The sequence below is a fragment of the Setaria viridis genome, chromosome 5 (assembly GCF_005286985.2).
Source record: "Setaria viridis chromosome 5, Setaria_viridis_v4.0, whole genome shotgun sequence".
Taxonomy (NCBI): Eukaryota; Viridiplantae; Streptophyta; class Magnoliopsida; order Poales; family Poaceae; genus Setaria; species Setaria viridis.
This window is the reverse complement of record NC_048267.2, coordinates 40083259-40355286: the sequence shown is the minus strand read 5'-3', so window position 1 is coordinate 40355286 and position 272028 is coordinate 40083259. Positions and strand designations below refer to the sequence as shown.

Genomic DNA, 272028 nt, shown 5'->3' with positions numbered 1-272028 from the left:
CTGACTGCACCCACCATACATGTTTATTTGCTTGGCTTGAAAGTTTTATTATGCTCTAACCAACCAAGAGTCAACAATTTCCACACTACCAACGCTCCAACGCGTGCAAAATTACCGTCTGTGATAGTGGCGGTAAGTTTCTTTGCACCGTCTGTGGGAGGTAAAACTTTTCCTTCTAGGCTTTAGAAAATTGCCTAAAACTGCTGGATTAGACAGCTATTAGATGGCTACACTGCGATGTTCTTTCTACCATGCCTCCATAATGCGATCAATTATGAGCTAAAAATAATACTCTCCTAACTCCACCGTCAGTGATGAGCTCAGCCAGACAGCCACATTGCCTTTTCTCACCTGAGGTTGAAGTGTGCAAAGTCCAACAAACATTTGCCCTAAAAAGTGCTTGCAGACTATTTCTAGGCATATGACAATTGAGATGACTTCTAGCGATTTAGCCCGGTTCGCACGGTAAACCATCCAATCATGCCGTGGCACAGGGGAGCTAATAATTCACTCAGCTTGAGATGACATGTAAGAAAGTTGTGCATACGATTCCGATCTCCATCGAAGAAGACCGCTCCATACATTAACAAAGGAACAAAAAACAGTGGAGAAGAAAAGGCATGCCACATTATTGACTAGAAAAATAGTGGCAGTAATTGACCAAGCCTCAGGAAAATTCCAAGTGGTCTTTTCATGATATGATACGTTGCCAATGTGCCTCTCTCCTTTTTTTTTTTAGAAAATTTCCTCTATGACACTGGGAGATAGCTTAATTATTTCACTGGAAAATTTTTTACTCCCTTATATGACACCATGTATATCTTTTATGCCTCCTTTGACACTTCCGTTAGTTTTAGCTGGTAACGGTGTTAACGTACATCTAAAAAGACTTTTTTACCCCTCGTGGCTCTTTGCATCAGTATTTGAGTATGATATTGTGCATTTTGATTAATCCACATACTTTAATGCCGATTTGAATTTATGGGCGTTTGAGATCAAGGAACCGCGTTGACTCATTTTTATGTATTAGCATGTATGAAAAAAATATTAATCCTTTAGTCATATGCTGGCCCATAACAGTGCCAATTTTTGGTGCATCTGATTCCTCTCGAACCCAGTATACCCGAGGATGCGATTGTCCGGAGCCGGAGCCGAACCTGGGCAACCTCGCTCCTCACGTGGACGTAGTCACGCCCATGGGCGGCAACATGTAGAGCGGCGCGTTCAAGAGGTGGAGCTCGAGCAACGGGGCTGCGGCGGCTGCCTGCTGCCGCCGCCAGCGCATGCAGCCCGAGCGCCAGCGGCCCGCCGGTGTGGCTACCCCCGCGGCCGAAGCGCCTGCGGCCCGCCGGTGCGGCTACCCGTGCGGCCGGAGTGCCCGCCTGCCGCCTGCCCGCGTACGCCCGCCGCCCGTCCTCCCGCGCGCGCCTGCATGCCTGCGCTGCGCGCCCTCGCCGCCCATCCTCCCGCGCACGACCGCACATGCACCGCTCTCGCGCGCGCTCCTGCCACCCGTCCTCCCCGCGACGGCTGTGTTATGGCTGGAGTCGGATGGGGACGGAGAAGCGCGTGAGAGGGAGAAGAGATTGCGAGGATGCGGAAGGATAAGTTCCAATAAGCAAGGGTATTTTGGTCCACATGGTGACAATCTGACCGGCATACAGGAGTGAAAAACGATTCAGGCTGACAGAATCGACGGCAGTGTCACAGGAGGCACGAAAAAAGGAATTCGATGTCAAATAATGAAATTTTGAGTGCCAAATAGGGAATTGAGCTACCTTTCGATGTCAAATAGGAAATTTCCTTCTTTTTTCTCTGCACACACCTAACCTCTTTCTCTCTCTTTGAAAACTGACTCTTTATTTTTCTGGAAAATTGGAATGGAATCCATCGCCATCCAAGTGCCATGTTTGAATCAATGGGGCCATGTACATACTCCCAGCTAATCCACCATCAATTGAGATAAACAAACAGTGCTTTGAATCTTAGGAGAGCGGTAATGTAATCCAAAGTACCATACTTTATTTGTGCTGTTTGGCTAGGTCAAGGCCCACCATGTACTGCACGCCATTCTTGATGGACCACCAACCATCATGATAAGAGAGGAGCAGAGGCGATAGGTTGGTTTAGTTTTTTCTCCATTTGATAAGGAAACCAACTGCCAACTCTGCAGGCTGTAGAGGCGAGAGAGGATGGCCCCTGCCCGTAGCAAAGTCAAATATGGACGCTTCTTTGTCACACTAATTTTTTTTTCAAACTTTGGCATGCGTGTAAGACCAAAAGAGATTCTCAACAACCGAGCATTTCTTTCTTTGTTCCTTATACCGTCTCTTTACGCTTATAAGATGGTTTGTTATTTTTTACAGTTAGTTGCGTGATAGGATGAAACATAACGTTGAAGAAGTAGTTTAGGAGCGGGGACTAAATCCGTTGAAGAAGTAGTTTAGGAGCGGGGACTAAATCCATCATCCGTGAGCTTCGCACATGATCCTGTTTGGATACGCTTCTCCTAGCTACGTTTGGATTATAATCTAAACAAAGATTTTCTAGCTTCTTGCTTTTCACTTCACTTCTTATAGTTCAAATTTCTGAAGCGGCTTACCACGTAAGTGAGAATCGGTGGAAATAAGCAAAACGTTTGACGGGATTCTCACTTATTTTCATCGATAAATCGTTTATAAGCGGAAACAAACGGGCCATATGTTACATAAACCTTGGGCAGTCCGGTACGTGGTCACATGATCGAACCTGTGAGCTTATCATTGACTAACTAGTAAGCGGTCTTGAAGTATCAATCTATAATTGAGAAAAAAAAAAGAGAGGAAAGGATAGATCGTAGCTACGCTCCTGATAGGATGTTCCAGGTATGAGAACGTTACGTAGTGGTGGACACCAGTGATTTGGACTGCTAACAATCTAACATTTGGGGGGCGACGAATACGGTGGGCGGCTACGGATTTACCAACGATGAACTGCTCGGGATGTGGATATTTTGAGCATGGATGCGCATCCTTAAAGTTTTCGAGGCCAGTCGTCGGAAATTCTCCTCGCGATTTTTTGGGTCGCGGTGAACAAGGCTACAGACGGGAGATAAGTACGCAGCTCGGCCGGCCGCGGCAAGCTAGAAAGTGATGGGCCGCGGCCGGAATCACACGCTTTGCTTTGCTCAAACAAAGCGACCCGAGGAGGGGGGAGGGAGACAAGTATCCCGTACCTGACCCACGAAATAGAAGCCGCGGAAAAGGAGCAGCGGCGATGCGAGGAGGGCCAGGCGCTCGCACCGTGTCGCTCCACGAAAAGAGGGCACCCCACAAGGCCACAACGACGACGCCGAGGGTCTCGCGTTCTGGGCTTGCTTTGCGTTTGCGACGCCGTCCTCTAGCCTCGACCAGATCCACTTGCTCCAGTTAAAATAAAACAAAAAGACCGTAGGGAAAATGGAGGGCCAAAAGCAGCTGGATAATGCAGTTGAAATTTGGCAGTGCAGTTCGTCACATGCCATGAGGCACGAGTCTCGTTCTCCCTCACAACCGTGGAGTTCTTGCATCTTTTGAAAGTTCAATGGCCTCTCCTGCTGCTGCATTCGGCCGGAACAATCGGTAAATAGTAGTGAGTGAAAGTTTGATCCCAGCACCATGGTTGATGCTTTGGCCATTGACTCCGCGAAGAGCTTGTTGAGCTAGGAGGATAACTAGTATACTATCTCGCTTGTTGCCAAGAAAAAAAAAGGAATTGATAGGTTGCTGATGATATCAAGTCATCGCAAGTCATTGGCGGTGTTATGACTTATTAGCACTTTTGGATTAATATATTATATTAACTGCAAAGTAGGAGTACTAGTGAATATAATCATGTTGGCTGATTATTTTACATCATCAGGTTCGATGTCTGATTGCCCTTTTTTTCCTTAAAAAAATTGCCCAAACGGGCTGACGGCACGGCACGGCGTTGGTCGATTGGAACTGGTGGCATCTGGCGGTCTGGCCTGCGTGTGCCCTAACGACGTGGCCGTCAAAACGGACGGCGCCAGCGCTGCCGGTCCTATCCGGTGGAGGGCTCTTCCGCGACCCAAAGGCCAGAGAGGCCATTAAAATCGGCCGCCCCCCGCAACCATCCCTTCCCCTTTCCCAACCTCCCATCCCCCCCATACCCCCCCTCCCACCCCCCCGCGCATGTCGTCGCCTTCCTCCCCTCGCTCTTGCCCCCGCATCTCCTCGCTCCCCGCCGCGCCCTCACATTAATGGAGGAGGCCGATCTCTGATGGAGGTAACAGTCGGCTAACCCACCACCGCGTTACTTGGCTTGGAGTAGATTAGTTCTGTTTCGGTTTCTTCGATCCCACCCGGTGCGGCATTCTGTGGGTCGTGGATTTGGCGGGGGGAGGAAGCTGGGTCTCGGTGAAGATTTGTGGTGGAATCTGCCGGGGAATTGATGGTGGGGCTCATGGAATGGGTGCATGACTGGTTGCTGTGGGACGCCTTCTTGGAGTGCGGAGGGATCATGAGGCCGCCGATTAGATAGCGGCGGGAGAAGAAGAGAGGGAGGACAGCAGGCGGAGGCCGCCATTCGCACCAACCACCCCGAGGCTCGAGTCACCAGCCATGGGGGAAGACCTCGTCACCACCCTGTCCATGGAGAACGGCGTGGGCGGCGGCCACCACGGCCCCTGCACGCTCCTCTCCATGGACCCGTCCGGACACCTCGCCGCGCCGGACGACCGCGCCGTCGGCGTCATGGTGCAGGCCCTCATCGGAGGGGCCGGCGGCGTCGGCGCGCGCGCCCACGCCGTGTCGCCCTCCGGCGCGCCTCCGCCGGACATCAACCAGCCGTGGCAGACGGACCTCTGCGACATGCTCGGCGTCGGCCTCGGCCATCAGGTGTACAGCGCCGAGGCTGTGCTGAGCTGCGTCGCTCCCAAAGCCGGGAGCCGGAAGGCCGCCAAGCGCGGGGATAGCATCTGGGGCGCCTGGTTCTTCTTCACCTTCTATTTCAAGCCCCTGCTGTCGGACAAGTGCAAGGACAAGGTCGTCCGGGACACCAGCGGCGTCTCGGGGTTCGACAAATCTGACCTCCGGCTCGACATGTTTCTGGTGCAGCACGACATGGAGAACATGTACATGTGGGTGTTCAAGGAGCGGCCGGAGAATGCCCTCGGGAAGATGCAACTGAGAAGCTACATGAACGGGCACTCCCGGCCTGGTGAGCCACAGTTCCCCTTCAGTGTCGACAGGGGATTTGTCCGGTCGCACCGGATGCAGCGCAAGCACTACCGGGGGCTGTCAAACCCACAATGTATTCATGGGATTGAGGTGGTGAGGTCACCAAATCTTGCAGGGCTCACTGAGGCAGACCTGAGAAGGTGGGCAGAGCTTACAGGGAGGGAGGTCAATTTCATGATCCCACAGGAGGCCAGTGATTTTGGGACATGGAGGACCATACCGAACTCAGAGCTTGAGCTTGAGAGGCCACACCCTGTCATGAAGAGCAATGGTACCCAAAACCCAAAGAAATCAGGCTTGAATTTGTCATCGCCGTCCAATCATTCAGGCGAAGATGGTATGGATCTGTCCCCTGTTAGCAGCAAGCGCAGGAAGGAATTATCCCCACAAGCTATGGATGAGGAGGTATTCTTGCTGGTGAATTCTTGCAATCAGAAGACACAACAAGACGTGGAGATGCATTCAGCGGTGCAACCTTCATGGCTCCATGGGTTTGCTGGGGTAATGAGAAATGCTCGTGGGCCAGTGACTGCCGCCAAGTCCATCTATGAGGATGAGCAGGGCTACTTAATAATGGTCAGCTTGCCATTTGTTGATCAGCAGAGGGTGAAGGTTTCGTGGAGGAACACTCTGACTCAAGGCATTGTGAAGATCGTTTGTGTTAGTACTGCAAGGATGCAACAGATAAGAAGACATGGTAGGATTTTCAAGCTTTCGGATCCTTCTCCCGAGCATTGCCCTCCTGGGGATTTCATTCGTGAAATACCTCTAGCTACTCGCATTCCTGAAGATGCTAAGTTGGAGGCATACTTTGATGAGGCTGCTTCAGTGCTTGAGATCATGGTACCAAAACGAGGAAATGAACCTGAAGAGCATGAAGTTAGGGTCTCTCTGCGACCTCCTCACTTCGGAGCTAATGATCTACTTTTGACATAAGCTAAGTAAGGCCTACGCACCATGTGGCATCTTGTTTGTAACCCCAGATTAATGCTGAATAGCTCAGAATCAAGGTTTCAGTATGCCTGTTCTCTGCCTTTTCCTTTTGTGCATGTGCTGTGCAAGTCTCTTCAGTAACAGACTTGGCTGAAGACTAGTTTGTTCTAGTTGTGTTATGGGTGTATTTTTAACCCTCTTGTTTACAGTTGTGGTGGGATTTCTGATTTAGATTTTGTACTAAGTTCAGTTTAAAATAATAAAAATCTGAGTTGTTACATATCTGCTTGTATCTTGGATTGTGATATCCTGTTTGTAACCATCTCAACCAAATTTTACAGGGTACTAATACCTGTATGGATTCACTTAAATTATTAGAAAAAACAGAGGGATTCTTGATTTGATCAAGCATCTTAAACAGGACACTCACTTTGAAAAGCAGAGAATACATTGTCATTCAATCAGGCGCATGAGGAGGATAAGGCTCTTGTTTCCCCACCCCCCCTCTAATGGAGGATAACGCTCTGCTGATAGTGATACTATGCAAATGAGATAACATACTTCAATTCATATTTACGTTGCACAAAATTTATGAAGCTAACGCCCTTGGCAAATAGACCCAAAGTTTGGTGAAATACTCATCTACTGTGATGAAGTAAACGAAATCGTAGCAAGAAATCAAGCTGTAAGCCGTCAAACGTGAGCATATGCGCCAGTAGTTCGCTGGTCGCTGCTAAATAGAGTCATGGAAACACGAGAAATATTCAGGATGCTTGAAGTCCGTATTAGCACTTGCGATACTAGCGATTGATACCGTCACGCCTGCTGAGATTGCGTGAACTTATGCGGTCAGGCGCAGTACATGAGCACAGCATTCTATTTCAAGAAAGGACGATTGAAGGGCATTGTCAGCACAAGATAAAAACGAAGAAATGCTACGAAAGATTATTTGCAAAATGATTTAACCAAGGTTTAAAACCACATCACTTGCAAAGGTGTCTCATCTCAGGACTCAAAACAAAGCTAAAAAGACACGACACCACGGATTCAGGGCTCAAAAGACTCCCTGAACACGAAACAACCTGCACCATCAGAGTTCAGACTTCCACCCGTCCCGCGGCAAACCCATACATTGACGACACTTAATCGACCTCCTCAATCTTAGGACCAGCACCGCTCCCACCAGCCGGGGCATCCTCATCCATGCCTGCGGCGCCGCCCATGTCCGCGCCAGCGCCCTGGTACATCTTCGCGATGATGGGGTTGCAGATGCCCTCCAGCTCCTTCATCTTGTCCTCGAACTCGTCCACCTCAGCAAGCTGGTTGCTGTCCAGCCAGCTGATGGCACCATCGACGGCGTCCTCGATCTTCTTCTTGTCCTCCGGTGAGAGCTTGGAGGCGATCTTGTCGTCCTTGATGGTGTTCCTCATGTTGTAGGCGTAGTTCTCGAGCGAGTTCTTGGCGTCCACCTTCTTCTTCACCTCCTCGTCCTCGGCCTTGTACTTCTCTGCCTCTTGCACCATCTTCTCGATCTCCTCCTTGCTCAGCCGGCCCTTGTCGTTGGTGATCGTGATCTTGTTCTTCTGCCCTGTGGTCTTGTCCTCGGCAGAGACGTTGAGGATGCCGTTGGCGTCGATGTCGAAGGTGACGGTGATCTGGGGCACACCACGGGGAGCAGGAGGGATGCCAGAGAGCTCGAACTTGCCGAGGAGGTTGTTGTCCTTGGTCCTGGCACGCTCACCCTCGTACACCTGGATCAGGACACCCGGCTGGTTGTCGGAGTAGGTGGAGAAGACTTGCTCCTTCTTGGTCGGGATGGTGGTGTTCCTTGGGATGAGCACGGTCATGACGCCACCGGCAGTCTCCAGGCCGAGGGACAGCGGCGTGACGTCGAGCAGTAGCAGATCCTGCACCTTCTCGTTGCCCTCGCCGCTGAGGATGGCGGCCTGGACAGCAGCACCGTACGCCACGGCCTCGTCGGGGTTGATGCTCTTGCACAGCTCCTTGCCGTTGAAGAAGTCCTGCAGCAGCTGCTGCACCTTGGGGATGCGGGTGGATCCACCAACGAGCACGACGTCGTGCACGGTGCTCTTGTCCATCTTGGCGTCGCGCAGGCACTTCTCCACGGGCTCCATGCACTTGCGGAACAAGTCCATGTTCAGCTCCTCGAAGCGAGCCCTGGTGATCGTGGAGTAGAAGTCGATGCCCTCGAACAGGGAGTCGATCTCAATGGTGGTTTGTGCGGTGGATGACAGTGTGCGCTTAGCGCGCTCACACGCCGTTCGCAGCCGGCGCAGGGCACGGGGGTTGCCGCTGATGTCCTTCTTGTGCTTGCGCTTGAACTCTTGGACGAAGTGGTTCACCATGCGGTTGTCGAAGTCCTCACCTCCAAGGTGAGTATCACCAGCAGTTGCCTTCACTTCAAAGATGCCCTCCTCAATGGTGAGGAGCGACACATCAAATGTGCCACCACCAAGGTCGAAGATGAGCACATTCTTCTCGCCAGCGCTGGTTGCCTTCTTGTCAAGACCATAGGCAATGGCAGCAGCAGTGGGCTCGTTGATGATACGCATGACATTGAGGCCAGCAATGACACCAGCGTCCTTGGTAGCCTGCCTCTGCGAGTCGTTGAAGTAGGCCGGCACCGTCACCACAGCATTCTTGATTGTGGAGCCGAGGTAGGCTTCAGCAATCTCCCTCATCTTGATGAGCACCATGGAGGAGATCTCCTCGGCAGCAAACTGCTTCTCCTCGCCCTTGTAGTTGACAACAATCATGGGCTTGTCACCAGGGCCAGGGATGACCTTGAACGGCCACAGCTTCATGTCACTCTGCACGGACGGGTCAGAGAACCTCCTGCCAATCAACCGCTTTGCATCTGCAATATAAAGAACGAACAAGATTGTGAGTTCACAGTATTCATTATCAGGAAGAAGGAGATCTCTTCCAATCAATTCAACTTATTCGGAATTACACAGAACAGAGTGCCACTCAATTCAACTTCAGAATTACAGCAAACAGAGATCTAAAGGCTTGCAACATGTCACAACAAGCATATGTAACCTGTCAGACTATCAGTTAACCCTGTTTCATTGACAGCAGACAAAGCACAGCAACAAAAAATTACAACAAGTTGCTCTGCTTAATAGACGTTGTCCCAATAAATGAGCAGAGCAATCCATCACTTAATTATTTATTTCTTCAGGCAACAAACAAATTCACAACAAAAAACGAGCAGAGCAATGCGTTGAAATGCTCTCAGTTATTTATTTCTTCAAGCAATAACAGGAGACCATTACAGCAAGGAGTTGTTTATTTATCTAATTTCGTCACAAAATAAGCTCGACGGACCAAACGACTATACAATTAACCTGGACTATGAATCCCTGCTGCTAAATTTAACAGAACTCTAAATCTAAAATTAGCAGATGTTAAACATACCACTAAGCACCCAAAATGTATTTTACAGAAAATTTCTGAATCTAAATTTAAGCACTAAATTGTATGTCTCTCTCTGTTATTTTAGAAACAAATTGTATGTTCTATCACAAACATAATTCTGGGAAGGTTCTATCATTGATTCCTACTGTTATTACGTTAGCATCTATCTAGAGAACACGGTATAATCAGCACGGAGATTTACAAATCGAATTTCAGAGGTTAATCTAAATCTAACTAAACCAGTCACGTATCCTAGAGGCCGTAAGCATTCACAGAAACGCAGCACCAACAAAAGCTGGAGGAGTCGGAGCAGCGAGCACGTACCGAAGACGGTGTTGGTGGGGTTCATGGCGACCTGGTTCTTGGCGGCGTCGCCGATGAGCCGCTCGGTGTCGGTGAAGGCGACATAGGACGGCGTGGTGCGGTTCCCCTGGTCGTTGGCGATGATCTCCACCCGATCGTGCTGCCACACGCCGACGCACGAGTAGGTGGTGCCGAGATCGATCCCGATCGCCGGGCCCTCGCTCTTCGCCATTGCCACCGGAATTCGCTTGCTCGAACGGGAGAAAAGAAGGAATCGAAACTAGTAGTAGACGAACTCGAGATCTAAGAAAATCTCTGGGAATTTGGATCGCTTGCTCTGCTATCGCAACTAGCTCTGAGGGAAAGGGGGGACGCGGGGGAGTGGGGTTTTATCGGGGGTGACGTGGTTTCGAGAACGTTCGGGTGCGGCGGAGATCGGCCGTTGGATTCAGATCGTAGGGGTGTTCGAGAAGGGTCTGGATGCAACGGGTTCGGGAGATGAGCCAATAGGGACCTGACAAGTGGCACTTCGCCGACCCGGGTGGCAAGTGGGGAGACTCCTGTCTCTGGTCGCGTGATGAAATTGCCTGGTAGTCTGGTGCCTTCTACAGTTCGCCACTGCGTTCTAGTAGTCGATGTGGCTCGATGGCGGTTCGGCAGTCCCGGGCTCCCGGCAGGTTTCCGAGTAGCGTTCCCGGGTATTGACGGGTGTCGTATCACCGAATAATCTGTGTTATCTTCAAAGGCAAGCTTATTGAATGGAATGGAGTAGTTTCTTTTCTTAGAATACGGTAGTGTTTGCTTGTTTCCTTCTCTTTTCCTTTCTCTGTTCAGCCTCCTGCCTGAACATCTTGTATCTGACCCATCTACTTTGTAAATTGTTTCCGATAAGATTTAATAAAATTCAGGCAGCCTAAGAGTTGCCGTTGTTTCCCTCAAAAAAACTCTTCAAAGGCAAGACAGACAGACAACATGTGATGTACTACGAATAGGAAATCACTGTTGACGTCCAAAGCTACTGATATTTTCCCTCCAGTCTCCAGATGCAAATCGAAGGTCCGAGGCTCCGAGCTGACTGAGCTGAGCGCAAATAATTGGGCTGGGCATTTTGAGATTTGGACCAAGGCCTCGAAAGCCGAAGCCCAAGAACTTGGATAATAGAAGAAATGGGCTAAACCATGCGACGATGCTGGTAATTAGGCTTAAGGCCCACGACCTGATGCGTCGTCGCGGGCGCACGGCATCCTCTCTCCTCTCCGAAATCTTTACCGAAACAACTGAACAATTGATCAGATTGCTTTCCTTCACCCCTGCCGGAGATGGCGGCCGAGGTCAGCGACCGCCTCAGCGACCTCCCGGACGACATCCTTGTCTCAATCGTCTCGTTCCTCCCGATCGGCCAGGCCGCGAGGTGCTCCGTCCTCGCCTCCCGCTGGCCCCGGATTTTTCCGCGGACCCTCATCAAATTCGGAGCATCCTTGTCGACCCACCGCCACGGCGCCATCGACATAGTCAACTCCATCCTCGCCGCCCACCCCACCGCGCCCGTCCGCTACTTCTCCATCGCCTCCATCTGTTTCCGCGGCGACGAGGACCCCAACGCCGGCGGCTGGCTTCAGGAACTCGCGCTCCGCGGCGTCCAGGAGATCAACCTCTCCTTCCGCGAGATCCGGCGTATGATACCTGCCTCCCTCTTCGCAATTCGCATGCACCTCCCTGACGCGCCTCAATGCCAGTAACTGCACCTTTCCGGACGCCCGAGCGGCCGCCGCAGCCGCCGGCGGCGTCCCGCTCTTGCCGCATCTGGCTCAGATTGACCTGTACGACGTCGTGCTCCCCTCGGACTCGCTCCACGCCCTGCTCTCGCACTGCACGGCGCTGGAGCACCTGAAGATGTGCAAAATGCACGAGTGCGGCCGCGTCCATGTCCGGTCACCGAGCCTCAGATTCCTTTGCAGCGACGGCTTCTTTGACGAGCTCTTCATCGACGACGCTCCAAAGCTCGAGTGGGGGTGCTCGGTTACGACATGTACTTCTATTCCTTTAGAACAGCGCGCCTCACGATTGTCCACGCGCCTAAGCTGGGGTTCCTAGGCTACCTCGGCGTGGGCTCTCCCGCGATTCAGATTGGAGCAACTATTTTCACGGTGAGATAATGTTTTAATTACCCGTCCATGGGCAACCAGAAATTGACATTGCATTGCATCAATGGAATCGTACGCAGGAAGATCAAATTATTGTGAACACCTTGATGCCAAACCTGAAGACGCTTGCCGTAAAACTAAAGAACATGAGCCGCGCGGGAGAAGTCAAACGTTTCATGCAGCTGCTCGAGCTTTTCCCTAACCTAGAGACCCTCTACATCCAGGTAATTAATTTTATCTACAGCGTTCATGATTTTTTTATTTTATTTTTTTGCAAAAGGCATTAATGAATGATTTTATCTGTTGTTTACTGTTTCTTTTTAGGGATACCGTTGTTTAGTACAGCCCGAAGATTGGTCCGTGAACCAAGACGCCGCAGCGTCATGGGACGACCTGAGGCTCGCACCTTGCGTCCACAACCACCTCGAGAGAGTGGTGTTCCAGGATTACTCGGGGCACGGGTGGCAGCGGCAGATGGCCAAGTTCCTTCACGGGAACAGCAGGTTCCTCAAGACGCTGGAATTCCACTGCATGGATCATGTCGAGACGCGCCCATTTGGCATTAGACCTCCCAGCCCAGGAGCAACGGGAGGTCCTCTGCCTCGACAGCCGCGCATCAAGGGATGCTTGTTTCCTCTTCTTCAAGCACATGCTGGCGACTCACCATCACGTTTCTTGCCACCAAGAGTCCTACAAGAGAAAGTACTATGATAACCTGTACGAAATTTGAGCTTATTAACGAATCAGGGGAGAGTTAACACATGACATTGCATATTTTTGTGTTCCCCTATAGTTATGTCTAGTCGCCAGTACTGACATCTTGCTTGTTGATTTTGTTACTCCGTGTTATTAGCTGCCATGATTACGTTTTTACATCGACGGGTGAGCTACGCTACGCAACGCATACGCATTATCTGACCAGATCGGACATGGACTGATAGACACATGGTAAGCGTGCTGATTAGTAGGGGAATCCTCGACGTGGACGATCAAAGGCTCAAAGCCAAAGTGACCTCCACAGACAACATTCACTAGATAGGTAGCGTTCCGAGAGACGCAGCTCCTGCACAGTGGCTGGAGACGGATACTTCCCAAGGGGAAGGGAGGGACTAGTTCGCATTGCCCACGCCGCCGGCTGGCCCGACGATGCAGAGGAGCACGAGGACGCCGCTGGCAGGAACCGGCCGGCGATGGCGACCCAGCTAGCAGCGCACGGGCAGCACCGCCCACGACGAAGTCGCTTGCAGAGACGCAAATACGAGGAAAGAATACCGGACGCAAGGGTATCTGCGAGCCGTGCGCGGAGGAGAGGAGGACGCCACGCCGGCGCGGGCGCCGTCGCCGTGCCGCGGCCGCGTGCGCGGGCGTCCCCCCCGATCCAGGGGGCGGACGGTATCTCCTTTACCGTCCAGGAAGGACGGCATTTCATTTACCGTCCGAGCCGGAGTGCTTTTCAGCCGTACGATGGAATCTGCGCGGTTAGGATCGGACATTCGGACCTGTCGGGCTGGAGCAGGAGCGTTGGTTTGGGCCGCGCCAGGAGAAGGCCTAGTTCCCTGAGCCCATTACCTCGCTGACGCCCGTAGCCGCCTCCCGGCGTGCCGCGTTGCCTCAGCGGCCGCCCCTGGTCTGGTTGCTCCGGCGCTCGCCGCCGGCGCCCGGCGGCAGGGATGACTAGTCACGGCGGCAAGGTCGGGACTTGCTGATGGTAACACGAGGACACGGATATCGTCGTCCCTGTTTAGTCGGCAGCCACAGCTGGCCACGCCACAAGCTGTGGCGCCGATTCAGACCGCCACAGCCGCCACAGGTTGTGGCGTGGCTGGCTGTGGCCAGCAACCGGCGGCTCAGCGCGGAGCGGCGAGAACTGAAAAAAAGGAAGCGAACAAAGCCGCATTCGCGATGCAGCAGGCTTCACGTCATGATAACATCCGTGTACGATGCGCAAGAGCGGGGCCCTCGGCGGTGGCAGGATTCGCTTCCCCGCTGCACGAAACGGCAGCGCTGGGGCCAGGCTTTCAGCGATCCAACGATGCTAAAAGCTAAAAGCCGCCGCTGCTGGCCTGCTGGGTCGCACCACAGGAACCGTGCCCCGTGCGCGCCTCTCCCAGCCCTCCGATGCCTGCCCTGCCCGACTGCGCCTCTGTGGAGCTCGTGCTATGTCTGGCGGCATGTGCTTATCCACGGAGCACAGGCCAGGGTTTGCTGCTTTCCACGATCAGGAGAAAGGCAGGACGCAGGAGAAGAGGATGAGAACCCTGAATGGCATTGCCATTTGACCACATTGACAAAGCACATCGTGTGCGCTGGCACATGCAGCCAGCCGCTACCGTCGGTATTCGAGAGCCATCCTGGCTGGCTTCCTTACTTCTGAAGGATTACCGTTTCAGCTACAAACATAGCTAAGGTAGCAGGTGTCATTCAGGGGAAATTACAGTATCGGTCAAGTTATTGATAAATCCAAAAGCAGAACTATAAAATGGTGTGAGGCGATACCCTTTTGCTTGTTTTCTAAAGCTGCTTTGGGAAAGTGAGTTCAAGGCAGTGGTAGCTTTTGAGAACTGACATGACGTTGGCCCCGAGGTAACAAGACCGCGAAGATAAGCTCATTGTCATCGGGACAATTGCCAAGCATGATTGTCGTCGAGGCTATCAGAACGGATAAGCGTAGTTTGAAACATTATTATCTCAATCTTTGAAACATAACTTTGATAATCAATCACTACTGTACTACTGCTAGTATATAGTACGAACATTGTATTAGTGTCTTGAGCAGGTGAACACTCTAGTTTTTTGTAACAAATTTGAACTCGTCGTAGAAGCCAATAAGCCTTGGCGCCAAACTTGAAATGGTTCTGACTGAATCAATTCTGGGAAGACATTTTTCCCAGTGGACAAAGTGTTCAGCTACATGATGATGCTTGATGCGACTCCAGCCAGAATCATGACCAGATTCCGGTGAGAATCCTTTAGGTCTGTACTGTATTGCTCACATGATACAAATATTCAAAAACGCATTCTTGCGGTGAAAAACAAGTGAACCGTTCGTTCATCTTTGTTGGAGGAATGGAGGGTGTCGACTGAAAATGCAAAGCAGACGATGCATCGAGACACAGACACACCCGCACCAGTTCACCATGGCCCGACCCGAAACCCACGACGCCCACTCGAGCGAGACTCAAGACCACTCCACGTCCCTATAAAACCACCTAAAACACCCAGAGTCCTCACTTGCCACGGCCAGTCGGCCACTAGTCACAACCTGCTCGTGCTCAGCAACCCAACCAACAAACCATGGCTTCTCCCAAGCTCCTGCTCCTGCTCGCCACCTCCCTCCTGGGCTGCGGCCTCCTGGCCGCCGCCGACTACGCCCCGATGACCCTGACCGTGGTGAACAACTGCCCCTTCCCGGTGTGGCCGGGCATCCAGGCCAACTCCGGCCACGACGTGCTGGAGGGCGGCGGCTTCTTCCTCCCAGCGCTCTCCCACAAGTCGTTCCCGGCGCCGTCCCACCCCTGGTCGGGCCGCATCTGGGCTCGCACGGGGTGCACTGGCGCCGGCGCGCAGCTCCACTGCGCCACGGGCGACTGCGGCGGTCGGCTCCAGTGCGCCGGGCTCGGCGGCGCGGCTCCCACGACCCTTGCGCAGGTGAACCTCCACCACGGCGGCGACGACCAGGCCTCGTACGGGGTGAGCGTGGTGGACGGCTTCAACGTGGGCCTGTCCGTGACCCCGCACGAGGGCCGCGGCAACTGCCCCGTCCTCGCCTGCCGCACGGACCTCACCCAGACCTGCCCCGGCGAGCTCCAGCTGCGGTCGCCGGCGGGGGCCGTGCTCGCGTGCAAGAGCGGGTGCGAGGCCTTCCGCACCGACGAGCTGTGCTGCCGCAACATGTACAACAGCCCGCGCACCTGCCGCGCCTCCAAGTACTCGGAGTTCTTCAAGCGCGAGTGCCCGCAGGCCTTCACCTACGCGCACGACAGCCCGTCGCTCACCCACCAATGCGCCGCGCCGCGCGAGCTCAAGGTCATTTTCTGCCACTAGATGACCAGAGCTCCGGAGCACCGGAGCTCTGAGGGGTGGGCGCGCGCGCGCGCGCCGTCGCAAGTGTCGCTAGTAGGATTTGCGGTGTGCGTGGTGGTCTAGTGCGTGCTTCTGTGCCTGGTTAGCAGTGGTTTCACTGGTTTGGTCGTGCTCTGTAGGTACCGTGCCCGTTGGATGTGTGTGCGTTCTGGCCCTGAGACTGATGTAATGACATTACTGCTCAGTTTGCAGTCTGAAATAAACTTGGTTTAGATCAGCAATGATCGTTCGCGCATGTTCAGATGTTGAATCACCTGTCGAAGTGCATTGGGTTCTTTCCAAATAAAGTGGATTTGGTTGAAAACCACGTACACTGCTAATGCAAGGCAAACTCAAACCTAAACTGGTAGAACGAAGAACTCCGGATCTCCGATCGAGTGCATTGCGGCTAGTGGTGTTTAGTCCCTCTAACATCGAATCTACATATAAATTAATTATAAAACTAATTGGGAGGCTAAATTAAATTCACAAGATGAATTTATTAAACCTAATTAGTCCATAATTTGATAATGTGATACTTCCGTAAATATGTGCTAATCATGAATTAATTAGGTTTCATAGATTCGTCTCGCGAATTAACCTCCATTTGTGCAATTAATCTATATTTAATACTCCTAATTAGTATCTAAACATTCGATGTGACATATACTACTGTGAAACCATACCCCACAGAAGTTCCGCCCACGGCTAGTGGGCGTTTGGATACCAGGGGTTAAACTTTAACCCTGTCACATCGGATGTTCGATGCTAATTAGGAGGATTAAACATAAGCTAATTACAAAACTAATAGCAGAATCCCTAGGCTAAATCGCGAGACGAATCTATTAAGCTTGAATTAATTAAGCTTAATAGATTCGTCTCGCGATTTAGTCTAAATGTTGTGCAATTAATTTTATAATTACCTTTAATACTCTAGTTAGGGCCTGTTTTCTTCCACTTGCTAAACTTTAGCACCCGTCACATCGAATGTTTAGATACTAATTAGGAGTATTAAACGTAGACTATTTACAAAACCCATTACATAAGACGAATCTAAACGGCGAGACGAATCTATTAAGCCTAATTAGTTCATGATTTGACAATGTGTTGCTACAGTAAATATTTGCTAATGATAGATTAATTAGGCTTAATTAGGCTTAATAGATTCGTCTCGCCGTTTAGATTCCACTTATGTAATTGGTTTTGTAAATAGTCTACGTTTACTACTCCTAATTAGTATCTAAACATTCGATGTGACACGTGCTAAAAATAAGACACGGGAAGAAAACGCCCCCTTAATACTTCTGGTTAGTGTCGAACAGGCGATGCCACAGGACTCAAGTTTTAGCCCTGCCTCGCAAACACCCCACTCGAGTGCTGAACTGTTGGGCCTTCCGCTGTTTCGGCCGTCCTGTCTCTGCTTCTGGTAACTGGAGTCGTCTTGTCGCTTTCCCGTTCCATTTTTTCCCGCAGCTTTATCTCTGCCTTTTGGATCATGGGAATTGTTTGTTTCTCTGCGTCTTGGCACAGTGGCACCAGCCCGGTGCCCGCCGCGTCGCTGGTCCGAGTCTATCACAGGCTTTGAGTTCCACTGGATCAACAGACGGCGGAGACTGGCAACTTTGTCATCTGTCCGAGTCTATAACACTTGAACGTTGGACTATCATCAGCGGCAGGTCCTGCATTTCAGGTTTAGCAGCCCTAAACGTTGTTTTGTTTGAGGGCAAAGTGTCTCCGATGGACACCGGAAAAAACGTTCGCTATAGCACGCATTCTGCATGCATTTTTCTCTCATTTTATTTTTTTAAACGTCTTCTGGATCAACACGCGAGACTCACCAAGCCGGTGCATGATGAGCTTGGTCCATCCTCCCCGTGGCTGACGGTAGAGCAAAAAAGCTTACGAGGCAGAGCATCGGAAGCAGTGAAAGGCCGGAGCGGCGGTGACTGCACGCAGAATTTGCTATAGGTAGTAGCACCGCTATCGGCGAAACAGCGAACGTGGGTGGTCCCTAGGAAGAGGATAAGAACAGATAGCACGATCCTAAGCAAAACGAAACAGTGTCAGCTGTGTGGGAAGAGCGCCTTAGAATTTGAAGTTGTTGGGGTTACGAGATTTAGGGGTGGATATCTGTGGTTAAATTTTATCACCTATCACATTAGATATTTGTATATTAATTAGGAGTATTAAACATAGTCTAATTACAAACTAATTGCATCGATGGAGTCTAATTCACGAGACGAATTTATTAACCCTAATTAATTTATATTTTGATAATGTGGTGCTACAGTAACCATTTGCTAATGATGGATTAATTAGCCTTAATAGATTCATCTCGCAAATTAGACTCCATCTGTGCAATTAGTTTTTTAATTAGCTCATATTTAGCCATCCTAATTAACATCCGAACATCCGATGGAACTCGACTAAAGTTTAGCACCTCGTATCTAAACACCCTTTAGCTAAAAACAAGGGTAGGAATGGACTGCTCTCCCTCTACATCCTTCCCGTTTCCCTCCCTGCGCTTTCAACTTGCGTTTTCAATTCCAAAGCATGTGAGCATTTCAGTTGATGATTGGAGAGTTTTTTTGAAGGATCAATGGGTGGAGAGATGTCCCTATCTGACAAATTGCATTGAGGATGATGAGAGTTCTCTTATATCTATGGACTTCCTTAGCATCTTAAACTGTGGAAACTTTCAAATCGAGTCTGTAAGTTCAAAAAAATTGAGCAAAAATTGTATACATTTGGAGCATGTACTTAAGTTATTTTGAATGTGTAGTGTTTGCTACTGTTTTCCTTTCGAGATCGAACAAGGAAACAGACTCCAACCACTGAACCTAACAGGCCCGGATTCCAACCACTGAACCTAAGAGGCCCATTGTTGTTGTGCTGTGGCCCGTGGCTCAAAAGGATCCATTTTAGGTGGGCTCAACAAATTGATGAGAGGCCCGCGTATGTGTACGAAGCCATCTCCTCCTTTTCGGAGCCTCTCGCCTCCTCTGGGCCTTTTTCTTTCTTTTTTTTTTCCGAACAACTCATTTTCCTTTTCCATTGGAACTATTATAGTATCCGTGCAGTATTCTCTTTTTTTTTAACGAAGCATAGTGTAAGTTTCTATTGATATACCAGAAAAAATACAAGAGTGCGGCAGGAAAAAGGCCATAGGCAAGAAAAAGAAAAGGAAACGAAAAAAACAGCTTAACTCGTCCAGCTGGATTGGAACGTCAATCCGGATAAGCATGCGACTCAAAACCACTACACCCAACCAGTTGGATTGGGATATAACCGCGTTCGCATCACTCTACTCAAACAGCGGCAATAGAGCACACCACGCCACACGACTCGCAACGACGCACACGCGAAGCCCGCCTCGCAGCACCCCTGGTAGTCTCACACTCATGTAGTCGCCGAACCTTCAGGCATGACTCCTCCTCAACGGGGAAACCAAGAAAACAGACCGCACCGCATTGACAAGGCCACCGCCATGTAGGATCCTTCGCCGTAGTGCTGCTGCAACATCACACTCCACTCGATAAAGTGATACCACCAGATTCGGACCTCTCGCAAGCTGCCTCGTAGTCACCACCACGAAAACACAATGCACGGAGGTCTCGCCACATCCACCGTTGGACTCCATCTCGCTCTCGTCGCCTTGAAGAAACTCTCTGTCACGGATCCATTTCTTTTGTCGTCGTCAAAATGGTGAGCTATATTGCCTCGCTTCCAGGGTCATCAAATAGCCATGTCGGTGTTTTATACCCAGCAACCTAACGAGGGGTATCCCGAGGTAGTAGATTGGTTGGTTGGGGGTCACCGGACCTGGAACTCGAAGGTAAAAGTGAGGACACAAGACACATATTTATACAGGTTCGGACCGCATGAGTAGCGTAATACCCTACGTCCTTTTTGGGGTGTTGTATATTGCGTCATGCACTTGGATGTTGTTTGGTGTTGAGGATTTAGTCCTCTGTTATGGTTCTGCCGATCTAGGAACCCCTGCCCTCCTTTATATACCATAGTGGGTGGGATTACTAGTCGGTTATGAGGTAGGACTCCTAGTAGAATTACATGGTATGAGTCATAGTACAATTACAGAGGAATCCTAAGTAGGAGTCCGTCTTCTTCCATCCTTGCGGGTACTGGGGTTCTATCCCCGACAAGCCCCCGAGCACTTCATAGTCGAGTGTAGCAGCCTTCAAGTACTTTTCAGATCCTTGCCGAGTAGTTTTGGTGCTCTTCGAGTACTTTGTCTAGCGGAATCTTCAAAGTTCTTCAAATCTGTCATGAGTTATGATGTGCTGAAGCCCTTGATCATCTTAATTTTGTAATCTTCATTTTTGGAATGTGATATCGAGGGTGGTAAAAGTCGCACTCCATATGGAGTAGCCATTGAGCATGAGATTGAATTGAAGAATCAATCTGACGGTCAATAAAATCTTGAATCTTTTTTTTCATCTTGAAAAAATCAATTGTTGGGTGTAGCTTATCAGCCCTCGAGCCTTGAAATGATTAAATATTCAATTCAAGGGTCTAGCGAGCTTTAGTCTTCACACCAATCGTCATCTGAGTAATTTTGCGACGTCTAGCCCCCGAGCTTATGCACCAGGTGAGCCATAAGAGCCACGTCGAGTAGTTATTTGGCTCTTAGCCCCTGAGTTTGGAAGCTAGATTAGCCATTTGAAATATTTCGAGTAGTAATTGGTGCTTAGTCCCTGAGCGTGGGAGCTAGCAGAGCCACTGGAGGTACGCTGAGCGTCTTGGAAAGTCGACGCTCAAGCTTGTCCTACAAAAAGATATGCATATATTATGTAGCATGTTTGTAGAATTTTGAAGATAGTACCAAAATTTATTCAGTAATGAAAGTAAATGTTATGTGTTAGGCTCTTGTTTCGGCTATATTTCTCCTAAGTAGTTAGTTTATTACATTAAGGCTCTCAATCCCTGTAGCTATTACCATTGCATGTAAGATCTTTGTCTCGTGTACGCGTATTGGCACTGCTGCAACGCATCTAAGATCTTTGTCTCGTGTACGTATCCTAGTATTTACGCATGACAGAAGATCCGAGTCTTTCACGAATTAAAGCGTGTTCTGCACGAGTAGATTAACAACTGCTAAGAGAAGACATTTAAAATAATTAGTCAGCATTGCGATAAAAAGAATGTGCGATTGCACGTAAAGTAGTCATTGAGACTTTTCTATCTTTTTGGCAAGGAGAGCACGTGTTGCTGCGTATAGGATTTGTGCCTCCTTAGGCTATAGCCGCTGTGAGCCTCCAGCACTCAGTGCATCAAACTTCGTGGCAGAGCCTCCTAATTCGGTGTACCAAGCCTGTGGCGGAGCTTTCGGAACTTAGTGCACCAAACCCGTAGCAATAGCCTCCATAATTCGGTGTATTAAGTCCGTGGCTGTCGGTTAGCATGCCACAGGAATAATTGGCAAAGTGTAGCTCAGAAGGGTAATTTCCGTTGAGAGTCATGCACCAATAAGCAGTCGGCGCGTTGCCCTGCATGTGGAAAACAAGCCAAAAAATTATGTAAAATAATTAAAAAAAGTAACTAGTTTGATTCGTGGACGATTGTCAATGAAGCCGTGGTGGTCGTCGTAAAGCTGCGACGGTTGTTGATGAAGCCGACTAGTCGAAGTCGATTCGGACTAATTGTCGATGGTACGAAGTCTACCCCAACTAATTTTTTAGTCGAGACGAGTAATCGTCGGTGAGTCGTCATTGCCAATTTTTGGTGTTGCCTTGAAGCACTTGAAGTCTTCTAGTGGTGTCCCATTTGTGTGTGTAGCATAATTCCACAGATTTCCTTCCTTCGCACGGGAGCCAACGGAAACGTGAAGAGGTTATTCCACCTTATCCTTGTGTGTGTTGACCGATACTAACTCAGAGATGCTATAGTACTCCGTGAGATTTATTCCTTTTCGGACCCGGCACGTTAATCAGCTCGACCTCGATTTGTTGACTGGTTATGACGATTTGTACGCAAAGCTTTGATTGGATCAGACTCCATCTCGAACTTAACGATGCCCACGATGCAATATCCACCGGTTTGAGGCAGATCAACTCGCCGATCTTATGTGCTAGTCAGCATAGGATAACGAACGTGACGATTCGACTAGATTGATCTTGATGATGAGGTCCTTAAAACTCGCCCGATGATCTCACCGATCACCCCTACTTGGCACGCCAGATGTTGGTGTTTTATACCCAACAATCTACCAAGGTGTATTCCGAGGTAGTAGATTGGTTCGTGGGGGATCTTCGGACCTGAAACTCGATGGTAAAAGCGAGGACACAAGACACATATTTATAATGGTTGGGACCGCCAGAGTAGCGTAATACCCTACATCCTATTTGGGGTGTTGTATATTGCACCCTACGCTTGGGTGTTGTTTGGTGTTGAGCATTTGATCCTCTGTTGTGGTTCTGCCGATCTAGGTACCCCTGCCCTCCTTTATATACTCCAGGGGGTGAGATTACTAGTCTGTTATAAGTAGGAGTTCTAATAGGATTACATGGTATGAGTACCGGTAGGATTACAGAGAAATCATAGTAGGAGTCCGTCTTCTTCCTTGTGGGTACTGGGGATCTTTCCCCGATAAACCAAGCTGCCGCCGCAGGTCGACTTCACCTCGTTCCACAATCCACGCACATAGCCTTCGCTGCCGTGCCAGCAAGCTAAATAAGTCACTTGCGTCGTCTTCTGACGATATACGGTACCGGAGTAGCCTAGCAAAGCTGAGCAACCCGCTGCAGGCTGCTGCAAGCCTAGTCGTCCCACGATATCGTTGCTGCAAGCGCCGTCCTCCGACGCAGTCACACGCCGCACCGACAGCTGCTAAGCAGCACCAGCCGTCGCGATCCGCTGCAAGCAGCCAACCCGACAAACATGCGGCAACCCCCACAACTACGATCGCCTCCACGTGAGCTCGGCAACTCCCGCCAAGCTTGCCATCCTGCACCGTGCCGCCTTGCCGCGCTGCAAGCCCGCCACGGCGGGATCGCCACCCCCAGCGTCAGCTTCCCATGACCATTGGCGTCACCAGTATTGCCAGAAGCCTAGCTGGGTCTCTAGAAACGACGCTTTCAAGGAGGGCACGACACTTATGGCGCGGCGGTCGCTCGTCCACAAAGGTTTTCACCCAGAGAACCCCGTATAGCAGGGGTAGAGCTCCAATGACATCCCCAACAGGTAAAACGACGTCCAAGGGCGTCGTCGTCATCATCACCAATAAGATGTCGGTAAAAGCTTTCGCCTGGAGCATCCCGCTGTAGGCACACGGCTCGCCACTACCAGGTGTGAACATTTCTCAAGCACCCACCTGGGTTATTCTTACCTCCAGGTAGAGGCAGTTCGTCGAGGGATTCGCAAACGCTGCCCCAAGCCACGAAGAAAAGCATATAGTATAGAATTAAATCAGAGCTATGCAGATGCCCAATCACTGGATTAGTTTCAGATAACCGTGATTACGTTTGGTCCGTGGACTCCTCCGTTGTCGCGAAGCGAGCACACCAGCATCGGTCGGTCCTACAATGGCAGTCCACTGTTCAACCAAGATGACGTTGCCAAGTTAAGGGGGTGTTTGGATCTTTTCGTCCGGACTAAAATTCATGTCACATCGAATATTCGAAGGCTAATTAGGAGGATAAACATGAGATAATTATAAAACTAATTACACAGATGGAGGCTAATTCCTGAGATGAATCTATTAAGCCTAATTAATCCATCATTAGCACATGTTTGTAGCACTACATTGTCAAATCATGGACTAATTAGGCTTAAAAAATTTATCTCGCAAATTAACCTCCATCTGTGCAATTGGTTTTGTAATTAGTCTATGTTTAATGCTCCTAATTAGTATCTAAATATTCGATGTGACAGGAATTTTAGGAGCTCCTAAAGAACCAAATGCTTAAGGGGGTGTTTGATACTTAGATGCTAAACTTTAGCAGTGTCACATCAAATGTTCGGATGCTAATTAGAAGGATTAAATATGAACTAATTATAAAACTAATTGCATAACCCCTGTGCTAATTCGCGAGACAAACTTAATTAATCCATCATTAGCAAATGGTTACTGTAGCATCACATTATCAAATCATGGGCTAATTAGGCTTAGTAGATTCGTCTCGTGAATTAGACTCCATCTGTGCAATTAATTTTATAATTAATCTATGTTTAATACTTCTAATTAGCATCCGAACATCCGATATGACAAGTGGTAAATTTTAGCGAGGGATACATCCGATATGACAGGTGCTAAATTTTACCGAGCATACCCAAACGGTACCTAATAAATTTCTCTCACCAAATCCTAATCCTGTCCAGCTGAGCTCGTACCTTTACCGGCACTGACAAGTGACAACCGATGCGGTCAGGTCAGAGGCTGCTGATTAAAGAGCACTAAAAGATACGACTGCTTTTCCCCTTGACGCCCAGCTAGATTCGGTGTGCGTGAACGACCCTCGCTGGGGCAGGGAGGATCTCTGCCTCTGCGCTGCGGCATCCGATGGTCCACCGGCGTCGTCGTCGACCGCACTATTGGTGGCCGGAAGCGTGCGACTTTGCCCGCTCGTACGATACGACCAGGCGGGAGCGGAACCCGCGCATGTTCCGATCGTTATCCGTCGCCCTCTCCGGTGGGAACCGACGGCTGCCATCGTTCGCTGCCGAAATTGTAGTTTCTGGTAACGTGCAGCGGCTCACGTTTTGAGGCTGCGAAAGTGTTGTCCTTTTTGTGCTCCTAGAAGATATCATTCGCTCTGCGCGTAGGATAGATCCGCCTGAAACGTGTAAAGTGCCAAAGTGGATGGATAGTCAAGTAGGCTTTGGCCGGCCGGTGACTGCTGTTGGAGGGGAGCTGGTCATGAGCTTCTGTGACCGGCATGCACTCCTGTCGACATACTTGCATCGAAAGACTCTGGCTGAATCACCGCAAGAACTTGTGGATAGAGGAACAAAGTCAGTTATGATAGATTAGATGGATGCCGAACCTCTAGCACCCGATTTACGTCGTTTCAGAAAGAACCACGCGGAAATTGGGCGTAGGCGTTCGCCCTGGCTGCAATGATGATGATGTGCGCAAACTTAACGGAGAAGGAACATCCTCATCACCAGCTCGCCGAGGCACGCAACGGCGCAACGCAACGAGAGAGCGAGCACGACGTGGGTGGGGGGCTCCTCTTGGTTGGGCGAGCAAGTTGCCGATTCTCGACCCCGAAGCTTCCGTTCCCCGTACGCGTCTGCCGCGCGGAGGGGAGGGGGAACGCGCGGCACGGCACGGCACGGCGGCCGGCGGACCATCATTTCGCGCTGGCCGGCGTGGGCAAAGCAACGGACGGGCGGGGTGGGGAGCCCTGCCCCGCGCGCGCGGAGCCACGCACCCACGCCACCTTTGTCGGCCCATTTGCTTGAAACGCTCGTCCGGCTCGCGTGCGTTGCCGTCGGTGGCGTCCGGCGCCCACGACCACGAGGAGGACACCGCCCGGCGCTCGGCCGTGCAGCCTTCCTGGCTGGACGACTGGCCGAGCGATGATGTGCTGCGGTGTGTAGTGAAGGCTGGCCAGGAACAAGGCAGCGTCCAACTGTCCAAGTGAGGCTCCTGCGATCTGTATTAAAAAACAAGCCGTCGATCGCGGGGGATGGCCAAGCATGCAGGTTCGATGGCCGGATCGTTTCGTTAGTCGACGGCGTGCTTTCTTTATTCCGCGTTGTGATTTTTCTGCCTGTTTTGATGCAGAAAACAGCATGTCGGCCATTCCGCGGAGGCGGCTCCAGGGCGGTGATTCCAATCGGGTCAGCCTTCTCCCAGGAAGCGTTACGATTTACAATTCCTCCTCTGTTAGACTGAAGCTGACTGTTCCCACCAGTCAAACATAGGGTAGTTGCCATAGAATGCTTGTGATTTTTCTATTCAGATGATCGGATGCAGACCATTCGATGCAAATTTTGAGTAGTCCAATCTCAGTATACAGTTTATTGTACAGTTATCAAGACTGAGAACTAGATAATTGTTGCGAAATGTCACAGAAATGGAACTCCTCTCACCTCTGATGAAACTCTCCTCATAAATGACTTTACCAAGTTAGCAAAATGACTAGTATATGACATAAAATTTAGTGCCCATGAAACTCTTCGTGAAACTGACACTGACATTAGTGGTACTATTTGCTATTTGTGCTCACGTGAGCAAACATGTTTATGTTGTCCTAGGCCTTTTTAGACAGAGACACCGATTCTTTCCCGATGACCGCACTAATTTCGTCCAATAACGAGCACCGTGGAACAGGTTCGATTCGGTAGAGTTCTTGTGAGCCAAATCCAAATGGTAGTCTTCATTTTATACTACGTAAAATGACAAATAGGATGAACCACCTGGATGGCTAGGACGAAATGTTCGAATGCGAGGGCTCGTGTAGTCAATTTATCTAAGAAATGGTTTCCATCAGTACTAGTATATTCGTATGAAATGCATTTTTTTAAAAAAAATCCTCGTATGAAAGACTTGAAATTACTCAAAAATCCAAATTGACGTCACAATCTTGCTCCAAATTGACCCCTTGTCATAATAAATACGATACCCCATGGCCACGGGGTAGCAGAGCAGACAGCAGAGAGACAGGCAGAGGCAGAGCGGCCGCCCTACCAGTCAACCACCGCTTCGTTCTCCTTCCCCACACCGCTCGCCCCACTTCCCGATTCCCATCTTCTCCGAGCTCCCCGCCTCACGTCTATAAATAAGGCGCCAGCGGCGCCCATCAATTCGCGTCACCGCGTACCGAGAGCGCGAATCATTCCGCGCGCCGCAAAAACCTAGCCCAGCCACCGCCCGCCGATCCCCTCCCATGGCGGCCACCACCAGCCAGGCAAGCCTCCTCCTCCAGAAGCAGCTCAGAGGTGCGGCACCGCTTGAGTTATCCCTGCATCTGTTTCCGCTCGATTTTTCTTTCTAGCCATGCGGATTGATTGGCTGACTGATTTGTGGTTTTGCGGTATGGTGTTGTTTGGCGCAGATCTAGCGAAGCACCCGGTGGATGGGTTCTCGGCTGGGCTGGTCGACGACAGCAACGTGTTCGAGTGGCAGGTCACCATCATCGGCCCGCCCGACACCCTATAGTGAGTTGGATTTTCTCTCCGTTTCGCTTATCGCTATGGATTTCCTTGTTCGCTGTGTTGGTGCCATGAGAATTATGGTGTTTAGTGTGCATCTGTGGCTCGGAAGCAGCGACGGAGAACCTTTCCCCAGGATTCGTTTCTAGCGGAGCCTGGTGTGCGGCTGAATTTGCTTGGCATGTTGATTGTTGCAGCGGGTGGCATACCCCTAGGAGGCTAGTAGTGCAACAACTTGGCTACATGGCTGGTGCCAAGTTCCATCGAATTTGTTTGGTTCGTATTGTGTGGGTTGCTCTGTTTATCGTCTAATTTGTGGTTTCTGAATATGTGGTCGTACAATACCTAGAATTGGGTCTGCATATGCCTACCAGGGGGACAGCAGTTCCGGGATAAATTGTGTGTACTGCTGGGTTGGGTTTCATATTTGAAAATGGGGGGAATTAGGCTCCATTGGCATGCTGCAGGGGACGGTCTCGTGGTAGTTTCGGATGGGTTCTTCAGCTACATCATCCTGTGAAATGGAACTGCATGTTTGTTTTGGAGTTTGTAAAAGATAGATGGGAGAAATTCTTCAGGAACACTTTGTTTCCCGCGATTCAATATTGAGTGACTTTGTGGCACTTGCATGAGTAGTGCCACCTGAATTTCAATTTTGTCAAGCTATATGGTGCAGTGGTGCCTGAGCAGAATTTTTATAGCAGAATGTGTCTTCCTGTTCAGATTTGAAATATGAGTTGGAAGTAGAGGGAAAACACACAGATTCGAAGTAAATACACTGACTACTAATTACTCAAATACAGTATGGACTAGAATGGTCGCCACATGTTGTAAGTATGCCTGCCATTTTGTGGAGTTCTGCACACATAAAACAACACTTGAGTAACTGATAGTCTGATAGTTATAAATTTGAAAGAACACTAGTGTTGGTAGATGAGTTTGGTGTATATGTAGTTATGCACAGTTGCAAACATCTGTTATGTTTGATAATTGTTATCTCATACGTAAGGATGTGGTTTGTATGGAAGAGCATGCAGCACACTTGAGAGTTTCTTGAATAGCCTGCCATTAGCTCAGCATGGAAAGTAGCAAAGCAACTTGTCATTTATGGCCATACATATCACTACATAATCTGAACTAGTGTGGCTGTGTTTTTTTTTTGTCTATCAGTTTCTTTTTCAGCTGCATATTTGAAATTGGTTACATGGAATTGGACATTTGAGATGTTAGTTTAAAATTTCTTAAAATACATGCTAGCTTACTTTGGGTACATTTTATGAAGATCAAATTCAGTTCATATTGATAACAAAATCATAGACTTAAAACCTAGTGCAATCATGCTAGGCATTAAAAGATGGCCTGTGATCAAATAAACATGAATATTAGACTGGAATAATTATCATGAAGTATGTTCTCTTTGATAAATCCTGACCAAGTGGTCGGATGGTTGTCCAGCATCATTGATAGAGTAGTGATACGTGTCAGTTTTGTTGCTGGCTGGCTACTCACCATAACGTATATTGCAGCACGGTTCTATACTGGCCTAATGGACTAGCAAGCAGTGGAGCTATTAGGTTAGGTGTTTGTTTCTTGTACCAAATGTTTATGTTCACTTTGTTGCAAAGAAATAGTGCACTGCAAGGAAAATTTAACTGGAACCTAAAAATACCTTCAGGAGTTTGGATAGTTGTGATCAATATATTTCCAGCTTTAATGCATTACTTGATAATCACATCAATCTCAAACAAAACATGTGATCTGAGTCTTGAATGAATAAACTCAGCTAAAGCTTTTTGAACTACTGACAAACCTTAAAGATAAAACTGTTGATTTGCTGGCCTTGTATTTGTCTTTGAAGTTTCTTGATGCAATCATGTAAAAGTATTTTATTTATCTTCTGAGTAACACACTAATATTAACCTTCATTTTGCAGTGATGGAGGGTACTTCAATGCTATAATGAGCTTCCCTCAAAATTACCCGAACAGCCCACCATCAGTCAGATTTACATCTGAAATGTGGCATCCGAATGGTCAGCTCTTTATTGCTGTGAACTCACATTTATTTATACTTGATCTGTAATTCTGATTTCTGACATCATGCATAATATTTGGGCAATTGGCAGTTTATCCTGATGGGCGGGTGTGTATCTCTATTCTTCATCCACCTGGTGAAGATCCCAACGGCTATGAGCTTGCCAGTGAGCGTTGGACACCTGTGCATACAGTAAGGCTTCGTACACAATGTCTCCGGTGCTAACATATTCCTTCTCCATTTTCATTTTGTGTTCTGTATTAGTACCATCCCATACCCATTAACTTATTCCGTATGGAAGCCTTTATTAGTTAAATTTACTGCCATACACCACGAAAACAATATTCAGAAGTTCACTGACTGATTTGTATACTCTTTGAATTTCATTATGATTTGATGCTTTATGAGTGCTTATTGCTAGGGAATTCCTTATTTTTTGGGATTCATCATCTGGTCTTTGAGAGATTGTTGCATTTGCTGATTGCCTTGCGGGCAGATGCTTTACTAATAATATATTGACATGTATTCTTCTGTGTGGTGAACAATTCTAGAATTGTTGCTAGCTTCCACTGGATAGATAGAGAATACTCTCATTGGGTCTCTAGGTAGAGTGATAAAGTGCAGGCTCCTTTCAGCAGTGAATATTTTTATGTATGCTTTCGCTAATTGTTGAGTTGATTATTGTTTTTTGTTTGTAGGTTGAAAGTATAGTTCTAAGCATTATTTCTATGCTCTCTAGTCCAAATGACGAGTCTCCAGCAAATATTGAGGCAGCTGTAAGTTCAACTGACAATTTACTTTATACTGATTCGTTTACTGGACCTTTACTTGTGGGCCTCTATGATGTCAAAATACTTCATGTTTGTCTCCTACTGTCCTTGTTGCCATCAATCAGTAATCATGCCAGTATTTTAAAATGATAAGGATTTATTTGTACTACGGCAAGATATCGTGTCAGTATTAAAAGGAAATCAACAACACTGAGAGGTCAAAGTTGTCTTGGTGTCCAGCATTCTCAAAATCATGCTGTGTGCTTTGCTGTTCTCGAACAAATTTTGTTCTAATGTCCACTATTGAAAAATTCAGTGCTGAGTGTCATAAAAAAACTTTTGTAGTACTTTCTGAAACATTATGAAATTATTATTCGCATAATTCCATTGGACATCTCATGCCCCTACACACCATCCACTACTTCATCTAGATATCAACCAGTTGTTGGGGTCAGGAACGAGTCACAAGTGCCAGCTCCAGAGTATTTGTGTTTGTTGCATAGGGACTACCATGTGTTACTGCAATGATGCAAAGTGCATTTCTTTGTTTCTGAATGTATGCCTGTTGTATTTATTGCACAGAAAGAGTGGAGGGAGAAGAGGGAGGACTTCAAGAAAAAGGTTAGGCGCATCGTGCGGAAATCACAGGAAATGCTCTGAAGAAAATGGGTATACTGTGGAATCTAACCCCGTGTCAGTGTCAGGCCGCAAGATTTTGCTGTCGATCTCCAAATGTTCATCTGATGCCAGCGTCTTGTATATTCTCCACTTAGCGTCTGTCCATTGGTTGATAGTGGTTTTGTCTCCAGAAATGCACTGGGACGGGTCGCGTATTCTAAAGATTCGATTGTATCGTGTGTCTTGGGCAACCAATGTTGATAAACTTGAAATGCTAAATTTTATCATAACTTTGGTAGTGAACCTGGTATAAACTGACGCCACTTATGTTAGCTAACTGTTGAGCGCTATTCGAACAAGCTGGATTTTCAATAGGTAGAACATATCTATGAAATCGTGCAATAGTTTTGTGTACTGAATCAGTTTTTGGTCCAGATAATTAGTTATGTGAGTTTAGTCACTTTTCCTGGTGCTCTGGTGCGAGTTTAACTGTGTAAGCATGGCTTAACATAGTTATTAAGTTTTACCCGTTACTTTACACAGCAGCTGTACAGCTTAACTGTATTAACCTTTGTTGTCGTATAGCTGCCTTGTCAAACACTTAAACGATGCAAAATCAGTAAGTCCGAACAGGAATCAAGTTGTAGCAAAATCAGTCTGAAGTCCGAACAGCAATCGGCAGAGATTGGTAAAGAAACTGACATCACATTATGAATCATACCTGGCCTGTGTAAATATCATGTATAAATTGCATTGAACTGTGCTGAATTTGATTTTACAATGAGATGAGCAATGCACAGTTGCAATGCTGTACCAAGTACCAACAGATGAGGAACGAACAGCAACACCCAGCCACAAGTTTCAGATAACGTTGGGGCCATCAGGAAGACGTGAACCAGTTACCAATTATGGAAAGCTCCCATCTTCCATAGTTCACAAAAAGTAAAACCATAAGGCACCAGTTACAAGCAGGCAGCAGGTTACATAAATCAAGTGAATAAGCTATGGAATAATATCATGCAATTATGTATTTACATATACAAGTGGATGCAGATGACACGGTGCATATGAGGTGACAATTCTCACAAAAGACAGCAGGCTTATGGGACCAGTTCACAAGAGAGCATGTACACTTTCTGGTGGTGGCCGCCAAAATGTCCCTGTCTGAAGAAAAAAGAAATATAGATACAAGAAACATGAAAAAAAGCCTGAAGACAATGATCATAGTGGGATTCGAACCCACGACTTTTAGATTCGGAATCTAACGCGATATCCACTTCGCTATATGACCACTGTTGTCTTCCAACACATCCTAATTCTGATATGGGTATCAGCATTCAGACAGTAGCCAGCACACAAGGCTACGGATTAGTGACATTCGAAAGGTAAAATAAAATGTATACTACAAAAGTACAAATATGGTTGTGATGAAGGGCATATATACATGAACATTAGAACTAACCTCACCAGAAAATAAAGCACATGCATGAATTACCAGCAACAGTTCAAAATTGTGGTATGTGGACCAGAGTAGATGAGCAATACATGACAGCAGAGCTCTGCAACACAAAAAACTTACAAATTTTTCCTGCAATACATACAGAGTATGTGGAGATGAATTGTTCCAAATTGACAGTTCCTCTAACATGACACCCATTCCTGCATTCAAGGGATACATTATAAACGAATGGACGCCAATGAGTGGCCCTGCAGACAAAAGACCTATCTAGTTGTGTAAAGAATATAGAATTACAGGCAAGATAATACCCGGAAACATCTAATAGCACGCAACATATATGCTACATTTAGTCAATGCTTGCAGCAACCATATCAAACTGATGTAAAACTTTGCTACTTTATCCAGTGAGAACTACCCAGCCAGCAGCCACCAAAGGCAAGCACCAACAGACAACTCATCATCCCAAATCACCAAGCAGTAGTAAGATCTATGGTGTGAAGTGCAAATGGGATGTGCCACCGTTCCCGTCGAAACAAAAAGTGGGGCGCACCCGGTGCGACTAAACATGGCGTTTCATTCAAAAGGCTGGCTCCCAAGATTTGATCCCTCTATATTTCCAAGTCCCAAATCCGAATCAGGTTAAATGAAAGGCCCCAAATTCCAACCGGGAGGAGACAGCCATGCGAGTAACTAACGCCACTAGATTAGTGCTGAAGATGAAGCCTATTCTGACATTACCGTGACTGCGATCTGCATCTAAGTCGGATCTGCGGAAGGGGATCCCGTGATAGATCGATCAATTTAACAAAGCTTATAGTAGATCAGATCGCAGCAAAAGCTAATAGATCATCGTAGAGGGAGATCCGTCGTTGGACTCGGACGTGAGTAGACCGGAGGGCAGTTGGACAAGGTGATGGGAGAGGGAGGGATGGAAAGTTCGAAAGAATCGTACCCGAGAGAAGGGAGGGAGAAGAACCGGCTAGCAGGCAGGCTGCTGGTGGGCGCCGCCATCCACCGGGTGAGCCGTGAGCGACTGGGCGTCGGAGCGATCTATGATCATCGATCCTGGACGCCCATCGCCGTTTGGGGTGCCGGAACCACCATCCGTGCGGGGGAGCGAGGCAAGCGGCGTCGGCTCTTTTGCGGCACTCGGTCGGCACTATGGTTTGACTCAGTGCTCTAAGAAAAGGAAAGTTTCATGGAGCGAATCATTTTTTTTAAAAAGGACATGGAGTGAATCATAGCGGTTGTTTTTTAAGCAAAGACGTCATTGGGCGTCTATTTATGTTACGAAAAACATGATCGGGTTAAAAAATCGTGCCAAACAATACGATCAAATTTGATAAAAGTATTACATCACTACTATGCATTGCTCCCCTCATCGTTAAGAGTGGACAAAAAGAGAAAAGTAATACACGGATGAATCACAATCGCATAGTGATTTTTAACACCATAATAGTCATGCGTATTGAGGAGTACACATGCATATAAATGTTTGAGAAATATTGATGATACCGCACCTCTGGCCTGATAAAGGTCGTCCATTCTTCTCCCATGTTACCATCAGTTGACACGATCATAATCCTCATAAATCCCTCGTAAGTGCTAGATATAACATCGATAACCAGAAGAAAGAGTCGAATTATTAGAATGTTGCCATCAAGTTAACACATACAATGACACCATGAAACATAACCCATAGCCAAAAGCACCCCAGTGGGATACATCACTAAAGCAACTATCGGATTTACTAGATTGATAGATGCTCAGCATGCCAATCTTACCCGTATGTGTGGGTGCTACAACCGATGGATATATATGTGGATGTAGTTTACAGGTAGGTGAGGGCGAGGGTTTGCAGCAGCACCCCTGGTGCTCGAAATATAAGAAGATCTATATGTTCACTTTATAGGTAGCTTTATCTATTCACTTTGTAGGTTTTTCAAGAATTCATTTGTTCAAAGTGTTCTTGTGGCGTGTCGGTCAAAGTAGAAAGATCTTAGGCTCCAATATGTAATGCAGGTTATCACCCGATGAAGCCTTTAAGAAATAGCTTCGCATCATTAATAATAAAACAAGATCAATTTCTTTACACCTCGAATGGGCGCCTATTATTGACACCAAATGGATAAAATCAATCTCGCTAAAAAAAGTGAAAACGACTTCTATCTCTAAAAGACCTGGTCTTCAAAATGGTTGAAACTATAATACTACCTATTATTTGATTTTACTAGAACCCATCACTAGCCAGTGTTGCCGAAGGCCTTCTAGTAACGTGGCTTAGCAAAAAGAGACAACAAGAATCATTGACCATGCTGTCAAGTGGCTCATCCTGCAAAGGGTTGGCCAAAAAAACCTTGAATTGTGGTAGAAGCTTCAAGATTTGTGCATTTCGATCTGTTTACATTAAGATAAATAGTTAATTCAGGATGTTGCCAAGTGGACACAGTTCGATAGGGTTTGGCTTGTCAGTTGGTTTGTCAGCTCGGTAGTGAGATTGCCTCTAAAATTGATATAAGATGATACTTAATAAAAATGGGCTAAATTAAAAAAAACTTATTTAAAAGCTAGCTTGCAGCGAAACAAATGCATGGACGTGGCTTCCGCATAATGGAGCTTTCTCCCCGCCTCCCCGGTGGCAAGGTTTCAATCCAAGACTTTAAGGACTTGATCCTAGTGGTAGAGCACCAATCTGAGCCGTGATGATCTTAATCCCCGATATGATTTCACTGTATGGGTTACAAACAAATCTCTATTACAACAGTTACAACATCAACATCAACAGGTACTTCTTAAAAAAATTATATCTTTCTCAAGATAATCGCCGCCCCATTTCCACAATTAAGAGCGTGGCAATATCAAGTTGCGAGTACAGTTTTTTTTTTTTGAGGGGGAAGTTGCGAGTGCAGTTAATCTTTGAATTTTAAAGCTAGGCCAGTAAATCTTCGGCACTCTGGCAGTGAAGCCCGCCTGTGGCCGACAGAGGCCCAGCCTACTCTTGCCGCCCCAAAACCTGGCCGCTGGCCCGCGCGCAAAAATCTCCACATAAAAAAGAAAACAACCCGCGCCCCAAAAGGCCAAAACTTACGATTTCACACATGGCTGACGGTTTCCCGCTCGTATTTTCCCGAATCCGCGGCGATACGCGTCCCCACGCCAAACCCCTCCCCCGCGCCTCAAAATCCCAGCCGTCCAACGATCCGACGCTCCACAGACCGCCATATCATCGATCCGCGCCGCCACCCCCTCCACCAATCATAGCCCGCCCCACCTGCCTATATAAACCCACCCCGCCCCCCCGGAAACCCACCACCAAAAGCCAAGAGCAACCGCCGCCCCCACCACCAAATTCCCAATCCGCCGCTTCCCGAGCTCCGCCGTCGGCTCCACCCGCTCGATTCCGTGATGGCGCCCAAGGCCGAGAAGAAGCCCGCTGAGAAGAAGCCGGCGGAGGAGAAGGCCGACAAGAAGCCCAAGGCCGAGAAGCGCGTGCCTGGCTCCGGCAAGGAGGGCGGCGAGAAGAAGGGGAAGAAGAAGGCCAAGAAGAGCGTCGAGACCTACAAGATCTACATCTTCAAGGTGCTCAAGCAGGTGCACCCGGACATTGGTATCTCCTCCAAGGCCATGTCCATCATGAACTCGTTCATCAACGACATCTTCGAGAAGCTCGCCCAGGAGGCCGCCCGCCTCGCGCGCTACAACAAGAAGCCCACCATCACCTCCCGGGAGATCCAGACCTCGGTGCGCCTCGTCCTCCCCGGCGAGCTCGCCAAGCACGCCGTCTCTGAGGGCACCAAGGCTGTCACCAAGTTCACCTCCTCTTAGATTGCCGCACGTTGTTGCGGTCTTTGTTTCTTTTCCTCCGATGTTTTACTTGTTTAGCGCAGTGTTAGGTTGCTAGTGGAACAATGTAGAATTGTTTACCTGTGCTGAAGGAATCAATGACCCTTGTGGATGTTCCGAATACAACGCTATTATCCAAATATAATTTTCTTAAATTCTTGATGTTGTCATTTTCTAGTTTTGATGGAGAGTTGTTTGAATTTGGAGTTCAGATTTTCACATCAAATTTTCACATCAAAACTGAGTTTCCCCAGGGCATGTTTGCTTGTAGAATGTTGTGACGATGACCAAGGCGTGTATGGCATTATATTTTGGGTAGTGTATTAAACTGTCGACAGTCACGTTTTTTGCGTCAACTTTTGATTTTGCAGTTGCTTATCCGAAACATTTAGGACTGGTTTGGTACCTCTTGCCTATTTTTAGCACCCGATACTAATTATTGGTACCTCTTGCTTATTTTTAGCACCTGTAGAGAAGCTTCTTTTGGATGATACATATGATGCATCTCTAGAAGCTTATGTGGTTGACAATTGAATTACAATTTGTCAAGGGACTCATTTAATCCATCAACATTACAGTTGAAAGGTTCAACATTATTTATTTAAGAATGCCAATTGATTAAATGAGTTCTTTTAAATGAAAACAGGGTTAACCCTGAACAAGGAACATACCAGCCAGCATTGCTATGTAAAATTTCTATACTGATTTGTGGTGCCATGTCCGTACCGCCATCCTCTGATGTGAACATGGTCCAGCTGCTCATCTTGTCTAAAAACTTAGCAGGTTTCCTTTGACATGCTGATTTATGGTACCATCCTCTAACCTGAGCATGATCCAGCTGCTCATCTAGTCATCTTCAGTCCAAGAACACTGCAGTATTCCTTTGCTGTTGCGATACAAGGGACATTTCTTGCAGCTACCGCAAGGCATCGGATCATCTGATACATGAAAGGCTGAAACCTGATTACTCGCTCTCCATGGTGCAGCGCTGCAGTCTCCTGTGGTCCTCAAAACGATAGAAGACAGTGACAAGCAAACATCTTTTCCAATAGTCTCACTCTTTTGGATGATTTGTCATCATCACACAGTTGAGAGTTCATGTTCATCATCTTTCCCGGTATACAGACACGCTTCAAGCACCGAGTAAATTTCATCACTCTGTTGATGCCTACAGTCTCCATTGAAGAAGACATGGACTTTGTCCTGGACCTCAATCCAACTACAGCCGGTAATCCTCTTCAGCCCCTTCTCCTTAATCTCCCTCCTGATATTGGACACACTTTGCCAGCTTCCTGCTGCAGAATAAACATTTGACAGGAGAATGTAGGAAGATGTGTCCTTTGGATCCAATTCATGAATGCGCTTAGCAACGCTCTCAGCTAGCTCCCTGTTCCAGTGAATCTGACAACCTCCTATCAGTGCCTTCCAGAAACCAATGCCAGGTTCAAAGGGCAGCTCCTCAAGAAACCTCTTGGCATCGTCGAACCGCTTGGCCCGAGATAGTAGATCAACTACACAGGCATAATGCTCAGGTTTCAGTATACCAGGTTGCTCCATTTCAGCAGTCTTAAACAATGCATAGCCTTCGTCAACCAGACCAGCATGGTTGCAACCAAACAGCAAACCGAGAAGAGTGACATTATCCGGCTTCAGCCCCGTCGCTCTCATCGCCTTGTAAGCATCCAAAGCCTCCTCTCCCCTCCCATTCTGCGCATACCCACAGATCAGCGCATTCCATGATACCACATTCTTTTGCCTGATCTTTTTGAACGCTAGGACACTGTTCTCCAGGCTACCGCACCTGGCATAGAAGCTCACAAGAGAATTGCCCACATAGACGTCAAGATTGCCCAAGAACTTGATGGCCGATGCGTGGACGCTTCTACCAACGCCGAGTGCCCCTGCATTGGCAACAGAAGTGAGCAGGCAGGGGAAGGTGCTTTGGTTCGGCGTTACGCCTTCTCGACACATCTCCAGGAACAGATTAACAGCCTCCTCGCTAAGCCCGGCTTGGCTACACCCGCCGATCATCGCGTTCCAAGAGATCACGTTCCTCTCTGGCATGCGCCGGAACAAGCGGTCTGCTTCATCGAACATCCCGTTCTTCAGCAAACCGGCAATGAGGGCGGTGTAGGAGACCACGTTCGGCTCACTGGTATCCTCCAGCGCGCCCTGGGCCTCCTTCATGGCGCCCATCTTGGCGTAGTGGTCGAGGAGGGCGCTTCCGACGAAGACGTTGGAGCAGAGGCCGAGCTTGGCGGCGCAGGCGTGGAGCTGCGCGCCGACGCGCGGGGCGCGCAGCGCGGTGGCCGACCGGAGGACGGTGCCGAAGGTGAACTCGTTGGGCGCGACGCCGCCGGCGAGCACCCGGGAGAACATGGCGAGGGCGTCGCGGTGCCGGCCGCGGCGGGTGAGCGCGCCGATGGCCGCGGTGGCCGAGACGACGTCCCGGTGCGGCATTCCGTCGAGCACGTTGCGCGCTAGTGCCAGTGCGGCGCGCCGTGGGCACTGCGCGCGAACCGCTGGATGAACTGAGACAGGGGCGGCGGGGTCACCCCCGACTTGAGGAGAAGTTGGGAGTCTGGTTTGGCCTTTTCGTTGGAGCGCGGAGTAAGACTCGGTAGGAGCCTACGTGCCGACGCGAGAACAGGTGAGGGTGTTCGCGATTTGGGCGGGGTTAACTGAGGAGGATTCGGCACATCAGCGCTTAAGCTAAATGATGTACTGTAGATTTGGGCGTGGTCAGCCTTGCAAACGGGTCTGGTAATGCTTCAACTGCATGGATCCAATCTGATACCCAACAGATCAGCTTAATAATCGGTGAAAAGTACAGCGTGCCGACAGAAAAAACCAGTAACACAGGAAGGCAAATCGCACTTCTTTGGACTTTGGACCACAGATGCATCGGCGATAAGGGGTAAAGCAACAAAAAAAAGAAAGAAAGAAAAGGAAGAAACATCTGTCAGGCAAAATTCTAGCGTGTACTGCCTTGCAATTTTCTGTTGATGAATTAGAAGCATTCACCTCATGAGCTAGTACGGTATAGCAATACAAATTTGAATTATTCTATTGCCAGGTATCTCTAAACCAAAAAAAAGAATCCCATCTGCATATCAAGCAAATAAATGAAGCCTCATTCAGAACATGGATACGCCTGCTATTGTCCTCATAAGCCGTCTGATCCGGAGCTCTTGGTGAGCTTTGGTCCTGCCCATTGTTGGCTAGCACGAGACTTGGCCCACGGATCCATAGGGGCTCGTTGGGGCGGCTGTGGGGTTGCAGGTTTGGCCTCTCGAAGCTCATTCTCCCTGTCCACGAACCTGCATATGTAACCGATAAGTACCGCATCTCTACAAGGCTTCCGAAAACTGGTATATGACATGTTGCTGCTATGCTAGTAAATTCAAATTGAACTGTTCATCACAGTATATAGCTTAACTCAGAAAAGATTTGACAGTGACCTACAGAAAGAGCAGGAAATAGCGCCAAAATTGTCCATTCAGTGTTCGATGTACGATGTAAAGAAAAGCCGCATGCTTGGGTGGAACCATATTGGTTTCTAAAGTAATTCGAGGGATCCAAAACTTTTCTGTACTGTTAGAACGTGGCAGATTTCTAAAACATATCAAGGGATTTGTAAATAGTAACAGACAGTAACAATGGAAGTATAAATCTCTAAGACCTAATTGGTTAACCAGCAGGAACGATTACTAAAGGTAGTGCAGAAAATAAAAATTTTACTTTTGATATGTGCAAGATAGCAGCACCATGTGGAAAAGATATCCTAGAAATTATTTTTTTTCTCATAGAAATAACAACAGCAGCAGCAAAGATTTTTAGTCCCAAGCAAGTTGGTGTAGGCCAAACACATTTTGCTGCTAAAAATATAGAGAAAGTATATTACTCGATGTAAGCCATTTCTGCAGCATCACCAACACGTATCCTGGTGCGTAAAAGTCTTGTGTATCCACCAGCTCGATTCCTGGGATATAAAAGGAGCATACAATTAGTTCCAATCCACTCTGCTTCCAAATATACAGCAATCTATTTCTACTTTTCTCATTTGTCTTATCATACAAAGCATCATACTCCTTCACTGAATGAAGTTTACTAAGGATCTGGAGAAAAAAACATCAAATACTGATATGATACTCATGCTATTTTATGCCTAGTTGTCTACTTTAGACATCAACATGAGACCTATTTTGAAAAAGAGGAAGTAACAAATCAAATGTAGGTACGCCAGACTATACTAAATTAAGCAGATCCATGGGTAGGTAAAATAGATTACTTGTAGCGGTAGGCCAGCTCTGTGAATAGCTTATGAACAGCATCATCACCCCGAACAAAGGCAGAAGCACGTCTTGCCGCATCCAAAGTACCCTACATATTTGTGTCGATATACGGCATAAGTTTCTGCATTTTTAGCTTCGAGACAGTGTTACCAAAATCAATGTGAAACCCAGGTCAGACAAAAGTTTGGGCTGCATATAAACTTCAAGATAAAGGCATTGCAAAAAAAATTTGTCCCTTTTACGAAATAATAACATATCAGGGAGTAAATAAAAATTCAAAAAAAAAGATAGGGAGTAACTTCTATGCCAGAAATCAACATATTGGTCTGATAGCATCATTGTCATCGATCAGTTCTTCGACAAGAGCTGAGAGACTTCAACATTTGAATTTACTTATAAAGAAGCTACTTCTAAGCATCTCACTGAGATTTCATTAAAGATTAATGTCAAACAGTAGACAGGCAATACTATTTCTAAAGTGCTAATCAGCAACTAATGGTGTCCACCACTCCACCTCCAAGTTAAGCAACAATGCCTACCCGTCTCATGAAGACACATCCCTGAATCTGAATTCTACACTGCTAATTGAGAGTCCAGGAGTAGTAACGCTAAGTGATTCCATGCTTACAATTGTTTCCAATCTATGTGCGAACTTAACGAAATGACTGTTAGGTTGTTTTACACCCACTGCTCCACATAGATTCATCGATACCACGGAATGGCACGATATTTCAGGATGGAATTCAGTTAGCAACAGAGGAGTGGTGTTCCGTTTACCTCCTTCCCGAGCTGTACCATCTGATCCGCCTTCCGCCGCACCTCCTTCGCCTGAAACCAACCACGCAAATGAAGGGCAGGGCACTCAAGTCAACAATCACAGCTCCTAGAACACAAATCCCACCGGCCTATCGACGAAGCAACAAGATGCGAAAGAGAGTACCTTGGCGACGGTGGTCTCGATGCGCTCGTGCTTCACCAGCTGCGACACCATCGTCCTGCCGAGGAGACAAATCCAGAGGTCAGCGGCAAGGCGGTGCGGAGCCATAGATAGGGGCGTCGAGGTGGGAGAAAGGAACACCTGAGCATGGAGACGCGGTGGGAGGCGGGGCGGCCGAGCTTGCGGAAGTTGCCCATGGCGACGGCGGGGGTGGAGCGGCCGGCGGCGGCGAGGGTTGTGAGGGGTTTGCGAGCGGGCTTAGTGCGGCGGACCTGATGCGCTAGCTAGGTTTGGGCTCGCCTGCCATTCGATTCATGAGTCGAACAGGCCTGGCGACAGGTGTGGACGGGCCTTCATGGGCCTGCACGCTTCTTTCTTCTTCACTAGTATTCTATTTGTTTAATGCACTTCCGGCCTTTTGTTTGGGCCTCTGTGAGCTAATCTAGGCGGCGCTTTGGGCCCACGTACCAGGGAGAGAGCAGGTGACAAGCTAACAGCAGTTCTGGACTCTGACTCTGAGATCCTCTGAAAGAAAAAGAAAAAAAAAACCGTCCTCCTACCGCGCATGTTCTCTGCAACCGCCTGTACCCGATCGCATCGAAGGTAACCGATCAGATCCCGTCCTTTGTCCTCTCCCGTCAAGGCGTGCGCTGGACCAACGCGGTGCGTGAAAAAAGGGCGGCCGTAGCAAACAGCTAACGGAACAGTGGCAAGAGTTACGTCCTCCGTGATTCTGGCCTCGTCGGCTTCTTCTCCTCGCAAGACCGGACGATACGCGTCGCATGACTCTGTCCTCAACCCGTGCATTGCTCAAGTGGCGTCTTGCTGGTTGCTGTGCTGCGCGGCGACGCCTACGCCTACCCACAAGCTTCCAGCTCTAAACTAAAACCTCGGTGATTTGCTGCGCTTGGAAACCTGTGCGACGCAACGGATGTGGACTTTGCTCCGAGCTATAGATCACATGCCAGCAGCTACATGCATTTTTTTCCTTTTGTATCCCGCCAAATCCGCTCATCTGTAGGGTACAAAAGAAAAGTGTCGAGCCCAGTACGATGAGCTTCTGAGGTGCCTCTGGCATCGATACCGGCAGCGTGAACGCGATCGATCGATTGCCCGCCTCGACCACCGGCCACCACAGCGGTTAATCAGTGCGCTGCGCTACGCTTACCGGGCGCGGTAAAGACGAGCTGTGAAAAGGCGAAAACAACTCCACACGAGGCGGCGGATCTCGAACGCCGGAACGGCCCAGCGGTGGCGCGTCCCGTCCATCTCCGCCGTGAGTCAAACGCAGTCTCGATCCCCCGCGCGCCCCGCGAGCTCCCTCCCCGCCCCCGGTGTCGCCGCCCGCCCGTCGTGCGCTCTCGCTTTCCGCACCTGCGGTTGCCCGCCTCATTCCGTAGCCGGTGGAGCCTCCCGCTTGTCCTGACCGCCTGTCCCCTCCGCTCTCGATCCAGTAAATAATCGCCTGGTGGAGTGGTGGTTAATCACAGCTGCCTGACCAGTGGGGACCGACCCTAAGCGGGCTCGGATTATCTCGGGATATACCAGGGTGCGTGTGGCGCGGCTCCGACACCGTACTATTCAATCACTGTTCATCTACTGTTCGTGCACGGTTCATTAGAATTAAATTTCTCTCTCCTCCTCTCCCTCTCATAGCCGGCGGAGGAGCCGAAGGAGGTATAAAGAGTCAGTTTGGTGGAGCTCCTTCTGAATGCGGCTCCTTCTAACCATCTATTGTTCATTTACTATAGCGTGGAGTTTCTTTTCTCTCTCTTTCTCCTCCCCTCACAAAACTCTTCGGCTTCATGAGGCTACCGACATGCTACAGTAGCCGGTGGCAGGTGAAGTTCGAGCACAAAAAAAACCCAACCAAACTGGACCAAATTGTGGCTCCTCCTCAGCACCGCCCCTAGTCCTGTTAGCGTGGTCCTGCCTGATCCTTGTCACGTGGCTCGGATTAGCATACTTGTCCCCGCCTGCTCCCATGCAGGAATGCAGCAGCAGAGCAGCGGGTTGGAACTCGGAGGCCCCAAGTGGGCAGGACAGGGATTGCAGCCTTCGCCTGCACGCAAATGCTTCCAAATGTTATTACCAACATCGGCGCGGCGTACCCGTGCTCGGGCGGCTCACATGATGCACGGATTATTATGTAATGGTGCGCGGCCACGCCACGGGGCATGCATCGGACATGGAACCTCAGAGCCACTAAACAAATCGTTGGAAACTTGGAACGGTCTGGACTCGAAGTACACACTATGCAGAGGTGTTTGATTCGCGGACTATTCAGAGGTGTTTGATTCGCGAACTAAGGAACTATCGAATATTTAGATCCTAATTAACATAAATTATTTAAAAAAACTCATTACACAGATGAAGATTAAATAGCGAGACGAATCTATTAAGTCTAATTAGTACATGATTTGACAATGTGCTTCTACAGTAATCATTTGCTAATGATGGATTAATTAGGGCTTAATAGATTCGTCTTGCCGTTTAGCCTCTATCTATATAATTAGTTTTATAATTAACTTATATTTAATCCTCACGGATTAAATTTTAACCTCAGGATCCGAACCCCTCTAAGCCTCTTTTTTACAGTGCGACTGTGATAGGCCTTGGACTTGGACCAGGGACTGTGGCACTTGGACTCGCCGGCTCGTCTGGTCAGCGCCGATTCGCCGTGCCCCAGACTCGTGTTTGCGTGGGCCTCGCGAGTCGAAGGGGCAAGCATAAAACAACTGCCTTGGCAGCGCCAAACCAGCTGCCATTTTCACCGTCCTCTAGACTAGGCAGTCTTTGACAGCCGGCAAGCCTTATTAAGTCATTACCTAGTCAACACCGACAGCAATTAGGCTCCTCTTAACTATACCAGATAGAAGCAGTACAGTACTTAACCAGCAGGACAGTCTTCTGCCAAACAAAACGCACTGCTGCTTCCGGCGTCCAGTTGACCTCAAGGACGCCAAGGAAAGAGGAACCAAGGAGAAAGCAACAAGATCGCAAAGAGTTCTTTCCTACCAAGCTTTCTCAGCTCCTTTTTCCTCCAGCCACAGGCTCCACAGTTTAATTTCACTGCGGTCATTAGTGTGCACCAAGCCACGCAAAAGCGCTGCGGTTTGCAGGAGCCGCCACGCTGGTCCTGGCACACGATTTGAATGCCTCTTGCAGTGCACTGCGCGCTGCGCCCCTGAGCCCTCCCTTTCGCACCTCCCCTTGTGTCGCACTCGCGCCATTTAAACGCTACGAGCTCTAGCGAGCGAGCGAGGAGAGACGCCAGCTGCCGCGCATCAATTTACTCAGTGGCAGAGAGAGCGCATGGCGGTGGTGGTGGCGGGCAGCAGGGCGAGAGCGGAGCAGGCAAGGATGCAGAGGCGGGAGCAGGAGCCGAGGAGCCCCGACTTGGCGGCGGCGCCGCCGAGGCCACCGCGGCCGAGGCCGGCGGTCGTGTACTACCTGTCGAGGAACGGGCACCTCGAGCACCCGCACTTCATGGAAGTCGCGCTCTCCAGCCCCGACGGCCTCTACCTCCGAGGTACCAATGCTCTGCTCACACATGCTTCGTTCTCATGGCATTTCGCCTTCCGTTTCAATGGCGTTCGTTGAGCGTTCTGTAACGTGTTGCCATTGCTTCGTTCTGTGCGCGTAGATGTGATCGACCGGCTCGACGCGCTGCGAGGCAAGGGCATGGCGCGCATGTACTCGTGGGCATCCAAGAGGTAGGTGTCTGCGCGAGTGCTTCTCGTTTTCGTCACGAGTTTGGTGCACCACGCCGTGACATGTGTTCATTGCTGCAACTGCAATGCAGGAGCTACCGGAACGGGTTCGTGTGGCACGACCTGGCGGACGACGACTACATCCACCCGGTGGTCGGCCGGGAGTACGTGCTCAAGGGCACCGAGCGCCTGCACCCGGCGGTGCCGCCGGCCCCGCTGCTCGACGCGGCCGCCGCGTCCTCGTCGTCCTCCGGCTCGCAGGAGACGCCCACCTCCTCGTCCTCCGCCAGGTGGGAGGCGCACGCGCACCGGAAGAAGAGCGCCGGCGCGCGCGGCGCGGCCGATGGGCTCGGTGAGTACGTCGTGTACAAGGGTGAGGAGTGCGCCGCGGACGCCGCGACGCAGACCGAGGACGGCGGCCGCGGACACCCTAGGCGCGCCCATGCCCAGGCTGCCGCGCCGCAGGACGAGCTGAGCCGGGCGGAGACGTCACCGCCGACGGCGTCGACGAGCCCCGAGACGCTGGAGGCGCTGATCAAGGCGGACGGGCGCGTCGTGGCGGCCATCAGCGGCAGCGGCCGGGCCCGGGCACCCTCCGTGCTCATGCAGCTCATCTCGTGCGGGTCCGTGTCCGTGCGCGACGCGCGTGCTTCCCCGGTGATGCCGCGCGCGCGACACCACCACAACCTCCACCACCACCGCCACCGCGCGCGCCCGCCCCGCCCGCCGGCGTCGGCGGCCGCGGAGGTGCCGACCTACCGCGCGAAGATCGTGGAGGACAAGGAGTACTTCAGCGGGAGCATCATCGAGACCGCGAAGCGCTCGTCGGGCGACGACGACACGTCCCAGGACCTCGCCGTTCTCCGGCGGTCGTCGTCGTACAACGCAGACAGGTGAAGAAAAAAAGAAATCCATCCCTCTCGTAATCATAATTGACGCGACGACGCAAGCCGCAGCAAGCGCCCGGATCACCGATCCGTCGCTTACGCGAGACGCCTCTCATGGATGGCAGTAGTAGTAAGGATGAGCTGCCACTGTTGCATTGAACCGCCCTGTCGTAATCGGCAGTAATGGCTCTGGCTCTGCTCATCGTCATCGCCGCAGCTGAACCCACCACGCCATTGCCGTACGCGCGAGATACGCTCCATCCAGCCTCCATTAGTGGTCACCTCCATAAATAGAAGTAGGTCTCGTGGAGCTGTCGCGCACCAGGCATCACGGCCGCACTGATCGCGGGGACGAGGGGTAGCGAAGAATTTCATCAGGAACGGGTGGGCTTCAATTCTCGGCCGGGGGACCTGGCGACCTGCTCCCGTTCCGTGCGAGCCGGGCAGGATCGGGGCTCCGGTAATCGGGAGCACCAAATCATTTGGTTCATCCTGCTTTTGGCGCGCGTACGCTCTACGTTTCAGAAGGATTAGCCTGAAGCTACTCATAAACCTGCAGTACTACTGCGCAGTTCTTGAAAGAGTAACCTGATGTCATGATGTGAGCCTGTAACAGCAGCCTTTGTCAGGAATTTCAAACCCCGCTTTTAATCCGTGGTCCAGTCGTACAGAGCCCTAATTAGGCGTGGGCACAATCTACATTCACTAGCGCATGGAAATAAGAGATCGTAGTATAGAGTACTATACTCTACTGCCATGTGAGTGACGGCGTACGAGAATAGTGATGATGAGATAGTGATACGGTGATGATTATGATGATCCGAGTCGTGCTGAACTCTACTACTACTACCATGCGTCTGTCTGGCAGGGTGATAAAGCTGGAGCTGGCCAAGGAGGCCGGGGACCTGCATGACCGCTGCATCCCGCGGAAGCCCAAGGCCAAGAGAGACGGCGGCTACCTGGTCATCTCCTGCACCGCGCAGGGGAATAATAACAAGGGATGACGACTGCGTCCTCGTCGCCGGTGGCATGCGGCCGTCATCCCGGCGAGCTGGCGATCGAGTGGTGGCGGCGCCTGCGTGGCTTCTTGCGTGGGGAACAGTAGATAACTGTCCTGTAGTCCAGTTTGTTTCCATCTGCTTGCTAGATCCTGCCTGTGATTCTCCGAGTGAAGTGAGCCCTGTCAATATGTGTGCTGTGCCTGTGCTGCGTCGTTGTCTGAACTTGATACTGTCCTGTAACCTGATTTATGCTGTGCTAATGGGGTTGTCACTTGTCAGTTCCAAGTGTTAACGTAACGTTAGGCGTGATTATGAATGCGAGCCGTGGTAGCTGGCCGCGTGATCCACGGTACATGGTAGCACGGTGCCAAATCGTAATGCTATCATTACTTCTCGTCCTCCGATTCCTCCCAGTTCTGAGATGTGTGGAATCTCGGGAAAGCAGTACCCTACTCGACTGTACTGCATTCCTTTTCCTTCGTCTTACCCCAGCTAGGAGATGGCTCCTACGGGAAGAGGCTCTGAGTGAAGCTGTAAATTTGGGGGTGTGCTTGGCAAAAATAGGAGCCTGATGATTGGACCATTTTGCCCCTACTGGTACTTCATCTTTCCATCTTGTCTGCCTCCACATCAGCACCGGTCCCCATGGTCAGCTCTGAGCTCTCCCTACTTTTGATCCATTTCCTCTCACACCAGTCCCTTTCCTGACTACGAGATCGGAGCGGTAGCAGACTAGCAGTCTTGCAACGGTGGCAAGCTTGGGGAAGCTTTGGCATTGGGCTCGAGGAAGCAACGGTGGTTGGTGGTGGCGGCGAGCCGGCGATGAGCTGCTGTGGCGCCGTCAGTGGCCTGTGTGTGAGGATGTGAGCCTGTGACACGCTCAAGAAGTTCCCAGAAGCCCCGGCAGGACTCGAGCTGCCTAAAATGTTTGGCCCAGCTATCGCGAAAGCAAGAGTTGGACCACAGATTCTCTCGAAGTTCCTAAATAAAGAACTTTTTTTTATTTTTTTTATATTTTTTTTCGATTTTGCAGAAATATATAGTCGGATGAAAAAAAGCCTACTGGGCCGGCGACAATAGCTTAGTTTTGCAATTTTTTCATCCGACTATATATTTCTGCAAAATCGAAAAAAATATATATATAAATGCAAAAAAATCCCAAATAAAAAGTGAACGGCCTACTTTTTTTTAAAAAAAGGTGAACGGTAACTGTAATTGGACTTTTCAGTTCAGCCTAGACTTTTATCAACTCTTAACCGGGTTCTTATTCATCTTCGAAAAAAGAGAGCCTAAGTTATCTTAGATACATGTGTCCACCGTTGGATGTCAGATCCGTTTCGTTTTCTTCCATTGGTTTTTATATTAGTGATGCTGCCTTAGGAGCATTGCACCATTAAGATGTTGATGGGTTCGAGTTTTAGGGTGGGGGGTGGGTTTATTTGCTATCCTCTGACTTAGAAAGGAGCTTGGATGGTCGGTTTACTGAGACAAGATGGTGGGAGCCGCTGGCCAGAGCAATAGAATACAGCTGGAAGTTGGTGCCCGGGATGACAAGCTGCCATGATTAGCAGTGCGCGGGGTTAGGACGACGATGATGGCGTGTAGATGAAGGGGAAGGAAGGGCGCGCGTGGGCACGACGCCAATAGAGACGGGGTTAGGATGGTGATGATGGCGTGTAGAGGAAGAGGAAGGAGGGGCACGGCGTGCAAGGCAAAACACCAATAGAGGTGGGGTTAGGACGACAATGATGGCGTGTAGAGGAAGGGAAAGGAAGGGCGCGGCATGCAGGGCACGAGGCCAACAGATGCAGAGTTAGGATGGCGATGATGGCGTGTAGAGGAAGGGGAAGGAAGGCCGCGGCGCCAAAAGAGGCGGGATTAGGACGGCGATGATGGCGTGTAGAGGAAGGGGAAGAAGGCCGCGGCATGCAGGGCACGGCATCAAAAGAGGCGGGGGTTAGGATGGCGATGATGTCGTGTAGAGGAAGGGGAAGGAAGGGCGCGGCGTGCAAGGCACGACGCCAACAGAGGCGGGGTTAGGATGGCAATGATGGCATGTAGAGGAAGGGAAAGGAAGGGCGCCGCATGCAGGGCACGACGCCAACGGAGGCGGAGTTAGGACGTCGATGATGGCGTGTAGTGGAAGGGGGAAGGGCGCGGCATGCGGGGCACGCCGCCAGCAGAGGTGGGGGTTAGGACGGTAATGATGGCGTGTAAAGGAAGGGGAAGGAAGGGAGCGGCGTGCAGGGCACGACGCCAATGAAGACAGGGTTAGGACGGTAGTAATGGCGTGCAGAGAAAAGGGAAGGAAGGGCGCGGAACAGAGGTGCTTGCACCTGCACATGAGGCGGCATGACGGGTAGGTGTGGTGGTGAAGGGCCACGCCAACCGCCGGTAGAGAAGAAGACGAGATGATAGGTCCAATCACAAATTCCACAAACACAACATCAGCTCTTTGCTGTGATTTTCTAGGAATGTTTTTGTCTCGCATCGGAAACACTTCCACCTCTTTTTAGGAAAACTGAATGATAGACTCGTACAATTAACAATCTCCACCGAACCACTAATTGAGGCAGCAAGCTGTCAGATAATATATGGACAATTTTACTTACAACAAACGAATTACAGTCGACAAACAGCTTTACAAAAGGAAAACCTACCGAATTAAGAAGGACTTAACCTATGAAACGAAGCTACAGTTAATGTATAATTTCATGTCATTTCAGGTTCCGAAAATTTAATCACCACTCATGTACTGTACACCATAGAATCACCATGCACATATGTAATATGCTGTGCACGCTAGGCTAGCTATACAAGCAGGTTGAGCAGCTGAGGCTCCGAGCTCCGATCAGCCGATTGTTGTTGATCTTGGCCGCCGTCGCCGTCCTCCAACGGCGGCAAGTTGAGGTCCGGCATGGCCTGCCCCGACTGCGCGGCGCCGTCGTGCGAGGCTGGCGGCGCCTCCCCCCTGTGGCGGCGCATGTGCCCGCCGAGCGCCTGGCCCATGGAGAACTCGAGCCCGCAGACGGCGCACTCGTGCACCCGCGCCCTGTCCCTCTCGGCGGCCGCCGCCGCGCCCGCCGGGTCGCTGAGCATCCGCGCCTGCAGCCGCGTGTGGCTGGTCCGGTGCCCGCCGAGCGCCTGGAACGAGGCGAAGCGCCTGCTGCACGTCTTGCACTCGAACACGCCCTCCGCCGCCATGGCCTTCCTGCTCGCGGCCGACGACGACGACGGCCTGTCGCCGCCGGCCGCCGCCGAAGAAGAAGACTCAGGCGACGACGACAGCGAGAGCCGCGCGACGGCGTCCGCCCGGAGCCCCTCCATCTCCCTTCTGTCCTCCGCTTCGTGCCTCGTAAGCGTCATGGCGATCGATCGATCGATCGATCGAGAGACGAGCTAAAAAAAATTCCACCCCTACGCGCACGTACGTGCTGGTATATAAGCCGAGGCGGGGCCGTGCGTGCGCGCTGACGAGATGGGTTTGTGTGCGTGACTGGACACGGCCATGTGTGAAGGAAGAGGCGTTCACGTCAGGGCTTTTCGGTGGATTGCCCGCGTGCGAACTGGCCGATGAGAGCGAGCCAGCCAGCCACTCCGATGTGATGAGAGAGGCCTTGGACACGAAGAAACGTGCCGCGGTCGCACTCGTACGTATCACACTTGGTCACACCCCCGTGGCGCCTCGGATCGGAACGCACTGTTAGGCACGTAGCGAAAAAGGTTGCGTGCTTTCTTTTGCCGCGCGTCCAGAATCTTTTTCGGCCGGTGGCTTTTTCGGTTAGTTAGAGTACTCGTTCATCGTCGACCCGGCCGGCCAGTTGCTTGTGTCACTGTGTCTTTGTAGTACCTGGCTTGTACATGTACATGCCTCTTGACTATTTGTTCCGTGACTGTACGTGCATATCTTGACGAATCGAAAGTGCGGTGACCTTTTCTTCACGGCAGAAAGACGGTGCTCAGCGCCGGTAGCTTGGACGGCCAAATCCACCGGCGCTTACCGCATAGTAGTTTAGTGCGCGGCGGGCGCGCGGACCACGTCGGCCGCGGCCGCGCGAGGGCGAGGGCGAGTCCACACGGCGGCGGCGGACGTAAGGTGTGATGTACGGATGCGCGAAGCAAAGGCAAGGCCAAGGCCCAAGCAACGGGGGGCGGCCGACGAGCCGTCACTTGGCCTGTGCGGCACAGATTTTTAAAAACGCGACGCGGAATTCCTCTCGGTTCCGTGACGTTTTCCCTGGGTCATCGATCGTGCGCTTTTCTTGGGCCGGAAGCGGAGTGCAACAAGCCAACAGGTCCCCGAAGCGATTTCTTGGAGTGTTCTCTCTCCTCTGGCTCGTCCAAGAGGTTGTTGGTCATGGACTCATGGTCAGGGTTCAGAAAGCAAGCGCCGGGTCTGGAAGAGCAGGAGCAGCGTATAGTCTGTTCCCTGAAGGTAAAGGAAGCCACGCGCCCACGCCACAGGTAGCTGGTCCAGCAAAAAACGCTCCAGCGTTTTTCTTGTCATGTGCTAATCGTGGTCCCACTTTGAATTTAGCACCTGTATATCACATCGGATGTTTGAATGCTAATTAGGAGTGTTAAATATAGGTTAATTACAAAACTAATTGCACAAATGGAGTCTAATTCGCGAGACAAATTTATTAAGCCTAATTAGTCCATGATTTGACAATGTGGTGCTACAGTAACCATTTGCTAATGACGGATTAATTAGGCTTAATAGATTTATCTCGCGAATTAGCATAGGTTTCTGCAATTAGTTTTGTAATTAGCTCATGTTTAGTCCTTCTAATTAGCATATGAACATCCGATGTGACACCGCTAAAGTTTAGCACCAAGTATCTAAACACCCACATGTATATCAACAACTATGCAAGTACAATCCTTTCCTCATAACATGTTGTCCTTTCTACCAGGGCGGGGAAGTATCAAACACCCCTACATGTTATATCAACAACTATGCAAGCACAGTCCTTTTCCTTGACAAACATGCTGTCCTTTCTACCGGAGCACCCGCCGCTCAACTGGGCTCCAGGTGCTACCGGAGCACCCATGAAATTTTTTGCTCCAGCGTATGGCATTGCTTCCCTACCTTTCTCTCTCCTGCTAGTACTGCTCGAAGAGAGCGCCAAGCCACTGTTACAAGTCAACTTCAACTTGGGGCCTTCATCCATCCAGTAGCCTTTTGATTTGGATGTGCACGTCATCGTGCTGAGGCGAAGGCGACTGGTGGTCCGTAGTACTGGTAGCGACATGGTACATACTCGGCAAGTGTCGCTGGAGTGGTTGGCTGCCCTCTCTGCATATATAGCTGTGTCGTGGCGATAGGAGGGGCGATTACTAACTGGATCAAGTATACCGTCACATCGAGAAGAAGCAGGTAGAGCGGGGAATAATCAAGAAGGAAAAGCAAGAGCCTAACGCTTTGACATGTGAGCATATTTGACTTTGTAACTTTTTCAAAGGATTCTTTTTACATCTTCTACTATATTACGTGCTCCAAAAGGTAGAGGGGGAAGGTACAGGATGATACAGTGGAAAAGTAAGCGCACCAGGAGTACGTAGAAATTTCACCGGGTTTCTGCACATGCCGGCTACGGGTTTAACGGTTATCATGTGCTGATTTTGACAGCGAAAGGCCCCAACGTGTGATCGTCGATGGGTTCCACGTTCTGCACGGAAGAAATGAAAAGGAATGGTTACTTGGTTACTGGTGGTAGCAGGCATTCATGCTAATTGGATTGGGTTTAATGGTTTCAATGGATTAGGTTTCTTTTGGAAGTTGTTTAGATTGGTTATTAATAGGCTGATTTATCAAATGGGTTGGTTTGGTTTGGATTCCTCCTAAGAGGAAATAGTTTAGGAGTGGTTTAGAGTGGGTTGCATTAGTTTGATTCACGAAACAATTTTAGGATCCGATTCTTGATATGAGCCCATGTATAAGTCCAACTATACATTTTCGCACGAAGTAGTTAATTATTAAACTAAATCATCTCCAACAAATTTCAATCAATTTCGTTAAAACTTTAAAGTGTGAAAAGGAGGTTTTAGTTTGAGGGTCCGACTCTTAATGTGGGGCCCAGCTATACTATTTTGCACAAAGTAGCGGACACTTGAATTGAGTCATCTTCGACAAATTTTGATCAATTTCGCTAAAATTTTAAAGTGTGAATGCGAGATTTTAATTCTAGGATCCGACTCTTGACGCGACACCCACATGTATGTTTAACCATACTATTTTACACAAAGCAGTGGGCAGTCAAATTGAGTCATCTCCAACAAATTTTGATGAATTTCGCTAAAATTTTTAGGTGTGAACGTGAGATTTTAATTCTAGGATCCGACCCTTAATGCGGGTCTAAATGTATGTTTAGCCATACTATTTAGCATAAAGTAGCGGACAGTCAAACTCTGTCATCTTCAATAAATTTCGATCAATTTCGTTAAAATTTTAAGGCGTGAACGTGATGCTTTAGTTTTAGAGTCCGGCTCTTGACATAGGACCCACATGTCGGACTCACATTTATTTCGAATATATAGGAGTTTTTTATATGAGCTCATAGGTTTGTATAGCAAGTCATGATTTTTTATAGTAAATCTATGGGTTCTATCATCAACTAGTAGGTGGATTGGTTTGGATTTAGACAATATAAATATGGGGTGAGCTTGATCTGGATTGGTGTCGGTTGGATTACAATCCCATTAGCAGGCGTGGTAGCAGGAAGACTGTGGATCTCGTCATTTTCTGTTGTCCCTGTCTCCATGCTTCCTTTGAACGCCGCCTTTTTTTTTCTCTCGAGGGGGTTACACATGCTGACCATCTAGTTTCGGATCACTCAGATTTTTTTTTTCTTTCCATTGAAGATTAAAGGGTGGATCTAGTAGAGATTTGTGATTGGGAAGAAGAGCAGGCTCAGCCATGAACAGGTAGATGGGGAAAAGTTCTGGATCAATCGGTCTTTCGATCATTCTCTGCCTATATCTATTTACTCTTAGTATTTTACACTTTAGTTCTTTTATTATATCTATTTTTCAAATACACACCCCCAACACTTCCTGAGAGTGAGAGGTATTAACGACGGGGGCGTTCATCTGGAGGCCCACGAGCCAGTTCGTGTGTCGGGCCCGGACATGGATGGATCCGGTGGCGGAATTTGCTTTGGCGACGTTGCCACTTGCCAGGATCTCTTATCAATCCAAGTCTACTGGAGAACAAATGGCTGAAGAAGAGTAGCCATGCATAAAAAAGGTGACCATGTTTTCCATTGCCATCTGGTGGTGGAGAGGGAGCAGGAATGTGCAGGACCCGGGACGAAAGACGGTCGCATCCACCCACTTACAGTCAAGCCGGTGAACGGGAAGAAGAAGATCAGAATTCAGAACCGCTGGAAATTCATCGTTTTTGACCGGAAAACGTGAGCCTCCCTGAGCCGTCCGTCCGGTCCATTCCACACGTGGGTGGTCCAGCACTCCTCCAGCATAACACGTTTCTGCCGCTAGATTCCTGCTTGCTGATATGGCGTTGAACACGATTGGGATGGTTCATGGTTGCCATGTCTACCATCTGCATCGTTGAGGCAGGCGATATCTGATATCTTACGGTGGAGACTCAGCTCGGGTGCCAGACTGCCAGTTCCACGGAGTCTTTGTTCCCAGTTCGCACTAGCGGTTACTGGTCGCAACATAACCCGACGTCCTCTTAAGTCCTTGAGCAGTTTGAACTCTCTGTGCGTATACAGTGTCCGATGCTGGATTTTGTATGTCGTGGTTCTGAATGGCAGAAGAAGGGTGGACATGCGAGTACACTGCTTCAGGCACATCTCGAATTGGTAAGGCATACTCTTCGTCAAGCAAGTAGTCACAATATCGCAGTTCCAGCAAACATTCAGAGCAGACCAACACGGACTGAACGAGCTTCAGAAACAAAACGAGAACTTGCACAGGAAAAATGAGCAATAGAATTGAAGCCCCAGGTTACATACAGCAAATTCTCTGCATGTTGCTATGCTATCTCAAGTTAGACATAAAGCAGTGCCGGCAAGGAAATGATCAGGGATTACATTTTATCCCCCGCACATGTTGAAGTTTATAATTTCAGGGCTCTTCAGCGTCAGAAGCACCACATTTCATAACAGATACATGATACAAAGCAGAACCAGATGATTTAAAACTGCACATCCCCCAACTTCTCCCAAGAACATGTGAAAGCTTGATCTCAGCTATCAGAAAAGATTTTTGATTCAGCAATGGAATTGGCACTTTGGCAAAAACAAACAGACGCAAGAGGACACAAAGCTCCCACAATAGCTCGCACAATGGTTCATCAAGACTTTTCTTTAATCCGACGCTATAATTTTAAATGGAAATACAGCAGCACCAAATTGCATACACGTGCATCAGCCCCGACCATAATAACATACCACACTGCCATATTGGTACTGACGCACCTCTTATTCCACTCGTCTCGCCCCACGGACAGCTCAGTTTTCAGGGACAAGCAAGGCAATTACATGACACTATAAAGTAGTTGAGGCATAATCTCTGCAGGCATTTCTGTGAATTACACGCACAGCACAATCAGAAGCACATGCTAGTGGTTGGCGCAGGTGCACCCCTAGCAGCTGAGCCAGCCATCTTTGTCGCGAGGGGATCCCATGCCTTGCCCTCAGTGTCGCTGCAATTCCCATTCTTGTTTGGATACATGGCAGCAGTTGTTGTAGCATTAACAGCACCCTTTGCAGCCAGATTCCTCAGACGGATGCGCTCGGCCCTTGACCCAATAGTCTGACCAATAATGGAGGCTGCTATGGTGAATGCCATCGCAGTCCTGGGCATCACAACAGACTTCCGCAGCATTGCAATTAAGGGAACAGCAGCATGGACAGCTGCGAACCACTGAGGAGAGAACTTCTTGGTGTGCTCCCTCCAGACACCAAGAGGGATATTTGCTGCCATTCCCAGTAGTGCAATGGCTACCATCTTTGCAGGCAGTGGCTGCGGTCGGAGGGATTTCACAAGCGCAGTTCGTGCAAGGGCGGCTCGGATAGCAACCACAGCAGGTGGGCACTTCAGCTTCATACCAGCTGGTGGCTGTAAAGCCTTGGCGACAAGGGGCAAAACACCACTCATTGCCCGATAAGACCGCGCAAGTGGGCACTGGCCATTTTCCAACCATTCTTCGCTGAATGCCTCGTGCGATGGTGGGTTGACTCCCTTTTGCTGAAAAGAACAAAGGAAAGATAATGAGAATACAGATAATAAGATAAACTAAAGGCAGGAAGAATGAGATAGCTATGGTTTTCTGAGCAACTACATTAGCCCTTGGATATAGCCATCTAATGAATAGCTAGTAAATGTTCTGACTTTGGATGAAATGTAAAATAAGTGACAGTACATACTGAGCCCTGGGTTGATATTACAACAGAAAGAATAAAAAAAATTATAGCATATCATCAGATGGAAATGAGATGCATAATGAAAAAAGAAGCGTCAGAACAAACTTTCATGGAAGACTGATCTGGTGTCTTGGGTTTCTGGTGGGACTGATCTAGATTGTTGGGCTTCTTGTTCTGCCTTTTGCCCTTGCCGTTGAAAAAGCCAAAACCAAATGGTCCAAATGCTGATAGACTTATTGTGGCTGCTCTAGCAGCCAATGGATTAAACGGCAGAGCAGGTTCGGTCTTCACATTAATGTTCTCATTGTGGCTCTCATCAGGCACATACGATCTTTCTGAAAGGGGAACTATTCCATCCCTGCCATGGAAAAGCTTGAATGCTGACTCAAAGCCTGGTCCATCCTCAAAAATTGGACCCTTGCCTCCTCGGGCCTGCACAATACCACATATTGTCAAGGAACTGATGATCCAATGACAGTGATCGCTGCCAACACAAAAGGTCATAGGAAACAGATCTTACAGCTACTGGCAACGCAGAAGTAAATGAAAAGGTTGTAGCTCCATTGATGTTTCTCAGGAATGGGCATCTCTCAACATCTGGGTGGCCAAAAAGGTTCTGTGATGATGCTGATTCACTGAGAAAGCTGCCGAAAAACATTTCCATCCTGACAAGTGCAAAACCAGACAAGCATTAGCGACATAGCAGGATGTATTTGATATAGAATGATGAACACTAAAACTAGTATATACATCAGTGATACTAAAAGTAGTTGTGTCATTGACAGAATCATAACTGAGGGCCAGGAAAATAAGATGCAAACAGCATACAATAGTTTTACTCTGTAGACAACAGAAAAGGAAATACAGAGGCCCTTGTTTTATCATTAACTGTGATTTTGTAGTATCTTATAGGAAGTACACGAGAACATGAGAAACATCAAAATAGGTACTGGTCAGTGGCCATATACTGATATACAGTGAGCAATGTCATAGGAACACTTATTCAGAGGCATGCTAGATGAATGCATGTAGGTGTACTAAATATGGCATTAATAACTTCTTGCTTCATATATAACTTCATATATAGCTAGAGATGGACAGAGACAGACAGCCCATAAGCCTTTCTGCGCATATAAGGCAAACTGTTAAGATAGACAGACATCCTGTTGCAGTGTAATTTAAACATTGCAATACTATTCTGTAGACATGTTATTGTGGTATGATTTAAACACTGCGATGCAATTCTGTAAACGTGTATACTAATATTATCTACTGACAAATGCAGAAGGAAGTAGCACCATCAAGAGCCCTGGTATTGTTACTGTGCACTGAATACAGGCTGCCAATAGTAGAACCAATAAGACTAAGATTTGATGTACTTCAGGCATGATCAGTGCCAAAGAGTAACTACAGAATGATTGGCCATTTCAATTTCATGCATAAGGTGGTCGCTCCTACATGGTTACTCCTTTATCTGAGACCACGCAAAAGACATGCGCTCCTTCATAGGAGTTCAGTACAGATTACACGCTGGTATGTTTGCTGTATCACTGTGATGCTTCTACCTGGGTAATGCCCTCTTCACCTCTCCTAACTAATTTTCATCTAACACCTCTAATTTAATCTGTTGACCCTCATCAATTTTGCAGGAGAAGTCCTGTATGACCAATGCCCCCACGGACGGTCAGCATGGTTATCCTGACAAATCACGAGCTAGAGCCCCCAGGATAAACATGACACTCTCGGACAACAGGTTACCTTAGCCTCGTGTAAGGGGAACAAGGCATGCCCTTGCCCAACATCGATCGGGCAACTACGCAATCGCATAGCTAACCTCATCCCGCATGCTCCCAAGTCCAAACCCGGAGCGAACCGGATCCCTGAGTTGCCTAACATCTTGCGAACCAGCAATTTCCCAACAAATTCGGCAGAAACAACCAACCAGATCTGCACATGCGAAACCGAGACAATCGCACCCCGCTCACCAATTACGCCACAATCGCTACAACCCAAATCCCAATTGACCCCAGATCATATTAATTCAAGCCTACTGGATCCCCACGGATCCATCAATCAGGGAAGCCACCCGCCACGAAGACCTTCCTCGTGGAAAATCGCGGGGGAAGAGCTCGAATTCACAGCGACGAGAGGAAGCTAGGAGGTGAGGAGAGATAGGGGAAAGGGGCGTGTGGAGAGCAGTTACCTCGCCGAGTTCTTGGAGAGCGAGAAGTCCGACCTGCTGAGGGAGACACGAATGCGGACGGGAGGAGAGGGGAATTGAGGAGTGGTTTGCGATGCGTCGTGTGGTCAGCACGGCACGAAGGGTGCGGGCGTCGCGCGGCAGGCACACTACTCCGCACCACGCGACGTGACGGCGACGCGTCCACGCCGCCGCCCCACCTACCGCGCGACGACTCCGGGAGAGCCGAGAGCGTTGCTCGCTGACGGGCCGGGCTTGTCAGCGTCGGTGGGCCAACTGGGCCTGGCCTACCCGGCGGATCTGGGCTTTCTTTGCGCCGCACGGCGCGGAAAAGAAGCCCGAGGGAATAATGATGACGACGACGGACGCGGATGGCGTGGGTGGGGTCAGGCCGTCAGGGACTCGAGGTTTGCTATGCGTCGGCCGTTGGGGATTACGGTGCTGAATTTACAGTCGAGCGGAACCTTCCAATCGAGCGGTCGAATCCGGTGGACACGCACCGATCCACCCTACGTGTGGGCCCACCACTCTCCTCCCATTCCCCTTCTCAGGTCTCACCCGTCTCAGTTCGATTTTTTTTCTCCAAAATTTTGTGTCAAAGTTTTGTTCAGAAACTTTGTTTCAAAATTTTTTACCTTATTTTGTTCCAAAATTTGTTTTATAAATTTTTATATTATTTTTCCATTTAAATTTTCTTTTCTCTACAAAATTTTTCTACGAATCTTCTGTCGTGAATATTTGGTATAAAAATTATGCCATAATTTTTTGCGTGGAAAATATTTCTATATAACTTTTTGGTAAAAAAGGGAAGGAACCACCCGCACGGGGGTGTCCTTCCGACACTCACTCGGTCGACCGGACGTCCGGACGGAGCGTTCCGTCCGGCGACCGTAAACTTTATAGCCCCCGTGAGGTGCTTGGCTGCTCACTTTCATGGGACGGAGACTCTAGTTCAGTAGTCAACGGTCAAAGCGGAGATGTAGCCATTGACACCAATGTATAGCAAACAAACAACAATATTCTCTTTTATAGACAAAACTAAATTCTAGCCAAACTAAAGATTGGAAGTTTGCCTAATTTCCACACACTGGATTCTGATAATTTCGTGCATGAAGTTATATTTGTTAGATTGAGAAGTGGACCACTTAATGTATGGTATTACTCTTTTAATTAAAGAAACACAACTGCATTGTAAGAATTGTCCATTATTTAACCATCATGCACCACACGAGGACACTAATTCTACAAATATCCGCCTCTTTGCATGTCTTCAAGCACGTAATTCATAATTCTTCATATTTTACTGCTGCCACCATCATATCTTATTTCACATAGAACTTCACTGTAGATATAAATGTTGCTACGTTTGGTACATCACACGCAATAAAAATATTTTATTAAAAAAATATTTATGTTCATATAAAAATTGGTACAATCACAACAAGATTAATGCACTGGAAAACATATCGATATCAACACCCCAAGAACACTGGCGAAGCCGCGGAGGCAAGGGAGCAGGTAGGGGCACATGCACCCTAGCATGCTTCAAACTCCACTAACAAAAACATCAATCAAATTCTAAAAATTTTAGCACTATACCCCCTCCCAAAATAACAGCACGGAAAAAAGTGTCAAGTTTCTAGGTCCATTCCCTTCCAAGAATACCAAACTATTCCGTACTTTATTGTGCAAGGGAGTAACTCACCGACCAGCCTGGCAATATAATACCACACTCACAATAACGCTTTAACTATTCCGAACCTACAGAGTTCTAAAATAAGATCTAGATAAAAAAAGATAAACAAAAGGTCAACCTAAAGAATTTAGGATTCCCGGAGGTTGAAAGGGATCGTATGATGGAAATTGGTTGTTTTTCCGAGTTACAAAGAACACGAGAACTCAAAAACTTGTTCTCCTTTCTACAAAACTAAATAATGGTATATTTGGATATAATAGCCACTCCCTTTAACCTAGCCTCCCATCAAAGGGTGACAAGCACGCAGAAAAGTGAATCTGAAGGAGAGACGGGGGCTGTTGACATGGCACATGACAATGGCCACGCCTAACGTCCTAACCTGCCTTGTTGGTTGTGGCATGCCACTGGGCACTGGGCAATAGGAGCAGCACTGCATAACAACAGGCGACCGTGGAACTACTTGTGCCACAGCTCTCTGTTAGAGCAACTTTAAAAGCTCCTTAAAATTACCACAAGATCTTATTTAGGGAAAAAAAACTTACTTCCAACAGCTTCACCATCCTTTCCGTAAAAATACGCGAAAGCTAAAAACACCTTTGTCGCCCCCGCGTATACGCGGGAGACCGGTTCTTTCCCGATCGCCCCGAACAACTCCTTCCCGTGTGCTATACGCGGGAGACCTACGCGGAAGAAGAAGAAAGAATAAATGGGGAGAGAGTACGGAGGCGCCGGGCAGGACTCAATTACGATGACATGGCCTGCTTTGAAATATTGGGGGCTAGTTATTAGCGATCTGTTGTAGGTTGATATGTTTTTGAGAATTTTTCTTTTGAAGAGCCTCCAATACATAGTTTTGGGGAAATGTTTTTTAGAAAACTCTTAGGGCGTGTTTGGCTACGAGGTGATGTTCGGATGCTAATTAGAAGGGCTAAATATGAGCTAATTATAAAACTAATTGTAGAACCCCTAGGCTGATTCGCGAGATGAATCTATTAAGCCTAATTAATCCACCATTAGGAAATGATTACTGTAGCACCACATTGTCAAATTATGGACTAATTAGGCTTAATAGATTCATCTCATGAATTAGACTCCATCTGTGTAATTAATTTTATAATTAGATTATATTTAATACTCCTAATTAATATCAAACATCCTATACGACGGGTGCTAAAGTTTAGCACATGTGAGCCAAACATCCCCTTAGTCACCAGCCTGCTGCTTTGTCACTAAACAGCAGGGTCTTTTCAAGGCCAAGTCATTTTGGGGTGTCGCAGCCTGCTTGGTAGCCGCCTCCTCTCTTGATCTCTCCGGCGTTGCGCTCGTCATGGCACCGCTGAGGGGGGCCAAGCGGAGGAAGCGCAAGCCCGAGAGGGCCTTGCCGGCACAGGCGCAGGCGCCGCCGGTGCCGCAGCCCCTCGCCGGCGATTGGTGGGACGCCTTCTCCCGCAGGCTTGCAGCAGGTATACATACACCCTCCTCTCCCTCCCATCTCCCACAGCGTGCTCTCTGTCCCTAACCATGTCGGCTCCTCGTTTCCTGTGCCGCTGTAACCTCGCAGCCGCGGCCCCAGGTAATGCGTGCTAATCTCTCGCCTTTTGGATTGTTCCTGGACCGATTTCGCGGTGCTAGATTAGGAGAGCCGTCGCTGAATTTGCAGTGCTCGTATGGCGTGTGCGTTCGGCGCGTTGTTTAATCTGCTCTCGCCGTGCTTCTTAATCCGGACGCTAGGCGTAATGAATCTGCTGTTTGCTCGCGGTTACTGAAGCCGGTGGGCATCGGGCTTGCGAGGTGTACAGACTGCAGAGGCAAGAACCACTGGGATGGGCGTTCCAGACCGAGGCATACGGGTATGGGCGATGCTTGTTGCTTTGAGGTCACAATTAGTTTTACCATTTGTGGGTTTGTTGCCTCGTCGTGTCCATTCCAGATCTGTTAAACCGGGTGCAGTGGTGTTACAGGTGTTGTTGATTCTGCCCATTGTGCCAACCTAATCCAAAATCTTTTGCTTGACCGTTGATGGCAACGTGTCTGGAGGACTATATTCTCCTGTCTTGAGTTCATCCCAGCAAGGGACGAAGTGAAATTTGCCTGAAGAAACAGCAGTTCTTCTTCAGTCTGGCGAAGGATGGTGAAACTTGTTTGGTTAATAATAGTTAGCTGTTAATTGGTTGTTGTTGAACATTGACATTTCTGTTCTCAGATAGTTTTCCCCAATTATACAGTCGAACTTTATTTGGGTGTAGTATATTCAAGCCTACCTGGTTATATGATTAACTCCGCCAGCAATTTGGGTTGCTGCTATATTTTAAGTAATGATAGTTACCCGCTAGTTCTGAAGATAATTCCTGTTTCAGTATTGCCTCTTAAAACATCATTACACAAGTTCATTAATGTAGAACTAGTTCAATGAGCTTACAGAGTTTATTGGAGGAACTTAAATTTTGTTTAGTGTCAATTGTACAATTGACCTTAAATTTGATGGACCATCTTAGCAGTATTTAGATTCATCAATCAATATGTGTACGAGTATAAACTGCAGATGTCAGTGTCTGCAGGCTTGTAGCCTCCCAAAAGATGTTTTTGCCTAAACGCTTGCTGTGGACGACTATACTAATCCAGCAAGCTACAATTTGGTTAGGAATTTACTCTAAGAGTCAGGAACACATAGTGATCTTGCTTGGTCTCAGTTGTACAGCTAACTGTAGATTTGATATGAAGGATCATCCTTGCAATATTTTGATTCATCTGACTATTTCCATACTGAGAGTACAAATTGCAGATGGTTATGGGTTGGGCCTTCCAAGAGAGAACAAATACTGTAGAAGGCTACAAGAGTTTAGCAAATTTTATTTTGGTCAGACCTAAAGTAGTTTAGAGAGACTTTCTCTAGTGCTATGAGTGTTCTCTCTGCAATCAGCTCTTATCGTTAAAAGTTAGTTGAATCACCAGGTAGCATATGTGCAGACAGTAAGCTGAATAGTAACATTATCCGAATTTCAAGTAACTGCTAAAAAGATACAGTTGAGTTACCTGTTCAAAGTTCAAACTCTGATGCAGACCAAGGCATCAAGTAAGATTTAGTCAGATGGTCACATGAAGGGTTAAATCATGATGGTTTAACTATCTATTTATAACTGCACTCAACTGAAAGTTTTGTCCTGAACCGCGACTCAAGTATCTTGTGCAATCATATGTACAACTTGTTTTTGTTGTCCCTCAAAAACAGCCTAACCTCTTCAGATAATGATAGAAAATCATTCATTCAACTTTTCTATCAGCTGCTGTTTTTTGGGCACTTTTGCCAATGTACTGCTTTATCTTGATTTCCTTCCATCTTTCTAAACATTAATATTTTAGATTTTAACCTTTCATGTCTTTTGCTCATGTTCCTCTTTTGCCTAAAACCATGCAGAGCATAAGCTTAAATCCTTCAGATGTTAACCTTTCATGTCTTTCTCATGGTGGCTTGTACAATGACTTTCCATTGTTATTCAGATAATGATATCTCTATACATGATTCAATCTGATTCCTTTACAGGACAACCTTCCAAACAATGCCAAAACTTCGAGACTGCCTTTAAGATGTTAAGGAGGACCTTCGACTACCTTTGCTCTCTAATTAAAGGGGACTTCACGAAAAAGACACGGAGTTTCAGAAATTTTAAGTTTGGGGACAAGGTGATTCTCGGTGTGGAGGATCAAGTCGGCGTTGCTCTGCTAAGACTGACCACTGGCGAGTCACTTATGAGCATAGGAACACGCTTTGGGATGAACCACTCAAGCATCTCGCACATCACTTGGAAGTTCATCGAGTGCTTGGAGGAGCGCGCTACTGGTCATCTGAAATGGCCTGATCCTGAGGAGATGGCAACCATCAAAGCAAAGTTTGAAGAGATCCAGGGTCTCCCCAACTGCTGTGGCGCTATGGACACAACACACATCCTCATGTGCTCTTCGGCGCAGCCTAACAGCAATGTCTGGCTGGACGGCGAGAACAAGAACAGCATGGTCCTGCAGACAGTTGTTGACCCTGACATGCGGTTCAGAGATGTTGTCTGTGGCTGGCCCGGGAGCTTGGATGACTCGTGCATCCTGCGCACCTCAGGTTTCTACAGGCTCTGCCAGAAAGGCTCAAGGCTGGCGGGGCAAATGGAGCTTCCTGGAGAATCAGAAGGGCCAACGGTCAGAGAATACATTGTTGGGGATCCCAGCTACCCTCTTCTTCCATGGCTGATGACTCCATATCAAGAGCTTGGTCTATCTTCAGAGAAAGTGGAGTTCAACAAGCGTCACGCCGCGACGAGAACGGTGGTGCAAGGTGCCCTGGCCAATCTGAAGGAACGGTGGCAGGTCCTTAAGGGAGAGGTGTGGAGGCCGGACAAGCACCGGCTGCCAAGGATCATCTACGCTTGCTGCTTGCTAAACAACATCATGATCGACCTTAAAGATGACATGAGGGATGGGATGCCGGCATCGCACAACCACGACGACGGCTACAGGCAGCAGGTCAGCAGTGTGGTGGACGACGACGCGGTCACGCAGAGAGACCTGCTGAGCCGGTACGTCAGCAGACTCGGCAGCAGATTGCCGAAGTGATTCCGTCCCTTGATCTCTTAAGTTCCTTGCTAACACGAAACGAAGTATACCATCAGGTTTACAGAAGTAGTGCGAATTTTCTTAATTTTGGTCATTGGTAGACTGGAATAGTGAAACTCGTGGTACACATCCTAATTTCTTTTGATGGAAAGACGTCCTAATTTGACAAGTACAAGAATGAAACAAGTTCTGTTCTATATCTTTATTTGCAATAAAAAATGTTTAAGGCAAAGAGGAATGGACGTGAAATTCGTGATCTCCGTGTACTAGGATAGTGGTACACTGGGTCGCACAGTCTGCGACCTCCGTGTACTTGTGAGCTTAAATTGCAGGGAAAACTGAGTTTCTCAACCATGACAAAACATTTGGCGCTTCGACCTAAGCTAACTTGAAAATTTGTGTTGAGAAATACCATCAGCTTGTAAAAGCCATGCAATCAACTGATGGAGCGTTAACGAGCATATGTCACGTACACCCAATCCAATCGGGACTCTTTCTATGCTCGGTTCTGCTCGTCTCCACGATCACGGGATCGAGACGGAAACAGAAAACAACAACAAGCAATCTCGCATGTCATCGGCGGTTATATTCATCGTCTCGTCTGCGGTAGGATCATCTGATACGCGGCAATTCCGGATGTCGATCGCCGCCGTCGTGTCAAAAACGCCCCCTGTCGGCAACGATGATCCAAGACAGGAGCAGCAAGCACCGGCTCCTTGGATCGGAGCCGTGGGCGTCGCTGCCCCAGGATCTGCTGGAGCTGATCGCGTGGCGGGTGCTGGCCGGCGACCTGCTGGATTACGTCCGCTTCCGCGCCGTCTGCTCCCACTGGAACTCGAGCACCGTTCCCCCGCGCGGCCGCGGTCTCGTCGACCCGCGCTTCCACCCGCGCCGCTGGATGCTGTTCCCCGAGGGCTACGGCCTCTACCCCGGCCACCCCAATCTCGGGTGAGTTCGTCACCTCCCGCTCTTCGACGACCACATCGTCATCGGCTCCGCCGACGGCCTCCTCCTGCTGTTCCGTCACCCCGACACCGCCATCCGCCTCCTCCACCCCTTCACCGGCGACATCGCCGCTCCCACCGGTGTTGCCCCTCTGGCCACAGATTATGGACATTGAACCACACATCTGCCGCTACATGACCGAGAGTATGAAGCTTCGCGAGCTCGGTGTCTTCCTCAGGGGAGTTTGCGCGGCAGTTACTGTGAACGCCGCCGGTGCTATCACAGTCATGCTGTGCCTTGACACCAAACGTCGTGTAGCCTATGCCGCTACCGGCGACCGGCGATGGTCCCTCTCGGCCTGGAAGCTCCCTCGTTTGCGAGCAGTAACTATGTCTTTCCAAGGCAAATTTTATGCCATGGCGGTGAATTCTGCTGACAAGAACAATGTATACATCTGCCGGATTGATCCGCCACAACCGAGCGCCGAGGGTAACCACTCGCTGTCACTGCCGCCACCGAGGATGCTCGTCAAGTCTCCGCTGGACGGAGGTGTACGTCGGTACAGCCCGCCTGGTAGAATGCGGCTCGGAGCTCATGGTTCTTGGCTTCACTGACGTTTCACTTGCACACTTGGTGGTTTACAGAGTCTCAGACCTTACCAAGGGAAGAGTTGCTCCTCTAGCGAGTATCGGAGAGCATGCTATCTTCTCTGAGGTGCATGCCTTGTGTATCTCCGCTAAGAGGTTCCCCTCTATTTTGGGTAACTCTATCATCTGCAAAAATAGATCATCTCGAATGGTTGAGACACATGATTTTAATCCATTGTTGGGAAGACGGGCTGTGCGACCAGCCCACCCACTTGTTGAGCAATACGACCTAGGTAGTGACACCTGGTCTCCAGCCATTGATGAAGACATTGTACACAGTGATAGAACACCAGCGAGCCCTTACACACTCGCTCATCATATTTTCACCTGTTGCTGCCGGTATTATTGGTAAGTCGAGCGTGCCCTTTTTTTTCATGAACTTTTCTTATATTCTTTTGGAGAATTAGTATGACTATCATATTATGCTAGAGTTACTGGGATGTTGTTTCGTATTAATTATATTTAGAAAGCTCATGTTTCCTTCCTCCCTGTATCCTTTCAGGAATAAAGGACTCATTATGTGTGCAGCAATAATACCTAATTGGTCGGTGAAGCCAAATTTGCGAATAATAGGGTAATCCCAGTCCTTTTCATCTATTGCTTTTGTATTCCACAAGTAGTGCAATAGTTTTCATGTAATGTTCCAAAGATATGACATTATTTCTAGCAAAACCAAACAAGCCATCGTGCTGCCATAGCCTTCATTTTCTTAGGGAAAGGTTCAATTTACAACCGTCAATTTTCCCTGACGAGTCTAAATTTCAACCTCCAATTTCTAAACCAGATAACATAGAACCCTCATCTGTTTAAATCCTCAACATAATAGAACATGTCCATAAAAAGTTTGTTCTTTTATTTTATTCTTAAACATTTTAGTATACTCAGTGTATTGGCTTTAAATTGCCTCTGTCCGTTTCTTCCATGGACATCCTTTACTTTGTAATTTTTATTATCTTCAGGGGTGATGGGTGGATGTGACCGGTTGGACCCACATGGTACCTGAGATGTTTGCAAAAGGATGAGTACTAATTAACTTATTGACATAAGTTGTAGTTCATATCTGCATCACTGCAGCAAGCTATATATGCTCACTTTATAGTCGTTATGTCATGAGTTATAATTGAAAAAAAATCAATGTGGCCATATGTCATGAATAAAGAATTATTGAGCCATGTTGCCATTATCACTTCATGTGAGAAACAACGCCTGATGATAGCCAAGTAAATGAAGTAGACATGCAGTGCTTTCAATATTTTGTTGACATATGCACTGATTACATGAAGTTATTCAAATTAAACTGCTAAGCATGCTGGCAGTAGCTGTGCAGATAGAAAATAGCATCGGTCCAATTTGATGGTCCATGTACAGAGAGATCACCTATTGAATTATCAGTTCATAGATAAGATTACAGTCCTTGTTAAGCTCAATGGTGTAGGCTGGTCTCACTGTTACCTGCTCTTAATGAGCCATGTTCCTCAGCTGTCGACGAACAGGAAATTTGTCGTTGTAGACTTGTAGTCATTGTGGTGTTTGATTTTGTGTTTATGTACCTTATTATGTGGAATGTAGATGCAACTTTGTTTGAATTTTGATGTAAGTAAATTTTCCTCTTAACTGCTCTTATATGCAATGTAAATGAACACTTTAATTTTACCTTACTCATGGTTTTATTTACAATTTCAGCTACAAGCTTTCGATGGTTTTCTGTACGTATCTTATGCAAGATCTTGTCTTCAATTGTGTATGATGTTGCCGATTTTTTTTTTAAAAAAATCTCAATAGTAAGTTGTATGCTTGTTTTCTTGTTCCATTCCTCCTCAGTAAGGTCCAGCAACATGTTGACAAGTGCTGCAAAGCTAATTATTCAACAGCTCAAGAAAGTAAGCCACCTGAACTCACCAGCAAGTCCTTCTCGTGTGTTGACTTGCTTTTCAGTATGGTATTAATCCCCTCAAAGGTCGCACAGGGTCTTTGTGAAGTTGTGATTTAGATGTATTGATGAGGGGTTCTTTTAATTGTATAAAAAGACACTGTTTCGAGCAGGTTCCTTCTAGGCTTGCACGCATCCTAATCTGAAACGTGCAAGCGTCTAATTTGATTTGTTGTGTACTCCTGTACCATTTAGTTGAAAACACGTGCGTACAGTACTACACCAGAATTGTATCTCCATGCTACATTGTCTATTTGTTTGGTGAAATTACTCGAAAGTCGCCTGATCAGATGGGGAAAAAATGTCCGGATATTTTGATTAGTTGACTCCACGAGTACTAGCAAAGGAAAACAAAGCAGAATGAGCTTGCAAATCTTCTTCCTGCATTGCCGCAACTACATGCTCTTGACTGTGTAGCGGTTGCTGCCACTGAAATGACAGCTGCTAGTACTAAAGGCGAAGAAAATTGAAAGTGTTTCTCCGATCCAAAGTTGCTCGAACTCATTTCCCATCTCGATTGCAAAGTCAAGATCTTCGTGTGACTGCGGTGTGCTTGATTTTCATTTGCGTTTTTGACTTGCATGCCCTGAGCTGATCGAGCTGTACGTAGCTAGTGTTGTACGGGATCACGCCATCTGCAGAAGGTTCCCTTCTGAACTGCTGGCACTATTGCTAAACTCAGATGTTCAAAGTGGAAAACGCCTGCAATTTTCCAACCATTACTAGAACTCTAGAAGTAAGATCGTGAGTTACCCACGAAGTCGTACCTTTCTAGAGCACATACTGCGTAATGGTTGGACGAGATGGTTTTCTTCCAAAATGTGGGCTGCGGAATTCCATCAACTGGCAGTACAAGCAATGCGATCAAGTTGACACCTGGGAGACGAATCCAGACTGATCGTGCTGGCCTGCTACTAGCACTAGCAGCGATTAGAACTTGCGCAATTGCAAGCATGACGTAGAGAGATTCCTATTTCGAGTCGAACGCACCCCTTCAGCCCTCGCCGCCGGCCGGCGGCACCCACATGCCCACACGTCGCCACTCGCGTCGTACAGGTAACTCCAAAGGCCTCCGCAATCGCCGTGGATTGGCAGCGCGGCCAGCCGCATGCATGTGCGTCGTTTCGCAAAAACAAAGCCGGCTGGAATACCAGCGCGATGAAGTTGGACAGAGTCCGGATACCCGCGCGGCGCTGGATGACGCTGCCCAAGGGGCAGATGGAATTTTTTTCATCCATGTGTAGTGATCGTCTGATATGTGTTGGCAAAGCCAACTACCGTCTACTATAGCTCTATTTTAAATAAAATCCACTGATGTAGGAGGTGTGGAGTCAGTTAAACTCTTTTCTTTCCCCATTGAACTTTTTGGCTCGTATAGCGTGTTGAGCACCAACTAGATTTTTTTAGAAAGGTAGCATGATACTATTGAAAATCGCAAGACGCCCGAGCTGCTCCTCCTCGGGGCGACTCGGGCGGACCCGAGGCCCTAGCACCGCCAGCCCCAGCCTCCGTCCCTCTCCTCACCGCCGCCCAAGCAGGCAGGCGGAAGTCCATCCGGTTGCAAGGAAGGTGGCGGCGAGGTCTCTTCTCCCTCGTGCCGGTGAGGCCCTCTCGTTTGCATCGACAGTGGTTATGGCCGGTCAACCGATTTCGACCATCCGGGCATAGATCTGCCACCCTCTTGGCCTAATCTACTCCCTCCGGGGCCGGATCTAGGCTCGAAGCTGGGGGAGCGGCGTCAGGATGCGGTGGCCGACGGGCAGCGCCAAGCGGCGGCGGCCCTGCGGCTGCCGGTCCGGACCAGCGGAGGGCGGTGCGGCTGTGGTAAAGGATAGGCGAGTGGTAGCGGTGGCGGCGGCACGGAGCAGGAGGCGGTGCGACGACGGTTGTGTGCGGGAGTGGAAGTAGGCGGAATGCGTGGGGGTTGGCGGCGGCCGCACGAGCGCATGGCGGCGGCCCTGTGGCAGCTGTGCGAGGCCGGCGGCGGCTGCACGCGAGGAACAGTCTGAAGGTGCAGTACGAGGAAGCCTGTGGAGGTCTCGAGAGTGGATCTGCGCTTTCTAGCACATGGCTCAAGTACAGCTGTTGGGGCCGGTGGCTCTGCGGCGACGTGGGCGAGGGTCGGTGCGAGGCGGCTGCACAGGGTTGCGAGGCTAGCGGCGAGGAGGGTGTAGGCAGTGCTGGCGGCGGCGGGCACGAGTGGAGCCGCACGGTGTGCCGGTGGCTGGCCGGTGCTGGAGTGACGGATCTGGTTCCACCTGGACAATTCCCGGCGTCCCTGCGACCGGTTCTGGCTGGTCATGGCTGGTCATGGGCGGCAGCACGAATGTCGCGGAGCCGCGCAAGCATGCGTGTGGGTGGTGGTCGCGTGCAAAGGTATGCTGCAAGAGGTTGCCTGGCGACACTGATGAGGATCTGCGCCGGTGATAGGGTGGTGTTGCTGTCGACGTTGGTGATGAGCTGGGCTGTACGGAAACACCGACGAAAGCCTAAGCTAGTTATACTGGCTACGATGACAGCGATGCCCTCGGGTACCGTTTCCCTCCTTGGAGGCGTTGTCTTTGTGGTTTTCCAGAAACCATTCTTTGGCCAACGTCTGATAGGTTTCGCCAAGGTGGTGGGCCATTATCTCTTGAAGCTTTGGGTCCACCTATGTGGGCAACTGAGATTCTGGCGGCAAGGTGGAGGTGAAGTTATTGGAGCAGCTCGGTGGCACCATATCACCCCCGGTGGCAAAGCAAGTCCGGATCTTTGGCGTGGAGTCCAGCGGTGGAAGTGGTGAGGCCTCCACGCGTTCGAGTTGCCTTGGAGAGCCAGAATCCGGTGTGGTGTTTTGGTTGTTTGGTGTGTACGGTGCTGCAGCGGTGCTTCAGCGTTGGGTCCTGCATAGCGGTGGCCTTTTGGTGTGGTGCAGTGTGCTCCTCTTTTGACTTCTTCCGACGCAAGGCCGTTTTAGGAGATCGAGGATCGTGTGTGCGTGACCTGAGGACGATGACGGCACGGTGGAGGTGTCATGGTAGCGACACGGCTTGCAACGGACTGCGACAGCCAGTCCTGCATGGCAGCGGCTAGTTCGGTGTGGGATATCGTCAGGGACGACGGCGCTTGCAATGAGGGCTACTTGTCAGCTTTTTTCCCGGGTTGTGGTGGTGCGATGTGGTGGTTCAGTGCTTAGGTGTTAGCATGCGGCTTGTATTGATGTCTCAATCCGACCGGCCATAGAATTTGTTTTGGTTTGAGTTGAGTTGAGTTCAGCGTGATCTGTGGAAGGTTACCTTTGTGCGTTGTTGTTGTACCCAGTTTGGGTTTATTCTTCTTTTTAATATAATAAGCGGTTCTTCGTTCGTTAAAAAAATAGATACTATTAAGAACAAAGATCTTTTCTTTAATTTCACCAATGATTTGTGTTTCTCCTTCTCTGTTTTGTCTCTGTTCGGTCTCTTGGTCTTCCCTCTTTTCTTAGACTTAATTGATTGAAAGGCAGTTAAAAAATAAGGACTTAAAAAAAACAAGTCGGGATTTATATTTTCCTTATTTTTAGTGTCAATCCATGAATATATATCATTCCCCTTGGTGAGATGTTTGCACTCTTACTTCGTTTTTGTATATTTAACACTACAATCTTAGTTATGCTCAGGCTGTTTGTTCTTTAGTTATCATGCATGCAGTATATGAGATTGTGAATGATGATAGATAATGGAAAATGGAAAATGAAAAAAATATGGCCATATGTCATGAATCCTAAACATTAAGCCATTTTTCTATTTTTGCTTCGAGTGGTCATCATACAATGGTTCTTTAATATGGTTACATCTTACTTTCTATAGCTTCTTAGTGACTTAAATAATCTGCCTCTATATTAATTAAAACTTGTGTCTAATGCTACTGTTTACTAAATTTATCATTTCTGAAGAATGAAACCTTAGTGGTGGATCATATTATCCCTAGTTGTTCACTGGAACTAAGTTATTCCGAACAACTCAGTAAAACGGGGAGCAAACGGTAACTATTGGAGCATGTACCCCTCTTTTATTTGAGCCATGGTAGAAATATATTAAATTTTGAACTTACGACGTTTTATTAAATTTGTGTCTAATGGAATCTCTTGTGTTGACGTGTGCGTGACATAGCCTAGCTGATAGTTCTCTGGTAAGTCGCTAGTGGTTCTTTCCTCACTAGGTTTGTAGCAGCAAGTTGAGGAACTAACTGAAACAGATCTTTCAAAAAAAAAAAACTAACTGAAAGAGGGCGTTTTCGGCCCGTCTTTCCTGCGTGTTGACTCCTTCCCAGTGGACAGATTAGTGTTTGGTAACTCATCATCTCATAGGCAGCAACGAGATCTTTGTGATTTTGATGCGCTGGTGGGTTTGCTGACCAGACACCGACCTCTTGGCTTGCAGTGCACATCCTAGTCTGAAACAGATATTGTTCTACTGAATAGTACAGCCGTGGAACTGGATTGGAAAGATATATCCGTAGTATGTGTGACCATTGGTGTGGGGAAAAGTAAACATGAATTGTATTGGTATCTCGTCTGGATTTGCTGGCTGTACCTCGTATACTTGTCGGCTGTACCTGGAAAAGTTGGCTAGCTGACTCAGGGATGGTTGAAGCTTACTCCTGCTAGGTTAGAAACGAGCGATCTTAGAAAATGTGCTCTCTGAAGCATCTGAGAAGGTTCGCCTGTCACCTGTAAACTGAACATGTCAAGGAAATATTGCAGACTCAACACATAACAAAAGAAAAACGCTGCTGCTGCAACGGGTTACGCCATGAATCATGCAGACATCTGATGAAGAAGATCAGAGGATGGCTTTTGCACTGTTGGTTTAACATGGCTTTCGTTCAGAGAGTATGCCTTTTCTTCTCCACTAGCTTAGCAGCAACGCAACGTGAAGGAAGGTGCAGTGTATGAGGGGAAGCAGCATGTTCATCCTCTGACGAGCGAACGACCTGAATATGAAAAGGAGCGAAGCTAAACTCTGACGACCTGGGATTGCTACGCCAGCTCTGACGCCATCCACGCAGGTAAAGTTCTTCTTCCGATAAGCGCTAACTGCAGGGTTAACTGTGACATGCTCGCATTCCTTCATTTGATATGACTCAGCGAGTGCTGGAAACTCGGAGGTCTTCGCCACACCTTTCCGCAATTAGGAGTCATCAACTCATCATCCATGGCATACACATGCTGTTGACTGTCTAGTAACTCGCTGTCACTACAGATCAAGATATAGCTAGTGTAAAAAGGCAAAATATTCCCGTAACGACCAAGAGCTGAGCCATCGACCGATTGATTGACCCGTGTGAAACCGTTTCTGTGACGATGATCCAAGTTGCACGGGTTCCACGTCGCCTCCATGTACCCAAGTCCATGCGATCGATCGAGATGTGCTTTCCAACTGCGTTCTTGACTTCCATGCATGCCCTGAGAAGCTGACGTGTTCTCCTGAAATCACCCTGCATGAACAGGTCGCCGTCTCCAACATGTACGTGCTTGTCTTAACCAGCACTGACACTGCTCCGATCCGTCTTGAATCGGAATGTGAGAAATAAAATACACGATTTTCAACGGCTATTCGGGTACATCGTGCATCACGGCGATTGCGAATTGGCAGGAGAAAGTCCTAATATTTCTAGAGAATGAAAAAATACGTAGTGTACTCCACCTGGACGACCTAATTTCCCTTGAAAATCCTGTGGCGCTGGCATAATCGTCCCATCAGCTGGCAGTACACAAACAAAAGTGTCCAAGCGATGCAAGAAACCGGCCGCCGGCCGGACATCTGTACCACTAACAATTCCACAAGTACTCTCTGAGTGCACAAGTCGCAGGATTAAATATGCGGAGCTGATCGACTTCTTGCAGCTCTCACCGATCGTGCTTACAGCGACGTGTAAGAAAAAAACTGATGCAACCATGACCTGGCCAATGCAAATTACTAGCTACTACTCGTCATAGACTAATCCAAAGCAAAGCAAAAGGGAGTTGGGTGGATCGTGCCGGCCGCGCTTATCGTCGTTGGCCTTGCGTTGGTGGGTCTCGGTTTTGAGAGTCCGAGTCCAAGATCCGGTTCAATCTTTATTAGATCGTGGGCTCGCTCGTGGCTGTCGTGATTTCCTGGTGTTTAGTTTGGGTGGAAAATTAAGCGGGAATAGTGGTGGTTGGTGCAGCTCGATCGGACTCGTGCGCACACGCATGAGTCTTGCAGGCGACGGGTCTCGTTCTGTACGTGTTAGTACAAAGCTTAGCTTTTGGGGGCACATTTCAAGACATGGTAGCTTGCGCTGACTGCTGACCGACACAGTGCCTGAATCATGCTTAGTATGACCTCGAAACCGAGCTTTTCTTCTTTGGTTTCGGCCTTCCGGGAGCCTTTCAAAACCAAACAGCTATGAAAACGTGCACGTGTTTTGATCACATGCTAGAAGTTTTTGGCCAAGTGTGGTTGGAGAAATTATGAGAGTGAAAATGCACAGGCGGCCGGTCCATCATTTTCAGTTTATTCTCGTCTCCAAAAAAAACTATTGGTCAAATAATCGCCCGTACTACGTTTTGCCGCCAAGACGGCAAGACCGGGGCTGCACTCTACCTAACGATGGGTACGTGATGCAGGCGTCAGTACTTGATCACTAGTTCAGTATGCTGCCGCATGCAGGACCGGATCGACCAAACTCGCAGCTCTCAGGTTCAATTTTCCGCGTGCGTGTTGTCTACGTGGACAGGTTAGTCGTTGGCCGGGATACAGTTGGCGTCTGGAGTAGTTAGGTGAGTCACCTACTACTACTACTGATCGATCTTCGAATAAAGTCCCAAGGAGATTTGATCTTACGACTGTTTTAGGCACCTGGTGGCTGGTAAAGTTAAGGATGAGTGCATGACGGCTAACGCGTTGACATTTGACTCCATCGGCTAAACTTTTTTTTATCTGATGCACAAGAAAAGATTGCGCATTCGCGGAAGCACCCAACTGGCTGCTGCTGCTGCAAGGCTGCATTATTTTTTTTCACGGGGAAACGGACGTGAGAATAGTTTGTACGTTCAATCAATATGACTACTACGTTCATTATTCAAACAACTCCAGCAATGAACTGATTATAATTAGCTAAAGTCCGAATGCGTGATTGACGATTATGGATTGGATCGATACTCCGATCCCTGTCAAAGAAGTTTAGTTGGCAGTTGGACAATGGATTGCACAACGAGTAGTATAACCTGTTCAGTCGTCGACTCCGGTTCCTGTCAGATGCCTCCGATTAACCGGCATCCCCAAACCATCTGGAAAGGAATTCAGCAGCAGCAAACTGTACCTCACGCGGCAGTAAACTTCTGGCTCGGATAATCTTCTCCGCTGGTCCTGACAGAAATCTCAAATCAGTACGCCGAATTACGGAGATGCTATAGTCAGACACTGACGCCACTGGTACGTTCTAGACGATTGCGATCGAGTCGACCCAATAAATGTTAAATGGAATTGAACCGACTGTACCCGTAATCGATGAGTCACCGAGACACCATTACCAACCGGCCGTTCCATGGAGGAGGATCGGAGGTGTGAAAGCCGTGGCCGCTCGGGAGTAGGAGAAGTAAAACATGGCGAACGGAACGGGACGACGCTCGGGAGCACGCACGTCGCCCGCGCCGGCGCAGCCTCTCTAGAAGGGTAGCGCCAGTACGAGCCGGGGTAGCCACACAGCTTGATCGATGGACACACCCATGTTGACTGAGACATCGCGACTTCACGAGGGGTGTCCGGAGGTAGCAGTAGTACAGCACACACGCAGCTGTGGTCAGAGGCACTCTCCAGCGCTCGGAATAGTACACACATCCACGTCTAGAAGCAGACCAAACGGGAGATCGGGTCGTTTCAGTCGAGTCATCACCAGGTATAGGCGTAGTAGCTAGCATTCTAGCAACTGGGCGAGTCGTGCGTCGTGCCCCATTTCTTTTGCGGAGTCGTACGTGCAGTGCAGGCGGTCTGAAACGGACCCGACCGGCCTGGCACCCAATTCCAACGCCGCCATGCGCTGCCGCCTGCGCGTGCCGCTGCTATATATACGACCGCCTGTTGCCCCCATGCCCCGCACATTCCCCGACATTTGCGCGTATTTTTTTTTCGGTAGATCAATAGCTAGCCATGAGCAAGAGGGACAGGGCGGCGTGGGAGGTGGAGGCCGGCGCCGCGGACACGGCCCGCCTGCTCGTGCTCCTCGCGCAGGCGCAGCAGCAGCAGCAGCAGCGCCACCTCCTGCAGCACGGGCACGGGGCGCCGTTCCCATCGGCGCGGGGGCCGCACGGGCGCGTGTTCGAGTGCAAGACGTGCAGCCGGCAGTTCCCGACGTTCCAGGCGCTCGGTGGCCACCGCGCCAGCCACAAGCGGCCCAGGCTGCTCCAGCCGCTGCAGCAGCAGCAGCAGCAGAGCCCAGCGGCCGACCACGCGGAGCTCTGCCTCGGGCGCCAGCCGCTGCTGCTGGCGCCGCAGCAGCCGGCCAAGCCGAGGGTGCACGAGTGCCCCGTCTGCGGGCTCGAGTTCGCCATCGGCCAGGCGCTCGGCGGGCACATGCGGCGGCACCGCGCCGAGGCCGAGGCCGACGCCGAGGCGCATAACAACAAGGTGCAGCGACCGGCGCCCGAGAAGGCCTGCGACGTCGCCGGAGGGATCTGCCTGGACCTCAACCTCACGCCGTCGGAGAACTGCGCCAAGTGCCGGAGCGTGGCGGTGCTAGGCGGAGCCGGGCAGGGTGTACATAAGACGCTCGCCATGTTAGACTGTTCGCTCTAGTTGGGCCTTTGATTTCCGTTAGACTGCACATAATTTTTTTTTTCTTTCATGGTTGTTGTTGTGTTCGTCACGGTATACTGTTCCATTGTTACTTTCTGGGGGCACCCCCAAATTCTTTCCAAAATACATGTTAGATTTGTTTTAGACTTCTGTAATTCTCGGTTTCTACCATGGAGTTGTTAGGTATATTTATAGGCTAGGGTAGTTTGAATGAAATAGAGATGAACCCTTCCCATTTCCTTGGTGTAAATAGTAATAACATGCTATGCGTTTCCATTTGACTAAGCGGAGAGAATTTACCGAAGTAACAGTTCTGTACCGCTTTGTAATAATGGCGTTCAAACAGTTGTTATTGGCCAAGTTCAATATTTTCTTGCTTGCCCGTGGACATCGCTTTTCATTTCAATTTTAATATCCCTTCTTTTTATTTTGAATAAATGCTAATACTTTGATAACCACAGTAGTGCGAAACATGCAGGCTGAATTGCAAGGCTGTCAGGATTACCCTGTACCTTCAGCTGGTCAGAGTACACCAAAAGAAACGCAAGAAGATGAATAAAACAAAGCAGAATGAGTTCGACAGTTTCTGATGGATTCTTCCCTGTTTTTAAGTGCATTCAACAATCAACGTGCACTCAGAACAGTTCAAACTTTCATTCACCCACGTACATGGAAGAATAACCGAGATTTGCCTTTTTCAACCAATTTTACAATATGAAACGAGATGTGCAAACTTACCATATAATTAACCCCTTACGGTTTCAACTTAAAACTGAAATGAAACAATAACATCCTTTTCACTTTCCTCTTGATTTTGAATGTCAGGATTCTCAATTTCTATAACTATTTACAGAACTATTTTAACTTAAAATTTTATATAGAGATAGAATAAATTGAGGAGTACATGTGTATACTCCTTTCAGAATTTTTTATGTGATTTGGTGCCAACATCAAAGCTGTCTTGTACTTCTCACAGCGTATTACCCGTATAAAATCCACATCATTCAATTATTATTTCTTCTTAATGATGCAAAGGAAACAAAAACAAGAAAACCATCATACTGTGTATTGAGGAAAGATAATTCTTTTAAAAAAACTTGTACTAGTTGTTCAATCAGGTGTCGTGATCTGACTATAAGCATTGCATAATACACAACTACCAATTGTGGTATCACTTTCAACAATCATGAAGTCAAAAGTTTTAGCTTGTGAAAGGTCCAAATAATTGGCATACACACTCTATTTAAAATAACTGGTCTTAGAACATGTGCAGTCAAATTATTTTAAATATGACTTCTGATATTATTTTGTAAATATTCAGATCAACCATACGAAAAAGATGGATCTGCGCATATAATATCATAGAAGTTTTTTTAATGCATAACTGTGACTATTAATGTTCAATGCAACACTTGTGACTTGATGTACTATTATATTATACCTAGATAGGTAAACTAGAAATGGAATTATTTAAATTTGATTACACAGCACTGCAAAAAGTAGGTGTCTCGATTGATTGCAACAAAACATGCAGTAACACCCCATCACAGCACCACCATCACCCCACAAGAAAAGAAGAAGAAAAAAATAAATTGCAATAGTAAACTGAAAAGGCAAGAGTGGTTGTTGCACAGAATGGAAACAAGTAAAGAACAAGCACATCATGATTATCTTCTTGACATTTTTCCTACAATATCAAGGAAAAAAGTAAGAAAACAAAGCTAACATAGTTTAGGATAATGAAGACCAAATTCCTCATGAGCCACAGCAAGCAGATTTCTGAGATGACGAGGCCTCGGCACCTTGATCTTGTCTAATATTGACTACCTTATCCTAAAAACAATAAGATAGTTTTCAAACTCTGAACAGAGTAAATAAATTTCACGTGCTCATAAACACAAGCCTCCATGTAACCATACCTCAGGCTTGGAATCGGTTTCAGAAAGTCTCTGCTTAATGTCTCGGGCAATAGAGAAGAAAACTTGCTCCACATTGAGGTTAGTCTTGGCACTCTGAAAGATACAGCACGAAGCAAAATCAGAATAAGTTCGTCAGTGACACAACCAAACAACACAGCGCAGGTATTTACAGTCTCGAAAAACTTGATGCCATATTCATCAGCTAGTGCTTGCCCTTTTGCAGTAGGAACAGCCTGCAATAACAACCAAAAAGAGAAGTGAAGCAGTAATTCAAAACTAGTAGCAGATATCAGAGCCCATACAAAACTAGTAGCATATAATAGGGTTAGGGGAGCTTGGATCAATACCCTTTTACTCTCATCCATGTCAGCCTTGTTGCCTACCAAAATTTTATTCACATTATCAGAGGCATGCTGCTCGATGTTGCGAATCCAATTCCGTATATCTGTATGTCAAATGAACAAGACTATCAAAGACAAAAGAAAGTAGGCAAAATTATCCACGTTGAAGATTTAAGAGATATATAAGGGCAATACTGTTGAAAGATGACTCATCAGTGACATCATAGACAAGCAAGATACCCATGGCTCCTCGGTAGTATGCTGAGATAAAAAGGAACTCAATTGAAAATAGGACTGTCAGTATCATATAGTTTCATAGGACTGGTCACTAGCACACAATGAAACAAGTATAGCACCTGTAGTGATAGTCCTAAATCGCTCTTGACCAGCTGTATCCCAAATTTGCAATTTAACACGCTTGCCATCCAGTTCAATCGTTCTTATCTTAAAGTCAATGCTGCAGGAAAACAGGATTTAAGGTCAACAGGCAAAGAAGGAAAACTTGAAGCAACAGAATAAGAATGCATAATTACTTATCAGGGGAAGTTGGGAAGAGATAAATAATGTTTCAACATAGAACATACCCAATTGTAGTAATAAAACTAGTAGTGAAGGATCCATCGGAGAACCGCAGTAAGAGGCAACTTTTGCCGACACCTATGTACAGAAAAAAAACAAAGGAAGGGTTCAGGGGATTGACTCATTTGTGAACTGAAGAAATAACAAAGTGAGAAAGTGAAAATGCAGAACAAAATTCCCTCGTAGGTAGCGTATTTATTGTACTTTACAACAATGTAATGACCAAAGAAAACTCATGTAGAGTCAGATGCTAATCATGTCCTAAAAAATTTAAGTATGCCAAATATGTCTTTTGTTATGCATTTTGGTTTATTATGACTTATGCTCAAAAACTCCGTCTCCGGTTCATTTTCCTTAGCCAATCTCTCTAGCCTATACATGGTCTTATTATAGCTTATAAATGATGTCTTTGTCACTGATTATTGGATACCCGGATGGTCACGAACACCACACGTGCACATGTACCTGAAAAAACGAGCAACCCCCTGTAAACCTTTGAATTCGCACCATTTTTTACTAGTACAGCTGAAAACATTTTATGGACATACTTACTTCAGGAGTGCAGCTGACTGGATGAGATATTGTCCTTGTCTACATGCTTGGGAAATGCAACATAAGCTAGCCTTGTAGATCATAGTAAATCTCCACTCAAAAAGAAAAAAGATCATAGTAGATCTTCCAAACAAACAAACATTTATTCAAACACAGAATCAAGCAATTCGACTTGCATATGGCAGACCTTCCACAAGTCCACGATTCCTTCAGCAAAACACAATGTTCTTCTGCAGTAATAGACAACAATGTCCCCATAATCCCTGGTAGCATGTAGTCCAAATTTCACATAATATAACTAATAACTTCTCTTATCAATATCCCATTGTTATCTTCTGTATCACTCCCTTATTCAACAAGCTGTCACTTATTACAAAGGCAGCAGGTAATCAAGCGCAGCTATGATCATGTACCCGCAACTCAACGCCAGCAAGTAAAAGCCACATGCTTCTGCTAATCCGCTCTAAATCCAACAAATGAAACAAACAATCCACTAACAGCTAGCGTAGCATTTCGTCACTGACCACTTTCCAGCAGGCTTGCGCTCGCACGCAACCAACACAGATAACAAAAATAAAAATGGCAGGCGGTGAATCAAAGCAGGGACATGTAGAACGAAGCACTCTCACTCACCGCTGTCGCCGATGAGCAGCAGCTTGATGAGGTAGTCGTAGTCGGCGCGAGCCCTCGCCGGCGGCGCGGCCATCGCCCTCCCGCCCGACCACCCCGACCTTCAACCGCGACGCGCTGGCGAGTACAGGCTGGGAGAGAGAAGCGCGAGGTCACTGATCACACGAAGCAATCGAAGCAGCAGCAGCGGGCGCGAAGCGGCGGATTTTTACCAGCCGATGCGGGGAATCGAATCGCTTTGGATTCGGTTCTCAGCGGGGGTGGATCTGAGGTAATCGTAGGAACGGGTGGGTTGTCCCTTTGGGGGTATTTTGGTCAATTTTGGGCTGTTATGACCTCGTCATGATTGGGGGTGGTTTGCGCCGCTGCGGTTTTGGACTTTTGGTGGGTCGCTTGCAAAGGCTGCATGCAGTTTTTCTTTTACTGGCTGGGCCGTGTATGCCTGGGGATCATGGGCCGCGCAGCACTTCATTCAGATTCACGTGACGTGCTCGACGTGCGATTTGCAAATTACAGTGTTTTTTGCGGGCAACAAATTACAGTGTTGCTCGAGCTAAAATCTTTTTTTTTTCCGAAAGATGCTCGAGCATATCTCGTGTAGGTCGAAAGATTTGCAAAGAGCTAGGTAACAAAAAGAAACACCAACTTGAGATTACCTAGCCGGAGGTGCAGATCGACTTCACTCCAACTCACATCGTCAACACACCATGACACGGCAGCAATTTAACGTTATATTTTTCACTAAATTAACCTTTTCAAATAGATATTCATATGGTTAATAGTTTTTTATTTATGATGTCTGTACTCATGGGGAAAGGAAAACGACCAAGCAGGCAAGATCATCAAGTGCTAGAAGAACAGATCACTCTGAATGACCTGGTATATACTGCTAGACGAACAAACAAAGCACCAGGCAAGACTCTTCTACGTGACGTCGTGACCACAGCTAACCCTAACCAGCTTTCCAGCCCATGCTTCGTCAAGCCACTCCAACTCTACGTCCAGAGAAAGGCACGCAAAGGCATGGAATATCCTTTGAATACTCGAAAGCGAAGCAAAGCATGGAACAGGAAAAGGGGAGAAGTTTCCATGTGCTCAAGAATATGCTAAGGAAGATACCGCATTCCGGTTCGCGAAAAAGGCCGTCACCCACCTAGGCTTCCACTCGCCGGGACAAGCCTCAAGCTCCCTATATATGCATCCTCATCCAACACCTTCCATGGAGGACCCTTTACCGGGGTGTGCCTCTCTAATCTCTACCCCAACATTGTCCTGATGCCGCTGCCATGTAGTTCAAGCAGGCTGCTCCCTCGGCTTCGCCGGCAGCGAGTGCGGCGGCGACAGCTTCGACGGTGACGGGCTGACGGCGGAGGCAGCTGGTGTTCGGCCATGTAGGGCAACTATACATCTTTGGCAGATCTTCCTCCTCCGTGAGAAGATGGTAATTGAGCGCGTGTATTACCGCCCCTAGCTCATGAGTCACTGTAGAAATGCAACTTCATGTATCCGTTGTTATCTATATTAAGTCAGCAATAATACATCAGTATTTAGTGAAGTACCATATGGTGCAGGCCACTGTATACGTTTGTAGAGCTTGTTGTGACGTTTTGTTGCTTTTCAGAGATGTTCTCTTTGTGAAGTTTCTTTGTGAAGTTTCATCCTAATTGGTACATCTGATGTATATGCTCTACGAAACTACATACTAGCCAGCTAGCATAAATTAGTTTGGGAATAACGGCGTATACAGGTGTGAGTGTGTGACCCATATGTAATGTACTCCCTCATTCCAAATTTCCAAATTGTAGGTTGTTTTGATTTTTCTAGGTTCATCTAGACATACACTTATATCTACCTACAATTCAAAACGGAGAGAGTAGCAAATAGAGATTTTCTAAAATTTTAAATCATATACTTCAGGTACTACATTTCAGCAGCATCCAGACTAATGACATATTATCCAGGTCATTGACATCTGAAACAAACCAGTTCTGAGTTTCAGACTTCACTTGCACTTGGGAACATACAAGAATTAACACAAGTCAAAAGAGCGTATTTGGAGATAGTCAACACAACGAGAAAGTACCATAGCTTAATTCGATTAAAATCCAGATGCCAACTATATAAGTTGAGCACAGTTTGGTGTCTAACAAGCGAACATTCAACTACACCTCAAATATCATAAAAGCCAAAACATTAACAAAACAACAAACATGCTTCATAAGCTCATCTCTCCAGCTATTCAGACAAAAAAACTGATGCTCCTTGCAAAAATTTCCATTTTAGTAGAAGAAACCGAGAACTTTGCCACCAACATTCTTTCGCCTGGCTTCCTCATGGTCCATGATGCCAGCAGATGTAGTCAGAACAATGTAACCAAACTGCAAGTCCCAAGGGGCAAGTTAATCAATTTACCACTGAAAGATCAGCAGTGCCCAAAACACAGACAATTCGTCACAATTTAGGTATTTGGAGTTGGTAACATCGCCAAGCAACAAACCTGACGAGACGGGAGTAGCCTGGCTGTCCATCCCTCAATTTCCTTCACTCCAACATCAAAGCGAGGACTGATGACACCACACTTGTTCAGCCTGCCATTCAGTTCAACCACAATTTTTCCTGCCCTGTGATCATCCACATACTCAAACTCACCAATGTAGCCTGCACAGCACAATAAAAGTATCAGGGACCCCATCCTCCATGAAAGCAAAAATTGTTAGGATAAAAATTGATAACTAACCATGCTTCTGCATGACCATAAGAAACTTGATAATGACCTTGGATGACGGCCTAATCATGACTTGCCGCTTCCCACGCTTCTCAGCATTATACATGCTCTTCAGAGCATCATTGAGAACACTGACTCTAACCATAATGACCTTACCTGCAGAACACCATCAAAAAAGTTGTGAAAGGCAGCTTAAGAGTGCAACCATTCTAAATAAGTACAATTAACCAAAGTGTAAAAAACAGTCCACGATTCAAGGTCAGATATAAATTATTTTGTAAATTGATAACCATATTGAGCTACAACTGATATCGAAGTTGACATGAGACAGTCAAGACCCATTTATGTTGGCCAAAAACTAAGTAACAGAGAAGCTGCAGACTGCAATACAACACTAGCAGATTGGCAGTCAAGAAGAACCAACATGGAAGAATAAGCCTCGTCTACCTTAAATAATACTGAAGTGCCAAAACCACAAAAAAGTTGATGAATTGAACCCAAGTGTCACAGAAACCAACTACTCCCTCCGTTCCAAATTGTAAGTCATTCCAAGAATCTTGGAGAGTAAAAGTATCTCAAGTTTGACCAAATTTATATGATAATATAATAACATTTATGATGTTAACGAAGTATCATTAGATTCTTTATCAATTATATTTTCATAATATATCTATTTGATGTCATAAATATTTATATTTTTCTCTATAATTTTGGTCAAACTTGAGATGCTTTGACTCTCCAATATTCTTGGAATGAGTTACAATTTGGAACGGAGGGAGTACTACTATGTACGGCATTCAGAACAGCCTAGGCAAGTGTGAATGATCTTCCACAAGCTAAAAAAACGCACATTAAATGTAAAAAGTACTGAAACTCGTTCTTATCAGTTATCACAGTACAGACAAACGCAAAACTGGCTACGGACAGAAGCATAGCATCAATATGATCCTCCATGGATGAATACACACTAGCTAGAGGTGACGAGCCAAATACATTCCGTGCAGCAGAAGAGTTGAAACTTCATTTCATTTCTGGATTATGGAGGACTTCTATAAGCAGGCAGAAACCAACGAACAGTAAAAAGGACTTGGCAAATCGTAATTGCTACATACCAACTTTCTAATGTTATTGCACGGCCAAAAGCGGAATGCTATTACATCACAAAGCAAATACATAAAGCAGATAAACCGTGCATTCCAGTTGGGGCGGACCCAGCATAGGACATGGGTGTACGCATGTACACTCGATAATTTTGCAAGCAAAATCGAAGCTCTTATGTAATAGTATTGTAACTGGGTGGGATCCGAATACAGATAGCTTATATTAGGGTTTGTGGTGCTCTGTTCCACACAGCAGGAAGGGTGGAGAAGGGGAGGGCATACCTGCTGGGTGCTCGTCGCCGGCAAAGGGCCCTGCGAAGACCGAATAGCGCCGCCGAGATGAGGGGGAGGGGTGAAACGAGGGAGCAGCGCGCGGCGGCTGCTGGAAAACCGGGGAGGGGAAAATGAAGGGCTAGGGTTGGGGCAACCTTTTGTATGGGGGAGGTGTGGGAGTGGTGCGGGCCCTTAACAGGCCGTTCCCGGGCCGACATGCGGTGCCACGCTAAGTGGCCCAAGCACGGCTGCTGTTTTGGGCTGTGCCCAGGCCCCCATTAGGCGGTTAGGCCCGGCCGCAACGCGCAGAATGACTCTCTTTTATTATTTGTTTTCTTCCTTTACCGGTTATTAATAATAACAAGTTAACAACTATATAACAAAATTTGTTCACATCTTAAATTTAAGCATATATACCCATTATTAACTTTTTAGCATTTTAATGAACTTTTTTCTAGGAAAATACAGTACAATACAGTACCTTTTCTTATTCAGGACGTTGGGAATGCTGAGGTGTATCTTGTTTTATTCTCACACATTATGGCGATGCACACGAGCGCGGAGGGGACACCAATAATTTGTACAAGGGTGGGCTTATCATGGCCCGGTCGATGGAGCCATGTGAGCAGCCCATGTGAGGCTGGACACGAGGGCCAGGATTTTGGAATCTACTAACATGCACGGGTGCCATCTTTAACAGTTAAACACCACTGGCCTTATCGATTCTTTTCTGGTTGCATAAGCATCCAGCTCGATCAGGGCGTAGTACAGAAAACAATATGAAAAAAGAGAGAGATTCCGTTGTGATAAGAGAGTAAACTGAGTGAGGGATATATGCAATCAAATCAGTTGCAGATTTGCTAGCACTGAAAACCTGAAATAGTCGATATATCGAGCTAATAATGTTATCAGAAACTTGCAATGAGAAACCGTTAGGCAGGATTTCGATCCGTACCGGCACACTTCTTTATGAACTGGTGATTACTCCTCCTTCCTCTGTGATTGGTTTCGTTGGCGGATTCCTTCTCCCGGTTTGCACGTGGGGTCTCAGTTAACAACGCCAGAATGGATCATGAGTGCAGCACTTACCCAATAAAATTGGCGGGCTCGGTCCTAAGATTCCGGTACAAACGCTTCACGAACACCATTTGTTTTACCTAGCAGGAAGCTTCCTGGAGACATCGTATACGAGCAGAAAATTCATATGCCCTGCACTCGCCAGGCAAGTCAGCAGACAGTACGTGCCAAGTTGATCGCAGCTTGCAGGCCCAAGTTGAGCTCAGCAGCCATGGCTGCAGAGATCGCACGCTGATGCGGTGATGTAGATCCTGATGAGGCGCCAGATGAGCGCCCATTCAGCAAGACGCCATTTCCTCTCGCGATCAGGGATTCAGGGGAGAGCCTGACGAAATGCTGGAGGGCCATGCAGACGCACGTCTGCACATGCATCTGCCACAAGTCAGCGCCCTCGGGAAGCAGAAACTGTCAGGATGTCAGATCCGTGTACGCATAGGCCGGCGGTGTGAACGTACAAATTACTGTACAATTCTGTACTGGTGAGATGCTGAACTGCTCATGGTCATGACTCATGAAGTGTCATGGGAAAACATTTTCCTTCCCCGACCTCGAGCATGCGCCGGGCAGGCTATATATAGCAGCCACCTCGTCCTTAGCTCCCAAGCAGGTAGCTCGAGCACTCTTTCCTCTGCCTAGTGGAAACAGCCGCACGAGGCCAAGCCCTGTCGTTGTAGGTGTTGTTGAGCGCCGCAAAGATGTCGCAGAGAGCGGGCAGGCACCAGAGGCGGGCGTCGCAGAGCGTGTTCGTGCTCCCGGAGAACTTCGCGCTGGAGGACGTGCCGGCGGCGGTGGCGGAGGGCGGCGCCGAGCAGCGGAAGCCCGCGGCGGCGGACGCCTCGGAGCTGCAGGCGGCCAGGCAGGCGGGGCGCCACCGGCGGGCCATGTCCATGGCCGTGGCCTCCAGGGACCTCGAGATGATCTCGGAGGACATCGGGAGCTACAAGTACGGCGCGTAGAGACAGACCGCATCCGGTGGCGTGTGGTTTGTAGCAGCTGGTACGTTCCTCCGGTTGTTCTCTCCTTCTTGGGGTCGTTTAGGTGCAGAAGGAAGTGGCGGTGTTCTGTCCTGTGCTGTGCTGTCGTTGAGTCTCGCGATGTATCGATGCGTCTTCTCTATATCAATGCAATCTGTACTTGCCTTCTTTGTTCTTGATCTAGAAGTAAATAAAAAAAAATCTTCAGCTTCAGCGTCTCAGGTTACAATGGAGTAATCCAGGCCACAGCCTTCAAACATGGTCCTCTTTGTGTATACAATCGACCAGCCTGCAAGCGGCTCTTCAAATGTGCAGTCAGCATTCTGCTGAAGGCTGAAGCTACCCGTAACTTCAAATGTGCATCCTGCTGAAGCTAATAAGCTAGGCTATCCGAAGCCATGGCGTGTCTGCACTCTGCAGGTGGTGGGCTCTGACACTGAGTCCGAGACTCTGAGGCGCTGGAAGTCTGGAACAGCTCGTACGCTGCAGCCTGACACTGTCCACGCAGGCGGTCGCAGTACCCTAGGGCGGCAGAGTACGCGCGCGTCCACGTCCACCACTGCATGCGATGCGCCGGCACGGTGGCGCACCCTCTCCCTCCGCGAGGGCAGTGCCGGCCATGGATGACGAACCCGCGTTGCGCCTCCGCGAGCAGGGCCGCAGCCCGCATGGGGCCTCGGTCGCTTGTGCTGGTGGAGGCGTCTGTCCAGACGCCAGGCGGTGGCGGGCATGGACCCCATGCGGATGCAGCAGAACCGGCGGCGCGCGCGTATTGTGCGATGCGATTCACCGAGTGTGATGTGAACAACTGGCCAAGTCCTTTTTCGTGGATGCTGCGACCTGCGAGCACGCCGCGTCGCGGCAACGTCTCGGCCGGGCGCCCTCGGGGCTCGGGGCGTCTGAACTATGGTCGGCACTCGGCAGGAAGAAGCACGCGTACTTGTGAAAATTCTTGGCTGTCCATTGTCCCAGCGTGGCAGAATTGGCCTTGGCAGGTCACGAACTACCGACGAACCCGCTTGTACATCGCAGATTGGTGAGCGTGATGATCGGATGGCCGCTTCTCTCTGAGATTAGATGCCTCATCACTGTTACTATTTGTCTTTTGGCGAGAGTGAAACCACCAGTCACCACGGATCGCAATTCGCAAGAAACGCGATCAAGGCTCACCGGAAAGAAGGCCCAGAACGGTGATGGACTCTGACGGCTTCGTGCAATTCTTTCACGCTGCCTTTCGATGCGGCGCAACAGGCATGAGGCGTCACTGTCAGCTTGTCATGGTGGCAAAGTTCGGCGCGTGCCATTTTTTAGCTTGTAGCAGCGCAACAAGCTCAAACCCTCAGGAAAAACATGTGTTTATTGGTAGAAAAGCGAAGTTTCTCAGCCTCAGGCTGGCCTAACTAGGGTGACCTTTCGGGAAAGGAGAGGACACTGGTTCCGGCACGCATCGATGCCCAATTCTGCGTGTCTCCGGCAAAATTTGCTGTTTGCCACTTGCCAACTGCAGCATGGTGCTACCCGTGCCATGCTGCGTTTTGCTTCGGCAGTCCGATGGCATTGGCGCGGCATGGCACCTCTGCCCGGCACCGGCATGAATTTGGCAGCTCTGATGCCCGGCTTTTTTTTTATTTTGGCCCTTTTCGCGAAAAAATTCATAAATAGACCCATGGCGAAACCAATTTCAAAAATGGACCCTTAGCTTGGCGTCAGGAAGCTATAACGTCTTGGCGCCCGCGCCTCCGACGTGGCGCCGAGGCTTGGCGCCATAGATCTTGACGTCAAGCCTCCCTACATATACCGCCACCCTTCTTCCTGCTCGAGAGTTCCTCCTCATTCTTCTCGACTCTCTCGGGTTTTTACTCTCCCTACTTCGCCCTAGACTACGAATCGACATTGTAGCTTAGGAAACTTTCATTTGATCCGTGGATCCTGAAGAGCAAGGTATCCTCTCTCCCTCGTACCTTTTTTTCGCATCGATTCGCTATATATTTGTTGCATTTTTGAACTTAGGGTTTCATGCAAATGTAGGATGCCGAGGCATGGAAAAGTTAAGAAACTAAGGTAATCTCAGCGCACGTAGTTATGTTATATGCTCATTGTTGTGGATCAAATGAAAAAACCTTAATTGTAGGTTTATTGTTAAGTGCGTTTGATTCATAGAACGAAATAAACTAAATTGTAGTTATGGCGCCAAGAAGACCGGAAATACCTTCGATCAATTGCCTCTGCCTAGTGGTGTTCCAGTGCCGATGTACTTTTGCGGCGATCCTTGCAAGGTAGCCAAGTCCGATGAACATGCCACGTATAGGCAGAGGTATTAGATGTGTTCCAACTTTGCATTTGAACCTACACTTCGTCAGCGCCGGATTAACATGTTGGTAAGGAATTTTTGTTGTCTTATAATTATTGTCCATAATTTTTTTGTTTTATAACAATTGCATTTGTTGTAGACCCCTCCACCGCTATGTGATTTTGAGCAGTGGGTCGACACTGAGATCAATCCTGAAGACAAGGAGTTTTTGGAGTATATGATGCGCTAGGATGCAGAGAGGAAGGAGGTGTACGAGAAAAGACTCATAGAGGAGGCTGCGGAAAAGGAGCACAAGGAAGAGGAGGAAAGGAGGCGGGTTGCTGCGAACAGGGAGGAGAGAGAGAAGAAGCTTGAGCGGGCACGCCGAGCGAAAGCAGCGGTTGAGGATAATCCCGATGCCTTAAGGAAGGGAAAGTGGCCTCGTTGCACTCAGTAGCCATATTTAGGTTCTAGTTCTATGGTTTATTTATGAACAATATTTTCTACTGTGAGACTTTTATTATGTTGTCATGTAATAATGCACTTTAAGTATGGACACACAATTTGTAGATGACCTATGTTTACTTTGCGATGTAATGCACTTCGAAGTTGTAGTCTAGTGAAATTCCCGCAGAAAATAAAAAGGGTACTTGTTAGCGAAATTTCGGAAGAATTTTCCCTACTTTTTGATGCAATCCATACAAAATTACGAGATGAATAGTGAATATAAATACAAACATACAAGCATATAAACATATGACACATTCATAATAGAATCCACAATAGTTCAGAATGAAAGTCCATATATACAAATAGTTCATATAATACAAAGTTCGCAATAAAAACCGTCACTGCCTCCTAGTCTTACCCTTACCCTTGTGACCAAGGGCGTCGGTTCCTGGAGTGTAAGGAGAACATGGGCGACGTAGTATTGTCGTTGTCAAGATCAGCGGATCAAGACTTAGAATAGTAAATTTCTTTTATGCGCGTAAGCCTCAGGTGGTTGCGCGGGAGACACGGATCTAGACTGGTTCGGGCAAAGGAAGCCCTACATCCAGTATCGGGGATGTTCGTGTTGCCCACGCGGGGTTCTGTAGTAGGGGGTTACAAATCGACGAGAGAGAGACTGGTCCCAAGTCTCTTTGGTGCTTGCGCTCTCAGGGAGAGTTGTGGTGTACTATGGCGTGAGGGAGAAAAAGCCGATCCCCTCTCCGGCCCCGGGTTCCGCCTTTTATACCGCAAGGGGGGTGGCCGGAGTTACATTTGGGATCGGATCAGAGGACTGTAAAGGGTAAAGCGTAGAATGGTAAAAGTAGCTGCAGGAAGGAGGAGCAAGATCCTAGGCGTCCGATGCCTCTGCCGGCCCCTGACGAGTGCCGGCGTGCATGCCGGAGGGGGTGGTCGCCGTGTGCCAAGTGTTGTTGCTCCCTGCATATAGCTACTTCGATGCTCGTAGGTATCAGATCATGATGAGGGCGTTCCGTCGTTACCCCAGTGTCCGTTTGGGGAGGACGGTGGATGCTGCTGTTCAGGCGACGGGTGCTGAGAGGGAGAGTGTCGCATCCGTGCTGCTGGGCGTGCGGGACCCGAGGGTACACGGGGCCCGAGGACAGGCCGCTCTCTCCTTTGCTCCGGTCGGCGCAGGCCATGAGTACCCTGCGGCGAATGGGAGCCGGCCGCCTGCACTGTAGCCTGTACAGAGCAGTCGTGCACGGGTACTTGCGCCGGGCTGCGTGAGGGGCGTAGTCGCCCTGCCCTCCGTCAGTCCTACGGCGCATTTATGGCGAGGCCGACGGGGGGACCCACAGGATTTTGTCTGTCTTGTCCGTCTGGACCGTATCCGAGGGGGATGCCTCCCCCGGGGGCCCCAGTGCGCCCGACCCCTTCGCTTGGGGTCGGACGAGGCGGAACTCCGTGGCGAGGGGTCGGGCGCCCCCGACCCCGGGGTCGCAGTCGGGCGAGGCGGAAACTTTGCGGAGGGGGGTCGGGCGCTCCCGATCCTGGCGCCTTGGTCGGGCGAGGCGGAGCTCTGATTACGCTTAGGTGGGCCCGGGCCTCCGCGTCCGCTTCTTTAAGTGCTGTCTTTTGGGAGCGCTGATATTTCCCCCCAACAGTAGCCCCCAAGCCTGTGGTGGAGCAGGAGTGCTCCTCCGGAGGCTTCTTTTACTGTTTCGCGCGGGCTCTGTGTCTATGGCGTGCTTGCTTTATCTCAGCCGGGCTGAGGGAACCTGCAATTTGTGACCACACGCGTGGTAGTTGGTTGCGAGGCTAGCCCCCGAGCTCCTGCTCGTTGCAGGAAACCGATCGGGAGGCTAGGTCGACTTTTTGATCGCTGCCCCTCAAGCGTCCGTTCGCTAGGACGGAGGGGTTGAGCCGGGCCACGTTATCCGCGTTGGACGAACCGTGGTGCTCGTTTGAGCTGCAAACGGGTAAGTTCGAGTGGAGTCCCGGTCCCCATTCGGGGCGGTCCGGCTCGGGCCAAGCTGGTGGCGTACTCCAATTTCCCGCCGGCCAGTTCATATAGTTCCCGGATCCGTTCGACTGGATCTGGGGGCTCGTTGCCTTTCCCCGTGGAAAAACCATGAACTTTATACCAGGCGGGACTCGAACGTGAGGTTGGGGCGCCCTTGGCTTTCGCTTGCCTGGGTATTGGCCGCTAGCGGACCCGCCCCTTCTCACCCCTTGCTCGGGGGATGTCCTGAGGCAGCTGTCGAACCCGTGTCGGGCCAGCTTTCGAACCTCTGGACCGTAATGGGCCGTAGAGGCGTTTTCAGCCCCGTATCCCTTTCTTACCTCCTGTGGGCCTTTGGGCCGGAGTGGAGCGGTTGTTGCGCCTGGGCCGAACGTGGGGGGCGTCGTGGGCGCGTTACCCGGGAAGTGGAGTTATGGAAGCGCCGTCCCGCGAATCGAGGAAGATAGGATGTTTTCGCAGCCGATCGTGCGCGCGGTTTTCGAAAAGGAAACGGGCGTGGCAGGGGCGTACCTGGCGCCGCATTTATGGCGGCCGGGGCGTCGATTTGGCTTCCCATGTACTTTTCCTATAAAAGCAGGAGCTCGTCGCGTCGGTTCCTCTCTCCTTTCGCACTCGAGCCTTCTTGCCTTCCGCCTAGTTCATCCGCGCTCGCCTCGTTCCCTTCGCCCCAAGCCGCGCGCTCTTCTTCCATCTCCATCGATCTCCTCCTTCCTCCGGTGATGGCTTCCTGGGGAGTTTCTCACTTTACCTCCTCCCGTGCCGAGGGCCTGGTGCGGAAGGGGCTCCTTTGCGAGAGGACGGAGGCGGGTGAGTGGGAGCTGCCGGGGCCGGAGCAGGTTCCGTCGCCTCCCGCCGGCTACGTCGTCTCCTTCGCCCACTTCCACGAGCGGGGATTCGTTTCTCCCCCAAGCCGCTTCTTCCGCGGGCTCCTCCACCACTACGGGCTCGAGCTCCAGCACCTCAACCCCAACGGGATCCAGCATATCGCGGTGTTCGTCGTGCTGTGCGAGGGATTCCTGGGCATTGAGCCCCACTTCGCGCTGTGGAATTACTTCTTTACAGTGAGTCTGTACCAGAAGGCGGGGAAGGCCAGGAGCCAGCAGCGGTCGCCTCCGGTGCCGATCGGGTGCGCCGGGATCCATCTCCGTCACACTCGCTCCAAGGAGTACATGACGGTGAAGACCTTGGTGTCCCACAAGGGGTGGCATAATCAGTGGTTCTACGTGAAGAACTACCCGGATTCCCCCCTTCCGGTCTTCACCGGCCGCACCATCGACGCGGCGCCCGAGGTATGGGCGTACGGGCCGGTGGATAAGGAGAACAAGCGGCTCTCCGTCCTGCTGCAGGCCATCGAGCAGCTGAAGCGGAGCGGGCTCACCGGCACCGGGGTCATCAGCGCGTACCACGCCAGGCGGGTGGCGCCGCCGATGCTCCGGGTCCGGCCGCTTGGCGCCATGACCCCCGATGCGCCGCCCGAGGGCACCGCCCTGGCGACGGGTGCGCTTGCCGCCTCCGAGATCCGGCAACGGCTCCGGGAGGCGCTGGAGGACAGGGACGTCGACTACCCGATCCCCGGGCATCCGCCGATGCGCCCGGAGCCGGGCTTCGTAGACCTGGTAGGGAGTTGGGACATCGTTTTTCTTTTCTTTTTTGCTATTTGCTGTTTCTGATGCGGAGCCGTTTGGCGCTTGCAGGGCTCGCTAACCCGGGTCGCGGACTCCCTCCCGCCGGTGCCGGAAGATGCCGAGCGGAGGGCTCGCAACCGTCTCCATGCCGAGGCGCAGAAGCGCCGCAAGGACAAGGAGACGGCGCGGAAGCGGAAGAAGGCCGCCAAGGAGCTCCAGCGGCGGCGGAGGGGGGCGGTCGTGTCAGACGACGACGACGACGACGACGAAGAAGATGAAGAGGATGAAGATGAGGAAGAGGAAGAGGTGGAAGAGTTGGTTCTCCCCCGCTCGGGGGCTTTGGTGATTCGTGATGCGTCCCCGCAGACGGCCGCGGGGGGTGAAGCGGCGGAAGCGTCCGCCCGGGCTCTGGCTCCCCCGGGCCCTGGGGTTGTGCCTCAGGGGCCAACACAGCGCGCGCCCCAGGAGCTGGCGCGGACCGCCCCTCAGGGGTCGGCGCAGGGCGTCCCCCGGGAGTAGGTGCGGACGCCACCCAGGGGTCGGCGCAGGGCGTCCCCCAGGAACGGGCGCGGGGCGCCCCCTCGGGGTCGGCTCAGGGCGTCTCCCAGGAGCGGGCGCGGGCCGCTCCCCCGGGGTCGGCACCGGGCGTCCCCCAGCAGCGGGTGCGGGCTGCTCCCCCGGGGTCGGCAAGGGATGCTCCCCCGGTGTCGACACGGAGCGCCCCTCGGGGGTCTTCAGAGCCTGCTCCTGCCGCCACCTTGGGTCCGGCGCGGGGCGCTCCCCAGGAGTCCGCTCGGGGCGCTCCTCGGGGGTCCGTGGAGCCTGCCTCCTCCGCCGTGCCCGCCGGTGGAGAGCAGCGAGGCGGCGACAAGCGGCCGCTGCCAGATGCCCCGGGGTTGGCGTCCGGCTCTGAGTCGAAGCGCGCGCGCCGCCCCTGCGCTTTGAGGGCGTAAGTTGGCTTTTCCTATGTGTCATTCTTCTCCTCTTTTTTCGTTCATTTCCACTGACGCTTGGCCGTCGATGTGCAGCACTTCTCCCCGTGGCCTCACCCTGCAGCTGGCGCCCAAGAAGGCGCTGCGGACGTCGACCTCCTCCGGGGGGCGGGCCGGGGCCCCGCCAGCGGCGAGCGGCGGGGTTCCTGGTGTGGCCGCAGGTCCCCCCGCGGAGGTGGCCCCGGCGGAGGCGGCTGGCGGAGCGGCGGCGGCGTCAGCCGCGGGAGGGGGAGCGGACTCCACTCCGCCTTCGGCCCCACCGACCGCCCCTCCGGCTCGGGGCGTGGTCCCCTCGGGCCCTCAGGCCGGGGAGGTGATCGACCTCGACGCCGACGAGGCAGAGGAGGCGGTGGCGACGGGAGGTAGGGCGGATACCCCCGCCGCCGTGGGGGGGGGGGTCAGAGGCGGAGGGGGCGCCTGCTCCCGGAGACGCGGCGGCGGCAGAGGCAGCCATGACGGAGGCAGGGGCCTCCGCCCCGGTCACCCCCGCGGGAGTGACGCTGGCGGCTGAGGTGGAGGTGCCCACAGGGGTACCGTTGGCGGCCTCGGCGGCGATGAGTATGCAGGCGCCGGGGCCGTCGGCGGATCCAGTGGCCTCTAGCGTCGTGGTGCCGTCCTCGACGGCGACGTCGGGGTCAGCCCCTGTCCCAACCTCGGCTTCCTCCGTCCCGAGGGTGTGGAGAGGGTCCATCCTCCGCTGGTCATCCCGCGATGACCCGCCGAGGCACCTCTTCGCGCTGGATGACGCCGCCGAGTGGCATAGGTGGCAGTCGATGCATGGTGGCGTCGCCCAGGTTCAGGCGGCGCTGACTTCGGTGCTGGGAGTTCTGGCCAACACCGTGGTCCCTGGCAGCCAGGTATGTTATTCCTATTGCTTGGTGATGCTTACCTCCTCTTTGCCTTTTTTGCCTTAAACGGCGTATTGCTCTGCAGGCTCTCCAGGAGGGCAGCCGGGGGAAATCTGATTTCCTCCGGTGGCAGCAGGGTCTCTAGGAGCGCTTCAACACCGAAAGGGAGCGCACCAGGGACATGTCTCTGCAGCTTGGCGCTGCCCAGGGGGCCGTCCACGACCTGGAGGGGCGTGAGCAGGCGGCGTTAGAGGAGGCGCGGCGTGCGGAGGCCAGGCTCCAGGCCGTCGCCGAGAAGGCCCGCCTCGACCTCGAGGAGTTCTAGGCCGTCGTGGAAAGGGCCCGCCGCGATGCCGAGGGGCTCAAAGCCGCTGCTGCTGAGAGGGCCCGCCGCGACGCCGAGGAGCTGGCGTGGCTGAGGGGGGAGGGTGGAGCCCTCCGCACGGAGAACGATCAACTCCGTTTGCAAGTGCAGGGGCTTAAGTCCGCCTTGTCCCGCAGCGCCGACCGGGAGCGCGAGCTGAAGGCCCAGGCCGACGGTGAGGTTCTTTCCGTTCCTGCGTTCTTGTGTCATTTGAGTTCTGCTCTTTTGACTCGGTGGGATTTTTTGGGTGGCTTCTGCAGGCGAGATCGCCAATTTGCGGGCTCTGCTTGACGAGGAGCGTGGCGAGCACGGCGCGCTGTGAGATGCGGTCCGCGTCGTCTGCGAGGACTTCGGTGTGGTTCCGGAGGAGGGATCGAGCTCTCTGCCAGCTCGTGTCCTCGAGGTGCGCCGTCGCCGTCGCGAGATCGCCGTGGACGCGCTTCGTCTTGGCATGCGGCGAGCCTTCAGGGTCTTCGGCTCTCACTATTCCGGCATTAACTTTGCTGGGATGAGTGAAGGGTACTGCGCCGGCTACACCGAAGCCGAGCTGGACGAGATCGACGCCGGGGTGACCGTGCCGACGGAGGCCCTCGCGAAGCTCCTGGAGGATGAAGCCGTCCCTCCTGCCGACCCTGAGGCTGGCCCTTCTGCCAACCCCGAAGCCGCTGCTCCTGCCGACCCTGAAGCCGCCGCTCCTGCCGACCCTGAAGCCACCGCTCCTGCCGACCCTTCTGCGAATTAGCTGTACCGGGCTCGCGCCCAAAAAGTTTGTACTTATGTCAGTCCTTTTGAACTCGTTTGCGTTGGCCATACGGGCCTGTTCTTATAACTCTTTGTTTGCACAAAAGAACCCGATTCCCTTTGTTATTCCTTTGGGCTTGAAAGCTTTAGGATGCGTTGCCGGGTGCGTCAGTAAGTTTTTGATGAGCGAAGGTGCCATAGCCACTGGGGCGTAGGTTTTTCCGCGGTCTGATCGCAACTTGCCTGAGTACCGTTCACGCATCCTTATCTTTTTTGCATCCAAAGGTTTTCGAAAGGGAGTGTTCGGTTTTGAAAAAAGAAAAGGCATTTTCTTTTTAGATGGCGCCCTGCGGCTGGGGTCGGGACCCCTGATAGCCCCCGAGGGGTATGCGGACCTGGAGCAAGGCCAGGGTCGGATACCCCTGAGCTTAAAGGAAAAGGCCTTCTTTTTTCGCAGAAGAACAAAACTGGTAGCCCCCGAGGGGTATGCGACCCTGGGACGAGGCCAAGGTCGGATGCCCCTGAGCTTAAACGAAAGGACCTGAGCCAAGGTGGCTCAGAGTTTCTTTTTTCACAGAAGAACAAAACTGGTAGCCCCCGAGGGGTATGCGACCCTGGGACGAGGCCAGGGTCGGATGCCCCTGAGCTTAAACGAAAGGACCTGAGCCAAGGTGGCTCAGGGTTTCTTTTTTCGCAGAAGAACAAAACTGGTAGCCCCCGAGGGGTATGCGACCCTGGAACGAGGCCAGGGTCGGAGGCCCCTGAGCTTTAAAGGAAAGAACAGAAAAGACAGCAAGACTATGCATAACTTGGAAGTAAAAGCTATGGGTAAAAGCGCCTTAGCTGTTCTATGTTCCAGGCGTTGCTGAAGATTTGCCCGTCGGGAGTTGCCAGCTTGTAGGTGCCTGGCCGTAGCACTTGTGCAACGATGAACGGGCCTTCCCATGGGGGAGTCAACTTGTGCCGACCCCTGTTATCTTGTACGAGGCGGAGCACCAAATCACCGACGTTGAAGGCGCGGCCTTGTATCCTGCGGCTGTGGTAACGCCGTAGGGCCTGCTGGTACTTAGCTGAGTGTAGTAGGGCTACATCTCGCGCCTCGTCGAGTTGATCTTGTGCGTCCTCGAGTGACGCCTGGTTTCCCTGTTCGTCGTATGCTTTGACCGTTGGCGACCCGTACTCTAGGTCGGTGGGCAAGATGGCCTCTGACCCGTAGACCATGAAGAACGGGGTGAATCCTGTCGCCCGGCTGGGGGTCGTCCTCAAGCTCCAGAGGACTGCTGGGAGCTCCGCAACCCACCGTCCGCCGAACTTTTTAAGGCGGTCGAAGATCCGTGGCTTGAGACCCTGGAGTATCATGCCGTTGGCCCGCTCGACTTGCCCGTTCGTGCGGGGGTGCGCCACTGCCGCCCAATCCACTTGAATGTGGTGGTCGTCGCAGAACTGAAGAAATCTCTTCCCAGTGAATTGCGTGCCGTTGTCGGTGATGATGGAGTTTGGGATCCCGAAGCGGTGGATGATGTCGGTGAAGAACTGTACCGCTTGCTCAGACATGATTTGCGCCACTGGCCTTGCTTCGATCCATTTGGAGAACTTGTCGACAGCGACGAGCAGATGGGTGAAGCCCCCGGGCGCCCTTTTGAAGGGTCCGATGAGATCCAGCCCCAAGACCGCGAACGGCCACGTGATGGGGATGGTTTGCAACGCCTGCGCGGGCAGGTGAGTTTGGCGGGCAAAGAACTGGCATCCTTCACAGGTGCGGACTACCTGGGTAGCATCCGCGACCGCGGTTGGCCAGTAAAAACCTTGTCGGAAGGCGTTGCCAACAAGCGTCCTTGGCGCAGCGTGGTGACCACAAGCCCCGGCGTGGATATCCTGGATCAGCATCTTTCCCTGCTCGATCGGGATGCAGCGCTGGAGGATCCCAGTGTGGCTTCTCTTGTAGAGCTCCTGGTCGATGATGGTGAAGGATTTCGCACGGCGCGCAATCCTGCGGGCTTCTGTTTTGTCGGCCGGGAGCGTGTCGCGGACAAGGTAGTCGAGGTACGGGGCTCTCCAGTCGGCCGGGGGGTCGGCCCCCGCCGCGGGGCCCACCGCGATTTCCATAACCACGGGGTCGGATGGCTTGGCTTCCAGGGCCGGGTCGGGCAAGGCAGCGTTGATTTCCTCGGGACCGGTGCTCGGGTCCGGGACAGGTGGCGCGCTGCCGACCTCCCCCGGCTCGGGTCCCGACCCCAGGGCTGGGCATGCCTCGCCGACCCCTGCTGGCTCCAGATAACGGATTGAAGGCTTCAGCTGGTCGCTAACGAAAACGCCGTCGGGGACGGGCATCCGGCCGGACGCCGCCTTCGCCAGCTCGTCAGCGGCCTCGTTGAAGCGCCTTGCGACGTGGTTGAGCTCCAACCCGTCGAACTTGTCCTCGAGCTTACGGACCTCGTTGCAGTAAGCTGCCATTTTAGGGTCGTGGCAGCTCCACTCCTTCATGACTTGCTCGACGACCAACTGGGAATCGCCCCGGACGTCTAGCCGGTGGATGCCCAACTCGATGGCGATGCGGAGCCCGTTGAGTAAGGCTTCATACTCAGCGACATTGTTGGATGCAGGAAAATGGAGGCGGATCATGTACCTGATGCGCACGCCCAACGGAGAGACGAAGACAAGGCCTGCTCCGGCGCGGGCCCTCATCAGTGACCCGTCGAAGTACATCGTCCAGTACTCCTGCTCCTTTGTTGCCGACGGTGCTTGTGCCTCCGTTCACTCGGCCACGAAGTCAGCAAATACCTGGGATTTGATGGCGGTGCGGGGGACGTAGGTGATACCCTGGTCCATAAGCTCAAGCGCCCACTTCGCGATCCTTCCTGTTGCATTTGGGTTCCGGATTACTTCTCCAAGCGGGAATGAAGAGACGACTGTTACTGGGTGGGAGGTGAAGTAGTGACGCAGCTTCCTCTTCGTGATGAGGACGGCGTAGACGAGCTTCTGGATCTACGGATATCGTGCCTTGGACTCGGACAAGACTTCGCTGATGAAGTACACCGGGCGTTGTACCTTAAGAGCGTGCCCCTCCTCCTCCCGCTCCACTACTAGGGCCGCGCTGACCACCTGGGTGGTCGCCGCGACGTAGAGCAGAAGGGTCTCGCCGTCGGCGGGCGGAACTAGAATTGGGGCCTTCGTCAGGAGGTCCTTGAGTCGGTCAAGTGCCTCCTGTGCCTCGCTGGTCCACTCGAAGCGGTCGGATTTCTTCAGGAGCCGATAGAGAGGAAGTCCTCGCTCGCCGAGGCGCGAGATGAAGCGGCTTAGGGATGCTAAGCACCCCATGACGCGCTGTACTCCCTTTATGTTCCGGATCGGCCCTATGTCGCTGATGGCCGCTATCTTCTCCGAGTTCGCCTCGATGCCGCGCACAGAGACGATGAAGCCTAACAGCATGCCCCTTGGGACACCGAACACACATTTCTCGGGATTGAGCTTGATTCGCTTATCCCTCAGTCTTTCGAAGGCTAGCTCCAGGTCGGGAATGAGCTGGTCGCCCTTCCTGGATTTAACAACGATGTCGTCGACGTAGACCTCAACGGTCCGCCCGATGAGATCTCCGAAGCACTTCAGCATGCATCGCTGGAAGGTAGCCCCCGCGTTTTTGAGGCCGAATGGCATCTTAACGTAGCAGTAGGGACCAAAGGGGGTGATGAAGGAGGTAGCGAGCTGGTCGACCTCTTTCATCGCGATCTGGTGATAGCCGGAATATGCGTCGAGGAAGCTGAGGGTTTCGCACCCGGCGGTTGAGTCGACTATTTGATCTATGCGTGGCAAAGGAAACGGATCCTTTGGACACGCTTTGTTGAGACCGGTATAATCGACACACATCCTCCATTTCCCGTTCTTTTTCGGTACAAGGACAGGATTGGCTAGCCACTCGGGATGGCGTACTTCCTTGATGAACCCGGCCGCCAGGAGCTTCTGGAGTTCTTCACCAATGGCCCTGTGCCTTTCTTTGTCGAAACGGCGCAAGCCTTGCTTCACTGGTTTGGAGCCGGCCCTGATGTTCAAGGAATGCTCGGCGACTTCTCTCGGGATGCCTGGCATGTCCGAGGGCTTCCACGCGAAGACGTCGCTGTTCGCGCGAAGGAAGTCGACGAGCGCGCTTTCCTATTTGGGGGATAGGGCCGCGCTGATCCGCACAACCCCACCATTGGAACAGCCGGGATCGAGAGGGACTTCTTTGATACCTTCGGTGGGCTCAAAGGAGGTGCCCGACTGCTTGGCGTCGGGCTGGTCTTCGATCGCCTCCGCAAGCTGGACCGCCATGTCGCCCGAGACGGTGATGGCTGCGGCGTACTTGCAGCACTCGACGTCGCACTCGAATGCCTTCTGGAAGGTTGTGCTGACGGTGATGACCCCGTTGGGCCCTGGCAGCTTGAGCTTGAGGTAGGTGTAGTTGGGGATTGCCATGAACTTCGCGTAGCATGGCCGTCCCAAGATGGCATGGTAGGTTCCGCGAAACCCTACCACCTCGAAGGTGAGGACCTCCTTCCTGTAGTTGGAAGGGGTCCCAAACGTGACGGGCAGGTCGATCTGCCCAAGAGGCGTCGCCTGCTTCCCTGGCACGACGCCATGGAAGGGTGCTGCGCTGGGACTGAGGCGGGAGCGGTCGATCCCCATAGCGTCGAGAGTCTCGGCGTAGAGGAGGTTGAGGCCGCTGCCTCCATCCATGAGCACCTTGGTGAGGCGCGTCGTACCGACGATAGGGTCGACGACGAGTGGGTAGCGCCCTGGATGCCGGACGCGTCCCGGGTGGTCGGACCTATCGAAGGTGATGGCCGGTCCGGACCAATCGAGGAAAGCCGGAGTCGCAGGCTCGGCCGCGTAAACCTCCCGGCGCTCCAGCTTTTGCTGGCGCTTGGTGTCGTACACAGCGGAGCCCCCGAAGATCATGAAGCAGCCGTCAACTTTAGGGAAGCCGTCTTCCTTCTCTTCGTCGCCCTTCTTTTCCTCGTCGGGCTTCCGCTTCCGGTCACCTTTCACCGGATTGCCCACAAAGTACCTCTTCATGAGGTTACCGTCTTTGTAGGTGTGCTTGACGGGGAACTCGTGGTTCGGGCACGGTCCCTCGAGCAGTTTGTCGAACAAGCCGGGAGCGCCCTCGGGGGGCGGCTGCCCCCGCTTTCGCTCGACCGCGGCCACGAGGGGGGCCTCGCGCCGCTGCTTGCCCTTCTTCTTCTGCTGGCGGTTGGAGGTGCCTTCGTCGGCGTCCTCCTCCCGTTTCGCCTTGCCTTTGGAACGATCGAAGATCGCTCCGACAGCCTCCTCGCCAGAGGCGTAGCTAGTGGCGATGTTAAGGAGCTCTTCCGTGGTTCGCGGGCCTCGGCGCCCTAGCTCGTGGACGAGGGGCCGACAAGAGGTCCCTGCTAGGAAGGATCCTATGACGTCGGCGTCGGCGACATTGGAGAGCTCGATGCGCTTTCTGGAGAAGCGCCGGATGTAATCTCGGAGGGACTCGTCAGCCCCCTGGCGGCAGCTCCGGAGATCCCAGGAGTTGCCGGGGCGCGCGTACGTCCCTTGGAAGTTTCCTACGAAAACTTCTTTCAGGTCGTTCCAGTTGCGGATGCGTCCTGAAGGGATATGTTCTAGCCAGGCTCGCATGGAGTCTGCCAGAAAAAGGGGTAGATTGCGGATGATAAATAGGTCATCGTCCGCCCCGCCAGCTTGACATGCAAGCCGGTAATCGCTGAGCCATACTCCAGGATTTGTCTCCCCCGAGTATTTGGCTACACTCGTGGGTTGCCTGAAGCATGGCGGAAAGGGCGCATTTAGGATGCGCGCGGAGAAGGCCCGAGGCCCTGCCGCTCCGGGGCTCGGGCTGCGGTCTTCCCCGCTGTCGTAGCGCCCGCCACGGTGAACGTGGTAGCCTCGATCGGCCCCGTCTTCCCTGCCCGCGCAGGAGCGTCTCCGCGCGTTCAGGTTGTCGCGGGCGTCGCGGACGAGACCAACGCGCTGGTGGACGGATCGAGCCTCGCCTACCACGGGTGGCGGGGTTTGTCGGGCGGACGCGGCCTGGTTAGCCCCCGGAGGGGGTTAATGGACAGATTCCCCCCGCCGTTCCGGGGGGCGCCCTGCGTCGCCCGGCTGGCGTTCTGCCCGCGTCGCCGAGACGCTGAACTTTCCGCCTGCTGGACGGCAGCGCACTCGAGCAGGTTGCGCATCTCCTGGCGTGCCCGTCGCTCCTCGGGCGTCGCTGGCTCGGGGAGCTGTCAGAGCAACACTGCCGCGGCGGCGACGTTTTGGCTAGCGCGGGCAAAGAGCGGCGGACGCTCTCCGTCCGCACAGATGCGTTCCTGGACATCGCGCACCCGTTGTCGCGCTCCCCCCTCGTGGTGGGGTGCTCTACCTCTTGGCGAGCGCCCGCGTGCGCCTCTGGTTGCTGAGAGCACCCTGGGGCCCTGGGCAAGGCTCCAGTTGTAGCTGCGGCGCGCGAGGGGGGAGCCCGTTGTCTCCCCTCGGCACCATCACCGTTGGACCCTTCGGAGTGCGCGTCGACTACAAGGCACTCGCGCGAGGGGCGGGGACTCCCGCTGCTGGAGCCAGCGTCGGAGATTGTCCTCGCCGTGCCTACGAGCTCGTTCCTCGCGTGCAGCGTGGTCAAGGACCGCGCTAGGAGGCGACCGTAAGCCCCCGCGGCGTTGCGTAGCCCGAAGGGCTGTCCCTCTGGTGAGGTCCTTCTGGCAGGTGATCGGCCGCCCACCGCTGTCCTGGCAGCGGGGCCGAGGGTACCAGGATGAGCGGGCAGGACGAGGACAGGGATCAGCTCGATCCCTTCCCCGGTGGCGAGGAAGTCCAGGCTCCCGAAACGGACCAGGGAGCCCGGAGCAAAGCTGCTATCGCGATTGGCCATCTGAGGCTGGAGATGAACGCGCAAAGGTCCCCTACCTGGCGCGCCAACTGTCGTTGTCAAGATCAGCGGATCAAGACTTAGACTAGTAAATTTCTTTTATACGCGTAAGCCTCAGGTGGTTGCGCGGGAGACACGGATTTAGACTGGTTCGGGCAAAGGAAGCCCTACGTCCAGTATCGGGGATGTTCGTGTTGCCCACGCGAGGTTCTGTAGTAGGGGGTTACAGATCGACGAGAGAGGGACTGGTCCCAAGTCTCTTTGGTGCTTGCGCTCTCAGGGAGAGTTGTGGTGTACTATGGCGTGAGGGAGAAAAAGCCGATCCCCTCTCCGGCCCCGGGTTCCGCCTTTTATACCGCAAGGGGGGTGGCCGGAGTTACATTTGGGATCGGATCAGAGGACTGTAAAGGGTAAAGCGTAGAATGGTAAAAGTAGCTGCAGGAAGGAGGAGCAAGATCCTAGGCGTCCGATGCCTCTGCCGGCCCCTGACGAGTGCCGGCGCGCATGCCGGAGGGGGTGGTCGCCGTGTGCCAAGTGTTGTTGCTCCCTGCATATAGCTACTTCGATGCTCGTAGGTATCAGATCATGATGAGGGCGTTCCGTCGTTACCCCAGTGTCCGTTTGGGGAGGACGGTGGATGCTGCTGTTCAGGCGACGGGTGCTGAGAGGGAGAGTGTCGCATCCGTGCTGCTGGGCACGCGGGACCCGAGGTTATGCGGGGCCGAGGACAGGCCGCTCTCTCCTTTGCTCCGGTCGGCGCAGGCCATGAGTACCCTGCGGCGAATGGGAGCCGGCCGCCTGCACTGTAGCCTGTACATAGCGGTCGTGCACGGGTACTTGCGCCGGGCTGCGTGAGGGGCGTAGTCGCCCTGCCCTCCGTCAGTCCTACGGCGCATTTATGGCGAGGCCGACGGGGGGACCCACAGGATTTTGTCTGTCTTGTCCATCTGGACCGTATCCGAGGGGGATGCCTCCCCCGGGGGCCCCAGTGCGCCCGACCCCTTCGCTTGGGGTCGGACGAGGCGGAACTCCGTGGCGAGGGGTCGGGCGCCCCCGACCCCGGGGTCGCAGTCGGGCGAGGCGGAAACTTTGCGGAGGGGGGTCGGGCGCTCCCGATCCTGGCGCCTTGGTCGGGCGAGGCGGAGCTCTGATTACGCTTAGGTGGGCCCGGGCCTCCGCGTCCGCTTCTTTAAGTGCTGTCTTTGGGGAGCGTTGATATTTCCCCCCAACAAATATAGTGCCTACAACCTGTGTAGGCTGAGTTAAGGGAGCCTCCTGAAGCTGAGACGGGCCAAGCTCCTCGGCCCTCTGCTCATCGTCGTCGTCGTCGTCGTTCTCATCCTTGGATGCAATTGCTTTCGAACCTGAGGGGCCTTGGCTAGACGTACTGACGCCTCCTTCGCGTAGGGATGGAACGTGCACGTCTCGCGTCGTGGCAATCCTGCAACCACAACGAGCAGCCGCACGGCGAAGCCGATTTAACAGTCGTTGCCGTAGTAAAAACTAGTTACACGAAAGAAGAATGTAACGTATTAATAAAGTATTAGAAAGAATAATTTGAGAATTGCCTCTAGAAAGCTCCGCGTCTCGGGGTCCGTAACTCTAGGACGGAAATGCTCTATATCTCTAACCGAGCTTTGGAGGGTACGGCCCTGCAACAAATGACTAAGTCACTAAAGCAATAAATGATTTAGTCATTAACTTACTTACACACTAAGTCACTAAATGACTAAATGATTAAGTCAGATGGTCACTAAGTCCTTATCTAACTAACTAAATCTCTAAGTATTTTAACATAGAACATAGAAAAGTCAAGCAATTGTCTTACCATCCTATCCAGGATTGGTCCTGCCTCCACCTGCCTTCCAGCACGAGTACTTTGATCGTACACCGTGTCTTCATCATCGGATGATTGGATGTCGGTGTAGTCATCTTCCGTCCACGCTGCCCTCAGCCTGTGACGCGTCGCACCTTGGTACCAAGTTTGGTATTGCCTGTACTCACTGTTTGTGTGCGGCTCGTCGTTCTCGTCCATGTTTTCGTCGAAGTTCTCCCATTCGTCAATGTACGCCTGGTGGAACGCGGCCTACTCAGAGACCTTCCGTTTCTTCTTACGATCCACGCTGCACGTCACATTACATGTTACTGCTAGGCAAAATTTAGTTAATGGTATTGAAATAATTCAAATACGAAAAAACTTACCTGTGTAGCTCCACACTAGTCGAGGTCACCGGTGGTGGCCAAATCTGCCTCATCCCAAACTGTCGTGCTACTTGATCTGGCAGGTGGTACTCGACAGCATAGAAGCATATGAGAGGGCACTTCATCCTGTAAAGATCGTCGTCAACCCACACATGAAGCTAAGGGTAAAAGGAAGTGCGTCCTCTCCTTCGTAAGGCTTCCAATTTACCTGCAACATGTCAAAACAAGATGTTAGTTGTTATACTAAAAGATTACAAAGCATGTTAATAAAAATTTGACTTACACTATGAGCCGTGAGCGCGTCTATCTCATTGATGTAATCCAGGTACGCGCGGTCCAACCTCGTATGGCTAACCTTAACCTAATCCCAAATATATACCCATGTCGGCTGCCATCTCGGCATCTCACCTGGGAACCACGGTCGACGTGGCATAATCTCGGGACGACCAACAGGAAGACGGGCCCACATCCATAACTGCAATAGGTAGACACACCCACCAACTAACGCGGAGCCCGAAGTCCGACGGTATGCCTCGCACAGCTGCCGGTGTAGAAAACACAGCACAGCTGATCCCCAACTGTAAAGACGTGCCTGGTGCCAGTCAGTGAGGCAGTGAATCCACATCCAAGACGCAGTGTCACCTGTAGCGTCTGGGAAAAGAACGCAGGCAAACAAGTGCAGGATCCACACCCTGCAATAGTGCCCAACTGTCCCCGCATACGCGTCCTGGGGGCACTGGCCGAAGTGTTCCCGCAGCCAGGAGATTAGCACTCCAGATGTGCAACTCCCCTGCTCCTCAACCTCTTGCCCAAGGAAGGCTGCCATTCGTGCTCTCCAACCCTCTGAGACGCACGGTCCAGTCACTGCGTGGCCGCGAATCGACAGAGCCAGCATCTTCTGACAGTCCTGTAAGGTCACTGTCATCTCTCCGAACGGCAGGTGAAAGCTGTGAGTCTCGGGCCACCACCTACATTTTGCAGCATTATTACTTGTTAACATGTAAGGACATAATAAATTGAATATGAACGGAGGTAATAGAAATAAAGTATTACCTGTCAACCAACGCCGTTATAGCCGCTGAGTTGAACTTGGGCATCACACGGCGAACCTAATACGAGATGACATCTAGGCCCGCCATCTCTAACAAAGGAGTGTAGCGGTCGTCGTACTGCAGCGCCAAAAACCCATCATGGGCTCTAGAACGAAGGAGCGGAAGGACCTGCATGCAAACAAACCGAGTCAGACATTTCTTAGGAAAGAAGACGTGGACGCTTGCAATGCTTGAATCATGAATTGTAGATTATTACCTGCCCTTCCGCTATGAGACGACCTCGGTGGGTCTGGTGCTTATTGGATATGACGCCAACCTCCCTACCAGGACCAACCATATGTATCCGGCCTAGTCTTAAGAACCATCCCCAACTGTCATTGTTCTCCCTCTCAACCAATGCAAATGCCAAAGGAATCAACTATTGTTCGCGTCACAAGATATGGCTATAAGAAGTGTGCCCCTGTATTTGCCAATCAAAAATATACCATCAATAGAGAAAACAGGACGACAGTGCCTAAAGGCTTCCACAGACTGAGGGAAGCACCAGAACGCACGCCCGAATATCTGCCTCCTATCCTTCCAAGCATTTGGCTTTGGGATGTACTCAAAATGCATGCCTAGATTCACCGCTTTTATTGCATTAAAAAGCACTGGCAATTGCTCGTACCCAGACTCTCAATCCCCATATATCATCTTCCACGCTCGCTGCTTAGCCCTCCAAGCTTTACCATATGTTATCACATAACCTCCATAAATCTCCTCAACAGTTCTGATAATTGTTCTCACTTTCATGTTGGGTTGTTCCTTCAATATTCCCATCAACCGCTTCGCAATGAGGGTAGATGTTAGCTGCGGATGTCTCACTATAAGCTCATGGTCAGCACAATTGTGTGGATCGACAACTTTTGTGATCTTCCACTTCCCGGTGATATTTTGCTTCTTTGCACAAACCCTCCATGGGCACCGTTCCTTGTCACACACAACTGTGTAACGGCGCTCCGCATATGAATGCAACACTTTGTACGGTCTCTTCCGTATTACTGCAAAAGCTTGCAACCATCTCTTCAATACGGGAAGGTCCTTAAATACCCTTCCCTCCTCAATAACCATACTAAGACTAGCTTCAGGAGCTTCTAGGAGCTCATCATCACGTCCTTCTGCAAACGCCTGATCGGAAAGAGTCAGATCGCTAAACTCGTGAACTATCGGTCACGATGTCCAGGGAAGATACGCCTGAACATCTCAATATCACTCTCTGTCATCTCTCCAACAGGACGATCATCATCAGAATCAAGATCCACTCCCATCTCGTATGCATCTTCATCATTCAAAATTTCAGCACTATTAGAGCCACGCAATCCATCTCCACATTGCACTTGCGCATCAACTAGAGGCACATCCACATTTTCTGGAATATCTTCTGCGCCATCAAGTACAAATATGAGTAAAGAATAAATTGATGGAACGAATGGATTATCTCTCAACAATAGAAACCGGTAAGACACTTACTCGGATCATTCTGAGTGAAAAGGAACTCATTAGGAGAGTCCGCCACATCATTAACAATCCGACAACCATGTCCAACTACTTCATTAGGGGTAGATTCAGCATCGGGAATAGTAGGTGCAACATCCACGTCCATAATAGGTTCTGGGACGGGAGGATCGAAGTGTGCCCGTTGACCCATTGGTCGGGAAAACCGATGAGGATTTGGATCAACTCCCACCCGATGAACAACCATTTCAACACTTGAGGAATGACCATTCATAACCGTCCTCACATATTTTTCCCACTAGCCTGCACACCCAATTGGGACCATCTTCCTTTGAATGTTGAGAGGGGAACCTAGGTGAAGTATGCCCTCGACTGTGATTTCATCATCTTCATGACAATGTAACTCCTCCCGAATCCTTGCAAGCAACTCACTAAACGAGAGTTTCTCATCAAATATGACAACCTCGCACTGCATGGCAACAAACTTAACACATCCATATTCATCCCTTTCCACGGTGCCTCCGTGATATATGCTCACTACGTTCTCCATCTAGTATATCAATATAACGACGCACAATTCATTTAGTCCATAATAAATCAACATTCTAAGTCTAGTATGAAATCAGATAGTATCAATTGACTACTAACTACTAAATACAACTAACTAACTATGTCACATATACTAACTAACTATGTCACCTAATATTAACTATGTCACCTAATATGTACATATGTAGTTAACTATACAACTACTTAACTAAATATCGTAATAACTAGTTTACTATGTAAAACCTACCAAATTATATTAGTTTTCATATCTAACAATTCTATCTATCAATCAATTTATCTATCTACCTATCTATCTAAATTTTACCTAACTATTCTAATTTATCAATATAACTATTTTATCTAAACCTATCTATCTAAATTATACTACAACTAATTACCTTCGACCATGGTGGGAGCAGGCACAGGACGGGAGGCGGCCTGCCCAGCCGGGAGCGGGCACAGGGCGGGGGGCGGCCGGCCTCAGGCCACGGCGGGTGCTGGGGCTCGTCCGGGGGGCACCGGCGGGGCGGGGCGGTGCGGCTCGAGCCGGGCGGGCCGGGGCGGCGTGCGGCGGGCGACGAGGGCGCCTGCGGCGGCGGCGGCGGCGGACTACGAGGGAGCCGGCGCGGGTTGTTGAGAAAGGAAGAGATGCGAAATCAAACTGCGCAAAAGGAAGGAGCGGCCGTTAAGGTAAAAGGCTTGGCGCCAGCCTCGGCACCAAGATCTATGGCGCCAAGCCTTGGAACCACGTCAGTGGGGCGGCGCTACGTCGGAGGCGCGGTGGGGGGACCTTGGCGCCAGCCATCCTGGCGCCAAGCTAAGGGTCCATTTTCGGAATTGGTTTCACCAGGAACCTATTTGTGAAATTTTTTCGTGAAAAGGACCAAAATAAAAAAGATCCCTCTGATGCTCTTCCGGTCCTTGGCCTGTTCGCTTCAGCTTATTCAGCCGGCTTATCAGCCACCAATCAGTATTTTTCTCTCATAACAAATCAGCCGTTTCAGCTTTTTAGCCGGCTTATAAGCTGAAGCGAACAGACTACCTGTGACTCAAACGTTTACAAGACGATACCTCCGTGGCCAAACTTCACACGGATGCAAGAAAAATACGCTTTGCCAGTGCTATCTGCTTGTACCAAGCTTGCTTCACAGGGATGTGGCAGCAGGGGATGATGCATCATGCATCTATCCGTGCGTAGTTTGCTCTCTGTCGCCAATGACTCGACTGTTTTGGTTGGAACGCATACGCATCAAGTAGCGCTTCATTGGAGGAGTTAGGTGAAGATCATGGCCTGGTCTACTCTCTCTCAACGACCAGCACCAAACGATGGACCAAGGGTGCCGCGTAGGCGTAGGCCAAGACGCCGCTAAAAACCTCTACGCCAACACCGCGTCCCCTGTCACCTGCAAACCTGCAGCAACGAAGGTGCCTTCTGCCTTCAAAGTTCAAACGCCAAGCAATGGCACAAATCCTTGCTCTGATATCTGCATCCGAAAGGCCAGAACCCGCTACAAAAACACATCCAAATATAAACGCAAGTTCTAAATGCAGTAAGCTTTCAAGGCAAAACCCCCTCAAAAAGAACCTGATGAAGGCGTGCTTAAAAAACCCATTAGCCCATGAGGCAATTATGATATCCATGAGTTCTCCAGCGCATGCCCCCATGATACCCATCTGCGAGGAACGCTGAAATTGGAAGAAGGTGAGAGAGCAGAAGAGGAGAACGGAAGCATGCTGCATGCCCAACGAAGCAGCTGCAGAGGTACGGCTGGAAGTTCAAACCGTTTCCCACCAACCGCGGAGGCGGAGAGGGCAGGCCGGGTCCGAAATTTGACGGGAATTCGCAACCGCTACTTTGCAGAAAGGCCCCGCAAAACAGGCACAAGATTCGCACCCGCCCAGCCCGCACGGAAAACGCGTCGCATCAGCTAGTAAAGTCGAATACAACATAAACTCAGGGGCTGATATGTAACGGGGCTAAAAATGAACTAACCATAGTTAGCGTCGCCTCTCCCGCGGGTCTCAGACCAAACCAGGGTTCCTCGGACGCAACGCGAGCACAACCAGACCACCACCACCACCATCTCGAGCTTCACCCCCCCCCCCCCCCTCCTCCCTCGGTCCCTCCTTCAACCGCTTCGTTTCCTCTTACGCCTCCCCCCAAATTGAGCTCCGATTCGGCGGCTCCTCCCGCACCGCGCACCAGTTCCACCCCCGGAATTCGTCGCCGGACTGGCCCCGCGGATGGAGTAACCAGTTAGGGTTCCGAAGCCGGCAATGGAGGCGCAGTGGCTCGCTGAGTACCCGCACCAGGGCGCCGACAAGCGGCCGCGCAAGCGGCCCCGGCTCGCCTGGGATGTCGCGCCCACGCTGTTCCAGCCCCCCAAGGTATCGTACTTGCGCTGTTTGCCGTCTCGATCGGTTACTAGGCGTGGGGTTGTGGTGGTAGTTTTGGCTAGATCTAGGCGCGGTTTCCGTTAGATTTGGAGCCCGTGGGTTCGACGGAGGCGCGGGGCTCGGATAATTGTGGATTTGTGGTGCGGTTGTTGCGGATCATCGTGGATATTCGGCCAATTAGTAGAGTATATGGTTGGAAATCTCCGTTATGTAAGAGCTACTACTTTCGAGATAGAGGGGGAAATTTGTGACCTATGCGTTACCTTGTTTTGGCCTCTGAGCTATCTAACAGAACTTTCGAGCTGATAACTGTCTTTCTTTCGGCTAGAATGTTTAAGGGTTACAGGATGAGTTTCTCAGTTGATGTCTATGGATTATGGAAACAAAACCATTAGTAAATCTGGAGAGTTTAATAAATATTCATCAATCACTAACAGTCACTTTTGTGGGAACATATATGTACGATACTTCAGTTAGTGACTACTGAATAAAATCGATTGCAACCTCAAATATATCAAGTCATGCAACTGTTTTCTAAAAATTACAGTACAAAACGTAAGAGACCAGCCTTCAGTTTTTTGTGTATCCATGTTGTCAGTAAAAAGTTTACATTGCTTTCTATTTTTGCAGGCAATTCCAATGCTATACTGCGGGCAGGAACTAATTAATGGTAATTTTGCGACGGCTTTTCTGCCGCCGCCGCCAATTTATTACACCGGACCTCCGCGGAATCTTTCACCTCCTTGGAGACCGGATGACAAGGATGGGCACTATGTTTTCGCGGTTGGAGAGAATCTGACACCAAGATGTATATTTCCATTATTTCCACAGCTCAATGATGTTTAATTTACTTGCACTAGGTTGCTTGTTTCTGGCTTGCATCTGAGCCTCTCTGACCTATAGCTTGTTGAGATGGATTTTCTTTCAGATGTTATCTGTTACTGTAAGTTGCCATGTTGGTGGTGCAGTTTTCATTTCTGTATTCTGGCTCTACATAGCTTCACAATTAAACACTTAAATTCCTGTTTCATCTACTAATCGTTGGTCCATTTCAATTTCAAACACCACATTCATCATTCATCAAATGGTGTCAACTAAAAACTAAGAAAATGCTTTACTTATTGGCTCTAAACAAGCCCCAATATTCTTTATTGGTCTTAGCCTGTAGGCTTTGTTGACGATTTGTTGAAACTGCTTGATCCTTACATCAGTTCCAACCGTTGTTTATGTTTTTGGTTCTGTTTGCTATGCTATTTTATTATAATATAATGACTAACACTGCTTTCCTGGTCTTGCAGATAGGATACTTAGCAAGATGGGTGAAGGTTAGTGTGTTCCGTCTGATCTACTACAATTCATATTCTGCATATTCTGTTCTGTAGTGATCTGGTTCTTAGTTGGAATGTTTAGTTTCCATTTGAATGTACAGGATGAACAGGCTCTTTTTTGCTCTTGTTCCCTGTGCTTTCATTGTTTTCATGCTATATTTATCGTTTCATTTTGTGTCACAGGGACATTTGGACAAGTTTTGGAATGCTGGGACTTGGAAAACCAAGAAGCAGTGGCTATCAAGATTGTGCGCTCCCTCCAGAAATATCGAGAGGCTGCTATGATAGAAATTGACGTGCTTCAGAGACTTGGGAAGCATGATTTTACTGGCAGCCGGTAAGAAATCCACCTCCTTTATTTCACTTATTGACCCGTTTTGTGAGTTGATGGATTTGCATCGATGGTTCTATGCCTGCAGCTGTGTGCAAATACGGAATTGGTTTGACTATCGTAATCATATATGTATAGTAAGTACATATGCATCAAGAAGGCTATCCTTTTCTTGTTTTTGATGATCAAGTTATGATATTGGATTAATGATCTGTTCAGGTATTTGAGAAGCTTGGGCCAAGCTTATATGACTTTCTGCGAAAGAATAGCTACCGTTCATTTCCGATCGACCTTGTTCGTGAATTTGCTAGACAAATATTAGAGTCTGTTGCATGTGAGTACTCAGTCTACTTTTGCTGTATTTGATGCAATCATCAAGTCTTTTGAATTTCCATCAATATCACTAAATTACTAACCTGCTAAAGTTTGCTTGGCATGATCTTGTTAAGCTGGATTTGCTAGTTCTGATGTGCTTATGCTTCCCTTTCTAAAACATCTGATGTTTCTCTTATCTCTGCAGTTATGCATGACTTGCGACTTATTCACACGGATCTGAAGCCAGAGAACATTCTTCTTGTTTCATCCGAATCTATCAGGGTGCCTGATTATAAGGTTATTACTGAACTCCTAAATTGTCACCTCTGCTTCTGTATGGCATTTGCTATTAAGGTTCTTTTTTTGGACATTTATTGCTTAAGGTTCTTTTTCAGGGAAAATATTCTTTGCCATACAAAATTTTTGCAATTCGTTATTTGCCATTGTGTGCCAGTGACATGTGGGATCCACCATGTTGCTAATAATGAAAACTAATGAATTGTGCAAAATTGCAATGGCAGGAATCCATCCAATTCTTATGTGGGATAGGAATTGCTGACTAGTTAATTTCATTTGTGCATGAATACATTTATTTTTCTAAACTCTATTTTTATTTGCAATGAAGGTTTCTATACGACCACCCAAGGATGGTTCTTTCTTCAAGAACCTTCCAAAATCTAGTGCTATCAAGCTGATTGATTTTGGCAGCACGACATTTGAACACCAAGATCACAATTATGTGGTGTCGACAAGACATTACCGCGCACCCGAAGTTATCCTTGGTATAGTTAACACCTCCCCACCAACCCATGCAAACTGGATATTCATCTTTATTTTCTACTGACACCAATTGCTTTGTTTTTGTGTTTTGATCTTTGCTATTTTCCTTTTAGGTCTTGGGTGGAACTATCCATGTGACTTGTGGAGTGTGGGTTGTATTTTAGTTGAGCTCTGTTCGGTTAGTTCACTAAACCTCTTTGAATCTGAGTACTTGGTTAATCTTGTCCATAGCTGTTGCTGCTATTGCAACTTTGTGGTTCTTGTCTTGATAAGTTCCTCTTGCATTTTTGGTTTTGCATGATAATACTAGGGGGAAGCTCTCTTTCAAACTCACGAAAATTTGGAGCATTTGGCTATGATGGAGAGGGTCTTAGGCCCCCTCCCAAAGCATATGATTGTCAGAGCTGAGTATGTCTACAAGTCCTTTGCTATCCTCTTAGTGTATTTTTTTTTTATAATCTTGGTTGATGTACATCTAGTTGAGGCAGATGATGACTTCTGTCTTAATTTTATTCAGATTAACTACTCACATTAATTAATTAATGCTATTTTACAGTCGACGTGCTGAAAAGTACTTCAAGCGCGGAGTAAGGTTGGACTGGCCAGAGGGGGCGGCCTCACGAGAGAGCATGAAGGCAGTCTGGAAATTGCCTCGTCTTCAGGTAGTCTTCTAGCCTCTGATGTAACCTGTTACCTGTCACAGTTTTTTCTTTTCTCAACTGACATACGATGGTATGCCTTTTGAAAATTTCTAATCATTCAACTCATGCAGAATCTTGTTATGCAACATGTTGATCATTCTGCTGGAGATCTAATAGATCTTCTTCAAGGACTTCTTCGGTATGATCCTAATGAGCGCCTTAAAGCACGTGAAGCTCTACGACACCCTTTCTTTACCAGATGCATCAGAAGATTTGGTTTCTGAGGCTATACTGAGATTGAAAATCTCAATGCTGTATTTCTTCGTTTTGATGTGTAAGAACTACAAAAAAAGTGGAGATGTTCTACGAAAAATGAAATATGCTAACTTGCATTCTGTTCAATGATGTGAAAGGTAATTGTTGTATATAAGCAGAGTTCTCGGACAGTCGATCCATTTTAACTGGATTTTATTTTCTTCGAATTCTCACAAATTTCTGTCTTCATTCAAACTAATTTTGCCAGACTCTTCAGTACTAGCAGGTAGTATGCAGAAATCTCTAACTAAGTGGAGTCAATTGAGGATAAATGGGATCTCAGTGGCTTGCATGGAAGACTGGTACACTGTATTTAATGGTGGTATACGGTGAGCATTCTTGTCAACAGGTAATCATTTTGCATGCATTTTAAATCTGAGTATTTCTTGTGCAAGTTGGCAAGCCTTGGATCTTTTGGTTTGTTCGTGTTTCTTTTTCGTCTTAAAATGTGCGAGTTGGTCCAGAAACAAAACAAACGCACTCCGTTTGTTTCTACTGGTGATGAGTTCTGCTTGAGATGGGCTTTTTATTTTACAATAAGTCTGTGTATCATGGTCATGCTTGGTTTTCACTGAGCTTTGAGTGTGACACATGAAAAAAGCTTGCAAATTGTCGGCATAAGAATATAAGACAATCTCAATGCTGGAGCTCCACCTAGATAACTTCTAGGCTCTAACCTTGTTCAAAAGCACTTACTACCAGCTGAGACTTTAAACTTTCCCACAGTGTTTTGGGAATGTGGGGGCATTTTTTTTACACCATAACCCGTGTGATTTTGTCCAGCTGTTTACATGTTATTGAGATTTGAGAGTACACTATGAGCATGGAATCAGTGATTTACATGTGATTATAGTCATATGCCGTATATATGCTTTTAAAAAGCTCATTTTTTTACTAAAGATTATCTGTTGAACTGCTTCCAACAAACAGTCCAGTTCCTTAGTTTTATGGATAGCATCTTACACCTTCCAAGGTTTTGTATGAGCTCTGGTGGTATGAAATGTATAGAAATGAAATTGTGATATTCTCTTGGTATTTGTTTAGATTTTATTTTTTTTTCTGTACTGGAGTAAAGATAGAGCGATTCCATTGTTCTCACCAGGAAAACCTTCCATATACATGTTAGGTAAGAGTATGTTTTGCGTTGAATAGGACGACACAAACACAGGCTATATCTAGCCACTGGCACACGTATTCAGAAATCGTGCTATTTAGTATTTTAGTGGCAGTTTCTCGTCTTTTTTAACCCAGCGGCGTGTGACTGTACGCTGATAAAACTTTTACTCATAAAAGAGTCGAGCGTCTCTTCTTCTGTATTCCATGATGCAATGGTGACTCAGGCTGACCTAGGGGGATCGAAGTAGACCGTTAGGCCACGTGGTTCAGGGAATCGTTTGCCGGGCTGTCTGACGTCACCCCGAGCTCGATTCGAAAGCACAAATACAACACTGGCAGGTTTGCAACAGGACAGCCGGGTATTGATGACTTTGATGCGTCATATGCTGCCATGAAATTCTGTTGCCTCATCACAGAAGGTTTGACATAAGAAGCTCCAGGCCTCGTGGAGAAAGAAAAAGGGGCGTGTCCGCGTAGGACAGGTGCTTGCGCAACTCTACTGTGTATGCTATTCTGGTGTGACGTGTGGTTGGTGTAACTACCGTATCTGCTCTGGTCACTTGTGATTGCACAAGGATAACGTCGGCAATTCGCTCGGTCAAAAAAAATTATATTTTGGTCTCAGAACTAAGATGGACTGATCTGTAAGTTGCTACCACGACGCTACGGCAGCTATCAGCTCACCTTTGGTATGTGGCACCATGGGCGCTGCTGGAGACGTCACAGGGGGTTGCGTCCCGGAATACTGAATCTCAGGGCAGCAGTCAAAATCAGGTTAACTTTACGAAATTTTGATTGAGGGCGTGTTTGGCAACAAGTGTTAAAGTTTAACACCCGTCACATCGGATGTTTGGATGCTAATTAGGAGTATTAAATATAGGCTAATTACAAAACTAATTGCATAGATAGAGTGTAATTCGCGAGATGAATCTATTAAGCCTAATTAGTTCATGATTTGACAATGTGGTGCTACAGTAACTATTTGCTAATGATGGATTAATTAGGCTTAATAGATTCTCACGAATTAGCACAGGATTCTGTAATTAGTTTTATAATTAGCTCATGTTTAGTTCTCGTAATTACCATCCGAGCATCCGAACATCCTATGTGACACTGTTAAAGTTTAACACCTCGTATCAAACACCCCTGAGTTACACGCCCGCCCTGTCCCACGTTCCTCAGGTCATTTTGACCCCAAGCCTGTCCCTCCTCACCAACCCAGGATTCTCCTCCATGATCACCGATCAGCGCCCAAACTCGTTTGTCCTTTCCCTCGTCCTTAACAAACCCCCTCTTCTGGCATGCTACGAATTTTTCTTCCCCCTTTCCACAATCTTGGGGAATATCCACGCAAACGCAATTCACGTTATTCGCATCGCCAAGTGGTCAGGCACCCACCCGCCCCGATGATCCTTCCAAAATCCCATCACCGTCGCTGTACGCGTGCGCCTGCCCAGGATAACTCCGGTGGCAGCGTCGGAGCAGGAGCACCCATCTTATCCACGCCCAACGGCCGCTGCTTTACCGCGCGGCCCCGCCGCCGGTTGAAGACGAGCAAACCGTCACTGACCAGCGGGTCCAGCTGAGTCACTGACAGGGTATTTGGGCTGCCATTCACTCCCTATCGCCGTGGCGCTCGTGCCAGCGCTTTCGGACGCCCTGTTCCGGTGGCTTCGACGCCGCGGAGGGCCAGCGCCACACGGTTCCCTTCCGAGTCGGACGTGTGGAGGAACACTGGACAGGCGAGCTCGGCGGATGAGCACGGGGACGGCTTCGGCTTTCGCCCCGCGAAAGCTACGGCGACCTCGACGCGGCGGGCCATTGTGGCCACACCGTACGTCTTCCATCAGGAAATTGGCACGACCAGAACATCTAATCCCGTGAGCACGCTCATGACTTCTCGTCAGGAGTATCTTTTACCGGCTTAGACAAGCAGTCGCCTGGAACGAAATCACACTGTACGGTTAGTGTCTGGGTTTGTAAATCGATGCTGAAAGATTTGGGTCTCGAAATCTCGTTAAAGTGGTTAGCGCTGGGCAATCTATGCCGTACTTGGCTCATTCACGGATACCGAATTTGCTTGATTTCCTAAATTTTATTTTTGCAACGTTTATCACGAGACGACACGCTTTCAGTTTCCTAAATCTTAGACCTTGTTTAGTTGCCAAAGTTTGGAGGTGCCAAATTACTGTTACAGCACTGTAGCATACTGTAGCGTTTCGTTTGTATTTGTGAATTATTGTCCAAACATTGACTAATTAGGCTCAAAAGATTCGTCTCGCAAAGTACAACAAAACTGTGCAATTATTTTTTAATTTCGTCTACATTTAGTACTCCATGCATGTACCGCAAGTTTGATATGATGGGGAATCTTCTTTTTGTATAGTGCCAAAGTTGGGAGTTGGTGTTAATGGTGAAGCACGCCTTTCAAAGGAAGTACCTTTTCCAGTTTTCCTGAAGAGTTTCGCTGTTTCGTGTCCTCCGGCGCGCACGCAACCGCGAGATCCGAGTCCTCTCAAATCATGCCCCCTCCACCTGCGTACCGCTGGAACTCTCGCCCACCCAGCCCTAGCACGCCCTGCACCAAGCACACGAGACCCGCGACAGGTCAGAGACCGGTCTCCGACGGCGGCCGCCTCTCCGGGCTCATAGGCTCGGCGCACCCACCCACCCAGCGAGCCGTGAGCGAGGCGAGGGAGGCCCCCACTTCGTCCCCCGCCTCGCCTCCCTCTTTAATCAAGACGGCGCACGCCGGCACGCGGGGGGCGGGCCGAGCGCTTTTGGCCTGGCCGTCTTGCTTGGCAACTACAGTACCAACCGACTGGCCAGGCGGAGGCAGCCCAGTCTCCCGCTGCGGTTCCCCCTCGTGCGCCGTCGTGCCAAGGGGAGTGTGGCACGTACGGTTTGAAGCGCGGCGCGCCAAGCTCGCCGGGCTCCTAGGGTTGGGGAATGGCTGGGGCGGCGGCGGCGGCAGATGGCGTAGAGGGGGAGGAGCTGCTCCTGCTCTCGGCCGTGGAGGCTGGCAACGGTGGCGGCGGCGCGCACGCCGCGGCGGAGGAGTCGTGGCGGCTCAACTTCGAGGGGTTCCGCCCGCCGGAGGCGCACCAGCAGGAGAGGCCACCGACCGGCGCGCTCCACCACTGCCTCGGCGTCCTAGGTCCGCCTCTCTCGGCTGTATTGCCTGCTTCCATTTTCTTTCTGTATTGCCTCTCTCGGCCTGTTTCGTTTGATAAAATAGTTTCTTTCTGCGACCTGTGAATACCCGAAGTTGCCAATTTTATTTTATTTTTTGGTTTCCAGTAAGAGCTAAGTTGACGCTAGGGCGGACTAGCTAGAATCTTTTTAGTCCAGAGATGGGGATCGAATTAGGATATTAAGGTAGTGTTGGGCTAGATGCAGCCTAGCTGTTACCGATTTGCTATGGCGCCACTTTGGGAACCCAACACAAATGTGTATCTTTCCGTCAGCATAATTTAGCTTGGGGTTCTGCAAATTCTGCTGCTGCCTATTGGGTTTACACTTTTCAGGGCTCATATGTGGAAGGACAGTCTGCATCACGTGAGGTGCTCATTTCTGCACGTGCAAAAGTCATGGAAAAATAGAATTTTTTTGGTTAGTTGGTGCATGTAATTAAGTGACAACTGACAAGTCGGGTTACAAGAGTAAAGGACATTTGGATGGCACGTGAGATGCCGGGTTGTATGATGTACTCCCAATATATAGAGGAAAGGACAATTACAAGTTGAATTATGAAGTGTCAGTTTAACAACAAAGGAGCCATTTCATGGTCCAATAATATCTGACTTATATTGATGAATCACATATCTTCCTCTTTGGTTTTGAACAAAAGTGAGTTTTTTTTAATAAAAACGTTTTTGGTTCTGTCGACAGCTCAAGGTCCTGAGGATGTTGTTGCCGAGTACTACCAACAACAAGTGGAGATGCTTGAGGGTTTTAATGAGATGGATACGCTTACAGATCGTGGTTTCCTTCCTGGAATGTCCAAGGTCTGTTCTATAAACTTTTGGTTGTAACTTTAACATTGGGGACGTATGACAGCTTACCTGCAAGTTAATTAAATGATACAGATTAGTTTGACTGCATTTGCATCTACTTTTTTTTAGTGAGACCTCATTCGTGTCACTGATCACCAATTCATTTGCCCACAGGAAGAACGCGAAAAGGTTGCTAGGAGTGAGACATTAGCAATACGGCTGTCTAACTTTGCAAACATGGTTCTTTTTGCTGCAAAAGTGTATGCTTCAGTACGGAGTGGCTCACTTGCTATTATTGCTTCCACTTTGGATTCTCTTCTAGACTTACTGTCAGGGTTCATCTTGTGGTTTACCGCCTTTTCAATGCAAACTCCAAACCCCTACAGATACCCTATCGGTAAAAAGCGTATGCAGCCACTGGTGAGTTTTGTCAGTACCTGTACTTCCAGAATTTCTTTAGCTCATTTGTTCTTTACTATAATTCTGTATTTGGTTCCATTGTACATTCAAGAACACTGTTCCATTCGGCCATCTCAATGTTCAGTATGCATTACATGTATGAGTTACTTAACATGGTGTTATTGTTATGTCAACATGAAAGCACACGCAGAAATTTGTTCAGAAAGGAAATATTGAATGCTTAAACAATGCTCTTCCAGAAAGTACATATAATGGGAAGATGCAAAAAATGACAGCTTGTGATTTATGAAATTGAATAGTCCGAAATGATGTTCCTCGCTTCTAATGCATCTCTGGGCATTAGTCCAATGATAAATTTAAAACTTTGTTTGGAGTCCTCTAATCTATTTAATTTAATTTCAAGCTGTTTTTCCTTGAATTTTGCAGTTATTTTTCACTCTACTATTTATTGTAATATTTTTTTCAGGGAATACTTGTTTTTGCTTCTGTTATGGCAACTCTTGGCCTTCAGATCATTCTAGAATCAGTACGGTCATTGGCGTCTGATGTAAGTCTCTCTCTCGGTCCACGCTTAAATTCCTTTGCTTTTGGTTTCCTTGTGGATCGGATGATGGAGAAACCAGCAAGCAGTCCCAAACAAAATGTATTTTCAGTTTCCTTTTGACTAGAAACTTCTTAGAATTTTCATTTTTTCCTGAGTCGCAATTCAATATTAGTAGTCTGAACTTTTTTTCTATCAGTAACAACTAACAAAGACATCAGTGTATGCAATTGAGATGCCCTGTTTTTATCCTTCACGGCACACCCAAATTATTTGCAGCAAACAAATGCTTCTGTTTTTTTGCTATTTAATAGTAAATTTTTTTCTTGCACTTAATGGTACGCTACTTCCGTAGATCATATTCTTGTTTTGCCCTCGGTAACTATCTCAGATCTCATTCTCCAGGGAGATGAATTCAGCTTAACAAGCCAGCAGGAAAAGTGGGTTGTGGACATCATGCTCTCGGTGACATTGGTGAAACTTGCCCTGGTTATATATTGCCGCTCGTTCACAAATGAAATCGTCAAGGCATATGCACAGGATCACTTTTTCGATGTCATTACCAATGTAATTGGTCTAGTTGCTGCACTACTTGCCAATTATATTGATGGCTGGATCGACCCAGTTGGTGCAATCATTGTAAGTACAAGAGAAGTTTTTATCTTTATTCTCACTGATCAATATGCAGTATAAGTAGCATCGGAGTATATCCCTAGTCCAATAATTATTAGTTTGGTCTAAAAAGGTTCTATGATGTGCACTTAGTGATTCACCCAAGTTTTTATGACATCTAATAAACATTGTTTGGGTGAACCTGAGCCACTGACTGGCTTCAGTTCCTGATTGGTAGGCTCCAGGATCTAGCTTAGCACCTAAAATCATTTTGACTGGTCTAGTGGCCATTGTCTTTAAAAATAGAATACCTAGCTTTTGAAAGAAAAAATTAATAGAAGATTAACTCATTGATTGTAGCATGATCAAAGGATAAGCAATGACTTACTGTGACTCCTCAATTGGAATTCTGGATAGGCAGCTATTGCACTTACAAGCATTCCATACCCATACGTGAGCATTACTCACAGTAGCCCATTTCTCCAGAATGCAAATTTCAGATGCTGACAGCCTACCTCTTTCATTGCAGCTTGCAATCTACACAATCAGAACATGGTCTATGACAGTGCTGGAGAACGTGCACTCCCTGGTGGGGCAGTCGGCCTCGCCGGAGTACCTCCAGAAGCTGACGTACCTGTGCTGGAACCACCACAAGGCCGTGCGGCACATCGACACGGTGCGCGCCTACACGTTCGGCTCCCACTACTTCGTGGAAGTGGACATCGTGCTGCCGTCGGACATGCCGCTCCGGGAGGCGCACGACATTGGCGAGGCCCTGCAGGAGAAGCTGGAGCGGCTGCCAGAGATCGAGCGCGCCTTCGTGCACCTCGATTATGAGTTCACCCACCGGCCCGAGCACGCTCTGTCCCACGAGAACTAGCTTGCAAGTTTAGAGCAGGGGGAAATACACGGGTTCGTAGCCGCAGGAAGACCTGGTGCTCGTCTCATCAGCCGTCGTAGGAAACCATTGGGGTACATGCGATGGGAACATGAGTGCATTCTCGAGTGCCGCAGCGGCGATGCTCTGGACCCTGGTAGATTGCAGTGTGATTTCTAGTACAAGAATCTCATGCCAGTGATCAGTGATGAGGGCCTCTTTTATACCGGTCTTCAGCTCTTTTCTTGTGTTATATCTGGTTTCCTGAAGACCGACAACTGAGCTGTGTATTTCTTCTGGAGTAATGTATACAGCCTTGATTTAGTCAATGCCTTGGGTCATCCAATCAGTGTCTGACGAGTTGCACGTTTCGTAGTAGTGATGATGATACCGCGAGTGTGGACTGTGGACTCGCTCTGCGCTAATGTACGCAATGCCGCAAGCTTTGTCAAGATACCTTGCATACAGCTTTGCGACTAGCCCACCTGTTCATAGCAATCCGAAATCTTCCACATGTTTCTCATGTCCTGATCCCAAATTCACCCTTTTTTGACAGGAAACGAGGATTTTCTTCACCCAAATTTAGAGGGTAATTTGTGCCCGTTGCCATCCCTAGTCCCCGGCGGTGGCGATGCTGTATGGCGGGCCTGTTTGCAGCGGCGCAGACGGCGGTTCAGTGACTGCGCAACGGAGAAAGGAAGAGCTGTTGGGGCTCGGGACCAATTACGCTGCAGGCCGGGCCTCTTCTGCTTAGCTTAAATTGTGCACCGGGATGTTGGCCTGTTGGGTACTCTTGAGCGGTTGGTAGCCTGCCGCTACCGTTCCTCAACAACGTGTGACCAACAAGACTGCAAGACAAGACGAGACGGAAATCCGGCCAACCCCATTGATCCATTCCACGGAGTTTGGCGGCCCTGCTTACGCTTGATAAACTTTCCTCGTTCCACACGAGCAAAACTGTGTGTACGCATAACTAGCTAGGATATTGTGTTTCACCACAGAAGCGCTCGATAGATTCTCTCTTTTCTGTTCGAGGGAAACAACACATGGCACCACATCGATGCAGACCGGCATCTGTGTGATAGCAGCGCACACGAGAAGAAGCGTGAGAAAACCGTGCGTGAAGCTAGGTAGCGCCGGTGCCTGAAAGAAAGTTCCATCTGGCAGGCCGACAAGGACGTATGCGTACAGCCGTATGCACTGGGGTAGGAACGATCGGCGAAGGGAGACCACAGCCACAGCGCGGCCGGTGGCCAGCAGCAGCCAACGAAGCGGGCACGTCAGCGCCAGCTCCCGTATCCGTCGGTTCCACCAGCTGTGCTCCTGAGTCCTGACGGCCTCTACGTATGAAAGCTCCATACGTTGTATAATTCACGTTGCCTAAATACACCTACGCACTCGTCGACACGGTCGCCGTGGCCGTCGCCGTCGCCCGGGCGGATCGGAGCCATCGATCGGCCGCCGGCTGGAGCCGACGACGGTGACTTGATTCCAGTTAACTCCCGAAGCCAGATCGAGCCACCTCGTGTGTGGCCGACGACGCATGGCGTCGCGGGTGCATCCCATCTGGCGATCCGCCAGCACCGGTCACACAGGAGACGCGTAATCCTTGGACCCACGCTCTGCAGGCGATCGAAGCCGCCGCGCTACCGACCAAACAAGGCGGCACGCGCACGCGCACCCCTGGGAGCTGGCCATCCGTCTCCACGGCGCTCGCGGCCGCCGTAGACGTCGCGCTCCCGCCCCGGCGCCGAAAAGGAAGCGGGGGGGAAATCTCGGGAGCTTTAGTTTTGGCCTGGTGTGATCGGCGGAGCCCGGCCGCACGGCGAGCGCGGAGGGCACCGCGCTGGGGACACCGGGCAAGAGCGACGCGTCTTTTTTCAGACAGGAACCTGTCCTCCTTCACACAGACGGGTCGGGGTCCTCGCACCTCGCTGGTTGAACATTCTCCCGCCGCGTGTGCAGGGCCCCACGTGCATGCAAAAGATCTGTACAGCCACCACGGTACCGCCTGCATGCCGGCCGTGCTGTGTAATAGTCATCTGCCCGATAATAATGTTATTTATGCGAGACCATGCAGGCTAGCTCCTACGACGTACGCGCACACTATACGCAATGCAAATTACTAGTACTACGTACACTGGTGAATGGTGATGCTGGCAGTGATATACACTGTACCTATATGCTAGCTAGCCACCACTCCATGCATATACTAGCCTCTAGATATATGTACCTGCTGTGCACCATCGTTACGACCGAGTCCTAGTCGTCGTCGTCGTCTGAGCTCTTGGGAGCGGAAGGCTGCTCCTCGTCGTCGTCGTCGTCGTCTGAGGCTCTGAGCTCTTGGGAGCGGAAGGCTTCTCGTCGGATGGATTCTTCTGCGTCGACTCTTCTCCCGGCCGATCCTTCTTGTACGTCTCGAAGAACTCCCTGTTCTCCTTCCTGTACGTCTCGAAGAACTCCCTGTTCTCCTTCTCCAGCTCCTTCCAAACTATCAACGCAAAGAAGAAATCAACAATATAATAGGACTACTGGACTAGCAAGTTTCGGGAAATGCCCTCGTCTAATCGCTTGCAGGGATGCAATGGAAGATGAAGAAGAAGAACATGCAGCTAGGACAATACCGGTGGATGTGATGACGGGCTGGATGTTGGCGTGCTTCTCCAACGTCACCATGCACTCCTCCTTGTTCATGCTGTAGCAGATGCACTTCTCGATCAGATGCTGCACCTGCATATTATAATTAAGGTTTCGCTTACATATATCATCACCATGCTTAAATATCACCATGCATGCCGTGTATCTCAAATTCTCAATGCACGGCAGCAGATCGCGCGAAAGCACTTGCGTACCAGTCTGATGTACGACGCCGGAGACGAGGAGCCGTCGTCGTCCATGGCCTCCGCCGCCGCCGGAGACAAGGAGCCGTCGTCGTGCATGGCCTCCGCCGCCGCCGGAGACGAGGAGACGTCGTCGTCCATGGCCTCCGCGGCCGCCGCAGATTCGCCGACGACGGGCCGCCGCCCCTCCCTGTCCATAGACGGGTGGCGATCGAAGCCGCTAGCTACCTTCCGATCTCAACTGAAGCCGCGGCGGCCGGGGACGTGTGTGCTTCGCGACCTGCCAGCGGGAGTGTCCGGCAGCGAGTGTCCGGCAGCGATAGCGAGGATGGACGAGCGGACGACCGGTGGAGAGCGCGACGAGTAGAGCCGGCGGGGAGGTAGAAATAGGGGCGCGGGAGGAGAGGGACACGGCGCTCTGGCGGATCGGCGCATGTCAGGATGTGGGGGCGGGCAGCTCATCACGTGGGTGCCGCCTCCCCATTCGCTGGGAGGTGATGGAGGGGATTCTTCCGGGCCCACGCCGCCCCGCCTTACCCTTTTCATTTGTGGTGAAAACCTTGTTGCCATCCTCCGCCGTTCCTTTCAGGCGATCAAGGATGGCGCCCACTTCGCGGCCGTCGGATCTATCGGCGGACGGGGAGGTTGGTCGTACTAGGCGACGAGTAAATTTTGAGCGTTTGCTGTAAAGAAAAAGGAGACAGTTCGGGTTGGATTTGGAACGGAGCACTATTCCAAACTGTTCCATATACGAACCTAAAAAAGTTAAAACGATCTATAATTTTATAATTTTAAACTTAGGATAATCAAACTATTTCCTGTAGCATCAGTAAATTAATCAATGTGAATTTCAACATGCTTTCTCTTCATTTCATTTTACACAAATATAGTCCGAGAGTGCGGAAGCTCTGGACTATGGAAAGCTAACTTTTATCGTGCATGAATCGGTCTGGAGGATATCTGAATATCTCACCCCTTTCCAATATTCTCTGGCTCGTTCGTTCCCCACTTGTGCAGTGAGAAAGATCAAAAGATTCGTAGGTGGCCCAACAGTATTGTTCACGAGAAACTGTCCATGTAAAAGCATACCAAAGTGGACTCTTTAGGTAAGCAAATACAATCTGCAGTTCCTCCCAAGGCAAAGTGATGGTCAAGGCTACTAGCCTACTACTAGCACAGTACTATGGTACTACCAACATTATCGATCCTTGTTTAACAGACAACAAATTATACACCAAAACAATTTGTAGCGTAGACGTGCAGCACGCTACAAACTAGTACAAAGCATGGACATCATCAGAACGACAGGACATGAGCAAGGACGCTGCGTGGTGAGTGGTCGCTAGTCGCTGCCAGTACGTAGCATGCTCCGGCAATCCGGGCGGAGCTCCAAAGGCAGCTTTGGCCGCTCCTGGAAAATGGGAGCGCGCGGCCGGGTCACGTGGCTTTCGCCGCTCTCAAATCTCTCATCACATCGACCACCCCACACTCCCCCACGAGATCTCCGGCCACGTGGCGCCCCCGGGTTGGCCGGCGAAATTGCGCCCGTACAAATGATTGGGGGGGCGCCAAGGCCGGCACAGTGTACCCGCACTGTACGACCGAATAGGCACCCGCCCCGCCGATTCCTTTCACACCCCTCGCCGCTGCGTCGCCGCTGCCACCGTCTCACGTCTCTCACCACGCACGAGCTGACGAGCACGACCGGAAAGCCAAAACCAAGGGCATTTGCAATCATGCGACCCGCGACACAAAAGGCTGGAAATGGCCAAGGGGCGCCGCCGTACCCGATGCTCCTACGCGCGCCACACAATATGGGGGGAATTGGGGACAGAGGGCCTGGAGAAAACAGAGGGGAAAGAGCAAAGGGACTTGTCACCTACTGTTGAGATATTTCGAGCGCCCTATCCGATCCGCCCCTGCACTGCACACCCCAAACCCAATCTCCATCACACACGGGCTCTCGACGTGTACGTCGATCGGCTTGGGGCGCACGCTGCGACGTCGTCGAGAGACAAGCCGTCGATCGCGAGACTTTATTTGGCCGGTCGAGAGCGATCCCGGAGCTGCAAGGTGCAATGCACCTGGTTCGTACGAGCTGTTTGAAATCTCGGCGCGCGCGCCGCCACCGGTGTCGAACGAAACGACCAACTTGACCTGCTGGGGACGACGGAATCGAGGCTAGAAAAGCAAGTGCGCGCGCGCGGTGGCCGGTGCGTGGGAGTGGGAGAGCCATGGAGAGGTGACGTTATCTGGCAGCCAGAAGCGTGTGCGGCTGTGACGCGGGCCGGCCCAGGCGGGGCTGTCGCGTTGCAGGGGAATTGGTGTCAGCGCGTGCGTCATTTCCCGGACCTCACTCACGTTGTTGTCGCCGCGATCACCCTAGCTTAACTGGTCGACGACGCACCGCACTGCCGGAAGCCCGGAACGACTACGTGAGGCGAGCGGCGATGCCGTGCGATGCCGCGTCCCGACTCGAGTGGTGTAGGTCTCCGGTGACTAGGGCCTCTCGGTGACGATGCGGTAGCGCTACCGTTGAGCACGCAACGACGACGGGTGATGCCGTGAGCCGTAATGCGGCCATTGTACATCTGCTGTATTTCACAGGAGTGCTCTGTAGCAGCACGGGTGAAGATGACAAAGCGTTGCTCCTCGGGGATCGATTCCGGGCGGGAAGAGGAGTCGAATAAGGTCGAGGGCAACAACACATCGCTGTCTGAGAGATGATGATACGGACGTTTCCATGCCATCATGAGACGGGAGGAAAACGCCCCGGCCGGGTAGAAAATAGCGACACCGGCATGTACGAGAGGACGCCTGCTGATCGCGGCTTCCTCTGTCACAACATCGACAGGAGAGGAGGCCTCAGGCTCCAGAGATCCTTCGCGTTGCCGCAGGAAATCGGGAAAACGATGGGCAAATGGTAACGTGCAAAAATATCAGTTGTTTGAAAAATAGGCGGAAGAATGATTCAGCGTGTGGAAGAATGTTCTTGGAACAAAATGCATGTTTCTCAACTCTCAAGACACTCGACAATTGTACTATTTGCATGCCGGTAGGTTTACCTTCAAACCTAATGCATTGAAAGATTTTTGTTAATTTTTATATGTACTTAAAATAAAGAAATACATTAAAATTGGCTTCTAGAAATCAAGTATATGGTCAAAATTCAAAAGGCATTCTTTCATGACCAATGATGGTAGATTGTACTCGTGAGCACATGGAATCTTGGAACTGATTAGCAAGGGTGTACACGACAATTCCTGCACCGATCTAATCTGAGAACAGTATGTGAACAAGCAATATGCCGGAATAGTCTTCGCTGGAGACTAACCGGAGTCCAAAGCAGCGAGTACAAAAATCACTACCCCTCAAATGTACTCTCGAAGATTCTGCACCTGTTAACCAGACCGATGCAGTGTACATGATTAGAGTCGACAGCTACGTTTTCTTGGTGACTTCTACAACAGGAGAAATCTAGGTGATGTATCTTTCTTGTTGCTCCTGGAGCAGACGTGCTGACGATTTGGCATCCAAATAGAGTCCGCTAACTTCCTCAAGATCAGCCTGATAAAGATCACAGGATCAGAAATATAAGCTTGCAAGAACAAGAAGCTAAGGAAAATACAACATTCTAGTGAAAATTCAGTATATATACCTTGCAGATCTTCTCTCTTCCATTAGTCTTTGCAATCACACTGGCAGGTGATAGCAGCTGGATTGCATGTCTGCAAAGGGAATGAAGATATTATTACCATCGTTTATTACCCTACGAGAGGTGGAGGGCTTGCAACAATGAACTACAGTGACATCAATTCTTATTTTGTGATTGGAAGCATACACCAAAATTCTGGAGACTAAAAACCGCATTGAACTTATGTTTGAGATCAGTAAACCCTCTATGCTAATCCCTATGGACAAATACAAAGTCATACCTCAAAGAAGTCTGTTGTCCAATCTCTCCTAAATAAGCAAGACTTTCTTCATCAATATCAATCTCTTCCACTTGTGCCCGGATAGCTAATATCTGCAAAGGGCAATAATCTAAACATTAAAAGCAAATCCTAAACATGTAATCTGATAGAAATTAGACTCAAAATAAGCAAGAACCTGGATCATCTCAGTAGGGCCGTATGTTTCTGTTCGAATAATCACCAACCTATCTAGAAGGTCGACTGGTATACCATGTGGACTTGTCATATCAGTACCTCTGGGTAAAAAGATTACAAGATTCGTTAAACGTGTAAGGTGCAACCGTGCAAGTTAATAGACAAGTGCGGGTCCATGCTGGTACTGCAGTTAGGTGCAGGGTACCTTAAGTCTCAAAGAAAATTGCTTACCTTACGTTACATATTCCCCTGTTCGTAGCAAGTATCACAATCGGTGACAATGGGCTCTCCAGTGCACGATTAAGATAAGAAAAGCATTCGATGTCCAACATGTGGACCTGGAAAAAAAATTTATTATTATTATTGATTAGTTTTGAGTAATCAGAAGACACGATGAAGTTCAACAAATGTAGCAGGGCTCCACGAGAATTAAATATATTTCTTAATTTTTTTTCTAGCATGTGAAAGCAGTGGATTTTCAATCACGAGGACAGAATGATACCTCATCAATGAACAGAACACCAGGTACAAGCTCTGCAATTCCTTCATCGATATATCTGTTTACAACCTGCCACCATCATTCGTACATGATTACCGTTCACACTGAAAATTATGATACAGTCCAAAGTTGTCAGTAAAAAAAAATCTAAACCTTATTAATTTCTTGGCGTAGCTTGTCAGTGATTTCAGTCTTTCGCGGCTTCATCATTTGACCCATAAGTGATAAAATGTCTTGGCCTCCTTGTGGCTGGGCATTTGCCGCATCAAGGTCATGAAGTGTGACATCCTGCATAAATGATGAGAAGATTATTTCCTCTTCAGAACAAGAGCATTCAAATACAGGAAACCTTCATGACAGGATGAAAATAGGAACATTAATTCTTGTCGGATATTGCATAAAAAAATATCATCCTTCCTGAGATGATAGGTAATCTTCCAGCTGAATTGAACAGTAAGTTTGCTAAGTAGTAGTAGTTGCAATGATAGAATAAAGTTAATGGACTCAAGAAGATTCTTGTTGAAAGGACTCAAGTGGATGCCTGATAGAGTGATAGTCATGAGCTTGTATAGCCATAATCCTTTTTTATACCTATGTTTATGCATATATTTATTCTACCAAGGAAGAAACAGTATTTATTATTGGATTATATGAATCTTCCATATTTGTTGCTGCCACAATCTGGTGCGCGCATCTTATATGATTGTCCAAAAAAATGTACCTCCCAACTAGCTGATTAAGCGACTACGAATGCAGTTTCCATTTAATTAAAAGAAAAAGATGAATAAGGTGGACATAAAATTTGGAGGGAAACATAGAGAAACTTTTGTAGCTAAAGTTGATAGTACCATAGCCAGCCACAGCATAACAATTTTTAATAAGATGTTTAAATTGCTTTTGTCCAGCATAGTGACAGACATCAATAGAAATTAGTGGACAAAGCTTGCATCTTAGAAAGTGGAGATCAAAACAATGTCTGAAATATATTGTTTTAATTACAAGAACATTCATTATGAGGGTACGATGTGAAAAGCACACTGCAGAAAGTAAACGAAAACTTATGGTAAAAAATTGCATCAGACTGGTACCTGTACTATTTCCTTTTTCTTATGGACTTCACCTTTGGGGATTGGAACATACTCCTCAGCTTCAAGGTCATATTCTGTAGCAAAAGAATCGCATCTACCAACTCTTTTCACTGCACCACTATTTGCTTCAATGTATATAACATCACCCACTGCCACCTGCATTCCACATGCAGCCAATGAGTAACCAAAAACAACATGCTGATAGCACACAGCAGCCAGAAAGCAAATATTGCCTGATTTTTCAATGTCAACGGATCTACTTAGCTCCAGAAGTGCTAGTTTACAACAGGACATCTGATAGAGACTTAACATAAAATTTTCCAGCCGAGTAAATTATCAATAAGATGCCACTTAAGGTTAAAAATGTGCATCAAGACATATTTGAGCAAAAAAACAATTATATCCACCCAATCATCAGGAATTTTATATGACAAGAGGGTACCATTGAAGCTAAAAGGCAAGGTTTATAGGATGGCGATTAGACCTGCAATGATGTATGGTGCAGAATGTTGGCCTACGAAAAGACGACATGTCCAGCAGATAAGTGTTGCGGAAATGCGTACGTTGCGTTGGATTTGTGGTCATACGAGAAGGGATCGAGTCCGGAATGAGGATATACGTGATAGGTTAGGGGTAGCACCAATTGAAGAAAAACTTATCCAACACCGGCTGAGATGGTTTGGACATGTCCAACGAAGGCCTCCGGAGGCACCGGTGCATAGTGGAACCCTAAGGCGTGACAGTAATGTGAAGAGAGGCAAGAGGAAGACCAAAATTGACATGGAAAGAGGCAATAAAAGGAGATTCTAAGGGATGGAATATACCCAAAGATTTAGCCCTGGATAGGAGTGCTTGGAAAACAGCTATTCATGTGCCCGAACCCTGATTGGTGGCTCTTGTTGGGTTTCAACTCTAGCCTACCCCAACTTGCTTGAGCCTGGAAGGCTATGTTGTTGTTGTTGTTGCTGATCCACCCAATGTTATGAAGAGTAAAAATGCAATCCAAAGGTGTAGCACCAGGGGGAAGTGGTATGAAAGCAGGCAGTTACCTTTTCCTTGATTAAAGCGTCATAAATTGAAGGATCTAACTTCAGTTGCTTAGTCCCCTTAACAGTCTTTAGACCTATGATTACATGGCTAATGCTTTTCGCATATCCACCTGTTGTACTCTCGGACTCTTCCGGGGAAAGTTCAGTAACCTAGGAAACAGAGCAACAATGATCAATCCATAAAAGCAAGAAGTGGACATCCATCATTGAAGTTATTATAAAAAATGTTGATAAATCAAGAGAAACACTAATTTAAGTATAACCTTGTATTTCAAATTTATTACTTACCTCTCCTTCATAAACCTCTTTGTTTTCCTTTATACGCAAGCCTATAGCTCTACGAAAATGTTCCATCAGCACCTCAGTTTTCTTGACCTCTGAGGAGTACACTTCCGATCCCACCATAGGACAGAAAGGGACCTGCATTGTAGAATAGCAAAACAAGGGAGGAAATTATTGGATGAGAACAACACAAATGCTACTAGCATACAGCATGAAACTCGATATAAACTAAGTAGGCAGGCTTTTTGTGAAACCTGATAAGCCCTTCCACATTCAGAGGTAGTTCACCAATCAGGCTAATTCACAAGCAGAATTACAGATAACTTACTAAAGACGGCCTAGAATTAATCAGAGTCTGTCCTCATCCACAGCCACCCTCAATAAAACTTAAAATGATTAATTCAATTTGTGTAGCTAAAAACTGGTAATCCACGAATCAATACAGCAAACTAGTATGTAAATTCCCAAAAAGCATAATTCCTGCCAATGCTAGACCAGTGTTTTGGTATGAGATTGAACATTATCACCCACAAAAAAGGACAAAAGGAGAGGAAGAAAACCCTAGCTCTACCACCATAACGATTAGCTGATTTGTGAGAGGAGAAGAGCAATTGGAGGCACGCACCTTGCTTCCGAGCTCCTGGGAGATGCCGAGCGCGAGCGCCGTCTTTCCCGTGGCGGGAGGACCCGCAAAGAGAACCGCGCGGCCGGCCATCCTCTTCTGGCGAATCATGTCGACTATCAGCCCGGACCCCTCCCGCGCCCCCGCCTGCCCCACGAATCCACTCCCCAACGGAAGCGCCGCTCCATTGGCCTGCTCCCACAAAAAAAACACAAACAAGGCAGTGAGGATCTACGCAGACACAGAGACGCTAAAACCCTAGAAAAACCCTCCCCTTCGGGAAGAGGGGAACGGAGAAGCGAGAGGGATGGGGGCAGCTACGTCGAGGCCGAGGCCCTTGATGTGGGTGTGGATGGCGATGCGCTGCTTCTTCGACGTCGACTGCACCTCCTCGATCCTCATCGCCGCTACCGCCCGCCGCCGCCGGTTTCTACGCGCTGTGTCTCTCTCGAGCCTCTCTCCCGCCGCAACAAATTTGGGAGGGGAGGAAGGGAGAAATGGTTGGCCAGGGAGGGGAGGACGCGACTTAGAAGAGGGCATGATGGGCCACTGCCCGCTGGGCCGAAATAAAAGTGCGCGGCCGCCCAGGGGCTTCCGGAGCCTTCGACTCTTACCAAAATATACGTAAACCTTCCTTGAAATCGTATAGCCTTGTTTAGTTCCCAATTTGAGAGTGATAAAATTGGCATTTTATCATAAATGCGCAATTGTAGCATTTCGTTTGTATTTGTGAATTATTATTCAAATATTGACTAATTAGACTCAAAAAATTCGTCTCGCAAAGTACAACAAAACTGTGCAATTAGTTTTTGATTTCGTCTACATTTAGTACTCCATGCATGTACTGCAAATTTGATGTGACGAGAAATCTTTTTTGTATAGTGTCAAAGTTAGGAGTTTGGAGGGAACTAAACCTGACTATGTCGGCTAGCTGCAGCCTAAAGAAGAAAGCGAATTTCGGCGCATTACGTACACTGAACTTTCGATGCGCACACGTGCGCGCACGGTCCAGGCAGCAGATTCTGAGAGTTGTTTCTGCTACTCCAACAGACCTAATGGAGTGGTTTGGCTCATAAACCAACTCCCTTTGATCTTACTTATCCAACCATTTGCACTCCAGATCACCTAACCGAAATCTTTGCAGGCACCACGCCCCATCATCAAACACCAAACATTTGAGATGCACGCGCCATCATGCACCCGTTTCCTCAAGCAAGCCTGCATTGCTCTCGCGTTCCTGCTGGCCGTGACAAGCACGGCGGCTGCCGGCCGGCCGGCACGTCACAGTCCCCCGGCCCTCTCCCCCGGCTCCGGCCAGACGATCACACTATACACCGCTGGCCACGCAACACCCAAAGCCACGGCTGCTTCCTCGCATCACGCTGTCTTTACCAGTGAGGGCCCGATCGGGCACCACGGCAGCTGGCTGCGCGCCTTGACGCGGCCAGGCGCGCTCCGGCCCGGCACGGTGACCGTCGTCGATGAGGAGCTCCGCGGCAGGAAGGAGTTCGGGCTGCCTCTGGAAGGGAGGCTGCAGGGCGTCCTCGTCACCAGCTCGGCAGACAACAGCAGCCACATGGTGGCCGTGAGGGCCTCGTTCGCCGGCGATGGCGCCGACGACAGCCTCAGGTTCTTCGGGGTCCGCCGCGACGACCAGGAGGAGTCTCACGTCGCGGTGGTCGGAGGGACGGGGCGGTACAGCGGCGCCGCTGGTTTCGCCGTCGTCAGAGCAGCAGATGTGCCTCAAATGGGTGGTGATGTCAGCTCGAGCAGTGGGCTCAGTTTCAGTGTGCATCTCAAGTAGAAGGTTACAGAATCTGAAGAAACACTTGTTCACTTAACATGCTGCAAGTTGGCTTCCACTTACTGGAGAATCAACTTTTCACGAGAAGATTGTATCCGAAAACCGTTCGGAAACATATATTGTATAGTTTGTTGAGTTGTTCGTTCAGTAATAAAAGGGGATTTTCACTCTCAAAAAACTAAAAGGGGAATTTGTGGATTGACAGTTGGATTATGCAATAGCAACAAGACTGAGCTGGCAAAACACGTTCAATTACATTTTTCACATAATCAAGCATCCATAATGTCGTGTTACAAAGGCTCATGAAATACAGTATTATATCCTACCTCTCACCGACCACATCTGGAATTCTTCCACACATGCACAAAATTAATTGACTACTTCTGTTCTGTCTCGCCAAGGTACAAATAAAATTAATATGAATTTCACATGAACTTTGCAGCTATTTCACAGGAAAAGGCACTATTCCCGTAGACAGAATCCCCATATTTCAAGTGGGGACTACGAGATTCTACAGAATCTATCATGTATACAGTACATTGTACTGCGTGGCTTCAGTTGATGAAGTGCTTCTCACCATATTTGCAGCATCATTCAGAATCAAATGGGTCACCAATACCACAACATTGCTTCGGTTACTCATCCGAGATCCTTTGACGGAAATCTGTCACCATTAAGGGAAGGCCTTCCTTGAGAGAGACCTTTGGCTCCCAATGAAGCAGTTGCTTGGCCTTGGTGATATCTGGCTTTCTCATATGGGGATCATCAGCCGTATTGGGTTTGAACTCAATGGTTGCCATTGGATCAATTGTTTCCTTCACAACCTGGAAAATGCATGATGATCAGCTTCGCACCATTTCGAGATGAAAAAACATTATTTGAAACTAACTGTTACATACCTGTGCTAACTCCAACATGGTAAACTCTCCGGGGTTTCCCAAGTTAAATGGACCAATATGATCACTCTCCATAAGAGCCATCAGTCCAGCAACCTAAAAAGATATTGAGAAAGAATATGAAAAACTTAATAATAGGCATGCAAATGTATGTGCATCCATGGGTCAGACTTCATCTATTAATTATAAATTTGCAATGCACAAGATAAGATCGAAGTCATAGAAAATTCTGTCTCCGAATTGGAAAAATGTGGCAACAATATGAACATCAATATGTGCTGGTAACAATTGCCATGAGATTGGACAGTGCAAAAGCTGATGTGACAAGCATAACACTTAATTTTGTGTTGATTCTTAGGATATACAACAGCATAAGAGAGTGTTGCCCAGATCACTTGCGATAGGGAGCACAGAAGAATTATAACTGATATCACAGTCCACAGACATAGCACAATAAGAATGTTTATGCTTACCAGATCAGAAACATATTGGAAACTTCGAGTTTGTTTTCCATTACCATAAACTGTCATTGGTTGTCTACGTAGTGCCTGCAAGTCAAACCAGAGGGATGTTTAGATGCGCAACAACTTATAGCTATGGAAAATAGAACCCACAATATGTGACAAACAGACCTGTGCAACAAAATTGCTGACCACACGACCATCATCGAGGCACATACGAGGACCATATGTATTGAAAATGCGAGCAATACGCACCTGTGTATATATCAGTTAGTGAAAGATATCCAACAAGTAATAGCAATTAAGACATTGTGGTCACATAAACTGCATTGATAACAAATACAGAGCTGTACCCTTTTATTTTACATTCTCTTAAGATTGATCAAAGAAAAATTGCAGAAACAGGATATTAATGCAAATAATAAATATATATTAAACCTAGTATAATTTGAGTAACTGCTAATGAAATAAATCCACATGCCAATTGGGAAATATAAGAACATTTACAATCATTTAGGTTTTCCTGAGCTGAAATAGTTGTCCATAATAGAACTGTATCTTTCCAGATCGTATCAGTAATCAAGAACTAAAGCAGAATCGAAAATTTATGATATGAAGAAGTTTAGATTGTGTGTTCACTGAGTTTCCTTATTTTGCCAGTTAAGTAAATGCAAAACAAAATTTTGAAAGGCTTCAAAGCCTATACAACAAATTTCTCATCAGATCACAAGATATCATATTTGACTACACAGACTGGAGTATTACCTCAACACCACCACCACGGTGATAGTCCATGGTTAAAGTCTCTGCTGTTCTCTTTCCCTCATCATAACAGCTCCTAACACCTGAGAAAAACAAAGGGATTGATTTTGTGGGAGGTGATATGTGATGCTTTGAACAGAATAAAGAGGCTTAAAAGGCAATAACTAGACAAGCGCGTCACTGGGTACCTATAGGATTAACATGCCCCCAGTAAGTCTCCTTCTGTGGATGCTCAAGTGGATCACCATAAACTTCACTTGTGCTAGTCAACAAGAACCTTGCACCAATTCGCTTTGCCAGACCCAACATATTCAAGGTTCCCATGACATTTGTCTTGTACTAATTGTTAAGAAGCTCAATTTCAAAATTATTGAAATAACAGAACTCTTGTACTAATAATGAACATAAATACATGGTGATGACCACCTCTTGGATACAAAAATGACACACAAAGTCACACCACCAAGAAAATAATATCAAGGATCTACTCATACAGCAGGACTCCCTTTAGATTTGGTTTCAAATTACTAAACTAAAATGGCCCAATCCCTAGCTTAATACTACAACAAATTGATCCCTAAGAATATTCAGTTAAACAAGAGCAAGGAGATGATGTTATCTAAATTGGTCCTTAAGTATGCCCAGTCAATCTTTTTGCGCGCCTTAAGCATGTCCAGATTGATAACATTGTGATAGTGCATTTTACGGTGATCACAATTCTATGTCAAACGATAGTCTTAGTGGCAGATGACAAATCTATTGGACAGCAAAACTAACACAGAAAGCCGAATTCTACCAGACTGTTCTACGCTTGACAGCAGTTAACAATGTTTTGTCTGTCTTCCCATTCCCCACACCCCAGATCCCCAATTATATCCGAATTGTTTCGGGCATATTTACCATCCACCCACCCACCCACCGACAAAAGACAAAAACAAAATGAGAAGATGTGATCAGATCAAGTTGCTTTCAATGTAAGCAAAATCAAAAGAAGATGCAGATCCGGCAATGAAGGATATGATCGTCTTGATCGGGTTGTACTTGTAGTGCACAGGCGACGCGGGGCACGCGAGGTGGTAGATCCGGTCGACCTCGAGGAGAATTGGCTCGACGACATCGTGGCGGAGCAGCTCGAACCTCGGGTTCCGGAGGTGGTGCGCGACGTTCTCCTTCCTGCCCGTGAAGAAATTGTCGACAACGATCACGCTGTCGCCCTGCTCCAGGAGCCGGTCCACGAGGTGGCTGCCGACGAACCCGGCCCCGCCGGTGACGACGACCCGGCGCGGCGGCGGGCGGTACCCGGCGGGGACGCCGGAGCGGGCGGCGAAGGAGAAGAGCGGGCGGGCGTCGGGGAGGTGGGAGGATGGGGAGAGAGAGAGGTAGGGACGGAGGAGGAAGAAGGTGGAGGCGATGAGCGCGCCGAGGACGACGAAGAGGAGGCGCTGCTCGCGGAGGAGGTACCCGATCCAGGAGCGCGGGCCAGGGCGCGCCTGCTTGGCCGCCTTCGGCGCCGGAGCGTGCGCCGGCGACGGCGCGTGGGTGGGGGATGACTTGTGGAGCTGCTTCATGGCGGGAGAGCGGCCAAGCGGAGGCGGTGGCGGGTGCGAGGTTGGTGACTCGATGGTGGGTTAGGAGGAGGTAGGCATGCGGGGGAGAAGAAGAAGAAACGAGCCAAACAGTGCGATCCTTTCAAACAGGCCCTCCAATAATTTGCTTTTTTGCTGGCTAATTATCCAAATCTTGTTAACAAATACTCTCAATTTGCCTAGCGAATTGTAGCAGCCCACTACGTATATGAAATGTATCCCAGCATTTCTAGCGATGTCCCCTGTATATAGCGTCAAGATTTTACACGTGCCCCAACTATTAATTAGTTAGTGTTGGCTGGACAAGTACGGTATTCCTTATCCAAATTAAACTTTCACACATATTACATCTAACACACTCAAGTGATATTCCCTCCTTCCCAAATTACTATTCATTTTAGCTTTTATAATTACATGACTTTTACTATGTATCTAGACATAGTATATATTTAGGTGCATAGCAAAAATTATGAATTAAAAAACTAAAACGAATATTAATTTGGGAGAGAGAGTACGTGCTAGGACATAGGCGTGGTGAATTGGATAAAACTTGCACAAAGTTGCCCGCCAACTGAGTGGCATGGCACAATTCGTGGCTAGTACCAATAGTTTGAATCTGTCTTATATTGAATTTCATTATTTCTCGATTATCGAATGTTAGTTTTGTATATTTCCACAATAGGTAAGTTTCTTTTTGAATTGAGTCCGAAATTTCATTAACTCATAAGATAAACTAAATTGCTGGTCACCAGGTCCAGGTTGCCACGTGGGTCGTCCCCTCAGCATCCGTTGACACTTAACATCCAAAATACACAAGTCTTTGAAGTGCTCTTTACAATATGCAAACTTTGCATATCTTGTACTACTTTCATACTTAAATACATGATGTTTTGAATAAAATAGTTAGTAAGCATTTGAATTTCCATTTTTAATTCATGGTATCTCTCGGTTACTGAATTTTGGGAGACGAGGACACCTATGTTATGCAAAGTTAGTCTGCATGATCTTATCGTGGTTGATTTGGAATCTAGTAAAGTTATGTTATCAAATGGCTCCATGAATGTTTATTGTTCACGGTTTTGGATGTAGCCAAACTTTGCACGAACTACCTTGTTTTTGTAAAACCAAAAAACCATGGAGTCTGCAAGTGTCAGCAATGGAGACTCGGCCGTGCCCATTTGTGTTCTAGGCTTGAAGGCTTCTAGCGTCACTATCGAGAGAATCAAGTCATCTTTTCTGCTTAAACGAGACGACGCAAGGTGTGAAATGCAAAACCTCTCGCTGCGGTAGGAAGTGGGTCGTTGGACGCTTGACTTGGAAGGGTTCAGAGATTTGAGATTTCAGATCTGACCCATGCAATGCACGGCCGGGCTGTTGCTGCATTATTCTACTCACACAGTTCGCCCTACGTACTCCTCCCTCGGACGTATGCGCCGTTCGAGATTTGGATCTGAAAACCTGCCGGATTTACAAGCTAAACCGGGGCTGGCACAGTGTCAGGCGAAGAAGAAGGCGACATGTCGCTGTCCCGGCCTCGCGAACATCTTTCCGTCAGGCTGAAGCAAATCATTTGCAAACCGCCGCTCCTTTTCATCCCTTTTCTCTTGACCCAACAACAACTCTGGAGATCGATGGCTACCTCACGCACATCTCAAATCTCATGCAGTCATATGCTCTGCGCTCCTGCTCGATCAGCACTAACAAATATACACCCTGCCGTGTCATCGTGTGCCAGTCAGTCGTCGTCGTCGTGCGGCTTCATCTCCAGGAACCTGACTCTGACGCCAGTCGTGTCGTGTGGCTCCGTTTTGGGTTCGTGAGAGTGATGGGTTGTCCAGGTGCTCCTCGATCAACTGATCTAATGAATGCAACCAACAAGTAATCTAGTCATCTTGATACAAAATTAACAAGTTCTCAACCGCTAAGTTAAGTGGTGGTGCACTCAGGATTTGAGGGACTCGAGCGAGCCCAACGCAGCCAGCGAGAATGTCTGCTCCGCCGCCGCCTCCCTTCTTTCCCCTTGGCCAGCCGGTTGAGCAGCCGCTACCCTTGTGCGTACCCGCGCCGACCCCGGCGATGCCGCTCGTCTCCGTGAAGGAGGCGGGCTTCTTCGTCGCGGGGCTGGCCGCAGCCTGGTTCCTCGTCTGGATGTTTGGCTCCAGCTTGCGCTACGTCCGCCGCGTCATCAGCGAGGCAGTGGGTGAGGTGGTGGGGCGTGGAGATGGTGGACCGGGCTGCGCGCGAGTGCGCCTGCTGCATGGCCGGCCTGGGTGGCGGCTGCTGCGTCTGAGCAGCAGAGCAGGTGCGGTGTGCAGCTTAATCAAAGTCTTTTCTTTTTTTAGGAAAAAAAAGAAGCATGTGCTCGCTGAGGTAGTAGTGCTCTGGGAGATCAGGAGATGTTCGCTGAGGTAGTTCGTTGTTGCTTTCCTTTAGGCCTTTGCTTTTTTCCCTGTGTAGATTCTTGCTAGGTACTGTAAGTGTTTTCTGGAGGTCAAGCCACAGTTGAATTTCTTTGACTGATGAACTTCTTTGCATATTGATAAATCGTGGTGCATGTAAACCCCTTTTCTTTTTACTTAACTTTGAATCTTATCGAATCTAGGAGCACACGGTTTTTCTAACTTGCAGCAGTGTCGTCTCTACTAATTCCACGTAACAGTAAATTAGAGGTTGCTGGCATCTATTGTATTCATTAACTAAACTTCACCTTTCTTCATGTTGCAGGCCCTGACACAAGACTCCAAGTTGGCACAGGACAGGACCTCAAGTTGACATAAAAGATACTACTATTAGTGAGCTTCTGAAGAGGACACAGTAAATAGACTCATATAGACTGCCTATGGATTAGATGCCTGTTCTTCGCTGTAGAAAGAAAAGGGACCACCTCTGGATTAGAATATATATATATACGGTTTATGCTGATCATGTTCTAATTAAGCTCTCTCTATTTGACCAGTGTTTCCCGTGAAAATTTGAAATCTGAGAAATCGTAGCCCGATGTCGGCATGATGTCTTGTGGAATTTAATGCTTGTTCATAGGGTTTGATAAAATATGTTGATAAATGATACTACTAACAGAAGTTATGTTCAATGTCCAACCAGAAACCTGATTAGTTCACCTGATTGCACTGCCGCCTTCCTATATATCCTGATTAGTTCCTATTGGGCTCTGCCGCTTTGGTATCGCTCTTGCACAGGCAGTGGGTGGACCAAGCAAAGCTCTTGTCCATCACGAAACAGATCAAAATATCGAATGACGTCTTGCGTTTGCGGTGAAGGTTACTATAAATATTCATTTGACGATTCAAGGTAGTTTGGCTTGACTCTAGCCATTAGATTAAGCAATGTTGGCTATTTTTCAAGAAAATGTATATATATAAGGGACTCTGGTTTGAACTGGGCTGATGGTTGTGCTGTAGCTGATCTTGTCATGTAGCGTGGTTTGTTTGGAATGCTGTCAGCATCTCTTTTGGCTTTCAACCACAGTCTTGTATGGCTGATTTGTTTGTCTCTGGATTAAGAGTTTTCCTTTTAAACTAAGAAATCAAAATTTAATTGGTGCTTCTGCCTATGTTGGGCCTTGTGGTTGAGTAGAAATGATGTGGTCTTCCAAAGATCGAAACCTAACTCGTTCTTGCAGGTCATCTTCAGGAGACATATTGGATCGGTGTTGGTCAATACTATCTAAAGAGGAAGAGAGATGTAGCTTAAAGGAAAATTGTCAAAAATTGGAGGTCACAGTCATGGAAGTCTTCAGCAAGGTAGGGTGGAAGCTCATGAAGCGAATCACATGCTAAACTGTGTGGCAAACTCTAGTTTTCATTTGTTTCAAACTCTAGTTTTGTCTGAGTTGTAAGCAGTCTCAGTACTGCAGTTTCTGTTCACTTCGATTGTAAGCTCTCAAAACGCTGATTGTTCAGACCGAATTTCTTTCCTTAATCTAAAAAAATGAGACCGTGAAGACGTGAACTCATGATTTCCTTGGTGAAGCAGCATTTGCTCCATGCCTAACAATGAATGAAATGACAAGCTGTAAAAAATAGATCAGAACAACACATTTGCATGCAGTGGGCGATCAAGTGTATCTCAGGTCCATCTGTATATTGAAATATGCTATCCATGCATGACACAAGTCAATATTTCTAATATACACGGCTTACAAATAGTATAAAGTGCAAGATTGTACGTAAGGATTAAGCATCATCCGTGCTAAACTTCTCAATTTAGAGTCACATACTATGCCCACAAGAAAAAAGTCAACAATTACTTCTTTCTATTTAATTTGCTAATTGTCCAACAAATTCTTCAGATTCTTTTGTTCATTTAAAAATTCTTTCCTACAATGCTAAAAGATATTTGTTATAAGTGGAAGCTTAAAATACTAGTAAAAGATGTCTTCAATATCTAAGTTGTTTTGCTTGCTTATACATAGCATTATTCTTTTTCGACAACCCATTGTATTGGATCATGGATGTGCATTTAGCTCTACATTCAACCCTCCCTCTCAAACTATAATAGCTCCGCATTTGTAGATTGCGCTGTTGAGAGGATTAAATCCCAACAATCTGCTAGCTTAACTTAAATGTGTGACCTAATGCCAATACTACCAAGTAGTACCCAAATGAGGTGTGTTTCTTAGGCCAAATCAATGCTAGGACATGTACAATAACATATGTACAATAACATCTAGGATGATCGATGGACAATTCATGCATAGGCACCATGGATCTTGATTTTTTTTTACCAAAACTCTCTTTTTCTTGTATTCTTGGCCAAACCCATGAGGTGAAGTCTTCATTTTCTATGAGATCTCTTTGTCAAAAACTCACCATATTTACGAGAAGTAATGGTTAAAATTTCACAAATTTTGAGGGTCTTTTGATCAAGTTTTGCCTTTTTTCCAAAGATCTAGATGTCTTTTTTTCCCTATGTTGAAACTCGAAACACCGGAGTTGAGTATAAAAAAAATACCAGAGTAGTTGATTTCCCTCGAAAAAATAGAGGATCCGATTTTCAAAACTAGAACGGAGGTCTTAGTTTGAAATGAAAGGTTGTAGGTTTTGTAGCGATCTTTTGTACTGAATTTTGCCTCGATCGATTCGTATTTGCTTCTACTTTGCTCTAAGATTTCCCAACATCACTCGATTCAGTAGATTCGATGTGACTACGTGGATTTGGCGAATGTGAGAAGAGGTGCATTGGGTTGAACCGAGATATAGGGTAGGTTCTTCTTCATGAAGAAATTATTATCGCTTCTTATTCATCCCCTCAGACTGCAGGTGGTTAAAGTCCTATATAGGAACCTAGTTTCAGGTTATATAAACCACTACTTTTAATTTTTTTTGCATAAGAACAGATGCCATGAAACAAAGGATTACATTCTCTTATTGTTATTCAAAGAGATGTAGTCTAATACATTCTTGTTTCTCATTCCAAAGGCCCACCATAGGTGAATTTGCCATCAACACCGACTGGGGAGACAAAATATATGTTCTTATCGGTCATAAAGGTAGGCAAATCTTATCGAACCATGTATGCTTTGCCATTCTGATCAATAAGTTGAATATTGTTGAATGCTGCTGCTTTTACATTGTTTGGAAGGAATCCACTTCCCATTGGGGCTAAGTGGGTTGTTGGAGTTACCACGGTACCAGCAAGTTGAATTTCATTTGCTTGGTTACCCAGGCTAGTGAATAAGGATTTAGGGAATCGCCCAATCAAATATGGTTCAGAGTCAAATCCAAGGTGCACCAACCAATCTTTGGTACGATTTTGGATTTTTTTTTAAAAAAATTGGAGATTACGATTATAAAGAAGGCATACAATAAGTTTCTAAGCATAGCCAAACTTGCATAACCATTGGAAAGTAGGATGAACATTTCTATACTAATGTTACAAATATTAGGAAGGGACACATTCCTTCTACCTTGAAAATTTTGAAGATGATGGTACGTTTGACTCCATTGGGATCAGATACCGCATGAATAACAACTCCAGGAACTATAGGTACATAAGCTTCAGGAACAAAACCAGGGCACTTCAAATTATAGCAACCCGTTCTTTGATAACCATCACGCTATAATATCATTATAAAAGTAACTTTAGTAAGAGAAAATGAGTAATTTCTAAAGAAATAGGAAAGATGGCTCACCGTCTAGTAAACATAGAAGTGAGTCTTGGAATCACCGTATAAACCTGGATAAACCTATCAAAAAGAGTTACCATAATTACTAGAAGGAGGAAGGTATTAAAACAACAAACACACAAGATAATTGCATCTTTTGTGTATGTTAGGTTGCTTTCTTATCATTCAATCTTAAAAAGCAAACACATAAACTAACATCTTAGGAAGGAGAAGACATTACATGCCTGTGGCGGATCCACTTCGGATTAGCTTGGTTTAACATGGTTAAGTCGCCTAACATGCGACACCGATGCCTTAGCCAAGTTAACACGAAATGCCGTCGGATTTCATCCGATTTAACCACTTGAACAGGATCCCTTTAGCAAACTCACACGAAGGTGAGTGGTTTCAGAGAATACAACAAGTCCACCGAGTTAACAAATTAACCACTTGATTAAATTTCGAAAAGAACATCAGAGTTTTACAAGGTCCAGAAAACAGCGGAAGGTAAACACTAGCGGAAGCAATCGTCGGGGTCGGATGTCCTGGTGAGGCCAGCCGGGACATCACTGGTCCCTCTCCTCGCCGTCCGAGGAGGGATCCCACTCGACCGTCCAGCCCAGCGGGAGCTGGGGCGGCCAAGCGCCAGCAAGAGAGGGGTCGGGAGCAGCAGCTTCACCTGAAAAACAGGAGCCACAACAAGGCTGAGCTACTAAGCTCAACAAGACTTAACCGATAGGAGTAAAACCACTCCACACTTCTAGACATGCAGGGCTTATTGGCTGAGGGGTTTGCTTTGCCAAAAGCACTAAGTGAAATCCTATTTTCAAGTTTTAGCTCCGGTTCCAAGTTCATTAGCCGGTCTAGGTTTTGCAACCTATTCTAAGCAATCATAGAGCCAAACAAGATGTGTAGATATATCAACAAACACCATGTCATCATCAGATTCCTCATTTACTCAGGGTGACATAGCGATCAAGCAATCTCAAACTGTGAGAGGCAGACGAATCGATTCGAGTTCTTTAACCATGCATAGGGATCCTAGCCTCACGACATCCGCGCACCCGGAGGTCGCTTCCTGTGTCGGCCTTCCCCATCAATCCCCTAACCCGTGTCGGGCCCATTTCCTTTGGTGCAAGGTTCCACAGACCCGGCCTCTGCCGTCCTGTGACCACGCTTACCACCACGTGCGACAACCAGCAGGGGAAACTCCGTTCCAAGAACAATGGGGCGACCGCTCACGTCTAGGTTCAATCCGGTACTAGGCTTCCTCATCCCATACTAAGTATGAGGCTAGTACTTTCAAACACTTGATCACGAACACCACCACTGTCGGGCCTTAGCAAGTTTTCGTAGACAGACGGGGCAACCATCCGTCCACCAAAGAGTTACCAAAACCCTGCCCCGTCCATCGTCCTTATAGTTGTAACAAAAGGTAGACATCCAACTCCTATAACTCGCGAGTGACAGGGAATCACTCGGCTTTTACCGTCTCCTAGTTAAGCAAGCGGCTACTCGGTCCAACAGCTAGTGCTCAGATCATGGGGATAACTAGGTCATGCAATCTAGGGTTCCAAACAACTCCTATACGTAAATGCACAAGCATGTTACAGAAGGCATGCGCAAGTTTGGAAAACAACGTAGGGTTTTCATGCAACCGGGGCTTGCCTTCGAGCAAAGAGGAATGAAACTGCTCGACTTCTGGGGCGACTTCGGCTTCAGCGGGTAGGAGCTCAGCTACAGCTTCGTCTTCTGGTGCTGGGTGTAGCTCGTAGAAGCCGTCGGCGAGGTGCAGCTCTACACGAATGCAATGCAAGAGTTAATCATAGACGGTTGTTTCAACGGCAACACGTGCTCGCCTGAGCCCAGAAACTCGCGACTAAGAGCAGGAGGGTGGGGAGGTTCAAGAGAGCTGGTGAAGATCAAAAGGCAAGGGTCGGAAAGGAAACTTATGATCTGATCCTTGAACTAGAGGATGTGGTATACTAGGGGTCCTCATACGCAAGCGCTGGAGGGTCCCTAAGTTTTACACATATACCCTCGGGTTGAAGAAAAGATCACAGCCGAGCCCTCGGGCGAGGCGGATAAGGGTCGGCGGAACAGATAGGGTCGGGCGAGATGGAACTGGGGTCGGGCGGATAGGAGGGGTCGGGCGAAGCGAACTGGGGTCGGTAGCTTACCTTCTTCCTGAAAGGAAAGCTTGGGGTCGGGAAGAGGCAGACTTGGGAGGAGGGACTAAAGCTTTGAACAACGGCTAAGACCGGCAATGCTCCGGCGGCGGCGATGCTTCTTGCAGATCACAAGTAAGCTTTTACGCAGCACGGAGGAGCAAGCGGCTGGGTGACTTGGAGAAAACTGAGGGAGAAGCTGAGAGAAGAGTTCCTCAAGAACTTGGCGTGTGGCGCTAGGAGCTTGAGCAGGGAGCGAGAGAATGGCTGAAGGCAACAATGGCGGAGGGAACTCCGGCAGCTGGTGCATTCCTTTTATAGCTGCTGGAACGGAGAAAGGAAGCGGCGCTGGAGAGAGAGAAGGGGAGCGGCGCGAAGGCCGGGGAGAAGCAATGGAGTGCTCTGCCGGGGCGGCGATTGAGCGAAGAGGGCGGTGGTGCAGGACTCGGGGATGACGCCAGCGGTCATTGGGTTCTGCCGTCACGGCGGCGCAGGAGCGGGGATGCCGGTGGTTGAGATTTGGCGGTGGCGGGCGTCGTCGTGCGGAAGATTTGATAGAAGCGACCGGTTTAACGGTGCTAGAATCGAGGGCGCACAGGTGAGAAGACAGGCAGCCGCGGGTGCGCGGGCGAGCGCGGAGCAACAGATTGTCGGGCGGCTTCTGACAGGGCGGGGAAAGGAGCTGTCGCTGCCGTGGTCGGGGTTGGCGGTGGAGGAATGGTCGTGTAGCGGAGACCAGGCGGCGCGACTGAGATCGAAGTGACGGAAAAGACGGGCGACATCGGGCTCTAGGGCCGGGATCTGGCGGTGTGATGATGGGCGCGGGAGGCGAGGCACTGCAGAAAGGTTGTAGAGGGGCTTCCGCTGCCATTGGGGAAGGGGGCACGAGAATCCATTCGGTCGCGAGCCAGAGACAAAACTGAGCGGCGGGCGTCGGAGAAGACGAGCCACGCGGCAGGGAGACTCTGAAGCGGGCATGCAACTCGAGTGCGCCTGTCGCGGAAGATCTGGGGGAAAAGATCTCGCAGGTCCACCGGGCGGATAGAACGGGCGGTTGCGGAAAACTTAGAAGGATCCGACGGTGGGCTGAGCTCGCCGGGGTCGGGATCGGAGCGAAGCGGGGAGGGGTCGGGTCTCAGGGGTCGGAACCGGGCGGAAGGCTGAGCACTCAGGCGCGGTAAAACAAGACAGATGACTATGATCAAGGGCTCCGATTAAGATTAACTCGGGAGATTAGGGGTCGGTCGTCACAATGCCATCCAACACTAAGTCCATTAAACTCGATTTTGTTCCATCGCCGCGGTTAAATAATTTGAACAAATATTCCACTCTGTTCATCTTGATCTATAGAAAAACCATACACATCACTTGTTACTTCAATCCCGTGGATATTTTGCATGCTCATTATATGTTCTGCAACCTGAACAAAGAAAAATGAAGTTATAATAAATTGGTACCCACAACTCTACCTGCTATCAACACTCGTAATATAGCATATATTTATTTATAAGATATTAACTCAGTATTTTGATGCTATCTCAATATTTGTATCTGTTGCATGTCATTTAGAACTTACATAACCGGACATTGCACCAGCATTAGGTCGTGGTGCACCTTTGCCATTGGATTGTTGAATGCAGTATGATCCATTATTCATGATCATATTGAACAATATATTCTCATGAGGCGGAGCCAATTCATTTGCCTTATCTCCTATAGAAGCATTACCAAATTTCTCCTACAATCGAATAAAATGAGAAACAGGGAAGTTATTTCTTCATTAAGTATTAAGACAAGTTGAACCCCTGAGTTTACTTCCAAAAAAGAAACAAGTTGTACCTAGAGTTTAGATATGCTTAAATCTCTACGGTTAATAATTTGTTATTACTTATAACTATACCTCAAAATAAATGTGTACAGTATATAAATACTTAGTATTTAAAAAATGAGTGAGAATAACAAGTACCCACCAGATTCACAGCACAAACATGATATTCAAAGATGTTGTGAATAATAACTAGAAAGCTTGAAAACACAATCAAGAGGCTAACTTTTCCCATCTTGTTGGCTGTGAAGCAACAAAGAATACAATGGACACATCAGGTTATGGAAAGGTCCAATTAGTCATAAGAAATTGAAAACAATTCCTAATATATGCATTAATTCCCAACAATATGTTGTTTACATATCATTCACAAATAATGACAATTGGTTTCTAATAAGTTATATATAGTTATATATACTAATATTACTTATCATACAAAGATTTGAATATAAGATACATCTACTACATTAATTGTCATCAATTCTCGCAAAAAGAATGTCATAAAAATAGAAGAGTATAAAATACTAGTAGTAATTTTTTATATTTGCGTTGATTCCCATCAAAATGTTCAATGTATTATACTTATAATAAAGTGACTTAATCCCACAACAAGGACACATGCAATTTTTACAACGATGCTCGATATATACATATTGTTTACCAATAAAAATATTTGATGGCAATTAATGTTATGGAGTAGTCTCTTATGCTAGCAAATTACTTCCTCTGTTCTAAATTGTAGGTCATTTTGAATTTTCTAGGTTCATAGATATTATTATGCACGTAGACATAGTGTATATCTAGATGCATAATAACATCTATGAACTAAAAAAAGCTAAAACGACCTACAATTTGGAACGGAGGGAGTATTTCTCATCTTGACTCCATGCATATAAGAAAAGGAAAAGGCAATTTTGATATACATGACACCCATTATGGCGGATTTGGGTCTTGCAAGAGATTAAGGCAAGCAACGGAACTTGGTTGCACTAAAATTTGTTACACACACAAACAAAATAAATATATTACTCAAAGTAGGTTTAAAGTGCAAATATTAAAATCTTAGCATATGACTAACACAACCCTAAAGGGTTAACAAATCCCTAATAAAACTGGCATCCTTTCTATAGACTAGCTAGTAGGAAGGATCATCCTCTACACCCAATATACTTCGCTAGCATCATTTTCTCTCTTCTCCATGCGCTGAAGTAGATTAAGCAATCGATGACTACAACATTACTCTCCTTGATAAGGGAGCCTTTTAATTTCTTACTCTCCCATAAAGTCACGACATACCGAGTGCTGATCATGTTGGAGTATAAGTGAATTGCCCACCTCTCACCATCAACTTAAGCTTCTGGGTTGATCTGATTGGTGCATGCAACTCAATAGACTAGATTAAGATAGGATTGTTATAAGAGAAATTTTATAATGCCGAGGAAGAAAATGTATCCGTGCGGCGCGCACCTTGCTAAGGCCAGTTGGCTTGGAAAGAGAGAGATTCGCAAAGCGGCCGAACGGGCGGCGATCGGGTGAGATCTTACGGCTTACCGAACGTGGAAGAACGGAGACTCGGATAGGTAAAGTCAAGTGATTCCTCTCAAGTCTCAAGCTCGCGGCTCGTCGTCCAGCGGTCCAGGTCAGAGAGAGAGAAGAGAGGAGGAGCAAAACATAGGAGGGGAGGTAGGGTTTGCCCTGTGTAGTTGTAGGCGGAGGGAGAGGGCGTGACCAGGTGGCGCTTAGGACGTCCGGTTTGTGCCAGCGCAGGAGCGGCGCAGCGCGCATGTGGAGGGAGGGGGGCGTGCAGCGGCTGCATGATTGCATCATATGGCTTGCTGGTAGAAGGGCGTCGACGCGTGGCACTCCGTGCGTCGTTGGTGCGGCTCTGGGCGACGCCAGCTTCGCCTCAAAACAAGCAGGCTGCGGCTGCGGCCTGCGGGCACACAACCCACTTGCCTGTATGTATATCTGTGTGCCGTTGAGCAAACAAGGCCCTAGACATGCCTGCGACTGCGATCATATCTGCAACTGCAACTAGCCATAGGCTATAGCCAACATGTCTGCAAGTCTGCAACTAGCCAACTTGACGTGATCCACAGATTTGGTGTAAACAAAATGCATTGCGCTATTTGCTTTACTGATCGATCATCATATTTATCAGAGCATCTTTACCATCTAAACGCCGCCGCGTACTATTAAAGAGTTGAAAAAGGCTAATACAGAGGAACAGCCGGATGTTGCAACCCCATGATGTGAAATGCGTTGCACAGGCAATTCTCGAAACAGCTACCGAGTATTTGAGCGGAAGGAGAGAATATCTAGTGTTCAAAAAATGCTTGAAATTAAAGGCTTAATACACGCATCACGTACTTGTTCACAACCTGTCTTCTATGGTCCTGTTTGGAGTCGCTTATTTCCCGCTTATTGGTGAAAATAAGCGATAAGCCCACCCAAACGCCTTGCTTATTCCCCGCTTGTCACGTAAGCCGCTTAGTGGAAAATCTGGAATACAACTAGCACCCAGCTTATCTCGTACGCGGGTCTGGAGACGCTTCTCCCACAAGCGGAGCATTTTTCCCCCGGTACCCTCGGGCAAGCACACCTCCAGGCGACCGCCGCCGCTCCTCCCGCAGCGTCCGCCGCTCCAGATCCCGCCGCTCCAGATCCCGCCGCCGCCGCTCGCCCAGATCCCGGCGCCGCCCCCCTGCAGATCCCGACGTTGCCCCTGCCAGGCCCCCGCCGCGGGCCGCCCCGCCGCCGGATGCCCCCGCCTGGGCGCCGCCCCCGCCGCTCGACGCCCCTGCCCCCTGGATCCGGGCCCGCCGGTGCCGCCCCTGGGGTCGGCCGGCCCGCCTCCCTACCTCCACCGGCCGCCCCTGCCAGGCCCCCGCCGCGGGCTGCCCCGCCGCCGAACGCCCCCGCCTGGGCGCCGCCTCCGCCGTTCCCGCCTGGACGCCACCCCGCCGCCGGAGGCCCCTGCTGGAGCTACACCTGCACATATTTGATACATCTGCAGGTAGCTGGGCATCCTCTACTGCGCTAGCTTACACATGCACACTAGCAAGCGCAGAACCTTTAATGATACTGATCAATGCATATAGATACTCATAGGTTGTATCAGAGAAATGTTATATTTTTACTCAATAAAGTTTCAAACTCTCACAATTGGAGGAAATGCAACGCACATCTCTGTCACTATATATACATCACATGTCGTTGAGACTCAGAATGAATGAATCACTCTTTTGGAAAATGCATGTACAGACAGTATTATTGCATTTCCACTATCTATCTACCTGCAGCCTAGCTCGTCTAGGTCCTGCACAATTTAGAGAGGTAAAAAATATATATATACCATGCCTCTGTAAATTCTCTGATGGTGCACAATATAATGGCTATCGGTACCCGGCTACATATCACATATACAGTATGCTAGACCCCAATGAGTTCAGTTCAGAACTTCGGACTTTAGGGCCATTGTTTCCTTTGCTCACTACAAAACATGCATTGGGAGTTTTAAGAAAATGCTGCTGGGATCAAGGCAAATTTTGCACATCGAAATAAATAAACAAGGGTCGAATTAATTCTTTTTTCATTTTGCATTGGAGTCTCTTTGGAGCAAGCTCATAACAATTTTATGCATGCGTGCAGTTGCTGCGAAGGATCTGGACAGCTGTAGCTGTTACGACTGCAAGGCTGCCAACAAATAGCAAGGTAAAATTTTTGTCACTTCTTGATGGATTGCTAAAATGACAGATTGTGGGTTGTATGATCAGTGAACAAGCTCGTAGATTTGTATTTAATTCTACAATACTGTAATCAAATTCTAGATGGAAAAATCGTCAAAAATTGTGGCAAAATGGGATTCATTTGCCACGAAAGCTTTCAATGACATTTGTGTGGAAGAAGTACTTGCTTTCAATCGGCCGCAGCAATGTTTGAATGCGGTGGGATATGCAAACCTTATTAGAAAGTTTTATGAGCGTACCAAGAGGCCATACGGTGAGAGTCAAATGAAGAATAGGTGGGATATATTGAAAAAAATGTATACCCAATGGAAGACTTTGAACTTGAGATCAACCGGATTGGGAAGATATCCTGTTACTGGTTGTATTGTGGCTGACGATGAATGGTGGGAAGAACAAAATAAAATGAGCCCACTAACAATCTGTGGCGTAACCACCTCGGATTAGCTTGATTAATCAGAGTTTAGCCGCCTAACATGCGACACTCTGGTTAACTCAAGCCAACACGAAGTGCCGTCGGACTTCATCCGATTTAACCACTTAAACAGGATCGAGTTCAGCAACCCACACAAGGCGAGCGGTTACAGAGAATACAACGAGTCCACGGTTTTTAAACAAGTTTTACTCATTTTGGTTCCATCATAAAATCCAACATTAGGGTTTACAAACAAAGATCAACAGAGAAAAGCTAGCGGAAGACTTCGTCGGGGTCGGACGTCCGGGCGAGGCCAACCAGAACATCACTGAGTCCTCTCCTCGCCGTCCGAGGAGGGGTCCCACTCAACCGTCCAGCCTGGCGGAAGCTGGGGCGGCCAAGCGCCAACAAGGGAGGGGTCGGGAGCTGCAACTTCACCTGAAAAACAGGAGCCACAACAAGGCTGAGCTACTAAGCTCAACAAGACTTAACCGGGGAGGAGCCAACTGCTCTTCCAACTAGACATGCAAGGCTTCTTGGCTGAGGGGTTTGTTTTGCCAAAAGCACTAGGTAACTTATTTTCAAGTTTTAGCTCCGGTTCTAGATTTGATTACCAGTCTAGGTTGTGCAACTATTTCTAAGCAGACATCGAGCCAATCAAGTGTGTAGATAAAAACAACAACATTTCCATCATCAGATTCCTCATTTACTCAGGGTGACATAGCGATCAAGTAATCTCAAACTGTGAGAGGCAGACGAATCGATTCGAGTTCTTTAACCATGCATGGTGAACCTAGCCCCACGACATCCGCGCACCTGGAGGTCGCTTCCTGTGTCGGCCTTCCCCATCAATCCCCTAACCCGTGTCGGGCCCATTTCCTTTGGTGCAAGGTTTCACAGACCCGGTCTCTGCCGTTCTGTGACCACGCTTTGCCACCACGTGCGACAACCAGCAGGGGAAACTCCGTTCCAAGAACAATGGGGCGACCGCTCACGTCTAGGTTCAATCAGGTACTAGGCTTCCTCATCCCATACTAAGTATGAGGCTAGTACTTTCAAACACTTGATCACGAACACCACCACTGTCGGGCCTTAGCAAGTTTTCATAGACAGACGGGGCAACCATCCGACCACCAAAGTGTTACCCAAACCCTGCCCCGTCCACCGTCCTTATAGTTGTAGCAGAGAGTAAACATGCAACTCCTACAACTCGCGAGTGACAGGAGATCACTCGGCTTTTACCGTCTCCTATTTAAGCAATGCAGCTACTCGGTCCAACAGCTAGTGCTCATATCAAGGGTTACTAAGTCATGCATCTAGGGTTTCATACAACTCCTAGACGTAAATGCACAAACATGCTATTCGGAAAGCATGCACAAGTTTGGCAAGAACACGTAGGATTTTCATGCAACCGGGGCTTGCCTGCAAACCAAGAGGGCTGGAACTGCTCGACTTCGGGGGCGACTTCGACTTCCGCGGGCAGGATCTCGGCTACAGCTTCTTCTTCGGGCGCCGGGTGCAGCTCGTAGAAGCCGTCAGCGAGATGCAGTTCTACACGAATGCAATGCAAGGGTTAGCTTAGACAGTTAGTTCAACAGCAACACTGGCTCGCCTGAGCCCAGAAACTCGCGACAAAGAGCAGGAGGTTGAGGCGGTTTGAGAGAGCTGATGATGATCAACAGGTAAGGGTAGGAAGGGAACTAGTGGTCTGATCCTTGAACTAGAGGATGTGATAACTGGGATCCTCAGGCGTAGGCGCTGAAGGGTTCCCACGTTTTACACATACACCCTCGAGTTGAAGAAAAAGATCACAGCCAAGCCCTCGGGCGAGGCGGACAAGGGTCGGTGAACAGACAGGGTCGGACGGGACGGAACTGGGGTCGGGCGGATAGGAGGGGTCGGGCGAGACAGACTTAGGGTCGGCACTCACCTTCTTCCTGAAAGGAAAGCTTGGGGTCAGGAAGAGGCGGACTTGGGCGGGGAACTAAAGCTTCGAGCAGGGACTAAGATTGGTGATGTTTCGGCAACGGCGTTTCTTGCGGATCACAAGAGAGCTCTACACAGCACAAGGGAGCACGCTGCTGGTGACTTGGATGAACTGAGAAGGAACTGGGAGATGAACTTTTCAAGAACTGGGTGGGTGGCGCTAGAAGCTTGAGCAGGTAGCGAGAAAGCTGAGGGCAGCAAGAGCGGAGGGAACTCCGGCGACGAGGGCATTCTTTTTATAGCTGCTGGAGCAGAGGAATGGAAACGTCGTGGAGAGATAGAAGGGGAGCGGCGCGAAGGCCGGGGAGAAGCAATGGAGTGCTCTGCCGTGGCGGCGATTGAGCAAACCGGGCGGTGCTGCAGAACTCCGGGGGTGACGCCAGCGATCATTGCGCTACTCCGTCAGGGCGGCGTAGGCGCGGGTAGACCGGTGGTTGGGATTTGGCGGAGAGCGGGCGTCGTCGTGCGGAAGAGGTGATAGAAGCGACCGGTTAAATGGCGCTAGGATCGAGGGCGCACAGGTGGGAGAACAAGCGGACGCGGCGCGGGGGAGAGCGCGGAACAACAGATTGTCGGGCGGCTTCTGACAGAGCGGGGAAAGGAACTGTCGCGGCCGCGGTCGGGGTTGGCGGTTGGGGAATCGTCGCGTAGCGACGACCGGGCGGCGCAACTGTTGCTGGAAGGGACAGAAAAGATGGGCGACATCGGTCTCCGGGGCCGGGATCTGGTATCGCGATGATGGGCGCGGGAGACGAGGGTCTGCAGAAAGGGGTGCAGAGGGCTTCCGCTGCCATTGGGGAAAAAGGGCGCGGGAACCCACTTGGTCGCTTGCCAGAGACAAAACTGAGCGGGGGCGTCGGAGAAGACGAGCCACGCGGCAGGAAAGCTCCGAGGTGGCCATGCAACTCGAGTGCGGCTGACGCGGGGGATCTGGAAAAAGGATCTCACGGTCCACCGGGGAAAAGATCGGACGGGTGAGGAAGATCAGCAGGATCCGACGGAGGGCGGAACTCGCCAGGGTCGGGAAAAAGGAACGAAGCGGTAGGGGTCGGATCTGGCGGAAGACTGAGCACTTAGGTGCGGTCAACAGAGCGACTGACCGAGGTTAAGGGCTGAGATCAAACCTAACCAGGAAAAGGTTAGGGGTCGGTCGTTACACAATCATACTAGAGATATAGTTTATATACATGTTGTTTATTTTTTTTTTGAATTGGAGTATAATAACATGTTGTTTTGATGATATTTTACAGGCTATGCCAGGTTGTATCCGGTTCAGAACAGCTCCGCTTGAATATGAGGATCAGATGCGAATCATGTTTGAATCGGTCATTGTTACAAATGACATATGTTCCAAGTGGTGATGGAAACGTTGATGTTGATGAACATGATGTTGTTGATGTTGAGGGCAACAATGATAGGGAGGCACATAAGGTCCCATCCAGTTCTGAGCGGAGGGCTTCAAAAGGCCAGCTACTAGTTCCCCTAAAGGAAAGAAGAAGAAGACTTTTAGAGACCAGTGCATGAAGCGGTTGGTCGATGCATATGAGTTGAAAGCTCAAAGTAGTAAACATTCAGCTACTTCACAAGTTGTTGATCATGTTAGAGATGAGATTGGAAATATGTTGGAGCAAGTCATTAAGGATGGGGCTGAGGAGGGGAGTGATGAACACTTCTATGCCACACAACTTCTTCAAAAAAAGGAAAATCACGATGTGTTCATTACATTGAAGATACCAAATGGGAGGTTGAATTGGCTGAGGAGGGCTTGGGAGATAAGGAAGAAGCACTAGGGTGTTGCATTAGTGTGCCATTTATCTTTCATTTCTCTTATGTTGTGTGAGACATAATTTCAATTTTCTAAGTATGTTGTGTGAGACTATGAACCTTCTATTAGTTGTGTTGTAACAATAAAAATTCATCTGATGACTTGGTTAGTGCTTTTTGACAGGCTTGCATTTGTTTTGATGAGTACCTCTAGTGCAACTAGTGAATGTGAAGGCAACAGTGATTCTGTTCATACCATGAATGTTGATGAATCTGATGACACTGATGATGATTACATAGTGGCAATGCTTGGTCTGGACTACATGGCATCATCTGGTACTAACAAGAAGAAGATTACTACTATGATAGCAAGGATGACTGGAATACAGTGGGTTGAGTTACAACTACAAGATCCAGTGGAGTGCTTTAACATGTTCAGAATGAGGAGGTCAGTTTTCTTAAGCCTTCATGACACTTTGGTGCAAGATTATGGATTGAGATCAAGTAGACAATTTTGCAGCAAGGAAGCACTAGGAATGTTTCTATGGGCTTGTGGTGCACCTCAATCTTTTAGGCAATGCAAGAATAATTTCCATCGCTCATTAGAAACTGTGAGTAGGAAATTTGAAGAGGTTCTTGAATCTATCATGAGATTAGCTGTTGACTTGTGAGGCCTAAAGATCCACAATTTTCTACTATTCATCCTAAACTACAAGAAGCAAGGTTTTGGCCTCATTTCAAAGATTGCATGGAGCAATTGATGGTACCCATATACCCGTAACTGTGCCATTAGCTGATCAACCGAAATACATTGGTCGGCATGGGTATCCTTCACAAAATGTCATGGCGGTTTGTGACTTTGATATGCGGTTCACATTTGCTGTCACTGGTTGGCCTGGTTCTGTCCATGATACTCGTGTATTATTGGACACGCTTTTCACATACAAGGATCAATTTCCACATCCTCCCGATGGTAAGGACGAGTTATGTTGCAATTTATTTTTCAGGGAATATTTGCTCATTGTGATATAACATATAAATATAACATGCAGGTAAGTACTATCTTGTTGACTCTGGATATCCTAATAGAAAAGGATTTCTTGCACCCTACAAGGGACAGAGGTATCATGTTTCTGAATGGCAGCATGGTCAGCATCCGGTAGGATTGAAAAAAGTGTTTAATCATGCACATTCATCCCTTAGAAATGTGATTGAGCGATCATTTGGAGTTCTAAAGATGAAGTGGCGCATTCTCTTGAATTTGCCCAGTTATCCGGTTAACAAGCAGTCGAAAATTATAGTTGCTTGTATGGCCCTTCACAATTTCATCAGAGATAGTGCCGTACATGACGTGTATTTTGAAGAGGATTTTCAGGAAGATGATGGTAATTCAACCCAACCTAGCACAGATGGTGGTGCTGATGCTTTAGGAGATGACATTGATATGGGTGCATTGCGTGATGCTATTGTTGTCGCTATGGTTTCGTGATTCGTTGTTGTACCCATGATGGATGTTTCCATACTAGACCGATCTATCGTATGAATTTCATATTATTGTAATGTAATTTCTATTTAACAAACTCCAAAGGCATTAGAATTATTGTCTTCTCCTCAGATTCACAATAAAAATGAGCTATTATCAGCGGTCAATTTACCAACCAGGACAGACAATCGACACAAAATAATCAGGATTGCCAAACACCCTGCTTATTCAGACAGCAGATTCTCCATGCAGCAGGCTTATCAGATAAGCTTGCTTGCCAGATAAGCGAGTTCCAACGACTCCAAAGAGGGCCTATAGCTCATGACGCTCTCGTCTTGCTGCCGGGGACGGTGGCGCCGACCCTACCCTCGAGCCACGAGATCACGTCGGCGAAGACGCGCTCCACGTCCTCCGGCCGTTCACCCATGAGCACGTGCCACATCCCGGGGTACAGCTTCAGGGTCTTGTCCCTGCTCGACGCCCTCTCGTGCAGCAGCTTGCTCCCGTAAGGATCGGCTACGACGTCGTCGGTGCCGTGCAGGACCAAGAACGGCAACGATACCTGCCAGCAGCGCAATCACTTTGTGAGACATCTCGTTGGATGTTGGATGGTTAAAATGTGGCAGGAATCCCATGATCAACGGGGGAATTCACGTGTTTTCAACGCTGCAATCACCTCATGCAGATTCTTCTCGACGTCTAGGCTGACAGTGAGGAGCTCACTGCCTGTCTGCAGCGCCAGGTTTCCCTTGTACATGTACGGGTTGGAACGGATCTGCACAAGAATTCAGACACGGAGTAGCACTGACTGAATACACGTCTGCATCAACTAACAATAGCATGTTTGATACAAGCTTTAGGTGGTGTTTGGATTCGGATCACATCGGATGTTTGATACCAATTAGAAGGATTAATTATAAAACTAATTGCATAAACAAGGGTTAATTCGCGGGACGAATCTATTAAGCCTAATTAATCCATAATTAGCATATATTTACTGTAGCATCACATGGGCTAATCATGGACTAATTAGGCTTAATAGATTCGTCTCGCGAATTAGCCCTCATTTATGCAATTAGTTTTATCATTAGATTATATTTAATACTCTTAATTAGTGTGCAAACATCCGCTATGACAGGGACTAAAATTTAGTCCGGGTATCAAACACGAGTCGGTTCATTCTCTTTCTTCTTCATAGTTTAAAACAAAAGGATAATTACCTCTTTCTTGAACTGGGGATCTTTGCAGACTTTGTCGATCATGTCCGTGGCAGGGATGACTCTCCAGCTAGGCGCAACGGTGCTGATCATGTTCAGTGCGCTGACGACGATCGGGTGAGGACGCATGTCGTCAAAGATCTGATATCATGTGACAATAAAGTGTCAACGAAAGCAAACCATTCTTATAAGAACATTCATAACTACACGTGGGGCTACTCGTGCTAAAGAAGAATCCCACAGAAATAAACAGCAAGACAACCGTCTATAGTCAGAATAAAGGAAAATCTAGGCATGAGGCTCAAGACCATTTGACTCTTGACAAGAAGAAATGAAATGATTTCATAAAAAAACAAGAAGAAAAAATGAAATGGTAGCATGAATTATGCAGATAGAGGCGTGTTCTTTCTGTTGTGGAATTCAGTTGAGATAAGGACCTTGCACATAGGAGCAAGCAGCACGGCACCATCCCAGTAGAGAGGATCCTTCCTGTGGAGCTGAAGCACCACGGTTCCTCCCATGGAGAAGCCGTAGAGGAACCTCTTCTTTGACCTGTTCTCCTGCTTCTCTGAAAAAAAATGCAAAGTGCCTATGCAAGTTAACCAACAAGCAACAACGGAGATCCGATACTGTTATAACAACTGGGATTTACAGCTTCGTCCTCACCGCAGACACTCTTGAAATGGTCAGAACAGTCCTTGACGACATTGCTGAAGTTCGATATGTAGCCTTTCGATCCTGAAGATTTACCGTGGCCCTCATGGTCGATTCCGTAAACAGCAAATCCGGAGTGTACTAATCGAGCAGCGGTATCTGTATTTTAAGTAAGTTTGGGAGTATCATGCCAGTAGCTCATGGTTTTCACTGATGAACAGAAGAAATTATGATACTGAGGGGTCGTACCTCCCATCGATATGCTGCACTCAGCTCCATATCCTAGCAAATTTGATCCAAGACAAGAAGATTTGCTTTTTTTTAGTCATTTTATCAAGGCGTAACCGATAGACAGAGTGAAGAATTTCAAGGAGAAGACGTTGGTAGTTGGTACCATGGCAGATAAAGATCAGAGCTCTGGGCTCCAATGCCTTTGGCGTCCATCTGCAGGTGAAGAGCCTGTTTCCTCGTGAATTCACAACGAAGTCCTGTTCAAAAATCAGGCAGCAATGCGTCGTGTTAGCAAGTACAGCAATATAATCAAAAGAAAGTATCTGGCCAACAAGCAGCATAACCAACCTCTTCATACTTGATATTATCTCTGTACTGAGCCTGCAGAAAATCAGAAAACCAATTACTAAGAGTCACACGAGACAAACAAACCTGAAGAAACAGGGCAGATTGTTTCGGAATATACCATTAGAATTTTTCTGAACGCTGTATGACTATATCCAACCGATTAGTGAGCACAAGTCACAAGAGGTGCTGCATCATATATATACTGCACCTGCCTGAAGACAATTCGTTAACAGCACATTGCGACGAGGACTGGTCTTCAGATGTCAGAGAAAAATCAGTCTTCAGCACTAAGGAAAAGTGTAATTTTCTCCTCATGCCTCCTTTGCAGAAAAATCGTCTGGCGAACGTCTTATAGGAACCAATCAAACTCAGATGGGTGAGAGCGATGGAGGGAGCTTCCCAGGTAGGAGAAGATAGATTTGACATGTGCACTGGGAAATGGTAGACAGGAACAGGTGTCGCATGTTTGTGATCTTCAACATCGTCATGTGTGAATTGGAAAAGGTGATTTCAGATGTGATTCAAACAAGTATTTCGGATACTGGCAAGCATCTCTTAGACTTTTGACATGGTCAGGCAGTTCAGCCGTCAGCGCGTGCCATCAAGCTGTTCAGAGCAGGGCAACAGCCGAGCATGTCGTGCACGGATTCCTCCGAGATGGTGACCAATCCAAGTGTGAGGTGATGGAGGCTGGGGAAGTGGATCTAACGGGCAGCTTCGTCTGGGAATCGGCAGCTTGCGAATCTGACAATTCGGTGGATGAACAGGAAGCCGCTTTTGTGGAAGGCGGCATCAGCGGCCTTGGGGAAGCCAGAGCCCAAGGGCAGGGCAGTAGAAGACAAGCTCTGGAGGTTGTCGACGGCGCGGGGGTACTGGAGACAGCCGTCCAAAATGATGCAAAGGTCGGGAGTCGCAGGTACGGAGAGTGCGAAGTACGAGAAAACAGTGGGTGACGGTGACGCCCTCGCGCTCGCCAGAGGGGATGCGGGAGACGACGGCCGGCCTCACTTATGCAGTTGTGCTATGCTTGTGCCACGAGCCTCCCGCCGCCACGGGGTGGAGAGGATCTGTGCGCGGGCGCTGTCCTTGGTGGGGACGACAGATATGATGCTGCAGAAGACCTGCTCATGGTTGATTCGATCGGCGCTTCTTTCTAATTCTTCGATCTCCTCCGCTTCGCTTGAGCGCTGCGCCGGTGACGACACCCATGGCGGAATCGGATTAGTCGGCGCCAGCTTCTTCTCCTCTTGGCGACTACAAATTCGGAGGAATCGGAGCAGCGGTCTGTCGGCGAATAAGAATGGTGTAGAGCTGGCCGGCGAAACTCCGGCGGGCTCCCCATCCACGTCGGGTATCGGCGGCCGGCGAGCGCCTTTTTACAAATTAACCCCTCATTTGGATCGCGTTTAATAATCGCGATCCGAATATTTACAATAACCTCCCTAAAATGGATCGCGATTAATAGTCGCGGTCCAATATCTTTCATTTAAATCCCTGTCGAGGAGGAGATCACCGACAGCTAGTGATTTCTTCCTCGCCTCCGTAACGCGGCCCTCCCTTCAGCTTCAGGTACTTGTTCTGTAGCCCAGACTTCCCTTGTGGATGGATCTGCTGAATGCTGATTTCTGGTGGCTCTTCACCTGCAAACAGAACAAATTTCCTCAATTTTGTTTAGTTTTTATGCTTCCTAGCAAGAGGAGTTTGGTTATTGTGGATGTGATAGTGTAGAATCCCATTACAAGTCAAGGATTTTGGTTCGGTTGATCGCTATCCATCAGGAAGGTCAAAGTTAATGCGTACAGAACCCTTAACAGGAAATGTCCCAAAGATGTGAACTGATTTTCCTTGGATGATTAATTCGATTTCTGTTATGAGATCCTATTTGCTAGTTGAATTGATAGAGAGATAAAAATACTGAACTGCACACCATCCTTAAACGTTGCATTATTTGGTACAAAGTGGCAAGTGAACCCCACACGACATATCTGTCACGACATATTTAGCATCTTTTAGACACTTGATGTGCTACACATTTCTGAACCATTGGCTGTACAAGTCGCCCTTTCCTCTAGCCAAGTGATAATGTCAGAGTACACGCGCTCAACGTCATCAGGGAATTCAGCTGTCAGTGCATGCCACATCCCAGGGTAGAGCTTGAAGTTTTTGTCCCTGCTTGATGCTTTCTCGAGCAACAGCTGGCTGACGGAAGGATCAGTCACGATGTCGTCTCCACCGTGCAGGACCAGGAATGGCATTGTCACCTGAATAACTGAAAGTGTTTAGCATGCTTTCGATTTTCAAACAGTAGTTTCCGAACAAGGAAGAGAGCGAAAGGGAATTGCCTGATTCAAGTTCTTCTCAATGTCTAGGCTGACCATCAGAAGTTCATGACAAGTCGTCAGGGGGAGCTTTCCTCTGTATATATATGGATTGGAACTGACCTGTACATAGATAGAAAAGAAAACAAAAAAAAACTAGTACTAAATATGAGGTCAATTGTATTTTTGTAATTGCTGGTTCAGTACATGTTATCCTCACTTTCTACTTTGTCTAAATATATAATCTGTATCTTAACCTCTTTTCTCATCTCTGGATCTTTGCAGACTTTGTCAATGATGTCAGGTGTGGGTATGATCCTCCAACTAGGCGCAACAGCACAAATCATCGTAAGAGCGCTGACAACTATTGGGTGAGGCTTCATGTCATCAGAGACCTGACATCATATGATCAGAAAACAGGAACTGTCGGATTAACTGCTTAAATAAAAGCACTCGGATGGTGCAGAACGAGTCCAGTACCGCAGGTAGGCTTGAGAGGGAAGCTGAAAGCAAGCATTTCATCGTGCTATGCCCAGACCTTGCACATAGGAGCAAGCAAGATGGCGCCATCCCAGTAGTCTGGAGACTTCCTTTGGAGGAGAAGAGCCACACTTCCGCCCATAGAGATGCCGTAAAGGAACCTCTTCTTCCCCCCTGTTCTCCGGCTTCTCTGAAATCAGGTGCTGTCATGGTTCAGAATGCGTATTTTTAGTTTGGGTGTCCAGTCAATGAAACAATGCCATTCAATTCGTACCACAAATACTCATGAAATAGTTGGAGCAGTCTGTGACGATGCCACTGAAGTTTGGTATGTAGCACCTCCGTCCTGATGATCTGCCATGGCCTTCATGATCTATCCCATAAACACCGTATCCAGCCCGCACCAACCGAGCTGCGGCATCTGAATGTTTTTGTGCAGCTTGTTACTTCCTAATATATTTCATCCACATCTGCTGTTCAAAAACTCCATCCAAGTCAACAGAACTAGAGGACACTAGTGATACCTCTCATTGATATGCTGCACTCTGCTGCAACTCCTGCAGAAGAGAAATCAAGAACTGCAGTAGTGTGTCTGATTTTGTGCTGGGAACTGGTTATACAGAGACGAGTTGAGGATAGTGGTACCATGGCAGATGAAGATCAAAGCTTTGGGCTGAAAATTCAGCGGTGTCCATCTGCAAGTGAACAGCTTGTTGCCCCGGCAGTTTACGATAAATTCCTGCAGAAAGTGAAGGTCTCAGAGAAAGTGATCAAATGATAAGGCGACCATGGTCAGTGCACTGAATAAAACGAACCGACTTCTTCATACTTAATATCATCACTGTGCTGATCCTGCAGAAATGACAAATCAGGGTCGACAGTTCAACTTGGATCATAAGAGGTAAACTAATATGAAATCATCAAGGTAGGATGTTCCTGAACGTACCATGACTAATTGGCTGTCCTCGAAATGTCTTTATGGCTAGTGAACTTAGCATGAAGGGCGCCAGTACATAGAATATATATACCGCTCCTTGAACAAAGAAATCAGTAACTAGCACAATATAATGAATCTTTAGGATTAAGGAACCTGAGGGTTCTTAACTCTAAATCCCTTTAGCAGATTATTCATTCCGAATCAAGCCAATGGAAAGTGACGGGGTTTTGTATAGCAGTGTGCCGATGAAACAACTGTTTTGTGTTTAAAACTGCAACTTGCCAAACCAAACCCTCGGCAGCTTGAAAAACCACTTGCATACAGAATCTCTGTGAACGGTCTGACACAATTGGTCGAAATCAGGTAGCACTATTATTCTCGGTTTCCTTCGTGCTGATCTTGTTCCAAACTTCCAATGGGAAGAAAACTCGATCCACTGATTTGGTGGAAAAAGAAATGCAATGCACACAAGATTCAGATGTGGTATTACAGTGAGTAGTATGGTGCTGTGGATATGCTATTAATATAATGACTTTTATTGAAGTAGAGTATTGCATGGTTCATATCTCAGGCTGCAGGATCAGCAGGGTCAACATCATCTTGTGTGGAAGAAGAAACATCTGCCGGAAGCGGAACCGGCTGCCAGCCGGTGCAGCACTGCAGGAGCATCTTGAGCGCCATCGACGTGGGCTGAACCGAACACGATTGGTAAAAGTCCTGGACCTTGAAGTCCCCCAGCTCATCTCCTGGAGCATCTGAAGCATCGGCAGCGCACTGCTGCGCGCCATTCAGGAACAGGTCGCCTTCGGACCGGATGTGCCCGCTTGAGCTTTGATCTCTGTCTGTTGCCTGCATCCATAACCAATTCAAAGGTTGTTCAGTTCCTTCAAGGTAAAATAACCACTCAAGGGGGGGTACTGAAGGAATAGAATTACCTGTTCTTCCATGTACCTGAAGACTTCCTTCTTCCTTTGTGCCTCGTAAATGTTGCACTGGGAGATAATCTGTGGCATGCAGCTCGAGATGGTACACGGTTAATGAGAGGAATAAAGGTACAGCTATGGTCTATGAACAAGCAAAATGCTCAGTGTTAACCTGTGCCTCGACGCTGGCGCAGACAGCGTAGATGCCCCATCCCCTGGTGTAGTTGTTGTAGAGGTGCACCCTGCCGAACCTGACGCGCGGGTGCCTCTGCCGGGTGCCGTCGAAGAAGCAGTGGTGGATGGTGACCCGGATGCGGCGGTCCTCGACGTGGGCGCTGCTGGCCCCGACGAGCACGGCCTTGTCGTGCGACGCGAGGTGGCAGCGCGAGACGGTCACGTCCGTGCTGCCGCCGGTGACGTCCACGAGGCCGTCCGCGAAGTCGCGCAGGCTGCAGCGGTCGACCCACACGTGCCGGGACCGGGGCTTGATCTGCACCGCGTCGGCGTCGTGCCCGCGCCCGCCCTCGACCTCCAGCGCGCACACGATCACGTGCTCGCACCGCCGGAGCTCCAGGCCCGCGCCGGAAAGCCTCACGCGCCGCCCGCGCCCGTCCAGGGTCTTGTAGGAGGACACCCGCACGCCCGAGGAGAGGTGGATAGTGCCGGACACGTCGAAGACGATCCACAGCGGCTCGTGCCTCCGGCACCCCTCCCGGAGCGAGCCCGGCCCGTCATCTGAGGAAAATTCGTTTTGGCAGTGTGGTGCGGCAACTTGTCTGTAGGTCAGGATGGATAAGCGAGGGGCATTACTACCTTCGAGGGTCGTGACATGGTAGACGTCGCCGTGGAGGCCGCCGATGGCGTGCCGGCCGAAGCCCTCGGCCTGCCCGGCCAGGGCGCGCAGCGAGGAGTCCACGGTGGTGTACGGGAGAAGGGACCTCGCGTCCTCCATGGTCGGCTCGCTCCGGAGCTGTCCGTCGGAGGGAGGAGGCGCCATGGCGATGGAAGATGGACAAGGGACGAACAGGGGTGCGGTATTTGTTGATGGCGCGCAGCAGGGTGAAACGTACGGTTGCTGCTGTTCGACTTAATTGCTTGGGCCGTTCCGCTTGAGTGGCGCAGGCGTTCCGGGCCGGCCCAATAAGCCATTTTATTCCACCTGAAGGTAATTAATAGTACTTTCTTAAAACTACCCCGTTATTTTTTTTCGAGCGTGCAAGCTTTTTCTGAGGTTTGTACTTTTTTATGATCTACAGTACTATATCAATGATCAGATCTGTACCCAGGACCTGCCAGTCAACATCTTACGTCTCGGTGGACAGTCACAGACTGGCCACCCGGGTACAAGTACAACCATCCATCGATCAGCGTCTCGGAGACTCTGACGCACGCTAAACTATCGCCGATTACGATTAACTATTGTTATAAGGACGGCATGGTGGTCGCCATCGTATAAAACAAAACGGAACGTGCCTCGAGCCCATAACTCCCGGGTATGAGTGTGACGGGGGACGTGACAAACTCTAGTCTCCTCCACGTCGGCAGTCTCACTCTCTTCGTCTTGGACTCATCCTCTTGGACTCTCGTGACGTCGACGTTCCAAGCGAAAGCGCACTCGCACTCGCACTCGCTGAAGCCACGCTGCTTCGTGCCTTCGCACTCCCCCACCACGTGCCGCTCCGCTCCCGGGCTCGCTGACCGGCGGGCCCCAGGGGTCCCCCAGTTTCCCATCTGCTCCCGCGCGTCCGAACCCCACCAAATCCTCCCCGGCAAAAGCTCCACAAGCGCCAAGGAGACGTTACCGTCTCGTCCTTCTCCTCCCCCACGCCCCCTTCCTCTCGCCTTCCTCCTTGACGCCGCCGCCGCCCGCTGCGTGGGTCGCGGTCGCTCACTCCTCTTAAAGCGCGGCCTCGCCCAAACCCTACCTTGGAAACCCTTTCACGCCACGGGCCCCCCCAATTCCGCCTCTCGCGATGTCGCTCGAGATCCACGAGGGTAAGCCCGGCGGGCGACGGAGTGGTGGTCGATCAAATGTTCGATGCTTAGCTTCTGGCGTGGCATGGCGCTGATTGTTTTTTTTTTTTTGGGTGCAGAGGATGGTGGCGCGTCTGGTGCTCGCCCCGCGAAGGTGATGTCTGTTTCGGGGAGCGGGAAGCGGGGGCGGTACGTGCGGCAGGTGACGGGGCGGCACAACGACACCGACCTCCACGTGGCGGCGCGGGGCGGGGACGCCGCGGCACTGCGGCGGGCGCTGCGCGAGGCCGCGGCGGCCGTGGCGACGGAGGAGGGGCCGGAGGAGCTCGAGGCGGCGCGGCGCGCGGTGGCCGCGGAGCCGAACGAGGCCGGGGAGACGCCGCTCGTCGCCGCGGCGGAGAGGGGGCACCTCGAGGTGGTGGTGGAGCTGCTCCGGCACCTGGACGCCGAGGGGCTGGCGGCAAAGAATAGGTCGGGTTACGACGCGCTGCACGTCGCGGCGAGGGAAGGGCGTCGTGGTGAGTTGCTGTTGAGTTCTCTGTTATAATTCGCGTATCTCTTATCTGTTTAGTGCAATTTGGAGCATCGAGCTCCCTGTTGCTTGTCTGGTTGTGGACTTGTGGGTAGTGTCACTTTAGCACCCAATCCTCATCTCAGTTTGAACCAAATAAGAGTAGTTGCATAGTGCGTGTGCCGATTTGGTAACTTTCATAGTAGGGATATGCACATAACACACAGTACTGGTGAGAATATATATTTTTTATTAACTTACTAGGCAACAGACTATGATGCAAAATAGAGATCCATAACAGTTGTATAGTTCTCTCTGTTTGTACAGAATTCTGCTATGATTATTTGTTCATTTATCCATCATCTGCAATTAATAGCTCTCAGAAACTAGGCCCCTTGTTAATCTATGAGCTCAGTCTCCCATTGTGTGTGCACTTGTGGGAGATGTACAAACTGTTTCTCTTCAAAGACCCTTATACTCTAGAATTCAGATAGAATCACTGTGCAAAATGGGATGCACTTTTGAGGGCAGATTACTATAGAACAGTTTGGCGTGTTAAATTTTATGTGTGAGCGATCTGGAATTGGGACTTTTGGTATGGTAGGAAATGTTCTTAGCTGCATGGGGACATAGCCAAATCAAAGTGTGGCCCTTTGATGTGTTCAGTAGATTATGGATAGTTTGACAAATCCGTTCATACTAATTTTGCACATGGTACTTGTGAAGCTAACATAACCTATTCGCTTATATCAAGGGAAATTTGGGATTATACAATCCATATGCATTGACTTACTCTAAAAAGTATCTTTATTTCAGCTGTTCCTTTTTGTTATATTAACATTTAACAGGGAGCAAAATATCCTAACGCCTAGGAGTACTTTCTTATCAGCTGTTGTGCAGGAAATGTTACTTCATGACAGGATGCTTGCCAAGACATTTGGTCCTGGAAATACTACCCCGCTTATATCAGCAGCTATGAGGGGCCATATCGAAGTTGTTGAACTGTTGTTGGAACAAGATGACTTTGGATTGGTGGAAATGGCCAGAGACAATGGAAAAAATGCCTTACATTTCGCTGCTCGACAGGGACATGTTGGAATTGTCAAAGCATTACTTGAGAAAGATCCTCAGCTAGCAAGAAGAAATGACAAGAAAGGTCAAACTGCTCTTCATATGGCCGTAAAGGGAACAAGCTGTGATGTTCTTAGAGCCTTAGTGGATGCTGATCCAGCAATTGTAATGCTGCCAGATAAAAATGGGAACACGGCTTTGCATGTCGCAACAAGAAAAAAGCGAGCAGAGGTATTACAAACTTTTTAAATTGATGTTACATCTGCAATGTGCATGTATTTGTTGATAGCTGCTCATAATCCCTCTCGGTGATCATTGCTCTCTCCTTTCATGTTAAGACACGTATATGCATCATTCCACATGCATCGACATTCTTCTTCCAGTCTTAAAGAAATTCCATGAATAAAATAACGACTCAGATTAGGCCAGGTATAAAGTTTAGTGCATATCTAGAGAACAAAATAACTTACATGCTCCTTATACCTCACTGCTAAATGATCTGCTTTAAATTATGGACTTAGGGTTTACTTCTCTATTGGGAAAATTGGCATTGAAATTTGAATTATATCAAGTCCAATTCCCGATGAGGCAATGACCTTTCTTTATCCCTTCTTTCAAAAGTGACCTAAAACGTCAGTGCTTTACTTTCAGGTGGATTTATCAAACAAAGAAATACATCAGAACAAAATTCGATCAGATTGTCTAGCACGAAATGTGCAAATACTTTCTAGTCTGCACTAAGTAACATCTTGTGCTAATTTGTGCTCTAGAGTAGAGTCTCACTAGTTTGTTAATCATATTGTGGAAATATTTCAAAAGAACCTTATTTTACCTTAACATACATAAAAAAAATAACTCGACCAGTGGGGAAAAGACCGTGACCCCAGGCTTTGGAGATGCTACTAGAGCGTTGCAACCACTATGCTACAAGACTGTTTGATATAGGATAAACAATTACCCACTTCCTAATTAGATTTTTTTACTTGTGCCTAACTTAATTATTATTATTATTTAAGCTCTGTTGTATTTAATGTTTTTTCTGTTTCTTATCTTCTACAGATAGTTAGTGTTCTTTTGCGGCTACCAGATACCCATGTCAATGCACTGACCAGAGACCACAAGACTGCATATGATATAGCTGAAGGGTTGCCGGTATGTGAAGAGTCTTGCGAAATTAAGGATATTTTATCTCAGCATGGTGCACTCAGATCTAGGGAGCTGAATCAGCCTCGAGATGAGCTGCGGAAGACAGTGACAGAGATAAAGAAAGATGTCCACACACAACTGGAGCAAACGAGAAAAACCAACAAAAATGTTCATGGCATTGCTAAAGAACTCAGGAAGTTGCACAGAGAAGGCATCAACAATGCTACCAACTCTGTAACTGTTGTTGCTGTGCTGTTTGCAACAGTTGCTTTTGCAGCTATATTCACAGTACCTGGTGGAAATGCCGACAATGGACTTGCAGTTGTTGTTCAGGCTACCTCCTTTAAGATTTTCTTCATCTTCAATGCTGTAGCTCTATTTACATCATTGGCGGTAGTCGTAGTTCAAATAACAGTTGTCAGGGGAGAAACCACGTCTGAACGAAGGGTTGTTGAGGTGATCAACAAGCTTATGTGGATAGCCTCAGTTTGCACTACGATTTCTTTCATTGCCTCCTGCTATATTGTGCTAGGCCGCCACTTCCAGTGGGCAGCAATACTGGTATCTCTGATAGGTGGTGTCACAATGGCTGGTGTACTTGGTACAATGACATACTATGTGGTGAAATCAAAACGTATACGGAAGATTAGAAAAAAGGAGAAGATGTCAAGAAGAAGTGGCTCAAGCTCCTGGTATGACAATACTGAGCTCTCAGATACTGAACTGAACCCAGTATATGCCTTGTAAAGAGAAAGGGTGTCTAGACTTTGTCTGTCTCCAGGTTCGAGTATGTACTCACTAACAGATACAGTAGCTTACATCATTTGTTGATTGTACAATTTCTTTTGTAACAAAAAATACCACACAGAACTTGCCATTGTGCGAGGCTCCTGCAATTGAAGAATTTGATGGCACCAAATGTGCTCAATCTATTGTACGTGAGTTAAAAAAATTATTTCCTTTCTAAGATGTGCTTCTATACATTATCCTTCTGAGGATTACTTACATTTTAAAGCACAGGACATGGGCAGATTCCAGCTACAGAGTTACTTAATCCTTGAAGTGCTTTAAGTTATGTGCAAAACTCCCCTTTTCCAGATTGCATGACAGATCGTCTTGTTCATTCAATGTATGTGCACTTATGTGTAATTTGTTATGCTGCTGCTAAGTCTCAAGTATCTTGGTGCTCTAATACTTCATTCCTAGTTCTGAGCTTGCTCCTTTAATTCGGTGATGCAACTTCAGGTCTTGACACTTGATGGGGTTTTAGTTCCTTTTAAGCAGTTAGGCTGTTCTTAACATGCTATTTCGTCTTTCAATAATAGTTTTTTGTATACTGCAATTGTAGGATGTAGCAATAAAATTATTGGGCTAAATTGAGTGCTTATTTTCAAGCTAGACTCTTTTGTTGATCACTACTGTAAACCAGTTGATGTTAAGGATTACTAGCTCACGCTGGATGTAATTTTTGTTTATGCTATTTCGTTTTTCAATAATAATTTTTGTATACTACAACTGTAGGATGTAGCAATAAACTTATAGGGCCAAATTAAATGCTTATTTTCAAGTTCACTCTGGATGTAATTTTGGTTTTTATTATTCTGCTTTCTGTATTCCAGGAACCTGTTCAGTCTTATGTAGTACTCACCTTGCCAGCAAGAGCATATGCAGTTATGTGTGCTGTGTCCATGATGATATTGTATATGATATTCACCTTGTCGAATCTACAATGGTAACTGGGATGCACATGTTCTGGTAGACTATGGTGCAGTTACCAATCACTGGATAGAAGATTAGTTTGGTCTGTCACAAGTTACTTTCCTTACTAATCTGGGAGTTGGCATTTCCCAAAAAAAAGAAAAATCAGACTCGGTGGCACAAGTTGGCACAGCAATCTAAACAGACTCAAAATTCTTTCAGGACTAAAAAGGCAGAGGGGCAGCTTATGTCATGCAAAACAACATAAGATTTAGCAACAACGCGAACACTGGCTAACTATTGGAGGCAGGGAGGCGTAAAGTTGGCCCTATTTTGTTGCTGTCAGTCCTAACACCGCTCAACATCATCAATGTAGTGGATAACTCTGTTTACCTTTTGCTTTAATCTTGTCCTGCCTTTTGTAAGCATGCTCTCTTAGTTTAAGGATTCCTGTCTTTACTTAGCCATTTCTTCAGTATATGTTCTGCTTTGAAGCTAAGGAATGTGATGCTCCCTTGTTTGGTTTCTTTTGTTTCCATTTAGGATAGATTCTGACAAGCAGTGTTCTTTAATGCAATTGTTTGATGCCTATGCTGATATAAATTATATCTGATCTGTCATTGTAATTTTAGCATTGCAGGTGCTTAAATGAGGAAAATTACTGAGTTGGAAATCTGGCATTATGGAAATGAAGCTGATCTTGTCCATTGGTTTTTAGCTTTCCTGGTCCCCTTAGGTGAGTGAACAAGTTGGACTACATTTTCCAGCTTAACTTTCAAAGTCACTGGATGGCCAGAGTTATCTCAGGAAATAGACAGCTGGAACTGTTAGATTTATCCTAGATATTAATCTTCTGTATTTAGTGTCCTTGATCTACTCCTTGTGATGGAACCTTTTACATTGCTGTTGTTATCACAATGAAATTTCAATTGATACTTCAGGATAATTAAGCTAGGGGGAATTGAAAATATTAAGTTGTAACCAGTACAAGAAAAGAAAGAAAGGCTGAAAACTGTTTGAGCTTATACAAGGTTCTACACAAATAAGAGGAAAGGTAACAATTTTTTGTGCTTATTCATTTATTGCATTTTAATGTTTCTTACAATGCATATCAGCATCCCATCAAGCTTAGGCACGTGTTGGTGGGAAGGGACACTCGTGCCCCCACTACCCCCACCTCCACAATTTTTTTGTTAACCTTGATGCTTCTTGTCAGATGATTCGTAGCTTTAAAGATGACCAACATATACCTGCAGGTAATTAAAGTTTCTGATATGTACTATGTTGTGGATACTCCTTTTTTGTTTGCCATGGCAAGACAGGGATGTAGTCTTTCAGGCTCTCATGTTTGAACTTTTTCATTTTTCGGCCATGAGTGTCTTGTGTGCTTATTAAATAAGGTCACTGCTATAGCATTTGCACGTTCCTTGGTTTACGAAGCCATGGTATTTGTGTTCTAAATAGCATATCTTAATATGGAGGCCAACTGATGATATCCAATTTCCAGGGAAAAAAAACTTCTTTGGTCCAAGTTGGGCATTTTGAGCTAATGTAAAGACAAGATCCTGCTTAGTTACTGCATTTACCTATCTTTGAAGAGTACATTTTCTGTGATGTGTTCAAGAAATAGGAATCAGGTAGGGTTTAATAAGAAACTTGTTTACACATGTGGATAGATAAGACCAATTGACCATTACAAAATGCCACCAACCAATAAACAATTTGCAGTGCTAGGTTGTGTTCCTGACTCGTGAATTTGTTTAGATTACCTTTCATTTTAGTCACAACACATGAATGTGGCTAAAGACACTGATCAGAGAAAATATTATATATGTTTAGTTTGTTGGTGAAATTTTCTCTGGTACATAGCAGACATATCAAATGCTTACATCGATTTTTCTCTAGTTTAAAAAAAGAGAGGGAACTTTTCAATATTTGTTGCATATTGGAACTGTTTGTCCTTCAACAGAAATTGCTTACATCAACTTTTTGAAGGTTATAACATTAAATGTGTATCATATCTGCAGAAATATCAAGATCAAAAGAGTACAGAATTATTGAGAAAACATTGAATTTACATTTATATTTCGGCTAATATCAAATATACCCTCTGCATCTTCAGATTCTGCTGCTATTTTTGATGCTGATGATGACATGAACCGGAAACCTGCATCACTTGCACTCTTCCTCACTGAGGCAAGCTGCTGTGACTTCTTGCAGTATGCTATTGCTCCCTGAATTGGATTGTCCATCTCTGAACTTGCACTGCTGCTCCTCCTCAGCACGGGTCCAACACCAGAGTCAGTTGAGCTTGGAATGGAGAACGAGGACGAATTTGATGAAGAGCATGATGATGATGAAACAGAGGATGGCTTGTTTGATGACGAGTATCGGATAATGACACTGGAGAAGGATCTTCTATGGCTGCACTCGTCCTCTTTAAGCTTGCTACCTAGTGTGTTCCTATTGCTGATGGGTGAGGCAATGTACCTGTTGCTTCTGATATTGCCAAATGGGTCCTTCCTCCAGGTCTTGAACTGTGCATTGGACAACTCGTCTGCTCTAGGTACACCATGCTTGTCATCTGGATTCCCTCCTTTAGTGGCAAATATTGTCTTCAAGTAAGCTTTTGATGCCTTGAGCTTGAGACCAAGGTTGAGATGCCTGATGAACTTGAGCTTCTTGGACCATGGCTTCTTCTCACAGGCTGCTGCCTCCTCAGCAGCATCACTACCAGCGGATATGCACTCATGGAAGTAGTACTCCGCATTGAGCTCACCACTGGCATAACATGAATTTGCTGCTGATACATTGCATGACTGGTATGGTGTTGCTGGGGCAGTGCTCGCTGAGAGTAAGCCCTTCTCAGCCGCACTCTCCAGGAGCTTCTCAACCATCTGAATGCGTGGTGGAAGATGGAGCGGTAGCAACTTGCCCTTGTAGAAGAGCTCATCTGCTGGGGATGCCATGGGCTCCCACTGGTCAAGTGGAGCTGGCATGTGGAATTCAAACTCTCGCGAGTGTTGTGGGGAGGTCGCCATGAGAGTGCTGTAGCAGAACAAGCTTGCTGTGGTGGTGGCCGCATCTGCTGCTGCTGCCGAGCTCAAATCCATATCTATGTAGTCCTCTTCTTGGAGTGGTTGGTCATGGCTTTGGGGGCTATGTTTTTCCATTGTTCTTGCCTCACCTTATGTGTTTGGTGAGTTGTGTTTTCTGGTTTTGGTTGGTCTTGGCAGAGGTGGTGGTTGCGTTTTAGGAAGGAAGTGGAAGAAGTTTTGGCATGCTTTAAAGCAGAATTCCTGTAGCTACAGAGGTTTATAAATTGGCTTATACTTCTTACAAGGGCCCCGACACCTGTGCCCCTATGATCTGCCTTTTGTTTGCATCTAATCCTCTTTCTGTCGCGGCTATACGTAATGCAGTACTGTGGTGCAGAGTAACTGTTTTCTCTATTATTGATCTATATGTGGCTGCAATGCTTTTACGTGATTAGGTTATTTTACCTGTTCCTTGGCATGCTTCTCCTCTTTCCATGACTGAAGCTACTTGTTTTGTTTGGATGTGTAGGGTTACAAGGCAACCATTAAGATCGAGGCTTACGAGGTGATCACTTTTACTGATAAGTTATTTACAATGTCTACTGATATGTGGGGTCTGCACACCACTTGGTCTGCATTTTAACTGGACAGGTGCACTTGGAAGCTTCATATTCTTTCAAGCAAGTGCTGGGAGTAATTTTTCAAATGGTCAGGTTGCATGATGACAACTTGGGTTGAAACTTGAAATTTGAAAGGCCTTCTTGTTAAAAAAATAAGAAAGTTTTCCATGGTTAAATTCTCATCTGAAAGGTAGAATAGTTTGATGATTGACCTAGACATGTATAAGCGTTTTATTTTAAATCTAAAAGGAAGAACGCATGCCCTCAAAACATGGAGCAAGGTGCCATTTGTTTATTTCATCTTTATGTCAACCTTTGGAAGTGTGAAGGTGACATCAGTGGCAAGAGATTAGGCCCCCTGTTTAAGTTACCTGTCCAAACTGAGCGTGCGCAGCTAGGCGCTGTTTGTTTCTATGGCTCTGCTTGTTGCTGCCGTTCCATTCCTGGGATCCATTGTCAACTTTGTCTCGTTGGAGTTTGGTATAATTATTGACAATTGCGCGTGCATTAGCTCTCATCGAGGCCTTTATGCCTTATAGAATCTGTCTAAATTTGTGCTGTTTCTAAGGTGGACTTGTTTAGGGTTTCTAGCTTGTTTTTTTCTTATGTACAATTTTTTAAAAGCTGATGGTTGATTCTAATCACTCGCTGACTCATTTCATTTTTCGTGCAGATTTCTCAGAAACCTACTGAAGAAATACTTGAGTAGTCTGCACACTTCTTGTTTTCTTGGTAAGATACATCTTTATATACGAATTCGGAATTTGTAAAACTGACTTTATGATATGATTCTAAACCTGTTTTCTATCCCTTGTACCCTTAGCACCAGCTAAAGCACTAAGCAATGTTCCACAAATTGGATATCTTAGGAGCAGCATCAGCACAGCTCTAACCTGTGATTTTATTATCTAACCTAACACATTGACAACTTATAGGTCTGTATTCTTTTTCAGGTGAGAGCTAATTAGAAAGGGATGTCAGCTAGCTAGGTTAGGTGTGGATCAAGTGCCTAACACACTACTTAACGAAATTTAGCCGTACCAAGTTTGCAACCCCGAAGAGTTAGTCCGCTGAATTGCAGGCCTAAAGGTATATGAATTCTTTTGCGGGCACTATTACATGGTCGCTGGTGGTTGGAACTTGAAAATGACTCTTCTTTTCCTTGAGACAAAGAGTCATGCTTTGCCACTACAATTCTTTTAGCACTTGGAAATATTGTAGAAACAGTGCACCACGCCTGCCAAACTTTGCAATCCATAACCACCTTTCTCTCTCACTAGCTCAGTGACATGCTGCACTGACATGATTGTACCTGAAGATTCATTGCGCGTGATAGACGACAGTGCAAAGCCTAAACGATTAACTTAGGGTAGAGTAGTTTTTATCTTATCTTGCACAGTTGCTTAACAAGCTGCAGGTGCTTTACTGCTTTACCTGTACTGAATTTTCTTTGCCGTTGCAGACCACAGCTGCCGGACACTTCATGGTGGGAGCCCAATTCTTTTTGCGCCATACAGAGATTGGAAAGGAGGGCCCGGCCTCTGAAAGCTCTCAGAGCTCGAGGTGTTCTTTGCCGCTTCTCCAAACTTGGAACCGAAGCACAAAGCTTCTGTTCTCGCAGCAATTCTGGGGTCTCTCTAGTAACCTACGGACGGAAAGTTTGTGCTGAGTTTTGACTGCTTGTTTCTCCAGGTTCTGCTGATCATGATTACTCCGTGTTGCTTATGGCGTTAAGCAGTAATCTCTCGCTGTTTTGTTGTGCGTAACCATGAAATCATTAGAACTAAGCTATGCTCAACAAACGTGTCGCAAACCCCCGCAAGATTGCTTTGTACAGCAGACATATTCTGCGATGTGACTGAATTAGTTGCTTGGAAGATAACATATTTTAGACGAATGGAACAAATGCCTCATTTTAAGGGGGGGAAAATGTTAGTTTACTACAAAAGTTGCAGCTGTGGAGACTTTGTTTTATCGATGTTTGTACAGTATGGTACACGCACCAACATCATGCTACCCGGCCTGTTTCGCACTGAAGACGCCATCGCCACTCCTGCTTCGGCGAATGAATCGCGTTGCATACAGACGCTGAGCATACGCCAGAGGCACGGACCACTTGGCAAGTTGCAGGGGAAGCCTTTTGTGCCTTCCGATCCTATTTGGTTCAGGTAGCTCAGCTTGGACTTTTGTTCAAAACTAGCCGAGACAAATTCATTCGTGTTCTAGTTCCTTCCAAGAATAACGCAGCCTCTTCTTTCAAAAAAAGAATAACGCAGCCTCTATGCTCGAAGACTAGCTTCACCGACAGCGATCGTATTTCAAGAAGCAAGACCAAGTCTTAAAAGTTACAAGTCCAAATCGTTGTTGGACAACGTTGAATGCATGAATCTTGGACTAAAAAAAGATGGCAACGCGTAAGACAGGGTTAGAGCACCTAACATTGATGAACAGAACGTGGACGTACTGTTAAGATGCATTTGTCCTGGGTTGGTACATGACACTATCAGCTTTCACGATGGGGCTCCCTTTTTCTGAAAATTGGTGCCTGAGATCTGAAATCCTAATGGCTTAAGTTAGAGGAGTTCTTATCTCGTGTAAACAGCCCTTGAGTCATTCACCGTGTGCGTGTGCCCGGTTTTAAGCCCGCGTTGTATTAACATTTTATCTCTTCTTAATGGAATGATACGCAGCTCTCCTGCGTATTCTAGAAAAAAAAAGAGATCTGAAATCCTACAGGCCCAGGAAGAACAGCATGATGCTGTCAAGGGATGTTCTCTCTGCAGATTGACCAAACACAAGAGAAAGAGAAACAATAGCCACTTTTGATACCAGAGTGCAGCAGAAACTTGACTACTTGACACTTGACAGCCAGAGAAGATTACGGTGGTAGACAACAAATCGGGTGCTGGCTTCCATTACAAGTCAACCGGAGAGGGACATTGATCCGAGGGAGCGCCGAGACATGCGTAATTGGGTTGCATGGGTCAATGCATCCGGGGGGATGGACCACCATGAAGTGAAAATGCCTAGCATTGCCCATTTCACATTTTCCTCCTCGACCAGAACTAAAGGGACACTGTATCGAGTCACTGACCAAACGCAAACTACAACCCCCTCCCCAACCAGCTTTGATATCTGAAAATACAAGTAATTTTACAGCAAAACCAACGCGAAACGAAACAATGATGCAACAACAAAGTGGAGCAGGCGTTAAGGAAAGTATAACGGTGGATCTAAACCACAAGCGCCGCAGCTCTGTCAACGATTAGCAGCCTGTTCGCTTCAGCTTATAAGCCGGCTGAAAAGCTGAAACGGCTGATTTGTTGTGAGAGGAAAACACTGTTTGGTGGCTGATAAGCCGGCTGAATAAGCTGAAGCGAACAGGCTATAGGTGCTGGTGATTGAAATCAGGCCGTTCGGGATATCTGCTAACCGTGCAGGAGGGGAGGGCAGGGAGGGAGCTGACGGCCCACTCTATGCTGTTTCAGTCACAGCTTGATCCACCCTCAGGCCCACCTAAAATGGAGCTTCGGGCCGGGTCACTCAACTGCGCGCTTCCTCAGCAACATCAAACAACAAAGGCAAAACCTTGAAGTCGGCGTCCAACGTCCATGGGCCGTTGCGTCGGCGCTGCGGTACTCGGGCTGTCGGCGGGCACGTGGGCGCCGACGCCTCACCGACCCTTGTCGACTGCGCCGCCTCAAACTCACCATTCCCTGATCGATCTCTTCGGTCGCGCCCAATCGACTGTGCCGCCCCATCGTTCCCCACGCACGCCCCAGAGAGCGCCCAATGAACGGAGGTATCGAAGCGGACGGCCGGCGTCGTGGTTACGAGCCTTTACGGCACGCCCTCGACCCGCTCGACCGGCCTGGCCATCCCATGTCGTCCAGCAACGCGCGTCGGTTTCCCGCAACAAACGCGTGAATCCAAAAGCCGTGACCAGGCTCATCCCGTCATCCGTGGAGGGCGCGAACGCCTCAAGGGCACAAAAACGCTGGATCGCATTGGCTCAGGCGGCAGCCGGTACGGCAGTAGATTGCGCGTGTAAAGTGGAGAAGCTGAGGAAACAAAAACATGTTCGCCGTTCCGCTGTGCTCCGATCACAGAAAAGGCTCCGTTTTCTTCCACTGACTTATTTTTAGCACCTGTCACATCGAATGTTTAGATACTAATTAGGAGTATTAAACGTAGACTATTTACAAAACCCATTACATAAGACGAATCTAAACAGCGAGACGAATCTATTAAGCCTAATTAGTTCATGATTTGACAATATGTTGCTACAGTAAATATTTGCTACTGATGGATTAATTAGGCTTAATAGATTCGTCTCGCCGTTTAGCCTCCACTTATGTAATTGGTTTTGTAAATAGTCTACGTTTAATACTCCTAATTAGTATCTAAACATTCGATGTGACACGTGCTAAAAATAAGACAGTGGAAGAAAACACCCCATTTGCCAACTGACCGGCGAAACGAGCCAGAATGGATGGATGTCTTGTCACTGTCAGTACTCGGACACTACGGGGTGTTTGGTTACACCCCACTAAAATTTAGCACAGGTCACATTGGATGTTTGATGTTAATTAGAACTATTAAACATATGCTAATTACAAAACTAATTGCACAAATGGAGTCTAATTCGCGAGACGAATCTATTAAACCTAATTAGATCATGATTTGACAATGTGGTGCTACAGTAACCATTTGCTGGTTTAATAGATTCGTCTCGTGAATTAGAATAGAGTTCTGCAATTAGTTTTATAATTAGCTTATATTTAATTCTTCTAATTAGCATCCGAACATCCAATATGACATTGCTAAAATTTAGCACATAGTATCTAAACACCCCACGTATGCGAGTGCCTCCCGTCCTAACCTCCCAACTTTCTTCGGGTCAAGTTATCAGCACGTCGATAACTCGATATTCCGGTCGCCGCCGCGTGTAGAGGCCCTGAAGCAGACGCTGCATAAGCCTCTCGGTCTCGGGCTCTCGGCGGCTCCGGCACGTCGGACAAATTGCTTGACCCGGCAGGCCGTCGTCTCATCGTCAGTGATTCCTCGCCATTCGTCAACCAAATTGTCCTTCTAGATTGCTGCCAAGCTTCGTAGAAATTGCGATTTGCACTCGCATAGACGTGTTCGCCGGCATCGTATTGGCCCGTAGCGTGCGTCAAGGCCGTACGTGCACCGTGCGATCACGATCAGACGCTCCGACCGACACGATTGCTTTCCTGCTAAGCGTCCCCCCGGTCAAAGTCTCCCCACCATGGCGAGATCCGACGCCGCATGGGCCCTCACCCCCACCCCTCCCAAAGCCCACCAGCCAACAGAAAAGGAGAAAGGTCTCCACCCCCTCGGCCCGTCCGGCCAATTCGCGTCGCGCACCTTCCCCTCTCCGCCGCTTCGCCTCGCCTCCACCCCCCCCCCCCCCCCCCCCCCCCACCCCAGATCTCGCCGCGATGGCCCGCGCCGCCGCCGCCCGCGCGGCCCTCCTTCTCCTCGCCGTCGCCGGGGTCCTCATCCGTCCGGCGGCGGCGGAGATCAAGCAGGAGTCCTTCAAGGACGACCCCCGCGGCTCCATCCTCTTCGAGAAGTTCGGCTTCGGCCCCCACGGCATGGTCTCCGTCTCCGTCGACGGCGCCATGGCCTCCTCCGCGCTCGCCAAGCCCGACCCCTCGCAGCTCGGCTTCTTCCTCCTCTCCGACGAGGCGCTCTTCGAGGCCATCTACGAGCAGCCGCCGCCCACGGATCTGAACCCCAACCCGGAGTCCTCCCCCAACTGCGTCCTCTCCAGCCCCTACGTCATACCGCTCTTCACCTTCGCCGATCTCGACGCCAACGGCCACTACACCAAGACCTTCCCCATCACCCACCCCGACGAGTACAGCCTCTTCTTCGCCAGCTGCGCGCCGGAGACCAAGGTCACCATGAAGGTCCGCACCGACATGTACAACACCAACCTGGACGGCAGCAAGGATTACCTCTCCGTCGGCATGGCCTCCGTCCCGGCGATCTACGCCTTCTTCGCCGCCTGCTACGTCGCCTTCCTGGCCGGCTGGCTCTACATCACCCTCTACCGCAACCGCCTCTCTGCGCACCGCATCCACCACCTCATGTCCGGCCTGCTCGTCGCCCGTATGCTCTACTGCATCTCTGCGGCCGAGGACCAGCACTACATCCGCACTGCCGGGACACCGCACGGGTGGGATGTCATGTTTTACCTGTTCCAGCTCGTGAAGGGTGTCATCTTGTTCGCTGTGATTGCGCTGATTGGGACCGGGTGGTCGTTCCTGAAGCCATTCCTGCAGGACAAGGAGAAGAAGGTGCTCATGGCGGTAATCCCGCTGCAGGTCGCAGCTAACATTGCTGCTGCTGTGGTCGGTGAGACCGGGCCATTCTTGCAGGGATGGGTGACATGGAACCAGATCTTCCTGTTTGTCGATGTTGCTTGCTGCTGCGCTGTGCTCTTCCCAGTTGTGTGGTCGATGCGCTCTCTGCGGGAGTCATCCAAGACAGATGGGAAGGCAGCCAGAACCCTTGCCAAGCTCACGCTCTTCCGCCAGTTCTATGTCGTCGTGATTGGATACTTGTACTTCACCAGGATCATTGTCTATGCCCTCAAGACAATCACCAACTACAAGTACAGATGGGTGAGTGTTGCGGCTGAGGAGGTGGCCACCGTGGCATTCTACATGTTCATGTTCTACATGTTCAGGCCAGCGGAGAGGAACCAGTACTTTGCTCTTGATGACGATGAGGAGGAAGCTGCAGAGATGGCGCTCCGTGAGGAGGAGTTTGAGCTCTAGATGACCACGGGGAATGCCTAACGACATGGGAACACAGCCATCTCCCACTCGACTTCTCGATGTGATGTTGATCATACTATACAGATTCAGGGTTTAGCTAATATTTGTCTATGTATTATGGTATCAATCTTGTTTCGCTCCTCCCTTTTAGCTTTTGAAGCTGCCGATGAGACTTGTGATAACCAGATTTCTTATGTTGCAAAGTAAGGGGGGATTCAATCACTGTTATCATTTTGCCAAGTCTCGGTTTCGGTCCTTGCTATTTCCATGTTTTATTTTGACTACGAATGAATTACTATGTGGATGACATTGATAAACATCTCGGTGCTGTGACCTGTAAAGCTAAGTCATTGCTGGGTGGCTGTTGCGATTTAGGGGGTGTTTGGATAACCCGTGCTAAACTAGCACCTGTCACATCGGATGTTCGGATGCTAATTAGGAGGACTAAACATAGTTTAATTACAAAACTAATTGCACAGATGGAGTCTAATTCGTGAGACGAATCTATTAAGGCTAATTAAGCCATCATTAGCAAATGGTTACTGTAGCACCACATTGTTAAATCATGGACTAATTAGGCTTAATAGATTCATCTCACGAATTAGACTACATCTGTGCAATTAGTTTTGTAATTAAACTATGTTTAATACTCCTAATTAGTATCCAAACATCCGATGTGACAAGTGCTAAAGTTTAGCACGGGATATCCAAACACCCTTAGACGTGCAAAGGGTATACAGTTCTTCAGAGCTGGCGTGCTTGTTCTTGCATCACTATCCGGCTGCTGTGATTCTTATGCGTGATTGGGTACCAATGAGACCTACAGACAAGACAACCACAGACAGCAATCACTGGCAAGTGAAAATAGGCCCGTAGAAGCATTTGTTTGAAACTCAGCATACTTGTTGATACGTGCTGTAATTCGCGTGATCCATCTATCTGGCCCTGGAAGCAGTAGCCATGCGTGAGCTATCCTGCTCCTTTGTTCAGATTCCTCCTCTGAATTGGTTCTGAATGTAGCTATTGGGTGATCATCAGGTTCTGTTGCAGTGTAGGCTGTTGGCTTTCAGGTAATGTTTATCTTGATTGTTTTATATGTTTAATTGATAACCCGTCTCAGTAATCTGGAAGTTGTTGTTGTGGAGTTCCATTCATTGCCGGGCTTTCTGAAAGCGAGTTTCTGTCTTCCTGATACTCTTGATACCTCAATCTGAACAACATATGATACGACAAATGTAGAGCAGACATCAGGCTGACAAGGGTGGTACAGGTACCCGAGCCTCGTTTGAGGCCCGGCAGGATGCGTTTTCTATAATTGCAATTGTCTTTCTCCCCCCTATTTTACAGTGAGTTCCCCACTCCAAGCTGGTGTGCGCATTGCCCAAGCTTTAAGGCCAGCTTTGAACTGCTTGCCCGAGCATGGTAACTTCCGTCTCCACTTCGGGGTCTTTGTGCCTTGTTCAGCCCGGCCGGCACGCGCTTTCCAAGGAAAACATGCCAAAAGAGAACACACGCCTGCTTCCACTTGACCACTTCATCCTAAAATCCTAACGATCCCTCGTAATCCACCGTGCGCCGGCACTCCGCCTACCCTTGCCCCGGACGCTGTCAGGAGCAGCAAGACCTATAGCCATTCAGTTGTGCATTCAGATCGTCAGTCAAGCAAGGAGTCCACAAGTCGGCAGGCAAGGTAACGCTTCAGCGACTTCATTGGATGCCGTCCATCAAGCATTGGAGGGTCGTCGTCAACTTCGACTCCATCAACGCACCTGAACCGGTTTACTCTCTGTTTTAGGTTGCTAAACAGTGTTTGCTTAATTTAATCCATTCTGACCGGCCCATGCTATTTAGGACCGAGTCTCCTGCTGTAATAGGCATCGAAGAAGAGAAGAACTCAAACCCTAGAGTAGAGTAGCTTAGCAGTAGAACTCCCGTCATCCTGGCGGCTATCTGTATTTGGGTTGTCCCCAACTTATCCCTGGTTCAGTAAACTACTGCAGTTGCTCTGCTAGAAATCCTTCTCTGTTCTTGCGATTTTGCTCTTCGATTTCCCAATCTCGCCACTGTTTTCTTTGTTTCCCTCCTCATTCTTGACAGACCCCGATTCACCTTTCCTGACTCCTGTCAGCTCAGCCGCCTGCCGGACGCCACCGCGTCCGCCTGTTTCTTTTGCCAACGTGACAACAGGCGCCGGTGGCCTCCATCAGGAGGCAGCCTACGCCGGCGTCCTCCATCCCCGCTACTGGGGTCTCTCAGTTAAGTGGTCATCAAACCAATGACATATTTTCCATCTCCAGGGCGTCATATGGTACAAATAATACCGTTTCTGGGCCTCGACTGCCTGAGGCAGAATAATAGGCTCCACCGTTTCAACAATTTTGGTTACATGGAGGACTACTTGAAATCTATAGGTGGTAATTATTTGATTATTTCTCCACACTGTAGACCGATATGTACACAGTACACTGATTGTTTTGCTTCAGCTTTTCTGTCATACTCTCACCTCATTTGTATGTCTACCCTCTACCCGTTTCAGCACATGTTCAGAGTTCAGGGGGAGTTTCAGTCGGCCTTGAGCTTCATCGATGGTCTACCGAGGCGGAGCACGCACCGTCTCACCAGTTTGAGGGCCTCATCGATGATGATCACTGGAAACGCCACGACCAAGACCAACATCCACTCGTTGAAGCTCAGGGGCACGATACCGAATGCCGATGCGAAGAAAGGTACATACAGGGTCAAGAAGTGCAGATCGAACGACACTGCCATGGCCAGGAGGAGCCAGGGGTTGACCCAAGGAGGCATGGTCAGTAGGCTTGCATCTTCAGACAGCGCGTTCAAGGAATTGAACATCTCGATGGTGACCAGGACGGAGAGGGAGATCGTCGTGGCCTTCGCCTTTCCCTCAGTGAAGTAGTCGCAGGGATTGGCGTTGAAGGAGAACACACGGTCCCCTGCGGTGAATGGTTCTGCATTGAAATCCTCCCAGAAGGAGCACTGGCCCCAGTTTGAGAGCTGGCTGTAGGTCACAAGAGTATGGCCGTCAGCACCCAGATTTATCCCCAGGAAAGATCCGTGTGTACCTGATGAGCCCAATGACTGCTCATCAGACAAGAATTCAGGTTACTGCAATTAATCCAAATCTGTGAATCTTCGCTACAATTGTTCCTACTACTGCCCCTACAAGGCTACAAGTTTCAGGTGGTGGTAGAAGAGCATACCATGTAGCGGAACAAGACCCACGCACTGATCAGTGAATCTTCGCTTTGGCGTGGAGGTTTCTCCATGATATCCTTATCCGGTGGGTTGAACCCCAGTGCAGTGGCTGGTGGTCCATCAGTGACAAGGTTAACCCATAGAAGCTGGACAGGAATGAGCCATTCTGGAATGCCCAAGGCAGCTGTAAGGAATATTTAGGCCACCTCACCGATGTTTGATGATATCATGTATCTGCAACAACGGTTCCTGATAGTAAGTGCACCACTGTTCATGCTATTTTATATTATAAGTATATACAAGCAATTGTTTTGGTTTATTCATACAAGAAAATAATGGCATGTTAAGGTATAGCAACTTGCATGGTACAACTTTAACTGGAACCAGGACTAGATGGCGCTAAAAACCTTATGGATGCTTTCATGTTGTTGTAGATAGATCTTCCTTCACCAACTGCTGCAACAATTGTTCTGAAATTGTCGTCTGCTAGCACCATATCAGAAGCTTCCTTAGCAACCTGGAAATATTTTTTTCTTTGATTTTTGAGTGATATGAAGTAACGAAGTGCACTATGAAGCTACAATAATAGCTGAGACACATTATTTAAGCGCTAAATACTGGTAGCATACTGCAGTCAGTCAAGGCTAGCGAGGAGGTTCTGAACTTAGGTTTTCTTCTGGTACAATGGATGATGCCCACAAGATATAGGGAATATATGCAAAATAAACTGAAGACCTGAAGCATATTTCTTTCTACATCAAAAGAGTCAGCTTAATTCCTTTCATCAGAGTTGGTCCACCAAGTGTTTGTTAAACTAAAGGGAAGGGGGGAAGGCACTAGGAAAGATACCTCCGTGCCAGCAATGCCCATTGCTATGCCAATGTCAGCCAACTTCAATGCAGGGGCATCGTTAACTCCATCTCCCATCATTGCGACAACCTCACCATCTTCTTTTAGCAGCCTCACAATCTCTTGCTTGTGTTTCGGCTCAGCCCGGGAGAACAGAAGCCCCCCTTGCTGTCTCAGCTTAGATTTCTTATCTAGGAGGGATATGAACTCTCTCCCTGTGAAACTCTTGCTGCAGAGGTCCTCATCCCTGCCGAAAACGCCTATTTCCCGACAGATAGCCTCAGCTGTCTCTTTGTTATCTCCAGTTATCACTATGACACGGATGCCTGCAGCTTTACATTTCTCAATTGCTCCAGGAACCTCTTCGCACGGTGGATCCTGTCATATAAAAAAAATCACGTGCCATCAGAGTCCTGCTGTAAATCGCTGAATTGTATGACAACGAACATAGTGTTAGAAATCTAGGCATAATTCGGTATATTTTAATTCCAAAATTATACATGTAAAATATTAACATTATCGTGACTAAAGTGAGTGAATCAGAATATGTGCATGTGTTCATGTTTAACACAAACTTAAAGTGAGCCAAATCTCCTAGATTCAGTCCGACCGGTGAGGTGAGATGTGGTTGTGACTCAATCACCTAAAATCCCACCCTCCCACCCGGATCTGTGGAGAAAACCCCCCTTTTCCCAGTCGATTTCACAACAGCGAGGGTTGCAAGGCTTTGTTCTTGTGTAAAATTCCATGAGCTATGTGTGATTCCAAACTGTGGTGGTGACGGCGGGAGACACTCTTGGTGAGGGTTGCAGAACTAATTTCTGTGTAAAATTTTGTAGCCAATCCGTGTCTTAGGCAGCGGTAGACAAGCTTGTAAGACAAATTGGGGCGGGTTTTACCCAAGCCGATCTTACAAAGCAACTATGGTGAACACAGGTGAAGGTGGTGAGAAGGTCTTGTACGCCACTGCTATGGAAGTGGATGGACTTCGTCACACCCTGGACAAGTTCATGCAAGACTAAGATGCCCAGAACAAGTCAATCCAAGGAAGTTTGGACAAGATCCTGAAGCTCTTTGATGATGTTGCTGCACAAGCTACAGATCCAAATTTGCCAGATCAAGGTTCCAATTTCAAAGGTAAAAACACATCTGCCAGATCAAGGTTCCAATTTCAAAGGTAAAAACACATCTGTGCAACAACAATCCATGAATTACTATGTACCCCACCTACACACTAGCAATGTACAAAAAGCTCTGCACTTTAGAGATGATGCTCAGTTACACAACAAGTAAATTTATAGAACACTACCTAGTGCTAGAGCTAAGGGAATCCATCCTGGCCAAGATCAGTACCAACAACAATATGTTGCTAATGAGGGTCAAGAAGAGAGGATGGAAGAATATGATGATGAACAGTACTATGATTATGAGCAGGACTGGGTTGCTCATCCTTGGAATATTCATGAGTTTGAAGAGCCTTTTTCAAAACAACAGCCAAGTTCTCAAGCCAATATAACCCATACAATTTACCCTTTCAAACAACAACAACAACCTCAAAACAACCAGAGACAATACCACCGCCAAACCAATATCACTGCACAACAACAATTCTTCAGAGACCATAGACAGACAGCAACCACCTCCAATCCCAAACTACAACCAGCAACCACTTCCAAATCCAAACTACAACCAGCAACCACCACATCATTTGATAGATTGGCAGGAGTGTAGACAGGAGCATCATTGGGTCTCATGGAAGTCCTGATGGCAAACAAAATTCAAAATAAGCAGGTAAAACCGACCTGTCCATACTGCCAACGCCAATAGGTGTTCTCTGCACAATTTGCTTGGTATGGAGGAATTAGTAGTATTGATGCATGTTTAAATCAATGGGGCCATACTTGACATAGATTTACACAGGTAATCACTTATGTAATCCCACGGAAAGTGGAATCTCTCTTAGAAAGTCTGCCAAAAAAGGGTAACATGTCTTCCAACTCCTTTCCCTCTTCTTGATTTGAATGGACAATATGCTTCGAATTGCTGAAAACATATATTGGAGACATTGAGGAACTGATTCAATCATGCAAGACAAATGGATGTATGATTAGTCAATACTGATGAATAGAGGCCTCGAAAAAATAGCATGCGTGACAAACCTTCAAGTCACCATCCTGTATCATGTAGTCTTTGGTCTGTCTATGAAATTGACAACCATTATAACCTTGTGGCAGATCAAACTTTTGTTGCAATGAACGTGAAAGCTAGGAATTAGAAATCTTATAGTGGACAGAAACCTGCAAAATAATTTCATAATTGTTGGAGCAATTTTCTGCTTGCATCATGATCAAGTCGGTAATCAAATTACAACCACCAGCAGCTTAGAAAATAGTAAGAACCCAATTATCGTAGAACAATGCACACTCCTGTGTCACAATCACATATCCACCTCCCAGGTATAGCTTTGAAAACTGCAAAACATTAGGAAAATTACTTCACAATCCCAAAAATGGTGATATACTGCTGTCGCTATGGCACATTCGTGTACATTATCCTAAGGACTTAAACTCATATCCTTGCATCATCCCAACATCAGGCAAAGTAAACATGAAGATCAAGGAACGAGCAACTTATTATACCAAATAACACAAAAATGTCCTATAATGCTAATAGCCAGATAACACAACATTTATGAGTAGGCCTGTAAATTCAAGTGGCCTAAGCTCCAAAAACCTTCCTTATATAAGCTAAACTTGTCGCTAATCATAGTTAAAAAAAATACATAAAATTTTTGCTCTTCCTACATTCTTGTTCTTTCCTTTTTCGCACAAGCTAACCTTGCAATCAATGGCCAGGGTGCATATCTACTGAATAACTTGTCACATACAACCATGGAAATATTTCACTGTGGGCTAGATTGATAGGTAGATAAAAATCCAAATGATAAATTTCATCTTGACCACAGGTGCTGCTGATCATTACTAAAGCCTCTTTTTTTTTCTTCAACAATAGTCTGCATTTGCTTCTCGAAGCACCTGGAGCAAGCCAGGTAACATGTCAAAACCAAAAGGACAATCTTTTGTGCTGCACAATCAAATTTGTCCCTTAGGTAGAGCATATGAAATGTACTGAAATAAAACTTTTGTAAGCAAAAATTATAACCCTTACGCAAATAAAAGATCTTGTGGTAATGTTACCCAGCAACTAATAACTTATATTCCATTTTTGAACCATGTCCATCATGTTCTTTAGCCTCCAGTAGTGTCTGTACCAAATGTAGAGTATCAAACAACATACCAGAAAACCAAAAGCATGTAAAGAAAATGGGAAACATTTCGAGTATTGTTGTGGCTATGATTCGATATGGAAACACCATTTCAGAACTAACATATATTATCAGAAGACCATTTGTACTTCTGAATAAGATTGCATTCCATTCTTTGTCCCTTGAAAGGGCTTTTGTTACACGCAGCAAAAATTAAGGTCTATATGCACACACTCTGCAGCCTCTGATTATACAAATCTACTGGATCTCTGCCCTACAAATCTAATAATTTTGTTTGACTATGTAATGGTTCAATGTAAGGCACTGTAAGCTGTACTCACAACAAACTCACTTCAAAATTGATCATAACAACACATATCAACGTAGGTAAATGCAGAAAGAAAAATTGAGACCAAACCATGAAATTAATTCGGAGAACGTGAAACAGGAGCTGTGCATACATAAATGGATTAGATTTCTGTTTTGATCTTGAGCGGTAGGCAGACACGGATTTTTTTTTCGAAAGGCACACACGGATTTTTTTTTTCGAAAGGCAGACACGGATTTGGTGGAGGGAGAGACTGCAGCAGCTGAAGATGCCCTGGTTGCGTGGTTCAGTTGCTCTGTTTTGCCACAAGAGGTAGAGGTGGAAGATGAGGCCGGCGACCGGCAGCGCGTGTGTCTGGGCAATAGTAGAGGGCCAGCGCTCGACGCCCCGTGCAGAACTTCGCTGCTGCTCTTTAGTCTTCTCCTCCCCACTCCTCACGCATGAGAACAGTCTTCTCCGTTGCCTTCAGCTTCCGATGCACGCTCGGTGGGGCTGGTGGGGAGATGGTGGGGAAGTAGCGCTTCCTGGTCGTGGCTGTTGGTGAGGGCAGCGTGAGGAAGTTGAGGCCTGCCGAGTCGTGGCCGGAGTGGCAGATCAGGTGGCGACAACGCCGGCAGTGAGGAAGAATATGCTTGGAGGATTAGGGAGCGCAACACCACGGAGGGAGGAAGGGAGCGACGCTTGGATTTAGAAGCAGAGGAGAGCGGTGGTGGCTGCGGGAACTGGGAAGTGGCGGATGGCGTGGATGGGAGTTGGGAGGCGAGTCGCCGTCGACGCGACGAAGGATGACGGTAGGAGCAGCAGCAAGGGAGGAAAGGCGTGGAAGGCCACGAGAATCTCGATTTCGTCGCGAGGCAAGGACAGCATACCTGAACTGGAGGCCTGGACACGCACCGAGAAGCCAGAGGCAGCCGCATTGAGCCCATGATAACAAAACATTTTGTTCTTTCACCATGCACCACATCAAAATTTAGAAAATGAAATGGGGTCACATACTAATTAACACAGGGAATTCATGAGATTAACCAATTACTGAACTGGAAATCTCTGTTGGCTTACCTGGGGGAAAATATAATAGTCAGGTATACAATGTCTAGGTAATCATCCTGTTACAATTTGAAATGGAAATTTAAAGGACAATTTATAAAACAAAGGAAAGACTCGTCAGGAAAGAAAGGACAATTCTCTATGACTATCCTGTCAGATATTGGTCACAACGAAAAAGTAAAAGCATATTTCTATTAGCTCAGCTATTGCTATTTGTTACCATGATGGAATGAATAACAATGCATGAAACCAAGGATACCAAGGCAGGTGGAGACATACAGATATGCCTAATGGATTGACGGTACCGGGCGTTGTGGATCCATCTACAGAGCGCAAGGAGATGGGGGACGGTGGTGTTTGGAGGGAGGCACCCGGAACGGGCGGTGCGGACGGAATGGGGATGCAGGAGGCTGCAGAGGAGGCGATGGCGACAGCGATGCAGGATGCAGGAGGCTGCGGTGTGGGTTTGGGTTCGGATGGCAGGATTGCGCTGCGGCAAGGCTACTGCCACGCTCGCGGCCGCCGCCCCATCTCCGGGGGCGATTGCGCATAGCTGAGCAACCGGACGCGACGATGCCGAGGTATAGGGATCAGCATGCTTGAGGCGTGCAGGGGTGGTGGAGGACCAAGGGGTTGAGCCGAAGCGCCGGCTTGCAGGAGGCCGGCGACGATTTGTCGCCTCAACCTCCTCCATCCCCTCGGCCTCGGGTCATCCATGGGAAGTATGGGCAGCGCGCTCGGCGAACTCAACCGAGGAGAAGGACAACAACGGCTATGGGCCCACGCGCCAGCGCTGCCGTCGTCAAGGACACAGATTGCCGGAGACGACGGGGGGAGGGGAGGGCGACGGAGGCGCGGAGGGGAAGGGAGGAGGGAGAGGAGAGGTAAATAATGGGCGCGCACCGACGAATCCCACGGTCAGCGTCCACGAGTCCAAGAAAGATTATATTCTGACCAATGCCTTTTTTTTTTACCGCGCGAGATTGACGCAATACTGTAGCATACGTACCTGAATTCCTTCACTGGCAAGGGAATTTGAGGTTTCTTGTTCAACTTATTCGTTTTGATTTTTCATACACATGTTTTTACGTAGTATTTATGTCTAGATACATAGCAAAAGAATGAATAGTAATTTGAGATGGAGGTAGGTAAAAAAAAATACAACTCTCGCTTATTAAGGAGTCTCGCTTATCAAGGAGTCAAACAGTTTCAAAGACATTTTCAAATAGATTTAGCATGATATTTATTTTGTGTATAAATTTGGTTAAATTTAAAATTAATTTAATTCTCGGGAAGCGAGAATTTGTATTTTTTTTCTAGGATGGAGGAGGGAGTATACAGGTGTATTACTGTCCGAAGCTTCGCCGTCCTGAGTGCTATTTGTGACAGTCGGCCAGCAGTGGTGGCTAAGAGCAACTCCAAGTGGCTGCTAATCTTATCCCAATACTTTTTTAGAAAAAAAGAGAAAAAACAAACTCCAACAGTCCACCCAAACCTTCCCCAACTTTTTAGCAACGCTAAAAAACAGCCTACCACCGTGTATATTTTAGCGTTGGCATTCCTTCCCCAATCCTGATTCTCGCACGCTCGCGCGTCCCTTCCGATGGGCCCAATACGATGACGTAGGCTGTTTTAAAATATTGGGGGCTATTTATTAGCGATCTACTGTGAATTAATATGTTTTTGGGGGAAATTTTTTTGGAAGAACTCCCAATATATAGTTTTGGGGAAGAATTTTTTGAAGTACTCTTTGAGTTGCTCTAAGGGCGTGCTAGGTTCCAGCCATACGTCGCCAACTAGCCACGCCACATGTGAGGCGCTTGGTTTCCGCGTAACCTGCGGCGCGCCACATGTGAGTTGCTAGTGTTTTTTCTTCGTTATTTCTCACCACGGCTCGCCAAAACTTAGGCGCCCGTTTTTAACGCCACAAAGTGCGGCGGCGCCGAACCTGCGGCGTGGCAGGTTGCGGCCAGGAACCAAGCCCGCCCTTAAATCAAGCCGCTTCAGCTTATAAAAGCCGGCTGAAAAGCTGAAACGGCTGATTTGTTGTGAGAGGAAAACACTATTTGGTGGCTGATAAGCCGGCTGAATAAGTTGAAGCGAACAGGCCGAATCTCTGTAGGGGCTCTATTATTAGGATAAACAACATAGCGGACAGAGGATCCCTCGCCGAAGTCCTCTCCGGTGTTTAAGCCACTTTCCCCTTGCGCCGTTAAGAAACACAGCCGATGAATTATTTGCCAGCATGATTGTGATCCATGCCCTCCACCTCACACCAAAGCCCATATGTTCCGGCACCTCCATTAGACAGTCACAGCGCACAACTCCCTCCAGAGTTGATCATCTCCCGTATCAAACTCAACGCTGCACTTAAGTCGTGGTCCTGCTGACTTGCTGACTGTTCGTTCCATTCACAAGAGCTCTCAAAGCTGACCTGACCGGACAGATGCTCTTTTTCTCGAGATTTCAGCCTTCCATGGCACAACAAAATTCAGCAAGCCGCCAGCATCACGAGGGAGGGATAAAGTCCTCTTTAGACTTTTAACGGGTTTAACCACATCAGACAGACATGTTTCATCACCATATCAATCAAACTCCGATACCCTCTGCGAACTACAGTTGGATAGGATTTAACAAATTTCTTGAAATAGAGAAAAAATGGTAATAGAAACTTGGAACTAAGCAAAACAGAGTTCAAAACAGAGTTCTTGGAACAGGAAAAAGAAGTGTTGATGAAATTTGTGACTCTCGTTTACGCAACTAATCATGCGATGTTTGTTTCATGTCACTTTTTCTTTTACTGTGCACTGCAAGACCTTGGCGGCTGAATTCTAAATATACTTTTTTAACGAATCAGGCAGGAGAGCTGCCAATTATATTAAGGGCCTGTTTGGCATGGCTCCACTTCACAACTCCAGCAACTCCAGCAACTCCAGCAAAAAATCTAGCCAAACACCCCAACTCCAAAACTTCATGGAGCTGCCAACTCCATGGAGCTGTAGTGCAAATGGGGGTGGAGTTTTGGAGCACCTCTTTTGCTGCTCCAAAACTCCCTCTTTTGAACCTCCTCGTGAAGTTGGTGGGTAATTACCCACCAATACCACTCGTTACACATAAATAACGATTCGTTTTTTTCCTCCCGAGATCCTCGCACGCCCCATCTCTCCTCCCGCGTGCATCTTCCTCCCAGCCATCTTCCTCCCCTACGGACGCTGCCATCTTCCTCCCCCGCGGCCGCCGTCCACCATCGCCGCCCGTAGCCTCACCTCCTGCGCAGCCGCGCCATGCCTCTTCCCTCAGCGGCTGCGCGAGCTCCCCCGTCGGGCACGCCGCCGTGGCCCTACCGCGAGGCGGCTGAGGCGCGTGGCGCGGAACTCCTCGTGCGTGAGGTTCGCGAAGGCGTTGAGCACGAAGGCCTTGACCAGAAGGCCGCAGATCTGGCGAAGGGCGGGCAGCCGCTAGCTAGGGAGCCCGACCCGCGCCGCCGTTCCCGTGGGGGCCACCCACCGGGGAGCCCGCCTACGCGGTCCGCCTGCTTTGCCTGGGGCCCCACCACCCCTATCAGCGCCGTGCTACAACACCTCATGCGCGCGTTCCTCCGCGCGGGCCACCTGGAGGACGTGCTGCACCTATTCGTCGAAATGCTCGACGAGGCTTCCATCTCGCCGGACTAGCACACGGTCGCCTGCGCCCTCAAGTCATGCTCCCGGATGTGGTCTCATTATGCAAGGCGCGGCGTCAAGGCTTACGCTGTCAAACGTGGGCTCATGGTGCGTGATGTTTTTTTTCGCTGCTGCCTAGGAATTTGTTTCTTTACGCAGCATCTTGTGGTTGGAAATTTAGAGCTGTTATGATGATTGTAAGGTCATGAAAACAAAGCTGGGCAACGAAGATGGGATAGAAAGGATGACAAGCGGGGCTTGAATTGGGGGGCAACAATGGCAATCCACATTGAAATCGGTCTTTTTTGGAACTGAGAGCACCCATCTAGCCAAACATCCCATTTTATTTCTGGAGTTTTGGAGTGGAGCTGGCTCCACCTGGAGTTCTGGAGTGGAGCAGCTCCACCCAGAGCTAGAGCCATGCCAAACAGAGCCTAAAAAAAATAAAATCCAGCAAACAACAATGCAACAAGACCCTAGGGCCGACCAAGACCGTAAGACCACCGCAACTAAAAAAACTACGAACCCAAGATCACCAAAGCTCCCACACATGTCTTGTCTCTCCGCCGTCTAAGTAATCACCGCTCAACCTCAATCCAACCGGCGCCATCAATTCTGAATACTAGTCCATCAACCCGTGCGGGACCCGCACGGGCTAATATTTTTAAAAGTTATTGTATTTAAAAATTATTTAGAAATTAAACTCCTAGCTAATAATCAAAATTGTTTAATTACTGCTCTCTTAGTTTTTAATATTTCAAGATAATACTTATACAGATATGTACCTATCTTTGTCCAGTTGTTATTGATTTTTAATTAATAATTACTCTATGCACTTTTTCATCCATATTCCTACTTTTTCCATTTTGTATCACACCTCCAATCCTCCATACATTATGTTTAGCATACAAATCAATATTTTTCATCGATTCCTCACATACTTGTATAAATGGTCTAAATGGTGGCACTCATCATGTGTATATACTTTAACTTAGTATTTTTATATTAACAATGACATAAATAGGTAATTTAGAATCATATAATAGTTTACTTTTTGACATTTCTGTATGATGCACATGAAGATAATTAGATTAAGATTTAGGTGTTTACTTTAGGTTATTTTTAATAACGACATTCGTGGGTAACATAGATATAATTTTAGAATGACATTTTAAGTTATGCTTTATAATGATGTGTATCAGTAAATTGGATGAATATTATTGGGTTACTTTAGACTATTTTTTATAATAGCTGAGCTCGATAATTTAGATATAGGTTTAGACCCCATTTTTGAATATTTTCATAATGACAGTGGTGGGTAACTTTTTAGAAAATATAATAGATCAATGGCTATGATTATTAGAGTTTGCAGGATTGGTGTTTGATATTTTTTAATTTTTATGAGAATCTGTCTCTTTTTTCTAGCTTGTCTCATGGGAACTAATGCCGAGTCTCCAATGGAAAAAAAAATAAAACTACATTGCTACAAAACTATTACCATAAGCTACCTCTCGTTTGTTAAATATTCAAACACAATACTTATTTAGATAAATACTTAATATCTTCATCCACTTGTGATAGATTTTAGTTAGTAATTACTCTATAATATTTTCATCCACATTTATAATCTTTAACTTTTCACTTTGCATCGCAGGTATGTGCTTGAATTTGTTTAGTGAACCTTAATTTTGAGATACAATTTTAGCATAGAAATTTCTATTCTCGTCACTTTATATCCTTATAAATGGTGACACACATCATACGTAAAGACCTTAATTATTATATCGTATACCAACAGTGTAAGATATAGATGATTTAAAATCATATATTGCTATATATTTTTACTTAAGGTTATTTGATTAAAACGTAGGGTTACCTCATGTTATTTTTAATAATGGCATGTGTGGGTAATATAGATGCAAATTTAAGAGGTTACTTTAAGTAATAGTGGTAGGCAATTCAGTTGCAAATTAGGGGGTTATTTTAAATATTGTTTATAATGGCATAAGTGGGTAATTTTGATGAAGAGTAAGGGGTTACTTTAGTTTATTTTATATAATGACAGAGGTGGGTAATTGATATATAGATTTAGGGGGTTACTTTAGGCTATTTTCATAATGGCATAGATGGGTAATTTTTTTAAAAACATAATAGATCAAATGGCTACGATGATTTGAATCTGTCGATTGATGGTCGGATATTTTGCTTTTTTTAGAAATTTATAGGATTTCTCTCTTTTTCTAAAGTGTCCACCTAGGAATCCTAGGTGGCTTCACCTAGGCTTCAAAGAGCCTCCAAGAACTAGAGCATAAGTACGCAACACCCGGGTACGCACGTAGAGCATCTGCCTGTCCAGTCGCATTCACGGACGATCGGGTCCGGTGCGAGTTTGTTGAGCGATCGCTGACCAGCACGGCACGACGACCAGGCATCGTACGCATGCATGCATGCATGCATTACATTAGCATATCCCCGGTCTCGAAGAGAAATTTCCAGCGGCAAGTGCACAGGAAACAGTTTCCAGACGCAGGTCCTGCCGTCTCGGCATCGGCCTCTCTGCCTCGCCGGTTTGGTACGGTGCCGCTCATCTAAACCCTCCGCCGTCAGGCCGTCCACGCCGTGCTGCCGACCGCGTTCCAGTTCCAAGAAATCTGTTTGCCCAACAACCTGCCTCTGCAGAAGTTCCGGTTCCAGTTCCTGCATGCAAGTTGTTTGCTGCAATGTGATGTGATACTGAACCGTGTCAAACTTCCTCTAGAACAAGCTAGCTGCGTTGCAGAAGCAAAAGAAAGAGAGGTCAATGAAGTAGTAGACTAGTAGAGCGAATCAGAATTCAGAAGTCACGAGACTTGTGCATGGACGAAAGCTAGTTAATTTAAGACCCTCCGGTACCGGTATGAGATGATGCACCTAACTGTAACCAACCTCTTCTCACACGGGGTTCATATCTAACTCCACCTATGTCCATGTTATGTACCACATGACTGCAATAGAAAACACTATGTTGATGATGGATCACATGACGAACGCCAGAGTAGATGAGAAGATTGCAGAGCTGTGCATTTTTGTTCTTTCCAAAGTTTGGACAAAGGGTTATGCGTTCTTTGTTTGTTTCGATGTGAAAAAGAAGTGAGATGATTCTTTTTCTTTTTCCCCCCCTTTTCGTTTTGGCACCGCCGAGAATGTACTTGCAAAGCACAACTCACCTGAAAAAAAGGCAAGTGCGTCAGAGAACACCCAGAACGCAACAGAGTCCACCGATGTCTTTGGCTCTTGTGAGAATGAAGATTGACGAAACAACAAGGTTACAAAATGGCAGTTAACTTTCATAATCATTGCCCTAAAAAACGTTTATAACCATTGGAATTTGGGCAGACAAAAAAGAACAAAAAAATTAACGAAAAGCTAGTGGATCCAAGCGCGTGTATACCCGTAATAAAACCACTTATTTAGCTACAAATCACTGGAGAAAGGAGAAAGTGAAAAAACCATGAACAATCACCACCTATTCGACTACTATGTCTTCCTTCATCACTTCCCTTTTGCACGCTTTGATTTCCTCCATGGTGATCGAGCTTCGACGACGATTGCTTTCAAATGTACATATACGCGCGCATATGGTGGGCGCGCGATCACCTCCGCTTGTTCTTGCTGCCGAGAACGAGGCTGAAGTAGAAGAAGAGCCGGAAGAGGAACCCCCACGCCGCGGTCACGAGCAGGCACTCCCACTTTCCGAGCTGCGTCACCGCCGCCTGCTGCAGCACGCCGCGGCCCGTGACGACGCACGTGTCGACGCCGATCCCCACCCCGAGGGCGGAGCTGATGGACGCGAGCACCCGCGCCTTCACGGCGTCCGGCAGCGCGGCCAGCGGGGAGTTGTCGAAGATCTGCGCGCCCCGCACGAAGCACTCGCCGCTCCGCCCGAACTCGTTCTGCAGCACCCCCTCGAACGGGTACTTCACCAGCGACAGGTAGTGGAACCAGATCCAGTACCCCGGGATCCGGTCGCGGTTGATGAAGAAGCCGCTGAATAGCAGGAAGTAGGCGAGGATGGCGACCACCACGGTGTACCCGATCATGACGTGCGGTATCACGCCGGAGAGGAACGTGACGAACCCGCTCCCGGCCCAGAACGACGCCAGGATGGCCAGCGTGTAGAAGGCGAACCCGGGCAGCCCCCCCGCGAGGCCGACGGCGAAGAAGGTGGTGAGGGCGAAGGAGAGGGACAGCACCACGAGCGGCGGGAAGGAGACGATGGAGTTGGAGAGCACGTAGGAGGCGCGCCGGTACGCGCCGTACGCCGTCTCCCGGAGGAAGACGTAGCGCTCCTGGAGGAACACCGGGAGCGCGTCGGCGCAGGTGTAGAACATGGTGGACATGGCGAAGGCGAAGAAGCCCAGCCGCTCCTGCGCGCCCTTGGGGGACTGGTCAAGCCGGAAGAAGACCGTGGCGAGGATCGCGCCGGTGACCACCACGGCGCCGAGGCGGATCAGGAAGAGCTCCGGCATGCGCCGCGTGTTGATCGCCGACCGCCTCGTCAGCACCTTCATCTCCACCCAGAACGGGTTCGCGTACGTGCGCACCGACGCCGCCTCCCCGGCCACGTCCGAGCCCGACACCAGCTTCCCACGCGAAATGCTCGCGCTGATGGCCTCCTTCAGAGACATCGACGACGGATCGGCGCCCGGCAAGCCGGGGCTCGGCGCGTGCGTGCGCTGCCACGTGCGGTGGAAGTCGACGAGCGGCTTGGTCCCCGTCGGCGACGACTCGAACTCGCGGATCAGGTCGAGCGCGAACTCGGCGCGGTTCTCGTCGTCGGGGACAGGGAAGCCGAACTCGGCGAAGTAGGACGGGAGGGCGGAAGGCGGCCCGCTGAAGACCGTGCGGCCGCCGGAGAGAAGGATGAGGCGGTCGAGGAGGCCAAGGATACGCTGGCTCGGCTGGTGGATGGACGTGATGACAATGCTACCGCTCTCGGCGATGCGGCGGAGCACCTTGACCACCATGAACGCCGATGTGGAGTCGAGCCCCGACGTCGGCTCGTCGAGGAACAGGAGGATCGGGTCGTGGATGATGTCGGTGCCGATGGAGACCCTGCGGCGCTCGCCCCCGGACACCCCGCGGTGGCCCTCGTCGCCGATGATGGTGTTGGCCGCCGCGCGGAGGCCGAGCTGGTCGATGAGCGCCTGCACGCGCGCGCGCTTCTTGGCCGGGGACAGCACCCGCGGGAGGCGGAACTCGGCGGCGAAGGAGAGCGTCTCGGTGACGGTGAGCATGGGGAACAGCAGGTCGTCCTGCATGACGTAGGCGGAGATGGACTTGAGGATGTTCCCGGTGATGGGCTCCCCGTTGAGCGTGACGGCGCCCTTGAGCGCGCCGCGGGAGATGCGGTTGGCGAGCGCGTCGATGAGCGTGGACTTGCCGGAGCCGCTGGCGCCCATGACGGCCAGGATCTCGCCCTCCCTCGCCTCCCCGGAGACGCCGTCCAGCAGCGCCCTCGTGCAGACGGCGTTGACGCGGTCGGGGCGCCGCTGCAGGGGCAGCAGGCCGGGGCGCCCGCCGCCGGGCTGCTTGGCGCGGACGCTGTAGATCAGGCCGGTGAACGACAGGCGGAACTGGACGGAGCGCCCGATGGGCGCGCACTCGCCGTCGCCGTCTCCGACGCCGACCCCCGCCGCCGCGGCACGGTCGGGCGTGGTGGGGAGCGGCAGCGGGAGCGAGAACACGGACGCGGAGCCGTCGTCATCCGCTGCGGCCGCCGCCGGGTCGACGGTGGCCGCGCCGACGAGGCGTAGCATCTCGGCGAGGGACGGGTTCCGACCCCTCTCCCTCGCCGGCGGGGGCGCCGGCGCCGGGGGCGAGGCCAGGAACGGGAGGCGGTCGTGCACGGCGTGCGCCATCGCATGCAACGCAAGCAGCTAGCCTCGATCGGCCTAGCTTAAGTACTACGTGCTGCCGCGCTGCACTTTCTCTGCCCACTGGCGCAAAAGCGAAGCCGAGTTTAAGTAAGGAGCTACGAGGAGTGTGGCTTTCAGGACAGGAGAGGACGAGGAAGCCGGTGAGGGTGGGGTCGTCTGCGCGGTGGCGCTTCTCCGAGGGATGGTTACGACTTGGGGCCGAGGCGTGGAGCTCAAGTTTTAAAGGCTGGTGGCGCGAGGCGTTGTCAGCGGAGAGCGGCGGTCGTGGTGCGCGGGGTGGTACTGGTACGGACGTGTGGGCTGATGTGGGAGGAGACGATCGCGCGGAGAGAGAGGAGGGACCGAGGACGCCGGGGTGGTGGTGCTGGGCTGCTGGTGTAGGAGGCGGGATGGTGACCAACGCGCGGGCGGGCGGGCCGGGGGTCAGAGCGGGGATGTGGTTCGGAGGGTGGGTTAGCTGAATTCCACGTCGAATCGGTGCGTTTTAGGTTGGGTGGGTGATGAGAAAACGAGGGTTTTAGGAAGGAAACGGCAACTTGGCTCGTGTATTCTTTGATTACGAGTCGAGGGGATCTTCTGCGGTGTTGCATGTACCAGACACGTTGCTATTCTAAGCATCGGAGAGGAATGGCTGGTTCGGTGGCTTGTTTTATATGTACATCCTTTGGCAGACCACGCGGTACGGTTAGCTCGTCTAGATCTTCTTGGCTTGGTTAGCGTAAATATGGCATAAGCTGTGATCATTGGCTATGTTCTAGAGAGCGTGTTGATAGGAAAACCGATGGAAATAGTTCGATACTCGTTGACCGCGATTCAATGTTTGAATGTCAGAGGATGATGTACGGTACGAGTTGGTTAGCAAATTTCCCGAAAAGGGTGCTAGTAGAAAAAGGTCTACTATGTGTGACGGCAGGTGGGGTATGTAATAAGGGGCGTGTCCCGTGTGTGCCGTGATGGTAAAGCAAGGGATTTGGTTAAGAGGTTAGAACATCTGGCTACTGGCTTAGACCAAATACATCCATTTGAGTTGTTACCCCGTACATCTATTGGCATCTATTCACAAGTCACAAGTAGCAGTATCTACTGCACCGCGCACAATGAACTTTCCACTTTCCAGGATTGCTATATATTGCTACGGCCGTATAAATGCGTAGGCTTCCTTTTGCCAGTATGTACATCACTCACAAAGTCACAAGCCGTAACGCGCCCCATATGGATATATGCAAATGCAAGCAGCAAGCCTACGGTAAAAGCCTATAAAAACGCTTTCCCTTTTTCCGGATAGGAAAGCCGAAAGCAACAGATAACCGCGGTACATCTCAGACGTCAGACCGGGGCACTCCATAAATTCTCACGCGGCCGGCCAACGCAACGTCGGCTCGCGCGCGATGGCACCCGCGTGCTCTCGCGGTGTATAACCCCCGGAGCCCAGAGAGGAAGAGCACGGGCCCGTGCCGCGCTGGCAGGTTTAATTCCCGCTGCGTTGCGCCCCTTCCCCTCCGCTGCGTTGCCGCGGGCGCAGGGTGGCGGTGCCTTTTCTTCGCATTCGCGCCCCCATCTGCCGCGCCGCAGCAGCTGGGAACACCAGGCATCACGCGACGCCATCACTGTGCCCAGTGCCACGCGCGGCGCGGAACCGAGGCCGCCGCCGCCACCAACCCCCGCCCGCTCGGCGCTCGCCGTACGCGCCCGCCCGCACCTGCCGTCCCGTCTCGGCACCGTGCCGGTGGCAGCCGCCCGCGGAGGGCACCACTGCTTCCCGGAGCTGGCATGGCAACCCCCTGTGCGGCGCGGCTGAAGCGCGTGCCGGCAAGACGCTGCGGGCCATGCAGAATGGCCCGCCCAGCGCCTGTGGCCGGCCGGCCGTGCAGGGGACGGACACGCCGCGCGTGCAGCTTGCCTGCCAACCAAAACTTGACTCCTGCGCTAACACCCACACCCTACAACATCATTGCAGGTGCCCAGTGGGTAGCCGTGTGCACTAGCACGAGCGGGCTCGTGGTGTCGCTTGGCACTGCACTTGGTAGCCGCCACCCATACCATCTTGGATTGCCGAGGGAGCGCCGTCACTCACGTTAGAGTGAAATGGTGCAGGCGGGAATGGGGCCATCCATCGGCGATAAGATATCGATCTTCTCGACAAGGGCCTGAGGTTCGCCCACAAAAAGGGAAGGAGCTGAGGTGTATTATTCTCGCAGATAATTTTTCAGACCCCTTGAAGACTTTGGGACCGTACCTTTCGGTACTTTGATGGTAGAATCAAAAGGTAGTAAAAGACGTTGAGGCGGCATTTTCATAGCTCATGGTTGGCCCCCAACTTTAGATTGGAGATTTGTAGATGATAAATGTTCTCCTAGTTCGTAATTAATGTTAAAGTTAGTTGTAGGTACATCGATGCATGTCAACGTTGTGCTAGGGCATCTGAAAATATTGTTTGACACTTTTCATACGTATCAACGCTGTGCTAGTGCATCTGAGAACAATGTTCGACGCTTCTCATCAACCAAGGATTTTACTATCCTGTGATGTCAGTAATGTAGGGAAGTTACTAGAAAAAAAAATTGTCTCACAAATCGCAACAAATTCTTAAAAGCATCGCAATCCATTGCGGAGTAGTATGTAAAGATTAAAAAAAAATAGCAAGTAAAACTGAGCGATAATTAACACCCCCTCCTGCACAAGTGTGTATCTCGTTCTGGACATGGCACGCCATACAAGAGGCGGAACCCTTCTCTATCACATTCTGATGAAATTATGAGAATATAACACAAATGAAAAGGCCTTCAACAGCATATCTAACGGTTTCACTTGTTCACCTCTGCTCGTATTAAGCTTTAAAATTTTTACTGCAGCTTGTCCAAAACAAAATACATATATATACATAGGACTATAGGAGCCATTTACCATAATAAAGTTGTAAACTAAAATCGACCAGCAATATCAGAACTGACAAATATAAAATAGTACTACAAAGGTGCCGAATAAGCCACGAGGATTCACTACTGATGCTGTTTCCGGTGGTGAACTACAAACTAACTCCAAAAGCTTCAAACATGACTCCAAAAGATTTTTTTTTCTTTTACGAAGAAAATGAACAAATTTGAGGACAATAATATCAGCCTTTTCAAACTCCTACGAACTAGTTTCTGTAATATGTGAAGAATTAGAGAGGTTAGAATCATCAGGATGTGTACAGAAATGTATAATACATTGAACCGATATGAACACATGTTTTAACGACATATACACTTGAGGTCTGGCTGGCAAAGTATCTGACAGACTGACACAATCCCACCCAACATAACTCTGAGCAGGTCATTGATCCCAGTTTAACGATCACATAGAACTCAAATGGATGAAGACTAACACTAATAGCCAGCCATAAAATGGCATTAGAGCACAATGTGAGACTACGAGAAAATCACCTACTTGTATGAATTCTGTCCTGGAGACCTATTTGTTTCATGTAACAGTAATTTTCTCCATCTAACAAAATGAAACACCACTTGCAATGGCGACATGCATTTGTGCAGCACCTCCAAAGACCAGTGCAAAAGAGGAGGGCAAGGAGTGGCGCTCACCAGGGCATTTTACGATGCACGTGCCAAAAAATCATCCACAGCAAGAGATGCATCACCATGAGAAACAGCGTTCTCAGGTTCCGGCATGTGCAAAGAAGTAGAAGAAACCTGTCAAAAGTAGTACGAAAACAATGTGCTGATTCAAAAATCACTAGGCAGTAGGCAACAAACACAATGCTCAAGCTTGGTCCAAGGTTTACATTTGTGTCTATATGTACTTCGCCATTATTCTCTACTGAAAGAACAGCACCATGTGCTTTTAACCATTTCTTGCATTCTTCCAGTCCATCAGCTCCATTAGCCTCACAAACTTCATCAATTCCCACAAATCCCAAAACTTGTGCAGCGTATCTGACTGGTATAGTTGGGCGATATGATTTTGACATGCATTTTATAGCCTAAAAGTGCATTCGCTCTGCATGCAGGTCTGTAATCCAAGAACACAACAGAATAACATATTAATATATGTGTGGTTGAAAGAGAGACAGTTGAAAAGGACAACAGATACGAGTGTAAGCGCCTGAGAGAAAGATCATCTTTACCCATAAGACATGAGTTTAAGTTGGGTGCCACCTTGTATAATTTGAAAAACAGGACATAATTGCCAGATGAAACAGCAGAACGAACTTCAAGGGCATGCTTGACAGTTGGTCTTTCTTGGCTTCCTTTGGCAAGCTGAGAGCAATAGATGCATCAAGGCTCAGTTAACAACAAAATTAACAAAATCATATATCCTCCTATTATGCAGTGGCAGAGCAAAAATATCAGGGAAGGGATAGAGTTAACAGCTCTGCCTTACTATGCAACAGATATACCTTGCCATCGATGAAAGCGAATCTCTTTTGCTATTAGAGTGCAGCATGGCGCATAGCAAGTTGTAAGCGGAGAATTCAAGGTTACAGCCCTTGACTCGTCCTCCATATAACCTCTTTAGCTGAGATTGGCACTGCAAATGTTGTGAAGAAAGTAATTAAAAACCATGCTTCTTATTTATTTAGTCACAGTTAAGAGATACCAACACGTCAAGCAACCAGGATTTCAGTTATAATCTAAATACAGCACTTGAATTTCACTGTGGCCAGTTGCCACCCAAAATCACTGCTCATCAATTTGAATTCAAAATTTATAAGTAGCATCTTAGTATCTTACTATTCAGTTGTTTGTAGTACCAGGTACTCCCTCTGGTTCTTCTACAAGGCATTTTCCCATTTTGCTGCAAAATATTATGTGTGAATTTATTGATGGTTTTCCCTGTTTGCCCTTGTTGCATATTATCACTCCATCATTTATAAGTAGCATCCTAGTATCTTACTATTCTTTATACTCCCTCTGTCCAGAAATGATAGGCGTATTTGAACTGTGGAAAAGTCTTCCAAAATAGATTTTGAATTGTAATTTCTCTTATAATACAATGTCAATTGCTAAAGACTCAATATTATTTCAAAATGATTTTGAGTATAAATATATTGGTGCATATTTTATACACTAGATGTGCTTATAATTTAACTAATTATTGGAAACTGACTTTTCCTGGTCAAAATACTCATCTCTTGCAATGTTTTTTACTTGGGAGTCATATGTTGAAATAATGAAATGAAAGGAGTGACACCCTTGGGCCTAAATACACTCAATGTTTAGCACTCAAATATTCCTCGTGAGTTGTGTAGGCCTTGTGGGTTTGTTTCCCTCCCACTAGCCCTGACTCCTGCCCCCCCCCCCCCCCCCCCCCCCCCCCCCCCCCCCACCCAACCCCCCCGCCCCAACCCACCAACCACCTATAAACCTTTTGCCTCTCCTCCTGAACCGACCATCACCTCCACCCTTCTGACACATGCTAGTCCGGATTTTAAACTTTAAGTGTAAGACTATATCCACCACGACTACCCACAGCGGGATCCAAGCATGCCACATGCTTACACAATATATCATAGACTTTGTTTAGCGCATGCACTATACCACCATTATGTTTCTATAACATGATATGATAGGCGACTGCTAGCAAGACTATCTGTGTAAACAAGCATCTACACAAGCATCACCATAATCCTCAGAATCCTTATTTTATTTCCCTTCGCACAGTGCGATCAGGACAGTAGAATAGCACACGGCATTTTTTTTACTTATTCAAGAATAAAATAAATCAGAACAAGGCAAGCAAAACCTGATTATATTCAGACAAATCTCCAGACTGAATAGCTAAACGTGCATGGGTTTCATAAACCTGAAACAAGAAGTCCAAAGTTATAAGGGAAACAATTATGCAAGGTTCAAATGGTGTCCTCAAGAAAAATCAAATGGAGGACATGATTCAACATTAACTTAATTTTTTCAGATAAAATCTAAACAATGGAGTAGATAAAATAAGCAATACAATATATCCTTTTTTCAAGGAAAATAGTAAGGGAGCTCCATACTCTACATAATATGCATCTCATTATTAAACACCATGACACAGTATACAGCAAACAAGGGTCAAGGGCTATGGCCTTGACAGTCAGCTCATTCTGAATTCTCTGAACAGTAAGGTCTTGACGAATAGACTACAGTTGATCACATCTGTAAAGATAGTTCCTTTCTGATGTTTCAACCATACGAAGAGCCTTCTCTAGGACATCTTCTGGTCGTACCTGCACAAGGAGTAATAATAACCTAAGAGAACAGCACTACAAATTAATTAACAGCTAAAGAAGTTATTTCTAGTAACATGTATTTCGAAAAAAAGAAGTAATTATCAGTCATAGAAACAAATTCAATGAAATACAACTAAGCTCGTTAAACATCTGTCGGCACTTATGTTTTAGAATCCAAAATACCACGGTTCCATGGGCCAAGACACATGGAGTTTCTTACAGACTCAAGATAAAGTGGTGCATCCATTGCACTGAATACAATGTTTCAATGAGCCAGAACAACCATCAAAGCAGAACATCAAAGTAATGCTTTACAGAACATCAAACTAATACTTCTAGGGAAACTAGAAATATGCTACAAAGTGCAAGACAAAAGAAGATATATGCAAGACTCTCTCCTTGCTGAAAGTGCAACCAAGCAACGAAATTTTAAGGACCAGAAGAGGAAGAAACTAATTTGAGACAGACATAATATATGTGTGACAGATAGAATAATATGGATAATTGCCTTGGTGTGGCAAAATTCAAGTTAGCTAGGTTGTGACATATGAAGTCATAAAAAGCTAAGCATGTGGAACAATCCCCCAGGACAACCTGCATGGAGTTTCAGGAGCCTTTGCGTGCAAAAGGCAACAGCAAACTGATAATTCTATAATCACTTAACAAATTAAAACCAGCATGGATTATGGCAGGAATATTCATAGATTGCATGTATTCCACGATACAAAAATCCATTGAAAGAAGATGAACCAAGGGGTTGTTTGGAATATATGGGAATTTCACAGGGTAATTAGAGTACGGATCTCGTTACATTCCAGTATCCCAAACAGAGCCTAACAAGGTATATGCAACACAAAAGAAAACTGGGGGGTTGCACACGATCAGGTACAGCCCTTTGTCTAAAAGGACAGTTGACCCCCTGTGCATTGTTCTAAACATTAAAAGCAAAGAAAAGGGGCATGATACAGTTTACCTGTATGGGAGGTGCGGCAGTGTTACCAGCATCACTCTTCCATGATGTGGTGCCTGGTGGAGGTGGCTGGTTGCTGGGGTGCACATAATCAGAACCAACAGTAGCAACTTTTGTAACGGAAGCAGTGCTACCAGCAACTGCAAGCCCACCTGAAGTCTGTGCAGACTGATCATAATAAGAAGGCCATTGGTTGCACTGCTGTTGATAGTGGACAGAGCTTGTGGGTAGTGAACTAGAACTCTGGGCTACATTACTATCTGAGGTGTAATTCTGATATGATTGGGCATGATTATTCACAGAACTTCCATCACCCGAGGCATTGTTTTGATGATAATAATAGTTGCTTGTAGCATATCCTGGCGCAGTCTGATGAGTACCAGCATTATAATATGTGTTACTTGTAGGACCAATATAAGATCCTGAATTCTGAAACGAACTAAGAGGCTGGTAAGCAGCACCTGGATGTTGACCTACTCCTTGTTGAACAGAAGAATCATTTTCTGCTTGTGGATAGTTAAAGTAATAGTTTGGATATTGAGCAGCATTGTAGTTATGCTGAACCAATGTCGAGCAAGGCACATAAGAGTTAGCCGATTGAACCACATGAGGCTCGCGGTTTGTCACACTTTGAGTAGCTCCTGAAACTGATACATCCCTCTGGGGATCATAGTAAACTGCATTTTGGTTTATACCATCCATCAAATAGTTCGAGGAAGCCACAGTAAAAGAAGACCAAGAATGACAATGTCCAGTAGCTCACGATGGTTATGGAGATTGAATGGTCCACTCCAAGCTCCTGCTCTGTTATTTAGGATCAACAAGCAGAGAAGCTGTTGTCAGATAAGTAACACTTTATATGAACAAAAGTAAATAGCATCAATACAGAACATTGTATCTAGCAAAACAAGACAACAATGAGGCAAGAAATTTTGAAACACAGTCCCGTGGTTGAAGCATGGAAGTCACCACAAAGGCATCACTTGCTTACCATAGGACCATAAGGCTCTGGTAAGTATAAGGTATAACCAACCATTATGACTACTTTAAACTTTTATGACTAAGACCAGGAGGATGTGCCAACAAATTTTTGTATGCAGCCATGAAGAATTATTTCTTTGCTATTATAACCAGTATAAGATACAGGTTGATGCTGACTTGTGGTCTCAGCACACACCAAGGATCTAGGATTGTTGGTTGTGCAGACATGTTTAATGCAGCCAGTGAAATCCTTCAGTCGTTATTGTTATTAAATAATCACAAATGCATGTAACCCAAGCGCCTTATACACGACGTCGTGTAGTTAGGAGTTAGGACCCTGCACCAAACTTCTTAATAGAAAATGGGCGGCTCTCCTTTGTATTCTCAAAAAGCTAACTCATGTCAGGATAGCGATTGCAGTTAAATTATACTGCTGAGCAAGCACGCAACCACAAAATATAGAAGTGAAACAGACGAAGCACAAAAATAAATTCATTCTAGCTAGATAAATGCCGAACTAAGCAAGATTTGAGTTACGTTCAAGTGTCAGTAATTCTACAGGCCATTCTACTTCTCCCATATTCAGAGATATACTCTAGAACCTTGGTTTTCTTATCAAAGAGCGAATCATTTTTAACAAACTGTGAAAACGTCAAGTGAAGGAGATAATGCCATGCATCTAGTCATCTAGCACCAATCAACAAGCTGTATGTCTCGCCAAGTACCTCGTCAGAAGAAGAGTGGCTCAAGCGCCAGTGCGCCACACAGCATAGCACTATCAGAGGTGTTTGACTGGAGTTGGCTAACAGGGCCTCCGCGGGAGCATCTGGCGCTCGCCAGCTCGGCGGCGGGAGATTAGGTTTAGAGACGCAATGGGGAAGGGAAGGAAATTGAGAGGAGGCGGCGAACAGAGCTGCCGGAGGCTCGGAGAGGAACACAGGAGACGGTAGCGTACGCGTTCGGGTTGCGGCGAACTAGCGATTTGGGATGGGCTGACCCACTGGGCTGCGGCATCAGAATGGGCTCGGATCTGGTCCGTGGGCTCGTCAGAAGAGAAAGAAAGGTGGAGCAACCCCATAGGCCCATACCAATTGCGGAAGACGGCCCAACTTTGACCGTTGTACAGTATTTGACCCATTATTTTTCCAACACAATGTGTCTGAAATATCCTAGTATGAATTTTGATTCCTTATTGGAGAGTAATTGGTTCACAAATTGGGGACGGTTTGTTCACTTTTGTTCAAATTGGGTTCACAAATTGCGACGATTTGTTCACTTGTCTTTTGATACTGATGGCATGGCCGTGTAAAGTGTCAACCAAAGCGGCACAACCCCCTCGTGTCAGCCAGGACAGTCAGATGAATAGGAGGTAAATATTCAGAAGAAAATGCAATGGCGATTGCAAGTTGGCAACGGTTTCGTATTTCACAACCAACCCAAATGGCCAAATTTCAGAACACGGCAAAGACAGTCGATCCAAAACAATCCGCATCTACAGACGCCGAACTAGCCAACAAAACAAAAGGTTCTAAAGAACGCCAAACTAGCAAAACCCATGAAAGCAGTTCAAGATTTGAAGCGAATCCACATCATAAACACGGCAAGGCACCGGATTCATATATTAGAAATTCAGAACAGACAGGGAAATGCGGATGAACTTTGCAGTACAACTCCACATACTACTACTTTGACCACGGCTCTGAACACGGAATAATAATTAGCACTACTGATAAGCCTAAGAAACTGAACATGGACCAGAACACCCTCGCCTCCTCCACCGATTTCTTGACCGCGACCCAAGACTTCCGCCACGGCCACCGGGCGGCGGCGGCGGCGCCCCTCAGCCGCCGAATCCGTAGAGGGTGCGGCCCTGGCGCTTGAGCGCGTAGACGACGTCCATGGCGGTGACGGTCTTGCGGCGGGCGTGCTCCGTGTAGGTGACGGCGTCGCGGATGACGTTCTCGAGGAAGATCTTGAGCACGCCGCGGGTCTCCTCGTAGATGAGCCCGGAGATGCGCTTCACGCCGCCCCTCCTCGCCAGCCTCCGGATCGCCGGCTTCGTGATGCCCTGGATATTGTCGCGGAGGACCTTGCGGTGACGCTTCGCGCCGCCCTTGCCCAGACCCTTGCCGCCCTTGCCGCGCCCAGACATGGTCGCCCGCTCGCTCGAACTCGAAGAAGAGGATGGGGGGGATTTGGAGATTTGGGGGTGGGATTTGGGTAGAGATGAGTGCCGTGAGAAGAAGGGGAAAAGGGATATTTAAAGGGCGAGCGGTGGGGTGCGGAGGAAGGCTGCACCGTTCGATGGGCCGGAGACGAACGGGTGAGATTGGGAGCTGGGTACATGCCGCGGATCGCTGACGTGGATGGTGGCGCGGATCCGTGAGTTGGCGGGTGGGGGGGGGGGGGGGGGGGGGGGAGGGGGCGGGGCGGGGCGCGGGGGGTTGTGGTTCTGAATTCGTGGTTTGGGCGCCCAAATTGAATAGTTTTGCGAAAAGTTTTAGCGGGATTGTACAGCAATCGCTCTCTAGCTGGTAGGCACGTGAACATGTGATTCGTTCTGATGGTATTTTAGCCGGGATTATTTTGTTATGAAGGCACTTTTTAGCGGGATGGTTAATTAAATATCCTGCGTGAAGTATACTGCGTATGCTATGTATTCCTGTGGTATTGAAAAAAAATTGTGACGAAACTCTAAACAGGGCGAATGTCTACAGATGGAAACATCTTTCAAGATCTCTATTAAGTTTTATCTTGAACTATCTGTGACAGGTGCTTTTTGTTTATCTCATTTCTTTATCATGAATGGTGCTATTATTTATAGAAATATTGTTTGAAACAATCGTTTTGTGTTTTTCCTTGTGTTTATGTGTAGTTTTAAAGATAGCCTGAAACACGGTGCAAAATGTTTGAAATGTTTAACTGTGATTTGTGTTACATGAGTCGTTTGTAGGGTTAACGAGATTTTTTATAATGTGTCATTGAATATAAAGAGAACAAATTATTTCATGAAAATGCCGATCAGCATATATATGAAATGTTACTTCTCGATGTCAAATTGTAGCAATCTGAGTGAATCAACGTGCACATCCTTTGAAGTTTTCTCGGAGTGAACTAACTTGGCTCTCAGGATCATGCCACACTAGAACAACACTATTGGCCAGTTGCCCTATAAACATCCTTGCACAATATCATCTTCCTACTTCTAGTTAAACTATGACCCCTCCTTGAACTTCTAAGCCCCACATATTGACTTGGGTTTGCTTCGCCACATGCCGATTATGAGCATAGGTCGTAAAAAGTGTTGGCATATGATCCAACTAAAAGTCTTTCTTACTTGGACACTCTCGATAAATGTTATTAGGAAAATATATGTCCAACATTGAAGTTTTAAAATCTTGCTAATGAAAGTGTGGTGGAACATGGGGTCAACCAAGAGTCATATTTTTGTGAGTTTTTGAGAAAGTAACTAACACTGGTAGCAACTGATGTTCCCATTGTTTCCTATTTGCATAGCACATACACTACGCATCCAAATATCATTTTTACAATTTTTTGGAGCTCACGAATCAGACACATTGTAGGATCAAGGATACTGACTAGAGGTGCGAATATGCGGTTTCAACAAATTTGCAGACTAAACAATTCAAGTTAGTAGGAAAAATTATATATGACTACACTAGCAATGTTATGTTATGGTTTGCAACTTAGGGTGATAAGATATAATCCAATCTCTAGTGTTGTAAATTGTTCAAAACAAAATGCATATAAGTAAAATGAATTCAAGAAACAACTGAACACAATGTGTGAATTTTATCCTTGGTATCAACTATCGATGAATCATTTTATCATAACCCCTGATTGAAAAGATCGTGTGATGCCTAGAGGGGGGTGGATAGGCTCGATCTGAACACCTAAAAATTCTTCGCAACGGAATTAAGTACGTTCTGACACTGTGTCAGAACTTTCGACAGGGTCAGAACATCCGGTACAGGGGCGAAACTTCCGACAGAGTAAAAAGTACTCTACGAAATTCAAATTTAAATAGGTTTCAGCAAAATCTATTTGAATCAAAAGTTCAGCAATGATGTATAGAGACTACTGCAGGTGATCTTTATGAGAGAAACTTCATAAGAATATAGATCAGCACAAATCGAGCTCTAGGTCAACAAGAACTTGAAGAACACAACAAGCACACGAGACAAAATATTTGTTTACCGAAGTTCACTTCCACAAAAGGAAGCTACGTCTCCGTTGAGGAGCTCGCAAAGAGCCGAGTCCTCACTAACCCTTTACATCTCTCAATCAACCACAAAGTAGAATTGAGTCACTTACTATGAATCCTTCAATAGGATGGGCAATAAATACTTCCTGGGCGCACCACAAAAAGAGGGCGCTCAAATGGCCGATGTCGAACCGTCTAGAAGCAAGCTTCAAGAGTAACAAACGTGAATTGAAAACCGAAGATGGTTCAAGTGCTGTTGAGATGAACTTGATTGACCTCACACTCAAAGCTAGATTCACACACCTCAAATCCTTCTCTCACCCAAGCTCTAGCTCAAAACTCTCAAAGATTTAACTCAAGGAGGGAATGGAAGGTGTTTACCTTGGGTTAGGTCAGCAACAAATGAAGAAGGGCCTGAGGGGGTATAAATACCCGAGCCTCCAAAACTAGCCATTGATGTGCTGTTAAGTGACCGTCGGAACTTCCGACACCGAGTTAGAACTTCCAACCCTAATTAATAAATCCACTGAGCATCCCCTGTCGGAACTTCCGACTCAGCGTCGGAACTTCCGACTCAGCGTCGGAACTTCTGACACTCACAAAAACTGTGAGAAACTTCATGTGCACGTGGGTGATTAAGATGTCTCTCATAGGTGGTTAGAATCTCAGATGAGCACTTTGACATCTTCAAGTCAACAAGGCGCGTCCCCCTTTATAGTACGGTGTTTCTATGCTCAAATTCAAAATTAGAAAATGATAAATGATCTTCTCTTAAGCTCCAACACTGTTCTTCAACAAATTCGTGGTACTTTCTTTCATCTTTTTATTTTTTTTGCTTTGAGCCTATCAATTTCTCAATAAAATCATTAGTTCCTTAATTATGCATGTCATCAACATCAAAAGCCACTTAGAGGGCCAAGATGCACTTTCACTTATGCATATTGAGGTGGATTTAAAATTCCAACAAATCATGTATGAAGTCATTGCTTGAATTAAGAGGCTTAGATCAAAGAACCTTCCCAAATATTTTATTATACTATAATTGCTCCTCATCGCTTCAGTGATGTAAGCACAACACCTTTCATAACAAACAATCATGTCACATTCATAATCTTTTTGAATTGCTTAATGGTTTGATGGACTCCAAAGCTATCTAGTAGACGACAACCTTCTAAGAGTATTAACCCAATGACACTTGCTCAACAATCATGGGTGCCTTGAATATAATATTTTTTTCACAAAGTGGTATACCAGTTAGAAATTCGAAGAGTCTTGGTTGGCCTACTTGAGAAGTGAGTCAATTAAAATGTTTGGTTAGTCAAGCTTCAGCAAAAACTCTTCTCCCATCTCTCATTAAGGAAAGGAGATGTGTTGCATGGCAATTCATTTTTTTCTCGCTCCAAAGGCCAAAGCAATCGATGAAACACTGCTACAGCTACAGTAGAAACCTGACTCCTTGAAAATTACTTTGATCCAAACAGGGGCACAAATAATAGCAAATAGCCACTCCCTCCCGCCCGGTCCACTATCCGAATTGCAATGGCCCAACTCGGCTTGGATGTGGCAAAGCACATTGAAAAGTGCGGGAGCAAAAAGTGCAAAATGCTCGGTCCCGCTCCTCGCATCGCGGCTATATGTCGCATACGTGACAAAGTAGCCGAGCGTCGCCTTCTGAGCGGCAGCAAGCCTTTCTCGCGTGCATGTTAGTACAACACAGTCTATTATTTGCGTGCATGCATTGGAAGAGGACGGAGATATCAGCGGCATGCATGCATGGCCCCGTGGGCGAGTTAATTTTGTTATTTTATTTTTTGTGCCCATGCACTAGGCATGCTGCATGCATCAGTCAAATGCGTAGAGTGAGTTTCTTTTATTATTTTTTTTTCTGATTGAGTTGGCTTGTTTTATTTTTTTAGGCTGAGTTGCTATTTTTTCCTCTTTGTGTTTGTTCTTTTTTTTCTATATTGCTTTCCATTCACATTTTATTTTTCTTTTCCCTTTTAATTTTCTGTACTTATTGTTTACTTCTTTTCCTTTTTTATTCTAAACCTTACATAAATATTATTTCTTGGATGGTTTCATTTTAGTATCATTTTTCTTTATGTCTTATATAATTAGATGTTAAATAAATAGTTGTTCCCACGGTGATTCAAATCGAAGAATAATTCAATGTGAGATTATTTCTTTATCTTGCTGGTGCCATTTTTTTTTCTATTTGTTTATATATTATTTCTTTATCTTTTACTTCATTTGATATATTATGATTACTTTTCTTGTTTTCTTTGTAGTTTTTGTTTTATTCATGTTTCTTCCATTATTTCTATTTTAACAACATAATATTTTATGGTGTTTATTTACTTTTCTATAAATTATATTATTTGTTCTATATAGACAATATATTCATTTTAAGGTGTGAAAATCTTTTTCCGTGCATTCATATAGTTTTTAGATGGATATGATTATTTCATTAAGTTCATATAATTGTTTTTAAGTGTACACTTTTTTTTATAAATTTATATAATATGTTCTAGGGGTATACATATTTGTTGTGTGATTTGTTCGATGGGTACAATTGTTTTGTTCTGTAAGTTCAATGAATCTGTTCCAGATTTACAATTATTTGTTCTTTGACTTTATAGTTTGTTATATGGATATATATCTTTATTCTATGAGTTTGTACAATTGTTCAATGAGTATAGTTGTTTTGTTCCGTAAATTTATACAATTTGTTCTAGGCATGCAAATATAAAAATTGTTCTATAATGTGGACTTATTTGTTCGCAATACTTAGTTTCTATTTTTGTCCTATAAAAAATGTTTGTAATTTTCAATTGTTTATTTGAAGCATACATTTATTTGTTCGTCGTGTTTAATCTTTTGCTAGTAGAAAATGATCATTTGTTTTCATCATTAAAATATTTGTTTGCATTTGTTAAATTAATTTATTTTTATTAGAATGATTTTAAAAATTCTGCCAAACATAGTCGAGTGTGAACCTATTTTGATAATATTGTCGTATGAAATATTACGGTGCAATCAAAATTAAGTTTGGATCTTGTTTTGTATTGAATGTATAAATCTTTGTTCCGTGAGTTTATATAATTTGTTCGATATGTACAATTATTTTAATCGTTAGATTTGTATAATTTGTTTCAGGTGTATACGCCAACTTATTAAAAAATGGTCATAAAATAATTCATCAAAATATAGTCAAGTGGGATCTTGTTTTAAAAATGTTGTTGTAAAAATCTTCAATCAAAATTTAATTTGGATAATCTAAGTTATGATTTTTTTAATTACAAATTTGCATGCATGTCATCAACTTGTACTTTTCTTGGAGGCATGCAGTTCTTTCTCGGAAGCTCACACGCCGCTGGGTTTTATGGGCTATAATGGCCCACTATCTCCACCATGGTCGCGCGCCATGCGTAGAAGGACAACCTGTGACTTTATCGCCACCGGTGACGCATAACCGCCCACCTCCGCGCGCGGTGGGTAGCCACCCGCGGCGGCTGCCCCGCGACCCCTATCTCGCCATGGCTTTCTCCACAGCCACCGCCTCGCCTCTTCTCGCCCCGGGAGGCCCCCGTCCTGACCCTCCACTCCGTGGCCAGCGCAGCGCAAGTAGCGGTAGACTAGAGGAAGGTTAGGCGGAGAGAAACTAGAGGAAAAGGGGAAGGACGGGATAAGGAGGTGAGGACGGAGGTAGCAGACCGCGATGCTGCGGCGCGCGGCGAGCAACGCCTACTCGTGGTGGTGGGCGAGCCACATCCGCAGCACGCAGTCCAAATGGCTCGACAGCAATCTTCAAGGTAGTAATCTCGCTTGCCACATTGCTTAATCTCCACATAACACACGAACATATCAGAAATCAAGACCTACAATCTTTGGCACAACTGTTAGCGCAGCGATGCATTGGTCGATTTCGTAGTGTTCATTCACTAGTATTGCTTCGTTTGCTTGTGCGACCAATTTTCTCATTATTATCTCTTCAAACATGAAATGTGTGTCCATAAATGATGTGGCATTTCCTATACCGGTGCGCATTACGTTTCTCAAAATTGTTCATGATATCTTTTGCTCTCCTTGCAGATATGGAAACGAGGGTGAAGGCCATGATCAAACTTATAGAAATAGACGCTGATACTTTCGCAAAGAAGGCGGAGCTGTACTTCAAGAACAGGCCTGAGCTGGTAAGCCTTGTTGAGGAGACATATAGATCTTACCAGGCGCTCGCCGATCGATGCGATCGGATTTCGGGGGAGCTCCACAAGTCAAATCACACCATAGCAACCGCGTTCCCGGAGCAAGTCCAACTGTCACTGCAAAACGACAATGGCGACGGATTCCCGAAAGGCATCACAGGGATCAATATCAGCAGAGGAACTAGCCCAGCTCCAAAGAGGGCACAGACACATAGAAGGATTAGCTCTCAGATGAGCAAAGACAAGGCACAAGAAGCGATTGAGAGGCTGCAGAAGGAAATTTTGGTGTTGCAGACTGAGAAAGAGTTCTTTAAGAGCTCTTATGAATCTTCACTAAATAAGTACTTGGATATTGAAAGAAGGGCATCAGAGATGCAAGAGGAGGTCTGGAGCTTGCAAGAGACTTTTAGTACCAGTGCAGTTATTGAAGACAATGAAGCTCGAGCTTTGATGGCTGCACGGGCCCTTATTTCATGTGAGGATACACTGGTTAACTTGCAAGGTCAGCAAAAGCGATCATCTCAACAGGCAAGAACAGAGTTTGAACGAGTCATAGATGCAAAAAAGAAGCTAAAATCTTTCAAGAGTGAATGTGGGCACCCTGATACTCAAAAGGAGCTAAGTGATCATCAATATGTAGTGACCAGCTCTCTTCATCCATCGACAGAGGATAATGATCCTATTCTGCAAGACCACAGGCTTGACCTGCAGGAGATAAGCCAAAAGGTCAAACGGCAGTTTGAGTCGTGCTCAGAGGCATCTGTAGTGCATCTAGCAGGAAATATTGATGAATTCGTGGATAAGGTGATTGCGCTGGAAATTGCAGCTTCGTCACAGAATGCTCAGATCAATAGAATGAGAGCTGAGGCAGATGAGCTGCATAAGCGCCTGGATAGTTTGGAGGAAGAGAAGGCAGCTTTAGTTGGGGATTCCAGCAAGTTGTCTGAGAGGTTGAAGCAAGTTGAGGAGGTGCTGCAAACAATTCAGCGCATTGAGAAGTCTGTGCACAGTGAAAACAGAAATATTCACAAACAGTTAACTGAAGCATGCTGCAGTCTTACTAATTTTGTGGAGAAGTTGGATACTCCTTTGAGCGAAGAAATACTAGATTCACCTGAAGAGTCTAAAGGAGTTTCTTCTGAAGAAGATGCAGATAAGCCCGGCACACTCTCCGAGTCACTTCAAGCTGATTCAGGAACTGCAGGTAAATCGATGGATGAAGAATCATTGGACTCGTTCGATATCTCTAGTGAGACACATGAAGAAGAGGCAGATGACACCTTAGGGTGGCAGCAACTAGTTTTGAATGGGTTAGAGGGCAAGGATAAAATCCTCCTAAAAGATTATGCATCCATCCTTCAAAACTACAAAGATACAAAGAAGCAGCTTTCAGAAATTGAGAAGAAAAATCGAGAATATCATCTTGAGGCTATGTCAGAAATGAAGGAGTTGAAGAGTGCCAACACAACAAAAGATGAAGAGATTCGTTCTCTTAGGCGAATGTTGAGCTCTTTACAGGCCAAGCTCAACACTTCTCCACTTCAGTCTGCTGAGAAGTCCGAAGGATCATCCAAAGCAAACACTGATCCTAGTCTTGGAGACAGAGAGTTTGCTGCGATAGAAGAATACATGAAGCATTGCCAAGATGAAGAACCACATGTTTCTTCGTTAGAAGAAAAATTCAGAGAAGAAATTAGCAGAGTATTGGAGGAAAGCTTGGACTTCTGGTTGAGGTTCAGTACGTCGTATCGATATATCCAGAAATTCCAAAAAACATTTGATAAAGCGAAAGCTGAACTGGATAGACTTACTGATGCAAAAGCTCAGGAGGGCGTAGACTCTGGTTCTGCTAGTCAGTCTGCTAGAAAACAAGAGTCAGCTGCACTTGAAAAGACATTCCGCGACTTAAGTACTGATTTACAAGTTTGGTTGGAGAAGAATGTGCTGTTACAGGAGGAGCTAGAGAGTAGATTCTCTTTGCTCTGCAGCATACAAGAGGAGATATCAAAGATAACAACGTTGGATCAAACCAGTGAAGCTCACTTTACTCCTTTCCAGGCTGCAAAGTTCCAAGGTGAGGTGAGTAATATGAAGCAAGAAAATAACAAGGTCACCAAAGAGCTACAAGCTGGGCTTGACCATGTAAGGGGCCTCCAAGTGGAGATTGGGAGGGCTATTTTGAAGCTCAGAGACAATGTTGAACTATCCATTGGGAGAAGCAACCGAGCACAACAGAACTTCAGATCACTGTCAGTGAAGGCTGGGGTACCACTACGAACTTTCTTATTTGGTTCTAAGCCGAAAAAACCATCATTATTTTCATGTATGCCTGCGATGCCGAAGCCGGTTTCTGACATGAGGCCAGGGCTTTTTAGATAAGACTGGTTAGATTGTCAGCTTTTTTTCTTCTTTTGTTTGATACTAGTGATCTTCTCAGTAAACATGCTAGTTATGATTGAATGTTGTGTCTTTGTAGGTTCTAAGACTGTAGAGGATCGTGTAATCAAGTTTTTTTTTACTTTCTTTAACTTGTTCATTGATGTGTGATGTGTACATCCTTATACTGAAGGAATCTGACATGCAAATGTATTAATGCTACACTCACTTATTATGCCTTTATTGTGACTTTTGGGTGGGATGATGTTGAAATGTGTTCAGTTCAAAACTTGATTTGTTAAATCTAACATCGCATTGTTATTTGCCTACCCACTAGAAAAAGTAGTGGTGCAACTATTTACAAGTTGACCATCATCTTTTAGGAACTTCAGTCTTGTTAGTGCATTGTACTGGCTTATCAATGAAATATTGCTACCAGTGTCTTCCTTTTCCATCGTCAGGTTCTTTAGATAATAGTAGTTATCATGGATGGAATACACGCCTCCTCTATATGTTGTAAAACTATATGTTGGTAAATGAGAAATAGGCTATGCATGTAGTCAAATCAGATGCGAAGTGTTACTCTTTCATAACAAATTAACAACACTCAGAGCTGTTAGTCTGAAGCTACACATAACATTCTTGTCATTTCTGATGGTGACATCATCATTATCCGTTGCCTTTCCAGGCAGTATTTTGGAGAAGCATCATGATCCCATCGATTTTGCTTTCAGGTGACAATCTCATTCTTCATGAAGGTGCATCAATAAAGTAGCAATGTTGGAGATAAGTGTGTGAAAGCTTCATCTTGTTTTGTTGATGTCTAGTTCAAACTTAATTAGCTTGCATGATGACATCATTAAAAGAAGTTGTGTTTCTTCTGCAACTGAAATGGCACTACTACGTGTTTCTGTTTCTTGTATTACTTTCTTTCTAATTTATCATTTTTGTAGGCTTTTCTGTTTCACTGAGAAAGTAAGGAAGAAAGGGATGGCTGATGCTATCATCTAAGTAATATTAACCTGGCTGAGATGAGTTTGGTAAGTTCCTTTTTTTTCTGAAAAGAAAAGGTAAGTTCATTTGTGATACATTGGGATTTTTTTTTGATACAAGATTAATTGCCATCCAACTTCGATGTGTAACCTTCAGAAAATAACAGTTAGTCGGACAGTCCATAATGTGTCACTGATATAATGGTCCAGAAGTTTTAAGTTTATGCATTAATCGTATTGATTCACTACCTTAAATGTATATTCCAGTAATCCTTCCATTAAAATGGGAAAAGAGAAAATATCAAAGTAAGACCTGCTCTGCATCAGAATTTGCATTGTCAAATTTCCATTTGCATGAATAATTGAATATGCCATTCCAAAAGGATAAAAGTTATCAAACTATTAAGTTCAGCCGTTGGGGAAAGCATCTCAAATGTTCAATCTTAATGGATAATGTGCTTAGCAATGTAAGCCTTTTTTAATAGCAGGTAGGGATGTAGGTGGGCACCCAAAACCTAAATTAATTGCATTGACTTGTAATTCTAGTTCATTTATCTCCCCTAAATTAATTACATGGCATGCCGTTGTAGTTAATTTAACCAATTTCTGGTTGACCCAATGACCCAGAAGAAATGGAACTTGCATCCCCAATAGCTGGACGTATTTGGTTAGATTATGCATTTTAAACCATATCTGAACATGTTGGTATTAGTAAATCCAATGAATGGTAGAGAAACTTGGAGCATGATGAGATGGCATGTTATATAGAGATAATTAGCAGTAAATCAGGGGGAAATGCAGTTAAGCTGGACCAGTAAAAAAGTACTCCTCTACGCGAGCAATTACATAGAGTGACAGCTTACTGTGAAAATGGAGAAAAAGAATGTATACAGAGGACCCATCATACGTACTGCTGCAGTGCTGCCCCATGCACATGTTGCCTCATGAGGAAACACTCAAGTTATTTCCTCATCTTAACATGCATGCTCAATGTTTTCTTCTGCTTCAAAAGGTAAGTGGTGAGGTATCTCCTTTTTTTTTTTCGGGTCCAATGCAAACTGTAACATTGAGCCCTACAAGATCTTTGACAACGACGCATATCTTTCATATCAAACTGTCTTGGAATAATTCAGGAAAGCATATCTCGTTCGTCTAACCAGCTCTATGTCTTATGGGGCTACATAGACCTTTGGACCTTTGTTCTGCAGTACCACCGGGACCTTACTGTGCTGAATGAAGATAAGGGGCTGCTTGGCAAAGCACGAGCTGCTTCCGAGTTAAGCTTAGCCGAATCAAAATTGAAGGTTGGTCCAAGCTGCATATCTCTGTCTAACTACAGTAAGTATTCTACACCTTTCCTTGCATGCTGCATTTAGGGTTGGCACTCCTGTATTCAGTGTGCATCTGATTGGCATATCGACAATTGAAGATTTGAAGTCAACACAGGTACTGGGAAGAGTGGATTGTTGCCTGTGCAAGTCAATGGCTACAACAGTTCTTCGTTTGACATGTGCCGTCAAAAGTTTGTCAAGTGGCATTACATAATTGGGTAATTACTTCTTTTTCTCCATGAGTTCATCGGAAGGTTGCTGGCTTGCTAGAGTTGCATTCTCAAATCTGATTGTCAAAGACCACCTTATTCATATTAACTGCAGTGAAAACAAAAATACTGTGAACGTAATTTCAGACGGTCAGCAGATGCAAAAATATCTTTCACTAAGCCGACGCTCAGTACTCTATCAGACCCATTTTATATGGAAAGGGGCACTGGCATCAAGTTTCTTGTGTTTGTTAATCGACGTATACTTAGTTGGAGCATATTCGCTAGCTGTGACACCTATGTTCATTCCTCTAATTGTTAACTTCAGAATGTCCCTTTTTTATCAAAGGGCTAGAATATGTCTCACTTTTATTTTGAAGGAAAAGCATCTTGCTTCCAATAGCACCTTAAATTCATATATAGAAGGACAAAACAACTTGTCTAGGAACTATTGCCCTATGCCTCATAATGCAGCAGTAGAAGACTGCGTTTGATGCTCTTCACTCCAGTAGACTCTAGAAAATCTTATAATGGTCAAATTGCAAATGACGTGAACTACTTACATGAAAAATAACTCTCAAAACATGAGAATAAAGTTAAAAAGTTTGACCACCGGTAAAACTGTCGCTCGCCACATTTAGAAAAAATGTTGAGATTTAATGTTCCATATCATCCCTGTTGTCCTTAGCATACATGGACGGCTCTGCATCTTCGACATGGGTTACTAAACATGGATAAATGATATCCTCGTCTTTCTGTTGCATTACTATATATATACAATGTCTCATGTTAAGAGATCGGATGGTTCAGATCGCTCCACGATGCTTCACACACTGCACATAATGTGTTTGGCTTGTGACCCTAAGTATGTTCTGGCACCGTAGATCAATTTTAGCCACTATTTTGGTTTAATTTGGTACTTTGGTGCCAAAATTTGGCCGAGTAGCCATTCTCTTTGAACACCCTAGTTTATTTCAGTGGCTAAAGCTGGGCTAAACCAATTTGGTGATCAAAATTTGGCCATGAAAAAAAAATCTGGTTTGGCTAGCAAGTGGCCATTTTAGTTGCAAAGCAAACGCACCCAATATCTAGATCATAGTTCCTACCTTGAAATGGTACGTACAATGTACCACTATTGAGGATTGATCTGACAGCAGAGACACATTCCCAGGAGCAGTACAATTATACTGCTGCCACAGAATCTGATAAGATTTTTAGATTTAGAAGCGACCCCGCCACCTTTCAGCGCACAGCGCCCTGCACTACCAGCAGAATACACGGCAAGGCTCCCACTTCTTATAGCGCACCCCGACCTCCCAAACCACCCCCAAACCACAGTTCGCGCAAAGTCCCAAGGCTTTTTTTCTCTCACACGTCCAAAGGCAAAGCAAAGCCATGTCCCGTAACGCCTCCTCCCCCTCGTCGGCGCCGTCCTATAGCGACGCCGCCCTCATGCACCATCAGCACGCGGCGAGCTTCTCCGCCGCGCTGTCCGTCACCGTCCCGGCGCAGATCCCTCGCGGCGCCGCGGCGGGGTACCTCGACGGCAATGTTGGCGCGTTCTCGTCGCCGCCGACGTCGTCCTGCTACTCCTCGTCGTCGCTGCCGTCGTCGTACTACAACAGCATACAGAGGAGCATCAGCTCCCACTCGCTGCCGGTGCACCTCCAGCTGGCCGACGTGTCCTTCGGCGCCGGCGGTGGCAGCAATGGCTTCCTGTCGCCGTCCTCCCCGTCCCCGCACCAGCTGCCGCTCCCACCGCTCTCCTCCTCCCCTTCCTCTTCCTCCGGCGACCTCTTCGAGTTCACCTCGTCGTGCCCCGTCCGCCGCGTCTTCAGCACCGGCGATCTCCAGGTAACCGACACGTAAAACTACCACAACTAACCTTGGGCGGCGCACAATTCAGAGCTGCATATACACATGGGAGGAATCACAAAACTGAACTAACTCTGCTGCGCTGACAATGAAACAGGGGATGAACGGGTCGTCGCCGCCACGGCCGGTGCCGTCGGGAGACGGCTGCGGCCAAGAAGGAGGCGGTCCGTTCTCGCAGAAGGTCGGGCGCTACAGCGCCGAGGAGAGGAAAGAGCGGATCGAGCGCTACCGCGTGAAACGGCATCAGAGGAACTTCAACAAGAAGATCACTGTAATCGATCGCATCTCACCTGCAAATGCTTTGCTCTCCTTACCGTTCGCGTTAGCTAACGTCTGGTCACGCTCTGGTTGTGGTTTCTCCAGTACGCGTGCAGGAAGACGCTGGCGGACAGCCGGCCGCGTGTGAAGGGCCGGTTCGCACGGAACGGCGAGGCCGAGGCGGAGGCCGACGAGCGCGAGGCGTCCGACATCAGCTACGAGTACTGCTGCAGCCACAACGAACTCAGCAACGGCAGCAGCAACGCCCACGGCGGCGGCGGCGGCAGCTGCTACGACGGCGGCAGTCACTACAGGATGGACGGCCTCGGCAGCAACATCGCCGTCGTCTCGGCGTTCAACGGCGCCAGCGACAATGGCGAGTGGTGGTGGCGGGCGCCGGGCGCCGCCGCGGCGGCGGCCGACGAGGTGCAGCGGCTGCAGCGTCAGGTCGGCGGCTTCGACGACGAGGACGAGCTCTGGGCAACCCTCGGCGACATGCTGTCGGTGAACCTGGCCTCGTAGGAAGCAGGCCAGGGTCACCCAGTCACTAGTAGCCAGGCAGCCCGCCAGGCCGTTGGTGGCCGGTGGGGTCCGGCGCGCGCGCGAGCACCAGGGGGCGGGTGAGAGGTCGGGTCGGGGGGTGGCGTCGTTGACCCTCGTTCCCTTGTGTATGCAGTATGCATGATTGATTGCCTTGTAACTTTTTAGCCAGAAACATCATGAAGCAAACGAAAAAAAGTTCAGAACGACCTCCTTCCAGTCTCACGTGAGACTGACAACAACTCGCACGCGCTCCGTGATTTCCGAGTTACTTCCGCAAAGCAGCTCGAATCAGCCTGAATTTTTTTTGAAAGCTGAATTAGCCTGAATTAACTCTCGATGCTCTTTTGCACCCTGCAAAGTGCCAGGAGCTAACAAGCTTCCGTGACCAGTTCGTTTTTGCTTGTCTTTCTCGCTCGCGCCCAACTAATCGGCACGTAGTTTTCTTCTTGCCTGTGCACTGGCACTACACTGCACTCTATGGTTATGGCAGTCACCCGTCAGTGACACGACGTGACAAGTCATCTCATGGCAGTGTCAGTGTGATTGCTCACTGGCCTACCTCCTCCCAAACCAAACCCGTGTGGGCTGCGACTTCTCCCGTTGTTACGGGAGATCGACGGCATCGGCAGGTGGCAATGGAGGCGGGCCAGTCAAAGAGGGGGTGGAGATCACTGTCGGGGGCGGCGTGAGCGCCGGGCGAGGCGTCCGTGACGCGCAACCATCTCGTCTACCTTTTGGAGGGGTTCGATCACTTCAATGGCCGCCGTCTCGAGGATGTTCGATCGATCCCATTGGCCTGCCCGCGCACACGTGATCGGCAGCTCGGGTTCACTGAGAGAGAGTCGCCGCGAGATGGGATAGCTGTTCGGCAATGGTCATGTCAGCAACTCTGCAAGTCAGCATAGGTTTTGGGTTGGTCCAATAATTTGCGTGTTTTTAACGATGTGCCATCTGAAAAAGAAAACTCGCGAACAATCCTATCCAACGCGTCTTGCCAGTTGAAATACAGGTATCGTAGTCAGTCGGCAGTACCGAGATACGCGGCCTGCTTGCTTGAGGATGACACCCCCTGATTCTAGCATTTTTAGTCCTTTGTTATGTCCCTATAAGGCAATGGGAAGCATATATGTGAAAAAGAAAGGACATGGTACATCAGTATTTTCAGTCAAGATAAGCTGAAAGGTTATCGCAAACAGATTGCTCCGCAAGGAAAAATTCGATTCCCTGGGGGGAGCTGAGAAATGCAATTAATATCTACTAGTAGTAATGCTTTTGACCACCCAATGCAGAGGCATCGCCAAAATTTTATCGTCATGGAATAAATAAAGCGGCAACCTACCAATTGCGCCTCCGCTCCAGATGTAGCACGACAAAGAAATGTAAAGGGACATTCAGGCAGGCGGGGAAGACAAGGGCAGGCACCCAACCCGGGGGGGGCGGGGGGGCGCGGCGGGGGCAAGAATTCAGTTCCCAATCCTTGCCGATATCTCGAGTATATTTTCGCAAGCGTGATCTTGGGAATCATGCATCCAACTATCCGAGAGTTAGAAGAATGGGGGAGATAAACTTTTAGGCGATCGCAACGGGCACGATCATCCATCCAGGACAGTGAGCGAGGACAGGATACCGTAAAGATGAGTCAAAAGAGAATAAGAACCCCCAAGCAAGTGTTTACGTTTTAATTTGCGCCCCTCAATGATTAGAATTCAGAAGAGCAATGGAGAAGCCTGTCCATGCTTTCCAGGAGAGAGAGGTGCTAATACAACTGTGCAAGATGCAGCAGGCAGATTAAAGAGGCCAATTATGTTAACGGCTGTTGCTCTTAATTTGCAGAAGGCTAGCTATCTGCCTCTAGCTCCCAGTTGCATTCCAATGATGACAAAACCGTCAATTTCTGACTGTGAAAAGGGGAGGTTAGTTTTGACAGGTTATTTGCTAATAATTACAGCCAGTCAAAAAGGTAAAACAAGTCCAAGACAAACTCAACGGCATCGCGTATATGCGGCATGTGATGACGGGATACAGCATTAACCTGCAGGAACTCAATTCAGGCTCTAATTAGTGCATGTCATTGCTTAATATACTTTTGCATGTGTGACATTGGGGTTCATGTGATCAGTTGCTTGGATAATTACATCATGACAGTGACTAATGCGTCTTTAGTTTGCACTTGCAGGTCTCTGTCGATCGACTGTTTCCCTACTGCTAGTGCTATAATAATTAACCTACTGATCTTTTTCTAGCATAAGACATTCTGAAACTCTACATCACATGAAGGCCATTACAAGCGCAGTTTCTTTCGGCCGACGAGTAAGTTTCCAAGGGGAGATGTTTTTCAAATGCTCCATTCGTAGGGTAGGAATTGGGAAAAGGGATCAGTGTTGAGCTAGGACGAAGAGAGCCCTATAATTAAGGGCGCACTAATTCCCCCACTCGGCCACTCTGGGTCAGTATTTTAGAGCAAGCAGCGGACTGCATCTTTCTCGCTGCTGTCTCTTTGGAATTTCTAGCTTTGGCCAAGGCTATCTCATCTCTCTTCCTTTCCTTCGTCTCCCTAGAGGCTGGGAGTATGGCTGCCGATTCTTTGTCGGCCGGTAACCGGAGTACTTTGCGCAGATAATCTTTGTTAACCAGCTATGATTTCGTTGTAATCAGTACTGCCTTTGTTCATGAATTCTTGTTTTGATGCTAAAGTTCATGGACGTGCAAATGCTGCTGCTGAAAATGCTATATACTGATCTACCACTGAAGAATATAGGTAAAACGCCGCCTTCTGCAGCTGCTAGCTAACTGAGCCTTTTTCAGGCAACGCCGCGCGACAGTTGATGTTGGCTAATAACGCGCTAATCTTTCAGGTAGACTAGTAGCTGCATATAGCTCCATGATGATGAGAACTGGGGACAGAATGTGACATGCAATTGTGTTAGTGCAATGCATATTAATTTTATATTGGTGAGTAGCATTCAAAAAATAATCTACAGTCAACATATTAAACATTTAGAATTAGGAGCACCAATCCTACCACTTTCTCAAGTGGAGGAAGAAGCAAAAGGGAATCATGTGAGGTGTTGCATTCCCTCTCTATATGTATATATTATGTGAATTACTTATACAAGAAGTGAAGGCCCAAGAATCAAATGATGACCTTGCTTTTGTGGATAAATCAATCATAAGCGAAACACATGGTATGAACATCGATCAGAAAGTGCACACTTGGATGCTATTGTTGACCCTAGTAAGAAACATAGGGGAATAGCCCACCGCAACCCTTCACCCAATTAGCAACCTCTTACTTGGGGGTTAGAGCAAAACAAAAAATGCGTGATCTTTTTGCGCACTCAGAGGGATCCTGCATGGGAAAGTAATATTAATCTAATGATGGAATCGACATTAAGGACACAGAATGCAAGAATAAGGTCAAAAGGTTTTACAGAATTCCATAGAAAGGGGGGAGGTCACTGTAAAAAAGATGGAATCAGAGCAATGTCGGAACATTATTTACTAATGCTGCGTGACCAACTGCTACGTAATATCCTCTTGAAAAATGCTATAGAGTGTCCTTTTTTTATAACAATCAACATAAATGTTGTAAATTGTTCAAAGATGCTTAAACTAAGGCCTGGTTTGGTTCCTTTGCTTATTTTTAGCACCTGTGTTTAGATACTAATTAGAAGTATTAAACGTGGACTATTTACAAAACCCATTACATAAGTGGAGGCTAAACGGCGAGACGAATCTATTAAGCCTAATTAGTCCATGATTTGACAATGTGTTGCTACAGTAAATATTTGCTAATGATAGATTAATTAGGCTTAATAGATTCGTCTCGCCGTTTAGCCTCCACTTGTTTAATGAGTTTTGTAAATAGTCTACGTTTAATACTCCTAATTAGTATCTAAACATTTGATGTGACACGTGCTAAAAATAAGCAAAAGTAACCAAACGGGTCCTAAGCCACTGGTTCCTTGCCACTTGCTTACTGTACTTAACAACACGTGAGTAGTATAAGGCTAATAGCTTAAGCATTTTTGAACAATGCACGCCTGATAGCAACTAGAGGTGAAAATAGTAAGAATTTCTGTTGTGGATATCAAATAATGTTTGCGGATTAAGCTTCCCAAGTGCACAGTGCGTTGCCGCTATGTTACCATGCATGTTCCCTAATTCGCGATGTGTCTTCTCTTCCACATCGTTGCATCCCACAGCATAAGACCAACACGAACACTAGGTACGCAAAGTACCACACGGTGCAAAATCTCACCAGCCTCATTGGCTTCGTTGCCATCTGTGCCACACGGCCTACATCTGTTGCCCTGTTGAGCACAACATTAGCTGCAACGGCCTTCCTCTTCTCAAGCAGGAGCCTCCGTTTCTCAAGGGCTTTTGTACGCGAAGAAGCGCCAGGGGAGCGTTCAAGGGACCACGAATCCAGAACCCGACCGGTTTCACCATAGGCCTGAAGCAGTACAAGGCACAAGCCGCGCTCGATACGGTGCGCCTTGTATCTCCGGAGTGCGGCGTTGATGGCTTCAAAGTGTGCCGTGATGCGGGGTAGGTGCTGCTTGTAGACATCCCACTCGCGTATTCCTTCGACGCTGTAGTATTCCGCCTCGATGATCCACATCATCTCTGTGCGGAGGATCAACTCGCCACCCAACGAGGATGGCTTGATCATCTCACGACCTCCAGCATAGGGGCTAGGGCCTGATGCCAAACTCGTCGCGGCGGGCGAACTTGAACCCCTTCCTCCAAGTCTTGAATCCTCTTGCCATTTTATTTTGCTGCTACTGATGTGGTGCTCTAGATAAGACCAGACCATACATTCACGTCATTTTCTTAATATAAGCACACATTTTATTTAGATTAGTCCCCGAAGCACTCTTTTTTTTTTTGAATCGGGTGCAAAGGAAGGATAAGATAGTTTTAGCAAACAAACAAAAGCACTACAACTTTAATGGGCTACACGCAAGTGAGCATGCACAAGCGAATTTGAAAGAGCAAGCTAGTTTGGAAAAAAAAAATCTCCTTACGGCCTGCGTGCATCACGCGAGCAAATTTAAATTTATGTAAGGTAACTGCAAATCTGCGGTTAACAAGAATTCAGGATTAGGAGACACTATCCGCCTTGGTGCAGATAGGTCGATGGCTTGTAATTGTTGGTGTGTGTATCTGTAAGGTAGATGTAATAGGGGGACCCTAAAGTGTGAAATAGCAAGAATAAATAGATAGAAGCATAGAAGGATCGAGAGAGAGAGAGAGAGTAAATGATCCATTCAGGGTTCCCAAAATTCTATATTGTTCATCCACTTCTCTTCCTTACTCTAGATCCAAAATTCCTATTAAATCCATCAATTAATTTTCAATAGTAATTTATGTAAGGTAACTGTGAGCTATGTTGAAACTCAGTTGGTAAAAAAGTGTACCGGTAGATTGAGCTATCACGCATGCGTACCTGGTTACCTGCAGGCTGCAGCTCGTGAACTTCTCACCAGGTAACGCCGACGCTAGCAGAGATGCATCTCTTGTGTTACGGCGGTGATCAGTCAAGTTCGTGTTCACCCGCACATCGTTTGTATTTAATCCTTTATTATGAGCTCGGTCCAATCCGAGTCGGACATGCCATGTGCAGTCTTCTATGTTCGAGCGCTTGAACAAGATTTTGGGTTGCGCCTTTGGGGCCCAAGTTTTCTTTTCCGCACAGGCCGTCGCAGCATCCCATATCCAAGGAGAATCGTGGGGCCAACGCCCACCTAGTGGGCTTTCCCAATTGACAAACCCACCACACACACAACGCTCCACTTTAGTTAGGTCGTAGGCATCGCAGCATCGGTTCCCTTCTTCCTTGCCTGCGAGCCTCCGTGTTCGCTTCAGTCAGGGGAGAGAGGTCGAGAGTGAGAACTTCACAGACCTTCAATCACCGGTGAGTTGCGACCTTAGAGGAGGTCAGGAGCGAGAACTTTAGAGACCTTCAATCACCAGCGAGTCGCGACCTTAGAGGATGTTAGGGGAGAGAGGTCGGGAGCGAGAACTTCAGAGACCTTCAATCACTAGCGAGTCGCGACCTTTTCCCCTGCAACTATCTTTCTCCTCAGCTTCTCCCATCTGCTGTACCCACGTGGAGTCGAGATCTACCTAAACCAGAATTTGCCCGATTACTTCGTTTGCTGGTAAGCAAACCCTAGCATGCTTGGATGGATCAATCAATAACAGTGAGTTTTTTTTGTTTGTTGCGTGGATTTCTATTTGTGTGATTGATAAGCTAATCCATCATTATTGGCTTTTGTTTGGGGGCTTGAATGACAGTATAATTTCCTAACGATTTATTCATATGCATAGTGTAGAATGCTGGCGATTTGGGAACAATGTTTAGGTGTAAGGCGTTCATATCTATGTATCGTAAAATGCAGGGTCATGCGTCTAGTGGTGGACGCTGAATTTTACAAATAGGTGTATGTAAATATTCATATTTTATTCCTAAATATATATAGTTTACTATGTGATTTTACAAGCGAAATGTCTTTATTTTAAAATAAAAATAAATCTTTATTAACTGCTCACTAAGAAAATAACAAGTGTATTGGAGCACACATACTTTATATGCTTTGAGAGCGCAAGTTCATTGGTTTTGTTGACCTGTCTCATTTGGATTACAAGTCATGACACATCTAAACAATTCTCCAAAAATTAATAAATGATCATAATATAATTGTGCTAACCAAAATACAAAGTATGCTATTTCTCCCATATGACCATATTTAATTTGAACACATACACTACCATTTTTATATAGAAATATCAATATCATTTTCTTTATAAAATCTGTTATCCAGAAGCATCTTTACAAGTAATAAGTTTTACATGATTTCTATATTATTTCTGAAAAATTGTATATCTATTTAATTTCAAAAATATTCTAGAAGTATTCTTTGCGAGGTAAAGATTTTTGGAGGTAACAACTAGCATGTTATGTAAAAAATATAAATATTTTTTATCAAATAAGGAAGGATTACCATTTATAATTTTCATTGGAATAAATGATGTGTATTTATGCTGAAATATTCTATAACTTTACCGATTTAACATACAATGATACATGGGCAAATCATTTTTAATGAACTTTAATTTTTATGATTGCTTCTCTTAGGTATTGGTATATGTGTAGTCAGTCCCATCTTTTGCAGATCAAGGTGCTAAGATTGTCCGATAGCTGCATGATCAATGGTGTTATTCGCGTAGGCACCTATAAAGGAACCGATAAGGTATATACTTATGGTGTTATGGAGACTTGCTTACAGCAATACAAACTTTACTTTTGTGCTCATTGACGGTGCAGATGTATGTGATGTTGTGGCCCATCATATCCGAGCCTGGCATGGCCTCCTTCCTTCATGTACGTCCATTTGCACGTGTCACAGTGTTGATGAATGACAACATTAGGGTACCTAGCTACCCGGTTCCATGATGGAACATGGAAAGATAAATAACATTACATTTGGGGTCATACAAATAAGGAAATATAAGAGCATGAAAGAATGGATTTATGTGAAATGAATCTTGTGTAGTCTACACCGCTTCATGCACTCTCGTGTGGTGACGAAATCCGTCGCCTCTCAAAATTGGACACCGGCGACATGCAATGATAGGACATGTTTCCAAAAAAAATTGAAAAATCCTCTACCAAGAAAATTTGCCAAATTTCTTAAAACCCAAATCCCAAAGTTGATGGGTTAAGACTGTGAGGATCAGTTACCTTTAGGGTCTTGATGCTAACGTTGTTGTTGATGTGTGCATTATGGCTCCACAACTAAAACTCTACTCGACAAGCTCTCTCGTATACATATTCTCTATAATCAACCTTGCTACTATGTGGCATGCTGCATTGCACGACTACCTTGTGTGCGCTTCCAGTAGACTTTAGGTTATCATTGCTTGTTGATGGTAGTTAACACGTCAAGTTGTGAACCGCAAGCACACGGATCATCGTAGCTTTTCCCTTAGAGTATTTCATCCAAGGTTTATCAATCCATGGATCGACAGCAATTTGACTAGGGTTCTCTATCTAGCTAAACGGGTCTAGTCCTATCATGAAGCATGAATTGCATATAAAGGTAAACCCAATCATGAGATAATTATTATAGACATGGTAAACATGATCGCATCCATATATATGAGGTAACACAAGCAAAAGCAGCATGAGCCTATTGTCTTGTTGTAGTTCCAGCCAAAGTGGTAACCAATTTATGTAGCACCTTGATAAAGAGTCATCTCTCGTAAAGGCGGCTCGCAAGCGGCCTACTTTCTTGTGGTCACCACTGTGTTGCGTGTTAACACCCCCAATTTCCTAACGCTTTACCTCAACAACTCCCACAATACTCGCCATTGATTCCACTCAACATCACGCAATCGTTCGACCTTTTTCCTCCCACATGTTGTCACCACGCAAAGGTAATCACACCGACTTCCTACGCACTACTAAGATGTATCCACAAGACATAGAATAATCACCACGATTACATCTATTCCTACTAAGAACATATGCTAGCTAAACATATGAGAATAAGCATGCATCATAGTAAATCAAATTAAGCATCATATTAGATTGATATCACCATCATGTGTACATAAGCCTTGATGATCACAAGGCTTGGCTCCAGAACTCCACCATGACTTCGCCGCGTAGGGACGACCATGGCGGCTAAGGTCTAGCCTAAGCCATCTCCTAGACAACCTTGAAGACTTGCAGCAGCCCTCAGCTCCTTCTAGTATGTCTTTCTATTCGTCGAGTTCATGGATCTTGGGGCTCGGTGAATTTTTGGGGTATTTATAGTCTGGAGGGCGCGTGGCAAAAATTGGAAGGCGAGGGGAGTAAGGAAAGCCTTAGGCCAATCGGCCTGGGGGTCTAGGCTATCGGCCCGGCTCTTCCTTTTATCCCTTCGCGCCCAACTTCATCGCCAAGTCTCCTCTGATGTTCTGGAAGCTTATTTTTTATACATGTAGGCCTAACATGTCGATAGCTTTCCAAATCTCCGCTTGATTTTCTTCGATTCCTTTTTGATCCTGAAGTGATACTAGCCATATCTTTACAATCTTAGCCCTTAAGTAATCTTGGAGGAGTGCTTGCCACAAATGAGCGTCGGAGGGGGCCAGAAGACCCCTGGCCGATCGACTTGGACTTCACCAGGCTGATCGGTTTGGGCTCTTTCTGAGCCCGCTGGCCTTCGTCTTTGACAGGTTCGTTGCTTGTTCAAGGCTTTATCCAAAAATATGCTTTTAGGTCCAATTTTCTGCAAAAACAGAATGTCCTCCAAAACACAATGCATATGCGAAAACGGGGTTATTTCAGGTGCCAAGTGGTGGGTTGGTAAAAGAATATGTATGAAAATACCACTTAAATAGCACTAAAAGTGTGTCAATAACGAGCGTCAACATCGCTGCATATGGATATGCATCCAATCTCGTTCATTCACTGCCATCCATCAGCTTCCATCGCTCGTGCACATAGTAAAAATGGACAAGAATCGTAAACCCTAACAAACTTTCCTATTCCTCCTATCCATTCGGCTACCCGACATTTGCCAACATCGCAGACGCATGCATACCCGACATTTGCCAACATCGCAGACGCATGCATACCTTTCGATGGGATCTCCCGTGACACCAAAATGTATTTACATATGCATAATTTGATTTTTGGGTTCAATGATTTTGAATTTTTAAGAATTTCTTAAGTTGCAGGGTCTTGCGGTTCATTGAGTTCATGTGTGTATTGATCCTCGTGATTCCTTTTGAAAAGTTATAGAAATTGAATACATTTTCTAAATACAAATTGCTTTGATTTTGTGTGTCTGTTCTGTGCTTGCCTTGTGTGCGTGGCTCGCGAGGTAAATGAGCTGACTTGAGCTGCTAACGACGTGAGCTGAGGTAGATTTTTTTCTTATTTTATTAACAAGCCAAGCCGAGTCGGCTTGTAAGTCTAGCCGTGAACCACTAAGAAAATACGTATTTGCCGGAAGACATTGAGGGCTAGTTAAGCAAGGTGTTGACTGTGGCTAAAACAGCTCTAGCTGTGACCTCTCTGGTGGAGCCAAAGTCATTTTGAAAACCATTTGATAGAATGATCTTTCCTATTTTTTGTTTATAGATATAAAATATTAAATGTCCAATATGCCCTTACATATTTTACATGTTTGTACAGACGAGTTTTAATTTTTTTCTTAATCTATAATTCAATTTTATATGTAATAAAAAGATTAGTAAATAGATCGATGAATGTATTATATAACTCTTTGTTTACTTGTTTTCATTTACGTATGATACTTTTTATGTTTTTTCTTTTTCCACCATAATTTTTTCTTTTTTCACACTCCATTCTATTTACGTATGATATCTGCCCCAACTTGACTCCAACTGGCTGAATTATAGTTATTAGGACCGATCGGACCGGTCGATGTTCGACCGGTAAAAGTAAAAGACCGTCGTCCATGCAATCGGACCGATAAAACCGTAACAGCCGACAAACCGGGCGGTTCTGTACGAACCGGGCGGCTTTTGCTCCCTCTCCAGATTTACTCAGGTCTCTCCCATGTTGGCCCAACCAAAGGCCCGGGCGTCCAGCCCAAGCACCCTTCGGCTCCTAAAGTCCGCTCCGCTCCGCTCAGGTGCCGCAGAAAAGCGACGCCGCCGCCGCAGCAGTCCGTCTTCTCCAACCCCGACCGGCCGAGCCGCCCTCCCCATCCTCCCTAGCGCCCGCGTGCGCCTCGCAGCTGAAGCCCCTCCTCCCCGCGCCTGGACTCAGGCTTTTGTTTCCCAGCGGCCAATTTTCCCTTTCCTTTGCCTTTCTCCGCTCCACCCAACCCTCTCGGCCTTATTTCCTAGCGGCGACGACAAGGCGAGCAGCCACTGCCAGGTCTTTTGTCGGTCGACCATCTGGCCTTCGTCGGGCGCCGGCGACGAACATCAGACAGGTACGCCCACCTATTCCCTTCCCTTCCTGCGGTGCGGAATCGAATCCCCAAACCCTGATGTATGCTATTTATATTTGGATCTGACCATGTATTCTTCAAAACTTCGAATTTTTTTCAAGCAATTATCGGATGTACATGTGTACACCCATGTCCTAAACTGGGTCCGCCCCTGCATCCGTCTCCAATATGAATTGAATGGACAGTTGTTTTAAACTGAAGATCTCAACTGAACTTAAGCCCTGTTGTGTTCTGTTAGCAGTAGCCTGTCTAAGCTCTACCTCTTTTCGTCGAAAATACCTATAGTCCTAATCTGCCATTGACATGTTCTCTTGCTAGTAAAATAATTTGTTGACCCAGTTTCCTCTGAACTTAATGTTTCCTTTGGTCAGGAACATGGACTGTAAAATGGTATCGCCATCGAGATTTGAGAAATGGTGGTTGATGTGAATACTTGTCTTCAGACCCATGGGGAACCATAGGACTTGTATAATTTTTCTGTAGTCCTACTCCTGAATCCTATTAGTAGTAGTACTAGTACTTCAGCAGCTTAACTATGCATACTTTCATCATGAGATTTATTTCACATTTGGGTATCTGATTGAAAAAAATCCAGGGAACAAATGGAGATATTGTGTCCAATTTAACCTATTGTTTTGTATTCTTTCCATGAAAAATTATTTTTTGTTAGATTGGAAAATGCACAGAGATGCAGGTTCAACCCAGCATCTACTTGTGTGTTCAATATGGGGATCATTTGGTAGTTTCGCTGAAATTTCTAACCTAGTTTTTGTCTGACCCAACTTGAAAAAGATAGTCATGTCCTGAGCAGACTTAGATAGCTGGATTATAATTATTATCCGAGTTGGAAGGTTTAGAAGTTGGTTGGGGGTACTAACAGTTAGTCTGTGCCCATTAGTTTTCACCCTTCCCCCAAACAAAACCATATGGAAAAAATAGTGATGCCACTTATGGCAGCCATTTTGTCTGGAAGGCCTAATATAAAGTAATAAACAATCTCAATTGAGTTTAATCTTGAAACTGTAATGGCAAAGTTAAAGCTGATGTACTTATCATTGTTATGTTTTAGATTGTCATTTGATTCATTGCAAGTTGATTCCTAAACGAGAAGCACAACTGGAAAATCACCAGTTTAAGCATGAGCTACTGGTTGCAATCCCTACTACAATGCTTATATGGGTGGCTTGACAGAGGAAAGTGCTAGTGTTAGTTGAGGGTAACAGGTGTCCAGTGCCATGTTGAAACTCAGTTGGTAATAATATTTCTTTTCTGTGAAGTACAGTACTTCCTAGGTGTTTGCAAATACCTTTTATGTGTCTTGTGTCCACATCCCTGAGTCAGCTAAGTCCTGCATAATATTATAGCTGTGAACTGTGAGTTCCTTGGTTCATTGCTGCCGGCCCTGTGACCTCTTGCTTAATGCCAGCATATATCAACTTGTTTTCTGATTTTTTTCATATGTTTTTTATAGAGTACCATGAAAGGGGCTGATGGCAAAGAGTCAGAAGCTGCATCTGTCATCAAAGTTGCCAGAGAGCCTGCCATCATTATCAATGGTGTTCCAGACTTGCCCCCTGATTGCACTGCTGGTTCTCAACCTGAGGTAAAAAATGATGCAGAATCTCAAGTTGATCCTCGTTTTGGTGAGTGGCTAGAAGGGAGGAAAGTGAGGAAGCTTTTCGGAGACACGTATTACGTTGGGAAAGTAGCCAAGTATGACAGTGAAAGCAACTGGTACAATGTCATCTATGATGATGGAGACCAGGAAGATCTTGAATGGTGTGAACTCGAGGAGATCCTGCTACCGTTGGACATAACTGTTCCACTAAAAACACTTGTTATGGACAAATTCAAAGTTCAGGGATCAGTTCCTAAGGTGGGTAGACCAAAGAAAGTTTATGCTACAATGGATGGTAATACGAAGAAAACACCAAATGTTGGAGTAGAAGGCCAAGGCCAACAATCGGACAATGATGCAATGAGTGGTCAGTTAGTGGCTGTCACAGCAGGAGGAAATGCTCAAGCATGCTTGCTGGCTTGTAATCAACCTAGAAAGAGGGGCAGGCCTCGAAAAGATGGATCTTTATCTGCTAATAATCCACCTAAAAAAAGAGGCAGGCCTCCGAAGAACAGAAATGCTTCTGGAAATTCTCAGAGCGCAGAAAACATTCCGGATTCTCTGGCTCTTGTGCCAGTGCAAGACAATGCGCAAGAATCTTCCAGGCAACAGAATAGCACCCTTATGCGCAATACAATGACAGCTCGGGCAGAAAAACTTAAAAGAGAAAGTTTGCGTGTCCAAGGCACATCATCAGGAACTCAGTAGTTCTAGGAAACAAGTAGTTTCGCTTCTCCAATATAGAAATCTGTGAGCATTTCAGAATCTATGTATGATGCTTACATCTAGCTTTCAACCCATATTTTGTACAACCTGGCGTACAACAAAACTTGTAAAGCTAAGTCTGCTATACCAATCCTATTGTAATCCTTCCTATACAAGTATGTTTGCATTTTGCAATCTGTTTGAAATTCTTCTGGTACATATGGTCTTAGAAGTTTTCCTTGTGGAAATGGAACCTAGTCGTTGTTGTCTGGCTGAATTCTTTTGAAAGTTCCTTGAGTTGTTTTGTGAGCGTTGGAGATCCGCAGTAGAAAACGCCTGAAAGTTTTAAGAATACATTAGCGGTCGCACTTAGAAGTTGAATTATATTGTGACAAGATAATCCGTTAAAGTAGCTCACCGATGCGAGAGTTCCTGTGGGCATTGGCCAAATCAGAGAATACTTTTCTCCAATTTGGTCTTGCAAAATGTGTCCGAATCTGCAACAGAGGAATCGGATAAACAAAAACAATATGTGAAATCATTTGCAGATTGAACAAAGCGAGAAGATGGAGAGAATACCCTGCTGCCAGAGACGATGTCCACGCCATTTTTTGCATGCTGAAGTGATTGGACCATGGCAATCAGAGCTGACCTTGCGTCGCCTTCTTCATAGACGCTGGTTAGGTAATTGTGCATCTCTATAACATTCTGCAGTTGCCAGATTTTCTATTAATTTCTGTTTCTGCGGATGGAAGGATGGTACGGGAAGATGCAGTTCAGGGAAATAAGAGTGAGACGGTACGCTGTGGTCGCTTTCAGCAACATCATTCATGACTCCTTTGAACCATTCGAAGGATCCTTGCTCCCTGGTAACCCAGTAAAAGTAAGCTCTTCCTGGGCCATTGTTCTTGAAGCTGCCTATCTCAGAGCCGTGGATGCTCTCTACCTCCTGTTGAGATCGAATTAATATAGTTATCAACTATCCTTGAGTTTTATAGCATTAGAAGTAATAATTTGCATGAAAAGAGAAATTTACTTCGTTGGATTTTAGGTTGTTCAACATATCCTTCAGTATGCTGATGAAAGGAGTTGCTCCAATTCCAAGACCGATAAGCAAAAGAATATCATATTTCTTGTAATTCTGTGCTGGTGCTCCATAAGGCCCATCAATGTAGACCCTAGGAAACCTAAGGCAACACAAAAATGCTGATCAAGTTAGGAAATGTTTGCAAGTGTCAATGACATCTCAAAACCAATAAAGATTAGAATATGAAAAATATGAAGCCAAGCACCTGGTGTCCTCTATCTGGGCATCTGCCACAACTGTAGTTTCAAGTCTTGTGAGGGTGGCCTTCTTGGAAGTTACTTGTGCCTCACAAGCCTGTACGATTCCGAAGTTGTTCATTTTCGATAATCCACGTTATTCTTTAATAATTCTTAAATAAAAGATATTTCTACTCTTGCAGTTGTGTTTCCTCAAACTGACCTTTCCAAAATGGTTTCGAAGTTCAGATGTCCAGTCACCAAGCGTACGGATATGTACGCTCAAGTAGTCATCACCTGGTGCAGAAGTAATAGAGAAAGGGTGCCTGCAAGTGAAAACCAGAGAACTGTAAGCAAGAATCTCAGATAAATACTTCTTGGACATGCTCGTAACAGTTGCTGAAATGATACCATTCGAAAGGCGAGACATCTGGGCATTTTACAAATAGGTACATTCCACTCTTGTACTTGAAGCCTGGTGGCTTCTTCATGTGAATAGAGAGCACATTTCCCGGATAAATTGATGCCTGCATATACATCGCCGCATTCAATTACCAGTTCATTCAGAATGAACCAAATCATGTTAATTCAGTAGCTTACCTTCAGAATGCTCACGCGATAGTTGTTCTCACGGACTTTTCTGATAGTTCTTTCACAGGCATAGAAGAGGACAGGGACAATCAGGTACATCCATGTCTGAATGAACAATTGAGATCATGAACAGGTCATTTCACTGTTCCCAAGATTGAATTGAATGGAAAAAAAGAGTAACAAGTTAAAGGAAGGTGTGTGAGGATTACCGTCTTCTTGTACCACTCCCTGGTGAGGAATATGAAGTAGGAGTGCACCACCAGCAGGATATACGCGAGGACCAGCAGGTGGTGGGCGTACCAGAAGGCATTGAAACCGGCAAGGTGGTGCAGGGGCGACGGCAGCTTCACCACGCTCCGCCTGAAGGAGTGCGTTGCCAGCGTGAAGGAGAAGGACATTATGATGATCATGAGGATGCCGGTGACCCCCGGTATGCTCTGAAGCAGGTCCGAGTACGTTGGCTGCTTGTAGTGAAAGTTCGACCCCAAGGTGGCCATGAACTTGTCCGTTGGGTAGCTGGTCAGCCTCGGGAAGTCGCAGGTGACGTGCGCGAGCGTGTGGATCGCCGTGGCAATAGCAATCGACAGCGCCATGATCTTGTGGAAGTTGATGTTGTCGTCGAAGGGTATGACATGGTTGAGCGCGGTGGACCTGAGCGTCGTCAATGTGTTCCGGCAGACGGGTAGCAGGATGAGCGCCATGTTGAGCTTGAGGGTCTCGGCAGCACCCTTGGCGACACAGACGCAGTAGCCCATCACCTGGAACGAGGTCCGGCGCTTGTACTGCTCGAACTTGAACACGAACAGGGCGAGGTTGACGACCAGCCACAGCGTGACGAGCCATATCCGCTTCCAGTTCTCGTGGATGAAGTCCGCCGTCTTGGATAGGTGCCGCTTCAGCGGGCTCCGGTACCGCGATGGGATCATCGTGCGCGCCAGGCTCGACGTCGTGCGCTTCAGCTTCTCCGGCGCCTGCGCGCTCACCATGCCACGGAGCAGCGTCTCCAGCTGCCAAATCTGCATTGTCGAAGCACGCCGTGAGCATACCAGATCATTATTAGTCCCTCTTGGTGGGAAATAAAACAATGTGTCTGTGCGGACACGACCTCGATGTAGCCACGGTCGTCTGGGTCGAGCTCCTCCATGATCAGTGACGCGTAGGTCGCCGCGTGCCCCTTCAACTTGGCCAGCTTGTTCGCTGACGCACTGAGTATAATAACCTACCGGAAAAAAGTAAAAAAAATAATTCGTTGAAATTTCATCTTTAAATGTCTGATAATCCAGCTCAGTGAATCCCTCTTGTTCACCTCTTTGACTTCGTCTTCCGTGAGCATCCCATCACCGTTCTTGTCGCACCTGTATCAGCAGGGTTCGCTCCGTCAGTTTATGAAAAAATTTCATTGGCGCGGGAAGGCGGTGGACCTTTACATGTCAAAGAAAATGCGCAGCCGCGAGTCGAAGTTCTGGTCGGTCATCTCCTCCCAGAACTCCTTGAGTTGCTCCTTGGTGATGCCGTCCTCTGGCTCCACGTTCCGCCGCCGCGCCAGAGAGACGAACAGCTCCCCGGCAAACTCCTTGGAGTCCCCCATGCCTTTGAGAAGGAGATGAGTCAGTAAACCACGGATCATCCATCGATCACAGGCACCAGCGAAGATGAACACTGATACTCAGAAACGATTTTACTGCTACTATTGCATCGCCTACTTCAACTTTCTCACTGATCAAAGCATGGGGTAGAATTATGGTGGTGGCTGCGTGCTAGGATCTCGTTTGTTCAAGTTTATTACTGTTCAAGGACCATTCTGGATAAAATTCGTCAGTGACTCTTGGGGAGAAAGTGGATCTCAGTTAGGTAGGCTTGTCCTGCCAACTCTTTCGGAGAAACAGGCACAGTTCATGGTATCATCAAAGAGCTGTTTCAAGCACAAAAATGATTCTAAATAAACAAAACAAATTCACAAAACACAAGATTCCGATGCATATTCATTGCTGTTATACCACGGCCCTTGTAGTTTTTATCGGGGATTGATTGTTTGGAGTTTATTTGCACTCTGGAGCGCACCAACCACTCAGCCAGCGCATGCCCAACCCAACCGACAAAAGTGGCCAACTCGATCGGAAGTACTACTCACCGATGCACTTGCCAAAGCTCTCCTTCTGGAGTCGCCCGCTGCCCTTTGTCATCTCGTCGAAGCGGCGCTCGACGGCCTTCCACCCCTCCTTCCCGCCGGAGGTCTTGTCGAGGAACCGGAGGCCGCGGAGCCCCATCTGGGCGCTGGACTGCATCCGCGTCATCCGGCCCGGGCGCATCCCGGCCACTCCCTCGGGCACCTTCATCGACACCCTCGACGCGAACTGCCGCACCCCCGACGCCAGCCGCGACGGCTGCTTCATGAGCCCGCGCGCGAACCCGCCCGGCGGCGGCGGGAGCCTCCCCGTCCCCGCCCCCGGCGACTGCGCCCTGCCGCCCCCGTCGACGGCGATGCCATCCAGCGGTGGCGACCGCCGGTCCCCGTACCCCGCCATGCCCGCGCCACCGACCAGCCGACCGCAATGCCGCTCGCCGCCGGCCGGCTCGCTCTCAGCTGAGGAGGAGGAAGACAGCTGGGCCCACCCGCGCGGGTGAGGGGTGGCCGGGTGGGGATGGCAAGAGGAGGAAGGGGACAGAGATGGCGGGTAACATGCGCGTCCCTTCCCAGTTATAGCCGTTGAGGCGCCGCGCTGCCACAGCGATCGACCTGACGACGGCGCGCGAGCCGTCGGATGCGGGATCCGCGGCCCGCGTGGCTCACCCCACCCCTCCGCGAGATATCAGGTCGGCGAGACGTGGGCACCGCGCCACCGTGTCGCGCGAGTTTCTCCTTGCTTCTCGCACGGGCAAGGCCGTGCCCGTGCAAGCGTGGGCGTCCGCGCTCCGTCGGATGAGGAACGTGTGGAGAGAGATGGGAAGGGGGCGTTAGGTAGGCGGGGAGAGAAACGTGGCGCCTGCTCCTTTGGAGGTGGGACGGCGGTGCACGGTGCTTGGAGGAGTCTGACGGTGTGGGCCCGGGAAGAAAGTGGGGGCCTGTTGGTGCTTGTCGTGTGCGCAGGCTGGTCTCAGGCTTTGCCCGCTGGCAGCTGGGCCCCGGATGGTGGAGGACAAAAGCTATAGGCGTATCAGTGTCCAATTTATTTAATTTTTGTTAAAGGACTAGGGTATTATTGTCTTATTGATGAAGATGAACCCTCAACTCTCAACTGTTTGGTTTATAAATCATTAGTTCCAGACGCAGGACATTGCATGGTTTTAGCGTTGGAGCCACGTTTCAGTGACACCGTGCACGTACATGCCAAATTGTCAACCTCTCATGTAAGAGAGTGTATACACAGCGTGGTTCCGTGCAGCGTGATCTGCACTTAATTTTTTTTTCTAAACCGCAGGCGCTCACATACACATATGCACTCGACTCTACGACCACATGCATGCAACCCTACCCTATGAGCACCTCCGAAAGATTGGGCTGGCAAATTCTCGAGATTGATGAAGTCACCAGTGACGTCTGACTATCAACGGGTACATCACCTACCACCCACTGAAAGAATAGCGCCTATTAAATCTTGGAATAAATTCAGAAAAATACAAACACCAGTATCGAGTCGAGGACTTGAACCCTAGTGGTATGATGGACAGATTCCACCACAAAGAATCTTACCAGCTGAGCTACGCTCCGTTCGCTGATCTGCACTTAATTAATCATGAGTTATGACAAACAAACAAGGCGCCCCTACCCCAAAAAAAACATGTGCCAAGACCCCCGCCATGCACATCGCACACTGATGTCAATTTATGCTTGTCGCGTACGACGAAGGCCAGACCTTGCAAAAATGGTTTTTGCCAAATGTTCGATCTCTTCCTCATTTCGGAGCAACAAAATGGAAAACGTGCAATGTATCGTAGTAGAGGCTGGAGCCACACGATCGCCGGCTAGCTTCTTGAATCCAAACAAGTTTATCCTCCGGCCGGATATGTGCTGATGTTACTTAGCCCGATGCGTGCAAGGCCCGTGCATATCCTGATATCCATGCGGCCGCCCGTATTTGTCGCCGGGCATGCTGGAAAAAAAAAATCCTACGTATATACTATCTTCATCAGAAATGCATGAAGACGATCACATTCTTTTGGCTGTAGTGTACTAGTATTAGATGATCACAAGTACTTAACTGTAGAGGAGTCTTGCAAGAGTACAATGGAGGCATGTTGAAGATTTCCTGTTCTCTGCAAACACGCACGGGGCCAAGCAACACACTTTCTCAGCCGATCGAAGTGGCTGCGAAAGGTAAGGGGCACCTAGAGCTTGATGTGATTCTAAGGCAAGAGAATCCATATCTCCTCGATCGCATGCCGGAAGGCATGATGATGGGTTACTGTTGGAGCATGGAGACGCTGATCTGGAAACCTGTTGCTGCCGGCCAGCCATCTCGTATTCTCGTGTCCGAGCAGGAACGAGACGTACGAGACGCATTCATCAAGCATGGCCACTGGATTTGGTGAGGTGGGGATGTCAGAAGCCCGAGCGAGCCACGTGATCCCTGACGTCGGAAAGCGCAGGCGTTGTGATCGGGTTCAGGGAGAATTTGTCTCGCAGTACATGTCAAGGTAAATCGTGCCGGTGCTGGTATACCTTGCTTTTGTGAGTGCATGAACGCTGTCAGCAGCCAGGTATTGTATCCTTTTTTTTAACGCATCTGAAAATCCGTGGGTGTGGCGTACTGCCTGTCAGTGTCAGGTAGCCTTGTTTCTTTTCGGTTTGCAAAAGAGCATCAGATGTGAAAGCCATGCGTATTGTTGCCATGTCGAGCTTTTGCGAAAGGCGCCAATGATCTGAAATCCTGTCTGGAATACTTTATTTCAGGCATCTTTACCACGAACTATCATTGCAACCTCTGAAAAAAAAAATGGTCCTGCTAGGACAGCTTTAGCAAGCATGCATGCTTCACTCGTCTGTCACCAAATAATAGGAATCACCCTGCAGAGAAACACATTTTCCACCCAAGATTTTTGGTCAATAAGACTGAAACGACACGAAGGCTGTTAGCTCACCAAATTTCTTGACCCCCTGAGTCTCCAAATTGTAACACAGCTAAGAGCTTCTTCATACTTCAGTCGTCGGCAGCTGGAAACTGCATATGCAATCAACAGCTGCGGAGTCTGCCGGTACACGATGAAGCTGTCGCCGAGGACAAGCCGTGGACGTTCGTTCAACCTAACCGTCACGCCACATCCGCACGACGGGTGGCCGTCGGGCCATGGCGCCATGCCGCTCTCGCGCCCACGACGGCTAGAAACGAGACACCTGAACCAGGCCAGACGGAGCTAGGGAGCTTAAGAATGAGTGGTGCCGGTTACTGATCGCCTTTTGCTTGCGAGGCAGTGGAGCTCGCTGTCGGTGGGTCTCTATCAGTGTCAGCCAGAGGGCAAGCTCGCGTCGCCGGACGAGGCGATGAGTGCGCAGACGTCCTGCGTGGGGGGGCCACGGCCCACGGTGGTTAGCCGCACGTGCTCCTCGTCCATCGGGGTCCCTCCTCCGGCCATGGCCCGCGTCGCTCTGCCGCTGCCCGGCAGCCACCCGCCAGCTCGACTGACAGCGAGCTTAACGTTGGTTTGGTTTTCCTTTTGCGATCAGCAGGGAAAGGGAGATTATCATGAGGCTCCTTTCGACCTATAATAGCTAGAATGCTGAGTGCGTTTAGTCATAGAAATCAGAAACTGCAACTCACATTTCAGAAAAAAGAAATGTGCACAAGACCTTACGATCGGTTTGGTTAGATAAAGCCGTGTTCAGACTGGACCAAGGATAGACCGAGTGATCGTTTCCAGAATCCAACCCAGCCAAAGCCGGGCATCCCTATGATTTGGTGCTCCATCATTGCAAAGGGTTTTCTTTATTAGGTGCTACGATCTTTGGCGTCCGTTCACCGGATTCTTCAGTTACGCGGAGAGGGCCGGCGCGGCGCGGCCTTGTTGAATCCGTAGCCGTGCGACGTTGTGCTTGGCACTAAAGAAATGGCGCTCGGAATAGAATGTTCCGAGCCGCAGTTGTTTATACGCCAAGACTAGGATCACCACCATCATCCTGCATTCCTGCTGCAGGGGAGACGAACCCAACCGATCTCTCACGAGACGAGAGGCGCGCGAGACGATCGCGGTCGCAGCCTGCTACCCCCCGCATATCTCGCACGCCGCCCCGATCAATCAGGCCGCGGGGGTCGTCGCGAATTTGGTGGCGAGAGACTGGGCCGCACGTTGGGGGTTATTGGGCGGGGGCAGGAGAGGGAGACCAGACGCCGGAGTCAGAGGCAACGCAACACCTCCACCGCGCCCAACCAACCTCCTCTCCTCTCTCTGAGTCTCTCGTTTCCGACGGGGTTTTTCTATGCCGCGCGTACGGAGGTTGCCGCCGAAACCGTAGGAAAAACGCAGGCGCGTTCATTCCGGCTTGTCTGCTCCTGTTGTTTCCTGTGTGCTTCGGCGACTATGTGGCAACTGGCAGGAGAGCAAACCGACCGATTATTTTAGTGGAGGTACACGGATCGGTAATCTATGATACCACTGGAGGAGACGCTAAGCACATGGCTGTGATCACTTTCTGACGGTTTTGTTTACCTGCTCCCCTGCCTAAAAACTAAAGGAGGCATTCATTCATTCTGCGAATCGGTGTCTGCTACGGTACGATCGTTAGGAGGAACAGAGCTGATCGGCATTATGACTCCCATTTCAATCAGGTGCTTAATCGAGCTTCCGGCTGCTCTCTGCCAAGGGGAAATGGTCGAGGTCTTGTCGCTGCGCAGGTAGCTTATCGTTTTCAGAGGTCGTTCGTGGGCGTAACAAACTCGGTGATGTCCAGGTGTTCCCACACATGTAAAAGGCTGCTTGGCAAATCACCTAATCAAGATCGTACTACGTGCACATCGGTATCGAAACAGCTATGGGGCAACGCGATGGAAAGAGGAGAGGTGCAAGATAATGCAGGGAGCACTGGATCAGTCAGTACATGTGGCTGCATAATTTTGACAAGCACTGGGAGATGATGGTTAGTGTATCTTAGTCATACAGGCAACCGCAATGGTGTGTGTAGGGGGGGTCCTCCCTAGTGGGGTTTCGGTACCATGGAATTCATGGATGAAGTGGGCACCTATTTGCTTGCACATCAGCAAGTTGGGGGCTACAGCAACCATTTGAAGGAATAAACAAGGCGTTAGAATACAATCAAGTTTTGGCATTTGTATAGTGATTTAGGTGTATTGTGCTTTTCTGGTAAGGTCAAGCCAGGGCAGATTATGACTCGTCTGGCGCGTATGCATGGGCTACCTCTCTGGTCAAGCTTACAGTTCATTCCTGGCTGCTAAACCGTGTCCATTTCACTTTCCAAGGATATAATGGTTGCACAAAAGCTGTATCCAATCAGGAAATCAAGGTACAGGGCTACAGGTTGAACGAGAAGCTGTAATCATTTTGGATCTTGTCTTTCCCTCTGCATTTTCTCTATTCTCCCTTCTTAATATAAAGATGATATATTCAAGAAAAAGAGAAACCAGACGTAGATTTGAAAACAAATTAAAGAAATAATAGTTGTTGCGAACGATTCTTCATACTATACACATTACTGTATCGCTGAAATTTGAGAATATGAAGCAACAGCTAATTCAAAGCAAGCACTATTCAGATATCTCGGTTCACCGATTCATCCATCCAGGAGGGCAAAGCATGTCTCTTTGTCCAGGTATCTCTTTATTTTACTACTGTTAAAATCATGGTGAATGTTGGATGGATAACAACTGGGAATTGACTGATGAGTGATGGTTCTCTTTCTCAACTTTGTGTGGCTCCACTATGGAGGCAGACACATTGCACCATTTGATTCTCGTCTTTGCTGTCTAGTCTCAGTTATAAGATTACGTGTAAGATTCTAGTGGCTTATGCATGTCATAATCACTTGAATTGAACTAAAGACGTAGGATACTTGTTTAGCTTTATCTAAAAAATCACTTCATGATGTTATTAGAAAATTTTCCTAATAGCTGGCTAATTGAACCATAGAAATATCTGAATATACAGTGTCGCTACCCCCGTATGTGTCCTGTACTCCTGTAGTGCTAGGCTGCTAGAAGGTCCTAATTTACTCCACCAAGTGAAGGCCGTTCCTTTTGTTGACAGTGAATGGCCCACCTTTGGGTTGAGCTGGTAATGTGACTCAATACCTTTAAGTTGCAATTATGGTGAATGTGTTCACATGCTGTATGGTTACTCATATTTTTGAAGGATAAACGGCCATGTGCTCCCGTTCACAGCTCTCTTCAGCGGTTAGGCGATCATAGGACGGTTATGTTTATATGCCATCTCTTGATCTCCCTGTTTGTAGCACGGTATCCGGCCTCTATGCATTTTACTTCTAACGAAATTACTGATGGGCAGCTCCACTGCCACAAGCCCACCTACCTGTTCAAAAGAAAGCAACTACTGTAGTGAACTCTTCTCCGTTCAGCGTTCACTCTTCAGTCTGCAGTAAATTGAACCTGAAAGCCACAGCAGCGTTCCTTACCACTTACCACTTCAGGTAAAGAAGTCGCATTAAGCTGGCAGGTTGCGGGTGTCTTTGTTCCGGCACTGCCGAGAGCTCTCGTTAGCGTAAACCTGCTTCCTCCTTATCCTCTCTTGTTCTGCATCTCTCGCTAACACAGGTGGTTACGGTATAAGACACGTGGATTACAGCGACGCGAGCATGGAAAGCATTTGGAAATTTGGATGGCCCGATCACACCCAGTCGCCGTCGCCATCGCCGTCCTTCCCGCGACCTGTCCATTCGTACGCAGTACACAGGAGCCGTTGCTTTCGTTCTCGCGATCATCAGGGGTTATTCAGCTGGGCGAAACACCATGATCAGGTCGCTGGACGGACAGTATAGTACGCTAGCACTGCAGCCTAAGACTTTGATGAGATCTTGGTCTGTGCAGTCTGCGTCCATACGTCTCTTTCAGGACCACCAGTCTTGAGTCTTACGATTTACGAACAGACGATTTCCTGAGCCGGGGAGAAGACACCCCAGATTTGTTCCTTTGCAGATCCTAGTCCTATCTTTCACGAATATTTTGTGTTGTCTGTTGCAACTAGAATCAGAAACATACTGCCTTTCTTGTTGCATTCGGTAGCAGCTTTTTGGTGGCAAGTGGGTTTGGGTTGTTTTCTCTCTTCTTTCTTGCCAGGATTTTGCTGTGATCCTGTGATGCGTGGATTTCCACGTAAACAAATTCAGGAAGCCTAGTGCGGTGGTATCTGGTATGAATTGTGTGTGATTGTGAGCCGAGGGCCGAACCCTATCACTTTTCACTGGTAATGGTTTCTGAGGGCTCCTCTTGCTCTTGGCATCAAAACAATGATGCCGTGTCTGTTTGATGAGACCCCGCCCCTACCAAGATGATGTGAACGGAACGTAGTGAGGGTTTCGATCCGTTTGTTAGGAAAAGAAGCTTCGATTAAGACGTCGATTCCATCCCATGCCATTTCTTTATTTGTAGGAAAAGCTTTGATCTCGTTGTTGCAGTGCAGCGGGGGATTGGCAAGGCATGACAAACGTTATGATTGAGCTGGATAGTGTGCACAATGATTAAACTTTAGTAGTTTTGAAGCAATAAACTTTAGTAGTTTTACCGTTATTTCAAGTGGAGACCTTTCTCTTTATCTAAAAAAAAGTGAAGACCTCTCTTTTCCCAAGTGGAGTGAGTACAGTCAAGCTATCTTTTTGCTACTTCTTCCTCCTTTTATTTATTGTAATTTTTTTTAGCAAAGGTGGATGAATTGTCGTTGATGCGTCGTCCCTGTTTATGAGAAAGAAATCCTGTCCAAGATGAGCCTATTATGAAGAATAATATGGGCCCTTCTTTCTAGTTGAAAATAAGAACAACAGTTACACGTCCCAAACAGCTTCCGTTGTAGTCTAGCTGGTTAGGATACTCGGCTCTCACCCGAGAGACCCGGGTTCGAGTCCCGGCAACGGAATCTTTTTTAGCTTTTTTTTGCAGCGTTCAGCGTCTACTTTTCTCATCTTGCTCTCCTTCCTCAATTTTTTTTTCGTTTTCTTGCAACTTCAGTCCTATGTAAATCAATTAGCAATGTGTGCATTCCATCGCGAAGCTCACCCACATTACCACTGCCAGTCGCGACATCCGCGTGACCACACCGGCACAGCAACCACAGCGCGATCTTGAACCTGCCGGCACACAGCATCGACCTGCTGTCCTGCGTCACTGAAAAGGATTTGCTAACAGGCGTCACCCCGCGTCAGGCGAGGGCTAGAACCCGTCGGCTGTCGCCTGTTGGGGTTTTTTCCAATGGTGGCTACTGGCTAGTGGCTACTGGCGCGAGTGGCGAGGCTGGTACGCGCGTCAAGCGTGCGGCGGGGAGAAAGAGAGAAAAGCGCGACCTAATGCGACGATGGCCGATAAGAGGCCCATTAGAGAAAGTTAAGTCTTCATCTGGGCCCAAATTACGATTTCGATGATGGCCCTTGTATCCCATGGCTAACACAGCAGCCCAAAAACTTAGCCCACGTATCCCATGGCTCTTTCACACGTTCGGAAAACTCTAACCGAGACGAAATCGGCCTCGGTCCGTGCTGCCGCAGCGTCTGATTTCGTCGGTCGACTTCTCTCTGGCTTATGGCGGCGGATGCTTTTTACGCGACTGAAGCAACGAGATCGACCTTGTGGCATCGGCTTGACTAATCGACAAAGAGCTTGCAAAGATTTGGACAGCGACAAAAAAACAAATCCATGACATAAAGTACTATGGCGGGTGTGGCGAGATCCCTGCGCGTGGTATTATCACGGTGGCGACTGCGAGGCAGCCTGCGAGAGGTCCAGATTTAGTGGTTTCACCTGTCAGGTGGAGTGTGGTGTTGCAGCAGTACTACAGCGAAGGGTCCCATATGGTGGTGGCTTCTTGGTATGGTGCGGTTTGTTTCATCGATTTCCTTGTCGACGTCGGGCCACGCCTGGAGATTCCATCGTATTATGAGCATGGATGTTGGTGGATGCCGCCATGACGAGTGGAGTGATGAGGCCGCGTTGATGTCCCAATCCAACCGGTCGGGTCTGGCAGTGTTGAGTTGAGTGACTACCCGTGTTGATCAGTTGATGTACCAATCCAATCGAGTGAGTTTGTTTTGTTTTCCTTTTTTTATCTTTCCAATCTGCAACTCCTTCTTTTTAATATAATCGGCAGCCTGGTTCATTTCAGAAAATGTATAAATTTAGCATTGACTAGAACAGCTCGTGCTGCACGTTTATCAGAGAGGTCAGGAGATCACAAAAAGCAAATTTGGAGAAAACAAAGGCCGTGGTCGCCCAAACAAAAGGAAAAGAAGGGAGGGCCAAGACACAGGAGCCCAAGCAGCCAACCTTTGTTGATCTTGAGCAAGTACACATCAGACTCAAGGAGGCGGGGTGGATTTGGATAATGATATCAGAAACGCCAAGCTCTACGCTGTAAGTCCAGCATCATCTCAAACTCTAAACCCCCACCTCAAAACAGTTAACTTTCAGCTCTACGTCCCTGCATCTTCGATTTCTAGGGTCTGAACCATTTTCCATTCACCTTGTTTGATTTGTTAGCTTTATGCCCTTAATTGGTCTGCTAATGGTTTTTGCATTATGCGTTTACACTTCCCTAAACTCTTCTTGTGCTGTTCATTGTTTTGTAGGATATTTGTTTGCTGCTGCTGCATATCAACCTCGTCGGTGTTGGGATCATCATTTTCATGAAGATTCCAATTTGGCCAGAGGTGGGTCTAACATCCTTAATCGGGGGCCAGATATTTTTAGTATGGTCTTGTCGATGAGAGATCGCTATATTGAAGAGCGTATGGCGGAGAACGGCAGTGCTCCGACCTAAGCAGTGTCAATGTAATGTCGCGGACTTATAACAGAAGAAGGGCACCAACAAACTTGTATTATGGTGCTGGACTGCTGATGCCCCCAATTAGTTTATCAATGCATGTAACCCCGCATTATATTGTAACAAGGAGGCCAGTTTATGGTCTAATATCTGTGTGGTTGCAGCCTTAAGAAGAATATGTTTGTCTTGCCCCTCAAAATTTTTACGTATTAGCTAGTCATGATCTTTGTTGCTGCTGTTTGGTCAATGGGACATGCAGGGTAGCTGCTTACTTAACCAAGGGTTGCATGGTCCATGAAAATCAATGGGGTGGGGGTGACCGTACCACATGTCCACGTTGTTCTTCCACGGCGTGCAAAGTCTGCAATCTGCATCCCTGTTCTGATCGGCAGGTGGCTGCACGGTCCAAAGAAGAGCAAGAAGAGATGATCCGATTATCCCAGTGATGCCTAATGCATGGGGGAGTGATTCCTCCGGGATGCATGGCGGAGTGATTCCTCCGGGCAAGTGTACGATGAATACAAAGCTTGATTTCTTTTCGGAGCCGTTGCGGTCAAGTTTCTCTGCTAAATTTGAGGGAGTCCTAATAAGTTCCTATTCCTTGTGCCAACTTTGCCCGTAATTCAGTTAAGAGAGGTGAATGATGATGTGGAAAGTGCTAGTAGAATATTATGCTCTCTTTTTAATTTTTTATCTGAATAAACTCTCAGGTTATATATTATTTGAACACGTTTATCTAGTGATTTCAGTATACATAGTTGCATTCAAAACAACATTGTGAATGCTAGAAAATAGTTGCCCTCCTAATCAAAGCCCCTTCTCCCGAGCAAAACTTGTATAGTGGCATTCAAAACCACATTGCAAATGCCAGCACATGTACCATATTTCGAACGATTTCACGCATCACAGCGCATATCAAATGCTCGCTAGCAATTCACGCATTCATCGATTCAAAAAAAGATACTGCCTGCCGGGCAGCCGGTACAAGAGCAACCAACTTCGGAGACCCTGACATTGCCAGATAGGAGAAGCTAGCCACAGAGATATCCTTATACTACTGTAAGAAGGCATCAGCAGCATAACGGAAAAGGTAAAGCTCAGTCGAACACCTCGAGCGCGTCGTACTCCGGGCCGGAGATGGCGTCGGCCATGACGGCAGCTGGAGTGAGATTGCCATCGGCCTCCAGGAAGAGACGCACCAGGTTCTTGGAGTAGCCGCTCACCAGCGCCGCGCCCTCCTGCGCCGCCACCACCGGCATGGAAGACTTGGACGTCCCCAAGTTCCAGAACACCACCTCCGGCGCCGCGAACCCCTCGTCGCTGAAGCGGTTGCTGATGCCCTGGTACTCCGTGTCCCACGCCGACGCGGGGCCGGCCCACCCGTCGAAGTCCATGTCGCTTAGCACGAACACCCTCTTCACCATCATGTCCCTGCGAAGCCCGCCCGCCACCGCCGTGCTCAGGATCTTACTGAAGACGCCCTGCAGGTTGGCGCCCTTCTTGCGCGGACCGAGGGCCGCCACTAGCGGCTGCAGCTTCTCCTTGAGGTTACCGCCGTGGAGCTTGTGCAGCTGGTGCGTCTCGTCGAAGGTGATCACCCTCCCCTTCCACGGCTCCTGGCTCAGCTCCGAGATCAGGAGCCCCAGCGCGACGGCGGCCGAGACCGCAGGGTCCGTGGCGGCACCGGTGAGCCCGCAGACCGCAATGCAGTTGTCCAGCCGGCCCTCCGCGGCGAGGGCGGAGACCATGCTGCGCCACTGGAGGTCCGCCGCCTCGTCGTGCTCCCCCTTGAGAGCCGCGGCGATCAGCTCGTGCGGCAGCACCGCGCCAGCGGCCACCCTTGCGTGGCCCGTGCGCACATCGTCGAAGAAGCCGACCACGCGGGGCTTGTCGCGCTTCTGGAACACCTCCTTGTACTTGTTCATGGCGACGGACGCCACGCGCGCGTACGGAAGTTCGTCCCACTGGCCCGCGCTCATGTACACCTCCGGGAGCTCGAGCACCTTGCGCAGCGGCACCAGGACCTCGCGGCGGAGCAGGTTGCGGACGCGGTAGGTGTAGTGCTTGTCGGAGAGGTCGAGGTACTCCTTGTTCGACTCGCGCGGGAAGACGCGGCGGGCGATGGCCTCACAGAGCAGGGTCGCGCGGTCGTAGGACGAGCGGAGCGACGGGCACCACTTGGCGGCGAGCCCGATCTTGGAGGTGTCCCCGGCGCGCAGGTGTTCGACGTCGGACTTGAGCAGCTCGGCGAACGTGTCGGCGACGCGGTCGTAGAGGTGGCGGAAGGCCTCGTCGGACGCGTAGCGAGCGAGCGCCGCCTGCGCCAGCTGCGCCTCCTTGTTGAGCCTCTCCTTGGCGGCCTTCGCCTCGTCGACGCCGCGGCGGCGCTTCGTGCGGCGGCGACGCCCGTCGCCCTTGCGCTGGTCCTCCTCGCGGGGGCCGTGGAGGACGAGGTAGAGGATCTCGGGGAGGTCCTTGAGGCACCCGAACCTGGCCAAGTTGGCGAGGTTGGCGGCGAGGGTGAGCGGGTGGCGCGCGTGCATCCAGAGCGCGGCGGCGTAGAAGCCGTCCCTGTCGGATTTGCCGAGGCCGCGGACGCCGCGGAGGTGGCAGACGAGCTTGAGGGCGGTAAGCGCGTCCTGGGACCAGGCCACGTCGAGGAGCGCGGCGAGGTCGGCATCGGAGGTGACGCCCGGGACGACCTGGAAGAAGAAGTCGACGCAGGGATCCCCGGACGAGGCGTACGCGAGCGGCTGCGCGGACCGCGACACCACCTTCTTCTCCGTCGAGTCTTCATCCATGGATGAGTTCTCGTCGGAGGAGTAGTCGGGGGACGAGCCGATCGTCGGCTTCGGCTGTGGCTTGGGATCGGCGTTGAAGGCGACGGCGACGGGAGGGCCGACAAGGGCGGAGGCCGGGGCCATGGCGGGCGGCCGCTGAGGGGTTGCGGATTGTGGTAGGGTTTTCGATCGAGGCGAGATCGAGATGGAGGGAGGCAGGGGTTTGGGGGCTGGAAAGCGATGGGAGATGAGATGGGTGCGCCGGATTGGAACGAGATTTATGGGAGGCGGCGGCTTCGTGGGCGTGGCGAGCAAGAAAGGCCTGCGAAAACGGGGCGTGATGCAACTGACTCTGAGGGCTCGTTTGGAATGGCCAGGGGGTTTCGACTTCGGTGGAATTGAAGTCGTGAGGCGCTATTTTTTTTCTTCACCGGCTTCACCTTCTTCCTAGTTCATTTTGAGACATCGCTAACCGTTCCGACTTCGTGCTACAGTAACGCGCAGTGCTAAGGCGCCCTTTGGCAGGACTTCGGCTGCGGCTTCTCCATCAGCAGAAGCCGAAGCCCTGTCAAAGGGCTATCTGCAAAACGGCTAAGGGGAAGAAGCCTCCCGAAATCCGCTCTCTGGAGCCATTTGAGAGAGGGGGAGTCGGAAAAACTGGCTCCCCGTGACTTCCTCCCCAACCCGCATCCCCATCAGACCAAGATACCCCTGAAGTTGGAAGCAATTATAGGAAAATTGCCACTACCTCACCTGGACAGCTGAACGCTGCAACCATCGGTGTGGCCCCGCCCAGCCTCACAACTGCGCGTGAGGTCCCGCGTGCTTACCACAGCATGAGCAATCGACGGGGGGCGATGGCGGGCGCTGCGGCGAGGGGTGGAGGCGGCCAGCGCTACGGCGCAAGGTGGAGGTGGACAGCGCTGGGAGCAGGGTGGAAGTGGTGTAGGGGAAGAGGTGCGGCCGGAAGGCGCCGGTGACGCGAGGAAGGAGACGAGGCGGGGGGATCGAGTAGAGGGTGACGGCGAGGTGGGGGATCGAGCGAGAGCCGAGCAACGGGGAAAATGAGGGCAGGAGGCGGCGGAGGAGTGGATAAGGGAGAGAAGGGAAATTAAAGAGAGGAGAAAAAATAAGGGAAGAATAAGAGAAAAATAAAAAAAAGATAAAGGCATATATTTCATCATTTTTATTCATGTTACGCAACTAGGAGAAGCCGTTTTGCCAAACGTTTTTCCATCCAGACAAGCCGAAACAAAAAAACTAAGAACCCACAGCTGCAGCCGTTTCAGCCACAGCCGCGGCCCTGCCATACGAACCCTAAATAGTGCGCGTTACTGTAGCGCGAGGTCGAAGCCTCTTTAGCCTAAGGGGGTGTTTGGGAACAGCCTGTTAAAGTTTAACACCTGTCACATCGGATGTTTGGATGCTAATTAGGAGTATTAAACATAGGCTAATTACAAAACTAATTGCACAGATGGAGTATAATTCACGAGACGAATCTATTAAGCCTAATTAGTCCATGATTTGACAATGTGGTGCTACAGTAACCATTTGCTAATGATGGATTAATTAGGCTTAATAGATTCGTCTCGCGAATGAGCACAGGGTTCTGCAATTAGTTTTATAATTAGCTCATGTTTAGTTCTCCTAATTAGCATCCGAACATCCGATGTGACACTGTTAAAGTTTAGCACCTCGTATCCAAACACCCACTAACTCGTGCTAAAGGGGCTAAACCTGGGATCCTATGTGATGAGGTGGGTTGTGGGTGCGGCCCTACCTAAACTGGTGTTTTCATTTATTGTGCAGTTCCAAAAAAATCTTTCGTTTCTTCGATAAGATTGGGCATTGTGCATGACCCGTGGGGGTATTTGGATCGCTGAAAGGAAATTTTGGTGAGAAAATCACCACGGATCAATATGAACAGCGGTAGTTTTTTTTTTGGAACAACAGCGGTAGTTTAACATGAATTATTTATGGCTCCCGCTCGTTCCCCTCCCAAAACATCTTTTGTTTTTTTGAGATTATCCCCTCTCAAACATCTAACTTCATTAAAAGGAAATCTTCACTCTCTCTGCGATACACACATAGCTTTCGTTTTGTTTGTTTGAGAGGAGAAAAAAACGGCCCACTACTACTACTTGCCAAATGGAAAGGAAAGATAACATGGGCCCAAAAGGTCCAGCCCAATGTTACGATCCGACTACTGGGATTAAGATAACGAGATTCTTGTAACAAGTAGCAGTACAATTCGAAGTCGACATCTCGCCGCCAACTACGGCGAGATCCGCTGGCCAATGGGTGTTTTGATATCTAAACTTAGTGTCACCATTGGATGTTCGATGTTAATTAAGAAGATTAAGCATGAGCTGATTATAAAATTAATTGTAGAACTTTTGTGCTAATTCGCGAGATGAATCTATTAAACCTAAGTAATCTATCATTAGCAAATGGTTACTATAGTACCATATTGTCAAATCATGGACTAATTAGGCTTAATAGATTCGTCTCGCGAATTAAACTCTATCTGTGCAATTGGTTTTATAATTAGACTATGGGGGTGGTTGGGAGGCATGGGCTAAATTTTAGCCCCTGTCACATCGGATGTTTGGACACTAATTAGGAGTATTAAACATAGACTAATTACAAAACTAATTGCACAACCCCTAGGCTAAATGGCGAGACGAATCTATTAAGCCTAATTAGTCCATGATTTGACAATGTGGTGCTACAGTAACCATTCACTAATGATGGATTAATTAGGCTTAATAGATTCATCTCGCGATTTAGCCTAGGGGTTCTGCTATTAGTTTTATAATTAGCTCATGTTTAGTCATTCTAATTAGCATCCGAACATCCGATGTGACAGGGCTAAACTTTAGCCCCTGCTAACCAAACACCCCCTAAGTTTAATACTTTTAATTAGCATCAAACATCCGATGTGATAGGTGCTAAACTTTAGCATGGGGTATCCAAACGGAGCCTAAGCAACTCCGAGTTGCTATCCAACTTGCTAAGCTAAAATTTGGTAAGTTAGTAAGAAAATCGTGATCCAATAAAGTGGCTATTTGGCTCTCCATCCCATCCGACTTGCTAACTTTTTCTCACACTTGCCAAACTTGTCAAAGTGTGGATCCCACGTACAGTAATTGTCAGACTGGGGAGTGCAAAATGAAAAAAGTGTTATAGTGCGAAATAGAGAGCTGTTAGAGTGGGTGGGAAGTGTATATTTTTAGAGAGGAACTTAATTGTTGGGATTTGAAAAATGGGAACAGTTGGAATGAGCAAGCAACTTAGTATGATAAATCTTTTTACCAAGAGTTAAAAATGGGCAGTACGTCGAAGATGCTCTTACAGAAAACCTGGTTCACTCGATCGGAGCCGTGAGAAACAAGTAGGAGCAGGTTCCAGTCAGGATGCTCAGTTCTTCCAGCTTGGACCGTAATACTTGCTGTTGGGCTTCCAAAGGCGACGTCGAGTTGGGCCAACATCCTGTACTGGGCTTCCATGATCTTCGGGCTAATCAGGCTCGTGACACCCAAAAACTTGTTCAGCTTGCCGATGGAAAAGACTCAGAGGTAGTGAAGAGGTGCCGCGTGCGCTGCATTGCTGCTGCTACCTATACGACGACTCGAGGGTTGCTATGCTATGCCTGCCTACACGAGCTGCAGGTACGCATGCATGCATGGTGATTGCCTGATTGGTGCACTGGTTGTCGATCAACCACCCTGCTGGACTATCTTTCGGAGTTCCGGGCTCGTATGAGCTTGGAGCCAGTGTGATTGTGTTTGTTGGACGAATGCAACACCTGCACAAGTGCAACACCACGAGGCGCGCGCGGCTTGAGCCAGCCCGAGCCCGACTCGTTTAGTCACAAATACTAGAAATGATTCTCTAAATGTTCAGAACGCTTGCAGTCATCTTTCCGTTGTAGTCTAGCTGGTTAGGATACTCGGCTCTCACCCGAGAGACCCGGGTTCGAGTCCCGGCAACGGAACTTTTTAAAAATCTTTTTACTATGTGTTTCGACGAACCTGCCGATCTGAGCTCTGTTTTAGTGGAGAGGCGAGCCCGATCAATCAAAATTGGCATCCTCACGAGTACTCCTAGTACGAGTGAGCACTGCCATATGTTCCATCTTTGAGTACACGTCGCGAGACTACCACAGCAGATCGTACATCACCAAGAAACCGTGCTGCTGCTACTCTCCTTGAATTTGGAAAATGGAAACACAAAGGCAGCACGACCCTCTGCTCCTATGTTAACTGTAACTGCTGCACTCATCCTTTTCTCTCTTCTGGAAGCAGAAAGAAAGCGGCCGTCGCCGATGCATCACTCGCGCGAACAAAGGAAAGAAAATCATGCCGAGTCGGATGGGTTTGTCTGCCAAAAGCCCAAACCAACGCTATCACGGCTACGACCCCCGAGAGAAGGCCGCACCGGCCGGGAACCGGCGTGCCTAGGCGCTCTCACTTTTTGTTGCCAGGAGCCCAGGACGACCGCTGGTCCACAGGTACCCTGTCCCCTGTTTGCTGCCTTGCTGGAGCTCCCAGTGATCCCGTAACGTAACGTCCTTCCCCATCGGTTCTCCCTCTGGATCGCTGCTGATTTACCGGTGCTCCGGCTAGCACGTTTGGCGCGAAGGTCGTGTACCCCCACATGACCCCGTTGCGTTAACTGAGCGCGACAGGACTGGCTGGTTGAGAGGTGGAGTCTGTCCGGGGCTTTCCGGTGCCCGAATCTGCCTGTACGAGACGGGTTGGGTCTGGGAGCACGGTTCGTGGCTTCATGCAACCCTGTAGGTCACGGCATCACGCGCACGGTCCGGACGGGAGGAGTCGTTGGAGGCTTGGAGCTGCCGGCCGGCTGCGAGCTGGATCTGAGCGGTGGGTGGACGAACAGAAGAGAACACAGAACAGCCAACGACGACGTACGGACGCTCAGGGAACGTCCGGTCCGCCATGACAAGTTGAATTAGCTGTCTGACACGTTGGATGAAAACAAACACGACGATGGTGCTAGATGATGGCCTCTCTCTGTTGTTCGTCCCTCGCAACAGCTGCAGTGGCCAGTGGATCGTTCTACGACGCTGACGCAAGTAACGATCAGCTTCCGTACGGAGGTTAAAAGCGGTTGGCAGTTACAGTAATAAATGGAGGACGTCTGTCGTTTGAGGCCATGTTTAGTTTCCCCCAACTCCCAACTTTGGCACTATGTAAAAAGAAGATTCCCCATCACATCAAACTTGCGGTGCATGCATGGAGTACTAAATGTAGACGAAATTAAAAACTAATTGCACAATTTTGTTGTACTTTACGAGACGAATCTTTTGAGCCTAATTAGTCAATGTTTGGACAATAATTCACAAATACAAACGAAATGCTACAGTGTGCTACAGTGCTGTAATAGTAATTTGACACCTCCCAACTTCAACAAGGCCTGAGGAATTGGGGTGGCCGGAAAGTGGCCGTAAAAGGCTGCAGTACTGCACCGCTTGCTGTGCCTGCCGGTGCCTGCTGCAGATGTCGCCTGGGAGGCTGGCTGGGACCTGGGATCCATTCATCCATCCTGCTAGGGCCATACCCTCTCGCCTGATGGATCGCCCAGCCTGCCTGCCGCGGCAGGAGGCACGTACCCATCATTTCGGCCGACATCCAGCAGACCTCACGCTGTCACGCAGCACGCTCCCACGCAGCAAAAAAAACTTGAGCACTTTTTTTTAAAAAAATTTGGAACCATATTCGTACGTAAATCGGCTGAATTCCATATTATAGCAAGTTTTACAGCTTCAATACTACTAGCTTCTTGTCCACTACGCTACTGGGAGTAGCAGTGCCAGATCTGCTAACACATCACCGTGCACGATCTTTTTTCCAGACCACAGAAACGAGCACAGCTCCCCCTGACACGGAGAATCGGGATCTCGGCGTGTCACTGGACACTGAACCCGCCCATGTCGACGACGACGGGCGGCCGGCCACGAGGGCGGCGGGGGACAGTGAACCCCCGGAGTCCCCGTCTCCCCAATCTCCATGCACCCGAAACCCCAGATTATTAATTAGAGAGAAAAAACCCAGATTTTAAAATGGCGAAAAAATAAGGGGAAAAGTTGAAAAATATTTAATGCGCATCCTCCGATTTCCCAACTCCCCAGTAGCCAAGCGCAAGCGGGCGCTCGCATTTCCGCGGTCTCACGCTGCCACGCAGATCAAATCTCAAATCTCAGCAGCAGTACAATAATCGGGAGGTCGCCACCGACCCCTAAGCTAGAATCGCGCTCCACTCCAGTGCTCACTCCCGCACCGTACGCTTCGCTTTTGCCCGCCTACGCCAGCGCCACCGGCCGACGGTTGCGGGGGCTCGCCGGAGGGCGGAGGAGGCAGACGAGCAGGAGGGTGGTGGTAGGGCGGGGGGACGGCGCTGGGTGGCCGACGCCGCGGGAGATGAAGGCCAAGGCCCTCCCCTTCATCGCCTTCGAGCACAAGCGGTTGGTTTCCGCTTCTCCCCCTGCCGCGCGCATCTCGGAGACGTGTTGGTTGGTCTATGCTGTTTCGGGGGATTTTTTTTTTCGCGGAGTTCCTGCTCGAGACTTCCGCTCCTGTGTTTCGGAGATATTTTGGGATTTCGCGGGGATCTCGATCCGGGGCGAGAAATTGGGGGCCGAATTTGGGCAATGCAGCGCCTAGATCTCCGCATTTCTTTACGTGATGAATTGCTTTCGTTTTCAAAATGTTCGAATTGTGGTTATATGATGCTTGCAGGATCTGAGCGATGCGAAACTGCCCGATTTTTTTTTAATACTAGTGCAAGTGAAATGCTTCTGATTTTTTTAATACTAGTGCAAGCCGAATTTACTGAGCGTGATGGGTTTTTAGCAAATTGATTTGTCCCAGGCTTCTGATAAAGACGACTTCACTTCATGATTGCGGCATTTAGCTACCACTAGTACATTTCTGACTGACGCGTTGGGTGGTGGTGCAGGGACGCTTATGGCTTTGCTGTGCGGCCACAGCACCTGCAGCGGTACAGAGAGTATGCAAACATCTACAAGGTGGAGGAGCAGTCCCCCTGACGATTCCTACATTTTGTACCATGTTTGTTCATCTTGCTGAGTTGCATATATTGTGCTGCTGGCTCTGCAGGAGGAGGAAGAGGAGAGGTCAGAGAGATGGAAGAATTTTCTGCATCGGCAGGCCGAGGACGGAGAGTCATCTGGAGAGGATGTCAAGGTTGCACCTTCCAACGAGGATGACGGACCTGCTGGCAAGAATGCTGATGATGCAAGGTCAGACGAGAAAACACTGAGGCAGCCAAGACCACATAAGATCCAGATATGGTCCGAAATCAGGCCCTCTTTGGGCCACATCGAGGAGATGATGAACGCACGTGTCCAGAAACAGCAATCTTCTTCTGTTAAAGAGGGGTACACGGGTGATGAACTGCACCCTGGTAATCCTGAAGAGAGCAAACCATCGGAGGATTCTGATGATGAGTTCTATGATGTAGAGAAGGTTGATCCTAGCCAAGAAGTGCCTGCAGCTGACATTGCCAATGCTGACTCTGGTACAAATAGAGGTGCAGACCAAGAAGATTATTATCCTTGGAAGGAAGAATTAGAATGCTTAGTCCGTGATGGGCTTCCAATGGCTCTGAGAGGAGAGGTACGGCTTGCATTTTTCTAGAACAGAATTGACCTATTGTTCTATTAAAACAGCAAACCCTTTTGATTGTGGGGACAGCTATGGCAAGCTTTTATCGGTATTGGAGCTCGTCGGGTGAAAGGGTACTATGAGGGTCTCCTTGCTGCGGAAGGTGAAAGAGAAGACAGCAAATGTTCCGATTCCCCGACTACGGAAGGTGGTGATGGAAAACCAAAAGCATCTCAGCCATTTTCTTCTGAAAAGTGGAAAGGGCAAATAGAGAAGGTATGTAGATTATTATGAATTTTTTACTGCAAACAGGATACAGTATGCATTTGTTAATGTCATCTTTTACTTTGGAGCCTTTTAGGATTTGCCTAGAACATTTCCAGGGCATCCTGCACTAGATGAGGATGGCAGAAATGCATTAAGACGCTTGCTCACAGCTTATGCTAGACACAATCCATCAGTTGGTTACTGCCAGGTACATCTCTATCAGTCTATCTTAATGCTTATCATATGGCTTTTCATGTCAATGAATGGCATTGGTTTGTTGGAGGAGCCCTTCCAGCATTGGGATATTGGTATTTGAAGTCTAAAAACATGGCCCACCACATGGACACACCCTTTAAAGTTTCCATGAAAAAGTGAAATCGATCATGGCCAAATCAGTCTTGTAGTTTTGCTACATAACTTGTTTTTACATAGCGTGGTGGTACGACTATCTGTTGAGACAGCGCTCACTGCCCTGTGCAATGGTTGCAGGGTCCCAGGCTGGCGCCCCCCCCCTCCCCCCAGTCTTTTAATTATTTTATAATATAATTATTAAACATTTGCACTCCCATGTTCACTTACTACTTGATGCTAAAATTAGTCCTAAAAATAATGCAGGCAATGAACTTCTTTGCTGGTTTGTTACTTCTACTGATGTCAGAAGAGAATGCATTTTGGTAGGTTATGCAGTACAACTACAATGTTCAGCTTAAGTGTTGATTGCATAATTGTACTGCTGAACTAAACATCTTTTTGTATGTTTTCATGGGGTCCACAGGGCATTGACAGGCATTATGGATGACTATTTTGATGGTTACTTCTCTGAAGAAATGATCGAATCTCAGGTATTATAAATTACCATTTTCTTTATTTTAGTGTTTGCATGCTATTGGGTGGTTTGACCTTTAATCTTCTTTATTTATTTTTTACATTATCTGCATTTTGGTTTCCCCATAGGTGGATCAGCTTGTCTTAGAGGAGTTAGTCCGAGAGAGATTCCCAAAACTAGGTGACTTATTCCTTAGATATTCCATGATTTTACCATATACTTTCTGTATGTTAACAGCACAAGTTTGACAAGAACATTCATGTACTTTTACAGTAAATCATCTTGATTACCTTGGTGTACAAGTTGCATGGGTTACTGGTCCATGGTTCCTATCTATTTTCATGAACATGCTTCCCTGGGAGAGTGGTAAGCTTCGTTTTGCGCTTTTTGAAACATTTATCCTTTTCTTTTCAAAAGATATGTCCTCTGCTCATGCAATATAAACTGGGTTCTTGAGAACTGCCATTTTGAACCATAGGTCCTTTTAAGAGATCACGATTGCTATTGCAGTACTGTCACAGTAGCACTTTCTACCCTCAGTATTTGTAGTGTTCCATTTAATATATGTCTGTAAGGTCTACCGCCATTAACTTTTTCTTCGATTTGGTGTCTCGTTGATATGCGTGTCAGTAAGCTTGGACTAATATTCTGTTTCTATAGTACATTACGAGTTCACTATTATCTTCTCTAAAATCATGCTTACCATTTTACTACTATTTAAACGTTTCAGTTCTTCGTGTTTGGGATGTGCTTCTCTTTGAGGGAAACCGTGTGATGCTCTTCCGGACAGCCCTTGCACTGATGGAGTTGTATGGTACTGGGGTCCCTCTTTTGCTTTACACCAAACCTAACAATTATCTTCGAAGTTATGTCCTGGATTGAGGCTTATCACCAACGTTAATTGCAGGTCCTGCACTTGTGACAACAAAAGATGCTGGGGACGCAGTAACCCTTTTGCAGTCTTTAGCTGGCTCTACTTTTGATAGTAGCCAGCTTGTTTTAACAGCTTGCATGGGATATCAAGCTGTAGGTGAAGTAAGGCTGCAAGAACTGAGGAATAAACACCGGCCATCTGTTATCTCTTCAATGGAACAGAGAGCAAGAGGCCTTCGTGTCTGGAGGGACACCAACAGTCTTGCATCTAAACTATATAATTTCAAGCGTGACACTGAACCATTGGTATCACTATCAGAAGAACAGTCAAATGACTCAACAGATGGCGATAAGAACCAAGAAACCAGTTCTGGGAATATGAATGATATGTATCGTGGCCTCACTGTCAACTCTGAGATTGACTCTTTGCCTGATCCTAAAGATCAGGTATCCTTCTCACTGTACTAAACTTTTTTTTTTCATCTCCCAATTGTAAAGCAGTGGTTTCATTGAACTTACGGGACAAGCTGAATAAAACATGTCCATTAGTTAGGTTATTCGATGTTCAATCTATTTATGTGAAGTTTACATACATCCTTTTTTCGTTTTTGCTGGATATCTTATCCGAGCAATAAGATGGGTGGTCAGAAAAGCAATAGATGTTACATTTTCGCTTTTTTTAGAGCAAACTCCTTATTTATTGAAGTAGATGACGTAACCATTCCTGTAAGAAATTGAATAACATCTACTAGTTTACATATTCAGCAAGGACTCCTGTTCATAATCTTATAGCATATCCTGCATTTTCTCGCTATGATAGAACTCCTGGCAATAAACGTAGGTCTTATAGTTAGCATTAGCATGCTTCCAAGTACCATATCATCAGGAATTATAGTTACAGATTATGTTTTGTGTTGGCATTTTGTAGCAACTTTTGCAACCTGTATACACTCAATCGTTGAAATCTGTATAATCTAAGAATTTATATTTGGTTGTATTATCTCAGGTCATCTGGTTGAAGGGAGAATTGTGCCAGCTGCTAGAGGAGAGAAGATCAGCTGTTCTGAGGTTGGTTTCAAATATCCTAGACTGCAACCCTTAGGTTGCTTGAGTCATTTCCTATCCATTAAAACATGAACAAACATGTATATGCACCATTGTAAGTGATCGATTTTGGAACTTTAGTCAATCAGGTAACAATTGTATACATGGCACTTTTTTAGGTGTAAGTGAAGGTAAATAGGGAAGGTTTTGTGATACTCCGCTTGGGAAACAAGTTGATTACCCATAGTGTTGTAATCAAAATATCTGTTCCCACAAACCCTGTTCTCTAGTTGACTAGGCTACATCATCTGGTTTATAAAATGGTCTTGATGGTTTGCAAGCCAGAAATATAGTATTCATTTGCGATTCCATTAATTTCAATAATTGAGTAACTATATTTTTTTTTAGAAAATAGACCACCTCCGCTTTATTACAAGAACAAAGCGTACATAGTTTTACATCGCTATATCTTCCTACAGTGCCGTGCTCATGTAGTGTGCCCTGCATTTTACAAGAGTCAGTCTCTTTGTTTTGTTTTTTAGTAAATCACCAGGGGGGACGATGGGTCCCCACCTGAATTATATTACCACAGGATGCTGGCTTGCCGTTAATGGTAGTTTACAAATGTCAGACCAAAGTTTGGAGAGTTGAAGATGGGGAGGTGTGAGTTTTTGCATCAGCATTTACATTACAAATTTGGAACACCAGAAGTTGCTCACATGGCGGTGTGGCTCAGGGAAGCGATGGCGCCAAAGGGTGGCCTCAGATCCGCAGTTCATCAGTCTCTTTGTTCAGTTGTTGCTAGGATTAAACATAAGTGCTTACATCCTTGCATATTGAATTATTCTTATTTTTCTCTACCATCTTTATCCAGGGCTGATGAACTAGAGACAGCACTGATGGAGATGGTTAAGCAAGATAACAGACGTGAATTAAGTGCAAAGGTAACCACAAAAGATGGTTTTTCATCTCTGCCTGACTGTTTGTTGAATTTGTTGTGATCCAGCATGTTGAATCTGAAGTTCGCAAAATAGTATAACCTCTTTTCGCGGCCAATTTATCTGTTAGAATGTGCTTCCTGTTCAATTAATTGTTATTAATTAAGTAGCTAATCTTTCTAGATAAAAGTTTCTTGTTTCCTTGGAATATGATTCTTTTTATATTTTCTTGTGCATCACCTAGGTCGAGCAGTTGGAACAAGAGTTATCAGAGCTAAGGCAAGCTCTATCGGACAAACAGGAACAGGAGCAAGCAATGCTTCAGGTGCAATGCTTACCCATCGCTGCTCTAAACCTTGTCACCACTATGTCATATGCAGCTACTCACCAACCAGGTGAATTGCAGGTCCTGATGCGTGTGGAGCAAGAACAGAAAGTCACAGAGGATGCACGCATCTGTGCTGAGCAAGATGCTGCTGCTCAGAAATATGCTTCACATGTGCTCCAGGTGAATTCAGTTTGAGCTACAATCCATGTTATTGTGTTTGCATGCATGTCTTGATCTGACTCATGTGTGACAACTGGTCGTTTTTTTGTATAGTATCTGGAAGACAGCATTGAGTTTATAATAGCCTTTGCAATGCATTGCTTTTTCCTGCTCTTGAAAAAATGGTTCCTACTGGATTTGTAGATTTTTATATGCAGATATCAGGGCCAGTCCTGAGATTTCAGGGGCCTGGGCGAGACTAAAAGCCCAAACCCTTTCAATAGTACTAGTAAAAAATGATTGCTCAGCAAGACTAAGTTTTTGTAGCAAATGAATCTTTCTTGAAAAAACTCGTGTTGTCAGATGCATAAGTTCTAGATGACATGACTATGCTGAAAATTAAAAGAAACAATATGTAGTAGCTGAAAGCTAGCTAGCGTAGAGCTACAAAGGCATGCATTAGATCAACTTACAGAAATATCCCCAATTACTATGTAGACTGTCAGATCGAAATGACATCCATCCCTTATCAGTGTCCAATACTCCAGTTGCTGGCCTGTCGCTTGCTTTCCTGCTAGCTGCTTGCGTTGGTGCTTGGCGCCCTGGTGCTCTCTGCTGCAATAGGCGACGGGCCATGACATTAGTAGTACTGCATACGTTGTACCTGTGGGTCCTGTAGCTTCGGGGGCCCAGGACGGCCGCCCCTCTCACACCCCCTCAGGACTGGGCCTGGCAGATATGCGTTGCGGTGCATATGCCCTGATAAGGCTGATATCTAGGTTTCTTTAAAAAACTACAATGGCCTATGCAAAAAAATGGGTTTTCCTGCTCTTAAGAATGAAGCAAGTCAATACTTCCTTGTTCAATGTTATGATTTGCTGCTTGTATATTCGGTTATGTATACAGGAGAAGTATGAGGAAGCTATGGCTTCACTTGCACAAATGGAGAACAGAGCAGTTATGGCAGAAACAATGCTAGAGGCGACGCTTCAGTACCAATCTAGTCAGCAGAAAGCACAGCTGCCGTCCCCTTCTCCTTCTCCAAGGTACCATTGCCCTGATCTTGTTTAATGAAATTATTATCAGATTGGTACTCATACTGGCAAAGTGGCAAGGCAACAACTCTAAATGACCAATTTATTGAACTTGTTCATTCTCTTTTGTCTTATCTGGTAACATGCTACTCCCTCAAGTTAGGATCTTTTCCCCCAAACACAAATAGTGATTTGACCAATAAATATTTCCTTGCGAAATGTTCCACGCATTTGCTGTTATGGTTCTACACTGCTAACTTGACAGTTGACACTGTTGCTTAATCTTCATTCCTTGAAGGACCCCAACACGAGATGGAACACCTGGCCAGGTGAGCCAAGATTCATCACAGGAGTTCCAGCCTAGAAGAATAAGTTTGCTCGCCCCATTTTCCCTCGGCTGGCGAGACAAGAACAAGGTACTTTCTTTTGCCAGGTGGATTATGATTGACTGGATATTATATAAGCCTTTTTATTTCAGTGCAGTAGTACACTTACACTAGTAGTAACTTCTTTACCCAAACTCCTAAGTGGAGGGAAGTCACAATCTCATTCCTCTGACTGTTTCTTTTCTTTTCTTCTGAAAAGATGCCAGGAGCTGTGCCTTGCATTAATTAGAAGAAAGGACTTGTGACATCAGAAAACAAACACTAACGTTGCTAACAGAAGCAAGGATAACTACACCAGAAAAGCTACTAAGGGATCCATAAAGCTAAACATAATACACCGTAACCAACCAAAACAGCAACATAAGCTAATCTGACTATCTGAGAGTAAAAAAGCTCTTTGCCTGTTCCCCATGTGCTCATTGATAAGGTAGAAGACCTGATCCATGACGGCATTTTCATTTTGGGAAATTTTGCTCATGCACATGTAGGTGGCAGAAATTGTTAGTTTAAGAATGATATAAGCAGCCTGTGTCTTATACTTACTGTGAGGAGGTTAATGATGTGATAAGGTACTAAAAGTTTTGTGCGTGTCTATTGTCAGACTGAGCTTCTAGCTGACTGCAAAAGGAGCAAAAACATTTCACTATATTGTTTTCTGGAATTTATGAGCTCAGTAGTGTGATCCCTGAAAGATCCTGTGAGTGTCATGCCTTCTGTCATTATAAGAATGGCCGTGCAGAAGATAGAACTTGCCATGAGTTGTCTTACGTTATGCAGTCTAAACCTAGTAAGACTTTTTATGCTATAAGATTTAGCTTAAATCGTATTTTTTATAAGTTCAGACTACTATTATACTGAAGTTCTTCCGAAGTGGTTCAATATGATATTACTTCGTGGTGAATATAAGCTCGGACTACTATTATACTGGAGTTCGTCCAAACTGACGTTGCAAGCTATTGGTTCGTACAATCGTACGTCCTCATGAACATTTTAGAGGGCCTGGATTCTTCTCTATTCTGGAAAACAACCTTCTTTGTTTTACTACTTCTCTTCGAGATATACTATACAGTTTCTTGGAGTGTTCATATGTAGTTTGATTTGTCGCATATAAGCTTCGGGCCTTACCTCTTCTAGGATGATTTGACTTTCACTATACAAGAACTGTTATGCTTTGCCTGATTTGAAGTTATCCGTACCCTGCCTTGGTTCTCACAGGGCAAGCAGAATGGCACCGATGAGTCAACAAACGGCAAGCTTAATAATAACACTGAAAGGGTTGAAACACCGAAGAAGGACGATGAAAAGCAGGGTGGCTCACCAAAAGAGGGTGAACAGAGAGTAGAAACACCCAAAAGAGACAGCGAGCCCAGATTAGAGACACCCAAGATGGATGGCGATATACCAAGTGCCGAAAGGAGCACAAATGATATGGATGGGCAGGAAGATCAGCTGGAGGAAATAAAATTGGATTGACATCCTTTGGCTGGTCTTCACCAATGTTGTTAAGCACAACATAAGGTGCCATTTTTTAATTATGTATTGGTAATTGGTGTATTTAGTTTCCCCCCACTTTTTGCCGTATTTTAGGTTTATAGATTCTTTGGACAGTAACTTGAGGGGACAGAACAAATAAGTTATGTTTTGCCTGTTGATTTTGTCGATTGACTGTAAGTTATATATACTCATGAAAAAAAGAAGTACCAAATAGGAGGTAAATTACAAAGCAATTTCTGGCCACTGCTTCTGCCCTGAAGTAGAATGCTGTGCCTTCTTTCAATCTGTTCCATTCGGTACAGGTAACTGCGTGGTTCAGCATATGCTGCTGCCATTGTTTTCACGACGATTTGCCATGTCTGTCTATATATGCAAGTGATGTCCGCGCGAGCCAAGCGCCCAAGTGTTTGCTTTACTTTACTGTGCCTCCTTTTATAAAAGCACAAGGGCACTCGGAATACCTTTTTTTTTTCTTCACAGGTCTACTGTCAGACGTCAACATCTTCGTGTCAACAATGTGCCTTTCGTGCGTCCGTGCGTCGGCGCGTGCATTCGGACGAGTGGTGTCACGTCCTGCCAGTGCCAGCACTTCCGTGTCCGGGCTTTATACGAACGACCACACGCGGGGACACCCGTCAGGCAGTCAAAGTCCGTCCTTGCGAGGTGCTTGAAGTTTCTTTCCGTTCCCATTGGTTTACTCGAATGTTCTGTAACCAATTTGAAGAAATTTTCTGCGTACATTTGCAAGTTAAATGCTAGTAACAGTTATTGATTTTAAAAGCTTATTAATATACTATCAGGGCAAGGTAGGTTGATTTGCTTCTTTCACATCTCTCTAAACACAGACAACATCTGGCAGAACGAACTTTGTTGGCTAGAGTTGAATACCCCGGTTGATTCACAAGCATACTACAAAATTCAATACGAACCAGTCCACAGTTTGAAAGCTAGATTGCGTTTCGGTTGCGATGCTACCCTGCGTACAGAAGATGCCAAGATCAAGACATGGCCACGGTTCAATGAACGGTGCAGAAAACCTGGTGCCCCACCGGACCACACCAACTGACCGCGACGCCCACGCGGATCCTGATTCGTGACACTACCCCTACCATGCCGGCCTGCCGGGCGTGCGGGGCTCACAGCTTCACTCCAAATGGAGGAGCCATCGAGAGCGAGGCAGCGAGCGCAGTCGCCACGCAGTAGCGTGCTCACTCACGGATACCTTAAAAGCACCCAACATATGGGGCCACCGGCGGACCGGCCACGCGGCCACGGGCCACCCCACCCACTACAAACAACCCACCATTTTTGCCATGTGATGCATGCTCTCCCCTGCGCCTGCAGGTAGTCTGACAAAAAGGGCGCCCTGTCTCGTGCAGTGCGACGCGGGCTCTGAACTGCAATAATTTGTCACCCCCACCATTCTCGTTAGATTCTTGGGCTCTACTACCTAGCAGCGTCCCAATTAAGCGCACTAGTTAACCCAAAAGCACGGTCACCACTTGGCTAGTAACGACACAAATCTAGCCCGGTAAAGGGACGCCAGAGCATCTAGCCGTAGCATTAGCATCTGCATTTGGCATGAGTTTGGTTTGCCAAATCTCTCTTTATTGCCATGAGGCTAATCCATCCCTAATCCTGTTGTCTGCTCATAGGCCCGCCTGTCCCTTCATGGATGCTTCATAGTATTTTAACCGCTGCCTCATGATGAAGTGAGGGAAAACCGGAAAAAGACGGAGATCAGCTGAAGAAAGAGAACATTGCTGTGAGAGTGACGCTGCTCCCACTCGCAACAGAGAACATGACTGAAAACAAAGTTAACTTTTTTCCCGGACCCCAGCGGCTGGAGTAAACAAGGAAGAACGCGCGTTCCCACATCCCAACGCAACATGTCTGAAAACTCCAGCTATAAAAATGCACGGTGCCCTGCACCAGGCCAAGGCATCCATCCAGCTCTCGCCTTCTCCACCAGCAGCAGCGCAGGGCACCAGGAGCTAGAAGAAGCTCACGAGCTAGAGAGGAAGAGGAGAGGAGAAGCTAGCAATGGAGTACGGGTACCCCTACAACGGCTGCGGCAGCAACAAGGAGAAGAGGCCGCCGCTCAAGCGGGGGCAGCTCAAGCTGCAGATCGCCAGGACCCTTTTTGGCAGCCTTGTTGCGCCGGGCGCCAAGAACAGGGAGCGCAGCTTTGGGAGATAAGCAAAGCAGGAGCACTGGAGCAGTGCTTGCAGTTGCAGCGGCAGCGGCAGCTATCTGAGGATATGCATCCTGTGGCGCTTGACATAGCGATTGTGCAAAGTGAAGAGTTTTTGTTTTCTCTTTAATTTGGTGCCTGTTGGTGCCAAGTTTTTGCCCCAGTTTAGGTCTCCCCCTTCTGCTCACTTTCCTTCAGGTTCTTAGCTTGGAACTCTCCTCCTAGTGTATCAAGCACTGCAAAGAGAGAGGTTACTATTCCTTCTTGTTCTTGTGTACGAAATCCTAACATTATGTGATGATGCTATAAAATGGTTTTGATGTTAATTGGCTGGGTAACTTCTCACAACTGCATTGTAGCAGTTGAGTGAGGCAATGGATCTCCCCCCTTTTCATTGTGTTGCATTGACCTCGGCCGTTTGCCCGTTTCGTCGCGAGGCTTCTTCGGCGTCGAATTGTCCGGCTCAGTTAGCCGCATCACCCACCAGCCACCACCAACGCTCCGGCCTCCGCCTCCGGTGTCCGGGCCACTCGGCACGGGGCTTCACCGCTCTCCTGGGATTCCCACGGCCGCGCTGAGTTCTGCAGTTGGTTTAGCGTGATTGCTGACACCACCGTGCAGGCGGACGGCCATCTGTTGGCTTTTCTGTGATTTTGTGTCTTTGTGAGCTGACACGCCCTTCAAATTCTTTTTGAAAAT

At 47.9% G+C, this 272028-nt stretch overlaps 35 protein-coding genes, 2 long non-coding RNA genes, 3 other non-coding genes and 2 pseudogenes across 79 annotated transcripts; 20 read left to right on the top strand and 22 right to left on the bottom strand.

Moving 5' to 3' along the window:
• The first annotated feature begins 4158 nt into the window (after window positions 1-4158).
• Window positions 4159-6432, top strand: LOC117855958 (uncharacterized). The gene has a single exon (XM_034738361.2). The coding sequence runs from the start codon at window positions 4602-4604 to the stop codon at window positions 6153-6155; it is 1554 nt and encodes a 517-aa protein (XP_034594252.1). The 5' UTR covers window positions 4159-4601; the 3' UTR covers window positions 6156-6432.
• A 653-nt stretch (window positions 6433-7085) lies between these two features.
• On the bottom strand, window positions 7086-10265 carry LOC117855957 (heat shock 70 kDa protein). The gene is made up of 2 exons (XM_034738360.2): window positions 9918-10265; window positions 7086-9030 (listed from the first exon to the last, which is right to left on the bottom strand). Exons 1-2 carry the CDS (start codon window positions 10126-10128, stop codon window positions 7295-7297), a joined length of 1947 nt encoding a protein of 648 aa, XP_034594251.1. The 5' UTR covers window positions 10129-10265; the 3' UTR covers window positions 7086-7294.
• Window positions 10266-10908: 643 nt separating this feature from the next.
• LOC117855959 (uncharacterized) lies at window positions 10909-12858 on the top strand. Its single transcript, XM_034738362.2, has 3 exons — window positions 10909-12043; window positions 12121-12264; window positions 12365-12858. Exons 1-3 carry the CDS (start codon window positions 11924-11926, stop codon window positions 12749-12751), a joined length of 651 nt encoding a protein of 216 aa, XP_034594253.1. The 5' UTR covers window positions 10909-11923; the 3' UTR covers window positions 12752-12858.
• A 2395-nt stretch (window positions 12859-15253) lies between these two features.
• Window positions 15254-16344, top strand: LOC117854649 (osmotin-like protein). The gene has a single exon (XM_034736879.2). The coding sequence runs from the start codon at window positions 15335-15337 to the stop codon at window positions 16082-16084; it is 750 nt and encodes a 249-aa protein (XP_034592770.1). The 5' UTR covers window positions 15254-15334; the 3' UTR covers window positions 16085-16344.
• A 10364-nt stretch (window positions 16345-26708) lies between these two features.
• Window positions 26709-30959, top strand: LOC117857620 (ubiquitin-conjugating enzyme E2 7). Of its 2 annotated transcripts, XM_034740381.2 has the most exons (7): window positions 26709-27007; window positions 27124-27226; window positions 28747-28794; window positions 29154-29251; window positions 29345-29445; window positions 29952-30029; window positions 30606-30959. In XM_034740381.2, exons 1-7 carry the CDS (start codon window positions 26956-26958, stop codon window positions 30681-30683), a joined length of 558 nt encoding a protein of 185 aa, XP_034596272.1. In that variant the 5' UTR covers window positions 26709-26955; the 3' UTR covers window positions 30684-30959. The 2 variants fall into 2 exon arrangements, with proteins under 2 accessions (XP_034596272.1, XP_034596273.1); XM_034740382.2 differs by lacking the exon at window positions 28747-28794 and having other exon boundaries at window positions 26710-27007.
• A 404-nt stretch (window positions 30960-31363) lies between these two features.
• On the bottom strand, window positions 31364-33299 carry LOC117857622 (uncharacterized). Its single transcript, XR_004640818.2, has 2 exons — window positions 33053-33299; window positions 31364-32300 (listed from the first exon to the last, which is right to left on the bottom strand). It is a non-coding gene; the product is annotated as an uncharacterized lncRNA (long non-coding RNA).
• On the bottom strand, window positions 31860-31932 carry TRNAR-CCG (transfer RNA arginine (anticodon CCG)). Its single transcript has one exon. It is a non-coding gene; the product is annotated as a tRNA-Arg (tRNA).
• Window positions 33300-35399: 2100 nt separating the features above from the next.
• On the top strand, window positions 35400-36098 carry LOC117858114 (histone H2B.11). Its single transcript, XM_034741116.2, has one exon. It carries the CDS (start codon window positions 35506-35508, stop codon window positions 35923-35925), a length of 420 nt encoding a protein of 139 aa, XP_034597007.1. The 5' UTR covers window positions 35400-35505; the 3' UTR covers window positions 35926-36098.
• A 248-nt stretch (window positions 36099-36346) lies between these two features.
• LOC117858112 (pentatricopeptide repeat-containing protein At5g42450, mitochondrial) lies at window positions 36347-38753 on the bottom strand. Its single transcript, XM_034741114.2, has one exon. It carries the CDS (start codon window positions 38401-38403, stop codon window positions 37024-37026), a length of 1380 nt encoding a protein of 459 aa, XP_034597005.1. The 5' UTR covers window positions 38404-38753; the 3' UTR covers window positions 36347-37023.
• Window positions 38754-38903: 150 nt separating this feature from the next.
• On the bottom strand, window positions 38904-41473 carry LOC117858113 (uncharacterized). The gene is made up of 6 exons (XM_034741115.2): window positions 41317-41473; window positions 41179-41233; window positions 41016-41066; window positions 40235-40326; window positions 39848-39925; window positions 38904-39263 (listed from the first exon to the last, which is right to left on the bottom strand). Exons 1-6 carry the CDS (start codon window positions 41370-41372, stop codon window positions 39110-39112), a joined length of 486 nt encoding a protein of 161 aa, XP_034597006.1. The 5' UTR covers window positions 41373-41473; the 3' UTR covers window positions 38904-39109.
• A 2320-nt stretch (window positions 41474-43793) lies between these two features.
• LOC117855219 (protein SOSEKI 4) lies at window positions 43794-47054 on the top strand. Its single transcript, XM_034737524.2, has 4 exons — window positions 43794-44707; window positions 44822-44891; window positions 44981-45781; window positions 46644-47054. The coding sequence occupies exons 1-4, from the start codon at window positions 44491-44493 to the stop codon at window positions 46777-46779; spliced, it is 1224 nt and encodes a 407-aa protein (XP_034593415.1). The 5' UTR covers window positions 43794-44490; the 3' UTR covers window positions 46780-47054.
• A 2289-nt stretch (window positions 47055-49343) lies between these two features.
• On the bottom strand, window positions 49344-50462 carry LOC117858364 (uncharacterized). Its single transcript, XM_034741420.2, has one exon. It carries the CDS (start codon window positions 50140-50142, stop codon window positions 49588-49590), a length of 555 nt encoding a protein of 184 aa, XP_034597311.1. The 5' UTR covers window positions 50143-50462; the 3' UTR covers window positions 49344-49587.
• Window positions 50463-55080: 4618 nt separating this feature from the next.
• LOC117857421 (uncharacterized) lies at window positions 55081-58534 on the bottom strand. Its single transcript, XM_034740075.2, has 4 exons — window positions 58375-58534; window positions 56692-56836; window positions 56277-56603; window positions 55081-55995 (listed from the first exon to the last, which is right to left on the bottom strand). Exons 2-4 carry the CDS (start codon window positions 56833-56835, stop codon window positions 55354-55356), a joined length of 1113 nt encoding a protein of 370 aa, XP_034595966.1. The 5' UTR covers window position 56836; window positions 58375-58534; the 3' UTR covers window positions 55081-55353.
• A 2786-nt stretch (window positions 58535-61320) lies between these two features.
• On the top strand, window positions 61321-64865 carry LOC117854726 (protein ALP1-like). The gene is made up of 2 exons (XM_034736953.2): window positions 61321-61530; window positions 63609-64865. The coding sequence occupies exons 1-2, from the start codon at window positions 61395-61397 to the stop codon at window positions 64664-64666; spliced, it is 1194 nt and encodes a 397-aa protein (XP_034592844.1). The 5' UTR covers window positions 61321-61394; the 3' UTR covers window positions 64667-64865.
• A 10722-nt stretch (window positions 64866-75587) lies between these two features.
• On the top strand, window positions 75588-77334 carry LOC117856995 (zinc finger protein ZAT5). The gene has a single exon (XM_034739459.2). It carries the CDS (start codon window positions 76324-76326, stop codon window positions 76966-76968), a length of 645 nt encoding a protein of 214 aa, XP_034595350.1. The 5' UTR covers window positions 75588-76323; the 3' UTR covers window positions 76969-77334.
• Window positions 77335-78542: 1208 nt separating this feature from the next.
• On the bottom strand, window positions 78543-81349 carry LOC117856994 (ras-related protein RABE1c). Of its 2 annotated transcripts, XM_034739457.2 has the most exons (10): window positions 80993-81308; window positions 80360-80589; window positions 80238-80272; window positions 79813-79885; window positions 79585-79685; window positions 79424-79489; window positions 79235-79332; window positions 79058-79120; window positions 78888-78980; window positions 78543-78801 (listed from the first exon to the last, which is right to left on the bottom strand). In XM_034739457.2, the coding sequence occupies exons 2-10, from the start codon at window positions 80473-80475 to the stop codon at window positions 78724-78726; spliced, it is 723 nt and encodes a 240-aa protein (XP_034595348.1). In that variant the 5' UTR covers window positions 80476-80589; window positions 80993-81308; the 3' UTR covers window positions 78543-78723. The 2 variants fall into 2 exon arrangements, with proteins under 2 accessions (XP_034595348.1, XP_034595349.1); XM_034739458.2 differs by lacking the exons at window positions 80238-80272; window positions 80360-80589 and having other exon boundaries at window positions 80993-81120; window positions 81202-81349.
• A 1709-nt stretch (window positions 81350-83058) lies between these two features.
• Window positions 83059-85253, bottom strand: LOC117856996 (small ribosomal subunit protein uS8z/uS8w). The gene is made up of 4 exons (XM_034739460.2): window positions 85097-85253; window positions 83727-83870; window positions 83487-83647; window positions 83059-83367 (listed from the first exon to the last, which is right to left on the bottom strand). Exons 2-4 carry the CDS (start codon window positions 83857-83859, stop codon window positions 83269-83271), a joined length of 393 nt encoding a protein of 130 aa, XP_034595351.1. The 5' UTR covers window positions 83860-83870; window positions 85097-85253; the 3' UTR covers window positions 83059-83268.
• A 1450-nt stretch (window positions 85254-86703) lies between these two features.
• LOC117858144 (uncharacterized) lies at window positions 86704-87351 on the top strand. The gene has a single exon (XM_034741156.2). The coding sequence runs from the start codon at window positions 86860-86862 to the stop codon at window positions 87118-87120; it is 261 nt and encodes an 86-aa protein (XP_034597047.1). The 5' UTR covers window positions 86704-86859; the 3' UTR covers window positions 87121-87351.
• A 23399-nt stretch (window positions 87352-110750) lies between these two features.
• On the top strand, window positions 110751-114848 carry LOC117857752 (serine/threonine-protein kinase AFC1). The gene is made up of 12 exons (XM_034740602.2): window positions 110751-111042; window positions 111682-111859; window positions 112350-112376; window positions 112563-112716; window positions 112799-112847; window positions 112930-113044; window positions 113231-113322; window positions 113651-113807; window positions 113919-113983; window positions 114116-114213; window positions 114362-114467; window positions 114578-114848. The coding sequence occupies exons 1-12, from the start codon at window positions 110932-110934 to the stop codon at window positions 114728-114730; spliced, it is 1305 nt and encodes a 434-aa protein (XP_034596493.1). The 5' UTR covers window positions 110751-110931; the 3' UTR covers window positions 114731-114848.
• Window positions 114849-118429: 3581 nt separating this feature from the next.
• Window positions 118430-122651, top strand: LOC117857207 (metal tolerance protein 5). Its single transcript, XM_034739726.2, has 6 exons — window positions 118430-119034; window positions 119769-119884; window positions 120047-120292; window positions 120759-120839; window positions 121239-121472; window positions 121975-122651. The coding sequence occupies exons 1-6, from the start codon at window positions 118827-118829 to the stop codon at window positions 122323-122325; spliced, it is 1236 nt and encodes a 411-aa protein (XP_034595617.1). The 5' UTR covers window positions 118430-118826; the 3' UTR covers window positions 122326-122651.
• Window positions 122652-123286: 635 nt separating this feature from the next.
• LOC117857208 (uncharacterized) lies at window positions 123287-125632 on the bottom strand. Of its 2 annotated transcripts, none has more exons than XM_034739730.2 (4): window positions 125175-125632; window positions 124947-125052; window positions 124556-124813; window positions 123287-124364 (listed from the first exon to the last, which is right to left on the bottom strand). In XM_034739730.2, exons 1-3 carry the CDS (start codon window positions 125358-125360, stop codon window positions 124572-124574), a joined length of 534 nt encoding a protein of 177 aa, XP_034595621.1. In that variant the 5' UTR covers window positions 125361-125632; the 3' UTR covers window positions 123287-124364; window positions 124556-124571. The 2 variants fall into 2 exon arrangements, with proteins under 2 accessions (XP_034595621.1, XP_034595619.1); XM_034739728.2 differs by having other exon boundaries at window positions 123287-124333.
• Window positions 124928-126031, top strand: LOC117857209 (uncharacterized). The gene is made up of 2 exons (XR_004640732.2): window positions 124928-125070; window positions 125149-126031. It is a non-coding gene; the product is annotated as an uncharacterized lncRNA (long non-coding RNA).
• A 2344-nt stretch (window positions 126032-128375) lies between these two features.
• LOC117859139 (ruvB-like protein 1) lies at window positions 128376-133321 on the bottom strand. Its single transcript, XM_034742338.2, has 12 exons — window positions 133133-133321; window positions 132815-133003; window positions 132196-132327; window positions 131908-132057; window positions 130859-131014; window positions 129924-130058; window positions 129774-129839; window positions 129503-129609; window positions 129273-129372; window positions 129098-129189; window positions 128821-128890; window positions 128376-128729 (listed from the first exon to the last, which is right to left on the bottom strand). Exons 1-12 carry the CDS (start codon window positions 133211-133213, stop codon window positions 128640-128642), a joined length of 1368 nt encoding a protein of 455 aa, XP_034598229.1. The 5' UTR covers window positions 133214-133321; the 3' UTR covers window positions 128376-128639.
• Window positions 133322-134845: 1524 nt separating this feature from the next.
• LOC117858347 (UDP-glucuronic acid decarboxylase 1) lies at window positions 134846-138370 on the bottom strand. The gene is made up of 7 exons (XM_072293823.1): window positions 137749-138370; window positions 136923-137065; window positions 136738-136817; window positions 136144-136227; window positions 135985-136059; window positions 135515-135607; window positions 134846-135439 (listed from the first exon to the last, which is right to left on the bottom strand). Exons 1-7 carry the CDS (start codon window positions 138300-138302, stop codon window positions 135251-135253), a joined length of 1218 nt encoding a protein of 405 aa, XP_072149924.1. The 5' UTR covers window positions 138303-138370; the 3' UTR covers window positions 134846-135250.
• A 2026-nt stretch (window positions 138371-140396) lies between these two features.
• LOC140222911 (protein ALP1-like) lies at window positions 140397-157837 on the top strand (annotated as a pseudogene).
• A 102-nt stretch (window positions 157838-157939) lies between these two features.
• LOC117855708 (caffeoylshikimate esterase) lies at window positions 157940-160585 on the bottom strand. Its single transcript, XM_034738088.2, has 9 exons — window positions 160400-160585; window positions 160282-160314; window positions 160097-160190; window positions 159952-159984; window positions 159715-159861; window positions 159486-159616; window positions 159052-159189; window positions 158508-158606; window positions 157940-158393 (listed from the first exon to the last, which is right to left on the bottom strand). Exons 1-9 carry the CDS (start codon window positions 160400-160402, stop codon window positions 158151-158153), a joined length of 921 nt encoding a protein of 306 aa, XP_034593979.1. The 5' UTR covers window positions 160403-160585; the 3' UTR covers window positions 157940-158150.
• Window positions 160586-162189: 1604 nt separating this feature from the next.
• On the bottom strand, window positions 162190-164466 carry LOC117855709 (caffeoylshikimate esterase-like; annotated as a pseudogene).
• On the bottom strand, window positions 164366-166003 carry LOC117855707 (putative pectate lyase 21). 2 transcript variants are annotated; one of them, XM_034738087.2, is made up of 4 exons: window positions 165753-166003; window positions 165112-165674; window positions 164952-165020; window positions 164366-164865 (listed from the first exon to the last, which is right to left on the bottom strand). In XM_034738087.2, the coding sequence occupies exons 1-4, from the start codon at window positions 165934-165936 to the stop codon at window positions 164584-164586; spliced, it is 1098 nt and encodes a 365-aa protein (XP_034593978.2). In that variant the 5' UTR covers window positions 165937-166003; the 3' UTR covers window positions 164366-164583. The 2 variants fall into 2 exon arrangements, with proteins under 2 accessions (XP_034593978.2, XP_072149923.1); XM_072293822.1 differs by having other exon boundaries at window positions 165112-166003.
• A 732-nt stretch (window positions 166004-166735) lies between these two features.
• LOC117857407 (ankyrin repeat-containing protein NPR4) lies at window positions 166736-176894 on the top strand. Of its 3 annotated transcripts, XR_011898236.1 has the most exons (12): window positions 166736-166934; window positions 167033-167431; window positions 168314-168726; window positions 169555-170428; window positions 171261-172075; window positions 172281-172976; window positions 173462-173535; window positions 173622-173905; window positions 174907-174942; window positions 175671-175729; window positions 175951-176086; window positions 176460-176894. XR_011898236.1 is itself a non-coding variant. In XM_072293796.1 (5 exons), the coding sequence occupies exons 1-4, from the start codon at window positions 166913-166915 to the stop codon at window positions 170386-170388; spliced, it is 1668 nt and encodes a 555-aa protein (XP_072149897.1). In that variant the 5' UTR covers window positions 166736-166912; the 3' UTR covers window positions 170389-170428; window positions 170510-170573. The 3 variants fall into 3 exon arrangements, 2 of the variants coding, with proteins under 2 accessions (XP_072149897.1, XP_034595943.1); XM_072293796.1 differs by lacking the exons at window positions 171261-172075; window positions 172281-172976; window positions 173462-173535; ... (3 more) ...; window positions 175951-176086; window positions 176460-176894 and adding an exon at window positions 170510-170573; XM_034740052.2 differs by lacking the exons at window positions 171261-172075; window positions 172281-172976; window positions 173462-173535; ... (3 more) ...; window positions 175951-176086; window positions 176460-176894 and having other exon boundaries at window positions 166737-166934; window positions 169555-170573.
• Window positions 173274-174664, bottom strand: LOC117857408 (probable membrane-associated kinase regulator 4). Its single transcript, XM_034740054.2, has one exon. It carries the CDS (start codon window positions 174510-174512, stop codon window positions 173394-173396), a length of 1119 nt encoding a protein of 372 aa, XP_034595945.1. The 5' UTR covers window positions 174513-174664; the 3' UTR covers window positions 173274-173393.
• A 3541-nt stretch (window positions 176895-180435) lies between the features above and the next one.
• Window positions 180436-182049, top strand: LOC117858223 (protein CANDIDATE G-PROTEIN COUPLED RECEPTOR 7). Its single transcript, XM_034741252.2, has one exon. The coding sequence runs from the start codon at window positions 180463-180465 to the stop codon at window positions 181807-181809; it is 1347 nt and encodes a 448-aa protein (XP_034597143.1). The 5' UTR covers window positions 180436-180462; the 3' UTR covers window positions 181810-182049.
• A 2016-nt stretch (window positions 182050-184065) lies between these two features.
• Window positions 184066-191428, bottom strand: LOC117855391 (calcium-transporting ATPase 1, endoplasmic reticulum-type-like). 25 transcript variants are annotated; one of them, XM_072293805.1, is made up of 8 exons: window positions 190794-191428; window positions 190527-190573; window positions 190337-190412; window positions 188034-189139; window positions 185875-187917; window positions 185433-185542; window positions 185031-185259; window positions 184066-184908 (listed from the first exon to the last, which is right to left on the bottom strand). In XM_072293805.1, exons 7-8 carry the CDS (start codon window positions 185094-185096, stop codon window positions 184372-184374), a joined length of 603 nt encoding a protein of 200 aa, XP_072149906.1. In that variant the 5' UTR covers window positions 185097-185259; window positions 185433-185542; window positions 185875-187917; window positions 188034-189139; window positions 190337-190412; window positions 190527-190573; window positions 190794-191428; the 3' UTR covers window positions 184066-184371. The 25 variants fall into 25 exon arrangements, with proteins under 25 accessions (XP_072149906.1, XP_072149902.1, XP_072149912.1 ...); XM_072293801.1 differs by having other exon boundaries at window positions 190337-190573; XM_072293811.1 differs by lacking the exons at window positions 190337-190412; window positions 190527-190573 and having other exon boundaries at window positions 188034-188958; window positions 189043-189139.
• A 6053-nt stretch (window positions 191429-197481) lies between these two features.
• LOC117855311 (ABC transporter G family member 6) lies at window positions 197482-200396 on the bottom strand. The gene has a single exon (XM_034737631.2). The coding sequence runs from the start codon at window positions 200074-200076 to the stop codon at window positions 197809-197811; it is 2268 nt and encodes a 755-aa protein (XP_034593522.1). The 5' UTR covers window positions 200077-200396; the 3' UTR covers window positions 197482-197808.
• A 2887-nt stretch (window positions 200397-203283) lies between these two features.
• LOC117854723 (uncharacterized) lies at window positions 203284-209885 on the bottom strand. 3 transcript variants are annotated; one of them, XR_004640376.2, is made up of 8 exons: window positions 208982-209885; window positions 207737-208079; window positions 207279-207644; window positions 205837-206302; window positions 204491-204621; window positions 204218-204350; window positions 203876-204102; window positions 203284-203783 (listed from the first exon to the last, which is right to left on the bottom strand). XR_004640376.2 is itself a non-coding variant. In XM_034736951.2 (6 exons), the coding sequence occupies exons 2-5, from the start codon at window positions 207975-207977 to the stop codon at window positions 204233-204235; spliced, it is 1008 nt and encodes a 335-aa protein (XP_034592842.1). In that variant the 5' UTR covers window positions 207978-208079; window positions 208982-209885; the 3' UTR covers window positions 203801-204102; window positions 204218-204232. The 3 variants fall into 3 exon arrangements, 1 of the variants encoding a protein (XP_034592842.1); XR_004640375.2 differs by having other exon boundaries at window positions 205837-205896; window positions 207279-208079; XM_034736951.2 differs by lacking the exon at window positions 203284-203783 and having other exon boundaries at window positions 203801-204102; window positions 205837-205896; window positions 207279-208079.
• Window positions 209886-209967: 82 nt separating this feature from the next.
• Window positions 209968-210486, bottom strand: LOC117854815 (histone H4). The gene has a single exon (XM_034737068.2). The coding sequence runs from the start codon at window positions 210406-210408 to the stop codon at window positions 210097-210099; it is 312 nt and encodes a 103-aa protein (XP_034592959.1). The 5' UTR covers window positions 210409-210486; the 3' UTR covers window positions 209968-210096.
• Window positions 210487-215902: 5416 nt separating this feature from the next.
• On the top strand, window positions 215903-224562 carry LOC117857816 (protein NETWORKED 2A). 5 transcript variants are annotated; one of them, XR_011898234.1, is made up of 5 exons: window positions 215903-216293; window positions 216574-218951; window positions 219751-219796; window positions 220016-221392; window positions 221501-221774. XR_011898234.1 is itself a non-coding variant. In XM_034740689.2 (4 exons), the coding sequence occupies exons 2-4, from the start codon at window positions 222990-222992 to the stop codon at window positions 224247-224249; spliced, it is 1050 nt and encodes a 349-aa protein (XP_034596580.1). In that variant the 5' UTR covers window positions 219840-221392; window positions 221501-222989; the 3' UTR covers window positions 224250-224562. The 5 variants fall into 5 exon arrangements, 2 of the variants coding, with proteins under 2 accessions (XP_034596577.1, XP_034596580.1); XR_011898235.1 differs by lacking the exon at window positions 219751-219796 and having other exon boundaries at window positions 219797-221392; XR_011898233.1 differs by having other exon boundaries at window positions 219751-221392.
• Window positions 224563-234866: 10304 nt separating this feature from the next.
• LOC117856102 (uncharacterized) lies at window positions 234867-237792 on the top strand. Of its 4 annotated transcripts, none has more exons than XM_034738535.2 (3): window positions 234867-235234; window positions 235624-235642; window positions 236724-237792. In XM_034738535.2, the coding sequence occupies exons 2-3, from the start codon at window positions 235628-235630 to the stop codon at window positions 237576-237578; spliced, it is 870 nt and encodes a 289-aa protein (XP_034594426.1). In that variant the 5' UTR covers window positions 234867-235234; window positions 235624-235627; the 3' UTR covers window positions 237579-237792. The 4 variants fall into 4 exon arrangements, with proteins under 4 accessions (XP_034594426.1, XP_034594429.1, XP_034594427.1 ...); XM_034738538.2 differs by having other exon boundaries at window positions 235624-235718; XM_034738536.2 differs by having other exon boundaries at window positions 235624-236504.
• On the bottom strand, window positions 237579-242103 carry LOC117856101 (putative respiratory burst oxidase homolog protein H). Its single transcript, XM_034738534.2, has 14 exons — window positions 241561-242103; window positions 240857-241019; window positions 240736-240784; window positions 240535-240648; window positions 239639-240445; window positions 239439-239534; window positions 239250-239365; window positions 239062-239164; window positions 238868-238956; window positions 238612-238762; window positions 238378-238524; window positions 238155-238283; window positions 237994-238072; window positions 237579-237911 (listed from the first exon to the last, which is right to left on the bottom strand). Exons 1-14 carry the CDS (start codon window positions 241952-241954, stop codon window positions 237802-237804), a joined length of 2547 nt encoding a protein of 848 aa, XP_034594425.1. The 5' UTR covers window positions 241955-242103; the 3' UTR covers window positions 237579-237801.
• Window positions 242104-249388: 7285 nt separating this feature from the next.
• Window positions 249389-249461, top strand: TRNAE-CUC (transfer RNA glutamic acid (anticodon CUC)). Its single transcript has one exon. It is a non-coding gene; the product is annotated as a tRNA-Glu (tRNA).
• Window positions 249462-252061: 2600 nt separating this feature from the next.
• LOC117856537 (uncharacterized) lies at window positions 252062-254404 on the bottom strand. Its single transcript, XM_072293795.1, has one exon. The coding sequence runs from the start codon at window positions 254279-254281 to the stop codon at window positions 252455-252457; it is 1827 nt and encodes a 608-aa protein (XP_072149896.1). The 5' UTR covers window positions 254282-254404; the 3' UTR covers window positions 252062-252454.
• Window positions 254405-258061: 3657 nt separating this feature from the next.
• On the top strand, window positions 258062-258134 carry TRNAE-CUC (transfer RNA glutamic acid (anticodon CUC)). Its single transcript has one exon. It is a non-coding gene; the product is annotated as a tRNA-Glu (tRNA).
• A 2127-nt stretch (window positions 258135-260261) lies between these two features.
• Window positions 260262-269368, top strand: LOC117856041 (uncharacterized). Its single transcript, XM_034738455.2, has 18 exons — window positions 260262-260624; window positions 261119-261188; window positions 261280-261798; window positions 261877-262062; window positions 262148-262261; window positions 262669-262727; window positions 262829-262895; window positions 263008-263059; window positions 263153-263245; window positions 263610-263693; window positions 263787-264199; window positions 264759-264820; window positions 265671-265740; window positions 265979-266059; window positions 266141-266242; window positions 267128-267267; window positions 267554-267671; window positions 268857-269368. The coding sequence occupies exons 1-18, from the start codon at window positions 260581-260583 to the stop codon at window positions 269112-269114; spliced, it is 2532 nt and encodes an 843-aa protein (XP_034594346.1). The 5' UTR covers window positions 260262-260580; the 3' UTR covers window positions 269115-269368.
• The last annotated feature ends 2660 nt before the right edge of the window (window positions 269369-272028 follow it).

What these genes read in the sequence shown, in the direction of transcription:
- LOC117855958 (XM_034738361.2), top strand. Translation starts at nt 4,602, where the DNA reads ATGGGGGAAGACCTCGTCACCACCCTGTCCATGGAGAACGGCGTGGGC.
- LOC117855957 (XM_034738360.2), bottom strand. Translation starts at nt 10,128, where the DNA reads ATGGCGAAGAGCGAGGGCCCGGCGATCGGGATCGATCTCGGCACCACC. An exon ending in CCCCACCAACACCGTCTTCG is followed by an intron (nt 9,031 to 9,917) that starts GTACGTGCTCGC and finishes TTTATATTGCAG; the next exon opens with ATGCAAAGCGGTTGATTGGC.
- LOC117855959 (XM_034738362.2), top strand. Translation starts at nt 11,924, where the DNA reads ATGTACTTCTATTCCTTTAGAACAGCGCGCCTCACGATTGTCCACGCG. An exon ending in TTGGAGCAACTATTTTCACG is followed by an intron (nt 12,044 to 12,120) that starts GTGAGATAATGT and finishes AATCGTACGCAG; the next exon opens with GAAGATCAAATTATTGTGAA. An exon ending in TAGAGACCCTCTACATCCAG is followed by an intron (nt 12,265 to 12,364) that starts GTAATTAATTTT and finishes GTTTCTTTTTAG; the next exon opens with GGATACCGTTGTTTAGTACA.
- LOC117854649 (XM_034736879.2), top strand. Translation starts at nt 15,335, where the DNA reads ATGGCTTCTCCCAAGCTCCTGCTCCTGCTCGCCACCTCCCTCCTGGGC.
- LOC117857620 (XM_034740381.2), top strand. Translation starts at nt 26,956, where the DNA reads ATGGCGGCCACCACCAGCCAGGCAAGCCTCCTCCTCCAGAAGCAGCTC. An exon ending in GGCCCGCCCGACACCCTATA is followed by an intron (nt 27,227 to 28,746) that starts GTGAGTTGGATT and finishes CGTATATTGCAG; the next exon opens with CACGGTTCTATACTGGCCTA. An exon ending in TGAAATGTGGCATCCGAATG is followed by an intron (nt 29,252 to 29,344) that starts GTCAGCTCTTTA and finishes GGCAATTGGCAG; the next exon opens with TTTATCCTGATGGGCGGGTG.
- LOC117858114 (XM_034741116.2), top strand. Translation starts at nt 35,506, where the DNA reads ATGGCGCCCAAGGCCGAGAAGAAGCCCGCTGAGAAGAAGCCGGCGGAG.
- LOC117858112 (XM_034741114.2), bottom strand. Translation starts at nt 38,403, where the DNA reads ATGCCGCACCGGGACGTCGTCTCGGCCACCGCGGCCATCGGCGCGCTC.
- LOC117858113 (XM_034741115.2), bottom strand. Translation starts at nt 41,372, where the DNA reads ATGGGCAACTTCCGCAAGCTCGGCCGCCCCGCCTCCCACCGCGTCTCC. An exon ending in CACCGCGTCTCCATGCTCAG is followed by an intron (nt 41,234 to 41,316) that starts GTGTTCCTTTCT and finishes TCTCCTCGGCAG; the next exon opens with GACGATGGTGTCGCAGCTGG. An exon ending in GAGCTGGCCTACCGCTACAA is followed by an intron (nt 39,926 to 40,234) that starts GTAATCTATTTT and finishes TTTATATCCCAG; the next exon opens with GAATCGAGCTGGTGGATACA.
- LOC117855219 (XM_034737524.2), top strand. Translation starts at nt 44,491, where the DNA reads ATGGCGGTGGTGGTGGCGGGCAGCAGGGCGAGAGCGGAGCAGGCAAGG. An exon ending in CGACGGCCTCTACCTCCGAG is followed by an intron (nt 44,708 to 44,821) that starts GTACCAATGCTC and finishes CTGTGCGCGTAG; the next exon opens with ATGTGATCGACCGGCTCGAC. An exon ending in TACTCGTGGGCATCCAAGAG is followed by an intron (nt 44,892 to 44,980) that starts GTAGGTGTCTGC and finishes ACTGCAATGCAG; the next exon opens with GAGCTACCGGAACGGGTTCG.
- LOC117858364 (XM_034741420.2), bottom strand. Translation starts at nt 50,142, where the DNA reads ATGACGCTTACGAGGCACGAAGCGGAGGACAGAAGGGAGATGGAGGGG.
- LOC117857421 (XM_034740075.2), bottom strand. Translation starts at nt 56,835, where the DNA reads ATGGAAATGTTTTTCGGCAGCTTTCTCAGTGAATCAGCATCATCACAG. An exon ending in CTTCTGCGTTGCCAGTAGCT is followed by an intron (nt 56,604 to 56,691) that starts GTAAGATCTGTT and finishes GGTATTGTGCAG; the next exon opens with GCCCGAGGAGGCAAGGGTCC. An exon ending in CAGATCAGTCTTCCATGAAA is followed by an intron (nt 55,996 to 56,276) that starts GTTTGTTCTGAC and finishes TGTTCTTTTCAG; the next exon opens with CAAAAGGGAGTCAACCCACC.
- LOC117854726 (XM_034736953.2), top strand. Translation starts at nt 61,395, where the DNA reads ATGGCACCGCTGAGGGGGGCCAAGCGGAGGAAGCGCAAGCCCGAGAGG. An exon ending in CTCCCGCAGGCTTGCAGCAG is followed by an intron (nt 61,531 to 63,608) that starts GTATACATACAC and finishes ATTCCTTTACAG; the next exon opens with GACAACCTTCCAAACAATGC.
- LOC117856995 (XM_034739459.2), top strand. Translation starts at nt 76,324, where the DNA reads ATGAGCAAGAGGGACAGGGCGGCGTGGGAGGTGGAGGCCGGCGCCGCG.
- LOC117856994 (XM_034739457.2), bottom strand. Translation starts at nt 80,475, where the DNA reads ATGATCTTTTTTCTTTTTGAGTGGAGATTTACTATGATCTACAAGGCT. An exon ending in CAGTCAGCTGCACTCCTGAA is followed by an intron (nt 80,273 to 80,359) that starts GTAAGTATGTCC and finishes TCGTTTTTTCAG; the next exon opens with GTACATGTGCACGTGTGGTG. An exon ending in GCATCAAGTTTTTCGAGACT is followed by an intron (nt 78,981 to 79,057) that starts GTAAATACCTGC and finishes TGTATCTTTCAG; the next exon opens with AGTGCCAAGACTAACCTCAA.
- LOC117856996 (XM_034739460.2), bottom strand. Translation starts at nt 83,859, where the DNA reads ATGGTTAGAGTCAGTGTTCTCAATGATGCTCTGAAGAGCATGTATAAT. An exon ending in TATGGTCATGCAGAAGCATG is followed by an intron (nt 83,648 to 83,726) that starts GTTAGTTATCAA and finishes TGTGCTGTGCAG; the next exon opens with GCTACATTGGTGAGTTTGAG. An exon ending in GGCTACTCCCGTCTCGTCAG is followed by an intron (nt 83,368 to 83,486) that starts GTTTGTTGCTTG and finishes TGGGACTTGCAG; the next exon opens with TTTGGTTACATTGTTCTGAC.
- LOC117858144 (XM_034741156.2), top strand. Translation starts at nt 86,860, where the DNA reads ATGTCGCAGAGAGCGGGCAGGCACCAGAGGCGGGCGTCGCAGAGCGTG.
- LOC117857752 (XM_034740602.2), top strand. Translation starts at nt 110,932, where the DNA reads ATGGAGGCGCAGTGGCTCGCTGAGTACCCGCACCAGGGCGCCGACAAG. An exon ending in CATGATTTTACTGGCAGCCG is followed by an intron (nt 112,717 to 112,798) that starts GTAAGAAATCCA and finishes CTATGCCTGCAG; the next exon opens with CTGTGTGCAAATACGGAATT. An exon ending in ATCGTAATCATATATGTATA is followed by an intron (nt 112,848 to 112,929) that starts GTAAGTACATAT and finishes TGATCTGTTCAG; the next exon opens with GTATTTGAGAAGCTTGGGCC.
- LOC117857207 (XM_034739726.2), top strand. Translation starts at nt 118,827, where the DNA reads ATGGCTGGGGCGGCGGCGGCGGCAGATGGCGTAGAGGGGGAGGAGCTG. An exon ending in CCACTGCCTCGGCGTCCTAG is followed by an intron (nt 119,035 to 119,768) that starts GTCCGCCTCTCT and finishes TTCTGTCGACAG; the next exon opens with CTCAAGGTCCTGAGGATGTT. An exon ending in ACCCAGTTGGTGCAATCATT is followed by an intron (nt 121,473 to 121,974) that starts GTAAGTACAAGA and finishes CTTTCATTGCAG; the next exon opens with CTTGCAATCTACACAATCAG.
- LOC117857208 (XM_034739730.2), bottom strand. Translation starts at nt 125,360, where the DNA reads ATGGACAGGGAGGGGCGGCGGCCCGTCGTCGGCGAATCTGCGGCGGCC. An exon ending in CGGCGTCGTACATCAGACTG is followed by an intron (nt 125,053 to 125,174) that starts GTACGCAAGTGC and finishes TATAATATGCAG; the next exon opens with GTGCAGCATCTGATCGAGAA. An exon ending in GCCCGTCATCACATCCACCG is followed by an intron (nt 124,814 to 124,946) that starts GTATTGTCCTAG and finishes TTGCGTTGATAG; the next exon opens with TTTGGAAGGAGCTGGAGAAG.
- LOC117859139 (XM_034742338.2), bottom strand. Translation starts at nt 133,213, where the DNA reads ATGAGGATCGAGGAGGTGCAGTCGACGTCGAAGAAGCAGCGCATCGCC. An exon ending in TCAAGGGCCTCGGCCTCGAC is followed by an intron (nt 133,004 to 133,132) that starts GTAGCTGCCCCC and finishes TTGTGGGAGCAG; the next exon opens with GCCAATGGAGCGGCGCTTCC. An exon ending in AAGAGGTTTATGAAGGAGAG is followed by an intron (nt 132,058 to 132,195) that starts GTAAGTAATAAA and finishes TCTGTTTCCTAG; the next exon opens with GTTACTGAACTTTCCCCGGA.
- LOC117858347 (XM_072293823.1), bottom strand. Translation starts at nt 138,302, where the DNA reads ATGAAGCAGCTCCACAAGTCATCCCCCACCCACGCGCCGTCGCCGGCG. An exon ending in ACCGTGGTGGTGGTGTTGAG is followed by an intron (nt 136,228 to 136,737) that starts GTAATACTCCAG and finishes ATATATACACAG; the next exon opens with GTGCGTATTGCTCGCATTTT. An exon ending in CCATGTTGGAGTTAGCACAG is followed by an intron (nt 135,440 to 135,514) that starts GTATGTAACAGT and finishes TGCATTTTCCAG; the next exon opens with GTTGTGAAGGAAACAATTGA.
- LOC117855708 (XM_034738088.2), bottom strand. An exon ending in CCATTTCAAGAGTGTCTGCG is followed by an intron (nt 159,617 to 159,714) that starts GTGAGGACGAAG and finishes ATTTTTTTTCAG; the next exon opens with AGAAGCAGGAGAACAGGTCA. An exon ending in ATCCCCAGTTCAAGAAAGAG is followed by an intron (nt 158,607 to 159,051) that starts GTAATTATCCTT and finishes ATTCTTGTGCAG; the next exon opens with ATCCGTTCCAACCCGTACAT.
- LOC117855707 (XM_072293822.1), bottom strand. Translation starts at nt 165,936, where the DNA reads ATGGCGCCTCCTCCCTCCGACGGACAGCTCCGGAGCGAGCCGACCATG. An exon ending in GCGCCAGCGTCGAGGCACAG is followed by an intron (nt 165,021 to 165,111) that starts GTTAACACTGAG and finishes TGCATGCCACAG; the next exon opens with ATTATCTCCCAGTGCAACAT. An exon ending in TCAGGTACATGGAAGAACAG is followed by an intron (nt 164,866 to 164,951) that starts GTAATTCTATTC and finishes TTATGGATGCAG; the next exon opens with GCAACAGACAGAGATCAAAG.
- LOC117857407 (XM_072293796.1), top strand. Translation starts at nt 166,913, where the DNA reads ATGTCGCTCGAGATCCACGAGG. An exon ending in GGCGAGGGAAGGGCGTCGTG is followed by an intron (nt 167,432 to 168,313) that starts GTGAGTTGCTGT and finishes CTTTCTTATCAG; the next exon opens with CTGTTGTGCAGGAAATGTTA. An exon ending in CAAGAAAAAAGCGAGCAGAG is followed by an intron (nt 168,727 to 169,554) that starts GTATTACAAACT and finishes TATCTTCTACAG; the next exon opens with ATAGTTAGTGTTCTTTTGCG.
- LOC117857408 (XM_034740054.2), bottom strand. Translation starts at nt 174,512, where the DNA reads ATGGAAAAACATAGCCCCCAAAGCCATGACCAACCACTCCAAGAAGAG.
- LOC117858223 (XM_034741252.2), top strand. Translation starts at nt 180,463, where the DNA reads ATGGCCCGCGCCGCCGCCGCCCGCGCGGCCCTCCTTCTCCTCGCCGTC.
- LOC117855391 (XM_072293801.1), bottom strand. Translation starts at nt 185,096, where the DNA reads ATGGAGAAACCTCCACGCCAAAGCGAAGATTCACTGATCAGTGCGTGG. An exon ending in GGGTCTTGTTCCGCTACATG is followed by an intron (nt 184,909 to 185,030) that starts GTATGCTCTTCT and finishes TCTGATGAGCAG; the next exon opens with TCATTGGGCTCATCAGGTAC.
- LOC117855311 (XM_034737631.2), bottom strand. Translation starts at nt 200,076, where the DNA reads ATGGCGCACGCCGTGCACGACCGCCTCCCGTTCCTGGCCTCGCCCCCG.
- LOC117854723 (XM_034736951.2), bottom strand. Translation starts at nt 207,977, where the DNA reads ATGGATGGTATAAACCAAAATGCAGTTTACTATGATCCCCAGAGGGAT. An exon ending in CTGCCGCACCTCCCATACAG is followed by an intron (nt 205,897 to 207,278) that starts GTAAACTGTATC and finishes TTCTTGTTTCAG; the next exon opens with GTTTATGAAACCCATGCACG. An exon ending in ATTTGTCTGAATATAATCAG is followed by an intron (nt 204,622 to 205,836) that starts GTTTTGCTTGCC and finishes CAACATTTGCAG; the next exon opens with TGCCAATCTCAGCTAAAGAG.
- LOC117854815 (XM_034737068.2), bottom strand. Translation starts at nt 210,408, where the DNA reads ATGTCTGGGCGCGGCAAGGGCGGCAAGGGTCTGGGCAAGGGCGGCGCG.
- LOC117857816 (XM_034740686.2), top strand. Translation starts at nt 216,200, where the DNA reads ATGCTGCGGCGCGCGGCGAGCAACGCCTACTCGTGGTGGTGGGCGAGC. An exon ending in GCTCGACAGCAATCTTCAAG is followed by an intron (nt 216,294 to 216,573) that starts GTAGTAATCTCG and finishes CTCTCCTTGCAG; the next exon opens with ATATGGAAACGAGGGTGAAG.
- LOC117856101 (XM_034738534.2), bottom strand. Translation starts at nt 241,954, where the DNA reads ATGGCGGGGTACGGGGACCGGCGGTCGCCACCGCTGGATGGCATCGCC. An exon ending in CTGCGCATTTTCTTTGACAT is followed by an intron (nt 240,785 to 240,856) that starts GTAAAGGTCCAC and finishes CTGCTGATACAG; the next exon opens with GTGCGACAAGAACGGTGATG. An exon ending in GATGTCTCGCCTTTCGAATG is followed by an intron (nt 239,165 to 239,249) that starts GTATCATTTCAG and finishes TTTCACTTGCAG; the next exon opens with GCACCCTTTCTCTATTACTT.
- LOC117856537 (XM_072293795.1), bottom strand. Translation starts at nt 254,281, where the DNA reads ATGGCCCCGGCCTCCGCCCTTGTCGGCCCTCCCGTCGCCGTCGCCTTC.
- LOC117856041 (XM_034738455.2), top strand. Translation starts at nt 260,581, where the DNA reads ATGAAGGCCAAGGCCCTCCCCTTCATCGCCTTCGAGCACAAGCG. An exon ending in CATGCTTCCCTGGGAGAGTG is followed by an intron (nt 263,246 to 263,609) that starts GTAAGCTTCGTT and finishes TAAACGTTTCAG; the next exon opens with TTCTTCGTGTTTGGGATGTG. An exon ending in TGCCTGATCCTAAAGATCAG is followed by an intron (nt 264,200 to 264,758) that starts GTATCCTTCTCA and finishes GTATTATCTCAG; the next exon opens with GTCATCTGGTTGAAGGGAGA.